The sequence below is a fragment of the Megascapheus bottae genome, chromosome 10, assembly GCF_031878675.1.
Source record: "Megascapheus bottae isolate mThoBot1 chromosome 10, mThoBot2.hap1, whole genome shotgun sequence".
NCBI lineage: Eukaryota > Metazoa > Chordata > Mammalia > Rodentia > Geomyidae > Megascapheus > Megascapheus bottae.
Genome location: NC_143518.1, coordinates 43,235,519 through 43,459,904, shown reverse-complemented (window position 1 = coordinate 43,459,904; position 224,386 = coordinate 43,235,519). Strand labels below are relative to the sequence as shown.

Below are 224,386 nucleotides of genomic sequence, written 5' to 3'. Positions count from 1 at the left end.
AGAAGAGAGTACTCAAAAAGGTAGAAGCCTGGGGCTGGGAGTTTGGCCTAGTGGTAGAATGTTTGCCTAGCATGCATGAAGACCCGGGTTCAATTCCTCGGTACCACATACATAGAAAAAAGCTAGAAGGGGTGCTGAGGCTCAAGTGGTAGAGCTCTAGCTTTGAGAAAGTCCAAGAACAGTGCTCAGGCCCTGAGCCCAAGCCCAAGACTGCCAAAAAAAAAAAAAAAAAAAAAAAGGTAGAAGCCTTCCAGGTGCCAGTGACTCACACGTGTAATCCTACCTACTCGGGAGGCTGAGATCTGAGGGTCACGGTTCAAGACTGCCCAGTTAGAAAGTCCATGAGTTTCTTATCTCCAGTTACCACTAGAAAACTGAAAGTGGTATTGTGGCTCAAGGGGTAGGGTGGTAGCCTTGAGCTGAAGAGCTTAGGGACAGTGCCCAGGCACAGAGTTCAAGTCCCACCAAAAAAAAAAAAAAAGGAAACCTTCCTGAAAAACAATACCTTCCTGGAACTCGCTTGATGTTTACACTAGTTTTTGTTTCAACTTGGAAATGACTTCTATCCCCATATCCCTATTCTCTTTAGAGTATGTGTATCTAAACTTAGCTGCAGGTTAGAACCACCTGCTCATCTTTAAAAATTTCTAATGCCTGGGTCCTACCCATAACTATGATTTAAGTAGTCATCAATGTGACCCGTGTTTAGGACTTAAAAAAAAAAGACACAGATGACTAATATGAAAGCAAGTTTGAGAGCTACAGGCTTTACTTAATGCCAGCTGTTTAAATATAATAGACCTTCCCACAACTCAAACAAGTTCCACCCTAAAAATCAAATGCAAGTGAGCCCTTCCACATCAGCATCCTCAGGGCTTTCTCTAGTCTTGGCCAAAATTGGTTATTATTTATGGAACAACATCTAGCACCAGATGTAGGACTTACAACACCCAAAGGTAACTAATGATGGAAGAAAGAGAAGGATTAGGTGAGCTGCTTTTCAGAAATGTTTTATTATCATAGAAGGTATTTTAATTTCTTATGGCACAGATAGTGGATTAATTTTTTGTTTCTGTTAGACAGTAAATGGAATGTCTCTTCTTGTTCTCTGAGGCTCCTCTGTGATAGGCAGACACCAACTAATGAGAACAGGTGCATTATTCCAATGTCTTCAAAGGGGGCAGGTATCATATCACCTTGCTGAGGAAAACAAATTTAACCCTCTTGTCCTTCAGGCCTATGGATGATTCACTTTAGTAATAGCATAATTTCATAATGGCATCAATAACATTTGGCAAATTATATATACATAAGCATTTGTACCTATACATGTGTGCATTTATTCAATCATGATTGGCCATGAATATCGTTGAAATGTAATTGCTAGTCTTCATTTTAATAGCTGGATGACAATCTTATATACATTTATTATGACTGACTTGGAAATCTTGCTGGTAATTAGTGTTTGCTGGAGTGATTTTTTTCTTCTACTAGTTTTAATACTGTACATGTGATTCCATAATTTTTCCTAGAATCCTGTAAGTTGCTGAACAAAGGAATGCATAGAAGAGGCCAACTCATCTTTTTGGTTAATGTCTGATAGTTAATACTGCTTCATCCAGATAGCATTTTCATTGAAATAGTGTTGTGAAATGTTGATGCTAAACTGGGCAATCGTGGCTAATGCCTGTAAGCCTACCTACTCAGGAACTGGCATCAGAGAGATTGAGACTCCAGACCAGCTAGGGCAGAAGATGTCTGTGAATTTAATTTTCAGAATAACTAGGGGAAAACTGGGCTGGAGGTATGGCTCAAGTGTTAGAAAGTCATCCAAGCAAACAAAGCAAGCAAGAGTCCTGAGTTTCTTTTGCACTGATGATAGTGAGGTGCTGGGTTGAAAGCCAGGGCCTTGCCCAAGCTAGGCAAGCACTTACCCCTTGTTTCCCAAACCAACATTTAACATCTTCTCAAGTGTTTATTTGCCATGTGAAGATATTCTTTGGTAATCTGTTCAGATCTTTTCACTCATATTTTAATTGAGCTGTTTATCTTTTATTTTTTTATTTAAATTGGGCATGTCTTTTACATATGCTGAATATTAGTCTTTTACCAAGTAGATGCTTTGTGAATATTTTCCCATGTCTGTGAAAGTCTACTCCCTAAATTACCTTTTAATATTAATGGAAATGGACCTTTTCTGCCAGAGGCCATAGATTTTACAGTTACTAAAGATTTTTATTTCAAGACTCCAGCATCACATTTTCACTAATTGAATATCTTCAATTTTGATATAGAGCTGAACAGTAATTTCTTTGCTTTGAAGAACTGATGAATTAGCAAATGTAATTATCTATTAATTCTGTCTTTACTATCACTTAGTTCTCATTGAGTACTAACATCATGTCATTTATAATTGTTAATGTCTACTATATTTTGTGTCAACTAGATTGGGCCCTGGAGCATCTAAGTTAAACATTATTTATGTGTATGTCTATGAAAAAGTAAGAGATAAGCATTTGAACCATGGACTCAAAGAATTGATCACCTCAATGTAGGTGGGCTTCATGCAGTTAGTCCATCAAAAGCCAGAATAAAACAAAGACCAAGGAAGGAGAAATTCACTCTTTTTTTTTTTTTCTGCCTCACCGATTGAGATTGGGTATTTTCTACACTGGTATTTATACCATTAGTTGCCCTGATTGTCAAGTCTTTGGCCTGGTAATCCTGCAATGAATTTATACCACCAACTTTCCTGGGTCCACAGCTTTAAAATGTAGATGGTGTTCACTTACCATAACCATGCAAGCCAATTCCTCATAATAATCTCCCCCTTGCCTCTACCTATATACCTTCCATCCATCTATCCAGCTTACTGTTTGTCTTTATCCATTCATCTTACTAGTTTCATTACAATGGTGAACATGACTAGTATAATTTTGAGTCAGAAACCTGGTTTCATTGTGTCTGAATGGCCTGTCTTCACTGAGGAGTTAATCTTAGTCCTCATCTGATCTGAAGGTTTATGATATGGCAAAAGTGGCTACATCTCCCAGCGAAGCATCAATAATAGGTGTCCCAGGTCATAGTAAAGATCTGTTATCTGATTTACTTCCTTAAAAATAAACAAGTCCTAAGGACTTTTCTGTAACTTTTTTGAAAAATCATCTACTTACTGAATATCTACTTATTGATGATTCTGGAGAAGATCTAGGCAGACCGAAATGTGATACTCTGGGGAGTGGATTTTTTTTTCTGGCAAATGTTACTGCTTCGGACTAATTTTTTTCTCATTAAAAGAAAGAAAATCGGGGCCGTGAGTTTGGCCTAGTGGTAGAGTGCTTGCTTAGCATGCATGAAGACCAGGGTTCGATTCCTTGGTACCATATATATAGAAAAAAGCTGGAAGTGGTGCTGAGGCTCAAGTGGTAGAGCTCTAACCTTGAGAAAGTCCAAGGACACTGCTCAGGCCCTGAGCTAAAGCCCAAGACTGGCAAAAAATAAAAATAAAAAAAAAATAAAAAAAAAGAAAATCTCTTTCTCTTGTGGTCAGTGACAGTATGCAAATGAATTAAATCTTGAGGAAAATCTAATAAGGTAGACAAGTAGAACTGGATGTTTAGATCTTACTAGCTTGTGGCTGTAAAATAAGGGCAAAATACCTTTAATATTAAAATTAACAATAATATTAACTGAACATCAAAATATGATTGTTCCTATTATAGGTACCATCAACCAGATTTACCTTCTTATTGGCCTTGTTCACCAACAGAACATTTTATTTTCATGTGAGCCACCTTTCAGAGGGTCCCCAATGATCTCAGTAATCTCCTGATGAAAATATGACAGAGTGTTATGGCTTCTGTCTTGGCCATTACTTTTTTCTTATATTACTCAGGACAAAGCCAGCTGCCACATGGTGGAAGCTCTCCAGCAGCACAGTATTCTGAATGTGTTTTCACACCCCAATTTCATGTATCAAAACCCTGACCTCAGTTTGATGATTTGGAAGGTGGGGTCCTTGAGAAGCAAGTAGGTCATTAGGGAAAATCTGTCATGAGATTAGAGCCTATAGAAGAAGAAGCCATAGATAAAACAGATAACTGTTTTCACTATGTGAGCACACAATGAGTGACAACAGACCCAATCTACAACCCAAAAGAAAGCCTGCATCAGAGCCATGGTCAGTCTCCAGGAAGTATAAGAAATAAATTTGTTATTTATAAACCTCCCAGTCTATGCATTATGTTATAGCAATCTAATGTGGCCAAGGCTATGGAGAGATCTCTGTGGTAAGAACTGAAGTCTGTAACAGTTAGTGAAGAACTGAGGCCTGCTGCCAGCCTCATGATAGGCTTGTATGACAATCTTTCTCAAGGCTGCTGATGACTGCAGAACCAGCCAACAGCTTGCTGCAACCTTGTGAGAGATTCTGAGCCAGAACCTCCAAGCTAAGCCACTCCTTAATTCCTGACTCATAAAAAAAGTGAGATTATAAATATTAGTTATTTTAAGCTCTCCTTTTTCCCTCTCTTTCTCCCGCTCTCTCCCTCTCCCCCCACCTTTCTCTCTCCCTCTCCCTCTTCTCGGCCTGTGTTTGTGTGTATTGGTACTAGAGTTTGAACTCTGGGCCTCCCACCCTTTGTTCAGCTTTGTGGGTCACAGCTGACTCTCACTGGAGTCATATCTCCAGTTAGTAAATATTTATTAGGACTCCTAATGTTATTTAAACTCATCCAAGCACCATAACGCTCCCAAAAGATAGAACCATTTCCCCAAAGCACAGTTGCAAAGTCAAGTGGGCTCTGAAGGAAGGCGCCCTGCCATTAGCCGTACACTGTACCCAGAACCCAAATTCTTCACCGGTGATCAAGACATTGATTGATATAGTGCTTGTCACTGGTCCAGCCTGCTTGTCACTGATCTGACCTCTCACTCCTTCATATCTGCTTTCATTTTGGGCCTTTATTGTCTTGCCAGGCCACCTCATCTTGGCCAGTGTCATCTAGTCCATTTGATTCATGTTTCTATCTTTGACCTTTGGAAGAGTCTCACTTCTTATTTTCTCCTAGAAAGCATCTCTACCACAAGTAAATTTATGGATGTGAAACAACATGTAGAGAAAATATATCACTCAATTCTATCTAGCATCTTCCAAGACACAAAGACATTGGGAAAGGGATAGATAACTTCTCTCAGATCCCTAGATGGCTCTGCGCTGGTGGTTCACATGTAAACCTAGCTACTTAGAAGGCCGAGATCTGAAAATCACAGTTCGAACTCGGCCTGAGCAGGCAAGTCCATGAGATTCTTATCTGCAATTAACTGGAAAAAGCCAGAACTGGAGTTGTGACTCAAGTAGTAGAGTACCTCCCTTGACCAAATAAGCTAAAAGCACCTTGGCCCTCCTGAGTTCAAGCACTTCTGCTGGTGCACAGGTGCGCGCGCGCGCGCACACACACACACACACACACACACACACACACAACATGCAAGACTCATCAATTCAAAAGTATCTTTAATTATGCAGCAAAATCTTTTAAATCTAAACTTAAGTGATTTCATGATTTTTGATAGCTTAGATTACTATCATTATACTTCATTGTGTTTAATACAGGCAAATGAAAGTAAATTTTCTAATGCCCAAGACACCCAACCCTTAACCTACAGAGTGGAAATTGAGAGTCTGCAGTGATCAGAGAAGGAAGCTCTTTGGCAAATGCACACAGGCACCCATCTTTTATCTAATAAATTATCCAAATGTCTTTCCTTCATTGAGCAATCCTGCCAAGAAGTGTTTGGTTCTTTTTCATCTTTGCATGCTTCTTGATGCTTCTGCCCTTCAATTATTCCATAAAAGTTTCTAGCTCCTTGCCAAATTGCACCACCTCCAACTGCAAGATATAATTATTTCCTATAGTGACAGCAAAATGAAGCCCAACATTCCCTTAACCATTTTTGACTCAGGTACTTTATATAGCTTCGCAATGATCTGGGAAGCATACTAGTCAGATCTTTCAAAGGGAAGTGTTGAGCTCTTTAGGGGAAACCTCCCTTGTCAGTTCTCATATAAATTGGACACAGAAAGAGAGTGGCATGGGTTTGTCGATCTTAATTTAGTTTGAGTGGGTAGCACTTTTTTATTGGAGAAAAAAAATGTGTAGAGCCCTCAGCAAATTACTTGAAGACATAGTATTTATCTGGAACATTTATTTTATGTTTACTTCAAGGTTGTCTTCAGGCTTCCCAGCTATATAAATCAAGCCAGAGTAATAGACTTAAAATTGTATTCCAAACTGAATGAATTTCTAGTTAAAGTAATGCATCCTGAGATGCATTTCATGATGCTCTTAGGTTATGTTGGGGAAAAGTTTCAGTGACAGAGCAAGATGGTGCTTAAGAATGTGATAGCGTGAGGGAAAAAACATCTTTAAATTTTAAGAAAGTCATTAGTGAAGCTTTGTATATAGTATAATTAATGCCAATTTGGGATTGCTGATTGAAATATCCATCTTTCCTCATAGGCTAATAGAATAGTTGATTTTGTGTGTCAGCTTGCCCACGCCCCAGTCTCTAGTCAATATAAAATGGAATTCTAATCTAAGGTGTTGCTATGGAGATGTTTTGTAGATGTGGCAAATATCTACAGTCAATTGACTTTCTGTAAAGAAGATTACACTCAACAATGTGGGTAGACTGTATCCAATCTGTGGAAGACCTTAAAGGGCAAACCATGTTTTCTGGAGAGAAAGATATTTTGCTTCAACTTATCAGGTATTAATAATCCTAGCTACTTGGTATGCTGAAATTTGGAAGCTTGAAGTTTGGGACCGCTCTGGGTAGAGAAAAAAGATTGCGAGAGCACTTCTCAACTCATAACTGGGCACAATGATAAATACCTGTCATCCCAAGCTATATAGGGGGCTGAAATTGCACAAGGGGGCTGAAAGATCATAGTTCAAACCAAGTCCAGGTAAAAAATTAGCAATACCCCATTTCAACCCATAAGTTGGGACTCATGGAACATAGTTTAGAACACAAGCTACTCAGGAGGCTATAGTTAAGATCACAGTGCAGGCAGACCTTGTCAAAAATATAACTATTGGTAGTGTGCTTGCCTAGCATGCACGAAGCCCTGGGTTCAATTCCCTGGTATACATACACAGAAAAAGCCAGAAGTGGCACTGTGACTCAAGTGACAGTGTGCTAGCCTTGAGCAGAAAGAGTCCAAGGACAGTGCCCAAGCCCTGAGTTCAAGCCCCAGGACTGGCCAAAAAACCCCCCCAAAACAGAAAAATAAATAAATTAAAACTTGAGACCTTACCTGAAAAATAAGTAGAGCAGAAAAAAAAGGTGGGTATGTGGCTCAAATACCTAAGCAAGCTCAAGGCCCTTCTACCAAACAACAATAACAAAGAAACCACAGCATAAAATTGTATCCAAGTTTCCAGCCTGCTGGCTTTTGTTGTGTATCTCAGACTTACCATCCCTCAAATAAGTGTGTGAGCCAATCCTTTGAAATAAATCTCTTTCAGTCTGTTTCACTAGTATCCAGTGTACATTTAAGACATTAGTGCTACCATATTTAGTGAGCTACTACATGGGCCAATTGGCCCATATTAGCATTCTCTAATGTACAGCCAGGCCAGCTCTCTATGTTTCACGTTGTTTCACACAATCCAGATGTGAACAAACTTCAACTCTTCCAATCTTACATAACACTTTTTATCCAGGCTCCTCATGGTTCACCAAATGACATCCAGCATTCTGATACTTATTAAGAAATATGTGGATCTGTGTTCACTCCACTCACAGATTAATCACAATGAAATAGAAGTGCAGAACTGAGGATTTAAAATCCCTCACCCAGCTGGATCTGGGACAGTGAGCAGATAAAAGACAGGCCCAACAGTTCCCACCAGAGCCGGAAAGTTTTTTATGCTTGGAATCTGGGAAGGGAGTATGCCTTGGAGTTTCAAGGCAGTGAGCAATAAATATTAGAGAGCCAGAAGACCTAGATTTTAATTCTAAATTCTTAGTTGGATGGTCATACACGTACAGATACACATACACATCAGGCTTGTCTGTAAAGAAATTATAAAAACAAGCCTCCCACGAGAAGAGTGAGAATTGAGATTCTACACATAAACAACCACTATTCACCCCTCTGGGATAATATCTAGAAAACTATATGGTGAGAACACAGGCCCCCCCCCAAAAAAAAAACAATAAATGACTTCCTATGCTTTTTCTCTGCTTTAATTCTCACTAGAGGTAGGCTTTTATGGGGAATGAAAACAATGTGTTAGATTCAACACCTTCCAATATTTATACATAGCTGTAGATAGTTTAGCTTAGCCAGGATCTGCAATATGTGTCATTGTATGGGAAACAGATATAGGACTCAAGTCCATGCCCCAAGGAAAGCAGAATTATTGGAAATCCACTTCCATACCAAGGACAGTGAAGCAGAGAGATGTGATCTAAATAACCCAGAGGTATAATTTCAGTAATTAGAGTCAAAAACCCACCAACACACGTTTTTGGCTACCATGCTGGAAGACAGTAGAGGGTGAGAGGGAAGGACTGCAAGGAAAGCAATGACAAAGACAGATGAGGGATTCAGTGCTTTTCATTGTGAAAAGAAAGGAGCTCATTTCCCCAAAGGAATGGACTAGTAACAATTCTGGCTCAAAGTGACATGGAAAGATTTCTGAGGTCTCCAAGACCTCAGTTAGAAAAGTAGGAAGGGACAGCAGAGGAAAAGGTGAAGTTTTTCACCAACCTTGGGATCTTGACAGAGCCCCTTTCCATCTCCAGGGGAAGTGAAGGAAAAGAACAGGACAAGGCAAATGAAGTCTTGAATGCTCTGGCTAAGAAAGATATACATAGTCATCTTTCTAGTAATTGGAAACCTAGAGAGGTGAGAAGAACACGGGAGTGTGTGTTCGGTTCTCATCTCGACTCTTACTAAAATGGTATGGCTTTGGAAGGACCATCTAATACCTCTGGTCTTAGTTATTTGGGAGATGAGTTTGGCTAGATAAAATTTGGAGTTCTGTTCCTCATACATAGTAATGTGTATCGTTAAGATGCAAATGACAGATTTCATATACAGTAATTCCCAGGGAACTGGGCTACAAAATCATATGTATGCCATACATTTCTAGAAGTGGCAGTCTGAGGAACTTACATTGAAAAACCGTAAACTAGACAATCTGTAAAGTGCCTTTTAATTTCAGTACTCTAGAGAGCCGGAAGGTTGCTAAGGAAATTGCTATTTGCTAGGTATGTGGATGGCATACTAAAGTAGGAAACATTGTAAAAAATTAAATCAGAATTTCTATTAGACATTTCTCTCTAACAGTATCACCGTTCTTTCTGTCAAGCAAGCTGGAAACTTCAGTACCTTAGGGACAACCTGGACTCTCAGCTGCCAATCTATTCACTGCTATATCCAGACAATTCAGCCCTTTTGATATCTGGGAGGCTCATTTTAATGCCAATCATCTTGCTTTCAGACTATTGATGGGCTGAGTGTCTGATTGCTGCTTTTACTGGTAGAAGAACTGAAAATCTTACTAACTAGTACTGATCTGGAATGTCTCTTTCTCTCTGCTTGTCTGTTCTTTGTCTTCATAGAAGACGTCTGTTTCTTAACTCTGAATCCAGTAGGGTCACTTCTTGAAAATCTTCAGATTCCAAAGGATTATAGAGCAAAATTTTAAACTTTTCACAGCCATTTATGGCATTCACCTAATTATCTTTCCTTTCCTATCTCCACAAGCCAAGCTTCTTGCTTCATTAAAAGTAAGTCTTACATCATGCCTTTTCATTGGTTTGCATAAATTTTCTCTCCTTGGGATTTCCTTTCTTTATCTCTTCTAATTGAAATATTAGTTTCCAATAAAACATTTGTGTCAGCTGACAATGATCAGATTCTGCTCTCCTATGGAATCTTTGAGATTCACACTTTCAGCAATTGCATAGAAGGTTGTGTGATCTGTGGAATAAGAGCTTAGTTTCACTTTCTTGTTCATTCACTCATTAAACAAGTATTTCTTGTACACCAGACACTAGGGAACATAAATATAACGAAGACACGCCAACTAATCCTTGTTTACTCCCTAGGTCTGGCTCCAAATCCTTAAGGAGAGGCCTCATGAGAGTCCATCCCAGATCTTCCATTTCCTGTGATCCATCCTTAATGGAGTGACCACTCAGAGTGATGCTTTTACCCAGGTGCTAAGCATTCTCTCACTAGAGATCTTTCATGTTCCCTAGAACCTAGTATTAAAAGACACCTGCCCTTTGATCAAACCTCCAAAGTCTCATTTCCAGATCTATCTCATTAAGTCTATGAAACAAGCCAACACTAAACACTCCATAAACCCTAGTGCACATACTTGAGTATTATTTACTATAACCTCCACAAAGTGAGTTGTAAACACACAGAAGTCTCCAATGCTCAAGGCTGGTAAGATGCAGCAGAATGATAAATAAGCTTTGATGATGATTTCAATGGATGGTAATTTCTTACTTCCACAGAGACTCCACAAACACAGCTGTCAGAAATGCATTGTGTAAATCAGATGCTAATTAAATTAAATTCCCACTAGAATTAAGGCAGCAAAGTATTTTGTCTTGTTTTCTTGCAAACTAGGCTCCTCAATCAAGACATCTGGAGCACTGGCATTTCAGGTACATAGAGAAAACAGCTGCAGCAAAGTGAAGCAACTGCTTTCATAATTAAATTGCCACCAGTAACAGGAAAATAGATGCTATTTTCACATTAGTAATGTTAAAAATGCACCCAATCTAGTGGAAACTGAGCTGGACTAGAAAAGAAGAGGACTGGGTTCTGATGTTTCAGAGAAACTATTTTATAATGCTAAGCTATTCTTCCTTGCATTCTCCTACCTCCAATTTCTTTCTTCCTTATTTCTTCTGCTTTATTTATGTGTGTATGTATGTACATATTTTGGTGCAAGTACTGGGGCTTGAATTTAGGGCCTCTTGCTTTCATTTAAATGTTTTTCTCCAGGCTAGCATTCTGTCACTTGAGCCACTTCTGGCTTTTTAGTGATTAATTGGAGATTAGAGACTCATGGACTTTTTTTTTTGCCATGCTGTCTTTGAACCTCAATCCTTAGATCTCAGTCTCCTGAGTAGCTAGAAGGACAGGAGAGAGCCACTAGCAACCAGTACTTCTTTGTAGTTCTTGAGTGTTAGCTAGAGCTAGATGATGTGTTGGATTCTGGAAACCTCATAGTCCACGAGTTCATTCTCCAGGTGCTCTGGTTTCCCTGAAAGACCAGGAAGTGGGACCCTAAGATCTCAGCACCTGAGAATTGGGGTTCCAGTGCTTTAAATATGAACTCTGATTCCAGCAGCTATCCTGTATCTCTTTCAACACTCTATCCCATTTCTCCGGTGAGGGGAATATAGAAGACATATCTCTATCTTCAGTGTTGAGATTTGAGTGAGAAAGCAAAGTATACCATAACAAACAATATTTCAGTTATTCTCCAGCTATAGATAATCAGATATAAGGAAATATTACCAAAGAAAGGAAGGAAGGAAGGAAGGAATAAAAGAAAAGAAAATACTACGTTAGCTGGGACATCTGATTTTCTGTTTTCTTAGGGCAGTGGTTCCAAATCTTAGGACTACCATCAGATCACCTCCATGGGAATTTTGAAATCTGCATATCATGGAAACATCCTAAAGATTTTGATTTTAGGGGTGACATCCTCACTGTATTACCTTCCCAGGTTTGTCTTTTTCTCCCAATATGTATGAACTTCCACCACAAATTCTCTGCCCACCTAATGGGTCTAGATTGATAAACTGCATCCAACACAACAGTTTATAAGCACCCTTTGGGGCCACTCTCACCACACTAGAAGAACAGTGTTGATCATAGAGAGTTGGTGATGACGGTGCGGGGTGGGGGCATCATCCTGGTATGGGCACAATTATTTCAGCCTGCATGCTGGAGAAGGCTAAGTACAAGGACGTTGGGGTGTCTCTTCTAGCTCTGGGTCTCCCCATAGAAGGCTGATGCTTATGAATGGTGTTGACGAGCAAAGAAGAACTTGAGAAGTGATTCACATGGCATCTTTCTGCTCCCTGACTTCTAAGTGGGAATTCTGTACTGTTTCCTTTTCTTCCTTTTCTTTTTTTTCAGTGCCCTCTCCTCACCTCTCCTCTGGAGAGTCATAATATTATGGTTTGGTCTGTATCTCATCTCTACCCTGTTTCTTTCTACTCAGCCTTTAGAAAGCCATTCGTTCCTGTTCACATTGGTACCACCCATAGGACCTAGTACAGGAACCACACAGAGGAGACAGGTGAATTTAATTCAAAGAAATGGCAAGGTCAGAAGGTGGGAAGGATTTCTATTTCATCTAAAGACAGACGGAATTAACATTTTGATGATTTTCCCTGGCCTTGAGTATTCTTTAGTGAGCCAAGTCTTCATCATTAGTTCCTATTATTTCTATTTATCACACATTTTTTTGAATCTGGCCACATGCTATCCAGGAGTATCATATATCATGTAAAATCACTAACTTATTTTTTTCCATGTGCATTCCTTATTTTCCAACACAATTGAGGAAGAAAAAACACCCTGCTGTTCTGAGTTTTTATTCTGCGGTATCTAGGAGAAATGTAAAATGATCCATCATATTCCAAAGAAAAATGACATATTCATCTATATAAGAATGTCAGCAGCCAAGGTATCCTCAACAGGTCGGCTGACGCCATTACTACATACTCTATAGACATAATGTTTTATGACATAGATTAATATGTATCTATGACATACAAACCCTCAGCTTAATTTTATTGATGTTCTAAAATCTATGTGCTAGTGATTGTAGATAGAGATTCTTTTTTTTGAGTACTTGTTTGTTAAACATGACAGTTGAAATATGATGTAAAAATCAATGTTAATAAAATCTAAAACAAACATGATATACACAAAAAATGTTAGAAGGTTTGCCATTGCCTAGGACTGAACTTATAAAAATATTACCCTCCATGTCACTGAAAGCTGCTGCACACTGATTACTGTGGTACACATCTGGAAATGTTGTCACCGGCCTGGGGGAAACAAGAAAAAAAGAAATCATTTTCCATGGGTCATAGCAGAAATAAAGATGAAAAAGTTTGGCTGGAGAGCTATAAATCAAAGAGCAGACATAGGTAGTGTATAAAGTACGAAAAATAGATGTTATATTCATATATTGCTTTGTCAAATGAGACTTGCTTTGAGTAACTAAAGAATTTTTTTTTTTGCCAGTCCTGGGCTTGGGCTCAGGGTTTGAGCACTGTCCTTGGACTTTGTCAAGGCTAGCACTCTACCACTTGAGCCTCAGCACCACTTCTGGCTTTTTGCTATGTATGTGGTACCGAGGAATCGAACCCGGGTCTTCATGCATGCTAGGCAAGCACTCTATCACTAGGCCAAACTCCCAGCCTTAAAGAATTATTTTTTTAAAAATTAAAGGATTTTTAAACTACAAGTGATAAAATAGAATCCAGATTATAACTCAGTATATAGTACTTAATATACAATGTAAGTAGTACTAAAGAAAAAAAGTAACGATTTCCGTTGGTGGGAGTGCAAACTCCTTCAACCACTATGGAAAGCAGTATGGCAGTTCCTCAAAAGACTAAACATAGAGCTCCCCTCTGACCCAGCAATTCCACTACTTGGCATTTACCCAATCATCCAGAAACAAGTACATACTAAATCCACTAGCACAACGATGTTCATTGCAGCACTTTTACCATAGCAAAGATATGGAAACAACCCAGATGCCCCTCAGTTGATGAGTGGATCAACAAGATGTGGTATTTATACACAATGGAATTCTATGCTGCTATCAGAAAGAATGACATCACCCCATTCATAAGAAATGGGAAGACTTGGAAAAAAATCATATTAAGTGAAGTAAGTCAGACTCAAAGGAACATAGACTCAATGGTTTCCCTCATTTGTCATAATCAGTAGAAACCTTGGGCTCTCCTAGCAGAGATTTACAATAGAACAAAACCTAGATACATAGGGCCATATAGAATGACGCTAAATGAAAGGACCTCCAGGATATAGAAACAAAAATATAAAGAGTGATTGTTGTCTTTAATGTACTATGTTATCTCTCATCTCTTTCGCTGTCCCTTGGTTATCTCATATTGTTATAGTATTTTACCTTGTTATCTGATATAGTGTATATATGTTTATTTGGTTATTTGAAATAGGATAGGGAAGGGGGGAAAACAACATGAGTGGTGGGAGAGCGAGGGAAATGGGGACCAAGGTATCAAAGTTTGTGAAGTAATGCACCTTCTATCTGGTGAATATAATCTAATACTTCTATTAATTACGATAAAAACATATGAAAAAATAACCATTTCCTCATTATATAAAGATTATTTTAGGCCAGGTGCTCATGGCTCATGCCTGTAATCCTAGCTACTCAGGAAGCTGAAATCTGAGGATCATGGTTCAAAGCCAGCCCAGGCAGAAAAATCTGTGAGATTCTTATCTCCAGTTAGCCACCAAAAAATCCTGGAAGTGGCGCTGGGGTGTGAAATGGTTGAATACTAGCCTTGAGCAAAAGAACCTCAGGGACAGTACCCAGGCCCTAAGTTCAAGCTCCAACACTGGATGGATACACACCCAAACACACACACACACACACACACACACACACACACACACACACACACACACACATTATATTTGCCAGATGGAAGGTGCATTACTTAACAATCATTGCGACCCCTTCTCATGCTTTTGTCCCCATTTCCCTCCCACACCCACTCACCTCATCTTGTTTCCCACCCTTCCCTATTCTATTTCAAATAAACATATATACAATATATGAGATAACAAGGTAAGATACTGGAACAATATGAGAATAACCAAGGGACAATAAAAGAGATGAGAAATAACATAGTACATTAAGAACAACAATCACACATTATATGGCTCTTGTTTCTGTATCTTGTAGGTCCTTTCATTTAGCCTCATCCTATATGGCCTTATGTATCTAGGTTTTGCCCTATTGTAAACCTCTACTAGAGAGTCCAAAGTTTCTACTAATTATGACAAATGAGGGAAACCATTGAGCCTATGTTCCTTTGAGTCTGACTTACTTCACTTAATGTTTTTTCTAAGTCTTTCCATTTTCTTACAAATGAAGCAATGTCGTTCTTTCTGATGGCAGCATAGAATTACACTATGGATAAATACCACATCTTGTTGATCCAATCATCAACTGAGGGGCATTGGGTTGGTTCCATATCTTGGCTATGGTAAATAGTGTTGCAATGAACATCATTGTGCTAGTGGATTTAGTATGTCCTTGTTTCTGGATGGTTGGGTAAATGCCTAGTAGTGGAATTGCTGGGTCAGAGGGGAGCTCTATGTTTAGTCTTTTGACTGCCCAATTTTCTTGCTCACAGCTGGCATGCTATCACTTAAAGCCACGCCTCAAGTTCTTGTTTTTTTGTTGTTTAATTAGAGATAAGAGTCTTTTAGATTTGTCTGCCTGGCTGGCTTCAAATGATGATCCTCAGATCTCACCTCCTGAGTGGTAGGATTACAGGTGTGAATCATCATCATCCAACACTGGTATGCACATCTTTAGATTATCACACTCTAAATTGTTTCACTTCATATATTGTATAAGAACCATACGGAAGTATATACCTCTACTTTCTCCCTCCTGGGCTTCAGGCTAACATCATATACTAGTATGGCAAATAGACAAAAGGAAAAGTGGAAGGGGAGAGAATATCCAGAACACATCAATACATGCGCACTCATTTAAAGTAGGTCACCTATGTCATTTTAAGTTCGTGGAAAAACAGTGGTCTTTAAATTTGTGATGACAGAAGGGACCTGAATGAAGTAACATTGAGCTTTTGCCTTATACCACATACAAAAATACATCTTGAGAGATCCTGAAAATACCCATGCAAACAAAACTATAGATCAACTTTAAGTGCACACATATAGCAACCAAGATTTAGAAAATCTTTTTTGGATATTTTTTATTGTAATTAATAGAAGGGTTACATTATTTTCACAAACATGGATACCCTTTCTCATGACATGGTCCCCATTTCCCTCCCCCAACCCCTTAGAAAATCTTTTCAAAAAAATTAAGATGGGAGTCTAGATGCATGAAATACAAAAATCAGAAGACAAACATAGATTATTAAAAATGTGTCACATACTTGTTCTACTCATACTATAAACTACGCATTGTAAACAGCTGATTTAAGGGGGAAACTGTGCTACAAATATGACTTATAGAAGAAAGGAAGATTCAAGCCAGGAGGCTCTTTACATTCTAATTAGCAACCACGAAATCAGAGGAAAGGAGATTTAAAGAAGAGAAATAAACATGGCCAATAATTATAAACCTGAAAAATAATTATAATGTCCTAGGGGTTTCCCACCTGTCTTCTCAGGGTACTAGAACAGGAGAGTTTATTGTCTGGATGCTACACCCAGTGAAGGCTGTTCATGTGGCAATTCTTCATCATCTCCAGAAGAATGGAGACATGAGAGTGAACTTGAGTGTTGTTTGTTATGTGCTAATATCTACTATGTCTATGTAGAATTCAACTGGAGAAGGGAGTCATAATTACAACTTCCTTGAGAAGCAAAGCAAAACTATCTCCTGGAGTATAATAAGTCAATAGTTCCATTTTTATATTTCAAATATGAGTCTAGAATCCTTGAATATTTTTTGGCCAGTTCTGGGGCTTGGACTCAGGTCCTGAGTACTGTCCTTGGGGTTTCTCAAGGCTAGAGCTCTACCACTTGAGCCACAGCACCATTTCCAGCTTTTTCTATGTATGTGCTACTGGGGAATCGAACTCTGGTCTTTGTGCATGCTAGGCAAGCACTCTATCACTAGGTCAAAATCCCAGCTCCCCAAATCCTTGAATATTCTGCCAGGCGAAATGCCCAGTGCCAGGACCAGGAAGTTTCCCTATTGAATCATAGATGGTAGCCCTTTGTCCCATCTTCTTTGAACCAAATAACTTATAGACTCCTCTAACGTTCCATCTCAGTGTTTGATCTTTCTATGAGAAAGAGGAGTCCAAGAAGGCACACCTCCATTTCAGAGTTCCTCTACCCCAAGTAAAGTTTGAAATCAATTACATGAGTCTTATGCCATTGATCTTTTGAAAAAACAAAGCATATTTTTTAAAGAGAGAGATAGAATAGATAATCACATGAAGTTCGGTTTGGGTTTTAAAGATACAGGTATACATTGGGTCTTCATGGGAAATGAATTTCTTTCTCAGGGTTAAGGTTAAACAGTCTACAGAGCATTGGACTATTTCATGCTATTGAAATGTACAGTGGTTTCTACCTCCTGGGTTTATTGGGAGTGAATTATGTGTTATAAAATCTTGTTAAGAGGAGTCTAGCTATATTTCCTTGAGAATTTTGAAAAAGAATTCATAGAACAAATAGAAAGATATAAGTTGTTTGTAAGATTTCTAATCAAACCAAGTTGTTTTTTCTTCTGAATTATTACTTCCCTGAAGGGTATGTATGTGTGTCAGTTGTGGAGCCCAAAGTAAGCTATTTGTTCAAGCATATAGTATTCCCTTTACTAATTATACTTATTCACATGACATTTCCTACATCCTGTGATGATAAATCATTTTTTCTCCTGTCCTCTCAGAAGATGCCTTCACTGTATTTCTTAAGCCCATATGCAATCATCTGAAAATATGTTTTATAAATCTCTAGTGTTAGGGATATAGAGGGGACAGATAGAATTGTGTTATGGATTATTTTTAAGTCAGCATAGATCATAAGGCCTGACGTGAGGATTTGATGGGTAGTTTAAAACCAAATCCCAAGAAAGATACAATCTAAACAATGATATTATTCTTAGGTGCCTTATTTTCTAATAGAATGCTCACTTGTTTGCTCATATAAAACATTCTTTGACACAGAAAAGCAACAGAATCTTGTGGAGTGTATGAATTCATTTCTTTATCCTTTTGCATGGTGTGTTTTGACTTTGAAAACATTGAGGATTGGCACTCACTGTTCCATCTTTCAAAGAGATTTTCAAGATTTTTTTTTTTGCCAGTCCCAGGGCTTCAACTTGTGGCACTGTCCCTGAGCTTCTTTTGCTCAAAGCTAACACTTGACCAATTGAGCCACTGTGCCACTCCAGCTTTTTCTGTATAAACAGAGTTAAACCCAGGGCTTCGTGCATGTGAGGCAAGCACTCTACTACTAAGCCACATTCCCAGACTATTTTCAAGATCTTATGTGCTCTGGATGCTCCAAGATGTTGAAGTAAGTCTATTATCAGTAAAGTGGGCCCAAGGCCCTGTCTCATCTCAGAGACATGGATCAGAAACTGAGGTCTTAGAATCCAATTGTGTCAAGTAACTGATCTTTTTCCTCTTAGGTCAGCTTATATTAAAAAGAATAAAACACGCAGAGAAGCTAAAAGAACAGCACATCACACATCTACAGATGTTCCACCTCTCTTGGTTCACCAGTTCTTAACCTTTTGTCATCCTTTGCTTTCAGCTATGTAGATAGATACAATTAAGTATCAAGCACTGAGAACATAGCCTTGAATACTTCAGCAACTCTCTCTAAGAATAAGTACATTTTGCTCATGACTACAGCGTTTAACGTTGATGCAGTAATGTGTCCTAATGTAGAGTCTAATCTAACGTTTCCCAATTGTTCCAGCACCTAGTATTCTTGATTTTCAGCCAAGATTCCATTCCTCAGCCCTTCCAGTCCCCAGACTGAATAATTCACTTAAATTGGCAATATATCTTCCTTAGCACATGCAAGGGACCAAGTTCTATCTGAAACTGTGCTGATCCTTTATTTTCTCCACCCTTACATTGAGAGATAGAAGGACCATGGCTGTTTGTGGGATTCTGGTCTGGAAGTCTTCCTGAAGAAGCAGTGTCTTTCCTTTACCCTGAGTGGATGAGCCTGGGGACTTCAAGGTACAGGGTTTTTTTTTTTTTCCTCAAACAGGTCCCTGCATTTGCCAGCTGCCATGCTAGAGGGGCATTTGCATTTAAAGTCAAGGCCAAGTTCATCTTTTCTGCCCTTGGCAATTAAGGCCCTTCTGGAGCTAGCTCTTGTTATCGCTCCAATTGTGTATCCATTTCCTCCTTACCACCGATCTTCCAGCTTTACACCACCTCTGTCAAAATATAAAGTTCACTTTTTATTTTTCATTTTTTTGGTAATGTATAAAGGGGTTACAGTTATATTAGCCAGATAGTAGGTGCATTACTTCTCACACATTGATACCCCTTCTCATATTTTTGTCCCCATTTCCCTCCCCAACCCCTCCCAATCATCTTGTTTTCCCCTCTTCTCTTTCCTATTTCAAATAAACATATATACAATATGCCAAGTAACAAAATCAGATACAGTAACAATATGAGATTAACCAAAGGGAAACAAAAAAGTAGAGAAATAACATAGTACATTAAGAACAACAATCACACAAAATAAAGCTCTTGTTTCCATATCCTGGAGATCCTTTCATTTAGCCTCATCCTATATTAGGCCAGTGCATATTTCTTCTGTCCAGTTCCTCCTCTAGGTCCCATAGACTCTCACTTCTATGTGGAATGTCACACTCTGTCACAATTTCCCATTAATTTGGAGGGACCACATGAACAGACCCAGGTCAGCTCAGTCTCTAGCACAGTGTTTCACCACTGTACATGCTCAAATGGTGCTCATAAACTAGATATCCATGGTGTTGAGTGAACTCTGCTTTACTGAGGAACTGGGTATCCTATGGTCTATGTATTCCTCAATACCTAGGTTTAGGCTAAGTGTTCAGTGGGTATTGTCAAATACATAGGAAGGAATCCCCATCTCTAGGAACTATGCTCTAGATGGGGAAGTGAAAAATGACAGTCACAGCTACCTATGAATGCACCAGAACTATGCAAAGGGACTTCTTAAAAATACAGATTCTTGATCTCATTCAGATTTCTGGTTTCACTTAGAGGTTTCAGTTGAGAAGGTCCAAGATATTTTGCTTTTCCCCAGAGCTGAGCAACAAACTTAAGGCCTTGCACTTGATAAGCAAGTGCTCTTCCATTGAGCTACATTCCCAGACCCAGAATTTTTAAAAATGTAAGTAATTCTGAAAAGACACCCACAAGAGTGCATGCCCTACTGGAAGGGAAAAGGAAGCTCATTGTCACAGGCCTAGTACTGGGCATTCTGTGAGATTATACATTATTATATTCAGTGAACTTTAGATTGGCAAACAAGGGAAAAAATTTGTGTTTCTAAAGTGTAGCTATGGGCCGGGAGAATAGCCTAGTGGTAGAGTGCTCACCTAGTCCTGGGTTCGATTCTTCAGTATCATATACACAGAAAAAGCTGCTAGTGGCACTGTGGCTCAAGTGGCAGAGGACTAGCCTTGAGCAAAAAGTACCCAAGAATAGTACCCTTGCCTTGAGTTCAAGCCCCAGGCATGGAAAAACCCCCCATAAAGTACAGCTATGGTTGCTTTACCAGAGGCAAATGAGACCTGTCTGGTTGGCCTTTTCTCTTTTTATTTCAATGCTGGAGACAGACCCAAGGCCTTCTCATGCTAGGCAACTGCTTTACCATTGAGCCACCTATACCCACACACCTTACTGGCCTTCTTTCTTTTTGAGGCACAGTCTCGCTGTGGCCCAAGCTGGCCTCAAACTTGTCAGCCTTTTTCTTTCACCTGTCAAGTGCTAGGATTCTGGGCATGCACTCCCATGCCTGATGTTTTGTACTATTCATGCTATTATGGTGTGACAGTGCAATGTCTCCAACAGGCTACTGATAAAATCTCGGCATCTGGCTGATGACATTATTTGGGAAGCTTTTGGAAGTTTTTGGAGGTAACATCACTTTTTAAGAGGTGTTTGATATTATTTAAACAAAGCAAAACAAATGTGTAGAAGTTTGTTTGAAGAGGCCCCAAAAGCTAAAACTTGGACTTGGGAATGTTAGTGTCTGAGCTCAGAGGAAGGCTTCAATGGATCTGAGAAATGAACCTCATCTAGGAAGATACAGCGAGTAAATGATTAGAACACAAGTATACTACAATAATAAAGATTGCTAAGATTGTTATAGAATAGGTATTTTGAGTGCTTGAGCTACAATCACTAATTTTAAACGTTATAGCTACGTTCTGTTATTATCCTGATTCTATAAATGATGAAACTAAGACCCTGAGAGTTTTAGTGACTAGTCCAAGGTCATACAGTACTTGAAGTGGTATTGAGATTCCAGAGAATCTGGTGTTGATTTCAAGGTTCTAGACTTTGGAGTAGAAAAGGTTTAGAAAGGGTGCTGAGAGGAATTCAAATGGAAACTTGACAAACTGTAGAAATCTGGGTAAAGTTGATACCAAAGGGTGTGTGTACGCGTGCGTGCGTGCACTTTACTATCATCAGGGAGATTTTGCTTCTCTCATGGTGAGAGCCACAATGGTGGGTCTCTTTCTCTCCTGCCTGCAACTTCTTATGACCAATGATTTTTTTCATATATTTTTTATTGTAATCAATAGAAGGGTTACATTACATTTGCCAGATGGAAGGTGCATTACTTCACATAAATTGATTCCCTTTCTCATTTCCCTCCCCCCACCCCCACCCTCATCTTGTTTTCCCCCCTTTCCTATCCAATTACAAATAACCAAATACGTATATATCCAATATATCAGATAACAGTGTGAAATACTGTAACAATATGAGATAACCAAGGGACAGCAAAAGAGATGAGAGATAACATAGTACATTAAGGACAACAATCACTCATTATATGGCTTTTGTTTCTATATCTTAGAGGTCCTTTCATTTAGCGTCATATTGTATGGCCTTATATATCTAGGTTTTGCTCTATTGCAAATCTCTGCTAGAAGAGTCCAAGGTTTCCCTGAACGTGCCCGATCTCGTCTTATGACGAATGATTTTAAAGAGGGAAAACACACATATACTCCGAGACCAGTTGTTGAAATAACACTGGCTCAGGAACCAAAACTCCCTCTCTCCTGCTCCTTGGTCATGCTGTATTCAACCATGCTAAGGAGATCATACCCCAAATCTCTTCTATATTAGCTTCATTTTTTATTGAACAATATCCATCTCATTATCAAATGATACAAGGTATGAGTGTATAGGAAAGTGCTTTGTAGTTCATCAAGTAGCACACAGACATTAATTAACATTGTTGCACCCATAACAGAACTTGTCAGTTTGCAAAACGTTGCTTCTTCTTTGTCTAAGTGCTGTGAAAATCCTAAAACACTCATTAAGAAATCCCATTTTTCCATCCCATCTCTTGAAAGACTGAATGAAGTAGGAGAATCTCAAATTTGAGGCCATGCTGGGCTACCTAGCCAGTTCAAGGTCAGTGTGAGCTATTGTAACCAGACCAGTCTCTATCAAATCAAATAAATAAAATAAAATAAATTCCCATGTTGTTTTAGATGTGGTCACTAGGTGTTGCTATTTGATAATACAAGATATTTTCCACATTTGCCTCTCCCAAATATGTATATATTTTTTGCAGTACTAGGACTACTCTTGATTTGAGTTTTAAGAATTACCTACTGAGTTTTCTATAATGTACAGTGAGATAGTCTAATGTTAATTAGAGCAAATGTATTTTCCTGCCTATTTGCTTCCTTCTTCCTCCTTTCCTAACCTGCTTTCAACAACCATGCTTCACTGTGAGCCTACAGTGCAGATGGCTGTCTGGTCCCTGTGCCTCCATAGGTATTTTTCAAATTTTATGTATGAACTAGGAGTGGATAAGGAGTACTCAGATATGTAAGAGTATGAAACAGTACTGGCCCCTGTAACACTTACTCAGATAGCTCTTGCTTGGGCAAGAGACCTAACCCATACCCAACTATGTTGCAAGGCAGGGAATTGTCTTTTCTCATTAGTCTTTCTCTATCCCACTTTGGAAATCATGCAAGCTGTAGCCAGGTGACTCACCTGCAGGCCAAACTCACGGTAGTCCTCCTGAGAACTGTCATTTGATTGAATGGGAACTTCCCTTACCCTGACAAGCTTAAAATCCTCCTTTCAAAAACCTTTCCGGCTGGATGTAGTGGTTCACGCCTGTAATTCTAGTCATGTGGGAGGCTGAGATCTGAGGATCGCGGTTCAAAGCCAGCCGCGGTACTAAAGTCTGTAAATTTCTTATCTCCAATTAACCACCAGAAAACCAGAAGTGACCCTATAGCTCAAGGGATAGGGTGATAGGAACAATGCCCAGGTCCAGAGTTCAAGTCCCACAACTGACAAAAAAAATGAAGAAAAAAAAAAACCTTTCCAGCTGGGTGCCAAGGGCTCACACCTATAATCCTAGCTACTCAGGAAGCTGAGATCTTAGGATTGTGGTTCAAAGTCAGCCTGAAAAGTCTGTGAGACTCGTATTTCCAATAAGCTACTCAGAAAAAGCTGAAAATGATGCTGTAGCTCAAATGGTAGAGTATTATCCTTCAGCTACTTTTTGTTCAAGTCCCAGGACCAGTAAAACAACACCACCACCCATAATTTTTAAACACCTAGTTTTTTTCTATTATCTTATGAAAGCTTTAGGATACATCTTCCCCTTCATCTCCTTTTGCAAAATCACCCCTGAGTTTGACTTTTCAGTTCTACTTGTGTGAGACAATGGTAGAGTTGTAACTGCCCCTCACGACCAAAAAATCCATCACAGACAACGGAACAGGTTTGTTGAAGAGTACTTTTCATCTTCCAGCACTGTTCCCATTCTTATTTCAAAACATATATGTTTCCCTCCCCAGCATCATCAGTAGACTTCAATCTCCATGTTGGCACTGTACTTTCAAAAATAAATGTTAGCCAAGAGACACTTGTGTGCTGGGCTCTGGACTGAGGAACATGGAATTCAAGCCCGGGTCTCTTCCTTTCTGACCAGCAGAAGGTTATTAATCATTGTTATGGACTTGATGGTGTTTCCCCACAAGTTGTAGCTCTGACCACTGATACCTCACAATATAATAGTATTTGGAAAGGGGTCTAAAGGGGTAATTGAGGTTAAATGAGGTCATTTAGCAGTGCTAAGCAGGGCTTTTAAGGACTAATATCCCTTTAAGAGAGAGAGGAGGGATACACAAAGAGGAGAGGCTGTGTGATGACATAGGGAGAAAGATAGCCATCTGTAAGCTATGAAAAGATTCCTCAGGAGAAACCAAACCTAAGACGTCATGATGCTAGATTTCCAACCTGTGAGCCACATTTCCCAGACCTTTTGTTTTAGGTTATTACCATCAGATAGCATCTCGGGCTAACCAGTGGTCATGATTCTCTTACCTTTACCTCTGGCTTGGCTGGGAATATATAAATGTTGTAACACCACATCTAGATTGTTTGTTTTGTGGAGCCTTACTAATTTTTTTGTTTGGAAGGTCATCCAGCTTTAATTTTTCCAATGTGTATCTCCAGTGGCTGGGATTACAGGTCCCAGCCCCAAGTCTCCTTGTTTAATACCCATGATTGCTACCCATTCATTTTTCTGTTCCCAAGCTTCATAATAAAGGAGTGATATGGTTTGTGCTCTATTAGTGGCTTCTTTCATTCTACCTTACATATTGAGAACCATAAAAATTATCAGAAACAACTACAGTTCATACTTTTTCATTGATATGGAGCCTTCCATTCAGAGAATGAGAACAGAATTTTCTAGTTTAAGTTTACATGAAGACAGCAAAAAAAAAAAAAGCCTTTTTTCCTACTTAATTCCAATGTTATTCATGTTTCAGTGACTGAAGTTCTTTTCAGGACATTTTAATACACTGTAAAAATTACTTACCTAAAAAATGAAAATAGGAAAAACATTAGGGGTTAAGAATATTTGTCGGGGGGGGGGGGTAGAGTTTGGCCTAGTGGTAAGAGTGCTTGGCTAGAATGCACGAAGCCCTGGGTTTGATTATTTGGTAACACATACTAAGAAAAAGCCAGAAGTGGCACTATGGCTCAAGTGGAAGAGCATTAGCCTTGAGTAAAAAGTGTCCAAGGACAGTGCCCAGGCCTTGAGTTCAAGCCCTGGGACTGGCAAAACAAACAAATGAAAAAATAGCAACAAGGAGACAAGGTTATGGTCGAGCAGATGCATTGCAAGTATTCCAAAAATATGGGACAGTTTATCATAATGGAAAATAGTCACCCAAACTCTAACATGCACTATACTTCATTAATGAGAAGTCTTCATTTCTGGGAAAGAGAATGGCATAAGGCCTCTCCTAATTATACTCAGAGAATGATGCTCTTATCCTTGAGGACCTGCAGGCAGAGGGGATATCTGAAGATAAAAGATTGGAAAACAGTAGGAGTCACTGTCTGGCTAAAGCAGGGTGTTGTTAGAAGATTCTTTCTTCCTTCCTTCCTTCCTTCCTTCCTTCCTTCCTTCCTTCCTTCCTTTCTTCCTTCCTTTCTGTCTTTCTTCCTTTTTTTCGCCAGTCCTGGGTCTTGAACTCAGGGTCTGAGCAGTGTCCTTGGGCTTTCTCAGGACTAGAGCTGTACCACTTGAGCCACAGCACCACTTCCAGGTTTTTTTCTATGTATACGGTACTGAGGAATTGAACTCGGGTCTTAGTGCATGCTAGGCAAGCACGCTATCACTAGGCCAAACTCCAGGCCCCTGTTAGATTATTTCTGAGAGAAAGGGGAGAGGGTGGAAGGAACAGGCAGACAGGTGTACTAGAGGCTTCCAAGAGGCGCTTGGTGGTACTGGATGCAACTATTTCTACCATCCTCCCTCCAGTACAACCTGAAGAAAACAGAGACTAGCTTTGGAATCAGACTAGCCTTTAGGAAAATTCCTTTTGTGCTCTAACCACAATATGGCCAGGACCCTTTCCATTTTCTCAAACCTGGGACAGTCCCTAGATCCACAGTTCCTCAGTCCCTAAAACAAGGGTCTAACTTCTGATCCAGCCTGAATGCTCTTATGAGGCAGGTGCAAAGGCTGGAATTAATTCCATCTCCGATCTCCAGAGCTGTTCCCACAGAGGATCCTACAGCTCTGCTCTGAGCCCACTAACATGCTTGTGATGCCTGGGTCACTTCATGTTCTGAAGTAAGAATGTATTGGAGGTCAGAAATACCTTTTTAAAAATGGCAACATTTCTTTCCATTAATTTCTCTACCTTTCTATTTTTAGGACTTTTCAGATTCAAAGTAACTTCACTAATGGTTTTAAAGGTGATAACAGATGTCGCAAGGCTTTGAGAGTACTTTTTAACCTACATTATTCCTTATATTTCAATTTATAAATGTGAAAATATCTCCATCAAGAGCCAAACTGCACTTAAACTGTCATTGTCAAACTAATGGGCAATCATAATCCAAAAGTAATTATAATTCTCAGTAATTATTGTGACACTATCATGGTCTTCACATCTCAAGGTTTGTTCTGCATGTGAATAATTATAACTCAGTTACACTGCAGCCACCTAAGTCATTACATTGTGGCACTCAGGAATGTGATATCATAGATACTTAACAATACCATTTGATTTTCTTATCCTGATCACATTTGTTTCTTCCTCACCTGTAGAAAAATGAAACAAAACAAACCAAAAAAAAATGGAGGTAGCACCAGTTTCTTACTCTTATAATTCTGGCTGTACAGGATCTGGCTCAAAACTAGACCAGGCAGAAACGTTTGTGAGACTGGGTTTAACCAGCAAATATCTAGGCTAGAGGCATGCCTCAGGTAGTAGATTACCACTGGTGAACAACAAAGCCAAGTGAGTTTGAGGCCCTGAGTTCAAACTAATACGGGCAATAATAATAGCAATAATAATGTAGATATAGTCTATTTCTGGTGGCTCATACCTTTAATCCCAGTTACTTACAAGGCTGAGCTCTGAGAATAATGGTTCAAAGTCAGACCAGGAAGAAAAGTTTCAAAGACTCTTCCAATTCACCACCAAGAAGATGAAAGTGAGGGTATGGCTCAACTGGTAAAGCACCGCTTTGAGCATAAAAAAATAAGGGAAAGCACAAGGCCCTGAGTTCAAGCCTCAATATTGGCACATATGCATATGTGAGCACATGTACATGCCCCCACACACACACAGATACACATTGTAGGAAAGATTAGAGAAGTGGGCATAAATTATGCACAAGATTTCCCTAAAGAAAGGATAATTAAAATTATGTTTTGGGCAATGAAAATATAGAGCCTTAGGTAAACGTAACCCAGTTGATAGTCCCTTATTTACAGTAAGTACAGCCCCTGTAAGTTCAAGAGCTGCAGATTGAGACCTTCTATGGCTGGGATGACAGGTGTATACAACCATCCCTGGTTTGTGAGCTGAGATGGAGTCTCACTAACGTTTTGTTTGGGCAGGTCTCAAACCATGATCTTCCTGATCTCTGTCTCCTGAGTAGCTGGGATTGCCAGGGTGAGCCACCACATCTAGGCCTTTACTCTCTCTTTTAATTACACATTTTCCATGGATATAAAAATACTGAGAGGGCCAATGAAGACCTTGATTATTTGCTAATACTACAGAAACAAGAAACAAGGAAAAGAAAGAAATACGTGAGGGCAAGTGACTATATTTTATTATTTTGCCTCAGAATTTCTCTCAGAAATTCTATGTCATTGAAATTCACTGTTGTTCTATATCAAAGGTTCAATGATCATATTTTTGAAATAAGACTTTCCTCAAGTTATCTCACAGGTGTAAAGGAATGTACCTGGATAACAGGATAGGATATTTGAGATTGCAATGAACTTTAGACATGGTGAGTGACTCATTTAGATTGTGGAGTTGATACTAAAAACTGCAACACCCAGATCTGATTCTTTGTCTCTATGGCCTCACAGAAAGACTCCAGGCACACAGAGGAAGAAGTAAAACAGCAAAGATTTATTGAAGAAAAAGATAAGCAGAGCTCCCTTGGAGAGGTACAAAGGGAGGGGTACTGCCTGGTGTGTATCGTAGGGATTAAAAAGATGTTGCTAGGAGAACAAGCTAAGTGACTTTCAAAAGCGAAGTGATTGGACAGCCTGTGGACTCTGTCAGTCCTCAGATCCAATCAGAGGCTCCATGAAGCATGCATAAGCTCTCTCTGAGGCATTTAGCCCCTTTAACTGGGTGCCCATTCCAGTACTCACTTCTGGGTTCCAGTCAGTTTGTTTGGGTGCAAGTCTTCCAGAGTGAATGGGCAAAGGCCATGCATATTAGCCAAAGCTTGCATACTGGACTGCTCAAAGCCATGGTGAGGAATGTAGAACTTCTATTGGAGGGAGGAGCTTTTGCCCTAATGATCTAGCCAGACCTTTTTCCTTCTGACAGGGTTGTTCCCTTGTAATGAGATTGGCTGGAATTTTCTTCCCCTTAAAAATCATAGAAAATCGGGGTCGGGAGTTTGGCCTAGTGGTTAAAGTGCTTGCCTAGCATGCATGAAGACCCGGGTTCGATTCCTTGGTACCACACACATAGAAAAAAGCCGGAAGTGGTGCTGAGGCTCAAGTGGTAGAGTGGTAGCCTTGAGAAAGTCCAAGGACAGTGCTCAAGCCCTGAGCTCAAGCCCAGGACTGGCAAAAAAAAAAAAATCATAGAAAATCATTGGTCTAAAAAATTGAGTAATATTATAGTTTTCATTTGGGTGCTTTGGTTTAAGGGCTTTGAGTTCTTTTTAAAAGCTCTCTATTTTATTTCTGCATATGTTAAGCATTGAGAAAAGGTTGTTACTGGGTATAATAAATTTATTAGGATGGCTGGGTATGAACTATTAAAAGAGCCCTTGGCAGATGATTTTGATGTTTTCAGGGACCTCTGAGCATTGCATTCTGGGAATGTTGGAGAAGACAACAGCTTTTGAGATAACTGAGGCTCAGATGGCATAGGAAAATATTATCTCTTTTGTAAATTGAGCTTTCTTTGGGACCATAGAAAGGAAAGTAGGAATGTTATATTTCCCTTTAGTCAATGAATAAATAATAAGAAGAAGGTAAAACATAAATGACGGAATTAGCTGGGAAACTCAATATGCCAAATGTTTCCTGTTAGTTTGGCTAAACAATTAATTAATTTCTTATTATTTGAAAATCCCACATTTCACATCAAAACTAATTATTTCTAGTAAGCATACATTTGTTTTGTTAAAGTACTAGGCCTAATTTTTGTGTGTGTGTGACAATACCTGGATTTAAGCTCAGGGCTTTGTATTTGCTAGACAGGTGCTTCCTGCTTGAGCCATAGTCTCTTGTCCTTTCTTCCTGGTCATTTTCAATATAGGTTCTGGAATTTTTTCTCAGGCTAACTCGGACCGCCATAGTTCTGTTTTATGCTTTCTGCCATAGCTAGAAATGGATTCCTATAAATTGTTTCCTCTGGAACTGCAGGTCCTTCCAATGTCAGCTTGTGGTGTAGCTGGGATGATAGGTTTGTGTCACCATACCCACTTATTGGTTGAAGAAAAGTGTCAAGATCTTTTGTCTTGGTTGCCCTGTGACTAAGATCCTTCTGAACTTTTCTTAATTAACACTTTATCACTTCTCTGTGTGACATTCTTTGGTAATAAGAACTGATTAAACTTGAATTTTCAGATTATCTTGATGAATGACCCTTTGTATGTAATACAAGTGGAAATCTTCCTGTGAACTTCTGTGCCATTCATTTGTCTGAAAACTAATTTTTGGGATGAGATATATTCATATGAATACATGTATATGTACATATACATGTGTACTATATATACATACATACATACGTATATTAATACATAAGCAAACACACAAACTCATACCTTCTTAGTTTAATAATTGAGGTGCATTAAGAGCCAAGTGCTAGTCATTCACACCTGTAATCCTAGCTGACATCTGAGGATCATAGTTTGAAACCAGCCTTAGCAGAAAACCTCAAGAGACTCTTACCTCTAATTTACCAGCGACAAGCTAGAAGTGGAGATGTGGTCCAAGTGGTAGAGCATCAGCCTTGAGCCAAGTGAGAGCATGAGGTACTGTGTTCAAACCTCTGTTCTGGCTCAAAAAATAAAAGTTGAAATTATAGAACTAGAACCTGAATTGAGTTCATTTCTATCCAGCACAACTCCATGAACTCACATGTATCAGCTTTCCTTCCCCTGAGTTCTCCTGGAATCTTTGAGTGGGAAGTCAGGCTCTTTGAAAGCTGGGTCATTCTCAGTCCCTTATCATGAAAGCACTGGAGGAAGATCATTTCCTATCTCTGCTTAGAAACTCTCAAATAGTGGGTGGTTTTTTTCTGTCTGTTTTGAGTGGTATCAGAAATTGATTTCTTTGTTCATGTATTTATCATTTATCAAACACTAGCTATATTGATCACTGAAAACACATGGCTATCATTTTGGTGTATGTCCTCCCTCCAGGGAGTCTGGATTCCTATGGAGAAAGGCAGGCATGTAAACGTGTGAGATCATGTGGAGTGTGATTATGAACATGGCAGAGGATGAAGTCTCCCGAGTAAGGACAAGATTCATCATGTCCTCTTAGAGGGCCTTGGGACGTGTCATAAAGTCACATGTGAAATGGTCTTCAAGGATGAACAAGAGTTTGCCAGCTAAAAAAGGAGGCAGAAAGAAGTGTCAGGTAGAAAGAAAACCACATCCAAAGACACTCAATAAGCACAGATTAGAAAGATAGCAGAGGTGGCAGCAGTGAGAGGGTTATACTGAAGTCTGTTTCATGGAGAGCAAAGTAGATTTTTCTTGGCTCTAGTGGCACAACCTGTAATCCTAGCTACTCAGGAGACAGAGATGTGAGGATCACAGTTTGAAGCTAGCTTGGGGAAAAAAAGTCTATACTCTTTATATCCAGATAACCAGCAAAACATCAGAAGTAGGGATATGACTCAAATGGGTAGAGCACTAGCTTTGAGTGAAACAGAGCAAGAGCTTGAGGATAAGCCTCAGTATAGGTACACACACACACACACACACACACACACACACACACACGTTGATTTTGTAGAGGAGGAGAAAGACAGGCAATCTGGGGGAGAAGTAGAAAGGAAAAAGGTAGAGGGAAAAGAAAACTGGAGTGACTGAACAGGAAAAACTATATCTAGTAAGAAACTGGATTGTATCCCCTCCCCTTCATACACACAAGATGAAGCCAACTATTATTTTGTTGTTGTTGTTGTTGTTGTTTTTGCCAGTCCTGGGCTTGAGCTCATGGCCTGAGCACTGACCTTGGACTTTCTCAAGGGTAGAGCTCTACCACTTGAGCCTCAGCACCATTTCCAGCTTTTTTTTTTTATGTATGTGGTACGGAGGAATCGAACCTGGGTCTTCCTGCATGCTAGGCAAGCACTCTACCACTAGGCCAAACTTCTGACCCCATAGCTATTGTTTTTAAATGCAATAAAAACCAACTCTCAGGCTGGGAGTTTGGCCTAGTGGTAGAGTGTTTGTCTAGCATGCATGAAGACCTGAGTTCAATCCCTCAGTACCACAACCATAGAAAAAAGCCGGAAGTGGTGCTGTGACTCAAGAGCCCTAGCCTTGAGAAAGCCCAAGCACAGTGCCTAGGCCTTGAGTTCAAGCCCTGGTACTACCACCACCAACAACAAACACACAAACAAAAATCAGCTTCACTTATATTGTACTTCCAATGTGCTTGTAAGTGCTTTAGCTATGTGAACTTATTTAGATCCCTGCTGCAAGCAAGTTTTAGTCCCCAGTTTAAGATGCTGAAACTGTAGCTTAGAGAGGTTGGGTACATTATCTAAGAGCACATAGCCAGTACCTGAAAAGGCTGAGATTTAAACTAAGCAGTTAAGAGGAGAACAACTGACAGCATTGTGGAGGGGCTGGAGTTGGCCTGACAAGCAGTGTATTCCACAGGTGACAACAAAAGAGAGCTTGTGTTGAAAAAGTGCCTGGGATAGAAAAGCATACGCCAAAGCATGGTGGGCCAGACTTTTCTCTCTGACATCCTTGCTATGGATCTAAAGCAGTTTGAGTTCTCTAGGATGGCTTAATGATATATGAGAACTTTGATAGAGTATCAATAGAGCAGTTTAACAAATATTTATTGCATGCTTGTTCTTTGCAAGGCCCTGAAAAACTCTTCTCCTCTTTTGTACTTTTAGCTACCATTTGTTTCCCAATTATTGCAACTAAAGTTATTTCCACACAGGAACATGGGCTTGAATTGAAAATCTGCCAGTGAATGGCCTTAGTACACACATATTGCCAGAGTGGTACTCCTTCATAGACATTTTCTTATCCGATTAACATAAATCACTCAGTGTCTTGTTCTGAATTCCTGTCAGAAAAAGGTCTATGATTTTTGGGGGAGTTTAAGTGGGCAGTGTGCCAAATACTAATGATTTTTTAGCAAATCATTTAAGCCTAAACACTCTCTTCTTGTTTTAAAACCTCTGTGAAGGCTGGGAGTTTGGCCTAGTGGTAGAGTGCTTGCCTAGCATTCATAAAGACCAGGGTTTGAGTCCTCAGTACCACATACAAAGAAAAAACCAGAAGTGGTGGTGTGGCACAAATAGTAGCACTCTAGCCTTGAGAAAGCACAGGGACAGTGCTCAGACCCTGAGTTCAAGCTCTAGGACTGGAAAAGCAAAAACAAAACAAAACCTCTGCACTAGTGGCATATGAATCCATTCTCATGGCAACTTCTACTCCCTTTTCTTACACTACAATTAAAATTCCTGAGATGAAGGAAATGATGTGGCTTAAGTGTTCACATCTCTAAATTAATCTGTTATATGGTCCTGGGACATGATCAATGATATACTTGTCTATTTTCCCATGACTATCACAATTAGAGCACCCAGAATCTAATATCCTGATTCCCCTTCAGGCCTAAGTTGAACACTTAGGACGTGACTGCTGGTACAATATGTAGCCCTTCAAGGAGTTGCCTATACTGCGTATTTCAGTCATTCCCATTTAAAAAGGTATTGTTGTGAAGTATAAGGAAACATTTCACAGAGCATCTATTCATTAGTCTACTCATCGGTATTAATTTCTCCCTTCCCTCCCATCTCCTCATACACAGACACACATATACAACACATATATATATATATATATATACACACACACACACGCTTTCTTTCTCCCATTGCCTCTCACAAAATACCTCCCATTACATAATTCAATCCATATGCCATCACAAATGGAGTACTCACCTTACCAATTGGAGAAAACTGGAAGCTATGTCTTTTTACTCAATCCAGAGGTGCCCCCATGGTTATACCATGACATACTGGGGATCAAATTCAGGGCCTCACCACTTGAGCCATGGCCCTATGTTATAAGTACAGACTTTATATACAATACTCACTCCTTATTTTTCTTCTACTGTAATCTTACCTCTGTACACTGCAACCTACCCTGTTATTGTTAAAAGGGAGAAGAAAATATATTATTCCTTTTTAAAAAAGGAAAAGAATGTGTGCAAACACATTAAACATTAACAAGCAAGAAAACAGCAATAGAAGACAGTTATTATTGTAGCTAGTCATGAAAATCTCTACTTTCTTGGCCCATTCTGTGGTCCTATGATTCTGGCTGGCATCTTAGGGTGATTTGCTTACTGGGGAAACCTTAGAGCGCTTGTCCTGCTTTCTTTCACAGGGCTATCTTCCCTTCTGCATATGACAATTGAAGCAAACACCCTTAGTCCAAACACATTCTCCTCATTCCCCCTATTCAGGTTCATATTTTCCTTGACTAGAACAATCATCTTAGTCAGTTTTCATGATTCAGTATTCTGTCTGTACCAGGCATCCCCAGTGATGCTGGTGTATGCAGTCCCAACACCAAATTACTTGACCTAAGATGTGGAAGTCTTCATGATGTGTCCTGGTCTCTGCTTGCTCTTATTTCCAGGGTCTCAAACCTTCCTGAGCTGATGGAGTTCTTGTGCAAGCCTGGGCAAACCAAGCATCCACTCCTTTTTTTCTTCTCTGCAAGTCCTTCTCCATCTCACCTGTGCTTTACCCTTCTGCTTGCTTTGTTTTAGTCTCAACTGAAGACAACATTTGTAGGCCTTCTCTGCCTAGCTCACCACACACCTGCTGGAGTTCCCTTAACATGCAGTAGCTTCATTGCACTTATCTGCACAGACTTTCGTCCCTGGACCACACACACACACACACACACACACACACACACACACACACACAGCGCCTCCCCAGCAATGAAGGATAGCCGCTGTACCATTTATTGTATGTGTAGTTCATTGCTTTCCTCTGTGCATTGCACTATCTACCTCACCCACAGCAGTGTCTACCTGGTGATTCATGAGTGATCTCCAGTAGATGACAGATATCTGAATTAATGAAAGAAGAAATACAGCCTGGAGGTGAGATTAAGCTATGTTTTTATTTAAAACGACTTTCAACTAAATTGTAAGGACAGAGGTCAGTGGGTGAGTCATGGCGTTCTTTAAAAGGCTTAAGCAGAGCAGACACTTGTCCCAGCGTTTGTAGATAGGATGAGTGAGGTTCTGGAAAGAGTGGAAAAAGCAGGCGTCTGGGCCTGCCCCTCTCTGGCTTAGGTCGAGGCGGGCCGCAGCTCTTCAGCCTGATGCTCCTCTCTCTGTGGTGAGGGGCAGCTGGGGGCGTGGCCACAGCGGGCAGGGGCGGGACTTCCTGTCCGGGTGGGGAACGCCCACCGCGCCAGGCGGAAGCGCGGCTTCGGGCCAGGAGCGCTGACTGGAGGTGAGTTCGGAGCCCGAGACGGAGTCGGAGCTGGAGTCAGAACGTCGGTCGTGGGCGCTCGCCGTCGCCTCTGTGTGGACGCTTCAGGGCGCGCTGTCGTCTGGCGCCACGGGACCAGAGACCAGGTAGGCACTGGAGAGGCGGTGCTGCGTGTGCGGGCGGAGGGAGAGCTTGGGACTCCGGGGCTGAGGTAGGGGCCGGGACTGGGGAAAGCGAGGGGGCGGGCCGCGGGGCTGCCTGGACAGTGTGGGGGGCTGAGCAGGGGACCCTGGGGAGGAGAGGCCCCGGGACGGGGTGGCGGTGACACCGGGGCGGAGATGCACCTCCGCGGACCGGAGTCCCGGGATGGGGGTGTGTCCCGCGTCCGGCGTCCCGCGTCCCGGCGGGGTACCCGAGGGTGGCACGGGTGGCTAAGGCTGGCATCTGAAGAGAGATTCTGGAGGAGGGCCGGGCTCCAGAAGGACGACGTGACCTACCCAGAGTCAGAAAGATGATCCCACACAGATTGGATGCAGAACTCCAATGAATCGATTTGCGATTAGTGCTTTTTTTCTTTTTCTTTTTTTAAAAAATATATTCCCTCCCCCCTTCGGTATGGATTTCGGGAAGATATTTTACATTTCTGAGGAAAACTTGAGAACGATTCTCCATCTACATGCAACTCGCTGCTGCCTTTCTTTGTCAGACTGGTAGTAGTTTAAAATCTCTTATTTAGACAAACATGCCAACCAAAGTTTTTCCTTATGGACTGACTCTACCCTACTGCTGAGTTTAGGTTGTCAGACTTTCTTTATCTTGGACTGTGATAATTACAGAGAAAGTGCTGTCAACGTTTGTCGTTATAGTGCCATCGTTTTTCTGCCCTACGTTGCAGTACATTTTTAGATGTTAAGTGAATTGGATTTTTGCCACAAATTAGTCAGGAACAAGCCATGATGCTGTCATTTGTGGAAGGTTGATATCTAACCATTATTTTGTTTACTTTAAGTGCTCTTTTCTTCCCTCTTCCTTTCTCTCTTTCTCTCTGCTTCTCTGTCTCTGTCTCTGTCTGTCTCTATCTCTGTCTCTGTCTCTCTCTTTCTTTCTTTCCAGCTTGAACTCAGGGCCTGGGCACTGTCCCTGAGCTTCGCCTCTTTTGCTCAAGACTCAACAGTCTACCACTTGAGCCACAGTGCATTTCTGGCATTTCCCGTGTATGTGCTACTGCGGAATTGAACCCAGGGCTTCGTGCATGCTAGGAAAGCACTCTACCACTAAGCCACATTCCCAGCCCAAGTGTTTATCTTTTCCATTGTTAAGATTTTTCATTTAAACATTTTCTATATTTGTACAGGTAACTTATACAAGGACATTTTATATTCCTTAGTACGCTGGTGTCTTGCTAGCTTATTTTCAGTTCTTGATTCTCTTGAAGATCTGTGGTGGAGATAGTTACAGAAAGGAGCACAGATGATATTGACAAGTTGTATAATAGTGCCTAATCACGAACAGTGCTTCAACATGTGCTTCAAGATTATATAATCTCTGAAGTTATTGAGTTAACTACTGTGCTGTTTCTTTTTGTTGTTGCTAGTGGTGGTACTGGAGTTTGAATTCAGGGCTTTGTGCCTGAGAACCTTCCCTTGTTAGGCTTTACCTTGAGCCCTGCTCTGGATCCCCTTTTGTTTAGTTTTGTTTCCCAGCAAGGCTTTTGATTTTTTTTTTCCCCCCTGGAAGCCTTAGATAGTGATCCTCTTACCTATGCCCCCTGATAAGACTACAGGAAAATACCACCACACTTAGTTTATTTGTTGAGATGGAATGATGATAACTTTTTGTCTAGGCTGGCCTTGACTTGATCCTTTTGATCTCTGCCTCTCCAGTAGCTGGGATTACAAGTGTGCACCAGCATATCTGGCTAATATTTCATTAAATAGACAATAAGTGTTTCTCCGATAGGATTTTTATTTTAATCACATAGTCTTGGGTTCAAACCTGTATTCTAGGCAGATGCAGGGGGCACTTGATTATAATCCTAGCTACTCATGAGGCTGAGTGTTGAGGATCAGGATTCAAAGCAGCCTGGGCAGAAAAGTCCAAAACATTCTATTTCCAGGTAACCAGCAACAAAGCTGGACTGGAGATATGGCTCAAATAGTGGAGAACCAGCTGTGAGCAAAAAGCCAATTAAGTATGTGAGGCCTGAGTTCAAGCTTACACACACATGCATCCCCCAAACTACATTCCTCCCCGTTTTCCTGCCATTGTATTTTTGAGAGAGAAAAACCCGAGAACTTATGCCAGTTGCCAGCTTTAGTTCATGGTGGCCAAAGTGCTCAGGGTTGAAACACAAGGGCACCTCCTTCTGTGTATCTGAAGGGTATTTGAATGGTATGTTTGAAATTTGGTCTGGTTTTGGAAACTCTTTGAAATGGTTGTTCTTTGTTCTGGTTGTTGAGTAAATTTCTTAGCTTTCCTTTGGATACATTCTTTGTGTAATTTTGTACGATTCAGTTGTGGTTTAACACAACCAATAATAGCAGTTTTGTGTTTGATGCAGCAATTTGCATGAATGGATTCATAGTTTCTTTTTATTTCTACTCCAGTGTATATGTATCTGCATAGGAAGAACTTCTAGAACAGTGAAAACTGAAACACGGTTCATTGGCACACAGTAAAACACTTGCCTTTTCTTAGCTACAGTTTATGAGATAACCAAACAAGTTGCTGTATTGAGTGCTTTGATTTTATGGTCTCTAGTACATTTTTACTTATATGCATATCCTAGCCATTCCTTGCCACTTGATAGAATCAGAAGAATTAGATACAGCTGAGATATAGTTTTTGGACAGTGAGATAGCAAACTGCCAGCAAGGATGGCTGAGGTAGTCTCTTCTTTTACAGTCACTTTCTGCCTTTTTTCCCTCTGCTGAGTCAGTCTCTTTCTTGCATAGTGATCAAGATGGCCTAGACATCAGTGTAACTCAGAAGGGAATGAGAACAGCCAAACAAGACTGCAGTCCTGGCCATTATGCTGGATCCATCGATCTCTGGACATGTTTTTGCTCCTATGCAGGGAGTTATGACTATGGATTTCTTGTTTAGATTATTATTGTTTTAAAAATAGTTTTAGTGTTGAGTCATTCCTTTTTTGTTTTTTGCAATTATACAAATGGACTCTACCCAATTTTGCTTAAAGTGAGACATCACATTAAATTATTCACAAACTTGAATAATTGTGGCAAGATACACTTCATAATTACAAATAGTGTAAGAAAATACATTTTACATTCGGAGACAAAGAACAATTGGATAAAAGGCTTGGTGAGGGCTAGGGAAAGTTGACCATTACTAGTGATGCATGACAAGGGTAGGAGCTCTGCGCCGTGGATGTCAGAGTATTTTTAGGACAGAGGTGGATTTGAATTGCCTAGTAATAATACATCAGACTTTTAGTTGGTTTCAGTGTAGTTTTAAAATATCTTACAGATATGTGCTACTTTACTGCCTGCAGTGGCTGGGAAGAAGGCTGTCCCTCTAACTTCCATGAGAATGCCCTGGGAGAGCCTCATGAAAGTGAAGTTTATGTGACAATTAGGGAGAGGGACTGTAATTGGACTCACTTGTTTCAGCACTGATGTTTTCGCCAGTGTGATGAGTGGTGAAAACATGGTAGCAGCAGAAGACTAAGCATAAGGGATGTTGTACCTGGGTGAACTTGGAGGGTCCTAGCTGGGAAGGAAGTGCAGGAAGGATCCCAAACCAAATTTTACTTTCTAAAACTAAGGACTATGCAGACCTTATCAAACCCAACTCCTGTGTTTTAAACCTACTAAGTAATTGACTGTTCCATAGTGACTAGCTACTATTGCAAATAATGTATATTCTGTTAAATTTTATCCTGCCTGTGTTTTAGAAGTTCAGTGTTTCAGCCTGTGGAACTATATTTTGGTGCCAGTCTTGTTACTCACTTACCTTTGTCATGTACCTCTGTATTACTCCTGAAAGCTTGTGTTGAACTCAGTGGACTGTTACGGTGACTCACGATCATATTGAGCTAATAATATAATAAAAATAAAAAAATAACAGCAGTAATCCAATCAACACTACTTAAGGTGCTATACTGTATTTTAAGTTATAAGATGCAATCATCTAACTAGACTTTACTTGACAAAAGACACTAACTTTCACTGTGTTAGTGATTAGCCAGAGCTCTCCAGAGTAATAGAATTAATGTCATATTCAGCCCATGTACCCTTTTTGTTTACAAAACAAAAGGTTTATTTTAAGGAATTGGTTCATTCAGTTAAGGAAAATGTGCTGACATTTTGCAATGTCCAGCATGCTGAAAATTCAGGTGGTCTTGATGTATCTTGATGCAGACTCCTTTCATTTCTGAAAAACACCAGCGTTGGTTCATTATACCTGCAACTGATTGGATGAGTCCTGCTCATATTGCCTACATTATTAACTTTCTGTAGATATTAACCACATGTGCAACAATACATTTACAGCAAACTAAACTTTTCATACCTAAACTAGTGTTTGATTAAATAACTGGGTGAGGTCAAATAGCCATGTTGATATGAAACTAACCACTAGAGTGAGTATTTTAAATACTTTTGATGTATTATACAAAAGTGACATGCAAAATATTGCAGAGTGATTAGGAAACATGAAAGTGAATATTCAGGACTTAAGAGACCTGAAAACAGTCACATCATAGGTTTTCCTTCATGAGTCAAATAAAGGAAAGTAGCCCTTGCCCTTTGAAATTTATTTTCTCTTACTTGTAGTTCCATATCTATTAATGTTTTATATTTAAAAAGTCTTAAACATTTAAAAATGTTACAAGTTTTCACATTGTTTATACTATACACATATGTAGCATCAAATGTTCTTGGAACTAGGAATTAGTTTCAGGCTTATTTAGTCTAATTCCCCAATTTATGTTTGAGGCACTGCAGTGTTCCAGAAAGATAAATGATTTGTCCAGGTAGCACAGCTAATAAAGAACCAGGATTAAACTCCTCAGTCTCTTGATTTCCAGTTCATAGAGTCTTTTCTGCTACCAGTGTGGTTGTAGTTAAGTAGTGAAGCTAATCCCAGTCGGCAGAAAAGATGACTTTAAGTCTCCTTTTTAAGTAGTATAAATGGATACATAAGAGAATAGGGGTGATATCCATTGTCAGGTAGGGTGGATGAATAGAGAGAAGCAGGATATGAAAAGTCTAAGTGGATGATGTATGCTCTGGGACACACTGTGCTTTCAACTGTGGAGCTTTGAACAATTTTGGAGGTAAATACAAGCTAACCATGTGATGATTCACAGGGGGATATTCCCATAGACCTTAAGGACAGAAAATGCAAGGACCAAGAGATGTTACCTCAGTTTTCTTGTGGAGTAGGATAAGCTAGAGAGACAAGATGCTGATGGACCCAAGAGCTCTGTGTGAAGCATTGGTTAGGAATTTGAAACTTTCTAAGAATGTTCCATTGTAGGTGCTAAGTGGTTCCCCAAATTTAGAAGGTTGCCAGGTTTCAGGCATAAATTTTGGCTGAATTCTGGTTATAATAGTGTCATCTGATGACCAATTGCAGTCTCAATACAGTTAAGAGAGATGTTGGGCACATTATATATAAAGTCCTTCAGCTTTCTGCCTTACTGGCAAAATTAACATCATATGTCCACTGCACATAGTCTTTGTAGGGACTAATGATTTCCCTCCTATTTGCCCACCTGAGGTATGTGACTAAATATAGGATAAAGTGTGGAGTGACTGGTAGACCTAATCTCAAGGTACATTTTATATATATACAAAGTATACTCTGCTTTAAAGTATACTCAAAGAATTAACAAATGGCTTAATATATATAGGTTATTTTTTCTGTGACCGCTCATTAGCATACATTTGTTATGCAAGTGATATTTTGAATTCTGTTTCCCCTCCCCTCCTCCTCCCTTCTCAACCCCTCCCTTTCCTTTCCTTCCCTCCTCTCCCCATCTTCCTTCCTTCCCACTTCCCTCCCTCCTTCGCTTCATGTAAGAGAGCATATTTCTTTCCTATAGGAGTTCAGAAGAGGAGGAAGAATAATGGGGAAGAAACAGGAAACAGGATCTTTTACAAACAGGTACAGCTCCTCCTTGGGTTTTCCCCTCTCTAGATCCTTAAATAATCTCATTGTATGTGCACACACACACACACTCACACTCCCTCTATATGTATGTGCATAAGTACATAAAGCCCCCCCATATGCACACACATATATATACTTGCATTGCTTATTTAAATATACCCTTAAATGTACTCCTTTGGGGGGGGGGCAGGGACTGGTCCTGGGACTTGAACTCTGGGCTTGGGTACCATCCCGGAGCTTCTTTTTGTTCAAGGCAAATATTCTACCACTTGAGCCACAGTACCACTTCAGCTTTTTTTTTGAGTAATTTATTGGCAATAAGAGTCTCATGGAGTTTCCTGTCCAGGCTGGCTTTTAATCCTGATACTCAGATCTCAGCTTCGTGAGTAGCTAGAATTACACTAATGAGGCACTGATGCCTGGCTTAAATATACTCTATGAAATATTACTCACCTCTTATTTGTGATTTACTATCTTCTAAGTTGCCATTAGAGAAATGCTTCTAATTTATATGTTGTCAAGTTACATGGTCTCCCAGGGAACTTGTTTTTCTTTTTCAGAATAGTAATACATGTTACTGACTGGTTGAAATTTTGTTGCTAAAATGGTTCATACTTATTGTCCATATATTACATGCCCAGTATTGGAGTGGATATTAGTATACTGTGAAGTCCTCACAGCAATTCTTGTAGAAGGTAGATATTTGGAGAAATCAAATACTTTGCCTCAGTTGGTACTACTGTAATACCTATTTATTTATTTTATTTATTTATTTTTGTGGGTCATGGGGCTTGAACTCGGCCTGGGTGCTGTGCCTGAGCTCTTCAGCTCAAGGCTAACGCCCTAACCTTGAGGCAAGCCCCACTTCCCGTTTTCTAGAGGTTAATTGGAGATAAGAGTCTCAGGTCCTTTTGTGCCCGGGCCGGCTTTGAACCTTGATCCTCAGATCTTAGCCTGCTGAGTAGCTAGGATTGTAGGCGTGAGCCACTGTGCCCAGCTCTAAAATACTTTTTTTTTTTTTTAGCATATACAGCATGCCTGCTGATTCTAGATTTTCATTTGTGTACTTTTAGAAGTATTGCATTCCATTGGTTTAGTTCCTGTGTGCTGCTTCAAACTTTTGTTAAATCAGTGTCCTATTGATCAGGATTTCAGGGATGAAACTGTAATTTGGCATTCAGTGTGGTTGAAAGTAGTATGTACTTTGGAAATAACCTCTGCATGAATAAGAACAATAGCACAGGAGAGGTAGCAGTTAATGTCAGGAGCTAGTCACATAAAAATTCATTTCTATTGGAATGTGAGGCTGGAACATTTCTCATATTACAGCATGCTGCAGGGCAGGGCTAGAATCCAAGCTTTGATTAAAATCACCCCAACTCTTTTTTTTTCTTTCTTTGCTTTACAACCACAAGTTATTGCCAGTGAAAGGGATAATGGAGGGTAATGATGAATTCATTTCCATCTGCTGCAGATTTTTTTTTTATTTTTTAAAGACCATTTCATACTTTCTAAACCTAGATAAAAAGGCCACTTTGAAATGAGAGTAAATTAATGGCTACCAAGTAAGTAGTTATTAGATTTCTGCCCTAGAAGCTTGTCCAGGTGGTGCTGATGGCTCTTGCTGCTGATTAGCTGTTCATAGTTCCTCTTGGGGATGGGAGTGGGAGGTGGGGATGGAGGCGCATGTGGACAGGGATGGAGAGAGAGTATGAATGAGGGTGGGGAAGTATGGAGATGGGGAGGAGATTGAGGATAAGGATAGGGGAGGTTGGGATCTCATAAGAACTCAAGAATTGCATCTTTCCATTGCAGTTTTTACTCTTAGGTTTCAGATAAGATGTTCCTTTCCCAGAGAATGGATTTTTTTTAAAACAAATGTTGTCAAATGCATTGATTTATATCAAAATCATATATCAAAACTCCAGGTTGTACACTTAAAATGTACCAGTTTTATTTTTGCTTAAATATATTGGGGTACCAACTCAGGGTCTTCTGCTTGCTAGGCAGCTGCTTTTTGATAAGGTTTTGCATTTTTGCTCAAGATTGGCTTCCAAGGGTAATCCTCCTACCTATGCCTACCAGTGGCTGAGTGACAAGTGTGTGCCAAGTAAGTTTGTACTTGTTTGTTGGCATGAGAGTCAGGGTTGGCCTTGAAGCATGATCTTGATTTCTATCTCCTGAATAGGGGAGATAACAATCATAAACCATTGCACTTGTTAATATGTACAGTTTTTATTCATAGTTCTCAAAATTGATTTTGAAAAAGGTCAAATACATATTGAATTTTTGAGATTGCCGGTAGTAGACCCATATTTTACTCATTGGAACCCGAGACAACCAAACCATTTTGAATTGCCTATCTTGCTAATACATTGTCACCCAGTTGCCATATCCTGCAGCAGACATACCCATTTGGGGTGTAGGCTGATGATTTTTCATTTCTTTTTGACTGTACTGTAGCTGACTAAGATTCCTAATTGTTTCTCGTGGTCATTTTTAGTAACAGTGTATCATAGAAATACATTATTAGACCCTTAATACTGTAACCTGATTATTAGCGTTCTGGACTTAATTAAGTAGACTATGATGATTTAATTTGTGGCTACTGATGGCTTTCAGGCTGTAGTGTTTGCTGAATGCTATATGATGGCCATTAGAATTGCCTACTCTCATCAGGAAGTGTGTAACGAAACAGAATTTTGTTAACCACTGTTAAGGTACTTTTTGATGTTTCTGTTGGTATTTTGTAAAAAAAAAACAAACCAGAAAATATAAGGCAACTAACAGTTATTAAATATTTACTCTGTGCTAATCACTGTGCTAAGTGTTTTACATGTGTTATGTTTAATTTAATCTTCATTGCAATCCTATTAAGGGCCATTATGCCAATTTTGCAGAGACCGAAATGGAGGGTTATGGAGGCTAAATAGCTTGTCCAAGTTATACACTAATTATTGGAGCTGAGATTTGAATTCAGCCAACCTGATTTCAGGGACTCAGTTCTTACCGACTCTGGTACTCATCAAATGGATTCTTCTGTTTTATATATAATACAGTCTTATGTGTGATTTCCATTTATAAACTCTCCGGTGTCATTTTCTATTAGAATCTGTATATGTGTGCAGGATTTTTCCATTTCCATTGCAATTAAACTTTCTTCTTAAGTTTTAACAGTTGCCAGTTGGTCTCTTGCAAAACCTTTGCAGATTTTAGCATTCCTATTCTAGATGAGAAGACCATGTCATCTTGATGACTACAGAAAATCTACCTCATGTTATTATATGTGGTTTTCACCAAGTACAGTCAGAAAAATAGTTAGAACAAGGTTTTAATTCAAATATTTAAATTATGGTGTACCTATTCCACAACTTAGTTTCTGTGGAGGAAAACTCAGTCCTGTGAAGCTATAAATCCACCTATTCAGGAGGCAGAGAATGTATTTTTCTATTTTTTGAGACAAACTCATGTGTTTTTGCCTCGGTCGTGCTTGACCTCAGTGTTCCTAACTTGTGCCTCATAGCTTGATGATAGGTGCACATGATTATACTCAGCTTTTTTTTTTTTTTTTTTTTTTTTTTTGCCAGTCCTGGGCTTGGGCTCAGGACCTGAACACTGTCCTTGGACTTTCTCAAGGCTTTACCACTTGAGCCACAGCACCACTTCTGGCTTTTTTCTATGTATGTGGTACTGAGAAATCAAACCCGGGTCTTTGTTGTATTGGGCCTCAAGTTTTTATTGTATTTTGTACAGGGCTATAGCCCTTTCCCGTTCTGCCCCTTGAGCAGAATAAAAAATAAGCACTTTGTCCTTTTAGTTTTTTTTGAAGTATTTCTGCCCTTGTAACATTTTTTATACTGTATTCTGGCTTTGTCATTTTTTTTTTTTAAACCAGTCCTGGGCTTGAGTTGACAGCCTGAGCATTGTCCTTGTACTTTCTCAAGGCTAGAGCTCTACCACTTGAGCCTCAGCACCACTTTCGACTTTTTTCTATGCATGTGGTATCGAGGAATCGAACCTGGGTTTTCGTGCACACTAGGCAAGCACTCTACCACTAGGCCAAACTCCTGGCCCTGTCATGTATTTTTTAAAAAAGATTTAAAATGTATTTAGTATAGTTCTCTCCTTTCTTCCCTCCCTCCTTCCCTCCTCCTTCCCCCCTCCTCCCTTCCCTCCCCCTCTCTTTTTGTTTGTTTGTTTGTTTGTTTGTTTGTTTCTGCCAGTCCTGGGGCTGGAACTCAGGGCCTGGGTGCTGTCCTTGAGCTTTTCTGCTCAAGGTTATCACTTGAGCCACAGCTATACCTCCAGCCTTTTTTTTGTTTTTTCTTTTTTTTGGTAGTTAATTGTAGATGGAAGACTTGTGGACTTTTCTGTCTGGGCTGGCTTCAAACCATGATCTTTAGATCTCAGCCTCCTCAGTAGCAAGAATTACAGGTGTGAGCTACTGGTGCCCAGCTCAATACAGCTTTTTATAGGTCATTTTCAGCCCCTAGACAGAATAAAGCCATATTGTCTTGTGCTTATCTAGTATATTTGCCAGTGAACCTTAGAGGTGAGGAGTGTGCAGATGCTTTTGGATTTAATTTACCATGGGCCCATTGCTCATATCTGTCAAACCTCTTCCAATGATAGTCATAAGAAATACACATTTGTTTGAAGAATCTCTAAATGTCTTCCAGAAAGGGAAATTTAGAAATTCCCCTTCCTGGATCTTTACATCAACTGTATTGTTGAAGAAAACTATGAGAACCTATCTGGGGCTTAAACTCAAGGTATTTTGCTGGCTTTTCCACTCATGACTGGCATGCTATCACTTCAGCCACTTCTCAGTATAGCCCTTTTCCTGGTTAATTGGTGGTTAGGGAGTCTCACTGTGTGATCTGGCTTCAAACTGCAATCTTTAGATCTCAGCATCCTGAGTATCTAGGTAGGATTAAAGGTATGAGTACTGACACCTGGTTTGAGAAAAGAGGTTTTTTTTTTTTTTTTTTTTTTTTTGGCCAGTCTTGGGCTTGAGCTCAGGGCCTGAGCACTGTCCTTGGGCTTTCCTCAAGGCTAGTGTTCTACCCTGAGCCACTGCACCACTTCTGGCTTTTTATATGTATATGGTACTGAGGAATCGAACCCGCACCTTCCTAGGCAGGCACTCTACCACTAGGCCAAACTCCCGGCCCCAAGAACAGAGTTTTTAAATTGGCTTCTAAGTATTGTTTTCTTTTGTACTTTATTCTAAGGTAATCAGGCTTTCTGGATTGCTTGTTCAGTGTCTGGGGTGCCAGGCCCCAAGTTCACGTAGGAGCTGGAGCCCTAAGATTTATGACATGAAGGCTACAATTACCATGAACATGTCAAGACTTATTTGTATTGGAATTTCTGCAAAGTTTGTTCTGAGAACATTGCACCTTAAAGAAGATTTAAAAAGATGATATCCCTGTCCCTACTTAATCAGTTTTCTGTAAGTGGGTTTTAAAAAATGTGTTTCTGGAAGTATCTTAGACTTAAAGATTTTTTTAAAATGTGTTTCTGGAAGTATCTTAGACTTAAAAATCAGTATCAAAGAATTTATATTACAGTTTTCATGTATATTTAGTTCTTTCTTTCTTTTTTTCTTTAGGTGAAAACAGTTATTTGCCACTCAGAATGGTGTGTGTGCTACTTTTCCTTTTTCACATAATCTTTACTGTGATTACCTACATAAGCTATTTTGCTTTACTTGCTAATATTCCTGAAGATAGCATTTTAGTTGAACTGATGCTTAACCTAGATTGTTTTTGGAATAATTCTTGATGTTAGCTACTAGTTTTGCAGCAGCTGGTGTTAATTTGGTGTTTTTGGCTATAGTGCTCATCGGTGCTGATAGAAGAGATGAGCATTTGAAGGGAAACAGTGGCGTGCTTTGTGAGTAGTGATGTTGGGTAAGGACTAAGTACACTCATTTGCACAGCCAGTATAAACTCCAGACTGATATTTCTGTGCCTTTCCCTTAAGTGACCCATGTGACTTGGTGTATATCACTGACTTGATCTTCAAGTCTTGCAAACCACATAACTTGTCCATGAAATCAAGCAGCTGTTTCAAAGGACTCATTGTAAGTCAATTGCATTTTTCTTTCTTTGGGCCACTGCAATGAATAGAAGATTGTGTAATTTGTGTATGGATATTGAGACTCCCCCCCCCCCCATTCCGTTCTTTTTCTTCCTTCCTTTGTCTTTAAAGAAATGAGTTTCAGGGGCTGGGACTATGGCTGAGTGGTTGTGTTTGATTCCTCTGTACCACATAAACAGCAAAAGCCAGAAGTGGCCCAAGTGGCAGAATGATAGCCTTGAGCAGTGTCCAGGCCCCTGAACTGACAAAAAATAAAAATAATAATAAAAAAAGAGTTTCAATGCAAAATTTCTGCAGTGTTTTTTTAAGTAGGAAACTTAAAAATATGTTATTTTAAAGGTGATATACAGAGGTGTTAGTGTTTCATAAGTCAGTTGCATTGCTTTTTGATTGATCTTCTCTACACAGTCCCTACCTTCATAAGTTAGCTTTTAGCTGAAGCAAATAAGCTCTTTCATTTTTATAAAATCAAACACTCTGTGTGATATTTGACAACTGTCTTTCAGAGATGACAGTCAGCATCTGTGAGATTATGACTTCATCATCATTTTACATAGATCTGGTCATTGTCCTTTTGTTTTAGTATTACAGGGGAAAGAACCTCATTCATCTAGAATGTATCTAAGTTTGTGAAGAACCTACCAAAGGCACATGGATTTGAATGCCTGCAGTGTGTTCAGCATATGTTTATTATTCAAATTGCTCTGTGACCTTTATTTCTTTTGCAGGCTGTGTGTATGATATTAGTTGTGTAGCACCTTTAGTACATCAGTGGCCTTCAATTATTGTGAAATGCTCTTCAGATAAAGCTTGTTTGTTTCAGTATTGGGAATTTCAACATTATTGTCTAGGGAAAAATACTAGTATCTTTTAAGTTTTGCATAGTTTATTGATTTATATATACACAACTGTGTGGCATTATGAATTAAAGTTCCACATGTAACGACATGTAAAAGATTGAGAGATTATTTCACAGGTAGTAGATCTCAAATTCAGTTAACAGTGTATACTAAATGCCTGTAATATTTATGGAACCATGTTTGATGCTGGGTGTAGTTTATAACCGGGTGTAACTGCTTATCTTTTATCCACAAAAACCCTGCAGCCTATAGTTGCTAAATATAAATGTTGAAGTGGTTCAGGTAAGAAAGATATTATCAGAGGACAAAAATGTTTGTGAAATTTTGTAACAAGATGACCTGGGGCTGGATAGGATTTGGAGGCACAGAAGTGTAGTTCATGGCATAACCAGTAGAGAGAGCAGAAGAGAAGGCGCAAAATTGCAGAATGTGTTTTAGGGTCCAGTTTGATTTCGTTTATGGGAAAGAAAGATCAGTAGTGGAACACAGAACACAGAGTACCAGACTGGGAAGATGTGAAAGGTTATGAAATAGCAAAGTGACTGATGATTCATTCATCTGATAACCAGTTGAATATCAATTAGGTGCCAGGTACCAACTAAGGAGAGGAGAGCACAGGCCTGGAGGAATCTAAACTTAGTTTAAGTCTTGATTTACTGCTTGATAGCTGAGTAACTTTTAAGCTGAATGCTTTTTTTTTTTTTTTGGTCCAGAGCCTTGAATTTAGGGATTGAGCACTGTCCTTCCTTGGGCTTTCTCAAGGCTAGAGCTCTACCATTTGAGCCACAGCACCACTTCCGGCTTTTTCTCTATGTATGTGGTATTGAGGAATCGAACCTGGGTCTTCATGCATACTAAGCAAGCACTCTACCACTAGGCCAAACTAACAGCCCCTGAATGCTCTTTGATAATAATCTGTCTTTAGTGATAGATTTCAAATCACTAAGTCATTGAGTTTTATGAAAATGTTGAATATTCAAGGTCTAAGAAACTTCTATAAGAACTTCCCATTTTGGCTATTGACAATATGATATGACAAATATTTTAGTATTGCACATGGAAGTATTTCAGCAGAGAGATTAGAGGTGCATCTCAGTGATGGGTCATATGCAGACACTTTTGAAAATGTGGGATTACTTTGACTAATTTGATTTGATTTCTTTTGGATACCCAGTAGGGTTTAACTTTAAGTTAAATTTGACTATAAGTTGAATTGAACATTTTTAGTTTAAGTTAAATTAGTTTAAGTTTTAGTAAGTTGAAATGAAAAAGTAAGAAGCATCCAGAATCCTCTGAACAACTTTGTAACAGACTACAGGGTAACCTTCAGAGTTTGTGTTTGGCAACTCTGTACAACAACTGTGGAGTGAGGAATGATTGCTGCCACAGTGAGGTGGAAATCTGTTCATTGTTGCTGTTGTTGTTGTTTTTTTTTTTAAATAGAAATGAGTTAGAAAAGCATGCAGGTTAGGCAGATTTTAGCATTCACAACTCAGATGAAACTAAGAAGAGATGGATCCATAATAGTTCTTGAGAGTCAACTTTTTATGGGCTATTCATAAGTTAAACCTCATAAGAACTTGTATTTATGTGGCCAAAGTGAGGAAGACCACTATTGTGGCTTTCATCTTGGATTGATAGTATTTGATATTGAGGTGTTTACCTCATCATTACCCTTTTGTTTTCCAGTTTATATACTACCATAATTTGCCTTTTGGTGTCTGACACTGTTGACCAAGGTAGTTACATTTTCAAACTCTGTTGTAAGACTTGTTACAGGAATGTGAGCAAGAGGGCTTGGCCTGAGCAGGGAGTAGTAAGGGCTTGGGTTTGTTGCTGTACCTTGTTGTTTAGGATATCTGACCCTTTAGTTGCTGAGCACTTTGTTTATGTGACCACTGCTTTGCCGTGACTCTGTAGAACTCATATGTTGTGTGGGCTATCAATTCAGATGTTAGGGGTTGATCTCTAACTTCACTTAGCATAAGCTGGGCTTGCTTTTCTTTGAGAGACTTTTGATGTAGTTAATCTAGACTATAGAAGACCTGGGTTTTAGTTTGGGGTCCTTTTTTTGTTACTTGTGCCACCCTGACAAAGAGTAAAGGGAGAACAGTCATTCTTATTATAGGTTTTTGCAGTGAGGCTTAGAATGGGATTCCCAGGAAGCATTTTGTAAAATTCCATAAAGATATTTAAATGTCAGGTGGTATTGGAGGCAGGCAGTGTGTCTTAATTAATGAATACAGACTTTTGAGAGCATTCATCTTGCACCTTATTGCTAAAACTCAGGCCTTGAAAGCTCAGTGAGGGCAGGGTATTGTCTGTCTTCTACCATTGCACTCTGACATCGCTATAAAATTGTGCAGACTTCATTTTCTTTATGTTTAAATTTTTTTTATTGATTTTCCTATTTATATTTGTTTTGTTTGAAGTTTGGTTATTCCTTTCCACCTTTGAAAAATATGATATAAACAGAATGTAACACCCTTTTCTGTAGCTGGGTAAATAAGTCAACTCCCTGAAAGCCACAGAGGGAGAGGTTAACAATAGATTTTCTTTTAGAGCTGAGTTTTCCTCAACTGAAAAGGAACAAGGATACAAATAATGAAAAGAAAAATGTCTGGTAAAGTGAGTTAGATGGCCAGGAATTGAGACATAGCAGTTGAATGGAGAAACACAGGAAAGGCATTTGGCCAACACAAGGTAAGGTGATCTAGGTCCAGATGGGACACCGAAGGTCCACTATTGGGATACTCTGCCACAGCCTGCACATGTGACGCACTAACCATGGCATACTTCCAAAAGGCAACTCTTTTTACATTTTTACGAATCTAAGTTAGTGTTCCTGTGGTGACAGGTGATATAAGACTGTATGTTTTCTGGTAGTACTCCTCTAAGTGGTACTAACTGTATCAAATTAGTTTCTTTGAAAGAATTGTTCTCATGACACTGTGTACACTCTCATGTACATGAGCTATTTGATCCTAGAAAGTTACTTGACATTTTTTAATTTTTCTTGGTCAGCTATAAAACATATTACTTCTCTTATAGCATTGTTGCTGGTATGACAAGTAGAGCATATGAATATCTCATGCTGTGCCAGGCACAGTAGGGCTCCAGGAATGGGGGTATTATTTTTCCCATCTAGGGGAATGTGTAACAGTTTGTATGTCATCTGGTAGTAGATTTCACTGGAATAAAATAAGAATTCCAGATGTCAGATGTGGGACAGTATTTATTTTTAGACTATGTTATATTTCATAGATTTCTGAGAGACCATCTTTGTTGTTGAATTATTTGTGATAACTCACATGTCAGCTGTCAGCTGTAGTTTTATTGAGAAAAAAAGTAATTTAAAACTTTAAAAGGGCCAGGTGCAGTGGCTCACACTTGTAATCCTAGCTACTCAGGAGGCTGAGATCTGAGGATCAAGGTTCAAAGCCAGCCTGGTGAGACTCTTATCTCCAATTAACCACTAGAAAACTGGAAGTGGTGCTGTGGCTCAAGGGATATGGCAGTAGCCTTGAGCTGTAGAGCTCAGGGACAATGTCCAGGCCCAGGGGTAGGGTGGTAGCCTTGAGCTGAAGAGCTCTGGGATAGCACTCAGGCCCAGAGTTCAAGCCCCATGACCCACCAAAAAACAAACAACAAAAAAAACTTTGAAAGGGCTTTTTGGACATGGCTTTTATTTGTCTTGTTGACATAGTGAATAGTCCTCTTGAACTAAATTGGAGTTACCCAGACTGTAAGATGTGCCTATTGTATCATATTCACTCTTTATTGGAGTTTTGTTTTTGTTTTTTTTTCTTTCTTTCCTCTGTTAAAAAAGCTTGGAGCATACAGTTGACAGTGTGGCTGTGATGCCCACTACTGTACTGTCTAATAGATGCAGTAAAGAAAGATTTGGTCTAACTACCCTGTTGTATGATATGCCTGAAAGAAAATGTTACCACCTTGCAACTATTTAAAAAAGTCTCTCACCCCCACCCGAGTTTGTTTGTTTATTTATTTATTTATTTATTTTGTGGGTCATGGGGCTTGAACTCTCGTGTCTGGGCATGGTCCCTTGAGCCAATCCCAACTTTCTGTTTTCTAGAGAGGTTAAGTGGAGATGAGTCTTGGGTCCTTTTGTGCCTGGGCTGGCTTTGAACTTTGATCCTCAGATCTTAGCCTCCTGAGCAGCTAGGATTACAGACGTGAGCCACCGCACCCGGCTTGCTTATTTATTTATTTGTTTGTTTGTTTGTTTATTTTGCCAGTCCTGAGGGCTTGAACTCAGGGCCTGAGTCCTGGCCTTTCTATAAGGCTAAAGCTCTTCCACTTGAGCCACAGCACCATTTCCGGCCTTTTCTATGTATTTAGTACTGAGGAATTGAACCCAGGTCTTTGTACATGCTAGACAATAACTCTACCACTAGGCTAAACTCCCGGCCCAATATTTATTTATTTTTTGAGAGTGAAAGTTTTCTTTTATTCTATCAAATTAAAAAAATTTATTATAAAGGTAATATATAGAGAGGTTACAATTACATAAGTTAGGAAAGAGTACTTTTCATTTTGGACAATGTCAGCCTTTCCTTACTTCTTCTCTTCCTGCCATCCCCACAGACAAGTTCTATAGTTTGTTTTCAATATAAGTTTCATTCCCTACACAGTTTTAAATGTAAAGGTATGTACTGCTGTAATGGCAAGGACACATTATAATAAATGCTCACTAAGCTGTTTCATTGTTGTGTGAGCATCATAGAAGGTATTTACATGAACCTTAGTGGTAGCCTTGGCTGTTTCTCATGTATTAGTCTTTGTGCTACAGGCATTATCTCACTTAGTCACTTGGAACATTCAAACAACCTGTGTGATAGTGACTTTTAGTATCCCCTTTTCTGGAGAAAATGGCTGAGTCTAAGAGATTAAATTACTTAACTAAGGAAAGATAGCTGAGATTTGAACCCTGGCATTCTGGTTTTTGAGACCATACTCTTTTTTTTTTTTTTTTTTTGGTGAGTCATGGGGCTTATACTCAGCCTGGGTGCTGTCCCTGAGCTCTTCAGCTCAAGGTCGAGCCCATACTCTTAAATTACTTTGTCATACTGATTTCTGTCCTTGAACATTAATGATAGTCATTAGAAAGATTTCAGATGCTTGGATCAAGTCTATTTGAAAAGAGTTATTATAAATATTTTCCCCTTTGCAGAAGTACCATTTGCTAAAAACAGATGGGAAAGCTATTAAGCTTATTGATACATCTAGAGTTGTATTTGACATATTTTCCATTTTTTCTTCTGAAATAACTATTGCCCGTTGATTACGACTTAGAATCATTAGTGAGTGCTTTTGGTATATTTATTCAAATCTTTAAGTAGCTGTTTGGTGGATGCTGTTGTGGTGTACAGTGTAGAGTATCCTCAGGGACATTTTCCAAAGGTTGATTGTAGTGGAGTACATCTTTTGGGGTTCCCTAAGCTTTAGAAAATAATAAATTGTGATCTAGATTATATGTGGAGAAGAATGACTTCATATAATATAAAAATAACTTCCTGTCACTTGATAATGACATTTTTTTTAGAGTTGAGCAGAGTTAGGGTACATGAGGTAGATCATGACAAATGAGAAGAAGAATGTAGATGCTGGTATAGCAGTGCCCAGTGCATGCATGGTATTGTAAAACAGCAGCAGCCAGAACCACATCTCATAGTTCCCACTACTTTGTATTTTTTTTTTCTTTTGCCCATCCTGGGTTTGAACTCAGGACTTTCTCAAGGCTATATCTCTACCACTTAAGCCTCAGCACCACTTCCGGCTTTTTTCTGTGTATGTGGTACCGAGGAATCAAACCTGGGTCTTCCTGTATGCTAGGCAAGCACTCTACCACTAGGCCAAACTCCCAGCCCACTACTGTGTATTTTTACTTCTGATTGTTATGAGATTTTAAATGGTAACCTATCTTATTGGATGAAAGGCCTGCTACTTGAGTAAAATATACTGTTCTCCTTTCCCTAATCTATAATTTAATATTATTATTTCATTCTCAACAGTTAAAAATTGTCTTAATTATAAGTCTGTTATTCTTTATGTATTATGTTTTTCTCTTCTTTTGTGTTGCCCTTTGGTTAAGCTCATATTGTTACAGTATCCCACTTTGTTACCTGGTATATTATGTTTACTTGTTTATTTGAAATAAGAGGGGGAAAATGAGGGGCGGAGGTGGGGGGAGGAAAATGGGGACAAAAGCATAAGAAGGAATATCAGTGTATGAGAAGTAATGCACCTTCTATCTGGCGAATATAACTGTAACCCCTCTACATATTGAAATAAAAAAATTTTAAAAAAGTGTCTTCCACATTATGAGATACCTGTTGTACTTATTGCTTATGCACTTATGTATTACTACAGGTTTTCCATCATTTCCATTTAGTAGTATTTTTTAAATATTATTTTTCAGAGCAGTATTATTTATTTATTTAGTTGGTTGGTTGGTTGTGAGGCTTGAACTCTGGGCCTGGACACTATCCCTAACTCTTCAGGAAAAGGCTATCCCTCTATCACTTGTTCCACAGTACCACTTCTGGTTTTTTGGTGGTTAATTGTAGAGATGAGTCTCACAAACTTTGGTGCCTTGGCTAGCTTTTCTTTTCTTTTTTTTTTTTGCCAGTCCTGGGGCCTGAGCAATGTCCTTGGGCTTAAGGCTAGCACTCTATTACTTGAGCCACAGCTCCACTTCCAGCTTTTCCTGTGTGTGTAGTACCGAGGAATTGAACTTGGGTCTTTATGCATATTAGGCAAGCACCATTAGGTTAAATTCCTGGCCCTGAAAAAGAATTTACAGCCGATGATCATTAATTTTTTTTTTTTTTTTTTTTGCCAGTCCCAGGGCCTACACTCAGGGCCCGAGCACTGTCCTTGGGCTTTTTCAAGGCCATAATGCTCTACCACTTGAACCACAGCAGCACTTCCGGCAAATGTGTATGTGGTACCAAGGAGTTGAACCTGGGTCTTCACGCATGCTAGGCAAGCACTCTTACCACTAAGTCAGACTCCCAGCCTGGGCTGGCTTTGAACTGTGATCCTCAGATCTCACCCTCCTGAGTAGGTAGGTAATTAGGCAAGAGCCATTGGTGCCCAGCTGGTATTTTTTTTTTTAAGGCTTTGACTTTTACTGTAGTTTTAAGCTTTCAGAATAATTGAGTGGAAAGTAGCATTCCCATGTATCCTCAGCCTCAGCCCCCACTTTCCCTTATTGCTGTAAGATTTTACACTAGTGTGGTGCATTTGTTAAAATTGATGAGAGAATATTAATACGTTAATGTGAACTAGGGTCTATAGTTTACATTAGGCTTGTAATAAGATTTGTCTGGTCCAGTATACATTTAAAAATGTATAAAGTCGGGGAAGGAAATGGGCATTATGACATGAGAAAGTGTATCAATATTTGTGAAGTAATGTACCTTCTATCTGGTGAATATAATGTAACCCTTCTATTACAATAATTACAATAAAAATATATGAAAAAATGTATAACATCATGGTGCTTCCATCACAGTTCATATGGACTTTTGCTGTGTTAAATAATCTCCTGTGGGCTTCTAAAGTGAAAAATGAATCTCTTTTTTCTTACTGGGCTTCCCAGTCTGACTCCTTTAAGAAACTCCTATCCATATTTTCTTATTTTCTTGTAATTGTCTCACAATTTGAGTATATAATGAAGAATGAGTTTTAGTTATCTTCCCATGGAAGTACAGATATTTGCCATGTTTTTCCATTGGAAGCTTAGAAAGCAGTCTTGAAATTTCTGAAAAGGAAGGGATTATTAAGTCCTGGTCAAACTCACAATGCAGTGATTGCTGAGCAGTGTTCTAAGAGAATAAGCTATAAGGTAGCATATCTAATTCTGTACAATAGCAACACTGTGGTATGGAAATTGAATCCTGTAACATATAATTTAAAGTTTTAGGATTATTGAACACATAATAACATGGTATTAACTGGAAGATGAAGCAAATACTCTGACCTGTGTATATGCATTATGTCTATTGTATAAGAACCTTTGTCCAAATAGAAAAGCTTTCATTTAGTGTTGTACAAGACTTAATAATTCCTCATCCTTGATATTTTAAACCTTCAAGCAGCTGTTATTGATTATATGATTAAACACATCTCAAAAACAGGTATGGTCTCATTCTGAAAACTGGAATTAGAAAAAGATGTAAACCAAGTCAATGAAGTTGTAAGAATAGTTCATGAAAAAAGCCAGATTCAAAGGAACTTAGGCTCAATGGTTTCCCTCATTTGTCATAATCAGTAGAAACTTTGGGCTCTACTAGCAAAGATCTGCAATAGAGCAAAACCTTGATACATAAGGCCATATAGTATGAAGCTAATTGAAAGGACCTCCAGGATATTGAAACAAAAGCCATATAACGAATGATTGTTGTCCTTAATGTACTATGTTATCCCTCATCTCCTTTGCTGTCCCTTGGGTATCTCATATTGTTACAGTATCTTACTTTGTTATCTGATATATTGAATTTATTTGGTTATCTGAAACTTGATAGGGAAGGGGGAAAACCAATACGGGGAGTGGGTGGTGGGTGGGGGGAGGGTAATGGGTACCAAGACATGTAAAAGGGTATCAATGTATGTGAATTAATGCACCTTCTATCTGGCAAATATCATGTAACCCTTTTATTAATTACAATAAAGATATATTAAAAAAAGAAAAAAAAGAAAAAATTGGGTATTTCTTTAAGCTTTTCAGAAAAATCGTATGAGTATTTATCATGGAAAATATATATTTAAATTCCTGTGTGATGAATTATTGATATGGATTCACTTTAGAAATAAAGATTAGTTGCCACATGATTGGCTTGGTAGATCATTTTATGTTGTGTGTGTGCCAGTACTGGGGACTTGAACCCATGGTCTCATTTTGCTGGTTAATGGGCAAGATTTTTTTTCCTGTGCTGGCTTCAGTCATGATCTCTGGATCTCAGCCTCCTGAGTAATTAGGATTGCAAATATAAACCACGGCTGCATAGGTGTCTTGGTAGACTTTTAGTTGTTAAAAAAAGTATAATTTAATGACAATTCAAATAAGCAAATAAGCTTTCCTTTTATTATTATTATTACTTATTTATTATTATTATTATTATTATTATTATTATTATTATTATTTTGCCAGTCCTGGGGCTTAAGCTTAGGGCCTGGGCACTGTCCCTGAGCTTCTTCTTTTTTAAGCTAGTACTCTACCACATGAGCCACAGTGCCACTTCCTGCCTTTACTGTTTACTGAGAAATTGAACTCAGGGCATTATGCATGCTAGGCAAGCACTCTATCACTAATCCACATTCCCAGCCCAGGCTTTCCTTTTAAAGAAGAAGAAGGAAAAAAACTCTGTGTTTTATTTGCTACACTATGGAAAATAGTGTTCTTTAATAGAAAACCATGTAATAAAACTCATTTTCCTTAAAAATGTTTATACTTTAAGTGTCATGTTAGTCCATATTCATATGTGATATTTCATAATTCTGCTATAAACTTTTGATGCATCCTTTAAAAATAAAATTTCTAGTGACATTCCTAATTTCCACCAAAAGGCAAGCCAAAATGTCCATCAATGGTGACTAGAAAAACAAATGTAATATGTTTATATACAATGGGATATTATTAGCCTTAGAAAAGGAAGGAAACTCTGACAATGGTACAACATGAATGAACTTTGTGAAAATCATGCCAAGTGAAATAAACCAGTCATAGAGTGGCAAATACTGTATGTATGATTCTACTCTGATTCAAACATTGTAGAAACAGAAAGGGGAATGGTGGTTGTTATGGTCTTTTGGGAGGAAGAGGTAAAAGAGTGTTTTATAGGTATTGATTTTCAGTTTTGCAAGATGAAAAGATTTTTACAGTAATGTGATAATAACACTTCTGATTTGTGTACTTACAGATGGCTAATAAGCCAAAAATTAAGGGATCTCAAGTTAAACAGATACAACTACTTTTGTCCAGTGGAGTAGCTAGCAAGGGATAGAGAAGCCTGGAATATGTTGCTACCAAGAGAAGGAAGGGGACCTGTTGTTTATTTTTAAAAGGATTATATAAGACTTAAAAAATTTGTAGTTTTTCACAAAAACTTTAAATACCATTTGGATATTTATTTACACTGATTAAAAGTTTTGTGTGTTATGTTGAATATGTAAATCAGATTGAACTAGTCAAGTTAGAACAAAGTTACCAGTATCATTGTGTGCAAGTGTAGGTGAAAGTGTCTGTTTACCCACAATTTGAGGTGGCTGCAGGTTTTCTTAAGAGGGAGAAAGCCACTTCATGCTTAAGAATGCTTTTGTTGATTTTTCTATGATAACATTGTTTGTTAACAGTATTGGTTTCTTTATAGTTTAGCCATCAAAGCTAGGTTATCATTTCAAACATTTTAGAATAAGGAGCTGAGTCTGGGGACCAGAGTGAAAAGGAACTGATTAGCTATACTTGTCAGCTCTTGATCATTAGCCATTGGCTTTTGTTTGGTCTCTGTTTAGGAAGGTTCTTAAAATAGAGTATCTGGTACAAACTGCTTTATTGTAAAGATTAAAAGCAGCAACCAGTGTTTTCCAAAGTATAGTCCATGGACATATAGTCTCGATAGATCCACTGTTAGAATATGGTTTTGTAATTATAAACTGAGAGACAGTTTTATCCTCTCTCTCTCTCTCTCTCTCTCTCTCTCTCTCTCTCTCTCTCTCTTTCCCTCTCCCCCCACCCCCAGAAAGTCACAGATGTATTTATCTACTAATGGTATGAAGAAGTCTCATAGTAGTAATAATAATGAACTCCTTTAGTTCTTTTCACACATTTATTTCACCCCAGAACCAATCCTCCCTCCCTCCCTCCTTCCCTCTCTCTCTCTGACAGTCCTGGGGCTTGAACTCAGGGCCTGAGCACTGTCCTTGGGCTTTCCTCAAGGCTAGTGCTCTACCACTTGAGCCACAGTACCATTTCTAACTTTTCTGTGTGTGTGGTTCTGAGGAATCAAACCCAGGTCTTTGGATATGCAAGGCAAGCACTCTACCACTAGGCCAAACTTCTGGCCCTCTTTTTTTTAATCCTTGACTGATGTACTTTGCATATCATTCTATCTCTGGTTAATCAACAAAAATGCCAGACTGTAGGCATGGCTAAAGTGGTAGAGCTAGCTCCATAGTAGAAAAGTTGAGAGAGTATCAAGCCCTGAGTTACTCTTAGGAGATTGATGGTATACATACATACATATACACACACATACTACATACATACTACATACATATACATACATACATATATACATACATACACACATACATATATATATGTATATATATATTGCCAGTCCTTAAACTCAGGGCCTGTGGTATCCTTGGGCTTTCTCAAGCCTAGAGCTCTACCACTTAAGCCACAGCACCACTTCCAGCTTTTTCTATGTATGTGGTACCAAGGGATTGAACCTGGGTCTTTGTGAATATTAGGGAAGCACTCTACCTCTAGGCCAAATTCCCGGCCCCAATTAGCTAGGTTCTAAAGTATGAATTACCAGTGTCCAGCCAGAGTTCCCTTTGAGCAGTGTGCTCAATACCCAACTCTGGACTATTACATATGAAGGAATGACTAATAATTGGTAGCCAGAGGGAAAGGCATCTGTAAGTTGAGTTGTGTGAAAAGTCTACACAGAAGGCCAAGAAGTATAAAATCACAATGGGAATCAAAGACAAGAAAGAGCAAGGTCAAAAGTTGTAGAAAAGATAGATGAGATTGGTACCAGAGATTTTAGCAACCAGCATAGATGTGAAGGTGACAGTGGTACAAGTTGATGCTGTTCCACAGAAGAGTGAGCCTTGAAAAGCAAAGCAGTTGCAGAAATAGATAAATGAGGTCACCATTACTGACTAGTTATTACTGAAGACCTTGGTATGTTACATTTTCGTTGAAATGTGGTGTTAGAGCTAGGAAAAGCAACTGTAAAAGCGGAATAGCCTTAAAGTACCACCATTCAACAGGCTGAGTCTTCGTCTTTAAAATATGCCCCAATAGGTATTTTTCCATTATGTATAGTTTTAAATAGCATTTATTTTTGTTTCCTAAAATTGTCTCATAACAATTGTTCTAACAAGATTCAGTAGATCTGATCAGGTGATGTTGCTCCTCTCTCTCTTGTCCCTTCCTTTGGTGCTTTAGAGTCATTTGTGCCATAAGAAATTGCTGTAAACACTATTTACCATAGCAAAGATATGGAACCAACGTAGATGTCCCTCAGTTGATGAATGGATCAACAAGATGTGATATTTGTACACAATGGAATTCTATGCTGCTGTCAGAAAGAACGACATCACCCCATTTGTTAGGAAATGGAAAGACTTAGAAAAAATCATATTAAATGAAGTAAGCCAGACTCAAAGGAACTTAGGCTCAATGGTTTCCCTCATTTGTCATAATCAGTAGAAACCTTGGGCTCTCCTAGCAGAGATTTGCAATAGAGCAAAACCTTGATACATAAGGCCATATAGTATGATGCTAAATGAAAGGACCTCCAGGATATAGAAACAAAAGCCATATAATGAGTGATTGTTGTCCTTAATGTACTATATTATCTCTCATCTCTTTTGCTATCCCTTGGTTATCTCATATTGTTACAGTATCTTACTTTGTTATCTGATATATTGGATATATTTGTATTTGGTTATTTGAAATTGGATAGGGAAGGGGGGAAACCAAGATGAGGGGTGGGGTTGGGGGGAGGGAAATGGGGACCAAGACATGTGCAAGGGTATCAATGTATGTGAATTAATGCACCTTCTGTCTGGCAAATATCATGTAACCCTTCTATTAATTACAATTAAAATATATGAAAAAAAAGAAATTGCTGTAAAGCAAAGTAACGTCTCATAGGATAACATCTCGTAGGGGTAGGGGAATCAAAGTAATGGTTAAGTAGCTTGTACAAGGGCAACAGGAAGGAGGCTTTGAATGTATCTTGGAGACAAGGAGTTGGGTATATTGATAGGAAAGCTAACATGGCTAATTGAGTAGGCTTTGAATTAAACTTCATGCTTTATTGTACTCTTAAATATTAAAATTTTCAAGTGTATGTCTATCAGTACTGACTAATCTGCCTGATGCAGTTATATAATGGATAGTTCATACAGCCCTTTCTTTTAAGAGAATCCTGGATGTCTCAGACCATGAAAACCCGTTTTAGCATTTGGTGGTCATTAGTATTGTAACCAAAACAAAAACATTTTAATGGTTGATCCCAGAGTATTTTGAAGTTATTATAACTTTGCTTGGAGGGTATTTGAACTTTAGTATCAATTGCAAGTAGGATATGAGCCAATTTTCAAAGCTGTTTCTAAGTAAGACATTGTGTTTTGTGAATGTAAAAAACACATTACGTGGCACTGTGCCAGACAGCAAGAAGGTAGAACACAACAGTCCAACAATCTCTGTATGATTTGTGTTGATAATTGTGTCTCTGTGTAGTTTAAGATCTAAAGTGATTCTCCACTGTGTCAAAAGATAAGTTTAGTTTTAGACTATGAAGAATGTCTATTTTAAATATAAGAAAGGATGGGAATTATTGGAAGTTAAAGTGTTTATCTCAATGACTCATTTAAAAATGTAATGCCCCACAATTGATGGCTGGATCCCCCAAAAAAATGTACCTATACCCAAGAAATGTTACAAAGAATAAAACTATGTCATTTACTGGGAATTGGATAGAACTTAACATGTTAAGTGAGGTAAGCCAAGTCATAAATAAATGGCACATGTTCTCTCTGATATGTAGAAGTTAGTCTAAAATACATTGGGGTATGATAAATGATTTAGGACTCTAGACACGTACAGTAATACCCAAAGAGGATACTCATAGGAGAGAAACATGAAGGTGCAATGCCTATTTGCCTCTTTATATTTATATAAAAGTGTGTATGTATTTTTATATATGAGAGGGAGAAACCAACTCAAAGACATGGAACCAAAGAGATGTAATTTTTTTTTGATGACTGTGTCTTTTATGATGACTGTGAAGTGTTTTTCATGTATATGCTAATGTGGGTGGGGAGGGTAGGGGGAGGTTACAGTACCTGAGGGAAAAGGGATGAAGTGCAGCGGTAGAGCTCACTGGACACTGATGATACAACTCTTGGGTAGAGATGTGAGGGAGGGAGGACAAAATATGAAAGGAAATGTACTCATTACCTGACTTATGTTAATCCCTTTGTACATCCCCTTCATAAAAGCAATAAAGTAAATAATAATAAATACTACAATAAAAATGTAATGCTCCAACTTTTTGACTGTACATTTAAAGAAAACAATTTCAGGGCCAGAAGTTTGGCTTAGTGGTAGAGTGCTTGCCTAGCATGCACAAAGACCTGGGTTCAATTCCTCGGTACCACATATGTAGAGAAAAAGCCAGAAGTGGTGCTGTGGCTCCAGTGGTAGGGCTCTAGCCTTGAGGAAAAACCCAAGGACAGTGCTCAGGCTCTGAGCCCAAGTCCAGGACCAGTAACAACAACAAAAGTATACATGTCACTCAAAAAGTAATGTACCCACTACCTGACGATTGTAACTGTAACTCTTCTATATATCACCCCTACAATAAAATACAATAAAAATTAGTTATGTCAAAATAAAAATAAAAAAGGAAATAAACAAGTCTCATTTATCTTTTAAGATAAGATGACTTCATAATTTCACCTTCATAACAAAGGAAAATATCTACTTAGGATAGAAAATGGGTTTTTAAAGCTGGGCATGGTGGCTCATGCCTTTCTGGTGGTTAATTAGCTATAATAGTCTCAGGACTTTCCTACCCAGGCTGGCTTCAAAAATGTGATCCTCATATCTCAACCTACTGAGTAGCTAGAATTTACAGTGTACCAGCACCTGGCTCAACAATGGTTTCTTTTAAAAAGTATTCAAAAGTGTTGATGTTGCTTGTAACAAATTCCAAGGAAAGGCCCAAATTAGTATTGGTCTTATGTGTGCATTCAATCTTATTTCTGCAGATCACTTATCATAATAGAGAGGAAAAACAGTAGAAGCAGTCAGAATAATTAGAATGATAGTTCATATATATTTTTGTGCGACTACTGAGGCTTGACTTGCACTTCAAGCTTCAGGCTCTTGTTCAGCTTGCTTGTTCATAGTTAGCACTCTACTACTTGACCCATGCCTCTAATCTGACATTTCATTTGTTAATTGAAGATAGAGACTCAAGGATTTTTCTTCCAGAGCTGTTTTTGAACTCCCCACCTTCCAGGTCTCAGTCTCCTGAGTAGTTACAATTACATGGATGAGTTAGGCTTCTATTTTTTTTTTAAGTCTCAGTACATTTTTTTATTCAAAGTTATTTTGGCTTATATAATTTCTCAATGTAAGATAAAAGACAAAAGTCACACAGATATAAGGTCTGTTATTAGCAAGTGTTTTTGAAACATTATTTAGATAAAGGGTGAAGGTCATAGCAGTACAATAAACATTTCCTTGACCTTAACATACTGTGTTTCAACAATATGTTAAGGTCATTTATTTTGTTATGACTTTCGCCTGTTTTGTATGTGCTTCTATATGTTTTTGCCTTCTCTGGACCTTGACAAAACAGTTTACTGTTCACTCATAAGATATTAATTTTGAAGCCTTATTCTTTCTTTTAACTATTTCTCCTATGACTTTATCAGTGGCAATCTGTTTTAGAGTATAATATTTGGAAATATATTCATCAGTTGATATGCTTAGATATGTAGAATAGTTCCTAATAGACTTGAATATTTAGCAACTTTTCAATGTCTTATGGAACATCTGCTATTCCAAAAGCAGGAACTTGAGAAACATTTAAATTTATTTCATTTAATTTATAGCATTTTGTAGAAAACATTTTAAATGGTAGTTTGCTAGCAATTTACTTTTAATTTTGGATAAATCAGTGCAAAGATAAAATACATTGTTAAATTTAATAGTTTAGGCTTATTGTTTATTTTATTTTTCACATTTAGAATTTTGTTAATAAAATGTCATTTGATCCTAATAGGTTTAAGTGATTTAAAAGACCATTGGACTGGTATTTTAAAATTTTTTCCTGTTTCCGTGTGTGTGTGTGTGTGTGTGTGTGCATGGTGCCAAGCATGGGGCTTGAACTCAGGGCCTGGATACTGTCCCTGAGCTTCTCTGTGCTCAAGGCTACCACTCTTACCACTTGAGCCACAGTGCCATTTTTGGCTTTTTCTGAGTAATTTATTGGAGAATAGAGTTTTATGGACGTTTCTGCCCTCAGCTGGTTTTGGACCACGATCATCAGATCTCAGCCTCCTGAGTAGCTAGAATTACAGTTAAGACCCATGAATGCCCATCTTTTTTTTTTTTTTCTTGGTATCATGGTTTGAGCTCAAAACCTCATGCTTGCTTGACTTGTTGCTTAGCTGATATTCTACCACTTGAATCATGCCTTCTAGTGTTGCTCTTTGCTAGTAGTTTAGGAGATAGAATGTCATGGATTTTTCTACCTGGGCTTGCTTCAAACTGAGATCCTCTGGATCTTAGCCTCTTGAGTAGACAAAATTACTGGTTTATACCACCAGCACCTTGCTGGTTCTACTGGTCTTGAGGTAATTGTGCTTTTTTATTTTTTCTGCTTATACTAATGTGTACAATTTTTATATAAAGCAAGCAGCGGCTATTCATTAGGAAGACAAAAAAATAGAAGGTAGGAAGATTGGGCTAGATGTAAACAGTGATATAAACAGTGATACTCTATGGCTAATAAAATTATTCTTCAAAATGAAACAAATTTGAAATTTCCTCAAGTTCCTCCTTCTGAAATAACAGATTTTTTTTTTTTTTTTGCCAGTCCTGGGCTTGAGCTCAGGGCCTGAGCACTATCCTTGGACTTTCTCAAGGCTAGAGCTCTACCACTTGAGCCTCAGCACCACTTCCGGCTTTTTTCTATGTGTGTGGTACCGAGGAATTGAACCCAGGTCTTCGTGCATGCTAGGCAAGCACGTTACTGCTAGGCCAAACTCCTGGCCCCAGATTTTTTTTTTTTCTAAGAAAAGACATAGAGCTTTGTAGAATGTACTCTAAAAGCCAAGAACAGTAACTCATGGCTCTACATACAGCTACTCGGGAATGGACATCAGAAGGATTGTAGTTGAAGCCTAAGCAAAAAGTAAGACCTCATTTCAATCAGTAAGTTGGCATTTGCCTGTCATTCTAGCTACACAGGAGGCCCAAGGTGAGAGGATTATAGTCTTAGCCCAAGGGTCTGGTCCTTGAGCCATGACTGGAGTCATTGTTCAGTGGTAGAATATCTAGCAAGTACTGAGTTCATATGGCCAGAATGTTTGTGTGTATCTGTATGTGTGTATTCTCCATATAAATAAGACTGTTGTTGGACATATGAATATTTTCTCCAGTTTGTGGCTTGTCCCTTAATTTTCGTAATAATTTAAAGGTAGGAAATTTTGTTTTGCTAAAATCTAACTTATCATTTATTTTTGCATAGCTTGGACTTTTTTTTTAAACTTTGTCTTAAGAATTTACCCAGATGAGGCCGGGAGTTTGGACTAGTGGTAGAGTCTTGCCTAGCATGCACGAAGACCCGGATTGATTCCTTGGTACCATATACATAGAAAAAAGCCAGAAGTGGTGCTGAGGCTCAAGTGGTAGAGCTCTAGACTTGAGCTCAAGTCCAGGACTGGCCCCCCCCCTCCAAAAAAAAGAATTTACCCAGATAAAAGTTTAAAAGATTTTCTTCCAGGAATTATGTAATTTTTAATTGTTACATTTAGGTCTATAATCCATTTTGGTTAATTTGCATATATGTGTAGTATGGAATTTGAGTGTGTGTGTGTCTGTGTGCAGTGTGCTTCTGTGTGCAGTTAGTAGAAACTATGAGCATCTTTGTTCAGGGAGATTTTTGCAACAGTCTGCAGGTTGTAGTGAGAGGGTGAGAAGACAAAGTGAACTCATAGTGACCCTAGATAGGTGATGGAATTTAGAGACAGTGTATTGGGTGGGTATGAACAAGGATGTCGGAGGAAAGATGAAACTAAGGTGGAGGTTTCTGGGAAATACTATGTCTGGTGACCAAAGCTGGAATAAAATTATGGAGAAGAGCTGGAATAAAATTAAGGAGAAGAGTTATGAGTGGAAAATAGTTCTGTTTTCAGATTATTGAGTTTTTGTGAAAGCAGGGCATTCAATCCCTGTTTGCTGGCCTGCATGTTGGGCCACAGCCAGAGTTTTAGTGAAAACATTCTTTTCTTTAACTTTCTATGAATATGTGTTGTTTCATTGCAAGTCTTATGACTTACAATGTTATTTATATTTTGTAGTGCAGCTACTATCTGCTCAAAAAGTTTATGGGGAGAAGATGCGGGAGGGGGTTGACATGTTTATAAAGAAAGGTACTTACCTGACTTATGTAACTGTAACCCCTCTGTACATCACCTTTACAATAATAAAAAAACATGGATGCTCTCTGTCTCTTCCTGCCCCTTTTCTCTCACAGCATTGTTCTTTGTCTCAATATGCACATGTCTTCTTTCCATTATCTTTATTTGTTTTGAATTTCAAATATTCTCACACATGACCAGGAAAAATGTGTGTGTGTGTGTGTGTGTGTGTGTGTGTGTTCGTTCGTTCCTGTGTTCGCACCAGTCTCAGAGCTGTCCCTGAGCACAAAAACTCTACCAATTGAGCTACAGCTCCACTTCCAGCTTTTTGGTAGTTAATTGGAGATAAAGAGTCTCATAGATTTTTCCAGCCTGGGTTGACTTCAAACCTCAATCCTTAGGTCTCAGCAGAACTGGCACCCAGGTCAGAAAGTGGTTATTGATACGTCCTCATGTTGTTTTCATACTTTCTTATATTTTGTCATAAGAAGATATTTAGTATTTCCTTGCCCTGGCTATTTTGCTATAGAATCTAGGTTAATTTTGGGTGAGAATGATATTGGTTGGTTTAGCCACTAGGTGGTCAGGTAGTACATGTAAGGATTACTAGTACTTGCCATGTAGTGTAAAGGAGTAAACCCATAGCTATTATTGCCATTCTATTGTAGAATCCCCTTTTAAAACACTAAGAGAGTAAATTAGAACAAACCAACAAGTCATATTTAAATGTGTGGGAAGAAGTTATAGAGCTGGGCATGACTATAATTCTATCACTATTTTTTTTCATTGAAAAATTATTTATTTTTATTTATTTTTTTTAGATGTAAAATATTTTATTTGTAAATGGTGATCTTCTAAACCTTTGTCCACAAATTCCGAAATACTTTATACAAATTCCTAAATACTTTATTTTTTCCATCATTATTTATATGAAAATCTGAGAGGGTCCCAATTTTATAGTCTTATTATTGTTATGTAGTGGCAGTAGTTTGTATTTTTTATGCACAGATCACCTATGTTTCAAATGTGGCACAACTCAATAAAGATCAGTTACTTAAAATTATAGGTGTTTCAGTTTTACGAGGGGGTAGAGTTTATTCACTATGTATCATTTAATTTAGCACATATGCCAGATACTGATGGTAGAATATGATATAATATCTGCCTTAAGCAGTCCAAAGTTTGGTTGAAAAAATAGACAATAAACAAATACAATGATTGTGCAAAGGGCTATATATGTGTGTGCGTGCACATACATACCATTGTCCTCATATGTCATATACTAATGTGGGAACTCTTAAATCACAGCTGCATATATTCACACAGGCCTTTTCTTTTTAAATTTTATTTTACTTTTATTGTTGGGGTAATGTACAGAGGAGTTACATTCATCAGGTAATAGGTACGTTACTTTTCACACATTGATACCCCTTCTCATGTTTTGTCCCCATTTCCCTCCCTTTACCCCCTCCCAATCCTGTTTTTCCCCACTTCCCTTTCCTATTTCAAATAAACAAATAAACTTATATACAATATACCTGGTAACAAAGTCAGAATGAGTAACAATATGAGATTAACAAAAGAGCAGAAAAAAAGAGAAGAGAAATAACATAGTACAACAAGAACAACAATCATACAAGATAAAGCTCTTGTTTCTGTATCCTAGAGATCCTTTCATTTAGACTCATCCTGTATGACCTTATGTACCTAGGTTTTGAGCTATTGTAATCCTCTGCTAGGAGAGTCTTAGTACTAATTATTACAAATGATGGAAACCATGGACATACAGGCCTTTTCTTTGACAAAGGATAGGGCAAGGAGAACATTTGAAGTGTTTTATGCTCTCTTCTCATGAATTATATCCCAAAGTACTTATTTGTGATCCCCACCCCTCCTGTGGCCCTAGAGATCTCCAAATCCTGTGTAGTACCAACCACCAAAAAAGATCACATTGTACTTAGATTGTTTCCTTTGTGTATTTTCTAATTTTAAAGTTATTAACCCTGTCATCTACATTTAATTGTAAATGCTGATTGTGTGAAAATAATATGGTAATGATTTCAGGACTTGGTTCTAGTATCATTTTCTCCAGGTACATCTTTTAACTAGTTATGATGAAAGTCAGGCAATTAATTTATATTTTTATATGATCAAATTAGTGCATTTAAACCCATTTGTTTTATATTGGTTCCACACCTATGACAAGATGATATCAACCACTCAGAAAAGAGAAACACATGGTTAACTTTGAAGCATACATTCTGTTTGTTGCCCATTATTCCAATTACTGACTCTGAGAACAGTTGCTTATAATGCCAATATTCATACTAAAAAGGCCCCTTAAATGAATACCATACCGAGATGCAGTAGACCAGATCTGTATAACATAAACCTTTCAGGATCAATATAGCTACAAAATGTATCTACAATTTCTGAAGGCAGTTCTACCAAAACTGTATTGTTAAAAAATAAAGCAAAACATCTGACCAAGCTTACAGACTAGTATTGTGACAGAGGTGTGGAACTCCAAGCTGCTTAATATTTGTTGTTGTTGTTGGATATGTAGCTTGAACTTTGGGCCTGGGCTCTGTCCCTGAGCTCTTCAGCTCAAGGCTACCATCCTACCACTTGCCACAGTGCCACTTTTGGTTTTCTGGTGGTTAATTAGAGCTGAGAGTCTCACGGACTTTGGTGCCTGGGCTGGCTTTGAACTGTGATCCTCAGATCTCAGCCTCCTAAATAGCTAGGATTACAGGCATGAGCCACCAATGCCCTGCTGCACCTTAGTATTTTGTAAATGTTAATAGACTAACGTACTTCTGTGTATTGTTTTGATAATTTTTTAATGCACATGAAGTATATACCAAGTGAGACCATGGGCTTTTCAATAATTAAAATCCTAATTATAAAAATACCAATTCAATTGGAACAAGTCATGACAATTTTAGATTGTATTTGATTGTGCAATATAGAGTTTGTCACTGGCTATTAAGAAATATATTCTAATGACACTTTCATTATTAGAGAATTTTCTTCAGCAAGAAGACAGATATGAGAAGCCTAGAGATGCCTTTCAGTGTTAGAAAGGTAGATTGTGTGGTAGGCATTGCTCATAAAGATTGGGATATTAAATCCTAACTGTCATATGCTGGTTTATTGAACAATTTTCTTAACATGTATGTAGCTACCTGAGTTTCTTGAGCTGTGAAATATATAAGATAGGCTTCATAGATTTCTGTGCAATTAAAGGGAGTTAAAATTCACCAAAAATACTTAGCATGCTATTAGCCTGGAGAAACACTCAATCCAGGCTGGCTGTAAGGGTCAACATAGGAGATATTCTCTCCTCGTAAATACTTTTTTTCAATCTTTCTTTTCTTTCTACTTAATATTTTTTCCTCTTAGTTTTCTAATCAAGCTATCTTAGATTTTTTTTTTCTGTTCTAGGGTTCCACAATATTCTTCCACACATTCTTTCTGTTTAAACACCCAGTTTTCTCCAGGTCACCCTAGGTTTTAATTATCTTTGGAAATTTCCCTCGTCTAACTCTTATTTTTTCACCTAACAGGTCTAGCCACCTGCCTCTTCTTTCCTTCATAGGCCTATATCTCTGCCTTGGAGCTCCTAACCTGAGTTCCTTGACTGTCTTTCAGAAGATCTCAGAACCTCTAAGATTGTACATAAGATTTTATACACATGCATATTTTAAGGGAGAGATTTCTAAAATGTTTCTTACAGTATTTTAGAAGATTTCAAAAGGAGGTTAAGAACATTGCTTTAGCTATGTGCTGGTGGCTCACGCCTAAAAGTCCTTATTTGGAAGTCTGAGATCTGGAGGATCCTGGCAGATCCTGACATTTGTGAGACTTCTTTGTGACCTGATAATTGGGCGTGATGGCACACACACGTCTCATTCGAGGTATGTTGGGAAGCCTAAAATAAGCAGATTGTGGCTCAAGCCCTATCTAAAAAATAGCTATTGTGAAAAAGGTTAGTGGTAGACTACTTGCCTAGTTTGCAAGTGTCAGGCCCTGAGTTCAAACCCTTGTACTGCAAAAAAAAAAAAAGCTTCACAATTAATCATTACTCTTGTATAATTTGCTTTCCTCATTACCATTTGTCTCATTGGAATGACAGAGCCCTCCACAAAAAAAAATGTTCCATGTATCTTAGAGTGTATGTGGGATTCACAGTATAATATTAAAGGAGCTTCATCCTCAGGTAATGTGATGTATGTGCCTTGCTATCTTAATGCGATGTATGTGCCTTGCTATCTTCATGTAACAGCTTTGTTTTACAATTGTTCAGTTTTATAGAGAAGCAGTGTGCATTCCTTAAAGATTAATTTTCTCAATTTCAAATATTCATAATTAATGGCCAGCTTAATTTAAACCAAGGTATATATGTCTCAGTTTTTCCCTTTTCTAATTCTCCAATTTGGAACCAAAACATTCAATATTTTAGAAACTAATTGTCCAGTGGAAAAAAAGTATGTTTTGGGATTAGTTACAAATTCATTAGGATAAAAAAATCCAGATTGGCAGTATTTTGGGTTTCTTTTTAGCCGTTGAAGACAAACATGCCAACTATAATAAAATAGTCATGTAAACTTTCAATATATATATTTTTTCTAGTTGGCTAGAGAACCAAAGTTGTTTTTCTAACTAAAAATCATCATTTACATGAATCATTGTGTCAGCCTGAAAATTTTAGCATTCCTTCAGAAAACAGAGATAACCAAGTAAGACGTTTTTTCACACAGCTTATCATTTGTAAGAGGGCAGAGGGGGAACCATTCCTTTGAAAACTATCTGTGCTTTTATCTTTGCACAGATAGTTCTGACTTCAGAAAGAAATCTGGCTTTTCAAAGGCCTTGACTATACTAGGTAGTAATCAAACCAAATGAGTAAACACAACATTTCTTCTCCCTCTTTAAGCCACTGGGGCTCAACACTAGGTTACTGTATAGAACATACACGATACAATTGTACACATGTATTTAACAAAAATGAACTTGAGTGCAGGCATGTGTTGGGCTTTTGTGGCACAATAGTGAATACAGCATCAGAGATCTTGGCCTTTAAGAAAATCATATATCTATGTAAGGATGCATATGCATTCCTGCACAAGTAGTAAGTACAGTGAAGGAATAAATAGTCTAAGGAGAATAAATTTTGCTTTAGAATGGCGCTTGCATGTTGTTACTTGGTAGAGAAAAATACAGATGTTCATTTAGTCTGTTAATTTGTTTTCTTTAATAGTAAAGTTGATGAGAGATTATGAGTTTTGGCTGATCAGAAAAGAAGTAACTCTTATAGACCAAATGTTTATGTACCTTGAAACCTAAAATTTATTGTGGAAAAAAAAGCATGTAGAAATCTATGTAAGAGATGAAGAATGGTTTTTCTCAGCCCCAGCCATTTTTTGTGTGTCCTGGGGAAGTAGGGCAGTTCTGTCTGAATCATCTTATACTTGTCTGGGGAAGTTAGGGATTCCTCAGAGGAATACAACTGGATTTGCTGTGAAGACCCCAGACACTTTTACAAAAGGAATGTTGGGAAAAGATAACACTTCAGTTCTATGATCTGTTAGATATGATAGAAGTGAAGCAATCTATTAATATTTGAAAGTCCTCAAAATCATGTTCTTAAATTGACCTAGGTGGAAAAATATATTATTTTTTATTAGAAAGACTGTGTATAGAAATAAACAACAAATGGAACAATTTAGAAAGCAGTGTGTTTTAATCAACAGTGATCCCTAACCATTGTAGAACTAGCACATGGAAATCATTATTCTACACTAGTGGATAGACCGTGTCACCTATGTCTTGAGTCAAAGACCAAGTCTTTGTTATATCAAGTCATTCTGAGTTGTACAATTAATTTTATGTTGATGCTAAGTGTTTTTTATTCTTAAAATCTGCAGAGAAGATTGTCTCACTTTTGTAGCATATGCTTCCCCTTTATTTCTGAATATTTTCTTCTCCCTAGCTCTTCAAGATATTTTGATTGACTATAATTTTGTGTAATCTACAGAACAGTGATTTATGAACTGTAAGGATATGTGATTTGAATGCTTCCTACTTCATGTGGTTGGAATTTTTTTCCAATTATAGCAGAGGCATGATCATTCTCCACTTTCAAAAAAGATTGCAGCTGCTTGCAGGAGGAGAGTGAAACTAGAAGAACGTTTAATAATTTTCAAAATATATCCTGGGGGGAAAATGTTGGTTTTTTTGGTTCAAAAAGATACTAAATTATTTAGTTTGCCTGCTCCAGGGTATGAAAATTTCGTGTCTTATCTCTGTCATTTATTTTTCATCAAGTTCAAGTGGAAAAATTGGAAACTTCAGGTTTTTTTTTTTTTTTAATGTAGTCCTCTATTAGGCTCATCTAAACCATTGGCTACAAAGGCCTGCATGTTATTGTGATCTGCACAGTTACATTCCACATTTAGTGAATCCGTGTTTAATTTTCAAAATTCTCAGCAAATAGAGCTGCAGCCAAAAATTCCTCTGTTAAGATTCCTTCCGGCCCAGATGAAACTAATAGTTCCCGGCTGTGTTGCTGTCATTCATTGCTAATCCAGGTATGGCTGCAAACTGTTTTTAATTTTCTTCTTCTGAACTTAAAGGCAGTGTTTGCCCTTTTCCCATGAGAAGTCAGTGATAATATGCCTGAGATTCCAGCAACTGGAGATAGTTTTCCTTTTCCACACAGACACAATTAGGCTTTGTTTTAGGGCTAGTTTAGATGTGAGCTTGATGATAGACATAATACAGAGAGCACAGGCACATAGCAGTATATTAAGGAGAAATAAGAATATGTTAGCAACTTCAGAGGTTTATGTCCTGGAATGCAGCTGTTTCTTACCACAAAATAGCCATCGATACCACTTGTCTTTTTGGTATAGAATGTCAAATTAAATGGGAAATAACTTTGTATAATTATTATAATTCCTGATGGTGTTAGGGTTTGAACTTAAGGCTTACTTTCCTTACTTGCTTGATAGTACCACCACTTGAACCATACCCCCAGCTTTGCTTTTTGTGGGTTATTTTTGAGATGCAGTGTTGAGAATTTATCTCCTTGCCCTGGCTTTGAACTTTGATCTTTGAAATCTAAGTCTCCTGAGTAGTTGGAATTATAGATGTGAACCACTGGAACCCAACATATTCTTAATGCTTATTACAATTCCTATCATTAATGAAGAGATGTCAGAAACATTTAAAATATTGTTACCAGTTATTCTGTTCATATCAGATCAGAATTAATTCACTTTACCTCTTTTTTTGTTGTTGTTTATTCATGTATCTTTTTGAGACAGGGTCTATGTTTCCTGAGCTGGTCTTCAACTTCCATCTTGCATTTGTCTCTTGGTGCTGAGTTTATAGGCATGTTAAGGAAGTCAAGTGTGCTGGTTGGAGAGGTCGTGGACATTTGAGCAGTGACGTGGGGCAAAAGCTAATGAGCTATAGGGATTGGTAGGGAAATATTCAGGGATGAGAATGACTAGTATGGATGCTTGGAGAAAGAAGAGACGAATGTGGAGAAGCAAGGAGGTTATTGGGGTTGGAGTAGTATAGGAGATAAGGTCAACGGCAAGCATGAATGTGTAGTAAAGATCATGTTGGGCCTTTATAGCCATTGTAAGAATAGTTTCTACTGATAGTAAATTGGAGTAAAAGACTAATCTAGATTTTAACAGGATCAAATCAGTGTCTGAATACTGATTTGTGGCATTCTCTACTCATTTCTTATGGCTAAGACATAGAAGGCTACCAGGCCTTTACTTCTCCTCTGCATCATCACTCCCCAAGAAAGGAGTAATAATGCCTGTCCTAGGGAAACAAACTAGCTAATGTAAGAGGATCTGCATGCAATGCTTTGGGGGTATCCATTGGAAAAGCTAGTTGGTTATCTAATCCTGTGAAGAAATCTACTACTCCATGACTTTTACCTATCTATGAATAGCCACAGTTCATCTTTTTATTGTCATACTTTTAACTTGAGCATTCATTAAAGGAAAATCTATAATGCAGAAGAAAACGAAGTGTGTATGAAGAGAGAATTTGAAAGGAAAAGAAACAGTGTAGCAACAAAAGACATTTCAGAAAGCTAAAATTAAAATCCTCAGAGAAGAGATACCATTTTTTTCATAATTTTTATTGTAATTAATAGGGTTACATTATATTCACCAGATAGAAGGTGCGTTACTTCACAAACATTGATAGCCTTTCTCATGTCTTGGTCCCCATTTCCCTCCCCCCACCCCCACCCCTCATCTTGTTTTCTCCCCTTCCCTATCCTATTTCAAATAACCAAATAAGCATATATAAGTATATCAAATAACAAGGTAAAATACTGTAACAATATGAGATAACCAAGGGATAGAAAAAGAGATGAGAGATAACATAGTACGTTAAAGACAACAATCACTTATTACATGGCTTTTGTTTCTATATCCTGGAGATCCTTTCATTTAGTATCATACTATATGGCCTTATGTACCTAGGTTTTGCTATATTGCAGAAAGAGATACCATTTTTATAAAACAACAGTAGTTGATGCTCTGGATGATATAATTCTTTGGTCATTTAAAATATTAATTCAGTGGAAGGATTGGGAGATACAACTAAGACTATATCCTAAAGAGTATACTAGAAAGACAAGGAGATTGAAACTAATTTGGAGCTAGAAAAAATTGAATTAAAGGACAACTACATGGTCTAATATTTGCTTAATAGGAAGAGTTTCAGGAAGAATTTGGAATGAATTAGTGTGGTACCAGTCACTAGTATAACCTAGCATTTAAATTCTGCGACAGTGGAGGATATGTTGGTCTTATTTCATCATAGATTCACATATTGTAGACAAGAAGAAAACTAAGCAAATTTTAAAAAGACAGCTAACTAGAAAGAAACGGCATTAATTTTAGATGACGCAGTGAGAATAGTATTTTGGTGTATAATAGTATAATATATAATAGTATAACATAATAGCATATATTGTATATATACTGTATAGTATATTGTGTAATATAATAACATAATGGTATAATAGTATAATAGTGATTATATCAAATAGTGATTAAATCAACAGTAATGTGACTATATTGAGAAAGTTGAAAAAGGAGGAATGCTGTAACTTACATCATCTGTAGAAAGAAGTCAGTATTAAAATTCAAAAAGCATGAATGAGCATACTATCTAGAAAGTGATTGCTAGGGTAAGATGGGGTAGGGGTTCACTTTCCTCCTCTGTTTTTTTTTTTTTTTTTCCAGTCTTGGTGCTTGAACTCACTGCTTAGGCATGGTCCTTGGGCTTTCTCAAGGCTAGTGCTCTACCACTTGAGCCACATCACCATTTCCTGCCTTTTCTGTGTATGTGGTACTGAGGAACTGAACCCAGTGCTTTGTGCATGCTAGGTGAGCACACTACCATTACGCCATGCTCAGGGTCCCCTCTTCCTCTTCTTCTATGCCCTGTAGAGCTAGTTTTAAGCAATATTGATTTGTTATTTTGATAAAAATAAAAATATAATAATTTAATACTACTGTGCTACATACTTTACTACTTTAAGGCCAGGTGTCACCAGAATATGGCTACCACTCTCAAGGGAACCCTTTCTCTGGGATGGTTCACCTTTTTGGTTGCTTCTGTTGCATATAGGCTCCTCTTTTGAATTATGGTTTGAATATGAAATATCCCTCAGAAGTCAAGGTGTGTGATATATATATATATATATATATATTTTTTTTTTTTTTTAGTTGTGGGACTTGAACTCTGAGCCTGGGCGCTGGCTGTGAGCTCTTTAGCTCAAAGGCTACCTCCCTACTCCTTGAGTCATAACGCTACCTCCGGTTTTCTGGTGGTTAATTGGAGATAAGAGTCTTGCTGACTTTTTAGTGCTTGGGCTGGCTTTGAACCACTATCCTCAAATCTCAGCCTCTTGAGTAGGTAGGATTAGAGGTGTGAGTCATCTTGCCCTGTTTTTATTTATTTAAACTTTAGGATGTGGGCCTAGATGGAGGAAATAGGTCACAAGCAGCATGCCTTCAAGGTTACCTGGTCCTCAGCCCCTTCCTCACTCTCTGCTTCTTATTCTCCATCAGGTGAACAGCCTCCTCCTCTTCTACATGTTTCTACTGCTATAATGTTCTACCCAAGCACTTGTGGCCAAGGAACCATAGACTGAATCCTGTGAACTGGTGAGCCAAAATAAATCTTTGCTCTTTTAGTTGTCCTTTCAATTATTTTGGTCATAGTTACATGAAAGTAACAAATTGGTACCAGAGAAGTAGAGTCATTGCTGTAGCTAAACCTAACTACATGGGTCTTAAGCCTTTGGGAAGCAGACAAGAGGAGGCTTGAATATCTGTATTACTTAATGGGTCATTCTGATTGGAATTCAGAAGATAGAATACTAACAGTAAAGTGAAGGCCCGGCTCATGAAAGTTCAGATGGAAATGAAGACTCTATTGGGAATTGGGCCAGATGCCATTCCTGTTCTATTCAGACAGATGATTTGTCTGCATTTTGTCTGTTTCCTGAGATTTTGAGTGAGTGAAACTAAATTTAAAAATAATGATGTAATTAATTGGATGAATAAAATATCAAGACCAAATAGCATTCTGGTTATCCAGTTATTACTGTTGGCTGCTTAAGTCAGGTTTACAGTAATATCAGGAGCAAAAAACAAGCGTGGAACGATTTGCAATATAGGCAATTGGGCTAGAAAAAGAACTTGCTTAAATTAGGTTAGAGACTGTGCTGCTGCTGCTGCTGCTGCTGCTGCTGCTGCTCCTGCTCCTGCTCCTCCTCTTCCTCCTCCTCTGTTGTTGGTTGTGGGGCTGGAACTCAGGGCCTGGGTGCTGTCCTTGTGCTCTTTACTCAAGGCTAACCACTTTGAGCTGTTGCTTCACTTCTTGTTTTTGAGTGGTTAATGGGAGATAAAGGTCTCATGGGACTTTTCTGCCTGGGCTGGCTTTGAATCTTGATCCTCAGATCTTAGCTTCTTGTGTAGCTAGGATTATAGGTATGAGTCACTAGCGCAGGCTAGAGAGTGTTGTTCTTAAAGCGATTATGTCATTAAAAAATACTTGGTATTGATAAACTGCTTTGTTAAGTGGCAACTCCTTTGTACAGCTACTTAAAGATAATAAAAATATATTTAAAAATTAAATACTTGTAGGCGTGGTGGCTCATGCCTGTAATCCTAGCTACTCAGGAGGCTGAGATCTGAGAATCCAGGTTCAAAGCCAACCCTGGGTGGGCACCAAGTGACCAGAGACTCTTATCTCCAATTAACCTCTAGAAAATGGGAAGTGGGGCTTGGGTAGGGTGGTAGCTCTGAGCTGAAGAGCTCAGGGACAATGCCCAGACCCAGAGGTAGGGTGGTAGCTTTGAGCTGAAGAGCTCAGGGACAGTGCCTACGCTGAGTTCAAGCCCCATGACCCACAAAAAATATTAAGTACTTGACAGCAAGATGATAGGAACGATGTTTATGAGGGCATCTCAGCAATTGATGTGATTCTACCCATTGCAGGATTGATGTAAAGGTTTTATTTGAGCAGTCCAGACACTCAGAAGCTGCTACAGCGATAGTCTAATTTGGGGCTGGCTACTACTCAAGGTGGTGGTAGACCTAATTGTTGTATACATGAGTCTGGTTTGCAGGCCTGTAGAGTAAAAGAACTATGGGGTCCTGGAAGCTTCCACTCAGATTTCAAAGGCCTGGACAGCCAGGCCAATGTGTGGTAGGGCCAGAATCTTTACAGGCAGCCGCCAAGAGTGTGTGAGAGTCTAGGTTGCAATGGAGATCTCAGAATATTTGAGATGCCAAGAGTGTGAAAAGTTTGCCAAGAGAAGTCAGAGGCAATGAGGGGAACCAGTCCAAGAAAAAGGTCAAATGAGCTGCAGTCACCGAGGCCACAGTAAGGCTACCTAAGCTTTATAGAACCCACAACATGAAGCCTCCTGTCTGGGATGCCAGACATGGTGCTGTAGGATTTTATATTAGCCCTTGTGGGGTTCAGTCTTACATTTTTTTCATTTTTGTGCTCCTAGTTTTTCATCTTAAATTTGAGTGTGTTTACTCTGTACCATTATATTCTGACAATATGTAAATTGTTTTGAATTCTACAGAGGCTTACATCCAAGAGTTTGCATATTAGAAGTGATTTTTGTATTTGGACTTTTTGAATCATTTTGGAGCTGTTAATCATTTGGGGAACTCTGAAAGAGACTAAATGCTTTTGGAATTTTGAGGTAGCCATTGATGATGAGGTGTAGAACTTTTATGTTTTGATTGTGTGGTATTCCCTACAGACTAAATTATTGAATACTTGGGCTCTAGCTGACAACATTGTTTTGAAACTTTAAGATATGGGTCTGGTTGCAGGAAGTAGGTCACAGGGATATGCTTTTGAAAGTTTTATCTTGCTCCTTTCTTCACCTTTATTAGGTGTCTACTTAAGTACTTGGGACCAAGCTACCATGGACTTAACTCAGATTGTTCAGAGACTGAGAGCAAATCTCTGTCTGTCTGTCTGTCCATCTGTTTATCTCTTTGTCTAAATTAAAACTCATATTGATTATTACTGTTCCAATCCAGCATTCTAGCCTTTATTCTGGGTTTTTGTGTGTGTGGGGGGGGAGTTGAACTAGGCCCTAGGCATTGACCCCTAGCCTTTTCACTCAAGTCTGGCATTCTGTCACTTGAGCCACAGCTCCACTTCATAGGTTCTCTGTATTTGTGTCCCAATTTCTAACAAAGTACTTAGCTCTACAGTATTGTTTTGTATCCCTAGTATTGTGTCCAGGCTTTGGTATTAACTGATAAATACATGCTTTAGGCACTTGAATAGATGAGTGAATAAATAATTATGGTTCTATGTATGTATTTTCAATGATTGATCAATGTTTGGCATAAAGTAGATGATGAATTAAATTTGGGTCAGCAAATAATTCTCACTAATACTTTCATTTTTTACTTTTGCACTGTATAAAACCTAGAATGTCCTTACTTTTTACTCTTTAAAGCTTGAATTTGATAAATTAATTAATATAAACAGTCTAGTCTTTTTCCCCTTATCTAGAAAAAGTGATGAATAAAAATAAAATTGTCTTGTTAGAAAAAAATAATTTCTTTGTTTTTACTTAAAAAAAACAACAACTTGAATTTGGGCAGCACCATTGAAAAGAACCCAGCATTTCTAATTACAAAAATTGTAGCTTGAAGAATTTGTTTAGCACATTTTTCACATTTGTCAGCTCTAGGGATGTGAAATATGTTCTGCATCTGAATTCTCTTCCTAGGCCTCCTGCTGCCAGACAAAAAGAATTTCCACTTCACTGCTGCTTGTTATTAAGCTGCTATAAACAAGAATGCTTGAAGGGAACTGAGGAGCCAATGCCTAGAAATTTCTGATAACCTCAGACTCATTCCCAAATGACATTATTAACTCAGTGAGTAATCAGGAGAAAAGCAGTAGGGTTTCAGTCACCTATGCCCTCAAAGGTTATAGATTTACAATCTAGGACAGCCATTAACGGTCATACCTCCTAAAGTAATTTTTTTTCTAAAACCTTTAGGGAAATGTGGTCTATTTTTCTTTCTTCTGATGTAATTAAGACTAATAACTGAGTGCTCATAAATGCTTTATTTCTAGAAATGTGCTTAAAATGACTCTATGGTTTCTTTGTTTTGCTTTTTCTGTTTGTCAAAATACAGCATTTGCATTGTAATTTTTACTACTGAATTTATAATTATAATTTTCTCAAGCTACTGGGAAAGAAGGGAGGGAAGTTTTCTATTTGGTAATGCCTGTCTACAACATTGATTGGGAATTATTTTTTATTTTAAGGCATTTTTTTCTCTTACATTGCTTTAAGGAAATGCTTCTTTTAAGCTTTTCCTTCCTATACAAATAAGAATGTGTTTTAAAAAAATGAATGAAAAGATCAAACCATTTACAATCTTCAGTTGTAAAAACTTTTCCTAAAAACCTAAATGACAAGTTATACATTCCTATTTTTCTGTTAAATTAGAAAGTGGTTTGATATATTCATATTTCTAAGTGTAGGCATTTAAAGCTAATATCTAAAAACATTGCCTAAAAATACTTATCTGGGCAAAGTATTGTCATATCATAAGTTCCCTGCTCCCTACTGTGTTCTATCACTATTTATATTAATTGTTTAAGCATTAGCCTCTTATTACTGATTTTTTTAGGCACACATACACACACATGCGTATGCACACACACACACACACACACACACACACACACACACTCAAAGCCTTTTTGCTTTTAGGTACAGTTTTATTTTCTTTTTAAATGTTTAGTTAGTTATCTTCTGTGGGGTTTTATGACAGTGTAGTATCTTTTTAGGAGGGAGCACAGGTACCATAAGAGCACAGTCTAGGTGAAGACTGGTGAAAGTTACTAAGTGAAAGGGAATGCTGGTCATTTTGGGCTCATTGAGGTTCAGTGTTGACCTCAGTGCCTGTGCTTTCCCCCTTTTACAGAAAAGGTAAATTCAGGAGGCTACACAGAGGAGACTTTTTCTCCATGTATCCTTTGGGCTCCAGCAAGTACCATTCCTCTCCCTTACTCATTCCCTTGGTCCTGGTTCTTTCTACTACTGAGGCTGCTTTTTTTTCAGTTTATTTTAATTTTTCATTGTTATTGTAGAATTGATATACAGAGGTGTTACAGTTACATGAATCAGGTACTAAGTATGAGTAAATTTTTTTTTCCAGTCCTGGGGCTTGAACTCAAGGCCTGAGCACTGTCCTTGGGCTTTCTCAAGGTTAATGGTCTGCCACTTGAGCCACAGCACCACTTCTGGCTTTTTCTGTGTATGTGGTATTGAGGAATTGAACCCAGGTCTTGGTGCATGCTAGACAAGCACTCTACCACTAGGCCAAACTCCTGGCCCTGAGTACAATTCTTTTTGGAACATGTTTTCTCCTCTGTCACTCTCTCCTGGTTTTTTCCCTCCCCTCCCCACCCACAAGATATATAAATTCACTTTCCATATTTTTCTTGTGTTGTATTTGCTCATCCTTGTTCCACTTTTTCTGTGTTCTCCCTAACCCTTCCAAATACAAAGTAACAAACAAGACAAAAGAAAAACAAATTTTTCAAAGCAATCAATCCAAAAAATCATATGGAATAATAAAAGACCCAGAATAGCAAAGATAATTCTTAGCAGAAGAACAGCACTGGAAGAATATCAATACCAAACTTGAAGTAATAAAAATAGCTTGGAATTGGCACTAGAATAGGCCTCAGGACCAAGACCCAGAAATAAGCCACGAACAGATAGCCACCTAAGATTTGATAAGGGAGCCAAAAACACAGGTTGGAAGAAAGACAGCCTCTTTATCAAACAATGTTAGCAAAATTGGCTGTCTACATGCAGAAAACTCATATTAAATACTCATATATCACCCACACCAGAATCAACTCTAAATGGATCAAATACCTCAATGTAAGGCCAATACTGTGAAAAACAAATAAAACAGGAGAATTAGAACTAGAAATATGATCAGTATATAGTATTCTTGGGGTAGTTTTAATCCTCTATATATTTTTAAGGTAAAGATTGGGTATATTCAAATGCAGGTATGTTTTACTATTATTTATGAACCCAAAGTAATTATGGATATTTATTGCAATTCATTTCTATGAATTTCCAGCTTAACAAGCTTCTTTGTTGAACTATAAGCTGATGTCTTTCTAATCCTTTAGAATGCAAGAATGTTTATAAAATGTATATATATATGTATATGAATCATTTAAGAGGTGCATACTAAAATATAACTAATCCACCCCAAATTTGGGGACGACTAGTTTGAGTTTGACAAAGTTTAGATGCTTTGTGAAGATCCAGTCACTGAATGAATCTTCAAATCTCTTAGTTTACTTCTTAATTTTATAGATTAAAAAAACATTGTAGAGACTGAATGGCTAAGGGAGAAGCAGAACTCAAATCATGTCATTGCCATTCATTACTTTATATATTTTATTTTTTTCGTAGGGCTTGAACTTAGGGCCTGAGCACTGTCCTTGGGCCTTTCTCAAGGTTAGCACTTTGCCACTTGAGCCACTTTACCACTTCCAGCTTTTTCTATGTATGTGGTATCGAGGAATTGAACCCAGGTCTTTATGCATGCTAGGCAAGCACTCTACCACTAGGCTAAACTCCTGGCCCATTACTTAATGTATTTTTTAAAGAAATTTTATAACTTTCATGTTATGTAATGATTGAAACTTAAGCCAACTGTAATAGAAGATTTTTAAAAGACACTGCTTTAGTGAATTACCATGATAGCTGTGATTAATACATTCTTTGTCTATAAATGGGCAATTGTTATGTTCTTATGGAAGTAAACAGTTTGATTTCCTGAGTTTTAAAGGGTTCTTTTCTATTGTTAGTTCTGTTTGTTAGTAAATCCTTTGTTCAAGCTAAACAAAGGCTCTTCTAGTAAACTTCCCCTCCATGGATTATTATGAAGTGTGCATTTGTTGAACAATATATTGTCATTGACTTTAGTGAAATGGACTTTGGAAATGATCTACTTCAAGTAATTCATTGTTTAGAAGAGAAAATGGACTCTAAGCAGTTAAGTAACTTATCAATGCCACATCAATAGTTAGTGATAGAAATGGAGCCTGAGCTCCATTGGTGCAGATTTATCTAGACAATCGTATATGTTAAGATATTGGGCAATTGGGCCGCCTTACATATCAAATATTTTTTCATATATTTTTTATTGTAATTAATAGAAGGGGTTACATTATATTCACCAGATAGAAGGTTCATTACTTCACAAATATTGATACCCTTTCTCATGTCATGGTCCCCATTTCCCTCCTCCTTACATATCAAATATTAAATTAAACTTTGTGATTATTGTGCTCAGGCCCTGTGCCTGTTATAGACGGAGAGAGTAAGTGGAGAATTCTAAGGAAAGGGGGAGTTTGAGGGAGCCAGAGATGGAGTAAACAATCAGGAAGGATAAAAATCTCTTAGAGTGCAGAGAATGATTTGGGGGAGGAAATAAATTATGGTATGTTCATACTATGTAATGCTTTCACACATACTAAGAACACTGAGTTACCTCTGTTACTACTGTTTTAAAGGCATAGCCATGACAGAAGTAAACAATCAGTTTGCAGAGTATAATGTGTGATATCCTTTGAAAATATTATATATGTATGCATATGTAGATATTCATTTTTTGTAGATGCTATACTTGTATCTCTTTGAATGAAGTACATCTGAGCCTTCAATAACTTGAAATAAGTGTAAACGCTCTTGTAATTTTCCAGCATCAGGGATAGCTCTGGTTCTAAGGGGCTGTTTGTTTTAAATCATAGTTACTAATAAAAGAAAAATATTTTTGGATGTAAATATTTACCAATAGCATATTAATCATAGGTTTTGTGTGGCACTAACAAGCTAGTCTCCATGTAAAAGTTTAAACTAGGCAATTTCAAAGCTGGAAACAAAAACCAATAGCAATTTGAGTGTTTGAGAAAACAAAATAGTACTCTTTTTTGGTTAAGGGATATGTGTGTAATAAGTATCACCTCCTGTTCCAGCTTGTTGCTTTTTTTAATTTGCAGTAGCACCAAATTCATATTTCTAGTTTGTAATCAAGACTCTCAAATCCAAGGACTGCTTTTCAACAAAGGAACTCTTTCACTCTGCGGCATAGAGTTTGTAGAAACCATGATGAGTGTCTAATGTAAAAGCTTATGATAATTTTAAGATTAGTTGATTCAAATTACAGAAGAAGAAAATAGATTATACTTAATGAAATAGTTGTAATAAATATTACAAGGATTTTATTTTCTTCTTAATCTTTTCTAGCTTTTTAAATGGGACCATTAACCTTTCATGAAGAATTCTCTCTATCCCCTTTACTTAGTACTAGTATAAAACTCTAAGTGAAAATTAGATGAATAGCAGATTAAAGGAAACCATTACTTTAGTTTACTGCTTTGGTCATGTTGAGAAGCTGAGGAGAGAAAAATGAGACAATTGTAGATTTGTGATATAGTAGTCATTTAATTTGGCAGGGCTTTATATTTATAGAGGGCCTTAAATGTAGATTTTAAATATTATTCCTAAAATGGTCTTTCCTTTCCTTTCTTTTCTTTTTGCCAGTCCTGGGGCTTGAACTTGGCCTGAGTAGTGTCCTTGGGCTTTTTCAAGGCTAGAGCTCTACCACTTGAATCATAGTTGTGACTTTTTTTTTGGAGGGGGGTGTGCTTGAACTCTGGGCCTGGGCACTGTCCCTGAGCTGTACAGCTCAAGGCTACTGCCCTATACCTTGAGCCACAGTGCCAGTTCTGGTTTTCTGGTGGTTAATTGGAGTTAAGAGTCTCAAGGACTTTAGTGCCTGGGCTAGTTTTGAACAGTGATCCTCAGATCTCAGCCTCATGAGTAGCTAGAATTACAGGTGTGAATCACCGTGCCTGGCTACTTGTGGCTTTTTCTATGTATTGTGGTATGGAGGAATTGAACCCAGGTCTTCGTGCATGCTAGGCAGCACTTTACCACTAGGCCAGACTCCCCTCCCCTCCCCTTTTTGTGTAATGGGTATATAGAAGGGTTATAGTTATTTGAATTAAGTACAATCAGTACAATTCTTTTTGAACCATTTTCTCTTTTTAGTTGCTTTCTGGCAATCTTTCTTTCCTGTCCCCACCCATAAGATACCCAGTTCGTTTTCTACATAGTGTTTGATGAGTATCACTGCTATATTGTTAGTCTTATCTCCTATTAACCAGCAAAAAGCCAGAAGTGGCTCATGAGGTTGAATGCTGGTCTTGAGGCACACACACACACACACACACACACCCCTACAAAATCTACCTTGAGCTATTTTAATTTTTTCCTTCAGTTTTCTTAGCGTCTCTGTGTAGCCCAGGCTCTTTTTGAACTGTCTGCACAAAACTGACCTGGGACTCATGGTCTTCAGCTCTTGAGTGCTGTAGGCCTCCTTAAAAGTTTTAGTTTTTTTGGTATAGTCCTGAGATCAAGCCCAGCGCCTCATATATCCTGGGTAAGTGCTCTGCCACTGGGCAACGTTTCCAGTCCTATACATTATTTTAATTCTGTTCATTCTATCTCTCTTCCCCTGTGCCATATACTGAGAGCCTATGAAATAGCTGGTGCCCTTTTTTTTTTTTTTTTTTTTTGGCCAGTCCTGGGTTGGGCTCAGGGCCAGAGCACTGTCCTTAGACTTTCTCAAAGCTAGAGCTCTACCACTTGAGCTAGAGCGCCACTTCTGGCTTTTTCCTGTGTGTGTGGTACGGAGGAATTGAACCCAGGTCTTTGTGCATGCAAGGCAAGCACTCTATCACTAGGCCAAATTCCTGGCCCCGCTGGGTGCCTTTTTTGACCTCTGACACAGGCAAAGAGAAATAGCATTAGAAAACATTTGTTAGATACCTATTATAAATTAAGAGAGTTCTTGACTCTTGACTTGACTTTTAGGTTTTTATATGACTTGAGAGTTTTCCCAGAAGAAAAAAATGTGTAATACTGCCAGGAAAATTCTGGAAAGGAAAGTTAAGAGATGTCTGAGTTATCAGATAAAAATATGGGGTGTTAACAGTATCTACCTCTTAGCTTGTCATGAAGATTAAATGTTATTATTTATTAAAATTCTTAGTGTTTGGCACAGAATAAACATTTAATACAGTTCTAACTGCTGTTCTTACTTCCCTGGTATGGACATTCATAGTGTGTGTGGAAAGGTCTGGCAGTTGTGTATCATGGTGGGGTAAGAAGAGAGTGTTTTAGCTCCTGGAATATAAACTGTCGTATTTTTACTATGTAGATCAAAACAAAGCTTGAACAACACCACTTTGGTGAATAGATTTTGCATCTTTTATGTACACACTCTCTTCCTAGCAATTCCTCTTCTTAGTGAAATATATAGGAATAATATACAAGAGACTTAGGTCAAAAGGTTCACTGCCAGCTTGGTGCCAGTGGCTCATACTTGTTATCCTAAGTACTTAGGAGACAAGTGTTTGCTTCTTGAGATCCCTTCTTAACCCATTGCTGGGCACAGTGGATTGCGCCTGCCCTCCTAAACCTTCTAGAAGGCTGAGATTGGGAGGATTCTGGTTTTAGTACATCCTAAACAGGAGGTGTTTTAAAACTGATATTTTCAAAAATAGCAGTTTTCTATAAAATTAGCATTTTGACAAGTCATTAAAAAACACTCTTTGAACATATAGTGTAGTATCTTATTCCTGTCTGAGATGGACATAGAGACCGTAGGTTTTCTTTTCTTTTTTTTTTTTTCTGTTACATCTGTTTACCATATGGTATTTAGATTGCTAGACAATCCAAAATAAAACAGCTATATATCACAAAGAATAATCTTCTTATGCTTCAGTAATTTTGTCTCATCTTTAAAGATTTATCCTCTCATTTGATTCCTGGCAGGCGTGAGAATTTTGCTTTACTGGGCTCTTCCAGTCATCTCCACTACAAAGGAATGGTTTCACATTCTATTTTAGTAATCTGGGAATGGCAAATATTTAGAAGAAGTCCAATACAATGGCTGAAAAAAGAAGGAAATGAAAGTTTGGTGGATTCTTCTCTTATGTGCATTAGACTTGAAAGTATCTTTGTCTTGTCAGGGAAGAAGAAACTGCAAATTTCATAAATTAAGTTAAATTCTTCTTTTTAGTACTTTCTAAGTGAAGAGAGAAGGCTATTTTCTGTATGTTTCCTTTTTTCCACTTTGAAGTATCTTTAGGCCATTATTTCGTGTGTTTTAGATTATTTCCCATTTCTCTGACTTGGTTTTCCATGGAATTTAACAGAACAAAGAATATTTCATTATGGAGACCTGTATATCTCTTATATTCTTATGCCAGGCTAAATCTACTGGAAAAATGATGCCAATAATTAAGTATCTTAATTATTTGTATGTAAGTGTTTAAAAATAATATACTGTGAAGTATAAATTAGAAAAACTAAAGAGGACAATTTTTTGCAAAAAGAACTTTTGTTTTTAAAAAGTGTTAAGATCTACTGAAATATCTTATGATTAGATCATCCTTTCCTACATAGGGAAGCATTTTATGGTTTAGTACTAGCAACTAAAGAAATGCCAGTTAAAATAAATAGGAGAATAATTTCACATCTTTTAAATATGTGCTGTGTGTGTGTTTTAGAGATTACAAGGCCCACTGTTTGTCAGGATGTTAGATTTAGAGGGTAGTCAGATAACGCAACTTAAGTACCCTAAAAATGTTTGTAGTCTTTGACTCAGTAATTCCACGCATGGAAATTTATTCTAATAAAATAGTTTAGAAGAAGCACCAACACTATGAATGTTGTGCAAAATTTTGTGCAAAAATTTAAGTAGAAACATTACTTTTATGAGTTCCAGCTTTTTCAAAGCAAAGAATTACATTGTTGTTATGGTTTTGGGTGCCAGTCCTGGGGCTTGAGCTTAGGGTCTGGGCACGGACCTTGAGCTTTTTGCCCAAGTCTAAAGCTCTACTGCTTGACTCATCACCAACACTAACAATAACAACAAAAAGACCCATGTTGCCACTTCCTGGAGTTTTCTTTTTTTTTTCATATATTTTTAATTGTAATTAATAGAAGGGTTCATTATATTCACCAGATCTGGAGTTTGTTTCTATGAATAGTATTTTAAATGTTCAGAGAAGTTAAACTTTTGAATTTTTCCTCTAAGGGTATCCTCATTTACTTTGACTGTGTGTGACTGCCTAGAGTTGTGCATAGCTAGGCTACCATGTCCAGTTCTATTTAGAGCTAGCTTTCACATATGAGAGAAAATACATGCACTTTGTCTCTCTGAGTTTGGCTTACTTCACTCAGTATAATTTGTTCTAAGTCCATCCATTTCTCTGCAAATGACATAATCTATTTTTTCTAATGGATAAGGAAATTCCATCTCTTCCTCCCTTCCCCTCTCTCTCCTCCATCTCTCCCCCTCCCTCTCCCTCCCCCTCTCCCTACACACACACACACACACACACACACACACACACACACACACACACACACAATATTGATCTACTCATTAGTTGTAGGACACCTGGGCTGTTTCCATAACTTGGCTATTGTAAATAGTATAGCAGTGAGTGAACATGGATGCGCAAATGTCTTCATAGTATCTTGACTTATGATCTGGGTAGATACCCAGATCCATAGTTCTAAAATATAACTGGACATGATAACCTATACATGATTCTAGGAATTTATACATAAGTAGATGAAAGGAGGATATCAGTAGGAAGGAACCCAAATGCCTAACTCTCCTGAACATGTAAAATTCTATTTATTAAAGTGAATTCCAGAAAACAAACAAAACATAGATTATTTATGTTGATAGTAGTGGTGGTGTTTGTGTATGTTTCATTTTCTTCTGTCTCTGCTGATTTGCCATTCTTATTTCTGAATCTCTCTCCCTCCCCCTCCCCCTCCCCTTCCCTCCCCTCCCCTCTTCTCTCCTCTCCTCTCTGGTGGGTCATGGGGCTTGAACTCAGCCTGGGTGTTGTCCCTGAGCTCTTCAGCTCAAGGCTAGCACCCTACCCCTTGGCCTGGGTGATGTCCCTGAGCTCTTCTGCTCAAGGCTATCGCCCTACCTTTGAGCCAAGCCCCACTTCCAAGTTTTCTAGAGGTTAATTGGAGATAAGAGTCTCCAGTCCTTTTGTGCCCAGGCTGGCTTTGAACCTTGATCCTCAGATCTCAGCCTCCTGAGGATTATAGGCATGAGCCACCGGCACCTTGCCTAAGAGTCTCTTTTAAACTCCTTTGCCCATTTAGTGATTGGTTTATTAGCTTTGGGGGGGGGGGTATTTTCTTGAGCTCCTTGTATATTTTGAGTACTAGGCCTTTGTTGGATGTATTGTTGATAAAAATCTTCTCTCAGTCTATTGGCTGACTTTCTAGTTTAATAAATATGCTCTTTGCGGTGCAGAAACTTTTTATTTTGATTAATCACATTTGTCAAGTCTCTCTCCTATTTGCTGTGCCCCTGGAACTCTTTTCAAAAGTTCCTACCTATGCCGCTAAGTTCTAATATTTCTCTTCCATATTGTAGTGAAGAAACATTACTTTTCAAAAATTTATTTATTTGTTATTGTCGGGTAATGTATAAAGAGGGGTTATAGTTACATTCATCAGATAGTACGTGCATTACTTCTCATACATTGATTCCCCTTCTCATGGTTTTGTTTCTATTTCCTCTCCCCCACCCCCTCCTAATCATCTTGATTCGCCCCCCCCAGAAGAAACATTACTTTTATATGTTCTTATCTTTTTCAAAATATAAGTCATACTTTTTTTAGTGGCAGTCTTGGGGCTGAACTCAGGGTCTGGACTGGAGTTTAGAATTCCTAGGTACTAGACATTTATGATATATGGACCCACATATATACGTTCAGCTATACATTTTCTGGGGATGTTGTTCATGAAACAGATTCAAAGTCAGTAGATCTGAAATGGGCCCTGAGAACAAGCATTACAGCAAAACCCAGCAGCTGTAGCTGGTTGTAGTCCACACTTTGTTTAACAGGACTTTATTGAGTGGACTTTGGAATCACATTATCTAGCTTTGGATCCAGTTCTTCTACTTTATGAGATTTGTGACTGTAATGAATGATTAATGCTGCTTAATATTTATATTGTACCCATAGCAGTTGAGGCATTTTATTTCTATTTTTAAAAATTATTACTTTAAAAGTGATATATGGAGGGGTTACTGTTTCATAAATCAGGTAATGAGTACATCTCTTTTCAGACAGTATTACCCCTTCCTTCTGTCTCTCCAAGTTTTCCCTCCCATCCCAGCAATACATGGGTTATTAGAAGGTAGGACTGGCTGGAGGAAGTAGGTGACTCAAGGCATATGCATTTGTATAGTTGTTTGTTTTTATAGTTCATTTTCAACATAGTGTCTACTGAATACTGCTGTTGCAAAGATATTTTAAATTGCCGCTCGGTACATGACATGAACTTGTAAGAAACAATTGATGGGTAGAATTGAAAACCAAATAATGCCTTTTCTATTTGGATTCATGTATTATTCATTAGATCCCTTCCCTCCCCCCGCCCCCATGTGTGACAGCTATTAAAGCTAGGTATGGAAACCCAAATTAGAGCCAGCTTTTCAGCTTTTCAAACCATCCTAACACTAAGGGTTAAGTCAAGCACCCCACCCCCACACATATTGAAAAGATCAGCACAGCCTCTCTATTAGTGAGTTTTTCTTAGCAGTGACAGAATACCTGATAAACAACTTAAAAGACTAAAGATTTGTTTTGGCCCAGAAGTCTAATGTAGGATTACTTGGCTCTTCTCAGTCCATGGTCACTTGGTTCTGTTGCTTCTGGGTCATTTGTGAGGCAGAGGGCATCATAGCTTAATAGCATGGTAGAGGAAAGCACTCACCTCTTGCCCAACAGGAGCAGAGAGAAGAGGAGGGAACCAGAACCAGGTATGCCCTGAAAGAATATGCCCTGATCCAGTACATTAGTCCATTGTTGAGGTTGGCATCCTCGTCAGCTCTCAATAGCGCCATCAGCTGGGATCAGTTGTTCAACATAGGAGCTTTGTGGTGGAGAACATTTCATAGCAAATCTGACAATCTCAAAATGTATTTTCAGCTAAAGCTCTACTGACTGAATAAAGACAGAGTTTCAAGTCTCCCTAGTAAATAATACCTGAATTTCATCCTTAAGGAGGATTAACTTGATATAGAAGGAAACTGAACGCAAATGTAGCTGGCTGGGAGCCAGCTCTTTGAAGTTGCTTGACTTGCGTAGACTAACCCTGTCAATTCCAAAGGTATAGGAAGTTGTAGAGGACTTTGATGTCAGAACTGTTGAGAGACATTGTCTTCCTTTGAAGAATAATTCAAGGCAATCTTCACTTACAGAGGGCCAGTTTTTTGACCTGGAAAACCTGGAAAGAAAAACTATGCCAAGAGGGAGTTGAAAGTTGCTACAAGTGATTTGAAACATCATGTTTATTTAAAGATTTTCGAGAGAGATCATTTGGAGTTAATCTGGTTTACCTAGAGGCGGAGGATTAGTTTTTTCAAAATGATTCCTTATGGGAATTTATAGTCCAATGGAATGTATCTTCAGGCACTGACATGTTTAACTGTAGACATTTCTGGGGAAGGCAAGTTTATTGATAAATGCACAACTTTACATACCCTCACAATGTATAGTTGAGATGCTTTTAAGACAAGATAATGGATATTCTGTGTGTGTGTGTGTGTGTGTGTGTGTGTGTGTGTGTGTGTGTGTGTGTAAGTGTAAGGGGGAACTCATCACAAAAGCTGAAGGTTCAATTTCAGAGATAGCAAGTTACCGAGTTTCGTCTCTGATGTCAGATTAATGGGAAATTGGAAACTAAAAGCTGGCTTGTGCTACCCTCTCACACCTGAAAATGTGTTAGTTAAGACAGGCATCTTTCCAATATAGTTGTTTGAATACCTAAAGTACAAGCCCCTATTTTCCTGTCTGCTTGTCATCCTTCTGATTGGCTGTTCTTATTATAGCCAGGATATCTGAACATTTTTCAGGCCATTGAAATGAAAAGAAGCCTGTCAGAATAATTTCTCTGTTTCTTATAAACTCATGGTTTGAAGGAGAATAGCTTTTTCAATCAACTAATTTATAAATATCACATTGTTTTTTGTTTGTTTTGCTGGTCTTGAGGCTTGAACTCTGGGCCTAGACATTGTCTCTGAGCACTTCAGCTCAAGGCGAGCACACTATCACTAGAGCCACAGCACCACTTCCTGGTGGTTGGAGGTAAGAGTCTCAAGGACTTTTGTGCCTGGGCTGGCTTTGAACCATGATCTCGGCCTCCTGAGTAGCTGGGATTATAGGCATAAACCACCCATGCGCAGCCAAATATCACACTGTTTTAAACATTTTGGGGGGGTGCTATTTATAATACTGTTGACTTTAAAAAAGATAAGAGACCATTTGATCTAACTTGGTAATATGGGGCAGGTTTGGAGGTCACAAGAGCAGCCCATGGCACCACTGAGCTAGTATCAGATCACTAATAACTATCTGGGTCCACCCTGGTGCTCTCTTGGGTCCTTGGCAATAAGTCCCTCAAATGTTGACTGTAAGAACTAAAAGGAGTTCAAAAGTTTTCATGGATTTGAAGAATGGGATCTGCCTGACTGTTAAGGACAGTGGGACATTTCATACTAGTTGTTCCATATACCATTTCTGGAAAGTGGGTTAACTCTGGAATTTCTTGAGACATCATTACAACATGGCCCTACTTAAGTTACCCCTGTTCATGTCTAAGTGATGGTGTAAAATGGAAAGGCCACTGTGAAAATTTTAATTGTAGATGATGGTATCACATATGAACCGCAGACTGTGTAGTTACTATGTGGATGTGAGGTGTGTGTGTGTGTGTGTGTGTGTGTGTGTGTGTGTGTGTGTGTGTGTGTGAGACAATCTATACAATCATTGAGGTCTTTTTAAAAAGTCAATATTTTTATGTAATAAACCAATCTGAAGAAGGAAGAGATTGTTAAAATTAACATTTTCTTTGGTGTTTTTATTGGTCTAAAAGGGTAAAAAGTTTTAGTAAATTTGTTCTGGGGTAAGGGAAGGCTATAGATCAGATGGGTTGTATAAAAATTATAAAAAAAATTGAAATATCTGCAATAATGGGAGAGACTCCTTAAAAGTTTGAGTTTTCATGATTTTTATCTAAATATATATTTTGATAACAGATTCTGGTATACACTGAAGATGAACAGACAAACCAGAAAGTATTTAGAAATTCCCTGCTTCCCCCCCATAAACTGGAAAAAGGAACCACATCTTCCTAAGCATTTATATTTCTAAATTTTGTCTTTTACTAGAACTACAAAACATTTAAAGTTTTACTTTGTTATTTTAGTGATAAGCATATTTTGAATACCTGCTTATGTCAGATTTTTGTGTGCATTTTTTTAACTTTCTTGAAAAACCTTTAAGAGGTTTATTCTTAGTGAGTTTATTTGGTTTTTTACATATTTTAAACCTTGAAAAAATAAACAAGGTAAGTTTTTTAAAGTAAACATGCATACTTACAAAAGAAAGTTCTTTAAAATATTTATGTTTTAAAACATGTTATTTAAAAAATTAAGTGATGTGTGTTTTTTATTTCTGATTAAACATTTTGAGAAAAGGTTTTGGGACGCTTTTGAGTTGACATACAAACCCTCAGCTTAATTTTAATTATGTTCTAAAATCTATGTGCCAGTGAGAGAATCCCTTCTTGAATACTTGTTTATTATACATGACATTTGAAATATGATGTAAAAATCAATGTTAATAATTTTTTTAAAAAAAGGATAAATGAAAAAGTTCTCACAATCTTCGCAAGCTAGGACTAAATAAAATTTGATGTTTAGTCTTTTGAAAGCTGGTATCCTTTTACCTTGTGTGGCAAGGTGTGTATGTTGAACTGATTGATGATAGGCCAACTGTTTTTCTTCCATAAGTGCTTTTCTGCAATTCCTGAAGACTTGTGCTTAAGAGGAGATCTTTCAAGAGATTTTCTGACTAAAGCTGACAGAATACAAACTAGCACTTGGGATGGTATCCTTTAGTTTTTATGATACTGTCTTTCTTCAAAATGGGTTTTCCATTGGCTCATTGTTTCCTCTTGCTGCTGATTTTCCCATAGTCATTGCCACATAGTACAACTGCATGTAGACTTTGTAGACTTTGAGGCAAAGGCTATCACTGGGAAGTACTTATTACACTAGGAACATAGGATAATGAAAGAAATTATTTTTAAAAATGTAATGTTCTTAACATTACTTTAGCAAAATGTAACTATATTTCATTATCTTGAAAAAACTTTCAACAACAAGCCTTTCTTATTTTGCTGTCTCAGAGCAAAAAAGAAATATCCAAGAAAGTAATGTTTTTTATTTTTTGGCAAATTTAAACAATCTCGAATTCAGTTATAGACGAGAATTGTAGCTTTCAGTCTGTTGTTACCAGTTCTGAAATGTTAAATATTATCTGCAAAGTAGAAATAAGTTAATAAATAACTTCTTAGCTAAAAAAATTTTCTTTAGCATATGGAAACTTATAGTGTTCAGTCTCTTAATGTTTTAGGTGGGTTTTTGTTGTTCTGGTTCTTGCTGTATAGCCTCAAATATTCAATCTTCCTGCTTTAGCTTCTTAAGTGCTGAGATGGGATGATAGAGTCTTCCCTTTCATACCAACCCTCTCTGCTCTGCTTAGCAAAATGATTTATTTTAAATGATGGGCTTTTTATTTTTATTTTTTATTAATAATTTTATTGTTGGGTACATTACTTCTTGAAAATTGTTCTCCTTCCCATCTTTTTCTCCCAATTTCCCCACCCTCTCCCAGTCAAAACTGATGAGTTTCTTTATAATGAAAACATAATTTTATGATTTACTATAATTATATAGGCTTACTTGTTTATCTGTGCATTGTATATAATTACTGCTTATTTTCCACATAGCTAGCTTTGTTTATGTTAAACAAAGATATATATTTAAGAGTTAGCTAAACAATCAAGGGCTTTTATTAATAATGATTATTGAACCCAAGGGAGAGGCATGGATCTTGCTGTAACTCAGGTCAGTCCTCCTGTAAACTTTCATCCTGTGGCTACCTCCCTAGAAGGGACTTGCCTGTTTCAAACAGGCCAATCACAAATTGCCTAAAGGGAGGAGAAAAGGGGGAAAGGAGCAGTACTAAATGGTCAGTCCCTTACCATACAGCAGACAACCAGTTTCAGGGGCCTGCTGTCCTTAATTCTGAGTGGCCTTTATTTCCCCTTTGTTAAATAAAGTTTTTGTTACCGTAGTATAAAAAAATTATTGAATTCAAGTTGTATATCAAGCACTGTTCTATAAAATATGGTATGCTCTGCTTAAAAGTAGGCAATGTAGCCGGGCACGGCTCATGCCTGTAATCCTAACTACTCAAGAGATTGAGATCTGAGTATCAAGGTTCAAAGCCAGCCCGGGCACTAAAGTCCATGAGACTCTTATCTCCAGTTAACCACTAGAAAACTGGAAGTGGGGCTGTGGCTCAAGGATATGGGGGTAGCCTTGAGCTCAATTGCTCAGGGACAGCGCCCAGGTACAGAGTTCAAGCCCAATGACCTGGGAGGGGGGTGGGGGAATAGGCAATGAATAAATACTTAATGACTGATGTCATTTCAGACTGGGATCAGTACTTCAAAGAGGAAAATTAATTATATACTGGATTGATGTATGTTATAGTATAGTAGAAAAGATAAACATTAATGTAGTTAATACACAGACAAATGTGTTAAATGTCATAAAGGGAAAGCAAAGGATATTATGCCTGTATGTAAATGAGGAAGGTAGGAACCAGTTCATTTTGAGAATGATCAAAGAAGATTGGAAGCTGGGGCCGGGAGTTTGGCCGAGTGGTTAAAGTGCTTGCCTGGCATGCAGGAAGACCCGGGTTCGATTCCTCGGTACCACATATAGAAAAAAAAAGCCGGAAGTGGTGCTGAGGCTCAAGTGGTAGAGCTCTAGCCTTGAGAAAGTCCAAGGACAGTGCTCAGGCCCTGAGCTCAAGCCCAGGAGTGGCAAAAAAAAAAAAGAAGACTGGAAACAATTATTTTCGCTCTTAGAGCAAAGCTATAATTATATGTATTAGTTTGCGAAGGCTGCTGTAACAACTGGATGGCTTAAGCAACTGAAATGTATTGTTTCTTAGTTATGGGAGCTTGAATTCCCAGGTCAAGGTGTTAGTAAGGTTGGCTTTGTCTGGAAGAATCTGTTCCATGTCCATCTTCTGGTAGTGTGCTGACTTCTTGGTGTTACAGACACATTGAATGACTTAGCACAAAGAATTCATATTGTATGATTGATTATAAAATACTAGAACAGGGAAAAATCAACCTCTGATGATGCAAGTTCTATCAGTGGTTGTTTAGGTGAGATGAAATGAGAGAGGTAGAAGACTAACAGTACAGAGAACTTTTAGTGATGACAGAATTATTCTGTAACTTCTTAGGGTTGTGGTTGTATGAATGTATTTATTCATTTGTCAAAACTCTATGTATTCCAATTATGTACACTTTATTATATGTAAATTATACCTCAAAAAGTATTTACAAATAAGGATAAGAGTCTAAGGTTACAATTCAGTGGTAGAGCACCTGCTAAGTAAACATGAGGCCCTGGATTCAATCCCTAGTACTATAAAGGAAGGAAGAAGGAAGGAAGGAAGGAAGAAAGGAAGGAAGGAAGGAAGGAAGGAAGGAAGGAAGGAAAAGAAAAGAAAGGACAAACAAGATAAAGTGGTTTGAATAGTAGGAAGGAAAGAAGGAAGGAAGGAAAAGAAAAGAAGAAAGGACAAACAAGATAAAATGGTTTGAATAGTTTTTTTCTCTGTGTATTAATATAAATATGCATCTATTCACATTCATATATATGTATATATGTGTGCATATTCATATTTATATCCATATTCATTTATATCTCATAGCCCAAGCTGCCCTCAATGTATGGTCTTCCTGCTTCCTTGTCTTCCTCAAATTTCAGCTTCCCCAGTGCTGCTGTTACAGATGTGTGTAATTGTGCCTGGCTAGTTTTATATATACATCTGTGTGTGTGTGTGTGTGTGTGTGTGTGTGTGTGTGTGTATTTTTTTATGAAACACTTGTCAGTTAAATTTATGGGAGTTTCCATATTTATAGAATGTTTTATTAAACTTACTAGAAGGCAATTTAGTGAACTTGTCATGATTAATTTTATTTTGCATCTAATAGTTCTGTTAGATCCAGAAATAACAAGGTATGCCCATTCCTTAAGGGAATATTTCTTACCATCCACAACTTGTACTTTCATTTGAATGTTGTATATTTTATAAATACATGCCAGTTTTCTTATATTTATTTTTTATGTACAAAGGATAAGATTTTTTGTGTTCTCATTAAACCAATGTGCGTATTTTGGATTTGCTTTCAGGAAGATACTTCCTATCTAATCTGAACCATAGAATTGATTTTTCTTTCATCTGCATCTTAACTCTTCGCAGTAAGTAGTGCATTTTTCTGTCAGTTTTTCCTTCTGCTTTGTGTCTCTATGCCCTACAGATGAACTGTGGCATTTGATATTTACTTGATAGTCTTTGATAAAAAACATAAACCTTATTAAATCCCCTCTTTAGCGTTTTAGTCAGTTTCTCAGGGATTACAGCTTATAGTAATGTGGAAAAAATTTAACTTCAGGGATGTCATCTTTTGAGTGGAAAATGTCTGCCACTACCAGATATATTATAAAGATTAAGGCAGTATTAAATGTCCTTTTCAGAGGTAGTAAGGAGAATTTTCTTTTTAAGACTGAGATCATACTATAGGCTGTTGATGGAGGAAACATAATTATTGAAGTATCAACTCTGGTTTTATGTGACACAGTGTTCTTTAAAGAGTAAATCAAGTCTATGGAAAAACAAATGAAAATTTCTTAGATAATTTTAAACTATTGAGACCTTGTTATTGGTAGAGGGCTCATTGGTAGAATTCCTGCTTACTAAGTATGAAGCCCTAAGTTCAAGTCCCAGTACCACCAAAAATTTAAGAATTTTGAGTGTTTAATTCAGCATCACATATGCTTTAGTTGCAATACTCTTGCCAAATTTTTATTTTATTTTGTCTGTCATAGGGCTTGAACTCATAGCCTGTGTACCATCTTCTGAGCTCTTTTGCCTGAGACTAGTTCTCTACTACTTTGAGCCACAGCTCCACTTCTGGTTTTTGAGTGGTTAATTGGAGTCTCACAGGGACTTTTTGGTACAGGCTGGCTTTGAACCACAATCCTCAAACCTCAGCCTGCTGAGTAGCTAGAATTTTAGGTGTGAGCCACTGGCACCCAGCATGATCTCCAGTCCTGGGGCTTAAACTCAGGGCCTGTGCAATGGTCTTGGGCTTTCTCAAGGCTAGAGCACTACCACTTGAGCCACAGCACCAATTCTGGTCTTTTCTATGTATGTGCTACTAAGGAATCAAATCTGGGACTTTGTACATGCTAGGCAAGCACTCTACCATTAGGCCAAACTCCCGGCCCCATCTTTCCAAGCTTTTACTTTAATAAAAGAGAAGTATGTATATATATATTTTTTTCAGTTAAAAGATGAGTATTGGTTTAGAATACTTTCAAGTGTGTCATTTCATGTGATCTGTGTCTTAATTGCAGCTAGCAAGGAAATATAGTGTCCATGTTAGTGGATGAAATGTGAGATTACACTTAGGGGTTGGTTTCTTTACATTTCTTTTATTTTGATCTATTTTCTATATATCTGAGCTCATTTTTTTTTGCAAGAGACTGGAACTCAAACTCAGTATTTGATGCTTTATGCTCGTTAGCAGGCAACCTACCATCTAAGCCGTGCCTATAATCCCCCACATTCTTGACTCTATTAAATTGTCTAGTTGATATACAAAGGGTCTTGTCCACACACATGCCTGACTTATTTTAACATTATGACGTATATAATCTTTACTATTTCTGGAGAGAGAAATACCTTTCTAGAAAATTAATTGCAGCAACCTTTCTAAGGCGCTTCTATTTGGAACAATACTTTATGTATAAATATAACAGTATGTAGTCCACTACATACTCCACTACAAGAATGTCAATTTTACCTTTTTTTAGTTTAGTTCTATGAAGCCATAAGCTAAGGCCCACAGAGATTGTTAGTTTTTATTTTGTTTTGGTAAAAACTGGTAAGTAAACTTATACCTGGCATGCCTTTTGTTCAGGGCCAGCTTGGACCATCATCCTCCTACCTCTGCCTCCTAAATACTTGGGCTCCATCTCACAACTTGCTGGGATTGCAGGATGAGCCAAACTTTGTTGTTGTGCTGTCTCCACCAACTTTCAGTCTGGATTTCTAGGGGGAGATAATCAAGAAAACAGTCTTGGATTGTAATAAATGGTATTAAAAGTTTTAAAGTTATTTGCTTTAAGTGAGGAAGAATGAGTGCCTTCTAAGTTGATAAATTCTCATTGATGATTTCAAGTTGGTGAAATGGTTGCAAGTGATTAATGGCATTGAGTCCCAACTTTTATGTGCATCATGTACTCAGAATAAAGTCTCTCTTAATCATGTCCAAAAGATATAGGCCTTGTTACATTGTCTGGCTTGTAGGATTAAGGTTATTTAAGTAGAGCTAGAGGAAATTTAATGTTAAGTACTATATAGAGCTCTCTGTTGCTTTCCTCACATTTTTTCAGGAAATAGAAGTCTTGATTTTAACATCCTTAACTTTAATAGTTCAAATAATTTACTCAGGCTCAGGAAGGGGATCACTTAGTCCAGGAACTTCGGGCCAGCTTGGGTGTCTTAGGGAGAACTCATGTGACAAAAAAACCACCTTCAAATAAATGCACTATTTACTTGAGTAAAATATGTAAGATATGTGGTGTAACTTAGGTTGTTAGTACAATTAATTAAAACATGTAAAGTAAGGTAGTTTAGATATTAGTAGTCCATATTTCCTTATTAACATTAGTTCATAGAATTGCAGTTAAATGTAGTGCAGTAATGAAGAATTTAATCTCTGGATTCAGAATATCTAGCTTTTTTTTTTTTTTGCCAGTCCTGGGCTTGAGCTCAGGGCCTGAGCACTGTCCTTGGACTTTCTCAAGGCTAGAGCTCTACCACTTGAGCCTCAGCACCACTTCCGGCTTTTTTCTATATGTGGTACCGAGGAATCGAACCCGGGTCTTCCTGCATGCTAGGCAAGCACTTTAACCACTAGGCCAAACACTATCTAGCTTTGAATCTCTGTTTTGCTATTTGCCTAATGAGGAATAACTTCTGTAATCCTCCGTTTCATCATTGATAAAATGAAAATACTCACAGTACTACCTCTTTATGTAAGAGACAGGATAAAATATGTGAAAATGATGTCATGTACACACCTATGATGCAGTTATTTGGATAGTCTGTGACAGTAGGTAATTCTGATCAGGATGCATAAATGGACATATTACAATGAAACTCTCTTGTGAAATTATTTGAAGATAATAAACAAGATGTGGAGAAAAGAATGAAAATCTAATTGATGAATGGTTTTGACCTCAGAGCACACTTAATTAATTGATTTGCAGTGCTTCTATTTTTCTTTCTTCTGTTGGAGTTCTATTGAATAATGAATTGTGATATTGAAATGCAGTAATCTTCAGTAAATTTATAAGTTAGATGACATGAACCTGTGTAATCTGGAAGAATGAATTATAGTTATGGTTTAAATTATAACAGCAACAATAAAATAGCCCAGAGCATACATACATATATATGTATACATATATACATACATGCATGCATACATACATACATACGTGTGTGTGTGTGTATGTGTATGGTTGCTGTTGTTGCTGCTGTTGGTTGTGGGGCCTAGGTACTGTCCCTGAGCTCTTTTGCTGAAGGGTAGTGTTCTACCTTGAGGCACAGTGCTACTTCCAGTTTTTCTGGTTGTTAATTGGAGATGAGTCTCACAAAATTTTCTTTTCTGGGCTGCCTTCGAACCCTCAGACCTCAGCCTCTTGAGTAGCTAGGATTATAGGGATGAGCCACTGGCGCCTGACTCTAGAACATAATTTTAAGACAAGATAATAACTTCCTTGAAAAATTAGAGATAGGAAACAAAGATGATGACCTCAATTGAATACAAGACGATCCCAGTAAGTTAACTTTGATTTCAACTAATATTTATAAACAGTAATGAATAGAAATTAAAGTTAGGTACTTAACTACTGGCCAGTAGTTCTTGGGAGTTACAGAACCAGGAAAAGTATTTTGTCCGTCTTGTTAGTTTTAGAATCAAAAAGGGGTTACAGTTTCTTAAGCTAGGTTATGAGTACAATGCTTCTTGGTCAGTGTTAACCCTCCTTTGTTCTGTTTTGTTACTTTCAATTATTATTATTATTATTATTATTTTTTTTTTGCCAGTCCTGTGCTTGAGCTCAGGGCTTGAGCACTGTCTTTGGACTTTCTCAAGGTTAGAGCTCTACCACTTGAGCCTCAGCATCATTTCTGGCTTTTTTCTATGTATGTGATACTGAGGATTCAAACCCAGGTCTTCGTGTATGCTAGGCAAGCACTCTACCACTAGGCCAAACTCCCAGCCTCTGTTACTTTCAATTTGAGGAACATAAAAACGTATGTGTAGAAATAATCCAGGAGAGAATTTTAATAGTCTTAAGTAGATGAGTGTGAGTGGAATCTAGTACTTAAGAGGGGTTAGCATTAGAAGTGAAGACTAGAATAGCAGAAAACTCACCCGTATCCAGATACTGGTATGTAAATTGTGAAAGATCTCTTCTGATTGCTTATTATTAGTAGTGCATTATTAATGAAGTAGTTCATTCTCCAAGTGTGAGAATAGAGAAGGATTTGTGAAGTTTGAGGAGCCAGGAATGACATAATTATATGAAGTTAAAAGAAAAAGTACTAAAAAGATAGATTTTTCCACTAGAATGAAAGTTAAGACTGATGGCAACCAGCTGTAGTAGATGCCAGGAGACAGTGGAGTAATATCTTCAGAGTACTGAAGGAAAAAGGAGTGGAACACAAAAGGCATTGTGGTACCTGTGAAGACTCAGGATGTACTTGGATTTTTAGCTGAAAGAGTTACAAAAGCTAGAAGGAATTTGAATCAGATAGAAAATCTGAGATGCGAAAATCCTTAGGAGTAAAAACATGGGTTTGTTTTCTTTTTTTTTTTTAATTTTTTTTTCTTTCTTTTTTTTTTTTTTTTTTGCCAGTCCTGGGCTTGAGCTCAGGGCCTGAGCCCTGTCCTTGGACTTTCTCAAGGCTAGAGCTCTACCACTTGAGCCTCAGCACCATTTCCGGCTTTTTTGTCTATGTATGTGGTACCAAGGAATCGAACCTGGGTCTTCGTGCACGCTAGGCAAGCACTTTAACCACTAGGCCAAACTCCTGGCCCCGGATTTGTTTTCTTGTTGCTGTTTTTGCTTTTTTGTTTTTTGGCATTTGTTTCTAAGTAAGTATTCAGCTGCAGGAAGTAGATTTTATAGTTTCAGATTTTATACTAGATTTTATAGTTAGGTATTTTATATATCTTCTAAAATAATGGAGAATTTGAAACATATGTTTAATACAACACTGTAGTTATTGTTTCTTTTTTTTTTTCTTTTCAACGAGTGGGAAAACAAAAAGCCCTACAAGCTGTTGTTCAAAGAGCTCATGTTGTTTAAGCTGGCTTCATGATCTCTGTGGAGGAAATTTAAATGTAGTATGACCTTAGTTTACACTATGAAAAATTAGACAGTACTGGAGATATTTGGCATTGCCTCCCAAACATACCAAAGATTAAACCTTGGATTTATCAGATACCTAAGACAGGCTCTGAGATGTTTCTTAAGGGGTAGGGAAGAGAGCTTCTCTTGAGTGTTCAGAAGACTTACATTTGGGCATTGCCTCAGAAGAAATTATAATGACTTTGTGCTTAAGTAAGTTTTAATTCTCTTTCTCTGCTTCAGTGTATGTGTGGCTAAAAAAACTCAGATCAAATAAAACAGCCTATGAGCTGTGTACTCTTACAGTTCAAATTCCTTTTATGGAAAAGAAAAGTAGTCTGCTTACTCATTTCCCTAATCAGGAAAAATGAAGCTAATAAGTATTGGATAAAAACTGAACAATATTCTCATGTCCATTTTGTAAAGGCTTAGACATTTTAACTATTATTGAAAAGACAATAGATATTTGGATATCTGCAAATGTGGGAATTTTAAATTGTTTATATTTTTAAAACTAAAAGATAATCTATTTAAGTTTGATGTCTGAATTATGTGGTAGGTAGAAAATTCATTTATATGAGATGCTCAGGCCTCTGTTTTTAAGTAATCATCTAAGCTTTTGATCTGCTGTAGTATAGATAAGTCATTACTAAGCCATTTGTTCTAAATTGCACCAGAAATGTGATTTATATATTAATTGATTCACTGTGTCATTTAACATATTACCATTCATGATATTCAGAGTGACTAAATATTCTAAAAGCATTCCTTTTAATATACTTTAGACTTTTGTTTTAATAAAGTGACTTCTAGTTGTTTCATTATGTTAGAATATTTAATTTTTTTAATACTATGCTTTGAAAGATAAAATTATTCATATTACAAATATGTTTGCTGGTAAATACAAATGAAAGAATATTTGAAGACTGTGTTTGTAGATCAGAGTTTTATTACTCCTGTATCTAAGACAAAAAAAATGGTAGCTGCCATATAACTACTCAAGAACAAAGTGGAGCATAAAAGTTAAAACAGGATCAATTGTGACATACTAAGTGTCCTGTTGACTTGCATTTTTTTTTGCAGATAATGAAGGAATTTAAGAACCATTCCTTTGTTGGACTTTTAGTTCTAACATTGACTAGTCTAAAGTCAGATTATTAGTAATGCTGAGAATGGAAAATACGCACCTGTAGCAGAGGAGTGTGTCGTAGTAAATATGTTTATACAGCTGTGTAGGAATGTTAGTTATTAGAGCGTACATTTACAAAATCATGTAATGAGCCTCATTTTCAAACAACCATTAACTTTGTCTTAGAAATAGCTAATTAAAGAATAACTTCAATTTTCAAGTACAGACTGTGCAAACAACATAATATCACTTCAGCTGTCCTCTCAACTAAAAGCATGGATTTGATCATAAGTATGCATTGGCTAATTTCTGAGGAAATTCAGGCTTTTTTTTCTAAAACTATTCCTTACTTAGATAATTAATGCTTTAATTGCATATAATACCCACTTTTTTAATACTAAACTGGGCTTCAATTAAACTTCATTGCATTTACATGGACTCTTCTGTCATACTTTAATAAGAATTATAAAATCACTTGATGTCATCTGTGTGAAAGCTTCCTTTATCATTCATGAGTTTCAATTATTTCATGGAGTTGTTAGGTTTGGACAGCCTATATTGGAATATGAACAATACTATTAAAAAGTTAAGTACTAGTTAATTTTTTTTTCAGACAAGGTCTCACTGTTTAGCCCAAGGTGGTCTTGAACTTGTGATCTTTTTGCCTCAGCCATCTTTCTTGTGCTGGCATTATAGACATACACCACTCTGCTTACTAGTAAATAATTTTAAAACATTTAGGACTCTGAGCTGGCAGTATAGCCGAGTGGTAGACTGCTTGCCTAGCATATGTGAAGCCCTGGGTTCAATTCCTAAGTACTACATCACAGAAAAAGGCAGAAGTGGTGCTGTGGCTTAAGTGGTAGAGTGCTAATCTTTGGAAAGCTCAAGGACAGTTTCCAGTCCCTGAGTTTGAGCCCCAGGACTGAAAAAAACAAAGCATACAGGAATTTGAGAATTTAAAAAAATTGTAATGAAAAGAAAATCCTAATAAAAAAATTCAATCCAAAGAAACAAATATTACCATTAACTATGTATTACTACCACGGTGTTGTCTATAAAAATACTGCACCTGAAAAGATGACCAGGTTGTGAATTATTTCATCTTTTTGTTTAACTTTTGAGTACGTGCTGTATATCATGCACTCTATTAGATTTGAGAAATAACAATACATAGGCTTATTTCTTGCCCTCAGATATTTTAGTTTCTATCTGGAGAGAATTATCAAACATTAGTTGTTAATTACCACAATTTATTTTTTTAAAAAACCTATGATGTAAGAGGAAGATAGTGCAGATCTACTCAGCATCTTTATTATGACCTGAACTTTTTAGAACTCTGTAGTAGCTACTAAATTTTAAAAGGAGCAGGAAATAGAATGTAGTAGATTTACTACATAACCATTTCTGCTTCTGTGAAAATGATGTGGAGCTGGGTCAAGTGCTAGAGCTCTAGCCTTGAGGAAATAAAGCTCAGGGACAATGCCCAGGTCATGGGTTCAAGGCCCAAGACCCCCTCCCCCCCCAAAAAAAAAGGAAAGGAAAAGGAAATAAGAAAAAGGAATGTCAGCTCTTCCTAGGGCTTTGTGATGTGAACTAAGGAGAGAATATAGAATAAAAGCAGCTTAAGAGACCAGAAACAGAATATGTTGTCTGGTGGTTCTGTAATGTCTATATCACTTTTTTTCCTGTATCATCTTTTAAACTAGTATTAAAAAAAACAAGCAAGATTAAGACATTTCTAAATAGATAAAATAAGTGTGTTTATCAGTTCTTTAATCTCCCCAAAATAAATATGAAAAGGAGCAATCAGCAAAAAGAAAAGTTCTCTCTGATGGAAGGTATGACAAAGCAAAGCAAAAAAAAAAAAGTCATCTTGCAAACTGGGGTTCTTCTCTTTCTTCCTTCTCCTCTTCCTCTTCTTTGTTGAGGCAGGGTTTTATTATGTAGGCCAGACTGTCCTCAAACATCCTCCTTGCCTTAGCCTCTTGAATGCTTGTATTGTAGGCATGTACTGCCATGCCTAGCTAAGAGGGCTTAAACCTTATTTTAGTACTTAATCTATAGTTACTTGTCATTTTGCAGTTTTTTCCTTATGTTTTTTTCTCCCAATAAATTATTTAAAAGTTAGAGTACTAGTTGATACTAAATTACAGCATTAATTAACTACTTTTTCTTCTGACCTGCCTATTTTCAGTGTTACATTTTGTCATCTTCCTCAGTTTCCTACTTTTACCTGAGATTGCCCTAATTTTTGCTTTGTGTTCTTTTTTTCCCAATTATTTGATATGTATGCCATACATTTATGGTCTTGATGGCTTTTTCATTTCCCATATTCCCTTTAGCATATGTTTATGGTTACTTCATTTCCTCATTAGTCTGCCTTCTATTACTGTGTGCCTAATTTCCTTATATGTTGGACTGTTTCATAGAGGTTAATTATGTGTGTTGACTATGCATTAATGAAGGTGCCTTTTAACTTTTAATTTATTCTCAGGGATTATTAGATAGCAAATCAAAAGGCAATCACAATATATCCTTAAGCTTCAGTAATCTTTTGTTGAATTTATGTGGTTATTTGAGGTTTCAGTAAAGAATGTAAACTAGAAAAATAATGTAAGAAGGGTGTGCCTTCATGTCTGAATACTGACAGAAGATGTAGTAGTGGAAGTGAGGATAAAGCATAGTTATCATATGCAGGGATGCGATCCTGGGATGTGAAACCATTTGCATGCTTCTCAACCTGTATGACTCAGTATCATAACAGGATAAAATTAATCTGTATTTTATAAGATGGATTGGGCTTTAAAGTCTAGGAATATAGCGAAAACAGTGACTGGAATTTATTAATGAAAATCCAGATTGTATGTTTTCTCTGGAACAGCTCAGGGAACTTTACCTTTACAAACAAGATAACATGGGTATCAGGACTTCACTTTTGGTTCACTCTTCTCTTTTCCTCTTCTTTTCAGTCACTTTCTACAAAAGGGCATGGTTGCTTATCACTGAAAGAACAGATGCTGCAAATACTGTTAAACTTGACTACTAGTCAAAACCCTCCCAGGATTGTGCTGAAAGATCCCACAAAACTTAGTTTTTAGCTGAGTGTCAGCAGATATGAAGAAGTTAAGACCATAGTAACAAAATAAAAAAAAATCTCTTATACTCCTAGCTTCCTAAAGTCTGAGTCCAGTTGTAGTTGTCCCCAGTAGCTTTTGTTAGTGTATTAGTATCAGTAGTAGTAATTGACTATCAGTAATTGGAATTTCAAATGTCACTCACAGGTCCATGTGTTGAAGCCTTGATCCTCAGTTTAATTCTATTGAGAAATTGTAGAACCTTTAAGAAGTGGGGCCTAGTGAGATGCCTTTACATCTCTCTTTTGCTCCCTGACCACAAGATGTGTGACTTTCCTATGTATTATCACCATGGTATGTTAAAATTGAGAAATAACAGGGTAAACTCAACTATGCATGGAAACTTATGAAATTGTAAGTCAAAATAAATCTTCTTCTTTATAAATTGATTCCCTTAAGTATTTATTATAATGATGGATTATACTTATTGACTAAGATAGTAAATATAATTAGAGATTAGATAAAGATGCACCTTAGCTTTATACTAGACCAGGATTATTTTAAGATTTCTAACAGTTCCATTTGTTTTTATATAGGGGATCTGAACTTAATCTTTGCTGGCTTTGACTCATTGCAAAGTCAACAGGGTGTGGATGTGTATGCCATGGCATCACACTTGGCAGAGGAAAGAAAGAACGTTGAATTGCCTCATATCCCATAGGGGATGGAAGGTGGAGCACATATCATTCCTTTGCAGTGATTGAGGGCTGTGTTGACTAAGTAATATATAAGAATATTAAGTGAAGTGTCTATTTAGGAATTCTTGATATATCCCAGGAAGTTAATAAAGTTGGTGACTCAACAAGACAGATAGTTTAACTTAGGAACAAAACAAAGAGCTTACTAGTTTCATTTCTGTAGCTCTTCATCTTTGTTTTCATGTTTTGCTCTCTTGTAATGTTAACTATTAAATGGCAGACCTCTGGAAAATGTAAATACTGAATATCACTAACAACATTGTGATAAATTCTTCTTTTCTTGTTTCTTGTATGTTCATGCATGTGTGTGCACATGTGTTTAAGTTAAAGGTTATCTTTGTGGTGCTAAAATATAATTTGAAAATGGTTACAGTGGCCTACTAGTAAATACTTTATTTATACCAGTATTGTGTATGATTATTTTTATTGTAACTGCTTTGTGAATCATAATGTCCATTATAGGTTGTAGGCTTTGTTATAAAAGAAGAGAGTGTTTAATCTCACCCTAAACATGTTCCTCCTACATTTTCATCAAACATATTGTAGTCTTTGTTATGATTGTCATCTGGAATAGATTTTTATTCTCCAAAGATAAATTTTAAATTAATAGTTGCTCAGATGGGGCTTATCTAGCTCCATTTATAGTATTTTTGAACATTTGGAGATGCCAAAATGTAGCAGTGTGCATTACAGCACAGTTATGAGCATAAAGGTAGCTATCTTGTCTCAACATCAGAGCTAGAGATTTGACTGGTCTCTATTGTGGAGATTCATTCTGCCTGAGAGCTTACAATCACAAAGCAGTTACAACAAAAATGATCATATACAACCATGAACAGCAATAAAGTACTTTATTTACTAGGTAGATCATTTTATCAGTGTTTACCTTTTCCTTAAACACATGTGCACACATGTATACTTATGGATGACTGTGGTCACCTGGAACTTGCTTACTCTTTCACCAAGTTTTCAGTGAATATGCCAAACATGTGTTAGTCTTGAAGAGCAGTTGAACAACAGGCCAATAGCAATTGGTCCTGAACAACAGTTATTGTGATGAGTTTTCTTTCATTCTTTGGTTTTTGTTTACCTATGGGGTTTCAGGTTATTTTTGTTGTTTTGTTTTTTGGGAGTCATGTGGCTTGAACTCTGGCTCTGGGTGCTGTCCCTGAGCTCTAGCCCTCTCCCTGGAGTCACAGTGCCAGTTTTCTAATTGTTAATTGGAGAAAAGAGTCTCACAGTCTTTAGTGCCTGGGCTGGCTTTGAACTGTGATCCTCAGATCTCAGCCTCCTTGCGTAGCTAGGATTACAGATGTGAGCTATTGCACCCAGCTGTGTTTCAGGTTTTGAGATGGGGATCTCACTGTGTTGCTTGAGCTGGCCTTAAGCTCCTGATCTCAAATAATGGCTCCCGCTACTCTTCTAAGTGGATTGTACTAAAGCTATGCTCCATTGCATCCTGCTTTGTTTTAGTATTCTTGATTTGATATTTGCTGAGTTTACTAATACTTTTCCCTTAAGTGGTACATTAAGATTCCTTTTACCTTCCAGTACCTGTTTCTAAGGTACCCTATTTATAAATGCATTCTTTCAGCTAGGCCTCAGGAATTTTAACCCAACTATTGAGTCAGATTGAGACTTTTAAAGGCTTTTTAAAAGGTCGGAGAAAGGAAGTGGCACTGTGGCTCAAGTGGTAGAGTGCTAGTGTTGAGCTGAAGAGCTCAGGGACAATGCTCAGGCCCAAAGTTAAAGTCCCATGACTGACAATAAATAAATAAATAAATGGTCTGAGTAATATATTCTAGTGTTTTCACGTATCCCTAAATTCTTAAAAATATGTCCTTGCTTTTTTTTTCATTTGTTATTACCTTATACCTTCTCTTTATATCATTTAAACAAATTTCCAAAGCCAGACATAGGATGACTTTCACAATTTTTGAACTGTTTAAACTTCTGAATTATATATGTATTTTAAACATAGGAGAGAACTCCCTCCACATTCGTGAAATGCCTAACTCTCATCTCCTTTCTCTTACTGTTTGGGTAAGTTGAGGTTCTTGCCATAAATAATATAAATAAAAGAATATTTGAATTCTGTTTCTTTTTCATTGAACTTCATTTATATCTGAATGTGATGTGTTGCAGTGATACTAAATCTAAGTGACAGCTGCTTGTGTCCAGCTGACATTTATTTTCCAGTAAAGTCTAACTTGTTTGTATCCTTATTTCATAACATAAGGAAAATGAACATAGTTTTCTCCTGAAATATCTCTAAAAAGTATAACTACAGAAAATTTCAGTTTAATAGTCCTAATACTTAATATCCACATATTTCATTCATTTAGATTCACTTTAGAGTTTGGTAACAAGATACAACTGAAACCAATAAAAGACTTTTCTAATTAGATTAGAGTCATGATATAGTGGTCTTTATTTTAAAAGCAGATCTCCTGCCAAGAGTTTTATTGTGAAAGTAAGACATTGCATTTTGAAATTCTATATTGCATATTAAAATATTTTGGAAGGTCTCCAGAACCTATGAATACATTATATTTTGTTTTTAAATCCTCATGCATTACAAGATTATGATTGTAGATGATTTATCTACAATATTGGAATTTTGTTAGGGCTGAAATGATTCCTCTTGTATTTAATATAATACTATTAAATCTGAGCCTTCTTGTCTCCTGTAAAACTTAACACTATGCTTTGTGTGAGACAAAACATCTCATTAAAGACAAATGATCCATCTGAATTCCAGTGTGAAAACTATGAAAAATTACCTTGCTTCCGATACTTTTTACTTTTAAAAAGCTTTTTTGTAGTATTACTTTTTGCTAGGTTAAAATGTATTTTTTTGCCTGTTTGTTTGCATTAAATTTGCATTTTTCTCCTCCCTCCCTCCCTCCCTCCCTCCCTCCCTCCCTCCCTCCCTCCCTCCCTCCCTTCCTTCCTTCCTTCCTTCCTTCCTTCCTTCCTTTTATTTCTTTGTCATGGGGATTGAACTCTGGGCCCAGGTGCTGTCCCTGAGTGCTTCAGCTCAAGGCTACCACCCTACCCCTGAGCCACAGCCCCACTTCTGGTTTTCTAGTGTTTAATTGGAGATAAGAGTCTGACGATCTTTAGTGCCTGGGCTGGCTTTGAACCCCTATCCTCAGATCTTAGCTCCTGAGTAGCTAGAATTATAGGAGTGAGCCACTGCGCTCATTTTCTTTTACAGAAAAATGAAAGACTGGTTGTGAAATCTACTTATCTCAATTTTCCCTTCAAAATATGTGCCCTAATCTCTAAATACTACTGAAATTTTTAATAGTTTAATATTAAGCCAGGTGCCTGTGGCTCATACCTATAATCCTAGCTACTGAGGAATCTGAGAGCTGAGAATCTGAATTTGAAACCAGCCTGGGCGGAAAAGTACATGAGACTCTTACCTCCAATAAACAAACTCAGTAAAAGCTAGAAGTGGCACTGTGTCTCAAATGGTAGAATGGTAGCCTTGAATACAAAGAGTCTCAGAGACAAACGCCCAGACCCTGAGTTCAAGCCTAGAACTAGAAGAAAAAAAGATTAATAATTAAGTAAATTTTAATCTAGATAACCAAAATTAAGGTAGTCTAGATTTACTTATTTCTAAAATAGTTTATCAGAGAAGCCAGATAGGTTATAGTAAGATAAATGGGCAATTAAGGAAAAAGTTTAGACTATTAACTTATAATGACTCACTAAGTGGGAAAACTAATTTAGTTTTGTTATTTAATAGTATTTCTGGCTGAACACTGGTTCCTATACCTGTATTCCTAGCTGCTCAGGTAGTTGAAATCTGAGGATCATGGTTCAAAGCCAACCTGGAAGGAAAGTCTGTCAGATTCTTCTGTTAACCACTAAAAAGCCAGAAGTGGAGCTCTGGCTCAAGTAGTGCTTAATAGCACTAAGTAGCTCAGGAGTAGTGCCCAGACACTGAGCTCAAGCTCACACTCGTGCTTATGCTTATGCCCAATTCTGCTAATACCAAGAAAAATCTTATCTCAAAAACTACACAAAATGGCTGGATGCTGGTGGCTCACACCTTTAAATCCTAGCTACTAATGAGTCTGAGATCTGAAGATTGCAGTTTGATGCCAGCCTGGGCAGGAAAGTAAATTCATTCTCAGAAAATGCCAGAAGTGATGTTATGGCTCAAGTGGTAGAATGTTAGCCTTGAGCAAAGGGAACTCAAGACAGTGCTCAGGCCCAGAGTTCAAGCCTCAGGACTGAAAAAAGAAATCATTACACAAAATAAAGTGTTAAAAGCTTCCTGAGAATAAGCTTGAACATTACTGCTTTGGAGAAAAACTGGATAGCTAACTTCTGTCATTCCTTAATATTCAATACTTGTCTAACTTTCAGACTTTAATAAGGACAACAGTATAACATATTGTAGTCATACTTAAAATATACTGAATCCTGGATGTTTGTTTCCTATGAGCAAGCAGAATTAAGTCAGCAGAAAATAGAATTTTATATATTGAATTTAATTTGTAGATTACATTTCCATGTTACATTTATTCTACCTAACAAAAAATAGTTAATAGTAACAAATTATAAAATGTCGGTTATTCCGTAAATATTTGTAAAGGATAAATATTGGACCTAGAACACACACACACACACACAGATATGTGCTATATATCACATATATATAGTATATAATATATAATGTACGTTACCAAAAATATAAAGCTAATAATATAGTCTGTGCCTCTAAGTGTATGCTAAGGGGTTTCCAAATGTAACTGTGATAAAGACAAACAAAAGAGTTAGGGCAGAATGTAGTGGTGGCTCATATCAACAAATCCTACCTACTTAGGAGGCTAAGATTGGTAGGATCTAGGTTTGAGTGAGACCACCATCTCAACTATTAAAGCTGAGTGTGGTAGTATATATCTGTCGTCCCAGGCATATAGCATGTAGAAATAAAAGGATCACAGTCCAGGATGACCTGGGCATAAATTCAGCACATTAAAAAAACCTAAAGCAACCGTGATTGGAGGCATGACTTAAGTGGCAATCCAACTAACAAACACAAAGCTCTCAGTTTAAATCCTGTACTGAAAAAAAAAATCAACCTATGATTTATAGGATGGAGAATTCATTTCTGGTAATCAATCAGGGAAGGTTTCAAGAAGGTATGTTATTTTTTATGTGCTATATAGAAAGGGGTTGTGGAAAGTTGGAAATGTAATAAAAGGCCATTGCTGATAGAAGGAATAGCATACACACTGAGAATTTATGTATAAGCTTGTTTGGAATAAAGCAGATTCTGTCAGCTATGCCTCATATCTCCTGCTTTAATGCTGAGGAACTGAATCCAAGGCTTCCTGTATGTTAAACAAGCACTCTCAACACTGAGTTACCCCAGTCATATCCCTCAAGACAAGAAGTAAAGCCAAGTATTGGTGAGGACACTGAATGGAAAAGGAAAGACCCTAACTAATGGAAGACCCTGAACAACTACTAAAATGATCAAATTTTATAGGGTAGGCATGGGAGAGATATCAGTGGTTTTTGGACTGGAGTGGTTTTCTTGTGATGGTGAATCAAAAAGCTGTATGTTAGTTAGATTGGAAATACACTCTGTTGTAATTTTTCAGGAGAAAAGTAAACTAAGAAGGTGGCAAAGGAAATAGAATGGGAAGGTTGAATGTGTGTGACAATGGTTGGGATTTGAGATTGAATAAATAGAATTTTAAAAAATGACTAAAGGCTAACTCTGACTCCATCCTTAGTTCAAGAATGCAGTGCAAATCAAGTGTTGAATCAATATTGAAGTGAAATGGGAGGCTTAAGTGACTCAGATAGTGGAAAGAAATGGAAGCAGTAAAGCAGTTACTTGATGATAACAGTGTATATTTTACACCACTGAGTTTGAAATACCATTAGGACACATAAATGAAATGTTCTTAGCAGAACTTGCCCAGTAGAACTTAACATAGAAAGAAGTTGACTGTGAGGATATATTCAGGAAAGGAAAGAAAAAGAGAGGACGATTGTATATTGCTCAAGATTTAGGATAAGAGAATTAAGAATAATGGAATGGAGGTTAACAAGGCAGAGAATGTTAGAATAATGGAAATTGAGTAAAGAGAAAGCATATTACCTGCAGGGTTCAGAAAAGAAGACATGTAAAATAAATGAATGTTGAGAAAGAAGTATTCAATTTCATTTCTGAAGGAGTAGTTTTATTAGAGAGGGAATAAAATAGTAGGAAGTGAAGTAATGAGTTGGGATGAGGCTTAGTATTGCTAGTAGAGGAGGGAAAGGAAAAGGTAGACTAATCTGAATGAGCAGGCCAAGCAAAAACAACAAACATTTTTTGTAAGAACTTTTGAAGGGTTGGCAAAGAGAGAAGATAAAGGTGAACTTGTGGAGGGAGAATGGGACAGAATAAAGAAACTTGGCAGGAAAGAACTAAAGTGCTGTCCAGTAAATCTGTGTGTGGTGATGGAAATTCTACCTGTATTCTTTAGTTCCATACCACAAGTCACGTGTGGTCTTTGAGAACTTGAAATGTGTTGCTAATGCATCTTGGGCACTATAATCCTAACTCCATTTAATGTCAATTAATTTAAAATTGAATAGCTCCACTTGATTTGTGGCTACCTAGTTGGACAGCAAAGATGTGGTGTGTAACTAGTTAATTTAGGAAAGAAGGTCAGACATTTTGATGGCTAAGGGACTGGTTCAAGAATAACTTTGAGATAGAGATAATAAATGTTGAAAAAAACTTACAATCCAAAAGTTTCATTTTTCCATCACATTATTTGCTAGGGTTTAGATAGACGCATAGCAAAGGTTCCCCTCTCCCCCAACCCTTGTAAGGATTTACAGTGGAGATTCTGTGCAGATGAGATGAATCACAACATTGAGAGCCCTCCAGAGATGAGAATGTGCATTTGTTTTAGTGTCTATGAGTTTGTGTTTCTTTCAGTGTCATCCTCAGCCTTGAGGTGGGGAAGGGTTAAGATAAGGGAACTAGGGGAAATCATCTTTGAAAGGCTAGAGTATGATAGTAAAGAAAATTAGTGCCCAGAAAAATAAAAATGGGAAAGGGCCTCCTCAAGCTGGTCAGTGAAGAGCAAACTCCTTTGATCCTGAAAGTCCATAAAATTTGCATTTGCAATATTTCTAAGTTTGAAAATAGAATTTCCAATAAAAATGGAACATAAAAGAAGCCATGAGATTAAGAAATGTCATTTGTGAGATGGGAGTAGTAGAATATAAGACTGGAGTATATTTCCAAATTCCTGGGAAGGAGTACAGCAACAGACATGTTTGTTTTGATTTTCCTCCAATTTACGGTAATCTGGTCTTTTGTCCCTGTTTCAATTAACTTAATTTTCACTATATAATCTTTTCTTAGATAATCTAAAACTGGGATTTAAGCTGGACTCTGGCTGATCATATCTGAAATAATCTTGGCTACTCAGGAGGCTAAGATCTGAGGTTTGCAGTTTGAAGTGAACCCAGGCAAGAAAGTCTATTTGGCTCTTATTTCTAGTTAAGCAACAAAAAACACCAGAAATAGAGCTGTGGCTCAAGTGGTAGAGCACTAGTCATGATCATAAAAACCTCATGGTTTTTGTCCCCATTTCTCTTCCTCCACCCCTCCCCTCATCTTGTTTTTCCCCTTCCCTTTCCTATTTCAAATAAACAAATAAACATATATACAATATACCAGATAACAAGGTAAGATATTGTAACAATATGAGAATAACCAAGGGACAACAAAAGAGATGAGAAATAACAGTACATTAAGAACAGCAATCACATATTATATAGCTCTTGTTTCCATATCCTGGAGGTCTTTTCATTTAGCCTCATCCTATATGGCCTTATGTATCTAGGTTTTGAGCTATTGTAATTCCCTGCTAGGAGAGTCCACGGTTTGTACTAATTATTACAAATGAGGGAAACCATTTAGCCTATGTTCCTTTGCGTCTACTGCCATACCACCTTGAATGCACCCGATCTCGTCTGATCTCGAAAGCTAAGCAGTATCTGATCTGGTTAGTACTTGGATGGTACTCATTTTTTGATGAAATTCTTACCAAAACATATAACTGCAAAAATCTCTGTGGATATGAATCCAATTGAGAACTTTTAGAAATTATTTTGCCTTTGCTCTGAACAGAGATTCCAAGTGTATACCATGTACCCCTTTTAACTAAATATCTTTTCTTTTTTTCCATAAAAGGACTTTCCATCACTAATACAAAAATCTGAATTTTTTTTTTTCATTCATGGGGCTTGAACTCTGGGCCTAGGTGCTATCATTGAGCTCTTGAGCTCAAGGGTACCTCCCTATCCCTAGAGCTGCAGTGCCACTTCCGGTTTTCTAGTGGTTAATTGGAGATAAGAATCTCATGGTCCTTTAGTGCCTGGGCTGGCTTTGAATCCTGATCCTCAGATCTCAGTCTCCTGAATGACTAGGATTCTAGGCGTGAGCCACCACACCGGCTCAAAATCTGAATTTTTTTTCTTTTTTTTTTTTATTATAATTAGTAAAAGGGTTACATGATATTTGCCAGCTAGAAGGTGCATTAATTCACATACATTGATACACTTTCACATGTCTTGGTACCCAAGAGAAGGGGTATCAATTACAATAAATATATATATGAAAAAACAAAAAAAAACCCAAACAAACAAACAAAAAAAACCCTCATGGGACAATGCTCAGGTCCTGAGGTTAAGCCCCAGATCCAGCACAAAAAACAAGCCAAACCAAACAACAACAAAAATCCTGGGATTTTATTTTTATCTATTTATGGTAAGCTCCAAATTCACAAAAAATGAATTCAGGGTCTCTCAGATCATCTTTTGTGATGCTTTAACTTTGGAGATTGGAGCACTGATTGGATTAAGTAACTAGATAGAGGTTTCATAGCTAGTGAATGATAGACCTGAGGCTGGACTGCAGGTTTTCACCAACTCCCTTTAATGGGCTATGCTTAAGCAACACAGTGTTGCTATGAGTCTTCAGTAGTAGGTATCTAATGGTCTGTATTCCAAAAGTGTTCAAATACAATATGGAATATTGCCTGTGGTACTGTCCTATGGTTGGTTTCAGTGAATTTTTCTTCCAAGTTACTAAACTGTTGGTCATTGGTCCTCTGTTTATTTTGGGCCTCAGTTTACTAGTTTATTCAAGTTTTAGCATTGGATCCTTAAAGAAATGATGTCGAAATGTTAATAAGAATAAGAAAATCAGGAATTAGATTTTGGACTAGGTTCAGCCGGCAGAAAGTGTGTTAAAGAACAGATCATTTTTTTCCTTCACTTTTTACAAAGAACCAAGTGTACTTATCCTGCTGGCCTTTGTCTCTTTCACTCTCCTGTATTCTTTATTGTAAAATGATTAAGAAAAACTAGTACAGTATATGATTTCTAAAAAATAGATCCTGGCTTGGTGGCCCAGCGAGGTGCCAGTGGTTCATTCCTATAATCCTAGCTACAGAGGAGACTGAGATCCTAAGGATTGAGGTTTGAAGCCAGCAGGGAAGAAAAACCAATAAAATTACATTTCCAAAATGACTAGCAACAAAAACTAGCTCCAGTGGTGGAGCACTGAATGCACAAGTAGAGTGAGTGTGAAACTGAATTCAAGCCCTAGTGACACTAGATTTAAAAAACAGGAATTGTTTTCAGAGAATATTTGAACTTTGCAGTGTCACTTTCTTTCTTTTTTTGGTCAGTCATGGGACTTGAACTCTGGGCCTGGGCGCTGCCCCAGAGCTCTTCAGCTCAAGGCTACCACCCTATCTCTTGAGCCACAGTGCCACTTTCGGTTATTCTGGTGATTAATTGGAGATAAGAGTCTCACGGGGGGCCTGAGCCACAGTGCCACTTTCGGTTATTCTGGTGATTAATTGGAGATAAGAGTCTCACGGGGGGCCGGGAGTTTGGCCTAGTGGTTAAAGTGCTTGCCTAGCATGCATGAAGACCCGGGTTCGATTCCTCGGTACCACATACATAGAAAAAAGCCGGAAGTGGTGCTGAGGCTCAAGTGGTAGAGCTCTAGCTTTGAGAAAGTCCAAGGACAGTGCTCAGGCCCTGAGCTCAAGCCCAGGACTGGCAAAAAAAAAAAAGAGTCTCACGGACTTTAGTGCCTGGCCTGGCTTTCAACTGAGATCTCAGCCGCCTAAGGAGCTAGTATTACAGGAGCGAGCCACCGAGCCCAAAGAAACATTGATGTGACTGGATAAAAACATTATTTTTGAAAAAAATAACAGTGTATCCCATCCTTTGCCTATTTCTTCATGGACTTCAACTATTTAAATAAACAGATTCAGTGTATGAATTGGTAACTTTACTAAAAATACAAAGATTTGTGAATTTATGGGCTAAAGAGTTCAGGTCTTTTGTTTCTGTGAAACTGTAACTAAGGAGCCCCTAATTTATGGGATCAACAATTCTAGAATCTTTGTTTGCATTTCTTGTAAGGACAAGCACAATTAAACAAGATTAGCCTCTTTAATAAACTAAACCATAGAATTGTTCAAATGACCGAAGACTTAGAATTACTCCATTCTCAGTTTAATTTATTTTTTGTATGTATGCCTGTCCCTTGTTTTTTTTTTTTGTTTTGTTTTTATTTCTCTGCTCAAGGTTGGCACTCTACTAATTGAGGCACACCTTTACTTCTGGCTTTTTGCTGGTTAATTGGAGATAAGGCTTCTTTGTGCAGCCAGCTTTAAACCAAAATCCTTAGTCTCCTGAGTAGCTAGAATTACAGGCATGAGTCACCAGTGCTGGTTTCTGGACTATTCTATTCTTGACATTGCATATAAATAAAAGCATGCAATATCTGATGTTTATTTCTGGCTTTTAAAATTTTTATTTTATCTTATTTTAGGTGGCTCATGGGGCTTGGGCTCTGGGCCTGGGCATTGTCCCTGAACTCTTCAGCTCAAGGATACCCCTATACCCTTGAGCCAAACCCCACTTCCCATTTTCTAGAGGTTAATTGGAGATGAGTCTCAGGTTCTTTTGTGCCCAGGCTGGCTTTGAACCTTGATGCTCAGATCTTAGCCTTCTGAGTAGCTAGGATTACAAGCGTGAGCCACCGCGCCAGCTGTTTCTGGCTTTTACTTAGCATAATATTTTCCCACAGTACATCCATGTTGTAACATGAATCAACACTTCATTTTTTTTATAGCTGAATTATATTGTTGGTTTATATAGATATATTACATTGTGTTTACCCATTGATCAGTTGATGGATGTTTATGTTGTTTCTACATTTTGGTTGTTACAAATCCATGAATATTCATGTACAAGTATTTGTAATGTCATGTTTTCAATGTTCTTGGGCATATAAAGTCAATTTTCATTTGTGGTAGTTATGTCCATAAAGTTATTGCATTTCCTCTTGGAAAATTACAGAATTAGATTCCTGGGAGCCCCCCATGGTTTTATGTGTGATTCTGTTTAAAGACATCTGATATATATTGCTGATTAAATAGCATTAGATGTAATGATAACACTAAAACTCATGTCTAAATAAAGTTTATAAATGTGCATATGTATTTATTTCTGAAAGGCAGAGTACAACCTTGTTATTTCTTTGACTTAGAAACACGAGGCAGCACTTCAGCCCTGTACTTGTAGGCCATTTTAGGCAGTGAAATTGCCACCAGAAAGTACAAAAATGCCACTAAATATATTCCAGGAGGGATACTTGTTTGTAATATGACATCCAGACAGTGTCTTTTTATTGGATGTTAAGTAGGAGCATCCACGTCACCCCTCTGTGCATTAGCATGTCTGATTGACTGGAACACCATGTGTTTTGAGGGTTACAAATAAATTATGGTGTGGAAGCAAACTCAAGTACAGAATCCACAAATGAGGATCAACCTTAGTGGCACTGTAATTCTATGTGTGGTTCTTGTTAACTATGAAACTATTTTTTTCCAATAATTTTACATTTACACCAACAGAGTGTAAGGGTTCCAATTACTACATGCCCCTGTCAATTCTTGCTATTTTCTGCATTCTTTGGCTGTCTTTGAGGATGCCAACTGGTTTTTATTTGTGTTTCCTTAAACTATTAATGATTAGTATTGCCTATTTGTATATCTTTGGAGAAATTTCTGTTCAGAAACTTCGCTACTTTTGAATTAGATTGTCTTTTCATTGTTGAGTGGTAGAAAGGCTTTAAAAAATCAACATTGATTTTGAGCAATATACTTCACTGGAGTTTGTAAGTATAACCAATAAATATAAATGTTTCTATGTAATTATTATTCATGACGTGAGAAGGTTAGCCTCATAGAATGAAAAAGAAATATGCATAAATCACTGTAATAAAATAGTTGAGTTCATTTCCAAAAAAATCAACACTGCTGAATAATATCTATATTATATATAATCTGTATTTTTATCCTACTATGTTTTTTTTCACTTTTCTGATAGTGTTCTTTGATGTACAAAACTTTTTTTTATTTTAATGATGTCCAAATTTATTTTTCCTTTGATTTTTCTTGGGAGATTTTTGAGATATTATAATTAACTAATTAGTATGTCCGATTAAAAAGATTGTTTATTCTTTCTATAATATGAAAGTATAGACTTCAAAAGCTGAATAAATTACCACTTATTGTCATTTTTAAATCTAAAGTATTTGTAGATATATGCAAAGTGTTTATGTAGAATTTAAAATACTGGTATTAGGGTCATTCTTTTATAAAAGGCAGTGTCAACGCTATTTAAAAACTGTAGTAAGGAAAACATAGCTTTGACTCATACTTTTCCCTTCAAAAATGAAGACTGCCTCTTTTGAAACTATGAAGTTTTTGTCTTAAAAGCAAGAGCTACTTGTAAAACAACACGAGAATCTCCCGGAACTTGAAAATAAACACGAAATGGTGTTTATTTGTGTTAGTTTAAGTATTCTAACCCTATGTGTCAAAAAACTGAATTGGTAACACTTACATTAGGCTAAGCAAGCAAATAACATCAGCCAACATGGCTTTAATCTACTAAGTAACTTTAAATCCAAAAGATCAAAGGATAATATAACTAAAAACAGTCCTTGCTGCAGTTTCCCTGTAGAAGCAGGAAAAGGCTAGAAATTACATGTCACCTTCATATCCTGGCTTGCTGACCTCCTGCTCAGATCAGGCCCCTCTGTATGCCAGCTGTTACCATTATTAAGACCTTGCCCCCAGGGGTTAAGTAGGAGGAAAACTTCTGTCCTATAGGAGGGCAAACAACACAAGTTCCAGCCCCTAACATGCCTAATTCAAAGCAATCTGCATGTGCTTGTCATTCGGTCCCTCCTGGCTCTCAGTTTGCTCTGCCCTAAGCTGCTCCTGCCAACTCTGGCTTTCTGTGGCTCCCTGTTCCTGCAGCTAGTGGTGGCTGTGAAGCTGCAAGTCTGTGCAGACCAAACTGAGCCAGAGAAGTTTCGTCTTTGAACAGCAAGGTAAATTTTTATTCTTCCTTCTCTATGTTTGCAATGGTTACTTTGAAAGAATTTATTTGTAAAACTGAACTTAGTTTCTGAGGTGGTAGTTAAAAGTCCAGCTCATTTTTTTTTCCATGTAAACTTTGAACAGCATACTTTAAATACATTACAATCTCACGAAGCTTATTAGAGTTTAGAGCATACTACAGTAACGTATGTTTATGAAAATGTGCTTTCTTTGTGAAATTGGAAGGAAACTTGAGATTTAAAGTTGGGCCTGTTGTTTCAGACTTTGAGATTGTTTTTAATCACTTAACTAAATCAGAAAAATTTGAAAAGAAGTGCTTCTTCAGTGACTTGTTGATAGAAGCATAGGTATAAAATAATAGAAATCACTTTTGCAAATTAAATAATTTAAGAACACAGTAACTTGGTGTTTTTGAACCTATAAAGAGGGAAGTTTGGTGAGATGCCTATTGGCAAACTGAGTTTCAAGAACTAGTCTAAATCCTGTCAGTATTCATTTCAAATCCACAGCCTGGTGTACAACCCCTTGAGTTGTATTTGTGTAGACTAAATCTAAATACTTCATGCATTGTGTGCAGTTTAAATTGTTAACTATGATAGATGGCTACATTATGGGTATGCTTATTATAGAAACCCAAATCAGAATGTATTTATTCTACTGGCTTTTGCTTAAACTGAGAATGAAAAATTAATACATGACTAGTAGAAAAATTCAAACTGTATTAGTCTATGAAATATTTTTATGTGTGGTAGTAAAGTGTAAAATTAAAAAAATTGAACAGGAAGAAAATTTAGTGAAAACTGAACAGTTTCATCCTGGTTGACCAGAAATGCCTTTCATGGATGACAGTATAAGAAATAGAGAACAGGTTTTCTAACTTGCTAAAAATTTCCTTTAGAAAATAAGTATTCTGTTGAAAGAAAAATGAAATATGCCCTTTTTATTCATCAGAGTATTATTTTAGATCATAATATTTAAAACTAAGAGAGCTCCAGTTCCCTTTGATGGCTAAACTATGTAAATAAGCCCTAAACTAGTATCTTGCTAATAACCTTCCTACTTTCCTTGATTTTAAAGTATGCTGACACATTTCTGCTTTTTAAAATGTTAAAGATGGCCTTTTGCATTATTTTATTTTTTACTTTTGAACTCCAGCCAACTATTTTTGAATGTTTCATTGCCAAAATATTGAATATTAGGGTTTTTTTTTTTTTGCCAATTCTGGGGACTGAACTCAGGGCCTGAGCACTGATTGGGGACTTTCTCCAAGGCTAGTTCCCTACCACTTGAAACACAGCACTACTTCTGGCTTTTTCTGTGTATGTGGCACCAAGGAATTGAACCCAGGTCTTTGTGCATGCTAGGTACACGCTGTATCACTAGGCTAAAACTCCCGGCCCTGAATATCAATATTATATAAATAATAACCTATTGACATAATTTATTTGGAATTTTTGTTTCAGTGTCTGTCTTGCATTTTTCATATAGCATATTTCACAGATATGAAATTTAAGGTTGTAAACATCAGCTATTTACATTGATTATAAACATATAATCATTAAATACGTGAAATGACTTTTCTCCAGTGCAGTTCAGAAATTACACGATAACTTTCCTTTAATTTGAAAAATGATGTGTATTTAAAAATTGGTTCATCCAGCCTTTAACTCTAATCTCACCTGTTGTTGCTTTATTGAACCAATTAATCCTTTTTTGGCAGCTCTTTGGAAATCTGCTTTTCAGTGTTTGCTGTTTCTGGATTCTTTGCCTTCAGTTATAACTGCCTTGAGTTCTGCATGTCTTTTAAAATTCAGTTGTGGATGATAGATAGCCTTGATATGCAGACTATATGAACATTTTCTGCTTTTACAGAACTTGCATTTTGTGTTTACATCCCAATTTAGAAATAAAATTGGGTTAAGATCAAGACAAACTGCTCAGCCTTTGGAGGAAAAAAATTACAAAGTGAAATAACTAAATCAGACAAGCTAACTTTGGGAAGTAGAAGGTCTTTGTTCTCTCCCTCTCAATTTCTTTTTTCTCCTTTTAAATGCTGTTGAATGGACCCATTTATTGCAGATCGACACATTTAGATTACAAAACTATTCACAAAGGATACAGTAGGTGCATCTTTAAAAATCTCTCCCCTTTTTTATTAATGTATGTCAACTGTGTAAAATAAGTTATTTTATACATATGTATATATATGCATGTTTATATTTATATACATTATATACATAAATATACTTTAATCATATTTATCTCCCATTATCCTCTCTAGTCTCCCTTCTCCCTGGATACTTACTCCTCTCAGAGAGTCCCCTTCTCCCTTCCCCTGGTCTCCCCTCCTCTGATCTCCCACTTATCTCCCCTCTCTTTCCCCTCTGCTTTCCTGCCCTCCTCTGCCTTCCCCTTCTCTTGTTTCCCTTCCTGTGTCCCCTCATCTCCCGCCTCCCCCCTCCTTTGTGCCAGTTGTGAGCTCAAGACCTGGGTACTGTTCCTGAGCTTTTGTGCTCAAGACTTGCACTCTACTACTTGAGCCACAGCTCTACTTCCTGCTTTTTGTGGTAGTTAATTGTAGATAAGAGTTTCATGGACTTTCCTTCCTGGGCTACCTTTGAATTGCAATCCTCAGATCTCAGCCTCCTGAGTAGCTAGGATTATAGGCATGAGCCAATGACACCTGGCTTGCCTTTTGTCTTATAGAGTCTGCATATAAGAGTATATATGCTATTTTGTCAGAATCTGATTTATTTTGTTTAACATGATGATTTCCAGTTACATCCATTTTCCTGCAAATGATATGATTTCATTCTACTTTCTCGCTAAATAAAGCTTCATTGTGTACCAACTTTCTTTATTCATCTATTCATGAGCACCTTGGCTGAATCTATAACTTGGCTATTATGAATAGCGCTACTTCTTACATCATTATGAAATAAAGATATTTATCTATTTAATTGAAAAATATAATTTAATTTCCTTTATAAGCAAACAGAATCCCATGTCAATACCAAATGCAATTATAATCCATCTGATACTTACAAGAAAGCATATAACAGAATTCAGGAGCATTTATGACATACCCAGGAATTTACTTAAAGTTAGTTTGCCAGTCAAATGGATGAAAGCCTTTAAAATTCAATGTTTTTCTGAGCTTAAAGCAAATTCCAGAGTCCTTAAATAAAATGGTGCTCCATACAAATACCTTTAGTGATGTTTCCCAGGTTGCTCCTGGACTGCAGGATACCCTTGAGAGATTGTATTTGCTGGACTCTGCAGGGAAGAACCCTTTTGAGAAGCTGCTCTAGGAAATTTGATTTGCTACCTTTCAAAGTTCACAAAACAGCAGGGAGTGGGGCCTGATATCAAATGCTTAACATTTGTGGGAAAAGTTTAGATAATTCTAAGTGTAGTATTAAAACAAAACACATCCCTATTTAAATCAAATAACTTTGAAGTGATTCATGGTGATTGATCTCAGTTTTCAGTTTAATGAAAGGCATTTAAAAAATTCTGTCACATTCTTTAGCTTCACAATATGTGGGAGGAGAAGGGTTTTTTTTTTTCCCCCTCCAGCCCTTGAGCTGCTAAGTGTTGAAGGTTAGGGATGTGTGAAGTATTAAACATCATGTGGAGACTTTAGATATGCTTGTGATCTGTTCAATAACATTAGTTAAGCTCAGTAACACAATCCCATGTCTGCTGGGGTAGTGGTAATCTAGGTGGGTTGCTGCATTGAAAAGCTGCCCATTTTGTGATTTTTGTGCAACACAATAGTTTCAGATGAAATCTCATAACCTTGAGACAGACACATCACATCCTGAAATCCTGTTTTATTACTGAGCACCATATACTTTTTATTTGGTGGGATGTGAAGCTAGAGAGCAGAGTGGGCCTAGCATCTGAGGCTGTCTGACCTTAGAAAGTTTTAAGTTGCTTAAAATGCACCTAGAAATCTACCCCCCAGTACCTCACATGGAATGTTGCACACACACTTGGACATTTTCACACACTTACTAGAAGCAAGGACTATGCATTTTCTGGAGGGTTAAATAAACTTTTTTGTCAAATTGGCTATTTCCTAATCTTTCTTTAAAAGGTCCCTAAGTAATTGAGGATGTATGACAACTCGCTTCACATTCCTGCGTTCTATTCCCCTTTAATGCTTCACAGTTGCCTAAGCTGATGTCTCATTAAGACTTTCTCTTCCATGGCCGCATCCTTGCCAGTACCCTTTGCACTTGAGAAGTACTGTATAGACCTCTTTTCACGGTTACCAAGAAAACAAGTAGAGAGAGTGTGGTAGGGTAACGCATTTGGAACAGGGGATACCAGGTCCAAATGTTTTAAAAGTATGTAGCATAATTTGCATTTCATGAAGTATTTTGTGGATGTTGATATCTTGAGTGGCAGTTACTTCCTTCCTCATAAATTGATCAGAATTGATTGCATAAAGCACAAATGAGTAGTGCTTGACTATAGCTGTGATTAGAGTCACCTGGGAGGCTTTTGAAATATTACATGTCCATGTAACTCTAACATGAATAAAATCAGAACTTCTAGCCAGGGACCTAGTTCTGTAATTTAAAAAGTCACCAAAGTGACCAAACAGCCTAAGTTGAGATGGCTGTAACAGATCTGTAAGTTGTGAATGTTTGTGGTATGTATTACGTTCCCTCAAAACTGATAGAGTCCAGATAAGTGTCTTGGCTGGTTCTTGGGCTAGATAACTACTTATAGCAGAACAACTGCCTTAACAATGAACAGTTCAGCGATAGGGCTCTTCAAGTACATATTTAGGAAGATAAATATTTGTGCTAAATGAAGATGTTATTGATCTCTTATCTCAAATGATAAAAGATACCCACGTGTCTCTTCCTATACACACTTACTGCCAAAGTACAATAACCATTGAGAAAAATGAGATTTGTGTTTATGTATGCATATGCATGCTCCCCCCCCTCTTGTCCTGGGGCTTGAACTCAGAACCTGGGCTCTGTCCCTGAGTTTCAACCTTCTCCCCTCAAGGCTGATACTTAGAGTTTCATGGACTTTCCCACTGGGACTGGCTAGAATTGCAATCTTAAGATCTTAGCCTCCTGAATAGTTAGATACCAGTGTCTTGCATGAGATTGGTGTTTTTATAACCCTGAATTCCTTTCACTCACTGACTCCTACATGTAAAAATTTCTGATTTAACAACCTAACTCTTTTCTAGCAATAATGCTTTCCAAATTCAGGATTTTTTAATTGTAGAGTACATGATACATGTTTATTTTCTTTAATAATTACTTGTTATAAATATGGGGGGCATTTTTAACTTTTCTTCTCTATGGTTAAGCCATTTGTAAGCACCACTAGTAGTTTTATAAAATGAAATGTGTAACATTTATGGTTTCTTCTTTTCATGTCTTTATCACTATATGGCATACATATTCACTTTAAAAGAGATTGAAGAAAAACATTTGATATATTTTACTTTTAAAGGGGTATTGATTTTCATAAGTTGAAACTACCTACTTAGAAATGTAATAATCAAACAGCAAGTTTTCATTGTATAAAAATTATAATATTTTGAGTATTCCTACAGGTCAATTTGTTTGCTTTTTCATAATGTGAGGTAAAGCATACTAGGCCTGACAATAAATACTATGAACTGTCACTTTATTTTTTATTTTTTATTGTAATTAATAAAAGGGTTACATGATATTTGCCAGATAGAAGGTGCATTAATTCACATATATTGATACCCTTTCACATGTCTTGGTCCCCATTACCCTCACCTCCACCCCCCCCTCGTCTTGGTTTTCCCCCCTTCCCTATCCAATTTCAAATAACCAAATACAAATAAATCCAATATATCAGATAACAAAGTGAGATACTGTAACAATATGAGATAACCAAGGGACGAGCTGTCACTTTATTGTGGAATAAGTCTTCAAAAGCATAATGTTCTTTCCTTTAGCCTATGCACATAGAGAATAGTAGCTGTCATACTTTTTGGTATAGTTTTTTTTTATAATGCATAAAGTGTTTATCAGTAACTAGATAAAGATATTTATGTGTTCTTATTGAATGAACATTTAATGGTAGAAAGTTCATGAACTCAAAGAAAATTAAAGTTTATTTTGTCTCAGAAAGAGAGATGATTACATTTCTTTATTTAAAGACTATCCTTTTCAATTCCTTTAACTGTTTGGCTACTTGATTAAAGTTACAGATTTTTTTAAATCAAGTTACAATTCATTTTATTTGTATTTGGTTATTTGAAATTTGATAGGGAAGGGGGGAAAACCAAGACGGGGGTGGGGGGGAGGGTAATGGGTACCAAGACATGTGAAAGGGTATCAATGTATGTGAATTAATGCACCTTCTATCTGGAAAATGTCATGTAACCCTTTTATTAATTACAATAAAAAATTTTAAAAAAAGTTACAATTCATTATTTTGAAATAGTTCAAATATCATATGACAACAGTTCACTGCTTGCTTTTTCATATCTGTATTATACAATTTATGGATGGTTAACACCTTTTTAATTTAATGAAATAGGCTTCTGATATTCTTGAATCCTGGAATATAACCTTTCCAAACTATCTTGGGAGATGTTGAATGCAAAGGCTCTTTTTCACATGGACCTTCACAATTTTATGTCCTCAGTCTCTTGTGATCCTATAAACACTAGTTGAACTTGGCATTGCCTTGAAGTCATCATGAGGTAGTGGAAAAGCCTTACCTTTAGAGTCATGCTGGTATGGGAGTAAATCCCAGTGATGTGATTTTTGATAAGTTAATACTTTTGACCTTCAAGTTTTCTCTATAAGAAGTTAAAATACCTTTATTGAAGTATTTTGAGGAAAGTATTTGACATAGTGAGATAATGGAAAAACAGTTCTAATAGCACTTTGTGAGAAGAAATTATTCCTAGAGAGAAAGCAAACTGGCTGATGTCCTACCCACCCAGCTCTCCTAAGAGGTCTGCTGAAGAAGATGACTGATATATAGCTTTTTGTCAGTTTATATTGGCATTTTAGAAAAGTTGTTAACAGGCCAAGTAGGCCCTGGTGGTCAAATCTGGGGCCATCTTTGTTGGAGAAGCATCCAGCAAATTTAGAGGAACCATTTCTCATTAAAACAGATTTGATGTGTCATTAGTAATTGGTACTACTATAATTAAACATTTCAGTGAAAACTTCTGTTAATTTTTTTCCTCTGTCCTCATTATAAAAGAGCCTTTCTTATTTTCTTCCCCCTGCTTGAGTTGAACATCATTTTGATACTTAAGTCTAACCTTCTCATACCCTCCCCATGTTCACCACCTTGTAGAGGACCAGCAGCATGGGCATGTTGATGGAGGCTTGTTGCTCCAAATAAAGTGGACAGCTGTATCAGAATCTGTATTTTGACTACTTCTCAATTCAAACCTAGTCATGCTATTTCTTCCCAGATATAGCTATTTCAGTTACCATTTTAAAACATAGTTTTTGGCTTTAACATCACTGAATATCTTTGTTTATTTTTGCCACTTCAGGGGTCTGAACTCAGGGCCTAAGCACTGTCATTGGGCTTTCCTCCAGGCTAGTGCTCTACTGCTTGAGCCACAGCATTTCCAACTTTTTCTATGTATGTGGTACCAAGGAATTGAACACTGGTCTTCATGCATGGTAGGCAAGCACTCTACCACTAGGCCAAACTCCCAGCCCCTCTTTTAATATTCTTATTACTTTATTCAGTCGTAGTCAAAAGATGGTGCTTGGTCAAAGAATTTGTAAGATCTCAAACTGCTAAATCACTTAAGACATGAAAATGCTAAGTGAAAAGATGAATATGGGATTCATGGTTTTGAGTGTACTGCTATTAGTATATTAAATTTATGGACAGCAAGAAGTACACTAAAATGTGTGACATGGAGCCAGTGCCTGAACTGTTGCTCTCTTTTGGAATTCTCTGGGTGTTCTGGTCTTCCCCCAAGAGATTTTAACTTAGGTTTCTTTGAAAGTTACTATAGTTAATCTAAAACTTACTTTAAACTTCAACTATAAATAAAGACAGTATTACTGCCTTTGCTATTAAATTTATCACAAGTTTGGTACAAGTAAAGGGTTGTAATAGTTTCTTTAGAAACTTTTCTTTTTTTCTCTTGTGTTCTTTCCTCCATTGTAAGTTTAGTAAGTTTTTCCCTTTTGTTTCAGTTCTAAAGAAAATCTCTGTGGGCTTCAGGGTCAACTTGACTTCAGATTGAAATTTTGCTATATTCTTGGTTGCTTGCACCTCGAAGCCTAAATAAGCCATAAACATTTCTTAAAATGACTCATTTCTGCTTTTTACTTTATAATTTTTCACTTTTTTTAACTTAAGTCAAATTATTGTTTCTATTTTACAGTTAAAGAATCTTAATCAGAGAAAGTTCATGTGACTTCAAATACAAACCAAAGTCAGAGTTCGAATTATTCTTTACCATCAACTAGGTTCTGCTTCATTCCAAGAAATTTTCAAGTTTTGTGCTCCAAAAATTCATTTCTCAGTTAGTTATTTAGCACTTGACCTGCATGTTACCACAGTGGAAAAAAAATGTTACCAATGGTAATTAAATACCTCAACTGGCCTACAAGAAATCTATTTAAGTCATATATAACCATAAAATGATGCCTTGGCAAGAAGAATAAAAGAGAATGCTAGTGCTGATTTTGGCTATAGAGAAAAAGAAACATCCTTTTTTATAAGGACAAATAGATTTCATTAGAAAATAGAATAATGGAGGAAAGTTGTGGAGAATCTAGCAGGGATTTTTAGGTACTCTGAAGAATTTAAATTGATGACACTGTCTTAAGCCTGGTTTTACTTTATAACTTGTTTGTGTTTAGAAGTTTCTTACTAACATAACTCATGAGACTGTTATGATTATAGTCAATAAGACTGGATTTACAGTGAACAGATGGATTGTCTGAGAGGATGTTTTAGTCTACCTGGGATGCTGAAGACAACCAGCAAAACAAAAACATTCTTTTTTTCCATCTTCTTATGGAAAGGGCAGAAGTGGTTCTGCACACAGCCCCTCCCACACACCCAAGCTGACCAGCCGGTTACTACAGGTGGGAATAGCTCTTCTAAGGCCAGGAGAGAAGAGGGCCTGGAACATTGGTTATGGGAGGAGGTTGGAAGAGTATGTGCTTCTAATGACTCCTTTTTGTGAAGTATTTCTATAGTGAGAGTTTCTCTTATTTCGGCTGATACTGGGCCTTGATCTCGGGGCCTGGGGGCTATCCCTGAGCCTCTTTTTGCTAAAGGCTAGAGCTCTACCACTTGAGCTACAGCACCACTTCTGGCTTTTTGTAAGCAGTTTATTGAAGATAACTTCACAGACTTTTCCTGCCTGGGCTGGCTTCAAATCTCAATCCTCATATCTCAGCCTCCTGAGTAGCTAGGATTAAAAGCATGAGCCACCAGTGCCAGGCTATAGTAAGAATTTCTAATGCTGGGAAATAATTTCATTGATCTCATCTATTGATTACTTCCTACATTATCTAGTTACTTTTTTTTTTTTTTCCAGTCCTGGGCTTGAGCTCAGGGCCTGAGCACTGACCTTGGACTTTCTCATCTACCATTTGAGCCTCAGCACCACTTCGGGCTTTTTTCTATGTATGTGGTACCGAGGAATTGAACCCCAGGGTCTTCGTGCATGCTAGGCAAGCATTCTACCACTAGGGCAAACTCCTGGCCCCTCTAATTACTTTTTAAAATGCCTTTTATGGTTTTCAGAGTATAGAATACAGCTCATCTTTTGTCAGTAACAGGAAGGAGGATATGATCTTTGGTGAGCTTTTATTCGTCCAGCTTTGCTGAAATGGTAGACCCATTAGTGGTGGAGGAAGGCCCAATGTTTGTGCTTCTACCTCTAAGATTCCTCTTCCTGTTGATATTCCTGTTCTACCTCCTTTGATTGACAGAGTAGTTTAACTTCCATTGCTTTGTGTTAAGTTTAGCAAATGAATATTATACTGGGTATTTGGACTCAAGTGTGATAGACACTAAGTTGGAACTTATGGTGTAAAGATGTTAGGAGGGGAAAAATGGAGAAAATGGATGAGATGACACTGTTCAAAAAGAAATGTACTCATTACCTGACTTACATGATTGAATGACTCTGTACATCACCTTTACAATTAAAAAAAAGTAATGTTATGAAAGTGAGAGCTACTATAGGTACTACAATCCAAAATTCCTCTCATTGGACATTAGAAAAGATTGTATGAGGATGATTATAATTGAAATGGTTGGTTTGCATGTATGAAAGTAGAATAATTGAACTTGTTGAAACTTATTTTAAGAATAGGAAGTGAGATAAGGAATAGTGATAGGGAGGGTGAAGTTGATCTACAAACGTATGTATGTGTGGAAATGTCACAGTGCAACTCCACGTGTGCAATTTATGTATGCTAATAAAATTAATTAAGTAACTGAACACTGATAGTAACATGGAGTTGATGTGTGTGTATGTGTGTGTGTGTGTGTGTGTGTGTGTGTGTGAGAGAGAGAGAGAGAGAGAGAGAGAGAGAGAGAGAGAGAGAGAGAGAGAGAGAGATTTTCAAAATTTTCATCCTTGTACAATGAATATCTTCTGGGTACCAATATTCGGATGGATGCTTTATACATTCTTTTTGCATATTCTGCTTAGAAATGCCTGTTTAGTGTTTGATGTAGTGGGTAAAAATGTCTTTTGTGTACTGATCCAGGTTAGATTGCAGTAGATTTGAAACTAAAAAGATGATTTCTTTAGCTTCTTTATGCCCACCAGAAAATTAGAGCCAAAGAAAAAAATGCTTTATTTCCTTGTTGGCTTTCATGTGTAAATTAGATGACTAGTTTTTCTTAATGTAAATTCCTAGATTTTGCATGTTTGATGCTTAGGGTAATAGAGTAGGTTAAGACAGATGGAGGTTTTTTGGATTTTGCTGTTGGTTATTGACTGGGCAAATATGATACAGGTAATTCTCATATGTAAAGAAATATTACTGTTTTATTACATTAAGACAATTTAATCAATGTATGTACAATATAATGCCTACTTACTATTTTTTAGCATGATAATCATTGATTAAAGGAAGAACTTTTTACATTCATGTGCAACAAGTTATTTTATTTTATTTTTGGTCAGCCACGGAACTTGAACTCAGGGTCTGGGCACTGTTCTTGGGCTTTTTTACCCAAAGCCAGTGTGCTACCATTCTACCATTTTGAGCCACAATGTCACTTCCAATTTTTTTTTGTGCCAGTTCTGGGGCTTGAACTCAGGACCTGGGCCCTGTCCTTGAGCTTTCTCAGGGCTAGCGCTCTACCTTTGAGCCACAGCACCACTTCCAGCATTTTCTGTGTATGTAGTACCAAGGAATTTGTGAATGCTAGGCATCCTTCTTTCTTTTACCTATCCTAAATCAGAACGCCCACGCAGAGAATTATTGAAAAAATGAAGGATGATGTTATTCACCCACTTTCCACGATATTCTGTTTCTTAATGAGTTCTTGCACATCTAGAATGGGATGAGAAGACAAGAGTGGAGAGGAGCGGTGAGGGAAGAGTACTCAGTGAGGGCAGTGCACTATGTGCATAATGTATGTAGCTGAAGAAAAGAAGAGCTGTGCCTGTGTGTTGGCTGTTCCATCATAGATCCTGCTGGGTGCCCTCCACTCTCACAACTTCTACAAGGACCTTCATTTTCAAAGAGCGTATTTAGATATCTTTATTGTTGCCTCTTATAGCTGGGTACTATTCTGTTATTTTCTTTTGTAGAGCCAAGGAAGTGGAGCATGGCAATGAGCAATGTAAACAACGACTTTGTGGTTGTGAGCAATGGCAGCATCACAACCAGTGCCACCAACCCTAGTCCCCTCACCCCCTGTGATGGAGACCTTGCAGCCCAGCAGCTCACATCCAAAGAAGTACCAAGAACAAAAGTGAGTCCAAATGGATGCCTGCAGCTTAATGGCACAGTAAAGTCATCCTTTCTGCCTTTAGACAACCAAAGAACGCATCAGGTGTTATCCCAATGCTGCCATCCTTGCCCATACCATCACCCTGTGACCAGCCATAACAATTACCAAGAGTGCCATTCTGAGGCTGGCCCCTCAGCACCCTCTGCTTTGACCTCGTGTTGCATGCAGCCACACTCCGAATATTCTGCATCTTTATGTCCAAACCATTCACCTGTGTATCAGGCTACATGCTGTCTTCAGCCCTCGCCATCCTTCTGCCTGCATCATCCGTGGCCTGACCATTTCCAGCATCAGCCTGTGCAGCAGCACCTAGCCAGCATCAGGTGAGTGCTCTAAAGTTTTGCTGACATTTAGTATTCAACTAATTCCATGTGGCTATGACTGATCTACTTATTTTTTTCAAAATGAAGATATTTTATGGATAGTGTGAGCCTCTTAAAATGCAAATTTTCCTAGTCAATTAAGCTCTTCACTTTTCCTGGTCTATACGCTGGTTAGGAAGTCCTGATAGATCTTTTGTTCAGTAAAAACCAGTGTTGCTAGAAATGTCTGTTATTGGAGATATATTGGTAATAAGCTTATCGGAATAGGAAGCCTTTAATGAGTAACTTATAGTGGTCAACCTTTATAAAAAAAAGAAGTATAAAGCAAGTTGTTTTCTTATGCTTCTTTATGACTGTATTCATAATCTCCATTTATAGGGTTCAGGTGACTGTAATTCATTGAAATGATATGAAAGTAACATTTTCTTTCATAGAAATGAAACCTGTAATCTGTAGCACAGGACAACCTTTATAAAAAAGAAGTATAAAGCAGGTTGTTTTCTTAAGCTTCTTTATGACTGTATTCACAATCTCCATTTATAGGGTTCAGGTGACTGTAATTCATTGAAATGAGATGAAAGTAACAATTTCTTTCATAGTAAATGAAACCCGTCATCTGTAGCACAGGACTTTAAAAAATGAAATATACTAGAAAAACATATGATTCCCAGTCCTTTTCCCTATACAAGCCATGTTTTCTTTCAAATGTGTTTTTCCCATTCATTTTGTGCAGAAAAGATTTCCCATTGCAGGTGAGCAAGTGTAATATGTTTTATAACATACTAAGCATTTTGTAGATTCCAAATATTATTTCACATCATTAAAGAAAAAAAGTAATTGTACAAAAGAGCACATGCATAGTGTGTGTGTGTGTGTGTGTGTGTGTGTGTGTGTGTGTGTGTGTACACACATACTGGTCAGGCACTGTCCCTGAGCACTATTAACACTTGAGCCAAAAGCACGTCTTGCTTTTTTTGGTAGTTAATTGGAGATAAGAGTCTCACAGACTTTCTTGTCCCTTCTGGCTTTGGACTATGATGTTCCAGATCTCAGTTTCTGAATAGCTAGAATTATAGGGGTAAGCCACTGGTGCCTAGCACCAGTAGCATTCTTTTAAAAACTAAGGCATAATTTACATACAGATGCAAAGTTTGCCAGTTGATGGGCTTGGCATGTACATGTCTGTAATCTACCTCTTAATCTCACAGTGAACATTTCCATCACTTCACGAGCTTCCCTCCTACATTTGCTCTCCTTGCACTAGAGGCCATCATTGATTTGCCTTGCTTACAACTAGAATTTCGTACTTCAGCACGTATTCTTTTCTGTCACACAGTTTTTGCTCAGGAAAGACTTACCTATTTTTTTTTTAGCCAGTCCTGGGCCTTGAACTCAGGGCTTGAGCACTGTCTTTGAGCTTTCTCAAGGCTAAGAGGGAGCGGATGAGGAGAGGGAAATGGGGACAAAAACATGAGATGGGGTGTCAATGTGTGAGAAGTGCTGCACTCTCTGTCTGGCAAATGTAACTGTGACCCTCTATACAGTACAATAAAAAGAAAGAAAAGAAAATTTCACAATCATGAGAATTCATATGTTTGGATTGTAAATCATATGGTTCCACAGGGTGAAGTAAGTAAGATAGGTCTATATTTTGAAGTGGAAGCCTGCTATATATATTATATATATTATGTGCTCCAGTCCTGGGGCTTGAACTCAGGGCTACGCGTTGTCCTTGGGCTTTCTCAACGATCAATCTCTACCATTTGAGCCACAGCAGCTTTTTATATGTATGTGGTACTGAGGAATTGAGCCTGGTTCTTCATGCATGCCAGGCAAGCACTCTACCACTAACTAGGCCAAACTCCTGATCCCTAAAATGTTTTAAAGTATTAAAACTTTTTAATTCAGCAGATAACCAATTCTTTCAATATGCCAAGTTATGCCAACATTTTCTGGATTTCCATGTAGCATTTCTGAGTGATCTAATTCAAAAGGAATGGGAAACATTTATATGCTTTAAATAGTATGGCATTAAAATTTACCCGTGATTAGCAAGTGAACTCACCACTGTCGTTGGCACTGGGGCCTCAGCCATCATGGTGAACTTCAGATTGGGCATGATCACTGGGTTCATAGACTTTTCCCTATATAATTTATTTTGAATTTAACTAGGCAGAAGAAAACAATAAAAAGCTACCTACCTCATGGAATAAGAGTGTTATTTAAATGGGAACTTAAAGTTAACAAGAAGTAAAGGCTGTGACTGAATAGAGAACATTCACATTTTAAAAGGAGAAATAAAGATATTATCACTACTTAATCTGAAGGGAAAAAGTAGATAAGATGCCATATTTGGCCATTAAGAAAAAATATAATATGATGAAAAAAATTCATATTTAGAACTATCTCAAGAAATTGAGCCTTTTGGTTACTTATTATTACAGACATAAAATTATATAAAGGTACTTGTAGAGGAATGGTATATTCCTGTTTTTTTAACATATCACATAGTTTTTGTTTCAAGACTCACTTTCCTATTTTGTACATTTGTTTATATAACCAACAACGAATACTGGCATGTGCCAGGCACCACTGATGTCATTCTAAACAGATTGTGACTTATTTTTTGCATTCATAAAGTTGCAAACTGGTGGCAAAGGAGTCAGTAAATCAAATGTACTGCTATGATATTGTAGTAAATGCTGCCAAAGTTGAAAATGAATGGAAGTTACCCAAGTGGTGAGAATGCAAGTATCTTGAAGATATTTGGAGCAAAGATTCTTAGATAATATGAGAACAATTCCAGCATAGTGCAGAATAGCTAGAATGTAATGGAAGAGAGTAACAGGAGAAATGATATATGCTCAGACCAAGTCCTGAAGGGCATTGAGTACAGTAAGGAGTTAGGTGTTATCCTGAGGCAACTTGATTCCATTCACTAAAATGGGAAATGGCATGCAGTGATGCTTGCTATTTAAACAGGATGTTCAGCCATAGGAGAAACAGTAGGAGAATGCTGTTCCTTGAGCTTGCTTGAAAGGTAAAGGATACTGCTAATATATGATTATTACATTGAGGTCGATAATACTGCTAGGTATTAAATGGAACACTGGAGCATTTGGACTCAGACAGGCAAGTGTTTATTTGCTGAGTCATGTCTTATGACATGGCAAGACACTGGGCCTGATACTGTCTTTCATCAACCAGTAAGATATCCACAATGTTAACTGATGTAGGTATGTATAGAGCAGTAGTGCAGTATGGGTAATGTTTGAGGTCTGTGGTTTCATAATTCTGTAAAGCACTGCATGAAGACTGGCCGTACTGCCATGTGTAGAGGGGTTTCAGTGCTTTCGGTTGTTATTGCTTACTGCACCTACACTGCAGATGAACTTGCCTGTTTGTGTTTTGCTTTATTTTAGTGTTTTAACTTTTTTTAATATAAAGCAACTAAGCCATAAAGAATGTTTTAAAGAACCAAGTAGAAGATGTAGCTTTAAATGTAATAATGAGTCAGGTACCTGCAATCCCAGCTACTCAGGAAGCTGAGATCCAAGGATCACAGTTCACAACCAGCCCAGACACAAAAGTCCATGAGACTCTTATCTCCAATTTAACACCAAAAAGTCAGAACTGTGGCTCAAGTGGTAAGGTGCTAGCCTTGATCAACAACAACAAGCTGGGTGCAGTGGCTCATGCCTGTAATCCTAGCTACTCAGGAAGCTGAGATCTGAGGATCGTGGTTCAAAGCCAGCCTGGGAACTCAAGAACATGAGACTCTTTATCTCCTTAATTTCAGTTAATCACTAGAAAACTTGAAGTGGGGCTGTGGCTCTGGGGTAAGGCTGTAGCCATGTGCTGAAGAGCTCAGGAACAATGACCAGGCCCAGACCCACAAAACAACAGCAAAACAAAACAATAGCTGGGTATGGTGCCTCATTCATGTAATCCTAGTTACTCAGGAGTCTGAGATCTGCCCAGCCTGGGCATTGAAGTCTCCAAAAAAATGCACCCAATAAACCTCAGGGACATTGCTCAGGACCTGAGTTCAGCCTTAAGACTGGCACATGCACATACACATGTGTACAAGCATGCATGCATGTGCACACACACACATGCAATGTAACAATGAAATGCATTCTCTATAACTAATGTAAGCTAATTAAAATAGATAGATAGATAGATAGATAGATAGATAGATAGATAGATAGATTTAACCTAGCCCATTTGCTAGCTAATTTAATTTTTTCATATTCCTATTTCCCCTTTTTATTTCTTCTTGACCGCCTTGATCTTTTTGAAAGACTTATTATGTCAGTCTCCTGAGTATGAGTTTTTCCTTTTAAAATTAAAAAAAAAAAACTATTTCTCCTCTTTTTTCTGCTCTTTTTCTCCTCTTTCTCCTTTTCTCTTTCTCTACTCTCCCCCCCTTCTTCCTGCTTCTCTTCCTTTTACTCCCCTTCTTCTTCTTGTAATAGAGTGTGAGCCAAGGGCCTTGGGGCTGCTATGCTCTACTACCTGAAGCATGCCCTTCTTTTAATCTTCAAAATGATCAAATTAAGAGTGCTGCAAAGATCCTCTTACATATTATATTCTCATACCAGTTTTTCACTAGTTATAAATTATTTTAAGTATATTTCATTTGAAATATCCAGACTTTTTCATTTATAAATTTCTATTCTCCTGTCCATTGTTCAACCATTAATTAACATGACTAATTGAAAGTTGCGTTAATTTATTTTATTTTATTGTTGGGTAATGTATAGAGAGGTTAAAGTTATATTCATCAAGTACTGGGTACATTACTTCTCAAAAATTGATACCCCTTTTCATATTTTTCTCCCCCTTCCCTCCCCTAACCCCTCCCAAAGTTAATTTTAAAACCAGAAAGTAATATCTTCCTAAACTTAGTTTAGTTGTTCATCAAACCAACTGGGAAGTTAAAAAGTAAAGTTGAGTAACAAGATATTCCTTCTACATAGAAACAATAAAGAATTCTTAGAGTTCAGAGTTAGATGGGATTAATGAGGTTGATGAGGTTTAGGTCTGGCTCAAAATAAAACTTACATAGTACTTGAAAGTATGACTAGGAGTTAATATAGTGACTAGACAAGGCAGAACATGGAGAGTGGAGACAAATGAAAGGAAAAAGCTTACACAGTAAAAGCATATTTTAAGAAAGGGTAAAGAGAACAGGATTTTTAGAGGGGCCATTTTGGATGGGTATAAGAACTTAAAAAAAACTAATTCTGCATGCTGAATGCAGTCCAGTTCTCTAAAAGGCTGCATGGTATTAATCTGTTCTTTTATTCCTCCAGAGAGCTGGAAAATGCCTCTCAGGAACCAGTCACGTGCCAGGTGTGCTGGTTAAAGCAAGTTTTGAATTACTCATTTGGGATCTTCTTATTGCCATATTAAAGTGGAAGGCTAATGGTATTATTGAGCAATTCCTAAGGAGTTCTGAGTCCAAAAATAGCATACAGCATTTCTAATCTAAACTGTACTTATTTTTTAATTTGGTGTTGCAAAGAAATGTTCTTGATTTTAACAGAGGACTCCATGAATGATACTTGGCAGTGCTATAGTCTCATTAGCAGGGGAACCCATGATGTTTTATGTTACCTGCCAAATGCGTTTTTATTTCTCTGAAGGTGATTTCATAGACAGATGGTCACTTAGAATATTTGTTGTGGCACATTGGCAGAATTAAAGCTGTAGAAAATTATGTCTGGCACAGAAAGGACTGTGGAACTAGACTAGCTTAGACCCTTAAAAAGTAACTGAACACCACCCCTGCCATTCCATACAAGGTGACTGCAGAATTTTTGTCTCCTCTTTCCGTATCTTCTTCAGTTTTTTTTGTGTACTGAACTTGGACTCACTTTTCTCATAGGTTATCTTTTTGTTCCTCCTTAGGAAATTATTTTCTATGAAGGGACTTCTACTTAAAAAGTGAGAAATAGAGTCTATGTGTTATAGGTTTTGTGTGTGTGTGTGTGTGTGTGTGTGTGTGTGTGTGTGTGTGTGTGTCCGTCCAAGGTGGTATCAAACTGTGACCCTCAGATTTCAGCGTCCTAAGAAGCCAGTATTATAGGCATGAGCCACCAGCTTCTGGCTCTCCCTGTGTTATATTAAGATGTACAATTTGCTATTTGATTTCTTGGTTTTTGTGTGAATCTTTAACACCCAAAGATAAAAATACAGTTTTGAGCATCATTTTACCATACCAGGATTACAGTGACCCATCTTCCCCTTTCCTTACCCCTGGGGAAGATGTTATTTTATTTAGCCAGGAACTTGGATCTAAAAAGTCACTCTGAACACTTCGTCACCTTTGGTACATGAACCTGGGCAATGAGACAGATCCTAGCATCTTTGCCTGACTCAAGTCATCTGGAGCTAACTCAAATGCTTCCAAAAATGTTGGGACAACGAACAGAGAAATTCAGTTATTTCTATTCATGAATTGAGGAGGTATTTAGTGAATATTTAACATTCAGTGATGGAGATGTGACAACTGTAAACTTGGTCCCTAGTTCAAAGATGTAGAAGTATTGTGAACAAACTAACACACTTAGATTTCAGTGTGATCAATATTAATTTAATGAATATGTGTTATATTCTTCTAAGCACATAATTTAAATTCCATTGCTTTTGCAAAGACACAGCCGGAGCTATATGTTAACACAAAAGAGAGCCAGAATACTGCTCTATAAATTCATATCCTCCTCTTTTATAGCCACTGAAAGGTTTCTAATAATAAAATAATAGTTTATCTTTATATCTGGATTTAAGTGTTTATATCTCTTTAGACTGCTGAGTCATAGTTTAACAAAATAAACACCAGGAAACTGATGCTTGAAAAAGGGTAGAATGGGGTCAAGTGGAAGTAAGTAAACAAATGATGAGTAGAATAGAGTGAGAGTACAGCAAAACTTTGATGCATATCCTAAAAAATTACAAAAAATGAGGAAGGGGTAGGTTGGGAGTGATGGATGAAAATGTTGATCAAGACACATCGTATTCATGAACTGCTTTGTTGAAAGGCAACTCACACACACACACACACACACACACACACAATTCTAGACTTCATAAAAAAAGACTGATGGCAAGTATTTTTCATAAGAAATAATTATTGAATTGCATTCTCTAGACCTTTGTTGCTCAGTAAGATTGATAAACTTAAAAAAATTCAATTGTCTAGGCACGCTAGACACATTCTGAGTACTCAGCCACAGATTAGTGGGTACCATCTTATACAGCACAGAAGAAGATCATTCCTGTCATTATAGAAAGTTCTTTTGGACAGGGCTACCTTTTTGTGAGTCTGTCCAGCAACTGAGATCCCTTTTCAACATTCATGGCAGCAATGGAACTCATGATGCAGAGTAACAGTGCTATTTAACCTTACGTCAACTTAATTCTAATTGGATTTATTTGATTGCTTTCATTTTGTTTCCTATATAATTAAGAAATGATAAACGTTTAAAAGCCCCTTTCTTCAAACATCTGAAGAGCTAAATTCCCATATTAGAAAAAAAATGCATGGCAGATAGGTAGTATCCTTCAAAATCTTCTGGAAACCATACTTATCTCCCACAATATCATAGTATTTACATCAAAAGACCAAAGTCAGCTTCGGGAGCTTGGCCTAGTGGTTAAAGTGCTTGCCTAGCATGCATGAAGACCCAGGTTCGATTCCTCGGTACCACATACATAGAAAAAAGCCGGAAGTGGTGCTGAGGCTCAAGTGGTAGAGCTCTAGCCTTGAGACAGTCCAAGGACAGTGCTCAGGCCCTGAGCTCAAGCCCAGGACTGGCAAAAAAAAAAAAAAAAGACCAAAGTATCAGCTTATTTAGTTTGTAATTGTCTAGCTTTTTTGTAAGCATATTAGATGTAAAACATAATTTTTTTCAAGAGTAGAGAAATTCAGCAATTCTGTACAAGCTCAGCCATCTCATCAAAGCAATAGTTAGTGCTACATTATTACTCTCATTTTTCCTTTCTGCATGCTATCTCCTTTCTTCCCTGCATGATGTGAAGAGGAACAACAAACTTTGGGTTTGGAAGACATACAGTGTATTTGAATTCTGGTTCCACCATTTATTGATTTTTTTGATCTCAGATAAATATTTAATCTCTCAGTCTCAGATTGCATCTCCATAAAAAGTGGAAGTAAGAGTAGCTGTCTTGATCTTAGCAGGATGCCTAGCACCAAATGTTAATCCCCTTCTCTTTTCTTGCTTGGTTCTTTTGTTTTCTTCTCTTAAGTTTTAGTGTTGTTGTGCCAGACTGCCTATGCTTAATCCTGTTGGTATATTTCAGAAATTAAGGTTTTACTTAAGTAAATACATGATGCACCCTTTTTATTCTTGTTACAGTTACACCCTTCACCGCATCAACCTACAGAACTACTGGAGAAGAGGGTTGTTGAAAAGGGATTGTTGACAAGGCTCTCCAGCACAAAGCCTCAGAGCCTGTATACTTTAATACAAATTATATAATCTGATTATGATGGTTATATAGTTATTTTAGAAGAAGTCTGGTAAGACTTAATCTTGAGTTTACTGAAACCAAGATTTATTTTTACATTCTTTAAAGTAGTCAAATTAACTTTTAAAAAAGGATAATGTTTATAATATTGAAAATGTTCCAGGCTTGCTTGCCAAAGTCAGTTTGGCAGTCAGATTGAGTGAAGGCCTATTTTATTAGGGGCCTTCTTTTAGAAAATTTGTTATATTATAAGTGAACCAATTTTAGAGTGTTTCGCCTCATAGAATGCACTGTACAGTCTTAATACATGTTAGAATGAGGCTTAGTTATCTTTTACTTTAATAATACATTTCAAGAAACAATGCCTTCTTTATTTCATAATGTTACTTAACATTTTGCATGAAGCAAAGATATCTTTATTACCTCCTTTTCTTTTTACTGCAAGTTGTTTAGCAGGTACTGAATAGTGAAGAAAAAAATAGTTCAGGTTTTCTGTTTGGTTAATATTTTTGAAAGACTCTAAAATATTTGGCAAAAGATAAAACTTAATAATAATAATAATGAAGACATTATTATGGATCAGTTACATCTCTTGTGCCAGAAAAAAGGCCATTGTTATCTACTGGAATTTCTTTCCAAACTTAAGTGGATTGTTAGGTATAATTTTAAAAAATTTATAGAACTTAACATTTAGAGGAGAATTTTGGTTACTCTATTGTTTTGGGGTTCGTTTCAGCAAAACTGGCTGTACAAAATACATTTTTTAACTCAAACCAGATATTTAATGGTCCGTTTGGTATTTCAGAGTCTAAAATATAGCCGAGTATCAGGGGCTAATATCATCAGCTGGCCTTGTATCAATATTCAAACCTCAGTAAATAACTTGTTTGGTGAATGAATGTGTCTTCTTTTTGGTTGTTGAAGTCCATATACTTAAATGTTTAAAGCACTTCATGAAGTTAAGTTGATCACTACAGCCATAACTTGTAGTCTTTTAAGAAAAGAATGAGTTGAGTAAATAATACTCTCAGTTGTAACAAAAAAAGGTTTAGAGTGTATATTATGTGTGTGTCTCAGTGGAGATGAAATAATACAAGAGCTTAGAGGAAAGATCATGGGAGATGACAGGGTGGGTGGGGGTGGGCTGTACAAACACAGATGAGAGTTTCAGCTGCTTGATATATGTGAGCAAACCTGGAGGAGCCCAGCTGGGATGGAGGCAAGGCAGCTGTCTCGCTTGTCTGGAGTCTGTCAGGGGACATTCATCTTATTTTACCTTTGAAGGACAATATGCTTCATACCCAGTCCAAGAAGATTACTCCCCTAAAACGGTAGATTCTGAATACTGTGTAATCATCAGAAAGAAACATAATACTATCAACTACTTTATATGCAGCAATTACATAGTTCTGTATAATTCTTTGGTTCACAGATATAAAATTCGTTAAATCTTTTTTTGGGGGGTGCTGTTTTGAATCTTCAGGGCCTAACAAGGTATCTGGTCTTTAAAGACCAAGGAAGGCTGGGGCCAGGAGTTTGGCCTAGTGGTAGAGTGCTTGCCTAGCATGCATGAAGACCCGGGTTCAATTCCTTGGTACCACATACATAGAAAAAAGCCACAAGTGGTGCTGAGGCTCAAATGATAGAACTATAGCCTTGAGACAGTCCAAGGACAGTGCTCAGGCCCTGAGCTCAAGCCCAGGACTGGCATAAAAAAGAAAAAGAAAAAAAAAAAAAAAGACCAAGGAAAGGAGGGAAGGAGGGAGAGAAAGGTCTGCTTACTTATCTAACTTTAAAAGGGTGTTGAAGTGGTACTCACTAGACACTATATGGAAAACTACATCTTGTGAGTGCAGATGAAAGGGAAAAACTGGGAGAGAGTGAGGGAAGGGGAGACATAATTCAAAAGAATTGTATCCATTACCTGACTCGTAACTGTAACATCACCTCTACAATAGCAATAAAATATTTTTTCTTTTTTTTTAAATTTTTTTTCTTTTTTTTTAATTTTTTTATTGTAATTAGTAAAAGGGTTACATGATATTTGCCAGATAGAAGGTGCATTAATTCACATACATTGATACCCTTTCACATGTCTTGGTACCCATTTCCCTCCCCCCCCACACCCCCCACCCGTCTTGGTTTTCCCCCCTTCCCTATCAAATTTCAAATATCCAAATACAAATAAATTCAATATATCAGATAACAAAGTGAGATACTATACCAATATGAGATAACCAAGGGACAGCAAAGGAGATGAGAGACAACATAGTACATTAAGGACAACAATCATTCATTATATGGCTTTTGTTTCAATATCCTGGAGGTCCTTTCAATTAGCTTCACATTATATGGCCTTATGTATCAAGTGAAAAAAAAAGTGAAAAAAAGAGATATTTGGTCTTTGATAAATATTTAGAAATCAGTTGTTGAATGGACATATCCATCAAACTTTCCTTATGGAGAGCTCAATTATATAGGGTGAGAACCAGACTTTCTGGTATAGCACACATAGTTAGGTAGTTCCAGATAGCAGGAGGAGGTGTAAATGGATTCCACTGCTAAATTATTATTGTTTGATCCATCTATGGGAATATGACTTCTTCTTTAATCGTCACACCCCAAATGTACTTGTTCCTGACTTTAAAAAGCAAACAAGCAAACAACAACAACAACAACAAAGAATCATAACCTCACTGGTGAAAAGAAAAGGAGCGAAGACAGATGTACAGACCATTACTCCATAGTGTTTGGGCTTCCTTTATGCTTGATTTCTAGATCCCTAACTTGTAGCAGAAAGGTGTGGATGGCCTAGGAAACTATGGACCCCAGAGAGAGCCAGCCTATAAATACCCTTTTATTGTTCAACCCTGGAAACCTCTGGGATGTTTGCTAATTTAAAGTGACATTAGGTATGATCAAGGAAGAATTGTTCATTTGTATTTTTTTGAATTTGAGAGCTCAAACCAAACTTGATCCACGTTGTAAATGAGTTTGCCAAGTGAGTTGGCTTAGATGCATTAGTTTCTTTCCCATATTTGAGTGGCAAAGGGCTCTGCTGCTTATGGGTAGTTTGCAGTTTAACTATGATGTTTTCTACAGGGATGTAAGCAATATACTGTGTCTAAGTACTATGTTGTAGTATTTGGAGAAAGCAAAGGTAGACACATAAGTGCATTCATTCCTTCAGACCCAACTTGTGTGTCTGTGGTCACCTAGACATGCCCAACTCCTCTTTCCAACACACTGCTTTCATTATGTCACCTCTCTGTTCAGATACCTTTAGTTTCCCTAACTTCCTTGACATGGCTTTAGAAGTTTTCCTTCAAGAGTAGAGCGTGATGCTGGGTGTGGTGGCACATGCCTGTGATCCTAGCTACTCAGAAGGCTGAGGTCTGAGGATCGCAGTTCAAGGCCAGCCTGGGCACTAAAGTCTGTGAGACTCTTTATCTTCAGTTAACCACTAGAAAACTGGAAGTGGTGCTGTGGCGGGTAGGGTGGTAACCTTGAGCTGAAGACCTCAGGGACAGCACCCAGCAGTTCAAGCCTCATGACACCCACTCTTGCAAAAAAAAAAAAAAAAAAAAAGTGTAGAGTTTGATTTGTAGGGGAAGGAAGAGTAGCTCAGGGAAAAAAGCGCTCCTGAGCAGGAACCAAGTGACAGGTCTCAGTGAAGGAGTTTACTCTAACTAGTAGTAGAATTTCCTTGCAGGTGAGAAGTTTAAGCAAGAAATGATTGTCTTTGTGTCCACTTCTTTTTTTGATTCTAGCTAATACTAAATATTTAGGGTTTTAGGTATTAGTCTGAAACTTTGTTTTTGAGCTGCCAGCAGTGACCCAATACGTTACCAGAAACTAAAACTGCATCTTTATAAAGTTACTGTTAAGAAATGATTTTAGGGTCTGGGAGTTTGGCCTTGTGGTAGAATGCTTGCCTAGCATGCATGAAGGCCCAAGTTCAATTCTTGGTACCACATACATAGAAAAAAAGCTGGAAGTGGTGCTGTAGCTCTAGCCTTGGGAAAAGCCCGAGGACAGTGCTCACGCCCTGAGTTCAAGCCCCTCGACTGGCAAAAAAAAAAGGATTCTAACTGTATCATTTTATTGTTATAGGGTTTCCCTCTAATAGAGTTAAGCTCCACATTGTACTTTTTCTCCCCTACTTCTTTTTTTTCATATATTTTTATTGTAATTAATATAAGGGTTACATGATATTTGCCAGATAGATGGTGCATTAATTCCCATACATTGATACCTTTTCACATGTCTTGCCCCATTTCCCTCCCCCCCCACCCCTACCCCTCATCTTGTTTTCCCCCGTTCCCTATCCAACTTCTTTACTCATGTCTTCCTCCGACCCAGATCTTAAAATGTTCAGTAACCTTTGAATCTGGTGAGGGTTTTGACTTGAACAGGGTAGAATCCTTTCCAGCGTTCCATGTTCTTAAGTTAGTTAAGTTTAATAGGCTCTTCTGGCCTTCTTATGGGCTTTTCTTGGATCAATTATTAATGATTATTATTCACATGTTATTAAGAACCTATATATTATATTCTCATTAAATATGTTTTGAACAGGGCTCACAGCAACAGTCTGGCATGGAAAGGCTTGAGTTTAATGGTAAGTATTTTATAATTCAGTGTAACCTTAAACTGTAACACACTGAGTTGTTTACTTTGTAACCTCCAACTAAAACCATGCAAATTTAACTTTCTTGGTTAAGGAAGATTTTTTAAAAATAAAAGTTGCTTTTCAGTCTCTTAAAAATGCTTTAAATATTTTAATCAATTGTCCCTTTCAGAGGCTTAATTGTTTTGTGCTATTTTTATACTGTTTCCCCCTCCAAAAAAAATTAAAGAAGGAAAGAAAATAAAAGACATTCTTAGAGTTCTTTTAGGGAATGTACATTGTAGAACCAATGTATTTTGACTTCTAGTGCCCTCTTATCCTATAATTGGCAGAGATAAAACATGTTTGAAAATTAATTTCCCATGCCATGCCTTCCTCACCTCTCCCCAGATAGCAGAATAGCCACCTTTTAACTAGAGATCTAGCAAGGCTTTGGGATGAATACACCCTAGGAAAAGTAGCTCACAAGAAATGACACCTTGAGACCCCCCAGTCTCTTCCATACCCACCCTGTTTTATGCACCTGATTCTTCCCTTGGTGACTCAAATAACAAATAGCATCATTTCTTGTTCACTGCTCAGGGCCACTCTCAACAAATAAAAGAAAATTTTCTGTTTAGGCCAAATGGAAAGAAAAGCTGTTCCAGTCTGATTTGTTCCAGCTCTTTGAGTAGTTTTGAGTCTGTGGGGGATAGGCAGATATCACATACAAATCACGTGCAAAGTAGAAGAGGTCCCATAAGGGTGCAGTTTTGCTCTGTGGCACTTCCATCAAGGAGACATCCTTACTTTCAGGCGTTTATCTTTCGCCAGGAAGTGTGGGTGGCATTGCCATGGGGATTTGTAAGTATGTGCGCACTGCACATTTCTGCCAGTGTTTTCTGTGGTCTTTTATTGTATCTTCTCAGCAATATTCCTCATGTCTTTAGGAGGAAACTGCACATTATTTAACAGCAAAATTGAAAGTGAGGTTTATTTTCAGCTAATTAGTTCTCATTAAATGCTTGAGTGAGTTTTAAAGTAGATGCAATAAGAGACAGCAGAGGGAATTCTACAGTCAGGCTGCCTTATTAATGGTTATTATCCACATACTGTTCAGAGATAAATATACATGAACACTCTAAGCATTTACTAGTCATGTTAACACAATTCTGTTTTCTTCTGTAGATTGGCATATTCCTATCAGTTAAAGAGAATTTATACTTCATTGTTTTAAGTTAGATATTGACTTTTTTTTGGTCAGTGCTGGAGTTTGAACTGAGGGCCTCATGCTTGCTTAGGAAAGTGTTCTACTGCTGAGACACACCTTTAGTTCTTTAATACATAGATATTGACTATTAAAATGATAGGGATGCATTTGTAAGGAAATGGAAAGACTTAGAAAAAATCATATTAAGCCAGACTCAAAGGAACATAGGCCCAATAGTCTCCCTCATTTGTCATAATCAGTAGAAACCTTGGGCTCTCCTAGCAGAGATTTACAATAGAACAAAATCTAAAAATATAAGGCCAAATACTATGACACTAAATGTAAGGACCTCCAGGATAAGGAAACAAAAGCCATATGATGAGTGATTGTTGTCCTTAATGTACTATGTTATCTCTCAAATCTTTTGCCATCCCTTGGTTATCTCATATTGTTGCAATATTTCACCTTGTTATCTGATATATTTTATTTGTGCTTAATTGGTTATTTGATCTTGGATAGGGAAGGGGGGAAATCAAGATGAGCCGGGAGAAGGTGGGAGGGAAATGGGGACCATGTCATGAGAAAGGGTATCAATGTTTGTGAAGTTATGCACCTTCTATCTGGTGAATATAATGAAACCCTTCTATTAATCACAATAAAAAAAGAATTAGACAAAAATTACAACTCTTTCCTCAAAACAAAAAAAAGATAGGGATGCTATGACCCAGCAATTCCACTACTTGGCATTTACCCAATCGTCCAGAATCCACTAGTACAACGATGTTCATTGCAGTACTGTTTACCATAGCAAAGACATGGAACAACCCAGATGCCCCTCAGTTGATGAGTGGATCAACAAGATGAGGTATTTATACACAATGGAATTCTATGCTGCAGTCGGAAAGAATTACATCGCCCCATTTTGTAAGGAAATGGAAAGACTTAGAAAAAATCGTATTAAGTGAAGTAAGCCAGACTCAAAGGAACATAGGCTCAATGATTTCTCTCATTTGTCATAATCAGTAGAAACCTTGGGCTCTCCTAGCCGAGATTTAAAATAGAATAAAACCTGGATATGTAAGGCCATAGGATGAGGCTAAATGAAAGAACCTCCAGGTTATAGAAACAAAAGCCATATAATGAATGCTTGTTGTCCTTAATGTACTATGTTATCTCTCATCTCTATCCCTTGGTTATCTCATATGGTTTCAGTATTTTACCTTGTTATCTGATATATTGTATATATGCATCTTTGGTTATTTGAAATCGGATAAGGAAGGGGGGAAAACAAGATGAGGGGTAGGGATTGGGGGGAGAAATGGAGACAAAGACATGAGAAAGGGTATCAATGAATGTGAAGTAATGCACCTTCCATCTGGTGAATATAATGTAACCTTCTATTAACTATAATAAAAAATATATGGGGAAAAAAAGATAGGGATGGTCATTATTGTGAGTCTAGATAGATATTCAGAAAAGTAAATTCAACGTGTTTGGATGGTTGATTCATTTTATTTGGTTATTTTTAAATAAGACATCTAAAGTGTCCTGTCAAAGTTTCAAAATTGGAAGTAATGGACATTTTGAAGTGACATATCTCTTTTTCTCTTACCTATAAATATACCAGTTTTGCATGAAAAATAATCAACTATAAATGGATTCAGTGTATCTGACTAATCATGTAAATGGAAATTTAGTTTTACCTCAACATTTTAATGTAGGTTATTTAATATTCAAATTTTTATATTCTGTTATATATGAATCCCATATAATTTGTGATTTTAAATAACATGACCTTTCTAAGGTTTTTAATAATGAATATTATTATTACTTTAAAATGTCCCATAGATTAAGGCCTCTGAATTTAAAGATCTCTTAAAATATACAACCTGACACTTCATCATGCACTATACTTATGTCCCTATACTTATGTCCTGGGTGAAGAAAATTGGCTGAAATGGCATTAAATTGCATAAGTTAAAGTTTATAATTAAAGCATGGCTACATGCTAGGCCTGGTGCTATATTTACATGCGTTCTCCAGTTTAATCTTGAAAACAACCCAAGAAATTTAGTACTACTATTGTCATTTCTATTATATAGGAAGAAACCAAGGTCTGAAAAAGCTGAATAGTGCAACATTCATTAAATAGTTAATGGTGTACATACAGTCCTTATCTGTTTGACTTGAAAATTTGCTTCTTAATAACATCTCTGTGCTATACAAATATTAGATAATTGGGTTTTATTACAACTTATATATCTTTTTCTATAACTTAGTGTCAATAGTAATTCAAGAAATAATTATCAGTTGCTTACTATATAGTAGGAGGGTTCACTCTGGCAATCACAAAATAACACTGATCACAAAAATAACCATGAGGAAACAAATGACATATCTTAGGCTGGCATGGTGACTTTGGGATTATGTAAGCAGCCTCCTGACACTGGTGCCTCCTCCAGACTCTGAGAAAACTCCCTAATTTCTGCACCATGTGTGTGTCATGTCTTTGTTGTACTTCAGCACTTTAGCTAGAGTGGGGTACACAGTGGGTTCTGAGTGACAGTAGTAATTAAATAAAATTTCACCTATCAAGATCTTAAAGATCCATGTACTTTTTAAGTTTTTTGTTATTATAAAGGTGATGTACAGCGGGATTCTAGTTCTTTCTGAATACATTTCCTTTTGGACCTTGCTCTATATCCCAGTATTTTTCTCCTGTCCCCACCCACAAGTTGTGTAGTTCATTTTCAACAGTGCCTGGTGAGTACCGTTGCTGCATTTGTTCACTCTTTGTCCCTCCATTGTTGGGGTCTTTTTGGGTTTTGCTTATTTTGGTTTTTTGTTGGCTGTGGGGCTTGAACTGTGGGCCTGGGCACTGTCCCTGAGCTCTTCAGCTCAAGGCTAGAGCTCTACCATTTGAGCTACAGCACCACTTCCTGTTTTCTGGTGGTTACTTGGAGATAAAATTCTTGGGGACTTTAGTGCTGGAGCTGGCTTTGAACCAAGATACTCGATACTCAGATCTCAGCCTTCTGAGTTAGCTAGGAGCCACCAGCACCTGGCTGGTTTTTTGTTTGTTTGTTTTGCTTGTTTGTTTTTTTAAGTGTGTGATGGAAGTTTCAATATTCTTAGTAGGCAGGAAGGTGTTCTGCCATTTAAACCACACCTTCAGCCGTTTTTCTTTCCTTTGGCTTTAGTTATTTTTCAAACTGGACCCCATATTTTTGCCTGGGGCTGCCCCAGACGGTGATCTTCCTTCTGTCTGTGCCCCTACACAGCTGGGAAGACCCATGTCATATTAGTCATTTGGGTAGACATGGCTACAACTACAAGAGAAAATTATCCATTGAGTCTTACCTTGAATATATTACCAACATGTCATTTGATGTATTTTCCTGATCTTAAGCTAACTTAAGCTAAAGTTCTACTTAACCTTTTAATGTTTTAGCCAAAACTAACCTCTGGTAATAGAAGCCTGTACGTTGATTATATCTGGAGGAATGATGTGAATATTCGTTGGGAAGAGGTACAAATAAGTCTTTGCAGTGTTGATAAATACCTTGGTGCAAATGGTGGCCACATGGATATCTAAAAATGTGAAAGTCCACTGGACTGTATGCTTCATTTCTGCATCTTTTACTGAAGGCTCCGCTCTCCAAGACTCCATCCTAAAATTCCGTCCCATCAACTGAGGGACATCTAGGTTGGTTCCATATCTTTGCTATGGTGAATAATGCTGCGATAAACATTGATGTGCTAGTGGATGTAGTATGCCCTAGTTTCTGGATGGTTGGGTAAATGCCAAGTAGTGGAATTGCTGGGTCATTGGGAAGCTCTATGTTTAGCCTTTGAGGCACTGCCATAATGCTTTCCATAGTGGTTGAACGAGTTTGCACTCCCACCAACAGTGTAGTAGTGATCCCTCCTGGCCACATCCCCTCCAGCATCTGTTGTTATTAGTTTTCTTGATCCTGGCCATTCTAACTGGAGTGAGGTGGAATCTTAGAGTTGTTTTGATTTGCATTTCTTTTATGGCCAGAGATGTTGAGCATTTCTTCATGTGTCTATAGGCCATTCTTATTTCTTCTTCAGAGAAGACTCTCTTTAAGTCTTTGGCCCATCTTTTAATGGGATGGTTGTTTCTTTGGAGATTAGTTTTGGAGTGATTTAATTTTTTGAGCTGTTGATATATTTTAGATATGAGGCCTTTGTCCGTTGTATGGTTGGTGAAGATCTTCTCCCACTCTGTAGGCTTCCTAACTAATTTACTAGCTATGTCCTTTTTTGAACGGCAAAGATAATACCATGTTCATTTTATGTCTAGTATAGAGTGGGAGAGGGAATCAGGTAGGCAGAGGAAGGGAGATGATGTCCTTTCTTTGCTGAGATCATCTCTGCTTTATAATTAGCCCAGTTCCATTCTTGAGTTTCTACCTTGAGGTAGAAAAAATGAAGTGGAGTTGTGATTTCAGAATCTTAATAATAAAAACATCGAGTAATAATTTGTGACAAACTTACATCTGTGCACAAATCTTGCCCTATTTGCTTTCCCACTAGCATCTTTGCAAGCCTCCCACCTTCCTATTTTGGTACTGGAAAGCAGAAATTATATCTTTTACTTTTTACTGTTCGACAGTTGCTTGGTGAATTGGAATTTGGGGGAAGACATGACAAAAGGACTGATTTAATACTGCTGAGAAAATAAAGGGCTGTCCTTGAGCAGCCCTCCTTGGGGAAAGGCAGTAATACATCTTCCCATCTCTGTGTCAAAGATGTATGGTAAAAGTAAGCCAAGATTGCAGAAAGATTTAAGTTTTCCATCTGGAAGAGACAGATTTAAGGTCAAGGAGGAAGAAATAGAAAAGGTGATTTGAACATTTATGACAAAAGCCCTTCCCCCAGCCCCACTCCCTCTCACTTGAATACATAGTGTTCAGTTGGCTTGGAGGTATACATGAGTTTGCTATGTTAGAAAGAATGTGTGCACAGAAGTGTAAGGAAATTCCTGCAGTTGTCCTCTTAGGAAGTTTACTTGAAAGACTTTCACAAGTTCTTTTAGGATCTTTGTTCTCGACTGTAGTTTAGCATGTATATGCCATGGAGAATTAATTCTGATATTTGGTTGCCATAAGCGGCTCATTATTCACACAATATCAGATGCCATATATTTTGTGGAAATGGACTTTAAAGTTCCATTTTTCCACTCAACACAGGGCTTTATTATACAAAATGAACTCTAGGATATGGAAACAAGAGGTTTATCTTTGTGATTGTTTTTCTTTATGTACAATGTTATTTCTTTTCTCCTTTTTTCCCTTTATGGTTAATCTCATGTGGTTACTGTATCTAACTTTGTTACCTGATATATTGTATTTGTTTATTTGAAATAGGGAAGGGAAGTAGGGAAAATAAGTTGATTGGGAGGGGGAAGAGAAAGGGAAACAAAAGCATGAGAAGGGGTATCAATATGTGAGAAGTAATGGATAACTACCTGATAAATGTAACTAACCCTTATATACATTACCCCTACAATAAAAAAGAAGAAGAAATGCCACAAAGTAAAAATCCTAGATTTTAGATAAAGGATAACCTTGAAATTAGCCACAGGAATTAGAAAGGAATGTGGATATGAGCATATAAAATGATGCTTATGGAAATGAACTCCAATTCCAAGAAATGGAAGCAAGAGTTTTTTGATTGTGCTGTTTGCAGTTCTCCCCCACCCCATCCCACCCATTCCCTGTTGTCATCCTTTTTTATTTCTATACCCTTTGTCTTAAGTTTATCTGTTTTGGGAAAGGGAAGGGGAGGTCACAGAAATAGTGGGACAAAGGGTGAAACAATGCAGCAGTGATACTCATTAGATACTGTGTTGAAAATGAACTTTACAAGTTGCTGAGGAGGGGAGTCAGGGAAAGTGGGAGTAAATGAGAGGAGTAACACTTTTCCAAAAGAAATATACATATTACCTTACTTATGTAACTGTAATCCATCTGTACAGTCACCTGTATGATAAAATTTTTTAAATAAAAATAAAATTTAAATGTAGGTCCAAGAAATAATGTTGAAAATGTATCACTGAGTAGGAAAAGTATTTGCTACAGTTGTAGTGTTTCATGCCTTTAATAAAAATACTTAACAATTATAAAATGTACAATATAGTGTGATTACAATTGTGGTTTATGAAGAAATTATGGCAAATACATAAATATTATATAACACTAAAAAATCATGTTGTTAGAAGATTTGAACTTTCTGTAAAAGTCCATAATCCAAAGTGGTAATATTTTATGCATCTAATATCCTGATAATGTGTATATTTAATATCTGTCTATTTAGGCACAGAGGAAAATGCTGAAAGGAAACAAATCAAGATTTACAGTAGATTTATTGGTTTACTAAGGATATGGATGATTTTCCAGTCTTTAAGAAAAATAAAAACAGCATTCAAACAGAAAAAAAAAATCTTCTCACCAACAGTTTGTTCTTTTTTTGTGTGTATGCATCATGGGGCTTGAACTCTGGGCCTGAGCACTGTCCCTGAACTCTTCAGCTCAAGGCTACCCCTTATCCCTTGAGCCACAACCCCACTTCCCATTTTCTAGTAATTAATTGGGTCTTTAGCTTTGAACCAAAATCCTCAGATCTCAGCCTCCTAAGTATCTAGGATTATAGGCATGAACCACCATTCCTGGCTTTGTTCTTTTAAACATTGAAGTTTACGTGGTTTTTCATGATGCTGGGAATTGAACCCCAGACTACATGCCAAAGGTGAGCATTCTATCTCATAGCTACAACCCAACTCACAGTGTATAATTTATAATAAATGAAACATTGAATGAACAGTCTATCAGAATTGAGTTTTGTTGACAGTACTAGAGTTTAATCTCAGGGCCTTTTACTTGAGAGGCATGTGCTAGTCCATAGAGCCATGCCTTGAACCCTCCCCCCTTTTTGATGCTGGTTATTTTAACTTAGGGTCTCACTTCCTGTACAAGTATAAGCCTAGACTACAGTCCCCCTATTTTAAGCTTTTTATTGTAGGTGGGATGACAGATGCATTTGACCATGCCTCACTTTTCTATATTGCGATAGAGTCCGGACTTTTCTGCCCAGAGTGGCCTGGAATAACAGCCCCCTGATCTCTTCCTACCATGTAGCTAAGATAACAGTCACATCCCACTTCACAAAGCTATGGGTTTAGGAAGGGGTTTCAAAAATTTTCCTGTTCAAATTGTTCTCAACCCATGGTCCTCCCCATCTCAGTCTCCAAGTAGCTAGGATTATAAACATGAGCCACTGGCATGCAGCCAAAGGTAAAAATTTTAAGTTAAAAAATTGGCTTGACCTACCTTTCTGAAATAGTAGAATGACAGACTCAGGAAAAGTGCTGTGGGACATTTAAAATAGCCTTTTAAATATAAGCACTCTCATTCTTTGCTTTTCTGGGAAAATCCAGTAGGTTGACAAACCAGATGATTCCTGACTATTCCTTACCATAGGCATCTGATAAACAAGCATTATTTCCCTCAGAATTTTCACTTCTGACACATAGCAGCATCAGAGTACGATTGACATCAGCAGTTTTTCCATCTCCAAGTTCATCTAAAGTTAGCAACAGAGGAGGAGACTTCTTTCACCGAACAGTTCATCTGGCTATTTGAAAAGCTCACCTCTTTAGCTTTTCGTATGAAGAACATTGCATTTGACAACAGTTAAAAAGCATTAGCTCTTGTCTACATTATGGGAGGATTCTTGATATTGACTATTCACATAAAGTATTAGAAACTTTGATTGGAGGAAACAGTTTACTAATTTATATCTGAACAGTGGCTAAGGCATGAAGAACGTGAGTTTAAGGCCAGCCTAACTACATAGTGAGCTCCAAGCCAGCATCAGCTACGTAGTATGACTCTTCCTCAAAAACAAACCAGCAGACTTCACAGGAAAATGCCATAGAACTTCACAACAGGAAATGGGTCTTAAAAACAATCCAACTCTATTTTACACGTGAAGAAATTAAAGCTGAAGAGGTTAAAACTTAACTTGGAAAACTTAGTTTGGAAACAGGTCTTCTGAACTCCCATTTGTGTTCTTTTTAAACACATTATCCATAGTATAAGTTCTCTAAATATTGTTACTTGGCTGTTGGGCATTGTTGGGTAGATACATACATACATACATAGATACATACATACTACAGATATAGATGTGTAATCATAATTACATGTGAATCCAGGTGAATTTAAACCAGGTGGAGGGCATTGCTCAAAGATGGAGGTGTATGCTGAACATGCATGAGGTCTTGGATTCAATGCCTAGCACCACCAAAAAAGAAAATGAAATTTTATTTTGTCCCAGTGGCGGAAGTTTCCCTAGTGGCAGAGTGTGACAAGGACATCACAATAGCTTGAGAACCTGTGGCTTCAGCATGAAGAAGATTCTTCATTTTTCTGGCAGAAAATTCTTATGTGTCCTTAATCTAATTCTTTGAAGCTTAATTGATTTTTGTTCTCTCATGTTAATCTTAGTCTGTAAAAAAAAGTCTTTTCTACCAGGACTGTTTTATTAAAACTGACCATGTAAGAATTTTACTTTGCAAATTTTTGCTTTGCTTTAGCATTATTTAGCTTTGTAAAAGTGAATTATGTCTTTCACAGATTTTTAAAAAATTGTTTTATTATCTTTCAGTTCTTGTAGAAGGGAGTTGCCATTCAACAAAGCAGTTTATGAATACAGTGCGTCTTTTCAATGTCATCCCTTTCAACATTCTCAATCACCCCTCACAACCCTTACAGTTCTTAATTTTTTAAGATATGTATTGAATTTTTTTGCCCTTTAACAAGACAGTTTTTCTGTTCGGTGCATCTTGATTTAGTGAGCTTTTGACAGTTACATTTTTTTTCTTGTGGTGCTGGAGGTAGAAGCCAGGGCCTCACTAAGCCAAGATAAGCTTTCTCCTATTGAATTATATGCACAGCCCCCAACATTTTATTTTTTAAGTTAAACATGAGAAAGCCTAGTTAAGTTACAATTGGTTTCATTGGAGTATCCTTAAAAGCGTAAGTAAAGCATTTCTGTGGCTGTCTGAGGACAGCCTTCCCCAGTGAAATGAAGACATAAGAGCAGCTGCAAGGTGTGGCTTATCCTCCTGGAACTCATCTGGCTACAGTGGATTTTCATTCCTCTTTAACCCTTTCCCCTCCTCCCCACCATGTTGTTTTGTTAACAGGGGTGACTTTTAACCTTCCAGATTCAACCTTGTACAATCCCAAGTAATTTTGTAAGAGCAAAGTAAATTCAAACTATGTAAGAAATAAATTCAAGGAAGATGAATACAGCCCAACACTGTAGGCAACTCACATCTGTAATCCTAGCTAATCAGGATGCTGAGATCTGAGGATCATGGTTTGAAGCCAGCCTGGGCAGAAAAGTCTGTGAAATTCCAATCTCCAGTTAACCACTAAAATACCAGAAGGAGAGCTATGGCTAAAGTGACAGAGCACTAGCCTTGAGGGAAAGAAAAAACAAAAAAACCCTCAGTGACAGAGCCCAGGTCCTGAGTTCAAGCCTTAGGATGACTACCAAAAAAGAAAGAAAAAGAGAATTTAGCCTGGTGGTAGAGTGCTTGTCTCGCATGCACAAAGACCTGGATTTGATTCCTTTGTACCACATCCATAGAGAAAGCCAGAAGTGGTGCTGTGTGGCTCAAGTAGTAGAGCAGTAGCCTTGAGAAAACCCAAGGACAGTGCTCAGGTCCTGAGTTCAAGCTCAGGACTGGCAAAAACAACAAAAACAAAACAAACGAAAGAAAAAGAGATGAGGGAGAGATGGGAAGGAAGGAAAAAGAAGAATAGCTAGGATTACAGGCATGAGCAAAGAGTGCCTGGCTAATTTTTATTTTCTTTAAGTAATTTTACAGATAATTTACCATTCAATAAATCAGTTTATGAATACAATTTATGAATAAATTTATTTTAATTTTTATATAGAAAAATCCATGCAATTTTGAAAATTAGCAGCATTTGTGTGTCTTTTTTTGACTAAAATGAAAATAGTAAAATATATGTGTTGAATTGGGCTGAATATTAAGCCACAGAGACATAATTTCTTCCCAGGTAACTGAATGATCTCTGTATTTTATTTTTGTTTTTGTTTTTGCCAGTCATGGAGCTTGAACTCAGGGCCTGGTCACTGTCCTTGGACACTTTTTGCTCAAGGCTAACACTCTACCACTCAAGCCACAGCTCCACTTCTGGCTTTTTCTGAATGTGGTACTGAGGAATCGAACCCAGGCTAGGTAAGCAGGCTAGGCAAGCACTCTACCACTAGGCTATGCTCCCAGCCCCTCTTTGTATTTTTTTTTCCAGTCCTGGGGCTTGAACTCAGGACCTGGGCTCTGTTTTTGAGAGCCTTTCTGTGCTCAAGGCTAGCACTCTACCACTTGAGGCACTACTTATGACCTTTTCTGTTTATGTGATACTGAGGACTCAAACCCAGGGCTTCATGCATGCCAGACAAGCACTCTACCACTAAGCCACATTCCCAACCCTGATTATAATCCAAATTACCATTAACTCCAGGGGCACTACTACTGTCTTTAATTCATAAATAAATCTCAGACAGAGAAAGTCAGGAACATAAGTGCTGGCACTAGCACACACACACAAAAATAAAAATATTCAGCGTAATTTTAAGCATTTCTCAAAGCATATCATTGTATACAAATACTAAACAACAATTAATATGGAAATACACTCAATTCCTAGGACATATCAACTGTTTAACTAAAATTCCAGCTTTTGTTCTTTCCAAGCCACAAGTATTCATAGCAATAGATGCTTGTAATTTTGATTCATTAGCTAGAAGATTTTCAGAGGCATTCAGACTCATTAAAGGGAGATTAAAAGTTTACCTAGATTTCTTTCTTCCATGACCCCTGATCTAGCATCATTATCTTTAGCATTTACCCTTTCTAGTTCAACCTGCACATGCTTCCTGACCAGTCTTCCCAAAGTACCATTTTCTTCATGTCAATTCTTGCCTGAGGAACTTGGCAGCTCCTATTTATGTTATTCTTTTTGGTCTCTAGCGTTCTCCCTTGCCCTTCAGGCAACCTTTAATCCTTCTCTCATAATAGGGACATACTGGCCTCAAGCCATGCTGCTGCCTAAAGTGTCTGACAGTGTTTGCTTTCTTCCTCTCTGCTCTTATTTGTATGTCTGTCTGACTTCTGTGTTCTTTGAGTCCCTGCTCACATTACACTTCTCAGGTGAAGTTTCAGTTTGCTCTTTGGACTCTTTGGTTTAATGTTATTGTCTTACTCCCCATACACTTGAATTAAGCCTCTAAGTTCTAATTGCTCTGCCTCATTATTCTTGTCTAAGTGGTTTATATAAAGGTCACATTTTTCCTAGCAGATTTCATGAAGTGTTAAATGGGGTGACTCTTAGAATTTCTTATAGTTCTAAGAGTCTTTTATTCTAATTGGGCTTGTGACTGTGATGCTGCTTTTATACTACTATAGTTATTATTATTATTATGGATTTTTTAATTTATCTGTTTTTACAGTGTTGAGGATCCAATACAGCTTACACATGCTTGTCAAGTTCTCTGCTATGGTGCAATATCTCCAGTTCTCACTCATTTCCTATTTTATATTCAGGTCATAGCAAGTATCATTGACTTTTACAAAGTCAACCCTGCAGGCTCATCGTGCTTATGAATAAAGATATGCTGTATTTTATTCCACATGTGTCTTATATATTATTAACTGATGCTCTGATACCATATTCAAAGGAAGTGATATGACTTGACACTATTCAAGTAGCCAGACACTGGTGGCTCATGCTTATAATTCTAGAAACCAAGCTGAGATCTGGAGGATTACAGTTTGAAGTCAGCCCAGGCAGAAAAGTCTACAGGACAACACTCCTATTAACCAGCAAAAAGCAAGGCTTGAGGTGAGGCACAAGTAGTGAAACTCCCAGCCTTGGAAGGGTAAGGTCTTGAGTAAATCCTGTTTGTCACCAAAAACAAAGATCATTCAGCTGACAAACTTTAGGGCCAAATGCCTATTCTACCTATTCATTCTTTTGATTTCTAAGTTTGCTGTTCTCTTAACAGTGATTTCTTCATGCTCAAAGTATTTATTAAGGTATGCTAAATTTCTTTTTTCTAATATTTATGAAATATTTTGTGACTATCGGGTACTCTATAAATGTTAATCTCCCACTGCCAGCCTTTTCCTCCTTCCTAGCTTTTTGGCCTAGAAGTTGGGCCTCGGTTCAGTTATTTCTAGACATCACAATGAGCAGCACTTTGAAGTCGACATCTCTTAAACATTCAGGAAATGCATTACGCAAGGAGTTGTGGTTATTGTCGTCCTTCATATCACTTGACACAGACCATAAACATTTAGCTCTGGTAAATGAAAAATGGCTTGGAGTCCAGGCTTAGCTTGTCTCAGGATATCTGTTTCATCGTCATGATAGAGCCCAAGTGTGCCAGTGATGATTCATGGAAATATTTAATGATGAAGAATGGCTTTGTTTTTGTTGGAAATCTTTTAAAGAATGCTCATCAAACTGTGGATTTGTTATTTTGAGATACTTTCTTCCTAACATAACCAGTCTAAAGAACTGCATTTATTACTTGCAGAGTATCCTCTTACAAAAGACAGTGTGTAACTACAGTCTCAAACGTGCTTTCAAAGTGTATTTCTTCTTTGCATTGTTGTTTAAAAACATACAAAACTACCAGCTGCTGGTGGCTCGCGCCTGTAATCCTATCAACTCAGGAGGCTGATATTGAGGCTTGAGGTTCAAAGCCAGCCTGGTCATGGAATTCCATGAGACTCTTATTTCCAATTAATCACCAGAAAACCAGAAGTGGTGCTATGGCTCAGAGTGGTAGAGCACTAGCCTTGAGATGAAGACCTGAGTACCCAGGACCCATGACTGACCAAAACAACAACAACAACATACAAAACCATTTCTTATAGACTTCATTATCCTGAGTGTGAGAATTAGCTGGGGCAGTGGTACTCAGTAGACACTATGTTGAAAATGAACTGTACAACTTGAGGACAAGGACGGGAGGAAAACCTGGAAGAGAGAAATGGGAAGCGGTAACATTGTCCAGAAAACAATATGCGCATTAACTGACTTATGTAACTTTAACCACTTCATACATAATCTTTATAATAATAATTTAGGGGTTGGGGATTTTGTTCAGTAGAAGAGCATTTGCCTCTCAAGTGCAAGGTCCTGAATTCAAGTGGTAAGGCCCCTTAGCTCTGGGGAAAGAAAACATTATAAAAGATCAAAAAGAAAAAAGCCAAGAAGCAAAGCAACTATTATAACAATTAAAAACTAAATTAAATTAATTAATTTAGAAAAACAAAGAGCTGAGCCAGGAGTGTGGCCTAGCATGCATGAAGCCCTGAATTAGATTCCTTGGTACCCCATACACAGAAAAAGCCAGAAGTGGTGCTGTGGCTCAAGTGGTAGAGCTCTAGCCTTGAGAAAGCCCAATGACAGTGCCCAGTCCCTGAGTCCAAGCCCCAGGACTAGCAAAAACAATAAAATAAACCTAAGAGCTAGTTAGAACTTAACAAAACTCACACTGTCCTTTGGTCTTAATTCTTCAGGTGAGTCAAGAATAGAATCTTTCAGTGTGATAAGAAGTCTGTATGTTTCTGTATTCTTATTCCCTTCCTACAATTTCCCATGGTCTTCCCAAAAATGGTTAGAACAAAGTGAAAGGCACAAAGAAAGAACATTTATAACTTTTCTACCCTTTTTCTCAATTTCCTGTTAACTTTTCTCCTCTTAAATTTCTTTTTTTCTATTATCTTTCTAACAATTTTCCTTGGCCTCTGGATGTCCTCCCATTATCACAGGGAGCCCACTGTGTCTCCTACTCTTTCTGAGAACTTTACAGTCTCATTATTTGTTCCCTGAGTGACATATGTGCACATACCACAGTTCACTGGTCATCAGAGTACAGGGGCCAAGGTTCTCAACTGCTATTACTAGTCTCAAGCGTGAAGTGCCAGGGACAATTTATTACTATGAGTACTCAAGTTTGTAAGTGCTTTTTTTTTTTTTAAAGCAGATTTGAGTTTAGCCCTAAAATAGCGTGTCTGTCACTGCTTGCATACAGAAATGCTTTCTTGAGGGAGAGAAAGTGACTATTGTAGTCTGCTGTTGGGATGTGCACAGCCCCAGCTTATCTCAGTCACAGCCCGTGGGAGTGAATCTGGAACATGCAAAGGTCACTGTTCTATAGGCTTTTTCTCCACATGGAATGATGGAGTGACTAAATCCCTGAGAAAAAAAAGAACAGGCAAAAAGTTGCACTTTGAACTACTATTGCTTGTTTGGGCTTGTTTGTTTCTTTGGCTGGGTGGTAGCTGATACCATTTTGACCATATGGGATGAAGACAGTTTTTTTTGACCCTGGAGTTTTTCTTTCTAATAGAAGGTTACGTTTGTTTTCTTTCACTAAAGTTGTTAATTAACACAGTTAAGGTGAACATCATCCAAGTAGGCCTTTATATTAAATAGATATTAAAAGAAGCAAATCTGACAGGTTTTACAAATAGAGGAAGACTCCTTTTGATCAAAGAAACTTTGGGATGATTTCCTTGCTTTACCCCCATCCACATGTGTTTTCTAAGTAGAGAGACACAGCAGAATTTTAAAAGGCAGCTGTAAATCAACCAGGTTTCATGCTCTACCTGCATTGTGGTTTGGGTGTTCCCAACATCTGTTTCTCATGTCCATTAGTATAGGAACTTCAAAGGGATCTGGTGTTTTCCCAAGAGGCATCTTTGTGGTAGCCTCAATTTTTCTTTTTCAAATGATGTTGACAATCTCTACATAGTGTCTCAAATGTAACATTAAGTGAATCTTTGCTCAAACAAAAAAATGCGATGAATCCATAGTTGTTTCCATCTCTAGGGAGTAGACCAGTGACTGATCCATGAATTTCTCAGTTTCAAAAAAAAAAAAAAAAGATGAAGAATAGGAGAAAAGAGAATGCTCATATATCAAACAACAAAATCTCATTTCAGACACCTAGTGCAATATAGTCCAGCATTGTGAATCTGAGTTAATATTTGAATTCTAAGAATAGCAAAATTTAACTTCCCATGGAAATCCAAGAAGTACCCTTGAAAATGTGTCTAACTGAAAAATTGGGAGTGAAAGTTAAGATTATATGTAGAAATGACTTCTCTATATATAATATGTGCTTTCCTCTACCTCTGTGAAAATAAACTTTTTTTCAGATCTCACTAATATCTTTATCGTCAGTGTCCAGACAGCATTTACTTTCAAAGTCTGTGTATAGTTGGGGTAATGGGCATCTAATTCCATGAAAGTACTAAAAAAATCATTTAATGATACACTTGAAATGGATGAATTGTATGGTATGTGAATTATAGCTCAATAGTACTGTTATATTAGGAAATCATTGTGTAATTATACTTGGCTTTGGAATCCCTTTGGTAGATTTATTCAAAAGACTAACTGTGCTTCATGGTTTCTCCAGGGCACTTGGTATAGAGCGTGCTTCCAAACCCTCACCCTGCCCTGTGATTTCCTGTGTGCTCCATGCAGAGAGGCAAATGCTCTCCCCTATCTGCACACTCCCCTGTCCACCCACATACCAGCTGAGGTCCTGAGTGACCAAAGGGAAACTAGCTGGTCTCCGAAAATGGGACTGGAATAGAACTAGATTGCATTTTCTCTAAAATTCTTTCTAGAGTTTCCTATCTCAAAATTAGGGCAAATCTTGATTCTGATATTCTTAATGGGCTTAGAATCATCATGTAAATATGGCATGAAATGTGCAACACCTGCATCTTCACTTAAACAAACTAATGCAAAGTACATTCTAGAATATAAAAGTTTGGAACATTGTTGGTCTCATTCATAGCTGCAATGGGAGTTAGATAAATACATTTTTATAAATGTGTATATCCTAAAACTAAAAATGGTGAAGAAACATAAATGAATTTCAGATCAAGAAATCCAAAGTAAGGTTTTACCTGTGAAAGAGTAGAGCCTTAAAGTAGAAGATTAGATGTCACACAATTACTCTAAAGAATTATTTAAATGGTTTGTTACTGATATGTACCACATTGCTATCACGGTGAAAAATTTTAATTTCACTCATTAAAAATATTAAGCTTGGGGGGCCGGGAGTTTGGCCTAGTGGTAGAGTGCTTGCCTAGCATGCACGAAAGCCAGGGTTCAATTCCTTGGTACCACATATATGGAAAAAGCCAGAAGTGGTGCTGTGGCTTAACTGGTAGCCCTTGAGGAAGCCCATGGACAGTGCTCAGGCCCTGAGTTCAAGCATCAGAGCTGGCAAAAAAAATAAGCTTATTACATGCTAATAAATAACATTTTCATGACAAATAATTATATTAAACAGTTGAGTGAGATAAGTGTCATTTCATATTTCTGTCAAGCTGTGATGTGTGACAGCAGGTTCTTTTATGACAGGCAGTATACTGCAACCTGTTTGAAACATATGAATGAAGAGTGTGGAGAAAATTTGGGCTGACAAATATATACTAGACAAGATGCCTTTATAAACACCACGCAAGGGTTTCATAAACTCCTATGGCTCTTTACATTACACCGTGAGAATCATTATATTGGGGAATAGTAACATATAAGTAGTAGATTTTGTTTATTTGAAAACTCACCGTGTCAGTAAATAGGGGCAATGATGTAGTAGGCATGAAACCTTTAGAAGTTTCAACTAAGTTATTTTTTTAGACAAGGTCTCACTATGTAGCCCAGGTTGTCCTCAAACTCTCACTCTTCCTGCCTCAGTCTCCTATGTGCTGAGATTACAAACTGGGATTACAGCTCCCATGCTCAGATTAGAGTTTCTTCAGCAAGTTTGTGCTATATACTTGAATGCAAAGGTAGTATATTAAAGATGGAATTGAGTATTTGTGTTTGTTTTTAAATGTTGAGATTCCTTAATGAATAAGGAAATGGCTTACAGTGGAGGTTTAGATGGGAGATTTAGAGATGAGAATTCTTCCTGGTAGAAAGGAGGGTAGATCTTGTAATTGGAAGTTGGAGAGCTTTGAGTCTTTCAGGAGCAGAGAATTTCAGTCTGTTCCAAGAAGGTACTGCCTCCCTCATAAAGCATTCATCTACTGGAGTACACTGTGACCATGTTTAACGGCTGTCAAATGGTGTATTTTCATCCTTCTGGGATTCTTCATAGGAGAACTAACAAGTATTATCTAAGGCTGTATATGTGATTGAATTTATGATATAAGACTTTGTTTCTAATTGATTTGACTTTTTTTTTTCAGGCCATCCAGACCTTTCAAGTTACCCAAAAGGTAAACTAATTGGTTATCTTATTAAAATATAAACTTTATAACATGCCCCCCTCCTGTTTCCAGGTTCCCTACATTCTTATACTCTTCTACTTTCTTCATATTTTTATGAAGGGAAAATAAATTATCTGTAAATTAACTGCTTGAAGAATTCCATACCTCCCAAAGTTTTCTAAATGTTACGGTAGATTTTTTTAGCCTTAATTCTCATTGTGTCTAATCATTTATATTTGTTAATTTATTTTTTCAGTGCTTGGCAATAAATAGGCTCTTCATAATTGTATTTGTTGAGGAGATACTGTTCTGCCAACTATAACTTGAATTTATGACAGTTCATTTCAAATGAGTTGTTTTTCTGAAAGTATGATAACCATATTGAAATGACTATTCTTTTTTTTTTTTTTTGCCAGTCTTGGGCTTGAGTTCAGGGCCTGAGCCCTGTCCTTGGACTTTCTTAAGGCTAAAGCTCTACCATTTGAACCATAGCACTACTTCCAGCTTTTTTCTATATATGTGGTACCAAGGAATTGAACCCTGGTCTTCGTGCATGCTAGGCAAGCACTCTACCACTAGGCCAAACTCCTGGCCTGACTGTATTCTTTTATGTGAAAAATTTTAGGGTTTATATTTTAGGTAAAGAAAATTTAAACTGGATATATTCCTGAGAACAAATTAAAAAATTATTAGATGTCCTCCCCATTACAATGCCATTATATTAAAAAAAAAAAAAACTCTAAGTGAACTTTGAAATTCAGCTGTCATTCACACTCTGGTAACTCCTTAAGAGAGTTACTTTTTTAAGAGAGTTATCTCATTGGTGCAGAATTACTATATAAATTTTCATTAGTAAACTCTGCTTTTATGAAAAATGATATTTTTAAATGATAGTTAAAACATAACATATAATTACATTTTAACCTGTATGTGTGAATGCATTGGGGGCTTTTTTGTTGCTTTTTGTTTGCTTTTGCCAGTCCTGGGGCTTGAACTTGGCCTGAGCACTGTCCTTGAGCTTTCTCAAGGCTAGAGCTTTACCACTTGAGCCACAGCACCACTTTCAGCTTTTTCTATGTATGTGGTACTGAGAAATTGAACCCTCATCGTCGTGCATGCTAGGCACGCACTCTACCACAAGGCCAAACTCCCAGCCCACGTACCAACACATTGTTAGAAGTTGAACCAAGCTTCAGCATGCTGGGGGCTGCTCTACCAACTGAGAGCACTCCTTTGTTTTCACCATTTCTAAGAGACTGCAGTGTGTATGCATTATACATGTTTAAATTATTGTACAACTGTCCCATCATCTATCTTTATGTAAAGATGAACTTTCTTGCCTTGTGAAACTGAATCTCTGTCCTATTTCTTCTTGCTACCATTCTGCTATTTCTTTTTATCAGTATGACCATGGGATCTTGTAAGAATTTAGTTAACACATGTTTTGGGGGTTTTATTTGTTGGTTTTTATGACAGGCTCGTGACACTTAGCATAATGTCTTCTAAGTTGTAGCATTCTTTCTGCTTTAAGCCCTAATAATATTCCATCTTGCTATATCTAAATACCACACTTTACCTAGTTCTTCCATTTAAAAAAAATAGAAAAATAGAAATGAAAGACCACTAAATGTGTCTTTGAGAAAAATAATTTTATTTCTGCAGAAATAATAATAAAGACCTGCTTGAAGTTATACAAGACCCTAGGCACCAAACACAGTGAGTCCAAAGGTAGATACTGTTAGGGGAGGAACATAAAGGTATAATGCCTCTGTGCCTCTGATCATATAAAATAATATTTATTGAAATGAATTCCAGGAAATGGAAACCTGATTTATTTTTCTTTAAAAAATGTTTGTATTTTTCAGTTTTCTTGTTTTCAGACTGATACTCTAAATAATAATCTCTTATATTTCTACAATAAATATACCTTTCTTTAAACATCCCTTCCTGATTTTTCCTCCCACTCAAACTAGAAATAATCTCTGTTTATTTAATTTCTAAGGCATTATGATCATACTCTAAAAATGCATCTCCTTTTTCTTGATTTGGTAGATACTCGTAGACCTATTTAATTAGGCTGTAGATTCCTTGAGAACAGGATCCAGATCTGCCATCTTTGTCTTCCCAGAATGCTTTGCAATGGTACTTTTAAATGCCAGTTGTTGGGTAGATTGACTGCATAATCGGAATGAGTTTATACTTTTTGTGTGTGAAATTTTCAAACTATAGCCATTTTTCCCATCATATTGATGGTTAATGCAACTGAAAATATTGTGAGTACAAACATTTTGAAAGGCATACCCTTAAGAGACGGGAGGAATCAGATGTGTTATTAAGTATAATGGAGAGGAATAAACCAAGGGTAAAGAGATTTTTAGGAAGAAAAATGATAGCTGAAAGTGTTAAATTATTCAAGTTAGGAAAATTGGAAACCAGACTGTTCATTGGTTTAGGCAATCATAAGAGACAGAGGAGCAAAGGACACATTAAGAGACATCAAAGTTTGGGGCTGTTGGTACTCCATTTCAAGGCATTTACTTTCCAAGAAGCATGGCTGTATATTCCAGGGGAAGGGGGGAAAGAAGAAAGTATTTAAATAGACAACGAAAGGAGGAAAATTTACCATGGGGGATATTATTATAATATAATTGACCAGTTTAGAACAGACCCTTATTTAATGTTGCTTAACATGATTTGGCTCTATAAGACATTTGGTTTATTTAACAGTTATTTTTAATCTTTTTCCAGGTGGCTGGGAATCTTTTCTTAAGTTGATTGGGAATGAATGAGTGTGTTTGAGGATCTTTCCAGTAGACACCAGCCTGGCATAGCAGTGACATTTGAAGCAACCTGTCCACTTTCTCACATTCATAGTATACTCACAGATGCATTTAAATCACCTATCTCTGTTTCTTCTTCCTGTAAAAGGAGGATGAGTCCTTCATCAATATGTTCAATCTAGGAAGTAAACTAAAAATATGAGGGGAGGGGCCGGGAGTTTGGCCTAGTGGTTAAAGTGCTTGCCTAGCATGCATGAAGACCCGGGTTCGATTCCTTGGTACCACATACATAGAAAAAAGCCGGAAGTGGTGCTGAGGCTCAAGTGGTAGACCTCTAGCCTTGAGAAAGTCCAAGGACAGTGCTCAGGCCCTGAGCTCAAGCCCACGACTGGCAAAAAAAAAAAAAAAATATATATATATATATATATATGAGGGGAACTTTTATATAACAGTGCCCTGGATGGAGCTGCAAGCCTCATGAGCACAGCCACCAGTCCCTGGAAAAATGACCCCTTGTAAATACCCAGGTGTTCCAGAGAGCTGTGTTCACAATTACATTGTGTCACTATCTAAATAGTGCCCAAATTAGAGTAGGTGGATGGGTGGAGATACAGAAGGATGGATGTATTATAGTAAAAAGAAGGGTATTTTGGAATATTATCCTAAGGCACATGTTGTTCACTTTTCAAAGAATATAATGTGCAGGTATTTTTTTAAGATATATCTTAGACCCAGACTCACCATAAGTGAAGTTATTATTTTTAGAGGAAAAATCCATATGTAGTGGTAAGATTTATAGGCCATTTTAAATTTCCTTTACTTCTCCCATTTTATTAGTTTTTATCTTGATATTAGAGCCTTTGTCTGGATTTCATTTCATACGTGAAACTCTGGTTTTCATGTAGCGCCCATGGTGATAGCCATCTTAATTTAGGTGGCAGGAAGAACAGAAATAGAGCTATTGTGTAGTATTTAGGAGGAACTTGGATCGGACAGATAGTTGAGCGCACGTGCCCCTCCCTCACTGTGCTCTGCGTACTCAGGATAGTGATACCTTACTCAAGTGTGAACAATTGTCTAGGAAAAGCCAGTATGTGAAACATCTGCTGTGTGAGGAAGTTGACTTGTAATATAGTAAGGTTAAATGTGTGTAGAAGAAATGTGCTGAAGTCACTAATGCCATAAAATGTCCATATGTAGTTGGTGCACATATGAGATGTATAGCGGTGCTATAAAATCAAAACCAAATGTTTTCAAAGGGAAGCAAAGCAATTACTGAAAGAGGTTTTTCAGGTTGCAATGCATATATGTGCCCATATTGCAAGAACACAGAACAGAAAGCTATTATATGGGTAAATTACACCATGGTATGAAAAATAAGTAATGTGGAACCCCTTACCCTCTATTGCTAACATGTTTGTAGGTAAAGATAAATAAGTTCTGGTTCATTTGAAAGAAGACAGATTCATTTAAAACGAAGTAGAATGAATAATCATATAGACCTGAAGCCATTTTCATTTCAGAGCTCTAAAATGTAAAATACTGTTTTTAAAGTCTAAAACAATGAGCAGAAAGCCTCAATGTGCTCACATAAAGGACTTCACTGCTTCAAAACTAGTCATTTTCATCATAGTGTGAACATAGTAGAGGAGGAAGTAAAGGGAAAACAGGGGTTTTTGTTTGTTTTTTGGTTTTGTTGTGTGTTACGTTTGTTCTGGCAGTGTAAAACTTCGGGTCATATTGTATATACATTTGGGCAGCTAGTTAGCATGTTGTGATTGAGATGTTTTTGTCCACAGTTGTTTTTAAAGAGTTATCTTACCTAGTATAATTTTTCTGTAATGAGTTTTTACTTCCAGAATTGGCAGTCAAGTAAATAATGTTCAGACTTGGCATTCTATAGCTCTCTGATTGTGCATAGAGAAATTAACTGTTAGTGGCACTAGTAAATTTTCATTATGAACTTGGGAATATAGACATTGGTGATACTTTACATTAGTCTTTAGCTTCACTAGTGTTTGAAGAGCAAGATGAAAGCATAGTAGTTATGAGATAGATTCTAAAACCACACTAACTAGGGTCTTAGTTCTGTGATTTTGAACTGGTTCTTTAACCTCTCTGTTCCTCTGTTTTATCAATAAGGTGAATAAAATAATTAATGAGATGGTAATGGCACACCAGCCACAAATATTTTGCTGAGTACAAGTTATTATTTATTTTATAAAATTGCTCTAAAAGAACAGTAGTAATAGGTGTCTATGCCAAGTCCCTTAAAGCATGGCTGCATTTTAAATCCCTTATTGCAATTATAGTTTGAAATAAATAGACCCACAAAGCCAGAGTTATGACACTAAGAAAACAAAGTAAAATTCAGCCATCTATTCTTTTTTTTATTTATAATTCATAAATATTTTTTATTGTAATTAGTAAAAGGGTTACATGATATTTGCCAGATAGAAGGTGCATTAATTCACATACATTGATACCCTTTCACATGTCTTGGTACCCATTACCCTCTCCCCCACACCCCACACCCGTCTTGGTTTTCCCCCCTTCCCTATCAAATTTCAAATAACCAAATACAAATAAATTCAATATATCAGATAACAAAGTGAGATGCTAACAATATGAGATAACCAAGGGACAGCAAAGGAGATGAGAGACAACATAGTACATTTCTAAGTCTTTCCATTTCCTAACAAATGGGGCAATGTCATTCTTTTTTTTTTTTTTTTTTTTTTTTTTTGCCAGTCCTGGGCTTGAGCTCAGGGCCTGAGCACTGTCCTTGGACTTTCTCAAGGCTAGAGCTCTACCACTTGAGCCTCAGCACCACTTCTGGCGTTTTTCTATGTATGTGGTACCGAGGAATCGAACCCGGGTCTTCATGCATGCTAGGCAAGCACTTTAACCACTAGGCCAAACTCCTCGCCCCATGATGTCATTCTTTCTGACAGCAGCATAGAATTCCATTGTGTACAAATACCACAACTTGTTGATCCACTCATCAACCAAGGGACATCTAGGTTGGTTCCATATCTTTGCTATGGTGAATAGTGCTACAATGAACATTGTTGTGCTAGTGGATTTAGTATGCCCTTGTTTCTGGATGGTTGGGTAAATGCCAAGTAGTGGAATTGCTGGGTCATAGGGGAGCTTTATGTTTAGTCTTTTGAGGAACTGCCACACTGCTTTCCATAGTGGTTGAACGAGTTTGCACTCCCACCAACAGTGTAGTAGTGATCCCTCCTGACCACATCCCCTCCAGCATCTGTTATTATTAGTTTTCCTGATCCTGGCCATTCTAACTGGGGTGAGGTGGAATCTTAGAGTTGTTTTGATTTGCATTTCTTTTATGACCAGAGATGTTGAGCATTTCTTCATGTGTCTATAGGCCATTTTTGTTTCTTCTTCAGAGAAGACTCTCTTTAAGTCTTTGGCCCATCTTTTATTTTTTTTTTTTTTTGCCAGTCCTGGGCTTGAGCTCAGGGCCTGAGCACTGTCCTTGGACTTTCTCAAGGCTAGAGCTCTACCACTTGAGCCTCAGCACCACTTCTGGCTTTTTTCTATGTGTGTGGTACCGAGGAATCGAACCCGGGTCTTCATGCATGCTAGGCAAGCACTTTAACCACTAGGCCAAACTCCTGGCCCTGACCCATCTTTTAATGGGATGGTTGTTTCTTTGGGGATTAGTTTTGGAGTGATTCAATTTTTTGAGTTGTTGATATATTTTAGATATGAGGCCTTTGTCCGTTGTATGGTTGGTGAAGATCTTCTCCCACTCTGTAGTCAGCCATCTATTCTTAAAGATAGACAGTAGATTTTTTCAGATATATAGAGCCACCAGCTTTGTTTGTAATTGCTAACATATTTAGGAAAAATAAATTGCAAAATATGAGTATAAAACTTTGTTCAAATGAACCAAAGCTCACTATTACAATAGCCAAACAGGATAACATTGCTAAGAACTTGAGAATACTGGTCCACGAGTTAAATGTTTTACTATTTTCTCCTAATAAGGTTCAAGAAATAGCCAGGTAGCTCACACCTGTAATCCGAGTTATCCAGGAGGCTGAGATCTGAAGACTGTGGTTCAAAGGCAACCTAATATCTGGTACTTTATTGGAAATAAACTGCATTGTGGCTCAAATGGTAGAGCACTAGTGTTGAGCAAAAGAAGCTCTGAGATGAATGGCTCAGGTGAAAGGGGTGGGGAGAAAGGGAGTGAAGGGAAGGAAGGAAAGAGAGGGGAAGGAGGAGAAGGAAGGAAGGAAGGGGGAGAGAAAGGAAAAGAAAGAAAAGGTATGAAGAGAGAGAGAGAAAGAAGGAACAAGGAAGGAAGGGAGGGAAAGAAGGTTTGAGAAACTAGGTTTTTTGATACACTTTGAAGTTTAGACAAAGTTCAGTTATATCAACTTCTGTGGAGCACGCAGTTACTTTTAAATCCTGGAGGTGTCAAGATCACAGAAGGGACATGGAAATGGTTCTTTCAGTTGAAGTATTTGTGGGAGTATGGGAAAGGTATCTGGAAGAGCCAGGCCAAAGGTAACTGAGAGAAGCTTCTGAGCTATAGGAAAAGAATAGAGATAGACTACAGTGGCTGCAGAGTGAAAGGGTGAGAGTGGTAGGGATCCAGGAATATGTTCATTGAGTTGATTGATATTATTAAGCACCTCCCACAAGGTACTATAACAGGCACTGATGCTGCACTACACGCAGACAAGCATCTCTGCCCTTTGTAATTCATGATCTAGTGAATATGTTCATTATAGTTTTAGTTGGAAAAAAAGATAGAGGCCTAGGGGAAATATTTGCTTTGGTTCTTTTTCAGTTTTACAGTATATGAATTTCTTTATAAACTGATGTCTTTTTAAAGAACTGAAAGTAAAAGTATGGAGAACAGAAATGAAACAAATTCTGGAAGAGACTGCAGAAAGGGTGACATTTCTATTTTTTCTTTCACATGCATAAATATGCATGCAGAATTTGACTTGTCAAATACAAATGGTTTTCTGGGGCAGTGGTGTGGCTTAGTGGTAGAGTGCTTGCCTAGCATACACAAAGCCCTGGCTTCAATTCCTTGGTACCACATACATAGAGAAAGCTGGAAGTGGTGCTGTGGCTCAAGTGGCAGAGCACTAGCCTTGAGAGTACCCAAGTACAGTGCCCAGGCCCTGAGTTCAAGCCTCAGAACTGGCAAAAAAAAGTTATTCTGAATCTCAATACCTACGTGATATATGATGAAAAGACAATGATTTTGTAACCCACTGTAGTTATATGTAAATAGTTATAATCCTATTTGGTGATAGAAATACTTAAATTCCTATTTATTGATAACTACTTGCACTAAATCTAAAATATGTGGATCTAACAAATTGCTCTCAACTTTGCTTCTCAGAAGCCTTCTTTTGTGCTCTTTGTGCTTTGCAGTTATGCAGCACTGCTAGCTGACTGGCCGGTGGTGGTCTTGGGCATGTGTACTGTGTTTATCGTGGTCTGTGCCTTGGTTGGAGTGTTAGTACCAGAGCTTCCTGACTTCTCTGATCCACTGTTGGTAAGGAGAAATGTGTAGCATTTTCTTCTCTGTTTTCTTTAACCTGAAATTATCTCCATGAATAAAGCATTTTAATATATGTTATATTTCCTTGTTTAGTATCCTGTGTCTTTTAAAACTTTCTTTAGTCTTTAGGAAGTGTACAACTCTTTGTAGAAAGAAAAGTGTTACCTATTTTCACAGGTGCTCATAAGCTTAAGGAACTTGCTCCCTATGAAAATCTGGAGATTGTGCTTCTTCATCTCCATGTTTAAAGCTAAAAAACAATGTATTGGAAAATCTCAGTACTAAGAAAATATTTTCATAAAGGCTTTAAGGCTTTTTTTAACCCCAGAAAAGGTATTTTAGTGTTACAAAGAGCAGGGTCTGCTTTTAAGTAAATGTTTTTCTGAAATAATGAAGAAAATATGAGCAAGGATAGTGATATATCACTTGTATAATATTATAACAATGTATAACATAATTTAATTTGAGCTTAGTTTTTATAAGATAACACTAAGCATTTGCTGTTGCTTGGGTATGAATTAGAAAGATAAACTTCTGCTTAGTTTTTTCTCTTTCTGTGTAATCAAAGAATCAAAGTGATCATTATCATGTTGAGTCATCTTGTTTTAATGTAGTTCACTTCTGGACTAGCCCTGACGAACATCTGTGATTTCTGTTCAAGGTTATACATCACTTTAACATTGCTTTCTCAAGCTGTTATTATAACTGTACTTAGTATGAAATGAAATACACTAATGGGAACTTCCAATATTTTGCCTTAGGGTTTTGAACCAAGAGGGACTGCAATAGGCCAGCGACTGGTCACATGGAATAACATGGTGAAAAATACAGGATACAAAGCAACATTAGCAAATTACCCTTTTAAATATGCAGATGAACAAGCTAAAAGGTAACCATTATTTTTAGGGGGAAAATTTTCCTACCGAATCCTTCTGTGTTGCCTGAGCAAAAACATTAAAAGTGAAATACTAAGCTCAGAATTTTTTGCCACTAAATTTAACTTGTCTTTGTTGTTAAGATTTTGTTGTAGGAGTGTCTGACTTTGTTGCCTGGCATATTGCGTATACATTTTTTGTTTATTTGAAATAGGAAAGGGAGGGGGAAAAACAAGATGATTGGGAGGGGATGGGGGGAGAGAAATGGGGACAAAAACATGAGAAGGGGTATCAATATGTGAGAAGCAGTGCACCTACTGTCTGGAGAATATAACTATAATTTCTTTATATATTGTAATAAAAAGTTTTTGTTGTAGTATAATGAATAGTTTTCTTATTTTTTTTTTTCTTTTCGTGTGTCGTGGGCTTGGACTCTGGGCCTGGGCGCCATCCTTAAGCTCTTCAGCTCAAGGCTACCGCCCTACCCCTTGAGCCACAGCACCACTCTGGTTTTCTAGTGGTTAATTGGAGACAAGAGTCCATGGTCTTTTAGTGCCTGGGCTGGCTTTGAACCAAGATCCTCAGATCTCAGCCTCCTGAGTAACTAGGATTATAGACGTGATCTTTTTCTTTTCTTTTAGAGAAAGTTAATGTTGGTTCTTTACAGTAAAAATTGGGTGTTAATAGGTTGCGGCTTTGACAATATATACTAGCTGCTATACATACTGCTTTGAAATAGCTATACCTTGATTGAAGATCCAATTGTTGTTCCATTTCAGCCATCGGGATGATAGATGGTCAGATGATCATTATGAAAGAGAAAAAAGAGAGGTGGACTGGAACTTCCATAAAGACAGCTTTTTCTGTGATGTTCCAAGTAAGTGAATAGCATCCTAGATGAACAATCTCCTCAGTGGTTTCCTGGTAGACAAGATGAGCTCCACTGCACACTAACAGAAGTACGTGGTCTCAAAAAAAACATAGCCTCACTATTGTTAGCACGGAGAGAGGGAAGGTGTGACATTGTCCAAAAAGAAATGTACTCATTACCTGACTTATGTAACTGTAATCTCTCTATACATCACCTTTATAATAATAAAAATTTTAAATAGACATCAAGAGCCCTATATGTGCCTGATTTATGACTTAACAATAGAGATAAAGAGGTGAGTAAAATATAGTCAAGAGAGCTAAGACTCGAATACCTTAAAGGCCTGCAGATGGTATGAGTGCGTAAAGCTAGCTGGGCATAAGATGTTGGAATTGGTGATGGCTATGGAGCTCTGAGAGCACCTGTCATATCTAGAGAAACCAGCTGCTGCTCAGCTCAACAAATGCTTTAGCCTCACAGAAACGATGACTGGAATGTTGCAAGAACTTCTCATAAGTCAGGAATCCAGATTTTAATGTAAAATCTCAGATCACTAAAGGTTGGCAGCAAAATCACAAGAGAAAATTTACTGCAACATAAAGTTAGCTTGTTGATCTGCAGCTGCCCAGGAAGAAGGAACACAAGGCACAGAGGAGGAAGTACAGATGAACATGTATGACATTGATTAGCCTCAGCGATTGAGAGTGGAGAAACGTGGGTAATTAGAAGTCCCAATGTAGATCCAGGTTCTGGTGCCTCACATCTGTAACCCTAACTACAGAAGAGGCTGAGATCTGAGAATCTTGGTTCAGAGGCAGCCAGGGCATGCAAGTCTATGAGACTTTGATCTCATTAAATCACAGAAAAGAAATCAGAAGTGGCAGTATGGCTCAAGTAGTAGAGTACTACCCTTGAACAAAAGGAGCTCAGTCAGATACAGCACCCAGAACTGGCAAAAACAAACAAACAAACAGACAAAAAAACGGAAAATAAAATTCCAATGTAGAAAATATTTTTAGACTCTTTCGGTTTTAACCTTACATTTGTTACCAAAAAGCTCTCTTAAATGTGTTTCCTATCTTATTAGAATCTATTTGAATCTTTGATATTTCTGGATTTTACCAAATCTCAGGCTTTTTATTTTGAATTCTATATAATTATATAGTAACCAGAAAAAGAGAGACAGGGAGAGAGAGAGAGGGGGGGAGGGAGGGGGAGAGAGAGAGAGAGAGGGAGAGGGAGGGGGGGAGAGGGAGAGGGAGAGAAAGTAGCCAAGGAGCCAAGGTTGATTCTTAATGCTGATCCTAGAAAGCAATGTAAGTTTACTTTTCTGTCTCTTCCCTTCAAAAAAACACATTAGAAAAAGTGAACTCTGGTTAGTATGTTCTCTCTGGTTGCTTTGTTTCTCTTAAAATATTACTGTATTTGTATACATATATTACTGTATGTTGCTTAACCAACATCTGTGAATATCTTTTAAAAAAATATTTTATTGTGGGGCCAGGAGTTTGGCCTAGTGGTAGAGTGCTTGCCTAGTATGCACCAAGACTTGGGTTCGCTTCCTCAGTACCACATGCATAGAAAAAAGCCAGAAGTGGTGCTGAGGCTCAAGTGGTAGAGCTTTAGCCTTGAGAAAGTCCAAGGACAGTGCTCAGGCCCTGAGCTCAAGCCCAGGACTGGCAAACACATACACACACACACACATTATTGTTGCTAAAAGGTGTTGTACAGAGTGGTTTATGTGACTATCTTAACTAGGAAGAACATTAACAAATCTTTAAAATACAGTTTTTATTTTATATTTCAATAGTATACATCAAATATTTGTCTCCCAAGATATAGATTCTGCTTTGGCTAAAGCCATTACTTGTTTATGTAAAAGAAATACATTTTCCTCAGGCTGACTTTATTCCTAAATTCAATTCACAATAGCTATTACATTAAATTTTACTAAAGGAAACCTACTGATCATGAATAAAACCCTTCATAGTAAAGCTTTTTGTTTTTTGTTTTGTTTTTACCATTCCTAGGACTTGATAAACTCAGGGCCTGGGCACTGCCCCTGAGCTTTTTTTTGCTCAAGGCTAGCATTTTACTATTTGAGCCACAGCACCACTTCTGGCTTTTTCTGTTTATGTGGTACTAAGAAATTGAACCCAGGGATTCATTCATGTTAGGCAAGCACTCTACCACTAAGCCACATTCCCAGCCTATGGTAAAGCCTTTTCCCTAAATTTTCCAATTACTTTTGTTAGTGCAACTAGGACTTTTTAACCGTAAAGTTAATCTACTTTGTTTTATTTAATATGTTTAAAAAAAACTAGTAGATCACTAGCTTTCCATTACCTCATTTAATTCTCACACCTGTTTGAGAAAGATGTCACTATCAGCATTTTATAAAGAGGAAGCAGACTCAGAGAAATTGTTAGAGGTGTGAAAGCATACAGGTAATAAATTGCAGGATGTGGATACAACAGATCTGACTCTAAAGACCATGTTTTTCCAATATATCTCATATCTCTTTATTGAGAAAAATGTTTCGTATTAACGTGATTTCAAAGTCCTTTTTCTAGATTCTAGGTATACTGGAGAAAGGCCCTATATTCAGTAAGAGCCTGAATCTGGCTGATCCTGGCCAGCACTTGATTACTTTGGTGTACTATGATTTTAAAGCTTTAAATCGATCCACCATTCTTCCTCTGTAGTTAGCTGCCAGAGGGAATAACCCTATAATCCATTGTTGATATTCCCTAGTGCATCATTCTTTGGTTTTATATGCCATTATGGCTAGATGTTGTAAAATTAGGAGTGAGGCATTTGATTAATTTCCTGCTGAAAGTTCTTATGGATTATTTTCTTCCAAATTAGAGTCTAATCAGAAGGAGATTTGTTGTACATTTAGTATAATTTTAAGCTGTAGTGAATATAGAAAGGTTTTCTGTATTGAAATAATCAATTCCCTGCTTCTGATGATGGTTTCTCACTTAAAACTTTTTCTAAATTCTCAATCTTCTAAAATAAGGGAATGATTTATAAACCTTTCCCCCTTCTTTTTTTCCTATCACCAGGTGACCGTTACTCCAGAGTAGTTTTTGCCTCAGCAGAAGGGGAGACACTGTGGAATTTACCTGCAATTAAATCAATGTGTGATGTGGATAATTCCAGGGTATGTAAATGGCAGCTGAAATCTGTTCAGCATAAATAAGGCAAATATGACTAAAACTTAAACTGATATTCCTGTACCTGGTCAGATGAAAGTACTTATGCTTACCTTCACCAGCTGGCCAGCTTTGCATTCTTTCAGAGCCCAGGATCAAAGTGTGCCTGCCTGCTTCCCTATCTTCCTTACAGAAGAACTACTTTACTTTGCTTACCCATGTTCTTTCTCCATAGTGATCTTTTCTGTTACTTTGTGTATGTGTCTGCGTGTGTGTGTCTGTGTGTATTGAGGATTATAGTACTGATATTTCTTATTTGTATTTTCTCTCTTCTCTAATCTACTTTTATTCTTCTTTACATTTCTCTTTTTAAGACATGCTCAGCATCTTAATTTTGTAATTAAATGCCTGCTTGTGTCTCTGGCAATCAATGGGTCATTCTAGTCAATGACCTCAAAGGAGAACTTAGGTAGCAGACTTCGAAAGGGAACATCAGAGGGCATAAATTCAGTGGCTATGTAAATGATGGTGGTAATCCAATCCAGACTGCCTGGAGCTTTAAACACCTTACTGCTTTAGAAAACACCATGAAGACAGGCACTTCCTCTCCAGAGGCAAACAGATGTCAGCACCCAAAGACCTAAAGTGAGCCTCAGAGCTGGGAAGTCAATTTCTTTAGGCAGTTTTTCCCTGAAGAAACCACTGTCTTCTCTCACTAATGGACCTATTAAAGTGTAGATACTACACAGAAAAGAAACTCATTATGTGCTTAACATAACTCTAAAACAGAAAAACATTGACTAAAAACAAAATCACCTGCCCTGCTGAGAGCTAGCGTGACAACCTAACTCAACCACCATTCCCTCAGCAGGTTTACTTACTGGAACAGAAGGTAGAAAGGACTCTTAAAGGTCACCTAGACCAGAAGTCCCATTGTGCTGACATGGGTTTGTGCCTTCCAAGAATTAAGTGGCTTACCAGGTCACCCCATTATTTAGGCCTAGATCTTCTAACTTCACATCATTCTTCATTCTGAGAGGCTATTTGTACATTTTAAAAATAAATTTCCCATTGATTGTGTTGTCAGTTTTTTTTGTCAACACCACCTTTTCTGTGTCTTAACTCCAAGTAAACCAAAGCCTCAGTCTGTAAATATCAAAGTTTCTTAACAGTAGTCAGTTTTCATTTTCTGTATTTTCTTTTCTTCTACAACTGATACTGGGGCTTGAACTCAGGATCTTGTGCTCTTACTCAGCTTTCAAGTAGTAGAGTGCTAGCCAGAGCGGGCAGGGAGGAAGAAAGGAAGAAGCAACCTAATTTTCCATCATGCTAAAGGTTTGGGGAAGATCATACACTATAGTCTTGATAAAAGAAATATGATTGATATACAGCGTTCTTAACAGCATAGTATGAGAGATAGAGTACTGAATCTCAGCTAATTTGTGAAACTTTACCTTAGGTAGAGTGGTAGCAGGAAAATGTTATAGCAGAAGAAATCTAGATATGGCTATCTAATGGTTTGACTTGTTGCATTTGTGTTATTTAGACTACCTAAAGGAAGTACTCTTATCTACAGTTTGGTAATTAATTGGGAAGAGAGTAGAGAAGTGATCTTGTCAGAATTTGAGCGACAGATTCAATGGTTGGTATAAGCAGTGCTAGATTCACACCAAGAAATGAATGAATAGGATCATGCTTCAAAAACTATGGTTATGGGGTTAGGAGTGCTTGCCTAGCATGCATGAAAAAAAGAAAGCTGGAAGTGGTATTGTGCCTCAAGTGGTAGTGCTCTAGCCTTGAGAAAGCCTAAGAACAGTAGTGGTCAAGCCAAGTTTCAGCCTCAGGAATGACATAAAAAGGAAAAAGAAAAAAGAACAAACCTGTGGTTATAATTTTTTACTTGTTAAATTCTTACCAATTGCAAATACTTTTAGTAATCTAGTCTCAAATCTTCTGTGAGCCAGAATAATAGTTTTTCTCATAGTGATAATATATATTCATCTGATACCTCAAATAATAACTTGGATTAATAGTTATTGTGGTACTTTTCCTCAGTCTCCCAGGTTAGGCCACTATTAAGGATTTTGTCTATTATGGTGATTGGAGTAGAATGTCCTAAGACTCTCTGGCAGGCTCCTTCCCATCCTTCAGTCCTGGTCATTGTACTTAAGCATTCAGTTATCAACACCTCTCATGTTAAATGAAACATAACCAAGGAATACAGCAGAAGAGCTTAATTGTTGGGTCATCTCCAGAAAATGTATAGTAATCAGTGTAATGTCTCAGGGAGGCCAGATGTCTCACTTGTCTCCTGCCTGTGTTTACAGCACATTTCGTTCAAACTCCAGATTCCCTTTAAATTACATGCCACTTGCACTCATAATTCAGGGAGGCACAGGTTTCCAGAGTCAATGGCTCGGTTTCTGAGGCAGGTCTACATCCTAACAGAAGTGTCTGTTTTCTGAGACTTTTAAAGGAGCCTGGATCAGTCAATTCCCCTGGTCCCCTTCATTGTTTCCTTCTGCCCTTTGACATCTAAGGGACACACTGTGGCAGACAGTCATTAGTAACCAGAAGTGTATTTCTCCAATTTGACTCTGCTAAAAACCATTTACCCAGATTAGTCTTTACACATCGTGGATGTTGGTGCTTTGATGACTTAGCTTGTAAAAGGATGTGAAATTTGGTATCTGAGACTCTAGCTCAATTAGGTGACATTAGTGGATCGCTAAAACCCACTAAAGCTTCAAGGAGCCCAGAAATAGATTTTCTGGTTCTTGTTTTAAGGAAGTCTGTGGAATGTTTGCCCTCTTTTTCCCCTTAGGCTCCCAGTAAACATCAGTGTGTGGGAAACTTGGTTACAGGGGGAAGAAGAATCTAGCAGTCAGTTGAGCCTGGTGTTAAGAGCTTAATTGTCCACTTGGCTTCTTAAAATATCTCCAACTGAGCCAGTTGTTTGAAAAGTTAAGGTAGCATTTAAAAATCTGCTAGCTTTTCCATTTTCTCTCTTCTCTTCCTTTACCCCCTATTTTAAGTCAACTCCACCCCTCCTACTATCTAACTAGAGAAGCACGCAAAGACATGTTATAACCACAGGGGCAAAATGGCTTCCCAAGACATCCAATTTGTGAACAACTAGAATTAGACAGGCTCATGAGTTACAAAAAAAAACAAAAAAAAAACAAAAAAAAACAGCTTCCACAGACTCCACTTGTATTTTTATAAACTTCAAAGATTTTTAAATCACCCTAGTGAATCCTTTTCCTAAAAATATGACAAAATTATAACTGCCTCCTCCCAAGAAAAGGTACTAGCTTGCCATACTCTGTAAGCCTCACCATATAATACATATCTCTGTGTTTACTATTAGTCAAAATGGTAAAGTCAGAGCCACCATCACATCATCACTTTCAGATCTGGGTGTTCCCTGCAGAGGTCCTGTCAGCTTAAAATTACAATTACTCATCTTGTCTGATTTCCTGCCATCCCAAGACCAACTAGTGGGCAAGGATCACTATATCCTATTTATCTTGTGCCAGTGCTCAGTAAATAATTTTTTTCTTCAGAGTAGATGGACAGATGGTAACATACAACCCTACTTATACCTTGAAAGTTTAGGCAATCCCTGAGGCTTCATTCCTTTACATTTGAGAGGCTTGTCTCCAATTCAGGGACATTTAGACAATGTCTTTTCTCTGTACTTATCTCTTACCCTATAAGAATCCTTGAAAGCCAGGCACTGGTAACTCACATCTGTCATTCTAGCTACTCAGGAAGCTGAGATCTGAGGATCACAGTTCAAAGCTAGCCTGGGCACTAAAGTCCATGAGACTCTTTATCTCTAATTAACTGCCAGAAAACCAGAAGTGGCGCTGTGGCTCAGGAGGTAGTGTGCTAGTGTTGAGCTAGAGCTCAGGGCAGCACCCAGACCTAGAATGCAAGCCCCGCACAACCGTAAAAAAACAAAACAAAACAAAAAAACATTGTTATTAGGAAAGGTTATTAAAAACAGAATTCTTTGCTTGTTTTTCCAGTTTTAGTTGGCAACTCTGTTTCATTTAGCTTTAGCATTTAGATATTTTAGCAACTACAGATTGGGCCCCTCTAGTTAATAAATTTCATGATGGTTAGTTTGTTTTGGATTTTGTTTTGTTTGTTTTTTGCTGAAATAAATAAATAAATAAATAGCTTTATCTGAAAGCTGTCAAGCATCAGGGTTGTACTTCCATACTTTCAGCTCACCAGGCTAAACCTCGGGCTTACACATTGTTTTAGGGCTAAAACTGGTTACTTGCCATAAAAAAACAGAGAGATGCCATGTCAGGCTTCAGGTATTTATTAGGTAATTCTGTTTTCCCTATATTAGCATAGACAACCTAAACACAGTTATGAATAGTATGAATTATTCTGTTTTATGAAATAGTGATCACTACTTTTCAGAAATGAGCTTAGAAATGAAGTCTTTGTGAAATAAATATTTCAGGTGTATAAAGAAAATCCTTTTGTCTCATCTCTTTTTTTTGCCTCTCTAGAGTGTCTTTTAAAATCAAGAACTATTATGGGAAATTCATTATGGAAAATTTCAAACCTATGCTAGGTACAGTTCACATAGCTTCAAGACTTCCCAATACATAGTCAATTATATATTATCTACACATGACCTCACAGATTAGTGTGGGTAGTGGCTTAATGGGGGATCATTAGAAACTTGGTTTGTAGATAAATCACAGTTCCCAAAAGATGACTTACACCAATTTCTCCCCAGTTTGGAAGTGTATTTCAGTGAATGATTTACAGAATCTAGTATAGTCAAGGTAAATGGTGAATTCTGATCGTACCATTCACGCCTCCATGAGCTTCGGTGTTCCTTTTTAGGAAGTCTTTGGTAAATGGAGATGAAGGCAAGTGGTGGGACTAGTGTGCATCTTTAGCTATGGTCCCAAGACAGAAGTCTAAGGTCAGGCTCAGGAGAGAGGAGCTGGATTTTATTCTCAACCTCAGAGAACAGGGGCTATTCAATTCTATTTACAGAATAGAATTGTTCGGAGTGCTCATAACCTAGCAATGCTAGAAAATGGGAGAACTTTTTAATTTACTTTGACAAGAATTTCCATAAAATAGGGAGAAGTCTTCTCCTGGGAGAGTGTTCTAAAAAACAAAACAAAACAAAACAAAATACTGTCTACATTAAGTCCGGAGTCATCATAGTTGCTGATAGGCACTAGTCATCTACTTACCAAAAGAACAAATTCCAAAAAAGCAATTACAGCCAACCTGAAGAAACTGTATGTGTATGCACACACATTCATCTTGGGGCTGGGACTCAGAGGCCTGAATGTTCACTCTACCACTGAAACCACAGCTCCACATTCAACATGTAATTGAAGATAAGAGTCTAAAAGACATTCTGCCTGAGCTGCTTCAAACCACAATCCTCAGATCTCAGTCTCCTGAAAGCTAGGATTTCAGGCAGGCATGAGCCATCAGTGCCCAGCTTGAAGAAACTTTTGAGAAGAAATGACTAAATCCCTAATTATTTATTAATTTATACATTAAAATCAGTATAAACAATATTTTAATGTAAAAAATATTGCCCATTTCTACCCGTATTTCAAAAAACACACTTAGTCTAAATCCTTCATGAATCTCAAATTCCCTGCTTTGGATATCACAAGCATTGCTTTTTGATTTACTAGTTTTTGTCTTAGTCTATTCAGACTGCTGTAACTGCCTATAACACTATACTGAATCATTTATAAACACAATTTATTTCTTACAATTCTGGAAACAGAGAAGCTTAACAAAGTGCCTGCAGATTTGGTGTCTATTTCATAGGTGGCACCTTCTTTGTGTCCTGATACAGCTCTCTCAGGCCATCTTTACAACCACACTCATCATTAGTCACCTCCCGAAGGTCCTGCCTCTCACTGTTGTCACATTGCCAGTCACATGGACTTGGGAACATAAATGTAATTTACGTTCATAGTAATTATCAAGTAGCATCCTTGTTTCCCTCTGTGTTGGCTTGAGATACCTTTGCCAATAAAAATAATCATACTGATAGCCGAAAATTTTAATCAAAAATGGATTTAAGATACAAGTATATTTGAGATAAAAGTATATTGAAAATGCAAAAATACATCAACTAGGTCATTTCTTAATCTTGTAAATTCAGAAACTTCAAACCTGTTCATGGTATTTACTGCTTTCTGTGGTGAGTTGTACTTGTTTTCCAAGTAGATATTAATTTTATCTCCCTCACCAAACTCAGTCCTTGTTGATGCTGCTTCTCACTTCTACGTCATTTTCACAGTCAGCCCCAAGACAGCTGACTGTGCCATGCCAGCCTTAAAAGATAGCATGCTTTTTTCCCCCAGAGAAAGGAGAGACCATGATGAACATTTACCTGATTGCCTGTTCAAAATAAAATGACTAATAAGGTGTTGTTATGATGAGATTGGGAGGGTGGGGTGGGAATCCCATGTTGTACAGCTAATTTAAAAGGGTAAATATTTAGCTTTGGCAGCTTCCCTAGTCCATCCAGGCAATGGTCATGTTCCCAGTCATGCATCCATTTAAACTGCAGTCCTGCGTATCTTTCTCTGCAGATCAGATCTCATCCCCAATTTGGTGATCTCTGCCAGAGAACCACAGCTGCTTCCTGTTGCCCCAGCTGGACACTGGGGAACTACATCGCCATACTGAACAACAGATCATCTTGTCAGAAAATTGTTGAGCGAGATGTGTCTCATACATTGAAGCTACTTCGGACCTGTGCCAAACACTACCAAAATGGTACCTTGGGGCCAGACTGCTGGGACATGGCAGCCAGAAGAAAGGATCAGCTCAAGTGTACCAACGTGCCACGCAAATGTACCAAGTACAATGCCGTGTACCAGATCCTCCACTACTTGGTGGACAAGGACTTCATGAGCCCCAAGTCAGCTGACTATGCCATGCCGGCTTTAAAGTATAGCATGCTCTTCTCCCCCACAGAGAAAGGAGAGAGCATGATGAACATTTACCTGGATAACTTTGAAAACTGGAACTCTTCTGACGGCATCACAACCATCACCGGGATCGAGTTTGGTATCAAGCACAGTTTGTTTCAAGATTACCTTCTCATGGACACCGTGTACCCTGCGATCGCCATCCTCATTGTCCTGCTGGTCATGTGCGTCTATACCAAGTCCATGTTTATCACCCTCATGACCATGTTTGCCATCATCAGCTCCTTGATCGTCTCATACTTCCTCTATCGCGTCGTCTTTAACTTTGAATTTTTCCCTTTTATGAACCTCACTGCCCTCATTATCTTGGTTGGAATTGGAGCCGATGACGCCTTTGTCCTATGCGATGTCTGGAACTACACCAAATTTGACAAGCCTCACGCGGAAACCTCAGAAACGGTGAGCATCACCTTGCAACACGCCGCGCTCTCCATGTTCGTCACCAGCTTTACCACTGCGGCCGCCTTTTACGCTAACTACGTTAGCAACATTACGGCCATCAGATGCTTCGGGGTGTACGCAGGGACAGCTATATTGGTGAATTATGTCCTGATGGTCACGTGGCTTCCAGCCGTCGTGGTTCTGCACGAACGATACCTCCTCAACATATTCACTTGCTTCCGGAAGCCTCCACAGCAAGTGTACGATAACAAAAGCTGCTGGACAGTGGCTTGCCAGAAGTGCCATAAAGTGCTCTTTGCCATTTCAGAAGCCTCTCGGATTTTTTTTGAAAAAGTGTTGCCGTGCATTGTCATTAAGTTCCGCTACCTTTGGCTCTTCTGGTTCCTTGCCTTAACTGTAGGCGGGGCCTACATCGTGTGTATAAACCCAAAGATGAAGCTGCCCTCCTTGGAGCTGTCTGAGTTCCAGGTGTTCAGGTCATCCCATCCTTTTGAGCGTTACGATGCTGAGTACAAAAAGCTGTTCATGTTTGAGCGCGTTCACCACGGAGAGGAGCTGCACATGCCCATCACAGTCATCTGGGGTGTGTCCCCACAAGACAGTGGCAACCCACTAAATCCCAAGAGTAAAGGGAAGCTGACGCTAGATAGCACTTTCAACATTGCCAGCCCGGCTTCCCAGGCCTGGATTCTGCATTTCTGTCAAAAACTGCGAAACCAAACGTTCTTCTACCAGACCGACGAGCAGGACTTTACCAGCTGCTTCATTGAGACCTTCAAACAGTGGATGGAAAACCAGGACTGTGAGGAGCCGGCCGTGTACCCATGCTGCAGCCACTGGAGCTTCCCCTACAAGCAGGAGATCTTTGAACTCTGCATCAAAAGAGCCATCATGGAGCTGGAAAGGAGCACAGGGTACCACTTGGACAGCAAAACACCAGGACCGAGGTTTGACATCAATGACACTATCAGGGCAGTCGTGCTCGAGTTCCAGAGCACCTACCTCTTCACGCTGGCTTATGAGAAGATGCATCAGTTTTACAAAGAGGTGGACTTGTGGATTTCCAACGAGCTAAGTTCTGCACCGGAGGGCCTCAGCAATGGCTGGTTTGTCAGCAGTTTGGAGTTCTATGACCTCCAGGACAGCCTTTCCGATGGCACCCTGATTGCCATGGGGCTTTCCGTGGCCGTGGCATTTAGCGTGATGCTGCTGACAACCTGGAATATCATCATAAGCCTCTACGCCATCATCTCCATTGCCGGGACCATCTTTGTTACTGTGGGTTCTCTTGTCTTGCTGGGCTGGGAGCTGAATGTTTTGGAGTCTGTCACCATTTCCGTTGCAGTCGGTTTATCTGTGGACTTCGCTGTCCATTATGGGGTTGCCTACCGCTTGGCTCCAGATCCTGACCGTGAAGGTAAAGTGATCTTCTCTCTGAGTCGCATGGGCTCTGCGATTGCTATGGCCGCTCTGACCACCTTCGTGGCGGGGGCCATGATGATGCCCTCCACAGTCCTGGCCTACACCCAGCTGGGCACCTTCATGATGCTCATCATGTGCATCAGCTGGGCTTTTGCCACCTTCTTTTTCCAGTGCATGTGCCGGTGCCTTGGACCACAGGGGACCTGCGGTCAGATTCCTTTGCCCAAAAGACTCCAGTGCAGTGCCTTTTCCCATGCCTTGTCTACCAGTCCTCGGGACAAGGAGCAAAGCAAAACACATACTGTGAATGCCTATCATTTAGATCCCAGGGGCCAAAAATCTGAACTGGAGCACGAGTTTTATGAACTAGAACCTCTGGCATCCCACAGCTGTACCGCCTCAGAGAAGACCACTTATGAAGAGACACACATCTGCTCTGAAATTTTCAACAGCCGAGCAAAGAATGTGGGGATGCCTGTGCACTCAGCCTACAATAACGAACAGAACAAAAGCGCCCAAAATGAGACAAGTTCTGCCTTGCTACCGCTTACTCGGGAGCAGCACACCATGTGTCACCTCTTCTCTCTGAACCAGAGAGGTAGCTGCCCAAATGCATTCAGACGCTTAAAATATGACCCACGCTCTTACCAGCAGATGGGCGACCGCTTGTGCCACCAGTGTGCCCCTCCCGTCAGCAGCTTTGTCCAGATCCAGAATGGGGTAGCACCTCTGACAACCATGCACCAAGCCTCTGAGGGGTTCAGGCACCCCATCCCACATGTGCATCACTGCCCCTGCCTGCAGGACCGAGGGCAGACACCCACACTGCAGAATTCTCTGCCCAGGAATTTTTTCCCCCACCCAGTGCAGCACATTCAGACCCAGAGCATGGAAGAACATCTTCCCAGGATGGCAGACCCAGAACCACTGGTCTGCAGAAGCACTGGAGGGTTACAAAAAGCATGTTGCGATCCTGGGAGTAACCAGAGGAGACTCTGTCCAAGTACGGGCATGGGGAATGTGGAGGGTAGTAGAGGGACCAAAGCCAAGCTCGCTGGTTTACCAGATCAGACTGACCAGGCACGGAGGAACGTGGAGCTGAGCTCGTCACACACTGATGTAACAATGAACTCAGAACATTTAAGTCAGCATGAACCAAAATTCATATTTAATCACTTAATGGAAGAGGCTGGATATAGGTCCTGCACAAACAATCCTCAGAGTTGTGGCAGAATTGTGAGAGTGAAATGCAATTCTGTGGACTGTCAGATGCCAAACCTTGAAGCCAATGTGCCTGCTGTATTATCACACTCAGAACTGTCTGGTGAAAGTTTGTTGATCAAAACACTATAATAAATATAGCATTAATGTCTGAACCAGTGCCTCAGTCATTCTTTTGAAATGGAAATAAAAGCCAGAAGCTTAGAAAGGGAATCCAAAATACAGGAACTGGTATGTTTTACCTTGTTAAAAGTCATGGCATATTTTCACATACCATTTGAACAGTTAATAAGCTCACAAATCTAATGAGTACATTTAGATTATTGGATTCATTGATAACTATTTTTTATTTCAAGATGTTATTACTATTTAAGTAATTGTGCAAAGGGATTTCAATTCAGAATGTCAGTTTATGAGTATAGTGCATCTTATGGTCACCCCTTCCATCCTTCAAGACGGTTTTTACCTTTGTACCTGGTCTAAAAATAATTGTCTCTTCCTCTGTCCTCTTACAGTGGTGAATCTAAGTCTAAATTGCTGGAAGCTTTATCTTGAACTGCCATATTTACTTATCTTTATTCTGGTGCATATGGTTTGTAGTAAGCAAAATTGATCAGTATAATTACTAGAAATTACCCTTCAGTTAGATTTACTACTTCAGTTAAAATTTAGGAACTAAGCAACATTAAAATTTGTGTTTTCATTGATGCTTCATTTAAAAATTATTAAGCACCGTAATAGTATATTCCCCTTGTTTGCATAGTAGACTGTTTGGGAAGCCAGAGACACATTTATATCCTAACTGCTGTGTTTGTTCCATTATCTTACCTACCAAACTAGGAGTCATAGTCATCTTCTTGAGCCAGGCCACAGTCACATTAGTACCACCAAAAGAGAAGCATGAATAAATCATTGTCATCACCCATAAAGTACTGCATTCCAGAGGATAAATTACACGGTGACAAAGATGGGCCTATATCATCAGATATGTCCTAGCCACTTGAAGTCTTTAGAGTAAGGGATCTTATATGAAACTTTGCTTCCATCTCTAGCCTTGAAGGATTATGTCCTGGAGGCTTCTCCCTCAATGTTAAGCTATGTCTCAAATGTGTTAAGGTGACTTCATTGTGCATCTAACACCTGGAAATGCTAAGCCTTCGGGCAGGATTGTAAGTGACATCGTGTATCTTGAGTTCAATCAGTCTGCAGTAATTGAGCTGTTGGAACATGCTTTCCAGGTAATGCTTCAGATGACATAGCCCATCACAGCCTGTCATCTGATACTAAGGCATTCCAGCTCTTACAGGCTGAGCTGCTACACTCTGCTTCCTCCCAGGGCTCTACCGTGGGTGTGGCCCTGTAGAGAATCTAATGGGAATATTTCTATGTACGGAAAAGATTTCTTTAAAAAAAGAAAAAGCTATATTGGTTAATCTCTTAAGTTTCTAAACTGATGTGTGTTATCCTAGGTCCTAGAAAATAAAAGCTATTGAGAGCTGGAAGGGACCTTCAAGCCCACTGACTCCCACTCACAAAACTCATTGCTGTTAATCAGCTCTTCAGTTTGGGCTTGAATGTTTGTGCCAAAGAGCTCAGTATGTGTCTACCTTGATTGTGCCAAAATCTGTTGGTTTTCTACCAGTTGTTCTTCACTGTAATCTCTGGAATGAAAGCAAACATCTCTGATCTTTCTGCCACACATCATCCCCTCCCTTCATACATTTGAAGGCAGTGACCATGTTCTGGCATTGCCAGCTCAACCAGTTGTTCTTCCAGCCACACAGTGATGGAGTATTTAAGGTCTCCACTGAGTGTTTGCAAAATGCCTTGTGCAGGGGTAGTACCCAGTCTCTGACAGCACCCCGAGGAGGTCTAATCTCCAAGAGAAGAGGCACATGACTTTTTTTTTTTTTGCCAGTCCTGGGCTTGAGCTCAGGGCCTCAGCACTGTCCTTGGACTTTGTCAAGGCTAGAACTCTACCACTTGAGCCTCAGCACCACTTCTGGCTTTTTCTATATATGTGGTACCAAGGAATCGAACCCGGGTCTTCGTGCATGTTAGGCAGGCACTTTAACCACTAAGCCAAACTCCCGGCCCCGGCACATGACTTTTTGTGAGGGGAGCCAGTCTTGGAATTTGAGCTCAGGGTCTGGTCATTGTCCTTGTTTTTTTTTTTTTTTACTCAAGGCTAGTGCTGTACTACCAAAATCACCATCTCACTTCTGGCTTTTTGGTGGTTAGTCAGAAATAAAGAGTCTTACGAACTTTTCTGCATGAGGTGGCTTCAAACCACAATCCTCAGATCTCATCGTAAGTAGGATTACAACTATGAAACATTGGCATCGGCAAAGGTAGGGGTGCGTGCATGTGTGTGTGTATGTCTGTGTAAAGACACACCTAAAAAATCATTGGCACTGATTGCATTGGATCCCATTTGTAACCCCAACTACTCAAGAGGCAGAGATGGAGAGGACAGTGGTTCAAGGCCTGCCTTGGAATAAGTTATTAAGATCCTATCTTAATAAGCCAAGCATAGCAATGAATGTTTGGCATCCTAGCTACACTGCAAATACAGGTAGAAGGATTGCATCTCAAGTTCACCTGGCAAAAAGCAAGATGATCTGAAAAGGGCTGGAGGTATGCCTTAAAAGTGGTGGGATACTTACCTAGCAAGCACAAAGCCCTTAGTTCAAACCTCAGTACTGGTCTAAATGAACACATTTTCTATGACTAGAAAAGGGGGTTGTGACCTTTATTTTGAATTCTCTATTATTGGGCAGCAAAAAAATCACAATTTCTATCTGTTTCACAAAAAAACTTCCTGCACTATCCTCTTCTAGATGATTTATGACTTAGGCAGGTTAACTTATATATCAGGAAAGAGGCCTTTCCTCTCACTGAGAAATATGTGGAACATGGCAGGTGATGAGTGATGGAGAAGACTCACATGCTTTTCGTGACAACAAACAGAGCACATCTTTAGCTTTTGAAAAGTTCATATTGATCATTTTGCCCTCAACCTCTACAAGTCCACTTTTTCAGTCTCTGAGAAGCCGGACAGGGAAGAACAAGACTTAGAAAAGAAAGAAACAGGGTGGTTTGTACTGTGTGAAAGAAGTCCATAGCTTCCTCAGTGTGCGTGTACACTTGGGTGTAATTACTTCAAATTCAGATCTTAGATACGCCTAGAAAGTGCAAGGCCCTGAGTTTGGTCTGATCCTCAGTTCTTGGGGGCGGGGGAGAAGCTATAAAAAAAAAAAATAGGCTGGGAGTGTGGCCTAAAGGTAGAGTGCCTGTCTAGTACACACAAAGCCCTGGGTTTGATTCATTGGTACCACATATACAGAAAAAAAACAGAAGTGGTGCTGTGGCTCAAGTGGTAGAGCACTAGCCTTGTGAAATTCCAAGGGTAGTGCTCAGGCCCTGAGTTCAAGCCCCAGGATGGCAAGCAAGCAAGCAAACAAAAATCCTGAAAAACAAAAACAAAAAAGTAAGGCAACTAAGAAAAGGTATGATAGGATTATCTCCAGGGGACATCTTACCAGATGTTGTAAATGCTATGTAAGAATGACAAAAATCCCATCTTTCTTGGAAGCCCCACCCCTGCTGCCCTATTTTTTTTTTTACCTTGTTTCTACAGTAATCAAGGCTCCATTCTCACTGCAGCCTGGGAAGAGGGAATATAGAAAGCCAGTCTTTGCTCTGTCACCAGCAAAATTTCTTGCAAAAAGGGCTGAGGAAAGACTTGAACAATAATCAGATTTCTAACAGTAGCCTCGGGGAGACTGAAGTTCATCTCCATTGTTCTTTTCTAGAGCTTGTTCTCTTTACCTTTAGCATCCTAGAGTATGTGTTACTTGTCCTAGATATCAGATGGGAAGAGAAGAGATGTGTATTGAATAACCTTGGGCTGCTAAACAATTCCATCCCAGATCCCAACTTGGGTGTTCCCATTGACAGATAAGGGGGAATTCCTTCAGTGAATGTCTTCATTGCCCATGATGAGAGGTGATATAGTACTGTAGTAAATAGTAACTTACTATCAGAGGAAAGCCAGCTACACATGAAACCCAATAATTTCTGTAAATCAGTGTGATTTCCAAATCCCCTCCAGAAAACAAACATAGACTTTTAGTATTTTTTCATCTACAAGTTTGATTGTTACAAACCACAGGATAGTAGGAAAGTTAATCTTGAGCCGCAGAGGTGGAGAGAAGATATCTGTATATGGATGTTCTACCTGGGGCCAGTTCCTTCAGCCACCATGATGGAAATGACAGGTATCCCCACTTCCCTCACTTTCAAGGGAGAAATATTTCTTGGATGATGACTTCCAGAATGCGATTGCTTTTTTCTAGATCCCCCCAGAGAAGGAGGAAGCGAACCATCTTCTCCTCTTCTCTGACACCGGGGCTTACCATTGCCGCCTGTTGCCCTGTTTCTGTTGCCAGCCTTTATTTGTGTGTCTCTCTCATTAGCCTGACTTCTGGTGAGAGGATAGGCTCTTCATTCCACACTCAGGGACAAAACTTGACTTTTAAGTCATCTGTACTCAGAGTCTGTAGAAAGGGCCACTCATGACCAAGAACTTCTGCCTTTCACTAGGCTGGTATCCCCTGTGAAGAAAGGCTTTGCACAACAAATAGTTGCACAATTGAAATTAAAATGAAATTAATGAAATAGGAAGTGGCACTGTGGCTCTAAGTGGTATAGCTCTAGCCTTGAGCAAAAGAATTCAGGAGCAGGGCCCAGACCCTGAGTTCAAGCTCCATGACTGACCAAAATAATATAATAATAATAATAATAATAATAATAAACAGATATAGCTGAACATGGTGATGGGATGCCTGTAGTCCTGACTGTTTTAGAGGCTGAAGTGAGACAATCCTTTGGGCCTGGGAGTTGGAACAATGTAGAAGAACCCAATTTGGAAAATAAAATAGATCTGCAAAATGTTGAAACTTAAGATTCAAAGAGTTTTGAGTGTCTTACTATCACTCCTGTATGGAGCCACAGAGATCAGCATTATTTTTAAAATAATGACCAATATCGAAGAGCAAGACGAGCAGTATCTAAGCTTGGTCATCTATAAACTATGCTAATGATGAGTAGCTCATAGGGTGTGAGGACTGAAAGAGATAAGGTATGTTGAAGACATTGCTGTGTAAATCTTACCATTGCCATTCCACTGTACACATTAAAGCATATCCTGTGACTGGCATACATGCTATGGTCATGTTTGCCTGTTTTACAGATATGTGTGTATATGTGTATATCACATGGTTTATGAATGTACATGTGTTTTCATACGAATATTTGCTATAATACATCAATATAATAAAGACTATTCCACTCCAATATGTCTCACTGTGACCACCACTGCTTTTTTTTTTCACTTTTTACTAAAAAAGCCTGGAACCTGTAATCTTAGCTACTCAGAAGGCTAAGATGTGAAGGATCAAAACCAGCCAGAGCAGAAAAGTTACTCCCATCTCCAAACAAATACCAAAAATCAGGGTTGAAAGTGTGACTCCAGTGGTAGAGTGCCAGCCTAGCAATCATGAAGCCTGAGTTCAAACCCTAGTGCTACCAGAAGAGAAAGAGATAGAAAGCAAGCCATTCCTGGGGTTTGAACTCAGGGCCTGGGTACTGTCCATAAGCACTTTTTTTCTGCTCAAGGGTAGGTCTCTACCTCTTGAACCACAGCTTCTTGTCTGGATTTTTGGTGGCTAATTGGAGATGAGAGTCACACAGACTTTCCTGCCAGGGTTGGCTTCACACAGTAATCCTCAGATCTCAGCCTTCTGGCTTAGCAACTGGTGCCCAGCTTGTATAATAATTTTGGAGACATGATATTTATTTCAAGTTCATTTTAGAAATTATAATACCTAGTTATTGAAAACACAAAACCCAAGCTCCTCTACAACAAAGATAAAATTCTCAGAAATGAATAAGTTCAATTGATATTTTCTAGAACATATACAGTTTTAGAATCCCTTAACTCAGAGGTTTCACTAATGTAGATGAGCTTTCTGTATTTTCTGTCACCCATGTACAGATCCAGTGATTTATTCAACAGAAGCTACAGAGAGCCTATTCAGAGCCATCTGCTCCTGGGTTATTGGTGCCTGAACAAGACAAGGCTCCAGCCTCCCAAGAGCTCTGAGTAATAAGCAAATCATTACCAAAGACAAATAAATGAGTGCCTGAAGGAAAAACAATTTGACAGCCTTATCACAAGAGGAATATCTCTATCATACCAATCTAAAATAGGAAGCCAATAGAAAAGTGGACAGATAATATAAACAGTCAGTCTACAAAGGAAGAATGTAAATGGGCAATTCTCCTCATTGGATGATTCACCAGTTTAATCTATGAGATTGGCTAGTGTTTTATAAAGGCTTGCAGCAGTCAGGTGTTGGGAGCATACAAATCACCCATCATTCTGGTAGGGCAGAGTCTGTGTCAATGTTGAGAATATCTAGTCTGTGATTAAAGAATCTGACTTATAGAAAAACGATCCTCCAGAATGAACAGCAAGACTGTGCCCAATACATACATGGGGATATTCACCCCAAGAACTCGACACAACTAATGTCCACCAACAGAAGCCATGTTGAATAACCTGGACTGCTTTGTAGCTATTAAAAAGAATAATACCTCTTTTACAAATTAAGGTGTAATGATTTCTTCCATACAGTGCTAAATACAAAGGAATTGTAAATAAAATGTTTGAATACTATACATAGAATAAAATTTCTTCATAAAATTTCTCCCCCTTTCAGCTTCAAATATAGGATAGGGATAGATGGAAAATACAGACAAGGCACCCTTGTTTTTGCTCCCTGGAGATTCATGAATTCTGATTATGTTCAAGATTGTCCCTAAACTTTTCAATTCTGTCTCAAAGCCATTGTATCTTCTGTTATTTTGTAAATATTCTGGTAATTGTATCTAGGCCTCATAACCTCAGAAATAGTTCCTTCCAAGCAAATGCTAACAGTGAAATGCCTCAGCCAAAACACACAATGGAGGAAAGAGCTGGAAGTGGCCTCATTCCTCCCCGCCTGGTGGAGAAGGAAAAAAGAATGTAAGTACAGGGGCGGGGAGAGGGAGGGATAAGAAGACAAGTTTGAAGCTTTGATTTCTTGAGAGAATATGATCTGTTAATGTAAGAACTAGAAAATAACACAAAGAGACAGAAGTTTGGCTAGAGTTCACAAAGCCTGGGGCTTGTCCTAGGCTTTTTGTCCACATGAATAATAGGAAGTGGATTCAGAGGCCTCATTTACAAAGAAGGTTCTAGATGTGAGGGTTGTGGCACAGTGGGGGAGTCATACCTTAAGGAAGAACTCTGAAAAAGAGTCGCATCTGCACAGACAATGTTTGTTTTTTTTTTTTTTTACCAGTCCTGGGACTTGGGCACTATCCTTGGACACTTTTTGCTCAAGGCTAGCACTCTGCCATTTGTGTTGTAGGGACATTTCTCGCTTTTTCTGTGTATGTGGTACTGAGGAATTGAACCCAGGGCTTCCTGCATGCTAGGTGAGCACTCTACCTCTAGGCTATGCTCCCAGCCCCCTGCACAGACAATTTAAGAGAGCTCATCTTGTCCGAGGTTAATGTTGAGAGGCCATTGTGGTTGGGGCTCACTCACCTAAGCCAGGAGAGTCCAGTCTTGGGGTCGGTGATCAATACTATCTGTGATCTTTGGAGTTTGAAACAAAATTATTTACATCCTGTAGTGAGCAACGCTCACTAAAAGCAAAATAAAGACTAAGAGAGCAATAATTGGATGGTGTGTGTGTGTGTGTGTGTGTGTGTGTGTGTGTGTGTGTGTGTGTGTGTGTGTTTACTGCCCAAGGGGAAATGCTCAACCATCAATGCTCAACTCTGGGGGACGAGGCTGGGAGGAGAGATATGGGGGTATGTTTTTTGAAGCCAACTAGATGTGTTCTGTGTCAGCGCTGTATTTCAAAGCAAAGCCTCTGAGATTAGGGCCTGTGCTCACCTGGGGCTTGCCCTGGAGTTGAGTCCTGGAGCTTGGTTATCTGTAGCTGGACATATCCCCAGGGCTTGGTGCCTCCAGGAGGCACTTCCCGCAGCACCTCCAGTGTCAGCTCACAGGATGACCATAAGGTCTTATCTGGCTCAGCTCAACATTCCCATCAAGTGTAGAAGCCAGAGAGAAGAGGCCAGTCTTCTATGGAAGGCCAAGGGGCTTTCTGTGAGTTTCTAGGAGGTTTATGGGGCACGCATACCCCTGCCCCTGGCAGGCTAGCCTTCTTGCTGCTTCCCTGCCCAACTGAGGCAACCTGTTCTCACAAGTTGAAGGCCTTGTGGTGCCACCCCTGCCCTCAGGGAGTGGAGGAATGTTAGGAAACAGTTGTCTGGAATCTGGCAGGAAACTCTCCAGTGGAAGGGAAAGAATGGAAGGCTCTTCCTCATCTGCCAGGACAAGAGGGGGTAAACAGGAGGCTGTGGATCCTGGGAATTCCTGGATACGGAATTTCTTTTTAGCTGGAAGGAAGGGATATCCTGACATTGATCAGCCAGATGGTACCCGCTAGGGATCCTTCCAGTAGGAAGGGCTGGGACGTGAGCTTGCTCCTCTAAAGCTATGGCCAGCACATGCTCAGGACTGAGTGAGAAAAATCTTCATTTTGCATAGTTTCCAGGGATAAAGCAGGGAGGGTAGAGTCAGACAGACCACCGACCACAGACATGGTACTCAATTCTTTGTGCCTCCGTGTCTTCATCTGAAAATGAGGTTAGTAAGACTTTGTAGGAGAATGGTGACACAGAGTAGGAACCCATTAAGACAAGTTCCTATATGTCCCCTTAATACTCCTTCCTGCTGTCTTCCAGTAAGCATGTCCCAATGGCTGGGACTGTAAACAAACTAACCTCTTTCTGTACCTGGGATTCCAAATTTTCATCTAGTATCTTCTATTGCCTTTTTATAAGCCCCATCTCAAGTCAACCCCCAACAACCTTGAATTCAGAATTGTGGGAGTTCTCACAATGTGGTTAACAGATAAGGCAAGGTTGTTGGGCTGGGAAAAGTCCTGGCTAGGGCTTTCTCCAGATTTCTCAAGAAAAAAGAGAGGTAGTATCCCCAGCATGCTGGTTTGGGAGCCTGAAATATCCCAAAGATTTTGGATGGGCCCAGAATCTCAGGTGTGCACTGTGGGTCTGTAGGTAACAACATCAACAGCTACCCTGACCTCCAGGACCTCAGAATCAGCCTCTGTATCTCAGAAGCTGATTTTTGGGTCAGTTTGGATCCAGTTTTGGGGAGAGAGCAGAAACTTATTGAGTCTTGTGGTCATCCTCCCCTACACAAAGCTCTCAGATCCAGGCTCTCTAGAAGGGAGAATCACTTTAATCTCAGTACCCTCCTGGCCCCAGGAACCCTGCAACCCTGTCTGCCAAGCTCTTCTCCATAAATTATAGGCTTCTCAATTTTCTCAGACTAATCTGATTACCCAAGTATGTTTCAGGTTCAAATAATGTATTCCACCTTTCCTGGAAACTGGATATTGGGCTAGTCCAGGAGCCAAAGCACAATTGTTCCCTGCTGTTAGGAAGGAGCAGGGTGAAATGAGCACAGCAGGCCCCATCTCTTAGCCCTTCTGATTGCTGAGGATCAGCAGGACCAAGGAAATAACAGGGAGGAGGGGGTAGCTTGCGGAGTCCCCAGGCCAGGCCCCATCCCATGGCAAGTGCTCTCCCTGGTTCTCAGGACCACTGTGGAAATTGATGCGGGCAACAGCCCATCTGAATGTCTCCAGAACTGACCTTAGCTCAGGGTTCAGGGCTGTCTTGCTGCCTGGCCTTAGCTGGCCCACAACCTGATCTACTTTACATGATGGCACAGAAATCAGCCCTGCCAATTTTGAATACTACAGGAAACATTTTTGTAAAGATTGGAACCTAAAGTGACAACCAAGAAAACTTTCCTCCTCTACTCTTGGTTGGTCTCTCTCTCTCTCTCTCTCTCTCTCTCTCTCTCTCTCTCTCTCTCTCTCTCTCTCTCTCTCTCTCTCTCTCTCTCTCTCTCTCCGTGATAATCTCTCATTCATCTCTGCCATCAACTTCTCTGTGTTCCTGGCTGGCTTACCACACCCCATCTGTACCCCCTCATTGTGTCCCCCTGCTCAGTTGGCCTAATAGTGTTTATTTGAGATTGGGGCCTAAGGATATTGGGCTGGGAAAAAGTACTGACCTAAGCTTTCTCCAGATTTCTCAAGGAAAAAGGGGATGATGTCTCCGTCATGGTAGATCAGGAGAGCCTGAACTATCCCAAATACCCTGCGCAGGCTGAGCTATCGCAGGTTACAGCCACAGCTGCAAACACTGAGAGCAGCAAGGTGACTGATTCAACCTGATCTCTGAGTGGATCCCCCGGGTCAAGCCTCGCCACAATGAAGTTCAACCGTGGTATCTGTGAAGCAGCTGACCTCAATGGCTTCTCACTGGACAGCAGGTCGTAGATGGGGTGAGACAGGAGGGAGCCTGGGAAACATAAGCGCATCTGTCACAAGAAGCTACCAACATCCCTTTCAGCTTTGAAACCACACTGTACCCACCTTACAATTAACTACAGGTGCAGGATGAGACCTTAACAGGACTGGATATAGGATAAACAAAGATACCAGCCAGCTGGTTTCACTGTCTCTCTACAGGCAGCAGGAAACTGTCTTGCCCTGGCCCACAACTCCCTTACTCCCTCCCACCCAGGTCCCTAAGGAAGGAGTAAATTCCACCAAGGGAAGGAAACAGGACCCCCCCCCCACACGCACACCTGCACACAGAGACACTGGTTATGACACCCACCCTGGCCAGTAGGTATTTCCCCTATGCCTCCAGTCCCAAGTGCTTCCTCTTAAAAGTAAAATTCCATTTAGGTGAATGACCCTGGCTCAACTATTAGCCACGAAATCTCCCATGAAGCAGCCTTTGTTCCATCTCTGCTCTAGCTACTAGGGCCCCAGCATCAGAGCTGCCCCTGGCTGATTCCTTGACTGCTGCCTTGGCCTAGTTGGAGTTGCAGCAGGCTTTTTTTAGTGGCTGGCCTGTGGGCCTGCTCCTCTTCCCAGTTTCCCAGGCCAGCAGCTGTTCCTTCCCATCACCCTCCAGCCTGGTGTATCTCTCAGAGGCCAGGGACACTCACAAAGACAAAGACAGATGAGAAGGTGAGGTGGTGGCAGACCCAGAGGCCCTCTCCTCCCCTGCCCTGTGGCAGCTGGCTTGGATATGGGGCTGAGTTCCCACATGCATCTTTGAGACTTGGGTGCCCCTCCTCTTATTTCGCAGGGATTCCATCCCAGCTGGGGTGGTTTCTCTCTCTGACAGGCTGGAATTGGGTCTTGATAGGAAAAGCAACTGGAGCTCCAGGCGGTTCACACTTGCTCAGATTTCACACTGTTGTGATTTAGGATTAGCAGGAAGGAGAGGCAGATCAGATGTTGCCGCCATTAGAGGCTTTTCTCCCCTGGGACCTGCCCTGAGGCCCTGGGCTCTGGCCTTTCCTCCCCCCAACCCACTCCCATTCCTCACTCCTCTCTGGGCTGGGCCCATCCTTCCCCCGGAAGCTCTGGTAGTCTCCAGTCTCTGTGGGTTTCTGTTTGTTCTTCTCAGAGCTCCAAATCCCACAGCCAGGTGGGTTCTGAAATGTCCCACAGAATTATGAGAATAGGCAATTAACAGCAGACATGGGGTCTTCTGGGGCTGAGGACACTGTACAGAGCCTGTATTGGGGTTCTTGGTTATTTATTCCATTCCTTTGTTCATTTTACATGTGCATGTGTGCATGGAACATGAGCTTACTGGTGCTATGAATACCAAATACTATGGTGAGCCAGACTCTTTTCTTGCCCTTAGAACCTGGAGAGATGCGATGAATCAATTGATGAAACAAAAAAAAAAAATGAGAGGGTACTCAATGTGACAGCCAAAGCATGGCTGGGCACATTTGCTTTTAATTTTTAAAGCAGTAATATTTATTTAATATAATATTAAGAATTCATGATGTTTCCCTCTGCAATATGATAATTGTAGTCCCTGGGCCACTTACATGAAATTCATTCTCAGACTTCATTTCTTCCTTTTAACAAAGAATTCACATGTTGGAAGCATGGTCCTCATTAACTGCTTCAGTCTTGGCTGGAGAGTGTGAAGTCAGGTGCCCATAGATTCTGAATTCACTGGTTATGATGCACCATGGATGTCAAGGATTTGAAAGTTCTAGGGTGGTTGGACCATGAAGCCAAGGGAGAACTATCCATTCAGAGGAAAAGCCCTGTGGAGGAGGAGGTGACATCCCAGCTCTCCACTCACTCATGCACCTTCTCTTTCCTTTCATACAGCCACTGATAAAGCTTTTAGAGGAGGCAGGGGACATCCAACCCTTTACTTCCCATGCATTCAAAACAAGTTTCACCAGAAGGAACTCAGGAAGGGAAGCAGCCCACTCCATAGCCATGTTAAGGTCCCCCAGGGAAAACAGTGGTCTGGGGAGGGAGGTCAGGTCCTGAAGACTTGCCTTGAACCAACGAATCAGGGCCTGAGGGAGCACAACAACATGGTGAAAATGCTGCATCTGGGAGCTGGGAAAATGGGGACTGGGGTAGCTGCTGGAGTCTCCTTCTGGGCTACAGAGGATAGAGAATGTGTCCAGTGAGGAAACTCCCCATGGGAAACCTGGAGATTTGGCCTGGAATAAAGGGAACAAGGGGGATTGTGGGTGGTTGCAGATCTTGGCTAGATCGCAGTGCTCATTTTCTTTCAATACCCAGATACCAGGCCTAGAATACTGTCAGAGTAATCCTCTGGCTAGAGTCTCCCCGCCCCCCAGCCCCCCCCCCCCCCACGTTATTGAACTACATTCCTGGGACTGATGATGATGTCTGGGTTTGTTTGTTTTCTTCATCAGTTCTGGGTGGAGGCTAGAGGAAATGAGTCAGTCAGAGCACATCCCTGCCAGGAGGACTCACTCCTGCCCTCAAGCATGGTGGATGCACAAGCTCAGAGAACAGCCAAATCTACTGATGGCCCCAGAGAACCCATACACCCTATCACATGACAGTTGTTGACCACTCAGGTGGCCAAGTGGGTTACCTCTTTCCTTCATATGCCTTTCTTCCTTTCTCCCTGTGGAGGAGGAGAAAGGCACTGTATTTTTAAGTCTTGGAAGGCCAAGTGGTCCTTTCCTTCCCAAAGGGAAATCCACTTAGAAAGTAAAAGTCAAGATGAGTGCACTCTGCACCTCCTGGTTCAGGGCTCCTATAACCTTTGCCATCCTTAATCTTCCTGGGCTGTGGAATCCAGAGAAGACTTCGAAACCAGATGGTCTGGCTCATACCCAGCAACTCCATTTACAGATGATACAACTTTGGTCCAGTTCCTTAGACTCTCTAGGTCTCCATTCCCTTGCCTGTAAATAGATATTGAAGTGGGATTATGGAGAGGATTCCATTAGCTAAATTGCTAAGGCTTGGCTTCTGGTCTTCTATAATGGATACACCATACCACTTGGAAAGGCCAGTGCAGCTGCCTACGGACACTATCAAGCCTTATTCAGTTGGCCTTGTAAATGAGTAAGTCGTTATTAGCAGGAATTGAATACTCAACAGTGAGGAGCTTTATTCAATCATAACAGTATTTCTGAGGCTAAGCATTTGCTGTAACAAAAAGCTGACTAACTGGAGGCCTGCCACCAGCAGCCTTCTGGTGTGCCGGCTGGCCCAGATCTTCCTGTGGGCATCAGCTCTCCCAGGTAGAGTCTTGATTGGGGCTGTATGCTTCTTCCCCTGACCCCATTTGGATTTTCCAGGATCTGAGTTCAGGGCCCTAATTGTTGGTTTATCCTTTCCTTCAGATGGCTGGAAAGATTCCCTTCAATAGTTCAGATGAACATAATTAAGTATTTTGAGGGGAGGATGCCTGTAGAAGCTCAAATTAGATGTTATAGTGGGAAATTATAGGTGCTGCGGCCAAGATGAACCAGCAAGCAGGCTGATAGTACTCCCGAATCATGACTGAATCTACTACTCTAGACAGCGCAGCCATACAGCTCTGTCTTCGCACCTGCACCATCTCCATCTGGCCCAGACACTTTCCCAGTGCAAAAGAGATCAGAGATCATCCAGCCCTCTTTCCAGACCACTTCAGATGCCCTGCATCTCTCAGAGAGTCAACAAGAGACAGGCCAGTCTCCTCATGTACCCAGGAACCCCACAATGTTGTCCTATCGAGTGAATTTCCATCACCACCACCAGTGCTCTCCCCCTCATTCTCCCTAAGGTCCTAGCTATGAAATAGCAGCCTGGGAGAGACATGTCTGGCCTTGTCAGGCCCAAGAAGGCTTTAAGTTGGCTTCTTGGATTCCCCAATAAGCGAAACAGCATTGAAGAGGCACAGGGGAAGGAAGCCCTGAAAATAAACCCTCTGTTTTTGGTTTTGGTTTTGTTTCTGCTCCAGTTTGACAGGGTGAGAGGTGGCATGAGAGCCCTATCCAATGGTCACAAAAATTGGGGTCACTTCCTCATATCTAGCTGGCTCTGCAGCAAAGTCTCATCAAACTTCTGCCCCCAGAATCAGACCTAAACAGAGTGCCAGGCAAGGGCATTTATAGGACACTGCTTCTTTCTTAGCTGTCCATTAAAGCAACCAGTCTGGGTGAGGGGACAGTCTATGTCCTTCTATACCTCGTTCATTACAAGGTGACACAATCAGCTGAGAGCAAACATCCTGCCGCTGTATTTGGGGCACTTTATAGGCATTGCTTCTGAGGAGTCAGTCTTGAGATAACATTCCCATTTCCCTGAAAGAACCAAGGCTCAGAGAGGTTTTGAACTAGACTGTGTGTCTTCACAGTCCATCTGCTCTCTACTTAGTCTTGCCCATATTAATGCCGCTGAATGCTCCTCTAATTGCCCCTCCCCCACCCTGTCTTCTCCCCTAAATTATTCTCATTTTCTATGCCCTTCTGGTCCTCCAGAAAGAATGCTTTGAATTCAGTGAACTATCCAAGAAGGTCCATTAGAGGGCAAACGTCATCTGTTTCATGACCAAGCACCTGGTTTAGAGGGACAGAGGGACTGGGACCCAGTGGCTCCCCAGCCCTGTGACAAGAGTTGGCATAGTTAGCAAATAAAATGTGAGACCTGCTTGTACTAATAAATTATCCATTTTCTTTATGACATCAGAATCAATTGGGTATCTTGCATTTTACCAGCTCACCCTCCCCTGGCCCCAGAAGGCTGGAGTCCTGGGATGGTGGGGGGAGGGGAGGGTGGGAAATGTGAGCTTCAAGATAGAGAAGAAGAGGGAAGGAGAAGGGAGGAGAAAGGAAGAGAAGCAATGAGAGGTACTGGCTAAGGAGACAGCCAAGATGACAGAGGCAAGAGAGAGGGGCAAGGGTAAGGAGGATGTGAGATGGTAAGTTTCTTGTGTCCAGTTTGGCCCCAGTTTTACCATCTGGAGACAGTCCTTTTTTTTTTTTTTTTTGTGGGTCATGGGGCTTGAACTTGGCCTGGGCGCTGTCCCTGAGCTCTTCAGCTCAAGGCTACCACCCTACCCTTGAGCCAAGCCCCACTTCTCATTTTCTAGAGGTTAATTGGAGATAAGAGCCTCAGGTCCTTTGGTGCCCGGGCTGGCTTTGAACCTTGATCCTCAGATTTCAGCTTCTTGAGTAGCTAGGATTACAGGCGTGAGCCATCGCTCCCACCTGGTTCTAGACAGTCATTCTCTGTCTGTCATTTTGGGAAAATCTCAGGCAAGGGGACAGTGGGACAGATGTCCTTCAATGCTGGCAATGAGGATGTTCTCAAGTGAAAAGACAGTGCCACATCTTTTCTCCTGTGACAAGAGAAGGCCTCCTTCCATAAGAAAAGACATTTTTGCCAGTGCCCTCTGGTGTGTGGATTCTATCATGGGCCAAGGGAATTTGGAAAAGGACCAAGGAATTCTGCTGGCTTTTGCCCTTCAGCCCAGAGAGCCTGTTCTGGGCTTGAGATCCTCTGTCCATGTTTCATCCCCTTGGCTTGGAAGGGTTGACCAGTGGTGTCTCCACCTCTGAGCTGTGTTGGCAAACAGGATACCTCCACCCACAGGCAGAACAGGCCATGGTGGTTCACAGGAAGTGGCAAGGGAAGGCCCTGTCAGCCACGGTTGACTTCTTCACCTGAACTACCCTAAGGCTCCTGCATGCTTGACTTCTTCTTACTGAATCCCTGCATGGTTTTGCACTACAATTTTAGGGACTGGTTCTTTTTCCTTTTCAACAAAAATTGAAGCTTGCAAGCCTTCCGACGTGCCTTCCTGTGCGTCACTGGGTTTATGAGGTTTCTCTAGCCAAGAAGGCTCGTTTCCAGATTCTGAGAAGGGTGGCAACTGGCCTGGGTAAATGCCATCTTTGCATGACATGGATTGGCACTGTGACTGGACGGGGGCTCTAGAGCCCTGCTTGGCATGAGCTGCCTCTGAAGTGTGTTTTCTGGCATTCCTAGAAGGGCTTTGTCCAGCTTGTAGCCTTCACAAACCCCTTAAGACTGTGATGGTGGTATGAGTGGGTGTGAGGAGGGGCAGGGGACAGCTGCAAGGTCTGCTTAGTGGGACACAGAGGAATGAGTAGCACCCTGGAGAGAGCTGCAAAATCCATGTTGCTTAGTAAAGGCAGGCAGATGGACATAGGAATCCAGATGTTGAAACTTCTAAGTTGGATGAAGTGGTTACTGCTCTGGGAAGATTGTAGGGAAATCTGACCTGGAAGGTGGGGTCAGCACACTGGAAAGCACACTGGAAAGATTGTCACAGGCTTGTCACATTCTATTGCTAGAGTCAGGATTGTAGGGAGGCAAATGATATGCAGGCATGTCAGATTGATGGAGGTGTCACTCCTAGGACCAGAGCTGTTTTTGCATGACCCTCAGATAGCACCTCCAGTTCTGTCCTCTGGGCCCCTCACCTCCCTCACCCTAATATGGTTGGTGTTTTCTTGGCCACCCTGGCTTGGCTCCCCCTTGTGGCTCTACGTAACAGCACAGGTAGGCTGAACTCGTGGACTCTAGGGTGGATGGGGTTTGCACCCTGATTCTAGTATTTTCCTGGTCACAACTGGTCCACAATGGTCATTTCTCTATGTCCCTATTACAGGGAAGGCCACTTCGAAAAGAAATGTCAAGAAACAGTGATAATGGTCCATGGCTGCCTGGTGGAGGCAAACATTCTTCTTGTAAGGGTGGTGGTGTTTTCCCGGGCCAAGAATCCTTTGGGTAAAATGTATAAAAAAAGAGCTTGAAAAATCTCAAATTGCAAAAATTAGCCATCAAGAATAGGAAGCATCTGAAACAACAGAGGAATTAACTCCCTAAGGAAATCAGATATTGAAATTTTCAGCTTATAAAATAGACATGCTTGAACTTACTACAGGAACTTAAAATGTCAAAAAAGAAGTATGGGGAAAGAATAGGCTTACTTTATTGAAAAGGTTAATTGGAAAATAGAATATATCTAGATTCAAATTCAAAAAAAGCACATAGAAGAGTATAAAAAACAGAGCAGATAGAGGAAATAACACAAAAGACAACTGATTAGAAGACAGATCTGAAAAAAATTACAATTTGGTACAAACAAGAAAGGAGATGGAAAATATGACAAATAAACAAGTGACATGAAAGTTACCAAAGTGATTGAACATACAAACAATTGGTATTCCAGAAAGAGAAAACAAAGAATAGGATGGAGGTAATATATTTTTTCTGAGAATAAGATAGACAAGAAAGATACCAGTTTTTGAGATTCAGGAAATCATGCATCATAGGCATATTATAGATAAATACATTTACATCCAGACACACAGTGGGGAAACTCTACAAGATCTTCTGCCTAATCCTTCCAATTCTACACATCTTCCATCCGTCTGGCCTTTTAAAATGTGTGCTATATGTGGTAACAGCAGCAATAGGCTACTTTATTTTCAGTAAACAGTTTATATTTCCAAAGTCCTTTATAGAGATGGTCTATGAAGATGTTGGCATGAGGAGATGGGCGTTGACTCTTAAGGGATTGGGTTCAAGGCTGGCTTTGCTTGGCAGTAGCTGAAAGCCAAATACTAGGTCTTCTAATTGGGGCCCATGCCATTCTGTGCCCCCATGGGAAGAATCTGGGACTCCTTGGAAGCTCCCTTCAACTCCAGAGACATTTGTGCTTTAGGAAGCAGCAAGTGTGGGCTGAGCAGGGATTTCCTGCCCTGAAGAGAATCCAGGGGTATGGGAACCATTACATCAGAACTTGCCTCTGTCCCAGGACTCCCACTCCTGACTCAGCTGAGTGGGGGTTGAAGGGTGCACCAGGGCTCTGGCAGATCCTCTTTAGCCCCAGGGAGAAGTTAGTGATGAGCTAAACCAGGGTCTTGGATGAGCTAGATAAATTCTCTACCCTCGGAAGTCATTTCCATCTTTCTCTCTTACTTTCTGCGTGTAAGAGATGCCAGTGTGGCTGTGGTTTCTGCCATAGTCCATAGTTGGGGGAAGAATTGTTGATGAGCAGAAAAGTCTGACATTATCAGTCAGGTTCTCCTCATTTGGCATTGACTTGTGACGTCAAGAAATGGAGGCAAAGGAGGACTGCGTTGTAGCTATCAGAGGACTGGAGGCCATGTTTCCTCCTCAATTATGGACTTGGGAATCACGAGACAATGTGTTTTGAGTTACCCAGTTTGGGGCACTTTGTTATGGCAACCTTAGTAAATAAATTCTGTGAGCATTTGTTACCTTGACGATCCAAACACCCCCTCCTTGCAGGAAGGAAACCTCAAGCTGTAGGGCAGTGACACCCTTACAAAAGGTCAACTATTCAGTTACCAACTCCAGGCCGCTTCACCATGGGCTCATTCTCCATAGAGCGAGAATCAGATGTTCTTGCCATTGTTTCTGAACTCTCAAAAAGAAAACCATGACTCCAGGTCAGTGGGAGGTAGCCAAGGGGTTCAACAGCTGGTGCCCTGTAGAGTCAGAGCAGCACCCAAGGAGACTGTTACTGTCTGGGCATGACTGTTAAGGCTCGGGATGGTCATGGTCATCCAGAGATGGCTGTAATTACCCTGCTGCTACTATAGCAACACTAGGACCAACCTTTCTCCCACGTCAGCTACTGCCTGCCGACTAATTTTTCCAGTCTTTCCAAGACCCTCTGAACTCATGCTCTTTCACATGAATCACACAGCCAATTTCTGATGTTTGGGATGTAGAACCCTGATTAATTATCTTGGAGGCTCCCCCTTCTCATACTTTTAATTTTAAATCATCAATCAATATTGAATTCAGAATCCACAGAATGTTAATTCTGAATTAGTAGGCAATGCTTAAAGGATGACTGTGGGTTGATTCTCCCTGGGAAACTCATATGGTGTGCAAAGGGACCAGATTTTACATGGCTGTCAAGGACTCTTCCTTTCTTTGTCTTGATGTCTTTGTCTTGCAATCCTCCATAGCTTTTGGGAAGCTGGTCATAAAACAAATGACTTTTTGCTCTTAAAATTAGTTGTGCACACAGTGAAATACAAGTGATTTTAGACTTGTTTAAAAAAACCTGGATCTACTTGTAAATTCATTTCAGCACCAATTCTTCTCCAGCCACACCAGATTGGTCCTCTCATTACTTAATGAGTTAAAGAAAATGTTTAACACATGTTCATTATATTCATTTTCTATTGTTATGAGAGTTATGATTATCTTAATATAACAAATGAGAAATATGAGCCCTGAGAAGTGGAGTGATTTGCTCAGTGTCATATGTGTCGTTGGAGAAGCAGAGACTAAGTTGAGATTTAACATGTACAGTTCTCCTGTTGGGAAAATAACTTTCAATGCAAATGGAGAGAAATAAGAAGGATAGAAAAGATATCAATTCACCATGCAGATCTGATCCCAAGTCAGGAATACTGTGGAGAAAAGTTGAGTAGAATGTTCTGGACTTTTGTGTAGTCCAAGGCTACCAACATTACTGAGAATCCTTGAGGGAAATGAGCCATTCAAGGAGTCATGTGTCTCTCTCTCTAGGATTCCTTGGCATTTCTGTCCCATCCCTCTACATTCCTACCTGTCTTGTGCATTTCCACAATGGAAACTGAATACTTGGGGATTCTAATTGTGTGATAGAGGAGTCTGGGAATGGTTACAAGGAGGGAAATTGGGGAAATGACCTATAATATGGTGCTGTCTCCTACGAAGCCCCTTTCCACACAAGAGTCTGTTTCTGACATCACAGGGCAGCTGACATACTTGGCATAGCTATGTTCCAGGTCAGACATGTTGGGAGGTGCTCACTGGAACCAGCTATGCATTCAGACAGTCCTGGGGTCCTGCTGTGTTCTGTGGTTTAGAGAATCTGTGGTGAATTGAGAGCATAGACAGCTTATGGCAGTCAATGGAGATCCTTTCAGTGCTTATAAATTCCCTCAGGCAGATCCCAAAAATGCTCGAGAACCTTCTCACCCCTTGGTCAGGAAGTGTTCTGCACACTGGGAAGAGGATCATGGCTTCCTGGGGACTTTTAGCTCACACTCCTATGAAATGAAGATTGTCGCTCAGGGAATAGGCCAGAATTTGTGCTTCCTACACAGAATGCTAGTACATCTTTTGGCTCTATGCTTGGGGCCGAGAATAGGTTGGCTTCACACCTTCTGGTCTTTATCAATATAATTTACCACACTATTCCTATGTGCTCCAATTTGGGGGGACAGAGAGAGGCCAAGCGCTCATCAGAGAGTAGGAATCTTTATCATACTTTTCTTTTTCATTCTTTTCATTTATTTTTTGTATTTTGTCATGACTGTTGTGGTGTTTGTCCTGAGGCTTGAACTTAGGGACTGGGCACTGTCCTAAAGCTTTTATGCTCAAGGCTAGTGCTCTATCACTTTAAGCCATTTCTGACTTCTAAGCTGTTAATACTATCTTGTCTGGCATGGCTTTGAACTAAGATTCCCAGATCTCAGCCTTCTGAGTAGCTAGGCTTACAGATCTGAGTGTCTAACTCCTGGCCTTATTGTGATCTCCTAAAAATGAGAAATCAAGACTCATACGTTTTTGGCAAATTGAGTCTAGAATGGTGTCCTCCAATTCCCAGCCTTCTACTTCTTCCTTACTGTGGTCATTTCTCAAGCAGGCCTCAATCCAAGGATGCAGAGGTGAAAAGGGTGTTCTAAGATGCTCGCTCTCTCATGAGAGGGACAGACTAAGAACTATATAAAGAACTGGGTCAACTCAGAGAGAATATCCCACCTAGGAAAGCACCCTAAAGGAGGTGACATGCCAGCTATGTCATGGAGAATAAACAAAGGTTTTTTTTTTTTGCATTTTTTTTATTGTAATTAGTAAAAGGGTTACATGATATTTGCCAAATAGAAGGTGCATTAATTCACGTACATTGATACCCTTTCACATGTCTTGGTCCCCATTTCCCTCCCCCCCCACACCCCCAGGTTTTTTTTTTTTTTAATGAAGCAGGGATGGATTGTAGGAGGAGGATGGAGGAGGATGTTAAGGTGGAAAATGGGGTAGAATGGGGGTAGGTAGAATGCCATGGGTAAATCTGAAGAGACAAGAACACAAGGACCCTAAATGCCAACCAAGGAAATGAGAGGTACAGAAAGGTATGAAGCATACAATGACTCTCATCATTATAGTTTGTCACCTCCAAAGTAACTCAAGTAATCTACCTCCTCTCTGTCTGACACATCCAACGAGTGTGAAAAGTAGCCAACACAAAAGCATGTTAAAACTGACTTTCTAATAACAACACTTTCCTTTTACTCATTTCTACGCAGAACTGACTTGACATTGTGGGGCTGCAGAAAGCCTTGTAGACCACATGTTCAAATACTTATAAGCTCTAAGAAGTCAATGCACCATTCACTAGAAAGAATGTGTCCTCTTCTCCATCCTTCATGAATGCCCTCTCATTATAACTGGGAAAGCCAGGTTTGCATTTAGAATATTGGATTCACTGAAGTTCTGGGCCAGAGATGGAGAAGCCAGGACAGTTGGCTGTGGCCTATTCCTTCTCTTCCAGGTCTGGCTCCATTCTGCATGGCTGGCGCCCTTGGTGTACACTTGTGAGGAGCTGTTTTTATCCTCCAAAATACTGCTATCTGCCCATCCCTTGGGAAAGAGATTTGGGAAAGAATCCCATGCTATCCACTAAGCAGACTTGGGGCCATCTGTATGACAATTTAGGAGTTTGAGGTCTACCAAATATAGTCTAGATCCTAGAACACAGGTCCTTGTTTCTAGGCAGAGATGTCCCCTTGGTCCTATGGACTCTTTATGTCATTGGAAAGAAGGTAGATACAGCAGCACCAAAGAAGGGTCATCTAAAGTGTGAGGCCCAAGGAAGGACTCACCTTTTATGAGGGTGGAAGAGACACTAGGCTTCTTTATGTACAAAGAGAAGGTGGTTAGGATGTCCCTGTGTACAGTGGCTTATGGTCCTTGTGGCACTTTTCCTTTGTGGGACAGGATAGAGTCCCCTGATTGGTGGTCCCTGCTGTTCATCAAATTTGCCTGGTTTGATTTCTACTCAAACCACTGGGCTCAACTCCACTCCTCTTTCACATGTGTAGGGACTGGGAAGCACTGGCATGGCTGCTGTCTGGGCCAGGTATACTGAACAAGGTAGAGAAGGAGGGAATCCCTACATAGCTTTCAGAGGGCCCATCTGTTTCCCTCTAAAATGCATTACATGCAGTTCTGCATTTGTCCTTTTCCTTTCATGGATCTGAAAGTGCTATTTTTGTAGGTCTGGGAAGAAACCAGGGCTTGGTAAATACAGCCAAATCAAATAGAGCTTTATCTGCCTCTCTTGGCTAGTAACTACTGCTTATCTTGCTGTTCCAACCTCCTCTCTCTCTTTTTTCAGAAGAATGGATCCTGTCTTCAGTCTCTGGAGTGTCTTAGGAAAGAGAAGACAGAGGGAATGGATGGAGGGAGGGAGAGCCATGTAAATTTAGGGATTTATTTCAAGTCCTAACGTCGAAATATTTTTCCTGGGTTCTCTCTTTGGGAACACTCATGTGTAAGATTAATTTATGACTAGATCTCAAACAAAAACAGTTCGTAAGTCCAACACCCAATAAAGTCTCCATTTAGTTTCTGTTCACATTTCCTCTCCACCTGGCAGGCCACATCCCTTCTGTTCCTCATGTGTTTCCTGTGCACCCTTCAGGCTGGCCCCTCTCTGGGTCTCCACTTTTGTGGAGAGTCTCACAGTCCACAGCAGAGGCCTTTGGCTGACATGCATATTTACATCCTTAGTATGCATATTTACAGTCTCAGTATGCAGCCTTATGCACAGCATTAATTTGTTCCCTGTTCTTAATTTCGTTTTGAATTTGGGACTGTGAGATGCCAAGGGAAATCCTAAGGAACATGGGCCATCATTTTTGTGTGGCCAACCCCTTGGAATAGAGAGACCAAAAGAGGGCAGTGATATTGCATTGACTAATACAGGTTGTACTCCCACACATTGGTTCTGGGACTCACTGACAGGACCTTAGAAACCACCTCATTGTACAGAGAGGAAAACTGAGAGAGAAGCGAGCTTCCCATGATCATAATTAAAATATAGCTTTAATTCTAGAGTGCTGATGTTTTTATGGCTGATTCTCAGAGGTGTTGGCTAATGTATCTTTTCTAGTTGACCTACAGTGTCATTATTCTCAGCCTGTGTCCAACGGTAAGTCAGAAGTTGGTAAGAGAAGACACAGACATGAGTCAACTCCGGAGCCCAGCCCCAGGGAAAGCAGCTAGTTTCTCAAGGCCTAGATTGGAAACACTGAATAGCATTCTTCCAGATGCAGTAGGAAGAACCGCAGGAATTGGGTGGCACTTATATTTAATATGTAGACAGAATAGTGAAATCTATGAAACATCATTTAAGACAGCAAAGAAGAGACTGGGGGCCAATTTGCTTGTAACACACTGTACACGTGTATGGAATGACCACAGCGAAATCTTGTGTTATAAAGGCCTACTAATTTAAAAAAAGTCTTGCTCCTTAAGAAATAAATCTGTACTAAACTTAACTGCAAGTCAGTCTAATTAATTGCATGCTATAGATGACAATTCCCCTGGGGGATCTGGGCAGAGTGAGATGAAAATCTCTGGAACGGACTGTCCATTCTAGATGCATGGATGGTCCATGGTCAGATGGGGGATGGGAAGGAGATGGTTCTAGTTCTCATGGGAGACTCTGAAAGACTGCATAGAGGAAGTAACTGCAGATAGCAAGAGTACTAGAGTGAACCTGGAGCCTGCATGGAAGACATAGCCACCATCTTCTAAGCTTTGCTCTCATTGTCATCATAAATCTTTCATGATAGGGAGATGCTTGTATTGAGTGAGCAAAATGTCCCTTCAAGGTGGAATCTCCTCCAGGGAAAGGAACTGGTCATGTGGCTGAAATGACAACAGAGGATTTAGAATATCTGTCAACTTAGTTGAGAAAGTTTATGAGGATTGATCTCAATTTTTAAAGTACTTTACTATGAGTAAAATGCTATTAAGTAATATCTAGGGCTATTGAGAAAGGCCTGTGAAAAGAAAAATCATTTCATGGGGCCAACTTTTACTATTTTCATAGCCACTCCAGCCTTCAGAAACCACCACTATGACTTGTCAGCAACCGTCTAACCCCAACCCCAAAGAAGATCCTTCACCAGTAAAATGATTAGGATTCTCTTACGGTTCAGATGGCCATTAGCAATTGTTTTTAGCAATGATGAGCTTTAAGATATGTAAATTTTTAATATGCTATCTACAATTGCTACAGTATAGAATGAACATTATAAGTTATTTTTCCCCCAGTTTTATAGTCTGGACTTGGGTGCTGTCCCTGAGGTGTTTTGTTTTGTTTTTTGCTCAAGGCTAGTGCTCTACCACTTGAGCCATGGCTTCACTTTCAGCTCTTTTTGTGGTTTATTGGAGATAAGAGTCTCATGGACTTACCTGCCAGGGCTGTCTTTAAGCCACAATCCTCAGATCTCAGGCTCCTGAGTAGCTAGGATTATACAAGTGAGCCACCAGCACCTGGCTGAATGTAAATTTTATGTGCACTCAGACACCAAATATATCTTGACTTGCTTGCTTATTTCAATATTAACTTCATTGCAGATGGAACCTTCAGTTCAGAAGTGTGTCTGTGCTGGATTATATCCCCCCAAAAGGCAAGTCTTTATAATCCATATCTCCTCCCTTCTGGTCACTGCAGTTTGTACAGAAATACATTGTGTTAGCCCCTATTTTAAAGAGCTTTCCCTTAACCTAAGACACCTCTACTTCTTCCCATCCTGGCCAGTCAACTGGTATCCTTTCCAGTGCTGAAGAGGAACACCTGTCCACAGAGGAGATGCCATGTAGCACAAGCCTATTTCCACCAAGTACTGCCATGGGCCTGACAAGACCCCAGCATCGTCAGCTGCATGAATGAGAAGATGTCGGTCCCCTGAGGACATCCTGAAAAAAAAACCATCCAAATGGAAATCAGAGTGTTCTGGACAGTGGAATTCTTTATTTGATGCTTTTCAGCAGTGGATAGGTTTTCTTGTTGCCTATGCCAGCAAAGAAACTCTTATAATTTGTTGGGTTTTCCTTAACATTCAGTTTTTCCAAAAACGTAGTTTTGGAAGCATGTCTTGGATATGGATTTCATGGACTTGGGTTAATCCTTGAAATTTAATAAGCAACTCATATTATTTTGGGAATATATTAGGTAATTCAGCATTGAAATAAAAAATTTCGTGTTCTATGATTTATGGAACCATTAGTTCTACAACTCACAGAATAAATTCCCTTAAATATTTCTTATCCTTAGCTCTGTAATTAGGTAAATTCTACCCATAGTATATTGAATTATGACCCTCAAGATATCCAATTATTTTACTACATATATGTATATATATATTTAAGCTATTTCTTACTACTATATAATAATACCACCTTTTACTGTTAGCTCTGCCTACCTAATTTTCTGTCTTTACTATGCATTCTTCCTTCCTTTTGCTCTTCTCTCCTCCCTCCCTTCCTTCCTTCCTTCCTTCCTTCCTTCCTTCCTTCCTTCCTTCCTTCCTTTTTTCCTTCTTTCCTCTTCCTCCTCTTCAACCTCCTTGTCCTCCTCATCTTTCTCCTCGTCCTCCTCCTCTTTCTCCTCATCCTCCTCCTTGTCCTACATAGACACTCTACTAAGCCCTTTTGTTCTTAGATAGGGTCTAATGGTTTTTTTGTTGTTGTTGTTGTTGTTCAGGGATGGCCCTCTACTGTGATCCTCTTATCTATAGCTTCTATATAGCTGGGATTGTAGTGTTTCTTATTGCCTGGCTTATTGGCTGAGATGGGAATCTCACTAACTTTTTGCCAAACTGGCTTCAAACCTTAATCCCCTCAATCTCTGTGTACAAAATAGTTGGGACTGTAGGCAAATTCATTTCTCTCTCTCTCTCTCTCTCTCTCTCTCTCTCTCTCTCTCTCTCTCTCTCTCTCTCTCTCTCTCTCCTTCTCCCCCTCTCTTTCTCCCTCTCTCTCCCTCTCTCTCTCTCTCCCCCTCTCCCCCCCCTCTGACACACACACACACACACACACACACACACACACGCACAGATTACCTTCTAGTTACCTTTTAGACATGTTAGATATGTTATGTTTGCAATTAAAATTAAACAACTTATAAGTTCTTATTTATCTTGTAATTATTTTATTTTACTCAAGAATGGTCTTTTATCAGGAATTGAATTCTAGGAACAAAATACGTTTCCTAAGAAAATTACTGTCTTTTCTTGGAGATAGATTACTTGTGCAGGTAAGCTTATGGGTTTTTTAGTGGCGAACCTCTTCTTGTTATTGTTTTCTTTTCCACTTGAAACCGTCTCTGTGATTTTTCCCTTCTTAACAGGATACATACATGTAGGGCATACATTGTACCTTGGTGTGCGTTTTGTTTTGTTTTTCCTTATTCCTCCCCTCACTCTCTGAGCTTTTACCAGATTTTCTTCTTTTCTTATTTGCTTATATCTTTGAGCAGATACTTGTTTTGTATTGTTTTTGCTGTTAAGACAAGATCTCATTATATTGTCCAGACTGGTCTCAAATACCTAGGCTTGAGAGATCTTCTTGTCTCAACCTCCCAAGTAGCTGTGATTTCAGGTATGTGCCACCACACTGGCTAAATGCACTACAATATTGTTGAATGAATTCAATGTTCTGAAGCTTCTAAGGGTACAGATATGATTCTGAGAGGCCAAGCAGTGGGGACACATGTTTCTAGCATATGATTCTGTTGGAAATATGTAGCAAAAATAGAATTGTTGATAAAGAAGTGTCAGTGGGGGTAGGGGCAAAGATCTTTTGAGAGGATTGGTTATGAGGCAACCAATTTCCTTATAGCAAAGCAATTCTCTTTCCAGAGAAGTGGAAGATTGAAGCTCGCAAAAGAGCTTCAACAGGCTTCTATTGACTCTTGTCAGGAACTGCTACTGAAGGCACTAAAGAAAGAATTTTACCTGGCCACAGTTGTAGGGTTGAACTAGGCATCATCTTTGCACAACACCATCAAACTGATATCTTGTCCTCTCCAGTGTCCTTTGATTTCTGAGTTACTTGTGGGGCCTGGGTGTTTTCCAACAAGGCTAGCCCCATGCCGTGGCTTGTCTTTGTAGCTATCGGTGTGCAATAGCTGAGTCTTATAGAGGCAGCCCTCACTTTCTAATTTGTCCATACTCTTTAAATCTACATCTCCTTTATAGAAATGGTAGAAAACAGAGTGATCAGATGTCTTTGTCATTAGATCTCACCTGCTCAGGGCTTGTTTTATACAAAATAGGAATGGGAACCTGAGGAATAATGGTCTCCGAGCATTACAGAAGGTAGACAGCACCGCCACAGGAGGGCAGAAGATGGGACCATGTACCGTACTTAGAACGCTTCTTTCTGGAAGCTAGCAGTGGTAAGTGGGCAGGTATACATGGAACATGGCCCGTGGACATTGTGTGGGGACTGAAGAAACATGAGGTCCTCGATAATTTTTTTTTGTCAGTCATGGGATTTGAACTCTGGGCCTCCCTACCCCTGGAGAAACAGCACCACTTCCTGTTTTCTAGTGGTTCATTGGAGATAAGCGTCTCATCGCCTTTAGTGCTTGGGCTGGCTTTGAACCTTGATCCTCAGATCTCAGCCTCCCAAGTAGCTAAGATTACAGCTGTGAACCACCGTGACAGCTGTGCAGTCATAAAGACCCTGTCAGTCCCAGGTCCTATGAGGCCAGAGGCCGCTGCATTTACCCCCATAAGTCTCTCATGCCCCTCGTCCTAGCACGATTTCACACTCATATGAGTGCTCTGAGGGTAATGGAGAATCTGTGAGAAAGATGGACTGTTCCAGACTGGTGTAAAATTTACTGGGTGCGTCCCATTTAACCTCATGGAAATCCTTCACTCAATTTACTATGGTAATTGGGAAAATGAATTTGAAAGCTGAAAACAAATTCTATGACAGATCACAAATTATGCCTGGCTCCAGTGTTACACTTTTCACTCAGGTAATGCATCTTTCTTAGAATTCAACAATGAGAAATTTCATCTTTCCTAATGAACATGTGACCTTCCTGCTTTGACCATGGAAGAAAGCCCCTGGATCTCCCTCCAAAAAAGAACAACTTGCCACCCAGTTCAGTTATGGGCTGGGTTAAGGATCTGTCACACCTCTAGCCAAGGTCAGAGCTGTGTAGGGGACTCAGAGCCTAGCTCTTTCTATCCAATGTGGAACTCTGTTCAAGGAAGCTATCATCAGAGCTCCTCCATCAGAAACATTGACTTTTCTCCGGTTGCATCATACTGAAATTTGAGGCTTTAAATTATTCCTTCCCCTTCTCCAGCCCCTATCTCAATCTGAACATTTCCCCTCTCCACCACACCTTGTGCCCTTCACAGCATTATCCCCCAACGAATCTCTTGCCTTTCTAATTCCATCTTAGTCTGCTGGAAGAAGGTCCCAGTTGACAGTCCCAGAAACATGACTTTCTTGATTTTCTGGTTATGTAAGTTATAACACAGTTATAACTGAGTTGTAACACAGATAATTGTAGTATTCCAAGTGGCCACCCACTAACAGGGCTTTGCAGAATGACTGCACCATGCATGTTCTCAGAAATAAGATGCGAATTGCAGAAAGTTGCCTACTAACTTTTCCATGATAATTTACAAAAACATCAACAAGCTTGGAGAAATCTTGCAAAGGATATCTTTTATATAAAATAAAAGGATCATAGAATATATTCAGATTGATCCTTTATTGTTTAGCTCAACTTTAATTTACTTGAGCACTACCAACTTCCTTCTATGTGCATGAGCACTAATCTCCACACAGCCCTGGAGTGGTTTACCACCCTGCATAAGGGAATACTACTGTACATGAGAGGCAGTTTTTGATACTTTTCTTCATTATTATTTGCTTTTTGTTGAGGTGGAATAGCACTGAGTATCATCTATGCAAAGAGTATAAAATGTACTCTTTCCCAGACAGAGCCTAGCAAAGGGTCTGGGATGTTTACTGCATTGCCACCACCATGTAAATGAGCCTCTAGAACATTCAAACCACTGGAAAAGAGTCTCTTCCTCTTTTTTTTTTCAGTAAATAATCTTTGCGTTCTCCATGCAGTCAAAAATTCAATGTATAAACTACAAAATTAAGAAGATGAGGGAAGGGGTGGGTAGAGGTGGGATAGATGAGAATATTGGAAGGGGTGACATTGAGAAAGATGTATTTTATTCATAAACTGCTTTGTTAAATGACAACTCCTTCGTATAGCTACTTAAAGATAAAAAGGTGCATTCACTAAAGTTATGAAGATGTTAATTTATGAGTTTTTTTTGTTTTTTATTTTTGTGGGTCATGGGGCTTGAATTCTGGGCCTGGGTGCTGTCCCTGAGCTCTTCAGCTCAAGGCTATAGCCCTATCCCTGAAGCCATAGCCCCACTTCCTGTTTTCTAGTGGTTAATATTGGGGAAAAGAATCTCATGGTCTTTAGTGCCTGGGCTGGCTTTGAACCGAGATCCTCAGATCTCAGTCTCCTGAGTAGCTAGGATTACTGGCGTGAGCCACCATGCCAGATCATTTATGTTCTCTTATTAGAAATTTTATTCTTTTTTCTTCCACATTGGGACTATGATTAAACTCAAATCAGTTTTTATATAGCACGGAGTAGTGGCCAAGGTTCACATTTTTCTTTTTATTCATTCTGACAAGCCTGGGTTGGGGGCATGGCTCAGTTGGAAGAGGGCTAGCCAATGAGCAAAAATAGCAGTCCAATCCTAGGCTTGAACCTAAACTAAACAAAACTAAAATAAAGCCTATCCTTCCTTCCCCTTGAACAAGTCATAGACAAAGTAACCACATTTATATTTAAACTCAATGTCTACTTCCATTGTAGCATACTACACTCTCTTTTAATTATTATTGTTTAGAAATCACCTACTATATTTTGAAATTTGGTAGAACATATCTTTTTCTTCTTGGTTAATTCTTTGTGGTCCTGTGTACTTTAAAATCAAAGTCTAAAAACTTCCGTTATGATATTGATTCTGATTGCACTGGCTTTGTAGATTTATTAAGGGTTATTAATATCTGACATATACTAAGTCTTTCAAATTATAAACTCAGTGTATATCTGATTACTTTTATTCAGATCTTTATTTCAACATGTTTTTCAGATTTTTAATGCTGAAATCCCACTCACCTTTTGTTAAGATTTATTCCTAGTGATCTAATTTTCTAGTGTTATTATAAATACCTTCTTAATATTAAAAATTAATTCTCACTGGAAATTTTCATTTTTCATTGAAAAATCTCCATTTTGATTTGTTGCTAGTATAATTTGTACATGTGTATGCTGAACCTGGGGCTTGACCTCAGGGCCTGATTACTGTCCCTGAGCTTATTTTGCTCAAGTATAGCACTCTATCACTTGAACACAGTTCTACTTCCAGCTTTTTTATGTAGTTGATTGGGATGAGTCTGGTTGTCAGACTTTCCTGTCCTGGCTGGCTTTGAACCATGATTCTCAAATCTCAGTCTCCTGAGTAGGTAGGATTATAGGCGTGAGCCACTGATACACAGCTCATAAATTAATTTTTATATTGGCCTTTCTCTCTAACAACCATGTTCAATTCAATTACCAGTGATAATAATTTGTAAATATTTTTTTCCACATACAAAATCACATCATTGGCCAGGAATTTGGCTTAGTGGCAGAGTGCTTGCCTAGCATGCATGAAGAACCAGGTTCAATTGCTTGGTACCACATACACAGAAAAGGTGGAAGTGGTGCTGTGGCTCAAGTGGTAGAGCACCAGCCTTGAAAAAGCCAAGGACAGTGCTCAGGCTCTGAGTTCAGTCCCCAGGACTGGCAAAAAAAGAAATCACGTCATCCACTTAATAGAGACAGTTTTTTTTTTCTTTTGTTGTTTTGTTTGTTTTGTTTTGTTTTGTTTTGCAGGGCAGGGGATGTCCATGTGTTTATCACTCTCTGCTGAGACCTAGAGTGAGGGTACATCTGTACCCAATGGTAATCAAGAAGAGACAGTTTTATTTCTGTGCTTTCTCTGGCCTTATAATTGAAGAGGAGGTGCTAGTGGTGTCCTCGTGTTTTCCTCAGTAATAGTGGTTAGAAAGTGCTGGCTGGGGAAAGCATTTCCCTTCTGCAAGGTAAAGTAATTGCTTTTGACCCCACGCAATCCTGTTCTGAGACAGCAATTGAATTAGCATCGTTGTGCCTGCCAAGCATTACATTAGCTTCTTGGATATTGTTAGAGCCTTTGTCCCTCAGCAAAGAAGGCCAGGGAAGGTATTTATTGTTACTTATAGAAGGGGAACCTTGGTCATAGGATTAAATCAACAAGACTAGGATCAGAATCCAAATATCCTGTCTACTGACCCCACTGCCCATTCCCCTGAGCTGGACTGTCCTGACAGCAAATATAAATGGAATGGGGTTTTCGCTAGGATTCTGCCCTTTGGATTTGAGATGGTCCTGTTATCTGAGCCGGTTGTCATTTCAGTGGGCTCAGAAGTTCTGTTCACAGTGCGTGCTCTCATTTGTTACTAGGAAAAATGTCAAGTCCAGTCAGCCCTCTGACTTTTTTGAAGGATTGAAGAGATCAAACTCTGGATCCTTTGTTGTCATATTCACTGTCAGATCCACAAGAGCCTCTACCTGGTCCTTGGCTGAACTCAGGAAATAAATTCTTTTGCAATGTAATAGTACCTGTACTTCAGGTTCTGTAGTGATTTAATAGATTGTGTATGATATTTAATAAAGATCAGACCACCTGTCACTGGTGTCTCTAAAGCAGTGTCACCGGCCCTGTTCATGATAACAAGGGAAGCTGATTTTATACTAGCAACAGGAACCAAGGTAGAAGGATGAGTCTGAAGACAGATTTTATATCTTCTGTCCATTTATAGACAAAACAGAGAGAGCCTGGCAGTCATTCACTTTGTCATCTGTTGGCTCTACCTTCAGTACATTGTGTTTAATCAGTTCTCAATCCTCTCCACCCTCATTTCTGGGCCATATTTTATAGGAATCCCTTCCCTGGATTCCTATAAAAGATTCCTAACTTCTGCCATCATTTTCTTTCCACAGAAATGAGTGTTTCACTCAACAGTCCCCCACCATCATCTCTGTAAGTGATCAAAGGGAAAATATTTTCCTAGCCCAGGAGTCCCTGCAAGATAGCATTCACAGATGCTATTCTAAAACGACCACACTTCCTCTTGGCTGTTCCTCCCATCTTTTTGTACTGGCCATGTCCTTGCATGCCCTCCCCCCAAGCCTCAAAAGTCACCTCACCAGGTTGATGACTGCTTCACTTAAAATAGTTCTCCGCTTCCCTCTACATTCCTTTACCTGGCTTCTTGATTAGCATAGCAAGTACATTTACATGTTTTGTTTTATTGTTGAATTTCCAAGTTTGGAAGGAAAGCTCCTTAAGCGAGTAACTTGTCAGCTTAATACTTTGGTATCTGGGTATCTCAGGCAGGACGCATCATTAATGCTTATTAACTGTGTGTTGAATGAGTGAATCATAGTGAACCATGAGTGATATTTAGGAGGAGTCACAATGTCCAGTAGATGTCCAGGCACAGACTCATGTGACTTTGGGTATATGTGCTATCATTTCTCCAACATGTAGTAGCATCAAACCAAAGTTCTGGATATAAGACAACTTCCCAATAGCTTTCAGCAGTGAAAGAAATGTTCTATTCTGTGTTTCCAAGTATGGCAACCATTATCCTCATGTGACTTTAGATGTGGGTTGTCATTTTATATCTTTTGATTGGAGAGTTAAGACCATTCTATTTAATGCTAATATTGGAAGGTATGCAACATTTCCTGTCATTGTGCCATTTTTTGTGATGCTTGCTTATTTCCTCTCCCTGTTTTGTCAATCTACTCTTCTAGAATGATTTATTCTTTCCTATAGTTTTCTGTGTTTTCTTCTTCTTCTGCAGATGGAATTTCATTTAGTATCTTTTAGTGTCTAGCTTAGCAGTCGTGGGTCATGGGTTTGTTTAGCTTTTGTTTGTCCTGGAAGTTTTTTATTTCTTTGTCAATTATAAAGAATAGTTTTGCTAGGCACAGTAAATTATCTTTCAGGGATGAATTTTGACTTTTGGTGCCCTCTTTGTATTTAGTGTCTGTGTCAAGGAATCTGCTGTTATTCTAATGGCTTTCCACTGTAAGTTACTTGTGTCCTCTTTTTTAGTTTTCAGTATTCTTTTTTGTGTACTGAATGTTTTTTGTTATATGTCCAGGGCATTTTCTTTCCTCTTTTGGTTTTTCAAGCCTGAAGACCCTCTTTTTCTCAAGGTTTCAGTGAATAGGTTCTCAGTGCCTTTAGTTTTTCTTTCTTCCTTGTCTGTCCCCATAATTCATATGTTTGATATTTTGACAGACTCTAAGAGATTTTATAGGTCTCTTTGGTTTCTTCTAAATGTTTTTCAATGTTTTTGATTAATTGAGCTAATTCTTTTGCTCTGATACCCTGTTTTGAATTTCTTTTGTTTATTGCCTAGGTTTTCAAGCAAGTGTATTTGGGCAAGTGAGCTTTTCATTTCTAGGATTTTCATTTAATATCTTTTTCAAGATTTACATGGCTTTATTATTTCATGTATTTTCTTTTCTTTTTTGATATCAATATAGGAGATTTATTATGTTCTTCCAATTGCACATAAGCAACCATTAGACACCCTTGTAAAGCGGAATTTTCTTTTTTATTGTAATTAATAGAGAGGTTACAGTTATATTCACCAGATAGAAGGAACATTACTTCATTATTTCATGTATTTTCATATCTTTTATAATCTGCAATGCCTTATTTAGTTCATTCAATTGTTTGTGAATCCTCTTAATTCACTTAGTTGCTTCCTTTATTTTATTACCTATTCTAATTTTTTTTATTTGAGCTCTGGCTTAGACTTTCTTCCTATTCACTGTCTTTTTAGTTATTGATTTTTGAGGGATACATATAGCCTTGTTTATTCATGAATTTCATGATATTTTGCTGGAATTTATATACCTAAGTCTAAGATTTGTGGAGATTTCAGTCTCCTAAGCACTTTCAGTTAGTGATTTCTTTTCTTTTCTTTTTTTTTTTTTTTTTTTTTTTTGCCAGTCCTGGGCTTGAGCTCAGGGCCTGAGCCCTGTCCTTGGGCTTTCTCAAGGCTAGAGCTCTACCACCTGAGCCTCAGCACCACTTCTGGCTTTTTTCTATGTATGTGGTACTGAGGAATCGAACCTGGGTCTTCGTGCATGCTAGGCAAGCACTCTACCACTAGGTCAAACTCCTGGCCCTTCAGTTGGTGATTTCTTCAAGTGTCCTTAAGAGGGAATAATGATTAGGTAGTCATGTATAGATTAGAAGGGAGACAATGCATATTAATACTCAAGATACTGTGTGCAGAGATCTTCTCCCCTCAGAGGAAAGAGGTTAAGCTTCAAAGGCTGTTGCAGGTGGTGAACTATGATCTTGTGTTTGTGGTGAGTTAATGAAGATCAGTCAACACTACTGCTCTGATCTTTTCTGATGAAATGGGATCAAAGGAATATCTTTGTGCTCCTACTACTAGAGTGATAGTAGGAAGAAGATCTAGTCTAGGTCTAGTCCTATTGGCATTTGGTTACACAAGATGAGAAGTTATAGGAACTAAGCTTTATAGGAGAGGTTAAGGAGAAGGTAGAAAGAAATGAGTTAATGTATTGAGATAAGAAGCATTGGCGATAGACTGGGGAGAATTAGTAGATCTGTACATGCACACAGAAAACAAGACCAGACAACACCAATGTTTAAGAATGAAAAAAGATGGCTGGGTGCAGTGGCTCATATCTGTAATCCTAGCTACTCAGGAGGCTGAGATCTGAGGATCAAGGTTCAAAGACAGCCTGGGCACAAAAGGACCTGAGACTCTTATCTCCGATTAACCTCTAGAAAACGGGAAGTGGAGCTTAGCTCAAGGGCAGGTTGGTAGCCTTGAGCTGAAGAACTCAGGGACAGTGCTCAGGCCAACTTCAAGCCCCATGATCTACCAAAAAAAAAATTAAAAAAGAAAATAACACCCAAATAAAATGATATTCGGGTAATCTAATGATCTGGTATGAGTGTTGATTGTAATGCAGAATTAAGGATAGGGATAATAAGGTGGAAGAGAATGTGAGTAGCTAAGATTACACACATGAGCTGCTGGCTCTTAGCTATAAAGAGATAATTTTTTTAAAGCAGTTAAACCTAGTGTGTCTATGGGTATAACACTAGATCAAATTGGCATTGGTTAGTAAGGGAGTGAACTTGAAGGAGAGGGAAAACTATACTGCTATGATCACTGAAATAGCATCAGTGTAGAACTACCTGTCAATCATACATGGACTGTCCCCATGAAACTAGAATTCTCCCTCAGATTTACTTTAATTCACATGGCTCAA

The 224,386-nt window shown here is 38.5% G+C and overlaps 1 protein-coding gene across 4 annotated transcripts; it reads left to right on the top strand.

Annotated features, from left to right (window-relative positions):
• The first annotated feature begins 34,747 nt into the window (after positions 1–34,747).
• On the top strand, positions 34,748–188,503 carry Disp1 (dispatched RND transporter family member 1). Of its 4 annotated transcripts, XM_090341143.1 has the most exons (11): positions 34,748–34,885; positions 40,810–40,871; positions 76,387–76,482; positions 97,318–97,386; positions 132,849–133,374; positions 165,040–165,069; positions 173,268–173,391; positions 174,159–174,286; positions 175,052–175,149; positions 178,212–178,309; positions 184,910–188,503. In XM_090341143.1, exons 5-11 carry the CDS (start codon positions 132,866–132,868, stop codon positions 188,486–188,488), a joined length of 4,566 nt encoding a protein of 1,521 aa, XP_090197269.1. In that variant the 5' UTR covers positions 34,748–34,885; positions 40,810–40,871; positions 76,387–76,482; positions 97,318–97,386; positions 132,849–132,865; the 3' UTR covers positions 188,489–188,503. The 4 variants fall into 4 exon arrangements, with proteins under 4 accessions (XP_090197269.1, XP_090197270.1, XP_090197273.1 ...); XM_090341144.1 differs by lacking the exon at positions 97,318–97,386; XM_090341147.1 differs by lacking the exons at positions 97,318–97,386; positions 132,849–133,374; positions 165,040–165,069.
• The last annotated feature ends 35,883 nt before the right edge of the window (positions 188,504–224,386 follow it).

Bases quoted from the DNA above. Each gene is read 5' to 3' on its own strand.
- Disp1 (XM_090341144.1), top strand. From the start codon at position 132,866: ATGGCAATGAGCAATGTAAACAACGACTTTGTGGTTGTGAGCAATGGC. The intron at 165,070-173,267 runs GTAAACTAATTG...TGTGCTTTGCAG, and splicing joins CCTTTCAAGTTACCCAAAAG to TTATGCAGCACTGCTAGCTG. The intron at 174,287-175,051 runs GTAACCATTATT...GTTCCATTTCAG, and splicing joins GCAGATGAACAAGCTAAAAG to CCATCGGGATGATAGATGGT.